The sequence below is a fragment of the Rousettus aegyptiacus genome, unplaced genomic scaffold (genome assembly GCF_014176215.1).
Source record: "Rousettus aegyptiacus isolate mRouAeg1 unplaced genomic scaffold, mRouAeg1.p scaffold_m13_p_12, whole genome shotgun sequence".
NCBI classification, from domain to species: Eukaryota; Metazoa; Chordata; class Mammalia; order Chiroptera; family Pteropodidae; genus Rousettus; species Rousettus aegyptiacus.
In genome coordinates, this window is record NW_023416287.1 from 75,056,125 (window position 1) to 75,344,482 (window position 288,358).

Below are 288,358 nucleotides of genomic sequence, written 5' to 3' on the forward strand. Positions count from 1 at the left end.
AAATGTGGAATTAAGGGTGAGGTTGTAAGGGAATTTTTGACATCCATAGTACAGGTGTTTGATGCAGCTGTCACTTAGGGTGCGCCCCTTCCCTTTCCTAGGCATTAGTCAGCTCTGGCAGATGTGAAATGTTAGGTGGAGCTACTGCAAAACCAGCGGAAGCTGGAGGTGAGAGTGGAGCAGAGCAACCACCTTGTGCCTCCTCCACTGGACTGGTGCTTTGTCCACCTCCACACCTGTCACGTACCTGGCTCATGGCAGATGTTCAATAACCATCTCCTGACAAGGGGGGTTTTCCAGGACAGGATTATCGTAAACCTGATGCAAACACTGTCCTTCAGGTTAAGTCCCATAAGATAGCCCTTTAAATGGGAGAGATGGAAAATGAAGTCCTTTAGATGCTTCAGTTATTAAATTTCCTCTACAAGGCCCGAAACAGACCAACCAGCTGAGCTGGGAATATTGATATTAACCTGGATCTAAACCAAGGTTTTTATTTATTCTCACAAACTTCACCGTGGACAGGTCAGTTAGCAAGCCTTATATAATATTTGTTAAATCAATAGAATATCAAACTAAGATTTTAATGGTCCACGGGGCCAAATGAGAATGGAGGAAAGTAGAAAAGCTGTTTTCCTGGGCTGGATACGTCATGCTCAAGTGACCTCACCCATTCCTGTCACTCTGTGTAACTCCTGACCACCAGTGATGCCACCTCCTTGCTTTAGCTCTAACCTGTCTCCAGAGCACTGGATCCATTATTTCCAAGTGTCTAAAGAGGCCTCCTCAATAGAAACAAATCTAAAATAAACCTTCCTTTCTCTTCCTTTCCCACAGCTGTACCTTCTGGCATTAAATTCCTGTAATATTTACAGCTATTTTTTATTGGTTCAGTAACCATCTGAGTGCTAGCTGTTTTATAGCAGACAGTTAAAAAAACGAGACACAGTCCAGCCTGGTGGGGAAAAGAGACGTGTAAAGCCCTAACAAGTGCTACGTGGGCTCGAAGGAGGGAACACTTCGCTCCATCCCGCAGTCAGAATGATATCACAGAGCAGGGATGAAGTATTCATAATATCTTGTATATTCTACTTGGTGGCTCAACCAGTAAAGGTTTTCAAGGCAAAATCCTTTTCTTATATGCTTATTCCTAGTCTGGCACTTAGCATGGAGCAACTGGCAAACAACGAATCACTGACCCAGGCACACACAGTAGTAACAGGCCAAAGTTGAATGTAGCTCATCTGCCAGGCACCAAGCAGTGCTCTCTACCTGCACACGGAGCTTCTCTCTCTGTGCGGCCTTGCCCTGAGAGTTTAAATGTAGCAGAATGTCTCTTTTTTTAATCTTCAGGAAGACTTTCCCCATTGGATTGACTGTAGAGATGTCTACCCTTTTCAGACTGTTAACTGTGGACACTCCTGCTACCTCTGCATCATCATCACCACAAATGCGTAGCACTTAACATTTGCTGAATTCTAATTACCTAATATATGGACCATTCATTTAACCCTCACAACAAGCCTGTGTGGTGGGTACTACTGTTATCTCCATTTTACAGATAAAAGAGGCATGAAAGGCTAGGGGACTTTCCCAGGATCGTGGGACTAGCTGGTGAGGCTCCCAAATCTATGCTCTCTGCCACTCCACTCATCTTCTTGGGGTGGTGGTCCTATCACAACTATCTTCTGCACTCTAGGATGTATAAGTACCAAGTTGGGGCATCTGCAAAAATAAAAACAGAGTGCTCACCGAAAAAGAAAAGGAAGCTGCCATTTATTTAGCTTTGCTCTCTCCCATCCAAGACCGAGCTGATCTCTAAACAAGCATCCAAACCTGACGCTCATTAACTTCGTGTGTGCCTCAATAAGGTGAACACTACAATGATGTACAATTACATGCTAATAAGTCAATGCCCAAGAGCCCTGTAAAACAACTGCAAAGGACCAGGATTATCGCAGTATGCAAATGTACCAGGAAAATCATTACCTACTTAGTCCCTTTCATTTTGGTGGGTTTAACATGAGAAGAATAATCCATGCTACCAGACGAGATTTCATTTTACAGCTGTAGTAACCAAGTACATAAAAGCCTGAATCTGTCCCAATAGCTTCTAAAAGATTTTTCCCATAGTGTCAGAGGCAAAAATAATGAAATCTTGCAAATGTACAGTTAATAGGACCCCAGTGGACACTAACTTCAAAAATGCATGGTCTATAAGACATTAAAGGCTTGATTTTAGTTTCTGCACTGTTCCTGTTAATAACAATGTCTAATTAAAACATCTGTAAAATACTGATAGTTTTAATTTTACATAAAATTTCCAAAACAACTGTTACACAGTATAATAGGTATCTGCAATGAATAGGTTATTAATGGAAATATTATTTTAAATTAAAATCTGGTTCTAACTTAAATTAGTCATCTCTGGCTAATGAAGAGAAAAAGAAGTCACCCGTGCTGGGAATAACACAGCAGATAATCTAGTTTCCAACATCCGTTAGAGCAGATTTACTCACTCACTTAGGCTAAAGGACAATTTATTTTGCTGCTTCTGACATGTATTCCACTTGGCACTTCTGATGGGTTTCACAGTTGAACTTAATATGAAAACTACAGCTTAATGCACCTTTCCATGTATTACTTTATAATCTTAAAAAACACCATTCAACTTTATTCACAATCTGAATCCACCCCACCCCTCCAATTTACCAGTGCGGAGAAAGCAGAGAACATGACTCTCTGCGGTAGATTCTCCCTCCTGGCCCTGCCTACCCTGATGAATATTTTAAAAGGAATGGCATAAAATCTCAGCTTTCCCTTTCTTTTACAAAATAAAACAAAAGAGAGAAGCAAGGCTTAGTGGCTGGCTGCAATTCAATATCATTCTTTCTAATTAATGCACAATAAAAGAGGGTTGAACTGTGTCAGCGCTGAGAGGCGTGACTGCCTGTGTTGGCACTGAGTTGGTGAGGGATTCATTCCAGACGATGAAAAGCTGCGTTTCGAGTTGCTTCTGATTCACATAATGGTTCACAGTAGATGCTGCAGAATGTGGTCCACAGCATGGGGGAAACTCTCACAAGTTAAGTAAGGAGGTGGATTAATTTTTTCTTCATCTGCTGCTCGGTATTTTCCTGAAATGAAAGTAAAGCCAATGAACAAAAGCCGATGCTACTGCTAGAATGCCACAGTGATCACACCCTGAGAGCACCTGGGCCATCACAGAGCCACCCTTACAACCACTAGAGAATCAGGGGCTCCACATCTCCCTTTTAGTGAGGCCTCAGAATGCAACAAGGCAATTCAAAGAAATCTATTCAGCATCTTCCCAGGTCCTGGCCTTTCACAATGGATAATCAGAGGGACTAGGCTGCCTGACAGTGAGAGTTCCCTTCAAATCTCCACAGTTGATGAAGTAGTTTTCTTCCCCCACCGACCCTAAGGAGAGGACTAGTGATTAAACCAATGCTTTTAAATGAAAGCCCAGACTCCACAGGACAAAAGCCTTGTCAGCTTCAGAAGGTGACTGCTGCTAAGCAGGGACCCTGTAAGCCTGGCAAATGAGAGCCTAGGGGCGGGAGGAAAGAGTAAAGGATGCTCAGGATAGGCCACATGCACAGCAGGGCATGAAGGGGCCGGACACCGCCTAACTCGCCCCAGTCTCTGGAGTTCAAGACACACAACTGAGCACCCAACACAGCAGAGGAACCATTCCACACAGTGGTCACAGAGCGCTTTTACAAATGTAGATCAGATGATGTTTGAACACCTTTAATGGGTTTCAGTGACCTTCAGAAAGAACCCCAAATCCCTACCACTGCCTACCATGCTCTGAAATCTGGCCCCAGCACCCTTCTAACCTTACAGCATGTGCTATTTTCACGAGGGTGCAAGTTTAGACCCAACGTGGCTCTTTTGAGGACCCTGACACCTGCTATTCCGCTTTGCCTCCAACGTTCTTCTCACCTGGCCACCTCCTTCACATTTCAGGTCAGACTCCATGTTCCCATCAGATTAGATCCCTTCCCTGTTATTCTCTCTCTCAGCGCCCTGTTCTTCGCCTCTACGTTTATAACAATTTGTAACTATATATTTGTTTAACGCCATCTCACACCTAAGACTGAAAGTTCTCTGAGAGTAGAGACTAGGCCTGCTATAGTCCCTAATATATTCCCAGCACCTAACATAATGACCAGCACACAGGGGGCGCATTCCACAATTTAAGAATAGCAGGGAGGAAGGAAGGAAGGAGGGAGGGAGGGACATTGCTTCAGCTGAGGCCTCGGGGAACCACCCGGGCTGCCTCCGCATGTTCCCTTTTCTCCTTGCTCTCTCATCTTTTTATTCCTGTGATTTCTGCTATTTATTCTTGTACATTTTCCAGTATCCTCTGACTAAATCCAGCTCCCCCAACAAAACAACCATGATTTTCTGCAACTCCTTCCATTTCCTACAACTGCTTCTTTAAGAGGCTTTGCCCAGCAAACACAAAGTCTGAAAACGCCATTCTACACCTTTGCACTATGGTAGCAAAGATGCTTCCTGTTTTGTCTTACTGACTATGAGTTCCTACAGGAAAGGAACAAGCATCACACATACAAAGGCAATGAATATACACCTCATTCATTTTAGCATCCTCGAGGTACCTGTCCATAATTTGGCCCACATGGCAAAGTCTAACTGCTAGCTTTTTCTCAAGCTGAATCCCATTAAGTATAAACTCCTTTGCAAGATTTCTACTTGGTTTCATAGGTAAGTTAATGACTAACTATTGCTCTACCACCAACTTCTAGGCCATGATAAGAACTTGCAGAATGCTTTGCTGCATCTGGCCCATCAAGTGGAGTGTCTACAACGTACAAATTGACACAGTGACATATGTACGATAGTTTTAGCACCTGGTACTATGTTTGGCATACAGCAGGTGCACAATAATGTTGGCTGAGTGAATGACCCGGGCCGCTATCACTCTGCCTGACTCTGTGGCAGTATGGGCTTTCCTGAATGGGTAAATGATGAATGGAGGAAGAATACAGGAAACCCATGTTGATGATATTAGATAAAAAAGAGTGATCCCATCTTTTCTAGGTGACTTACATGCTGAATAGAAAAAAATTCTGATTAGGACTAGTCAAAATCTTTATTAACATATCATTAAACAAATGTATATTGAGCATCTACCATAGGTTACTCCTTGAGAATCAAAATGGCTCAAGACTCCATAAAAAAGCACTTATTACTGAATAAGTTAAAGTCTGTATAGTACATTTCAACACCAGGAAGCCTGGCAATTGTTCAAATGCACTGAGTTCAAATATATCAGTGGAGCCGGCTATTCTGCGTGATTTCCAAACAGTGGGCTTACTTGGGATTTTTTCTGACCAGAGATGAATAGTCAAATGGGCTGGTTTCCATGTGTTGGATTTAGCTGCTCTACAAGTCATACATTTTAGATTTGGTTGCGTTATGCTGCTGGCTTTTCTAAGACTATCTGGATGCCTCTGCGATAAGCTGATTACAACCAAGGGCCAGTCAGAAAAAAAGGCAGAGCCAACGGAGAGCTGAGCCATAAGACAATGGCATAGGCCCAGTTTTGATACTGAAATCTTTAATTGTGTGAGCTAAAGAAAGGAAATGTTCATGGAAATAATACAAAAGAGGAAAAATAGTTATCTGAGGATTTCCTCAATGATCAGAAAGTAAAATGGTGAATATCTGAAAATTAAGATAAGGGGAAGTATAAAAGAGTATGGCTATTTTTCTGACTTCTGCTACTTCCTCTTTCTTTGCTTAACTTAAAGGGCAGTGTGCTCTTGAGAAAGTGCTAATCATTTTGACTGAGAAACTTGAAAAATCGGTCAATTCTCAAGTGAATGGTGTCACTGTCTGCAGAGCTCCAATGGTTTACCCCCAATCCCAGGCACACACAGACTGCGTTTCCACTCTGTTCACACAGGGCCTTGCCAAATACTTCTTATTCATTGTAGCTGCAGCTATGTTTTCTTGTTTCTATTTTTAAATTCCAAATAGCTTTTATGCGACCACATTTTCTTGAACAAATGTCATAGTCATGAGTTAATGTACTTTTTCTAAAAAATTTCTAAATGGCAGCTCTTCTGTGACTTCATGTTTAAATTGTCCCTTTTATGAACAGCCTATTAAATAGTTTCATTACCATTATGTGAAACCAGGCAAATGAGCTCACAGAAACATTTGTGGAACCATTTATCTGTCATTTGATTTATAAGAGCCCAATGACAATTCTTGGACAAGACTTCTGGCTTAAACATGTGGTATTAGTTCCAAGATCAGCAGGTGCCATCTGAGGGCGGGGTGGGGTGGGGGCCTCTTCATTGTCTCTAAAAAAACTCATTAAGTTCCAATGCACAAGCATTCAACCCACACATAGCTCTTGTGACTTCCCTTACTCTGAGAGGACTTTTTAAATTACACTCCATAAAATAAAACTGCACAAAATCATATACTGTGAGAGCAAGAAGGGATCAGTCCAGCCCTGTCACTCTTAAAGGGCTTCAAGAAGTAAAGGGCCTTGACCACAGTCTCGCACGGCTAGTCAGCACAGAGTTGAGGCCAGGACCTAGGACACTTAATCAGTTCTCTGTAATCATAGTACTGTATTAGCTGAGTCCTCCCCATTAAGCATCTTGCTTTTTCTTAAATTTATTTGAGGTACCACACAGAGTATACCTAATTTTGGTACAAAAAATAGTTTCTAAAACAGTAAGTGAAAAAATAAGAAAAAAAATGTTGTGTTTTTTAAAAAATGCAAACATTAACATAAGCATCATATCACCTAGTTGGCTGGTTCCTACAGAGATCAACTTCATCATCTTAGAGCTGGCATAAAAAGAAAAGAAACTTTTATAGCGCACCATAATCAATGGTCTTTGGTCCATTTCAATGTGGTAATTTGCATATCCAGAAAATCATATAAATGCTAACTGCCAACTGTGTATGCTTATCCCTAGGTAAGTCTGAACTCTGATCTTCCTAGTATTGTACAGCATGGGCCCCACCCATGCTGTCTTTTCCCCTGTAATCCTAAAACCATTTTATTTTTGCTATGTCGCAGAAAAGGAATTAAAAGTGTCAAGTGGGCTTTGCCATTTCTGCACTTTTCTTTAAGCAACTGTGCATCCTACCATCTGTTTTAGAGAATGCTTACACAGAAGATACATACCGGTTTTTACTAAGATGCCCAGCATGCCAACATTCTGAGCCCCACCAACATCATCTCTGCAATCCTAGAAAAACATAAAGAAAACATTTAGTCCAGTGTCTCCAGTTACCTTGCCAATAAAACACTATCACCTGATGACTTAGTAGGTTGCAATGCCCAACTGTAAGCTCGGTTTTTTTTTTTTAATATGAAAGAGAGAAGAAGGAATAAAAAAGGGTCAATCCACACGTAGTAGTTTGAGGAAGCATACCATTTGGAAAAGGAAGCATTGCAGGGGTGGAAAATGTACAACAGAGTAGTACTTCTAGAACCAAACTCAAAGAGTACAGTCACAGTTCTTCCACATGTACACTGATCTCTTAAAGCAGATCATGGAAGAGTGCATTCTATCCATCTGGCGGCTTTTAAGATGAATGATCCAATTGCAGACAGTGAATGAACTATATTCAGAAAACAGCTTTTCTGCCACCCATGTAATGCATTAACCTTACTATCCATCCGATTGTCTGTAACAGGTGGAATCAAGTCAAATCAGTATGCTTGCACAGATTCTGGGACTGATATTCACTTCACACTTGGGAATAGCATATCAGTTAGAAAACGTAGCTCCTCTTTCCAATTCTTCTTCAAGACAGGGATGCATACACTTGGTTGATTGTGATAATAAATGCAAGGTAATAAAATCCAAGGACTGGAAGAAACATCAATAAAATCAATCCTGCTATCTCACGTCTATAAGCAGGATTCATTCAGGCTCTGCCTGAAGAAAATGTTTTCTGTTAAAATCATTAATATTATTCAACAACGGCCCTTGGAAATGAGTTTTAGAATGTCAAAATCTTCCTTTGAAGTCTTAAAACTTTTTCTGTTGCATCTACATTTGTCCTGTTGAAGCAGTGGAGATAGAGGAGAGGAAGAGAAGGAATAAGGGAGATGGGGAAAAGTGGACAAGGAAAGGGAAAGCAAAAACTGCTATTCTCTTGGATAGCGAATAACCCTGCACGGCACTGCTACCGCATGCCCTTGCACCCACCACACTGTCCCAACACCAGGATCTCCAGGATAAAGAACTCTGAATTCCCCAGGCTCAGATAACCACTTCTTCAAGCACACCCTCACCTAAGAAAGTCAGCTCCAGGAATAGAGGAAGAGATGTGACTGAAAATATGGTTTCTCAAAAACAGTATCAAGCTTAATGATTATCCTATTTCGGTTTAGATGAGCAAACACGGAAGTGGAAAAGCATATCAAGAGGGCCACGATACATTTGCGCCATCACAAGTTAAGTTTATTTTAGAGGGAGCCCACAGCCTCAAGTTCTACTTCCAGCTGTGCCCCTAATTAGCTATGGGTATTCAGGCATGCAGATTTATCCCTCTGGGCTTCAGTTTCCCACTTACAAAATGAGGAGGTTTGGACCAGACAATCTCAATGGTCTCTTCCAGCCTAACACGTTATTAAAATTAAAATATAATCCTTGCCACCTACTTACCACAAGGCAGTGTGCTTTCCAGCTCTTTCTCCCTCATGGCACACATAGAAAATGTTTTCCCACTACACTGGGGTAAACTGACAAGGTACTCACAGCCAGAGGTCACCAGTTAGGCCCCCAATCAACCAGGTTCAGGCCTGCCATTCAGAGGACTGAGGCAATCAATACCTTTAGCTATTTGTGGCACAATGATTGGGAAGTTCTTCCACAAAGCATATACTAAGAAAAAATCAATAACGGTAGAATTCTTTAGGTATAGGTTTTTACCTACTTAAGTAATGTTCACAAAATCTAAATATCTGTAGAGGCTTCTTTGAAAAGACATAAAACATTTAATTGACTTGCATTTAATGGCCTTTTTGAAGTTATCTCATCACAATATAAAGAATGCCAGAAATAATCAAAATTTCAGTTCTTTAGAAGAATACCACTAAATGTCTACTGGAAAGCTTGTTTTACAGGCAGCCACTTATTACCAACTGATAATAGCAGCAGCAGAGTCTGCTTGTATTTCAAAGCAGAGCTTCAAAACCGGCTCTTCCTAGCGCGACAGGTGAGCTAAGGGCATTTCCTGGGCTCTTCTACTTACATCTCCTATCATGACGGTATCCTCAGGTTCATAGCCAGTGCCCCGCAGTGCTTCCAAAAAGAACGTTTTCTCTGGTTTTCCCACTACTGTGGCTTTGGTATCTGTGGCATACTCCAAAGCAGTCACAAATGGTCCAGGCCCCAGGGCTAAGCCATCTTTCCTCTTGTAATACCTGGCTTTGTGGATTGCTATCAGAGGCGCCCCATCTAGGAGTAACCTAGAGAGACAGAGAAAATGGAAACAGGCTACAAGGAAGGCTTTATGACTGGGAAAGAATGTTAGACTTACAAAGTGGTTTTATGCATATTCACAGAAAGAAATAGTTTCTTATTAACTTTTAATGACTTACTGTCTTCTAATAAATTCACAAGAAACTGCTGGGAATTACACTGAGATACACTAAAGCAAGGTGATAGATTATTAAATTTGGGATTGCTTCAACCTTTTACCGTTAGTGGTTTCAGACACTTTATCCAAATCACCAGGGAAAGAGAAGAGAAATAAAGCTAAATAAGACACTCGAGGGAAGAAGCTTAACTTAATGAGACAAGTTGTTCTAACTTTCCCTAATGGTAAGCAAGAGGATCTTGAGCCCTTTACAAGACGACACAACTGTTGCTGCAGTGACATGTTCAGCTAACTCCTAAGATATCACATTTCCTGTTTCCTTTACTCCAAAATGTAGACACAGACATTTTAGTGGTTACCAGAGGGAAAGGGGTAGGGGGGAGGGCAGAAGAGGGTAAAGGGTGTTAAATATATGATGATGGAAATAAATTTAACTTTGGGTGGTAAATACACAGTGCAATATACAGATGATATATTATTGAATTTTACACTTGAAACTATATAATTTTATTAACCACTGTCATCCCAATACATTAAAAAAAAAATAAGAACTATATTCAAGGGGGGGAAATAATTCAGAAATTTAATAGAGCATTTTACAAATACTTTCTGCTCGTACCTTTATCTCTTCATTCTACCTTTTGAAACCAGGGAGAGTCTTTACTGCCAAATCTCTTTTTTTTGTCCTGATACAGGACAACTACTCTCAAACAAAAGGGCATAAAGCATTTTCCCATTAATTTGATAACCAAATTCTACATATAGCTAAGGATCATCATTAGTGACTCAGGCAAAACATAACAAAACAAATCCAAAACACCCACCGACTTCTTAATACTCACCTCCCAACTCCCATCCCTAAAAATCTGCCTCCATCCCAAAAGTGCAGCCTGTATAGTCACGCAGCATAAACAGTCACACACCATACTATCATCTAACGCAATGCGGGATATGATATATTTCTTAAACTGCTTTTAACCAATGCAATAAATGATCTCACTAGCTTAATTTACTTTAAGTCATCTACTTAGTTAAAATATTTAGTATGTCCATCGAGGAAGACTTCATCACATCTTTCCCTTCACAATTATGAGTAATTAAGCGCTCAACTATGAAGCTGCTAAATTATTCTTGTCGGTGGGCATGGAAATGCCTTCCTGTGGGAGATGCAGAATTCAGACATTTATGATTAAATATTTTATTAAGTAAAAACCAATACTAGACTATTACAGGGCCTTACTGTTAGTTATTACAAATTGCTCACAGCACAGGACAGATCCTTCAAATTTATTCACTAATATTATTACAAATTTATTTCTTAAAGCAGATCTTACAATCCAATTGTTAGGAAACCTGATAAAGCCACTATGCTGGCCTTAAAGAACCACAGCTGATAGCAATGAGATAATAACGGGTGATTTATTTATCTCCTCTTGTCACCCACCCCCAATCCCATTTATCTGCTACTCTACCACGGAACTGGAATTCTTTATGCAACAGACCTCAAAATTGCTTTCCATTTATACAGCTAAACTAAAAACTCATTTGATTTGGCTTTGTTAATATTTTATTATATATTAACTGGGGATAAGACTTATCAGCTTGATTGATGTGTGTACTTAATTCCCAGGCAGTACTTTAGTGCCTTCCCTGGAAGAGCTGAAACTGTGGGTTCCTCTGCATTTCTCTAAATGGGAACTAGTGCTACATGAGGCTGGAAAAGATAGGCATCTCTCGGGAAAATGGTTCCTGCTTCTATCATTCTTCTCTGTACAGCATAAGCTTTATCAAGTCTTTGAAGAGCCAAGGCATAGTCGGGAAGAACTGAAAGGTAAACATTTTCTAGGACACAGATGAAAAGATCTTTTATAGTTAAACATTTAAAAAATATAAAAGATAGATATCCCAATACTGAGGGTGCTCTTATACTTACTAGACAGGGCAACAAAGGATTGGTTGTTTTTGTTACTGAAATAGTGTATCAGAAGGAAATCGGCTGAGAATTTTCTGTCTGTATGTAAGTATAAGCCCATTGAGGTGCAGGAAGTAAGAGGGGAAAAAAGGTAAAAGGAAACCTAAAACAAAAATCTCTGGCTGTAAATTCTGTGTAGGCAAAGGAAAAAAACAGAAAAATCCTAATGAGAGGGCAGGGCTACAATATAAATATCTTAAGCATACATCTAGTTCAGTGGTTCTCAACTGGGAAGTTTTGCTCCCCAGGGGACACGGGGCAATGTCTGAAGACTTTTTTGGTTTTTCACAACCAGAGGGTACTACTGGCATCTGGCGCATGGAAGCCAGGGATGCTGCTAAACATACTACAATGTACTGCCCACCCCACCACCAAGCATTTTCTGGTCCAAAATGTAGCATCTACACTACTTAAAATAGATAACAGCAAATCACTTCACATTTGTGGGCTTAGGTTTCTTATCAATGAAGGGGTTGAACTAGATCAGAGATTTTCAACCTTAGCACTAGTGTTATTTTGACAAATTGAACTCCGACAAAATTAAGAACTTCATGTTCTCATACTATTAAGAGAGTGAAAAGGCAAATCACAGACAGGAATAAGATTCTGCAGTACAAATATCCAACCAAAAATTTGTATACAGAACACAAAATAAGTTCCCACAAATCAGTAATAAAAATATAATGCAACCAGAAAAGGGAAAAGATTTGAATGGGCACATGATAAAACAAGTTATAGAACGGCCAATAAGTATATGAAATGGTTTCAACATTACTCAGGGAAATACAAATTGAAATTCAGTAAGATACCACTATACACCAAACAGAACAGCTACAATTACATGGACTGGCCAGAGACAGCGAGGATGTGGAGCTGATGAAACTCTCACTCATGCCAGTGGGAATGTATGACTTCCTATAATCACTTTATAAAATTGTTCAGCAAAACTTACTAAAGCTAAACAAGTACTTATCCAGTAATTTCACTTCTAGATACAGACTCAAGAGAAATGGCACATATGTCCCCCACAAAACATGTAGAAGAATGTTCACAGCAGCTTTATTCCTCACAGCCAAAACTGGAGACAATCCAAATGCCCATTAGCAGTAGAATAAATAGTGGAATATTAATGTAATAGACTACTACACAACAAAAATAAAGAAGAAACAAAAACAAAGTACTGCTACATGCAACAACTTGGATGGATCTTGAAAACAGATTTAAAAAATGCTACAATTATATGACTTTGTTCGTATGAAGACCAAGAACTGGCAATACTGACAGAAGTCAGAGTAGGTGACAGGAAGAGGTGATATTGACTGAGATAGGAAGCCTTCTCTGGTTCTGGAAATGTTCTAGATTTTCATCAGAGTTGGGGTTACACAAGCATATATATGTGTAAAATCTTACTGAATTGTATACCGATAATTTGTGCCTTTACCGTGCATGTTATACATCAATTTAAAAAAATGAATAGAAACACAAACATAAGAAAAGATGAGATACTGCCATTTGTGACAACATGCATGGATCTTGAGAATATCATGCTAAGTGAAATAAGTCAGATGGAAAAAGTTGAGAACCATAGGATTTCACTCATGTGTGGGATATAAAACTGAAAGCAACAAATGAACAAGACAAAAGGAAACTCATAGACACAGAACACACAGACATAGTTGTTATGAGAAGAAAAGGGGGGAGGTAGAAAAGGGTAAAGGGGGTTGGTGATGGAGGGAGATTTGACTTTGGGTGGTGAACATACAATGCAATATATACATACAGATGCTGTATTATAGAACTGTATGCCTGAAACCTACATAATTTTATTAACCAATGTCATCCCAATAAATTTCATTTTAAAAATGAGTAGAATTTATTTATGTGGTTTTTTCACCTGAATCTTTTATTTAGAGTAGCAAAAGTTGCCTTGATCATGTAAGAATCTCCCCAAATTAAAAAGTAAGAGCAGTTAGTGGCTGATGACAAACTCAGTTCTGTATTCTGTGATTTTCAAATTGATATACAAAGTTGTCTTGCAGATACTAACAGAATGCTTTAAATAACTCAAGTTCTTAAGTCTTAAACAATTTCTCATAATCTGGACTTTAATTAAAAAAAGACTGCACAGCAGTCAGCCTTTTGTAAACAGATAAAGCCCAGAGAAATATTTCTAATTCGAGCCCTACTGCCACACCATTATGGAATTCCTCATGCCCAGGGCTCTAAATACTTAGAAAAGATTCAGGAGTTACCGTACAAATGCAGTAATTACTGAGGCCATAATTGTTGATTTTTTTTCCCTACTTTTCTCTGCTTCCCTTTTTAAGAAATTGAATATATTGGAGTAATTAACTTTTAATTTTTTCTTAAGGATATGGGGAAAAGAAAGCAATCCAACATTCAACGGGAACCATTTATGGTAATAAGAATCTCCCCTCTCCAACCCCCGAAAACCTAATTTCTGAACATCTCTAAGTCTTTTGGAGGATTCTAGTACTTTGTAACAATTATAGGAAAGAAGTCATTAACTCCAAAATTAAGTCATTTTAAAGCTTCAAAAGACTATTCTTAAGGAGCCTTCCACCTCTGCATTTAAATGTGAAAGTTAAGATGCCACTTATCTTCAGATACAATGACATTTTAATAAACTCCTCCAGAAGCTGGAGAACAGTTGCTCTTAATTATTATTTAAAAACTTAACTTTTCCTGTGTTAAGCAACTCCATGCAGTTTTCTCCCAAATTTCCTCTGTTCTAGTAAGTATACTTCTGGAAAACAATCTTAAGGAACGAATATACATATTGCTTAACAAATCTTCTTAGGAGGTTTTCTTTTTATAAAAACTAACTTTAACCACATGATATCACTTATATGTGGGGTATAAACCTAAAAGCGACAAACTGGACAGAGACTCACGGTCATGGACAATAAACTAGTGGTTACTAGAGGATGGGGGAGGGCAGTGGGAAGTAGATGGGGTAAAAACCGTCAAATACATGTTGATAGTAGGAAATCTAACTATGGGGGGTGAACATACAATACGATATATCTATGCCTTACTATTGAATTGTACACTTGAAATCTAACTGGATTTTGTTAACCAACGTCACCATAATAAAAAAAATATTATGAAATAAAAAAAAAAACTAACTTTAAAAACTGGGAAATACCCAACAATAGGAAACATCTGGCTACACAACTTATTGTACTTCTTAAGGCGGTATATATTGTGGAAATCAACCACGTTTTAGAAGAATACTTAAGAATATGGAAAACCATGCACAACATATTGTTGGGTTTTTAAAAAGAAAATTACCACACAGTATATAAGCACAGTATATATGCATTCTCATTTTTGTCTAAATATATATGTGCATAGAAATAAACTAGCAATGTGGAAGGATTACAGGTAATTTTTTTTCTTTTTCCTTTCTTTTTTGAAAGCATTAAAAATTTTCCACAGTGAAGACATACTACTTTTGTGCTTAGATATTTTTCAGTCTTGTTAATGCTAAGTTCAAATTAGATTAAGTGATCTGCTTGCCCAGGTAGCCTTCCTCCTCACAGAGATCATTAAATTTAATTATAATTAGTCCATTACTAAAATGCTTAAGCTGTGGGTTTTTAACTCAGGTTAGAAGATGAACAATGATCTTGCTACAATCTAGGACTACAGCTGTGAAAACGAATAAACTGAAGCTAGGAATATTCATATTAATCAAATTATACGATATTATAAAGGAAGAAAGTAAACTGATAAAGTTTAAAACACAAAATAATACTATACACTGTCTATATACTATAAAGTGTATGTCTTACGGTATAAAGATATGCATACAAAAAATAAACACAAAATTCAGAATCCTGATTACTTTTGGGTCTTGGATAATAAAACTGGGAAGGGATATGCAGGGGACATCAAATGTGTGATATTTCGTATTTCTTAAACCACTTGATAGGCATATGGGTGTTTGTTATATCATTCTTTGTATCTTTTACTACCAGGTAAAAGAAAAAAGCTACCAATGGCTCTCAGGATTTAAATGTTTTCTAGACTCCAAACTTCCAAATCATGTATATGCTCTATAACTAGTTCATAGCCTTCTCTAAAAGCAATTATTTAAAATACGGTGTTCTCAATTTTATTCAGACATTTAAGATGCATTTGTCGCCAGACTGTACTATGCATTTTGAGGGGGCCTACATTTGAAAGACAGCAAATATGTCAGTGTAATGTGGAAGGCTAATATATCTGCATGAAGATAACATGCCCCTGAAGCTGGTATTCAAGGCAGCTATGTGACAGGGTTTAAAATCCAATGTTTATTCTCATTATCAACCTGAAGAGTAATTTAACTAATCGGTGGTTCATTTGAGACGTCTATATTTGCCACTCACAATCCAAACAGCTGTAGCCATTGGTTGGAAGGTACAGTCCCTGAGGAGACATTAATATGCAAAGAAGGGTAAGACCTAAAATCCTTCTGTTAACTCTCCACCCAGCTGTTAAGTGCTTTTGTGAAATTAGAGTTGACCTATAAGTGCACTGTAATGCTTTAAAATGTAGTGTTTAAAAAAATCAATATGGTTAGGGAAGTGTACTAATTAGACAGCATCCGAGCAATTATAAAGTCAGTATTATGTCAACATACATTTTTATTACTGAGCCTAGTATTCATCTAAGACAGAGGCCTATTAAATATGTCCTTCCCAAATTACCAGCTAAAATCAATCAATATCTTGAATTCTGTGGTTAAAGAAATGAATAAAAGGTAGCAGGTTCTCTATTTCAAATGAAAACTGATTCTGTTATAGTTGTAAGCCTTACTTAAAGAGTAGGTGAGATAATCACCCCTTCACCATCCTCCTCAAGAAGCCACAGTAGAATAATTGAAGTAGGTGAAGCAAAAGAAAATTTAACACCATATAACCTCCTCCTGCCCCACTCGTACCCCTTCACGCAATCTGGCATAGCAATGGACCTCCAGGTAATAACTACAGGAAACGGATACTGAACAACTATAAAAAGCGAGTTTGTTAGTTTTAAATAAAGGCTTCACTATCACAATGACTAAGTACATTAAGTAACAATAGTTTCCATTAACTGAGGATCTAAAACTAATGTGCACACAGGGGGAAAAGGTGCTATTTCTGGCCACATATATTGTATATGAGGACGCCCATTTTCATGATCAACAGTAAATAATGTGCTCAGATGTGTGAGCCTTGTAGTGAGTTTTAGTTTCCAATATTCTGATTCTAAGACATTTATATCAAGAAATGAAATCTATATCAAGTATAAGTTAGAATGACTCTTGAAGATCTTTGTACTAATAAGAAAATGTTTTTACAGCATTTTTTGCAGTTAAAATATCAAAAATTTATCAAGCATTAAAAAAAAACTTTTTAAAGCTAGTTTAACATATCCCTATATTTTGAAGTAGTCATATATCCAAAGACAAATCATACTTTTTAGTGAGTGGTTTGATAGGAAGTGAAAGGCAAGATGAAAAATGAAAAAATCTATCAAAAATGAAAAATCCAAGGGAAAAAGTCACTTGCAGGTAAATTCTGACTCAATTTATCTTAGAAAGTATGAGAACCGGTATGCAGTCTTCCTTTTGGAAGCAGCAGCACAATGTTCATAAAAGTAAAATGCACATACAACTGAAGATTTATAACATTTATGTGTTACTTGTGTCTCTCCTACATTTCTACCAACGGCCACTGGAATATCTCCACTCAGATATCCCATAGGCCAAATAGCCCCAAACTAAACTTATCACCTCCTGAACCCCACACAGGGAGTGTTCTCTAGCACATGTGCCTAAGTTAGAAATCTGATGTCCGCCTTGGCTCACTGTCCTTCTTCACCTTCTGAACCCCAGTCATCCGTTAAGTCAAACTGACGCTACCTGAATCTGGTTTCCTTCATCCATACTGCCAATATCCCAGTTCAGACTACCATTATCACTCACTGAATAATTTCTTTGAAAGTGTCGTCAAGTTTGTTAGGCTTTTTCCATAGCCTAGAATCTCGACTGGGGGAAAAATTACATTTATTGCTTTTGGTGTATTAGCTTGAATGCTATTTTTCATCAGATTAGCACAGTCAGTGGAGAATCACAGGAGTGATAAAAGATAAAACTGCTAGCTTTCAGAGTTGCAATTTTATTACGAATTTCTGCTCGAGAATAGTGATTCTATAAATTGGAAAAACCCCAAAGATCACATTTTAACATACTGATCATTTTTTAAAAACTAGGCAAGACAGTAATAAATATTATTTGATATAGACCTTGAAGTGATCTTGAAGATGTCTATCCTCACATACAATCTAGGTAGCCAGAAAGTGAAACATGTATAATTTTACATAACAATGACTCAAGAAGGGAAGTAGGGGAGTATATAATCAGATGAAAAATAAATAGCTGGAGACTTACCGGAATGCTTGATTCAGAATTTGATAATGAAAATGTTCTGGTGCCAATCCTATAACCACAGCATTAGGATCACTTGTTTGTATTCCTGGGAATGAAAAAAATATGTAAGTGTTGAAAAATGCAATTGAAAGTAATGTCATATTTTATAACAAAGTAGTTTTTATCAATCAAGTACAAATTTTTGCTGTCGTCACAATATGAAATTTAAGAGATTATCCTGCCCAGTGTACTTTGGAAATAGTATAAGAAATACTTAAAAGAAAGAAAAAGGTCTCCTAGTATTTTTGCATATTTCTTTTGCACAGTTTTTACAGCTACTCAGTAACAAGAATATCTGAATTAAAATTTGTAACCTGATGTTCTCAAACAAGTAATTTCTAAGTTCAAAAAGCTTTCCTGATTACAATCAACAAGAAGAGCCATGAGTTCCCTGTGAGCTATCAGATCAATAGGAACTGATGAAGGAATGAAAATCTAAGAGGCAAGGGAAATTAGACTCTCTAATGGACACAGTTGAGGTTAACGCATTCTTGATAAATATGAATGCACTGTAGAGCCTATAATTTCAACAAAATGCCTCATCTACTTTTAGTGTCACGAATATTACTCTATAATTTAAGCATATTTTAAGGCCTTGGTACCTGATAATTGGACTTTCCAGCTATGAGACCCAAACGAGTACATTCACCATCACGGTTATTAAAAATCTGACTAAAGATTCTTTAGATTATCCATATGACAATTCCTTTGTCTCTCTTACTGCCTGCCTTTAAGCATTTTTCACTATCAATCCCACCAGATTGTGAAGGGCTGAAATGGGGAGCGGAGTTAACCGAGATTTCTAATTTCCTCCTTACCAGCAGCCATGAGTAAAAACTGGTTAAAGTTTGTTGAAAGAAGAAAATAAAATTACTGGCTACGGTAAGAGTTGGAGTTTCTGTGTGTTTTTATTATTATTATTATTATTATTATTATTATTATTATCATCATCTCCATCTATCACTAGCAAAGACATTCAATAGTAGCAAAGACATTTCTATTCCTTTCGAAAACCCATTTACCTTGGTATTTTCATGTACATAGGATGTTACAAGGACTGTCCTGAACTGAATGACAAAGATTTCTTACATACCAGGGACTCTGCTTATAAATTCCAACTCCAACTCATTGTTGGTACAATTAGAATCTTGACTTTCTTCAAATAAAGTCAAACTGGAAAAATCTGGTTAAAATATTGTTCAGTAGTACTTCAGATAACCCAGAAACACAAATACATTGATTATAGAGTACATCTGTCATTATTTTTGGTTGCCCAGTTTCTGGATACCAATCTCATAATTAGGGAATTCACTAGTTCCTAAGGCTTAGTAAGAGGCAAAGCTATCCCTCTTATTATAGAGGCGGAAAACACCAGATACTTCCTTTTCCAGCCTCTCTTGCAGCTATGAGTGCTAGCATGAGACAGAAACTCTGCTAATCAGTAACACCCATGGGTGTCTGAACTGGGAACTAGTAAGAGAAAGAAGCAAGGAGAATCTACTCTGGAAAAGGTGACAGTGACAGCCTCAGACTTTGGGGCAGCAGTGCTAGCTGGAGCATCCAATCTCCAGTTTCACTGGGGTCAACAGGGCCAGCAGAGTTCAATGCTCAGCACGGACATCACTGGCACCTGAGCAGTTCTGCATACTGCTCCTGGCTGCACAGCCCCTAAGACTCCAGCAGTCCTTGTCAGTTCTGTGGGCTACCGAAACAGCCTTTTGCTTTTATCATAGAAATTTTCAAAAATATATAAAAGAAGACTAGTATGACCCCTGATGTATGCATCATCCAAGCTTTAGCAATCATCAACATTTTGCCAACCTTATCTATAATCCTCTAGATTTTTTGAAGTCTTTTTAAACCAAATCATACATGTCATTTAACTCCTTCATATTTCAATATGTATCTTTAACTGATAGACTTAAAAACCACCTTAACATTATTATACCAACAAAGTTAATGATTTTTAATATCATCTCTGAATTTCCACATGTCTCAAAATGTTTTTTTACATCTGATATGTAACTGGCATCCAACAAAGTCCATATAGTACATTTGATTGTTATGTCTTATGTATCATTCTATTACAGGACTGTTCTCTACTTATTGGAGCAACTAGAAAAGGTCCTGGAAAAGGTTCTGGATTTGGCTGATTGCTTGTATTATTATTTAATTTGTTCCTTTACCTCTATTTTTCCTATAAACTGGTAATTAGATCTTCATAGATTCAGATTCAATTTTTGGCAAGATTATTTCATAGGCAATGCTATAAATTTCCTATTATATCACATTAGGAAGCACAAAAATTCTGGTTGTTCTACTTCTAGTGATGTCAAGACTGATCAACGGGTTTGAGTGGTGTCAGCCCGATTCTTCCATTTTGAAGATCCCCATCAACCCTAATGTGTTTAAAATCTATTGATGTTGTTGCCTATTTCATTAGGGCTTCCCAATGGTGACTTCTAATTTTGCCATTCTTTTTGCATTTACTAGCTGGAATTCTGTAAAGAATTTACTCTCATCAAATATTTGTTTACTCTGAAATATATAGTTCAAATAGTAAAAAACAGGATAAATGCTTGTTTTAACTCCCTTAATTTATCCATTTTCAAGATAATGAGTTACTGCTCTAAGCACCTCCAATACTGACCAATGAGTTTTGTGGGGCTGTGTCATTTTGAACCCATGGCTTTTTATATATATGATGTGTTGCAATCCATTGCAATCATTATTCTTTTTAATGCTCAAATTATCCCTTTCAATTGGCCCCAGTGTCCTTTAGATATGACCTCATTAGTCCTCAATAGCTTCCTTGCTAACACAATTAGCTATCCCAGACTCATTTTGTACAATGTCTGCCCAGATCTGGAATTAGCTATTACTCCAAGGAACTAAAGTGAGAAATGGCAGTAGACCCTGCAGGCTGACCACTGGGTTGTCATTATTTCTAGGCCTTTTCAGTGGAAGATCTAAATAATATTAATTTTTTAAGCAAACAAGGGAGTTGATAATGATATTTTCAATTCAAAATAACACACAGCTTTTAATTAACTAATTTGATTTTTCCATTTGTATGTCTTTTCACTTACACTTAGAATCTTAGATTTTAACAATACTACCATAATTACTACTTTGTTTGATTATATGTATAATTAACACTAACTTATTGATTGTTATTTAAGATTTCTTTGCAGCTCTTTTATCCTTAGAATTTATCCCACTATGAACAAATAGTCAAAATACTATATTTAAAGTCATTTGAAATAATTCTTTACCCTGAGTAGTTATGTCACCAACTTGATAGTTTAGTTCATTTATTTCAATCTGTTTTTAGTTTTCAGGGACTGGTTTGCTTTTTATTTTTTAATTGCCTTTTAAATATGCAAATATTTATATGTTTCCAAAGAGAAAACTACGTAACGAAGTACTTGCAAAGAAATCTCCTTTCCTGACCCTCTCATCCATCTCCCAACCTCCCTCTTTAAATAATCACTTTTATTGTTTTTTTTCCATTTATCCTTCTTCAGCTTCCTTTTACAAACATTAGAAATATATATGGATATATATATCCATTTTCCTCACATATTCTTACACAGAAAACTTGTATGGTTTTCTGAATCTTATTCTTTTCACTTAATATATCCCATGAAGCTCTCTCCTTAACAGGGGATGAAATTCTTTGTCACTACTTATTTTCCAGCTACAAAGTACTCCATTTTATGGATATATCAAAATATCATAGTTTAGTCAGTCCTTTCCAATGATCATTTGAGCTGTTTCCAATCTTTTATTATTAGCAATAAGGCCATAATGAATAACCTTGCTCATGTCATGTACTTTTATAACTATATGTTGGGGACAGACTCCTACAAGTGACAGTACTGCTTTGTATGCAATTTGCTAGCAATTACCAAATTCCTCTTCATAGGAATTGTACCATTTTATACTACTGTCAGCACTCAAATTCTTTTAATAAACTTATTTTTTGTTTAATACAGCCAAAATTCATTTGTTTCTTACAAATAATAATTCTGATTGATACATTAGTGTTTTTCTTGATAGTACAAGTTCTGAGGTTCTGTCTAACTGTATATCCATGCTGAACATTATTTGTAAAGCCATCACATGGTTTTATGATATATTTATACCAATTTTTCTATATTGTGCCATTTCACTCTCTGGGTATCATCTACAAAACAATGGAGCAAAGCTTCATAAAACTAGGATATTTTCCCAACATCTGTTAATTTTTTCAAAGTGAAAAGTTTTATTTTCTCTTGATTGAAAATATTTCACAGTCATAGCAAAAATTTCATACTGTACAGAATGACATTTATTTTAAACATGGAACTCTTGATTTATCTCATTTAATGAACTTAATAAAATTAATATGAAATTATAATACTCAAAGTAATTTTGACCTTTTTCAAACTGTGTGTCACGATCTATTAATAGATTGTAGAACTAATTTGGAGGACCCTAAAAAGCATCAAAATCAAACAAATAAGTAAATCAAACAGAAAATAGTCCTTCTTATACATAAAAGTAAATGTTGTTTAGCATATATAATAAACATATATATGCATTAAGTTACTATGTAATGTACTTGACTTATTGTGGTGTGTGGTCAGAACAGGCTTGAGAAACACCAATTTAGATTCGAACTATTTGTTGACCATTTCAAAATAACAGAAAATCTAAATAAATATTTCTAAACATCTAGTTTTAAAATGATTTTATAAGCAGATATAAAGACCAAATTTCTACATCTTCCCAAATTCTCCCTACCTTTGAAATCAGGCAGTGCCCGATCATCAACTAGCAGCATGGGCTGGACTTGTTTCTGCTCTACTAAATTTCTGGCTGCCGTCAGAGAAGTGAATATTTCATCTTCAGAGATATCAAATTCCAATTTTTTCAACCTTTCCAGTAAGTCTTGCTTGCTCTCTTTGGTTGTATTGGTCACAAACCTAACCAGTACAGAAGTACCACGTAACCTGGAAAAGTAAAATTCAGATATCAACAGTCAGTTTTTCCATTCTACCTCCTTAAAACCTTCTAATTTGGTAGCTCTTGTCAAAGGTAAGAAAATGAAGTCACTGAGTAAATGTTTTTATGGCCAATAATCTTTTTTTGTAATCTACTCAGAATTGCTTACAAATTCTCCACACCCTGTGAGCTGCTTCATTTCCAAAGGCTATAGTCAAACTGTAAAAGCTAAGTCTACCTTTTTGAGGCCCTTCTATACTTAAACTGAATTTTACTGCATTGTACTGAAATTTTATTGAATTTTACCAACGAAATGGAAAAACAACAACAACAACAAAGCTTAGTAATTACTGTACTCACTGAATATGAGAGGTGAAAGTTATCTTAAGAGATTATCTACCAGTGCAACCCACTCTTCTTAAAGATGGGAAAACTGAGGCCTAGAGGAGCTAAGTGACTTGCTCAGCAGTAAAGGTGAGACAAGAACTCCAACCTATGTCCTGATATAGGATCTGATCTCTTATACAAAGAGAACAGAGGATACCTCAGGATGTTTTTCCTTCTTCTTAGCCAATTAGAGGCTAGCTAAGCCCTAATGTGTTACTAAATTTATAAACAGAATCTACCTGAACAGCTCAGAGAAACATTCCATTTTTTTTTTTTTTTTTTTTTAATGAACTGTGTTTTCTCCATTAATACTTCCATACAGGATTGTTTTGATTTTTTTATCTGCTTTTGGATCCTAAACTGGCAATCAAGTATTAGTGTAAGAATTCATGATAGTCTAGCTTCCTTTAAAAATAAATATTATTTCTTGGTCCTATAGTGTTTTAATCCAAAATCTAGAAATAATTTTAATTTAGTTATAATTTAAAATTTTATTTTAATCTCTTGTTGCTTTTTATTTTGTGTATCCTAAATGTAAAAGTACTAACCACAATTTAAAACAAGCAAATAAAACAGAAAAGATTTTTTTTAAGTATTTACCCAAAAAACGTTAACTAAATTATATGATTAAACAGTTCACTGTTATCATGATTACCTCTAAATTATCTGTGTAGTATCTTTTCTGAAAAACACATTAAATTTGGTGTTTATCTCTCAAAAGAAATTATTTCAAAGGACGTACTATCCTGAAAATGAACAAGTTTTAAGTACTGAAATAGCTGCAACATTCTTAATGAGAATTTTTTTTAAAACTTTTTTTCTTTTTACTGGTGCCTCAACTTCTCTTAATCTGTTCGTTTCTATAGAAACCCAAACCAGCAGTGACAGTATAGTGATTTCTCTGGGATGGAAACCCACCAGTGCAATTTGTGGGCTCCTGTCCCTCCAGAATGGCAGGCTTACAGTTACAGAGCTACTTAGAAATTTCATTCATTGTTTACCAGAAATAAAAATACATTTCTTTCAATCCAAAGTTGAAAGCTGATCATTAGAGCAATAACAGTTTCTGTCCAACAGAAGACCAACAGATGATCAGCAGGCATCCTTACCTTGAGAAGACCTGAGTGTCAAGGAGTCAAGAGAAAGCACAACTGTGGAACTGACTTTCTTTTGACTTTAAACAACATGTTATCCACCTATAAATGAACCTCATGACTCCTAACTAAATTGATAGTTTCCAACTGGTGCCTTCCAACAGATATACAAGTCTCTTTATATTTGTTGATTCCTTAAATGGAAAGTAAGCTCCCTGAGAGAATGCAAATCTTTTGCCCAAACACCTGGCACTATGAAACTAGTTACTAGATTTTTTGAATAACAGCATACTATGAATATTTTAAGTTGGAAAATAATAAGCACCACATGCTAAGTTTTGCTGACTGAAAACTTATCTAAATTATTTTAGGATGGAGATTAATTAAAACTGATTATTAGTTCTGTTGTACTGATGAGTATTCATTTCAGAACACTCAGAAGCAAACATTCACATTCAGTTTAACAAGCTTATACTATGTATCCCTGGTTTGCATCTAGATATGTAAAGTACTATGGCTGACAAATCAAAAATATAAGACGATCTCTAACCTTCAAAAGCATTAAATTTAGTTGATTAAAATACTTCTAAAATTTCAAGTCCCTTAATTAAATTTCATCTAAGCAGCAGCACGCTCAGCGCTCGATCTTAGGTGAAGGCGGAGTGCCCATGCCTTTGTGTATTTGTCTGTGTTTCATTTCGTGATTCCAGGATTCATTTGTGATTTTTCCGATGCTCTTTATTGTATATTCTAGAATCTTGAGTTTTCATTCACAAATTTACATTACTGACTCAGAAAAAGATACACGCACATATAAAGACTCAATCAAAAGGCCAAATCTAATAAAGGCTTAGAGAACGATGTGTGGAGGATATTACAATATAGACATCTAGCTAAACCCAAGGCAGTTTCTATATATATGGTAAGCTGGTGATATGCCATCTTAAGGCAATCCATTTAGCTAATGATCTGCCTTGGTAAAACGGCACTTACAAACATATTTGTCAGCTGAACCTGGAGAATAGCTTGCCTTTTAAGAGCTTCCTGTGCGCCTGGCACAGCTGCATCTTCAATGTGAAGTGTGCCATTGAGATCTACCAAAACAGCTTTTATCGCGCGGCGTGCTGCCATCCCTCATTCCCTAGGAGAGAGCAAATGAAATTAAAAATACAGTTTAGGAAACAATGGACCATTAAAAACTGGTAAGTCTTCAAAAATATCATTCATATCCAGAAACATACTGCTTAGCGTTAAGCTGCTGCTTCTTTCAGGGAAAAATAGTATTTTAAAAATCAAAATTTGCTTCATAAAACTTTCATAATGCTCAGTTTTTAAAAAATGTTGAAATAAAACTATAAGAAGGGAAAAAGTTAATAAAAAGAGAAGTTACTAATTACTTTCAGGTTCCTTAAAATAACTCTTTGGTGAAACTATTCATTTGTTATTTTTAAATGAGAATAATGTACTCTGAAGAAAAGATGGAAGAATGGAAGCGCTAAATCATTGGCAAACTTTTTTCATCTTTGGTTAGATATGATGAAAATGTCCTAATCACCCACCTCCACTATTATATCCTGAAATGGCATATATGGCCAAAGTGCTAATAGTATTTAGAGGTCAAAGTCACACAGTAATTCTATCTATCTATCTATCTATCTATCTATCTATCTATCTATTTATAGGTGAGGCAACCCTTGGTTGACCACACAGATTGCAAGGACTTTGTCAGCTTACGATCCCTTATTTTTTATTTTTTACACCTACAATACCTGGTTTTTCTAAATGGTCTCCCATCCAATTACTAACCAGGCCCAACCCTGCTTAGCTTCCCAGATCAGACGGGATGGGGCTCGTTCAGGGTGGCATGGCTGTAGACACATGGTGATTTTAAAGTCTGGAAATACTGTCCTTATCTCATAATGTGCAACTCTCCTTTTGCATATTTTCCCTTTAAAATTTATTATGAATTATATACTATATACAGTGGAGTATAAGGTATGGTTTAAAGATAATAGAGGAGTGGGTAAGAATAGTATTGAAGCTAAAGAGGATGGGATGTCATTTTAAAGTTTTTAAAAACGTATTCATTTCCTTTTTTTTATAATAAAATATTTCATACGTACAAAAAGGTAGCACCTTTACCTATCACTCAACTTTAGAGTGAGCTGGCCCTCTGTGTACTCTTTCTGATCCCATTCCTCTTCTTCTTCTCCCCAAGGTAGCTACTATCCTGATTTTGAGGTGTTGAAAGCTTTGTATTAATGTTATTATTTCTATATGTGGCAACGTGCTTTACCACACCACATTATATTTGTGAGATGTACCCATGTTAACACATGTTGCCAATATTCATTAATTTTCACTGTTGCATGGTATTCCGTGGTATGGTTATACACTTTATCTGTTCTCTTAATCATGAACATTTAGGTTATTTTGCACATTTTATTATAACAAAGACGACTTCTTTGAACATCCTTGTACATGTCTCCCCGTGGACATGGGTTCAGTGAACATTTCTCTGGGGTCTTGCTGGGTCTGAGGGTGTGTGTTCATCTGCAGCCTCACACGATGTTGCCAACTCGCCCTACTCATGGTATCTTCGTTAGGCAAATGTTTACTGAGCACTTACTATGTATCGAGCCCAGATGTGATAGCAGAGCTGGAAGAGCCATCTCTTTTAAAGTCAGAAGCAGAGGAAAAAGGGAAAGAACCTGAGGAGGTGGAAGTAAGCAATTACCAAGAATCTGTGGAGACCCCCAGGAAAAGCTTTCCGATGGTTTACAGCGTGTTACTTCGGGACAAATGATGGGTGGAGGAAGGTAACTCCTTCCCAGCTAGCTCCTTATGAGATGCAGTCATGAGAGTTTGAGACTGGCAGTCAGCAGGTGGTGGTCCTGGTTCTGCCTCAAATTCATTATGTGACCTTGGCCAAGTACCTTACCCTCTCTGGTCCCAATTTGTTCTTCAATATGTGGGGCAGGGTAGGGAAGCAAGATGAAGCCTCAATCTTTTTCTATTGCCTACAGTCGGGAGATCTGGGCTGAAAGAATCAATGTACCATGTACGATGTACCCAGAGCCTTGATTTTTTTCCTCTTCAACATGGGCCTGCTAATATCTGCTGGCCCCTCTCCCAAAGTTGCCAGGACTACTCTAGATCAGAGGTCTTCAATCCCCGGGCTGCAGACCAGTATCGGTCAGTAGCCTGTTAGGAACCTCGCCAAACAGCAGGAGGGGAGAGGCAGGCAACCAGTGAAGCTGTCTGTATTTGCAGCCGCTCCCCCGTGCCAGCATCACCGCCTCAGTTCTACCTCAAATCGTCAGGCATTAGATTTTCATAAGCGCACTGGTCCCTGGTGCCAAAAAGGTTGGGGACTGCTGCTCTAGATTGTCTCTTAGGTGCATTCCTTTCAGGAGGCAAAGATGACCCCTGAATTCTTTTCCAGCTTCTAGCTTTTAGTTCCTTTGCTCCTTCCATTTCTCAGACTCTGCTTCCACTCCAAATGAGCCATCTCTGCATACAAGGTATAAACATAAAAAATAAATAAACCCACACTGAATCCCAGAACTTTAGCAAACTGATGGCAAGTGCTGGCCGCAGATTAGCATGTATAGTGGATATGCATCTGCGCATACTGGAGAGAACTGCATTTTTTCCACAGGACATAACTGATGGCATGGTCTGGACTAGGGAGGGAAGAGATGTTCCTGCTGGACCCAGGGAGCCCATCAGCCAAGAGGGCCCAGACCTGCTCTTTTCCTTATACATGGTTCCCAAACCCAAGCATGGGCTTCCCCTCAGCAAGCTAGAATCTAGGGCCTAAGTGAGGGAGATGCAGACGGTGTGAGAAGTGGAGTCAGGAGGTGAAAATCGGATTCAGGGTCAGCTGAGTAACCTTGGTGGACTGCATTCATCATCCTAAGCCTCCATTTCCTCATATGTAAAAGGAGAAGAATAATGATAAATACCCTGCAGGGCTGTGAAGGTTCTGTGAGTTAAGGAGACTGCCTAGCAGTGAAAAGTGCTGCCTAGAGTGATATACACTCTTTACTATGTAACAGCTACCCGTCTGCTTCTCACAATGTACAGCCGGGGTCACAGACCAGAAAAAGTATGGAGCAAGAGAAGCGACTGGGAGGAGTCTACGGAGAAAGGAGAAAAGCCGGAACAGCTCACATTTACTGGATGTTGTAAGTGTTCGGCACCATGCTACGTGCTCTGCAGTCTTTATCAACTTATTGAAACTTGTAAGCAATCCCACCCAGATGAGGAAATTCAGGCACTGAGAAGTGGCTAATTTGCCCATGCTTTTAGTTTTGACTTTGAATCATGTTAATGGTTTAAATATTCAAATTTAAATTAAGCCAGTCTTAAAATGAAATATAAGCAGAAACAAACTAATCTAGTTAAGACAACTTTTGCACAGAGAACTCAACTCTGATTCTTCAATAGGATATATTTGAAGGACAAAAAGAACTGTAGCACTAAAAAATGTATATATTTTTTAAATCATCAATTCATAACACCTCCAATTCCAAACAGGTTTATTCCTCTCCTCCCATTCCACATTCATTTCTCTTTTCTCCCATTTGAGAACCATGATTTTTAAAGTATTAACAATATATTTACTCATTTGCTCTATACTACAATACACACAGAACAGTTTTGGAATTCAGCCACTACCATTTCTAAAAACAAATCCTGAACCTGTTGATGTATGTCATTTTCCATCAAAACAAAAACAAAAGCCCACCTTTTGGGATTCTGACTAGAATTGCATTGAATCTATAGAGTAATATTAGGAGAACTGAGAGAATTATTATATTGCATCTTCCTATCCAGCAATATGGTACATTTCTCCATTTAATTATACATAGTTTTATAAATATCTACATAAAGATGTCTTCCATATATGTGGAGACATAGCCCTATCATTGCTATAGTAAATGTTATTTTATTTGAAATTACTTTTTCTAACAGTTTGGGGTTGGTGTATTAATTTTTTTGTCATATCTTTTAACTATTCTAAACTTTCTTATTAATTCTAATAATCAGCTTGTAGATTCTCTTGTGTTTTCTAGGACAATACTTATCAACTACGAATGACAATTCTGTTTCTTTCTTCCAAGCCTTCTTTCTTATTTTCTCTTCCCACATTAGTGCTCTGGTTAGGAACTCCATTATAATTAAATAGAAGTAGTGACAGCATGCATCCTAATCTTGTTCCTCATTTTAAAGGGAATGCTCTCAATATTTAACCATACGTATTCTTGCTGTAGGATTCTTTGTAGCTATTTTAGAAGTTCTTTTCTAGTGCCAGTTTGCTAAGAATTTTGGTCATAAATTGCTATTGGATTTTAACTACTACTTTTTCTATAAGATATTTTCCCCTTTAAGTTGTTAATGTGGTCAATTAATGTTGAACCAATCCTGCCCAACTCCAACTTGGTTTTGTTGCATTTTAAAAAATTTATTGCTAAATTAAAATAGAAAAAGATCAGAAACCATCTAAATGACCATTAACAGAGGCTAGTTAAATAACTGTTAGGTTTTGCCACAGTTGCTATTCTGTTCTTTCCATATTTAATTCTTAGAAATAAGTCACTATAAGGGGTAGAAAAGAACTAAGCTCTACCTCCTGGAGGGGGAGTATCCTCATTCTATTGTTTAGAATTCTTCTGTAAGAAAGATTTGTCTCGTCTCCATTTATTTATTTGATCACTTATTTATATTATCAGTATAGGCTCACAGATATTCATTTATTCTTTGAACTATAAACCAATACTATGCTACTTTGTTGCTCAAATTACTCTAGCTCTGGCAATTGAGAGGTCTTGCAGGTTGGCTCCTGAGCCTCCATCCTTTTGTTTTTTCAGTATTTACTTGCCTTTGGAACTACAAGATGTTCCAGGTTCAACTCGAACTTTCCCTGCTCCAGCCCTAGAATCAGCCATTTTTCCAAAGAGCCTTGGTTCCTTTTATTAGAGAACAGTACTTAGAAACCAAGATCTGAGCACTGAGAGTGCTCGTTGCTATTGGGATATCATTACTCTAGGTCCTCTCGGCACACAGAGCTAGGTAATATTAAGTATATCTAATGCATGCATACACATATATCTATAATTATTTCTGCATCTATCCATTGTATATATACTAAGCTAACCATGAGTTTCACATTGGTCTTTTAATTAATTAAGATGTCATGATTTTAACATATAAAGAGACAAAATGATCAATGGAACAAAAGAGAGAGCCCAGAAAAGACCCGCCCCCACCATCGCAATATGTAGAACACTGATATATGGCAGAGGTAGTGTTTCGGATCAGTGAAGAAAGAATGAAGTGGTCAAAAAAATAGCGCTAGAGCAACTAAATATCTGCAAGGAAAAAATGAAATTAGATTCCTATATCACAGTATACAATTTTTTTTTTTAACCAGGTGGATTAAACAACCATATGTTTATTACAAAACTGTAAAACTTTTAGATGGGAAAGTATCTTCATAACTAAAAGACAGGAATAGCTTTCTTAAATAAGAAATAAAAAGCACAAACCAGAAAGGAAAATACAGATAAATTCAACTATATTTTTAAAGTACTAAAAAAACAATAAAAAAAGGAGAGTGGAAAACAAACTTCCAACACATGTGAGAAAGGACAAAGTCCAGGAAATATAAACTATAAATATTAAGAAAAATACAAACAACCCAGTAGAAAAATGGCATAGAATCTCAACATATCCTTTACAAAAGAACAAATCTGAATAGCAAATGAAGATGTTCAAAACTCACTGGTAACCAGAAAAATGCAAATTTAAAGCAGAAAGAGACCACTGCACTAATACATTGTCAAAATTTAACCCTGAAAATATCAAAAGTTTTCAAAAAGAATTACCATATGTGGCTAGTGAGAAAATAAACCAGTAAGATCGTTCTGGAAACCAGTCTGGAGAATCGCCATACTCTACAACTTAGCAATTCCATTCCTAGGTATTATACCCAAAAGATTCTTTCACACTATACCATTAGACATGAACAAAAATGTCCACAGTAAACTGTAATAGCCAGAAACTGGAAACAATACGAATGTCCCTCAGTAGCAGAATGGGTAAATAAATTGTGGTATAAATAAAATCATACACAGAATACAAAAACCAGTGGAAATGATAAACTACAGTTACAAACATCATCCTAAATAACTCTCAGAAGTCACGAGGGACTACATACAGTATGGTTTCATATTATAGTGTTCAGAAATAGGGATGCATGCATAGGTGATAAAACTGCAAAGAGAAACAAGGGAATGAGTATCATAGGGGTCAAAAGAGTGACTCTTCCAGGGGACAGGAATGAGATGCAAAGCAGAAGCGCACAAAGGGAGCCTCTAAGATCTTCCTGACCTACAGTGGGCATAGGGATGTTTTTTATTGTTAAAATTATTAAAAACTTACATGTTTTTTTTATATTCTTGTGTAGATGACTTATTTCATAATAATCGTTACATTTTGGACAGTCATTTTTCATACATTTAATAGTTATAAAAAACTAAATTAGTACAATTATTATTATATTCTTAGTATAACAAACTCCATCTCCAAAATATTTTGATTTTTAAATAAACTCCTGGTTGTTTGTCTTTTATAATGTACCTGCTTGGGGCCCCAGGGTGGGGGGGGGCAGAGGCAAAACAAGGTATTAAAAGTTTTGGTTAATCAAGGTTAAATTGCAAAATCTCGTAATAGACCTTGTTTTTATTCTATTTCTAAACTTTATTGTGATCTTTATATGGAAGATTACACATGCAAATAGCATCAACTATTACCTACCTGAGAGGGGAAACAAGTTTGTTAGTCAAAAGAATAGGCTGTTCCTAAAGATTATATTTGGATGTGTAACGGGTAAATGATTCTTTAACTTAAAATATGACTGACCACAAAAGATAATAAGGCTGCACAAAATGCAGACAAAACATTCTCTTTTCACATACAGAAAAATCTATAATTGCTTCTTTCAAAATCTAACTTTTGTGAGAGATCTCTGATATTCAATAAAAAATGCTAATACTGAAGGCTTTACAAGATACAGATTGGAAAAACAACAGAAGGAGTGTACTGTTTTTAAAAACTGTCTAACCAGAGCCAGTAAATGGTCATAATAAAAGCTGATAATTTTAATCATTACTGAAGCCTTCACATAGGCTTTATGTCACAAAAGCATTTAAAAAGCCTACACTGCTGTTTTCAGCAATTCCACAGAACATACCTTTTAAACTCTAAAATGTTCTTCTGGAGTATTGCATATCTAAAAGTGATTGCCTGAAGCCTAGAAGAACAAAATTGAGGTATGTAACTCAAATCTTAAAATATACTTCTTCAATTAGCCCCACAATAGGCCTTGACCACTTCTGCAATCTCTTTTCTTGTCTGAATTTTTATAATACTTGTTATTTGAACTAAAAGTTAATACTGTATCAAATGTAATTGTATCATACTTATCTTTCTTATATGTGGAATTTTAAAAAAACCCAAGTTTATAGATACAGAGAACACATTGGTGGGGGGAGTGGGTGGGAGAAATGGGTAAGCATGGTGACTATAGTTAATAACTGCATTGTATATTTAAAAGTTGCTAAGAGATCTTCAAAGTTATCATGCCAAGAAAAAAAAAATTTTTAACTATGTATGATGACAAGTTAACTTGACCTATCATGCTGAAAATTTTCTAATGTACACAAATAACAAATCATTATGTTGTACACCTGAAACTAGCAAGTTATATGTCAATTACTGCTCAATCAAAAGGAAAACAGCTATTCAATATTACAATAAAGATTTTTTTTTTTCAAAAAAATGTCATCGTAAAATAGTATCGCCCCCAGAAAAGGCTTTAAAGGGGATCAAATATATGGTAGCTGAAGGAAACTAGATTTTGGGTGGTGAACACACAATAAAATATACAGATGTCAAATTATAATGTACATCTTAAAATTATATAATTGTATTAACCAATGTTACCCCAATAAACTTAATTTTTAAAAAGTTAAAAAAAATAAAATAAAGGTAGGCCAAGTTTTCTGTTTATCTTGGGTCCATGTCCCACAATCTCCCATAGTCTGAACAAGTTATATAGGATATACCTTAGAAGAATCATAAACAACAGGTACTGGTACATATTCAATGCAAAGTAAATTATCTCTGATCCTAAAAGGAACTCTTCGAGATACTTCAGAGGACATCTTGACTTGAATATCCCAAGGGCATCACAATCCAACAAGTCCTTGTTGCCCTCAAAGTTGCTTTCTCCTGAGATCTTTATGAGTGAATGGAAGTACCATCAATCCAGATGTACCCACCTGGCTCTCTCACTCCTTCCTCCCAGCCAGTCACTTGCCAAATAGAATTGTGTCAGTTCCACCCCCTTACCAGTCTTGAATACAGTCTTCTATTGTTACTAAAAACTTAGTTTGAGAATCATCACCTCTTATCTAGCCTAGTTCAACAACTTCCTAAACGCCATCTCTGCTTCAAATCTTCAATTTCCAGCAGTGGTGAAGGACAAGAACTGGGGAGCTGTACATGCCTGCATGTGAACTTCGACTCACTAGCTGTATGAACCTGGGCAATTTTCTTAACCTCTAGGCCTGTTTCTTCATTGTAGAAAGAATAACACTCACCTCTAATGGTTGATAGGATTAACGAAAATGATACATGTATTGTGAACAGTGTTCCATACACAAAAAGGCTGGATTATGTATGTGTGGGGGGAAGGAAAATGGAGGGGAGGTTAAATGATAGATGTGCAAGGGTTGTAAAAATCATAGGATAAATATGATGCAATGTCTTAAAGTTTTAGTATAACTTGAGGATTTGAGAAAACATTTTATACAAAAATAAGGATATACTGTGGCATACAACTGACAACTTGAATAATATTTAAAACAAGAGAGTTCACTAAAAATTTTCTCCCGGGAGGCTAGGGCTGTTCAGAATATGCTTCCCTATGCCCCCTGGGAAGTAAAAATTCTCTTTTCTTCCCTACATGCTTCCAGTAAAAAAGTCTAGAACCACTGTATGCACTAAATGATGTTATTATTCAGTTACTCCCCAGTTAAAAAGTCTTCCAGTGGCTCCCCAATTCCCTCAGTACTAAGTCTGAACGATGAACATTGGTGTACAGAGTCCTGGTTTACCTCTCCAACTCATTGGTCTGTACTCCCTTACCAACGTTCCATGGCACTGCAGTCGGCCAAGAGTGCCATACTCTACCTCCCTCATCGCTGGACTTTTGTCTGTAACCATTTTTGCTCCCTGAATTTCACCATCCCTGACCCCTACAACCTCTTTTCCTTTGGCCAACTCCTTTAATTTTTGGGTCTCAAATAAGCATCATTTCCTCTGGGACTCCTGAGTCCAACTCATTTTCTCCCACGTCTAGACCAGGATCCCTCTGCGAAGCCCCATTACACTTATCACTATCCCGACTGTGTTGCCTTTTCCACTGTACTATTTAGCGCTCAATAAACTTCTGAATTAACTAAGTTCATGAATCCAGGTGTCTGTAACTGGGAGGATCCAAGAACAAGAACCTTTCAGCACTAACTGAACAGCGATCCCTGCCATCTCCTGGGTGGGAAAGGGCTTCAGGACTAGTAACTGCACTCTGCCCCAGCCCAAGTTCCAAGGCCTGGCAAACGGCAGACTGATCGAAAGGGACGGAAGCTTCGAAACACAGTCCAAGGACGCGTTCCGAGGAACCACCAACATCCCAGAGCCACGACCTGCCTCTGGCAACCACCACCCGCGCCCATCAGGGCCCGGCCGGGTGGAAGATCCCTGCGCCCCGCTCCGCGCACGCTTGGTAGTCCCGCGGCCTAGGGGGCGGTGTCCCTCGGGAGGGACGGGGTGGGTGGGGGGAGTCCTCACAAAGCAGGCGCGCGGGTTGGTCCGTGTCCAAGGAGAGGGATGGCCTAGAGACGCAGAAAATAAGTCCCTGAGCCATCTCACAAAGAAATTCAGCCTCCAGACAAGCAAGAGGTCACCGGTCCCAGAGCTGTTCCTCACCCCAGCTCTGCACGCCGTCCTCAAAAAGGCCCTGCTAACTGGGAAGTCAGCACAGCCGGGGCCGTCAGCGTCCTTGCAGCGAGTCCAGCACGCCCCGGACAGCGGCCAGACTGACGCCGGAAACTGGACCCAGGACCGCGCCGGAAGTCCCGCCTCTTCCCGTCCATTTCTGCCTCATCCGCCCAGTATTTTCTCCCAGTCCCGGACAACCAGTACCGTATCTTTACTTGTTCCTTCACCGCTTTCAAGGATAACGCGTTGTTCTTGACACCCACGTCCTCCACGGCGCGACTGCTGGGCCCAGATGCAAGGGGAAAAACAAAAAGCTCTGCCTTTGCCCAGTAGCTTTTTCCGATTCCACAGCACCATTGTTGAACCAAGTTTCATTGAATAACTTTCTTTGCTGTAACTCTCCCTCTCTCCACTTCTCCCTCATTCCCAAGGAGTAACTCAGGAGTCATCTCCTAGATACTTTTCTTGCAACGCTCAGTCTCTGCGGTCCTGCTTTCTTACCTGAAGAGCATCTGGCACTTACTGCCATTAACCAGGACCTCAGGTGGCGTTCCTCTTTCCCGCTACAGTTATCCCAAAACTTTACACTGTCATTTCCCACCCTGCCTCTTTTAGAGAGTGCTACCACAGGCTTTGCCTATCATCTAGAAAGAAGGGAGTAATATATTGGGATACATAGAACTACCTCCCTCATTGCTCTGCTCCCCGACACACGTTGGGAGTCTCTACTTACCTTTCAAATAAACTACTTGCGTGCAAAGGTGGTCATTTTATGTACTTTCTATGAAAATAACTAAATGAAAAATTCTGGAGCAACCTGACATAATAGACACACACCCTGGTTCATATATATGGAACCTTGACAAAACTGCAGCTCTGCCCTTGACTTGAGACTCACAAGCTGCTAGAACACCATCCAATATCACCTCTGCCCAGTGCTGCTGTCGGCCATGTTGCGAGCTATAACCCTTGCTTCCCTGGACTGGGAACCCTCTACTTTTCCTCTCCACTGGGTATGGAGGTTGTTTTTGTTCTACTCCTATTTGTTAAGTCTCGTTTTCTGCATAAGGGCCCATTTAGATTAAGGAAAAGGAACCTGTTCCTAGTTTCCCCTTTAGAGCTCAGAGCCTGTTTTTGACCAGATTAAAACACAGAGAAAAGATTTTAAGCAAGCAAATACTACTAAGATATGCATTTTTTTCCCTAAATACTTATTCTGGCTGCACTAAAGAGAATGGATGGGAGTGGTGCCAAAATATGTGAGACCATATAAGAAGCTACTGCAGGGTTACAAGAGAGACGCTTGAACTGTGTGGAAACAAAGCAAAAAAGACAAATTCAAGAAATCTTTAGGAGGTAAAATAGTCAGAAATTGGTGGTAGATTAGATTGATGGTAAGGGAGAGGAAGGCATCAAGATAATTACTTGGTTCCAGGTTTGGGCAATTGAGTAATATAACAGATGGTATCATTCACTATGATGTGGAATATTGGGAAGACTGATGTCTTCCTTCTAATCAGGACCCAAATGGCTTTGCTTGCCAAATGGCAAAATGAGTAAAGAAAGGATGGGACCTCAAAAAGGAGGGGCTGATTTGGAGGCAGGGAGGGAGGAAAGAAAGCAGTATCAGAAATGAAACAACAAGAGGATTCCAAAACTTATCTTGATCATTAAAACCCCTGGGCATTGCCCACTGTGTGTCCCAGGTGCTTGCACAGAATGTTTTCACAATATTTGATGTCTCATGATCAATCAGAGGCCAAGAAAAATTTTAGCAAAAAAGAATTCCATTTTGCTTGGTATCAAAATTTTATTAGTAGTAATAACTTTTAAACTAAGTCAATGAGAAAGTGATTCATTTCACAAAAACATTGTACTTCAGGAGAACATCTCTTTCACTGAGGGGCACCTAGAATCAAATGTTAGTGACCTGGAAAAATATATATGTATCACCTGGAATAGACTTCTGAAAGTTACTGACCATTTTTAAAAATTAAACAATGAAAAACAACTAAGGTCTTATGAATTTGAAGTCATTTGATAAAAAGTTATACTTGGCATATTAGATATATCCTGCCTTCTACTTCTTACTCAACTATATTACTTTCTCTCAATTCATTTGATGAGTGCCTAAACATATGTGTAAGTGATTACATATACCTATAGAGCAGAGATCACCATGTATACTGTTATCTATAACTAGAGTTTTTAAGACAGCCTTTTAAACTGTTTTCAAAAAGTTGTAGTTTTGTGGAAGTGCCTTAGGAAACTTGACAGAGTTTGGTGGAAGCTGAACAGTAGGCCTTTGGGCCCAATCTTTGCTTCAACTAAAAATAAATAAATGGACCTTCTCTCATCTGTTTTAGATATTGGAGCATTACAATTGTTATTACTCCTTTGAAGGCCTCATTCTGCTGTTAACAAAGTTTGAAAATCAGTGTACTTGATTAGAGTATGAATTTGGTTAATATTTATAGACTAGAGCCAAGATCCTTCACAACAGGTAGGAGGCATACAGATGCAGAACCAGAATACATAGGACCATAAACATCACAGATATTTAGAGTCCAGAGAATGGCTAAGGGGGAAGATGTGGGCAGGAAACAGGGCTTAAATTATTGTCTACTAAAACAAGGTACCATGGTTACTAAATCACAACTGCTCTGGGGAAACCAGGGTTAACCTGTGAGAGCTTGCGTACCTTCTTTCAGGCACATTAAAGCCAAAAATGTGTAGGTGGCCTCCAGAGATGAAACACTTTGATGTTCAGTGCTTCACTTTCCTCAGGACTGCTTTGCTACAAAATACTCTGAGCTTGCCCTGCTTGACTGCTCCCCAGTGGAGTGTGAACTTGGACAGTATCCCAAAACTAAATGAGCATGAAGGTATGTTGAAATGTCTTACATGAAAATGGCATCAGGACAAGGTCTCTCTTTTCTTTTTAGAGTTCCTATACGACTCATAGCCTGTGGATAAATAGGAGTACCCTCAATTAACTGCTGCTTTTTCATCTGCTCAGTGGCTGAAGCTTAGACTCATGCATCAGCTATTTGTAAGAACACTGCCTCTAAGCGCCAAATATGTTACTCACATGAGCCAAGTAACCAACTATGAATCCCTGGTGCATTTCTTTGGTTTAGTTGCAAGCCCACAGCCCAGAGAGAATCTATCTCTAACTCAGGGATGGTCAACAGGCATTCAATACCTGCCTTAAAACTTTTGAAGTAACTGAAGTCATAGAATAAAAGTTGCTCATGAGTCACCTTGATGTGTCAGCAAAGAAAAAAATGGATTATGAATGTTTACTTCATAAAATCTGTGCTCAATGATTGCACAGCAAAGAACATATTTAAGTGTTACATACAAAATGAGAATTTTGTTACCACTGACAGGTATATATACTAAGGTACAAAAACAAGTGCTTGGCTTGGAAATTTAACTTTATTTACAAATGTTCTCCTATAAACAAAGATGCCATTCCACCCCCTTTAAAATATTATAACTGATAATTTCCAGAAAAAAAACATTTACATAGTTTTACTCTTTCTGCATCAAATTGTATTACGGGATGAGCAAATATGAGATGGTTTAAGACATAAAAATAAAACAAAAAATAACTTATCCAGCATGAATGCCCTATTGCCAGACAGAATGAAGAATTAAGAATCACACCCCTTAATAAGCTATTCCAAGAAATTGAAACATAATAATTTTAGGAGAGGTAAATGCTTCACAATAAAGACTTCTTACACAGTACAGTTTAATTGTGATTGTTTAGAATTGCTCTTGCAGGCCAATATTTATGCTGATTTTTAAAAATGTCATCATTGTAAAAAGAGCATAGACTTTTCTACACAGATTTTTCTACCAATGAATATATGTAGACACTGATCTGGCCTCACCACTCAGACCAATTAATAAAATAACGAATGCATAAAAAGAACATAAAATAAAAACAGAATCATCATGTGACTATCTGACTTATAAATTTAGAATTCTCCCTAAAATCAGAGTATTGCTCCTCAACATTTACCATCAATTTGAATTTTTCATAACCAAGACAACATAGAGACAAAAACATTTAACCAAAGAGTTCGAAATAAAATTATCCAAATTACCTATTTATCATTCCATATGTAGTACTTTAAAAAAAAAAAAATTAAATTTTATCTAGGAGGATAATCACTCTCACACATCATAGCTAAGTAACTAGGAATTTTAAAACTTTGCAAAAAAAATTCATCCCTGAGAAGTGAGAGAGAAAAAACTCTATAAACACAGAGTGACAGTCCTATACCCTTTAACAATCTTCGCCAAAGCACGAACTTATTATTAACAGTCAGCAATCAAATATATTCCAGTCTTGAATAGTTACTGCCTCTGATTATCTGACCTTTCTATAATGAAACTATAACTGCAACTTTAAAAAAGTCAGATAAATATAGGGGACTCTGGTTTTATTTTCAGGTTTATATTCTTGTCAAGTCCAAGGACAGCCAGGATATGCATATTCCAATAAAGATCGAAGTAATAACTTCTACTGACATCTCTTCTTCTGAGTCTCCATTTCCCCCATTGATCTTCACCCAAATAGTAAAAGTAATACAATTGCAACTGAGTTTACTATTATCAATGGCACTGCAAAGAAAAAAAAAGTAGTTTGTTACTATAAAGACAATATCAGAAAAAAACTTGGTCAGTTACTAGCATCCAGAAAAGATGGAAATACTTAAACAATAAGTCATCATAATCGTGTTGTAAATACTTATAACAGGAACATTCAAATATGCACTGGGAGCTGATGCAGCTCTGAGAACAAAGCAGCACACTGGACTCAGGCAGAAGTCGACCCTTATGGCTGCCGGTGACAGTTTGACATTAGAAATAGAGTCCATAGCTTCATCACTAAATTAAGAATAAACTTATCATATCCAAAGTTGTGATTAAAGCACCTCAAAATAGAGGAAGAAGACAGAGAGATAGAGAGACAGACCCTAGTTTTAATGGTTTAAAATAAAAGGTTTGAACTCTTCTTTCTTGAGTTGCTTTAGAATATTTTCCAACAGAATAGCAGATATGGGACCTTTTTCTCTTGATAGCCTTTATAGGACTCTAGATGACTTAACTACTTGGAACCAAGAGAATTTCCAAAAAGCAAGAATATCACGGTCTTTCAACTCTGTGAGGTTAACACACAATCTGATTATACCATTGAGCATTCCATTTTCATCTACTGGCTTAGACAGGAATAAGGGGCAAACTAAGAAAGAAACCAATAACCTTTAACCAATAAAGGCAGGTTGAAGAGGAAAAAAAACTTCCCACTACAAAGATGGTATGTGGTAGTATTCACACTCGGAAGCTTTGCTAGTTAAATGAAACCACAAAATTAAAACTTAAGAGTGCTTCACTGGTCTTTCTTCTTACCTCTCATCACGGTTCTTACAGATCGAATAAGGTTCATTAGCTGAGATTTTATTCCTGGCTCCTCTCCGAATCCACCAATTCCCTGGTCTGTTCCCCAGCCAACTGCATAATACAAAAATGATTAGCTGTGTTAAAATTTATTATGCACTCACCTATTCCCTCATTAGTCATCCCCTAAAAGATTACCTTGAGCCTTTGTTAAAGACATAAAATATAACGTCATAATGACTTAAAAGTAAAAACAATACTAGGTTAAATATTTTATATTTTTTACTTTTGATAAGCAGCAAAAACTCATTTCATTTTCACTTTCATTTTATAAAATAAACTACAGTCTAATAATTACTTCATGGTATTTACTTCGGTAAAGATGACCGTTGCGACACCAGATAGCTCTTTTCCTCCTTTTTTAAACAAAACATTTTTCAAGTCAGAACTGAAAAAATAAACAGAAAACTAAAGCAGTGTCAAGTTAAATAACTGGTTCAATTCAGAATCTGTAAAACCCAACTTAATTGTCAGTATAGACAGTGTAACTGAGATTCACTATCTACATTACATGGGGGAAACTTTAATCTAAACCTGCCCACAGCTTGGTTAGGCCTTCAGAGCATGCTCTCTCCTGCCAGCAGGGCCACACCTTTTATCCTTGATCATTCATCATTTCTCAGCTTTGAGGTGAGGAATGTAGCCAATTATCCCATTTATTTTCCATAAATGAGTCTTTTATCTTCTTGTACATCTTTTCCTGATATTATAAATCATTATTTCTTTGCCTTTATCTGCTAATTCTTTTTTATTGCCTTACACATTCTTCTAAAGACTTACATGCCCTCATCTCGACAGTCTGTCCTTCTCTTGTCCTTATTTCAGGTCCACCTGTCATATCTCATATGACTATACATTTTTTCTTTATTCATATGACTACAGGGTGTAATTAATTTCTGACATGTTAACCCTTAAACTTGAAGACAGAGAACAAGTCTTTATATTTTATATATGGAAGAACCAAGTATTAGGAAACAAGATTTCACTTTGCTTAATGATGCTTTGTTTTGGCAGCCTGAGCTGATTAATACACTGTTTCATGTTTCTTTTGTATCACTCATAATTAGCACTGGATATAATAAATACTTGTCTGAATGATATTTTTTAATGTGTGGTTAAAAAAAAAACAGATTTACTGAGATATAATTCACCTAGCATATAGTTTAAAGTATATAATTCAATGGTTTAAAGTATGTTCACAGAGTTGTGTCACCTTCACCATGCTCAATTTCAGAACATTTTTATCACCCCAAAAGAAACACTGTACCCATTAGCAACCACTTTCCACCCCCTCAGACCCTCCAGCACCAAACGACCATTAGTTTTCTTTCTGTTTCTATATAATTGCCTATCCTGGACGTTTCATATAAATGGAATCTTGATATGTGGTCTTTTATGACTAGAATTTCTTTCACTTAGCATAATGATTGCAAGGTTCACCCACATAGCATCTATCAATATTTTTTTTCCTTTTTATCGACAAGTAGTATTACATATTATGGATATACCACATATTATAGTTATCTATTCTCAGTCAATGGACATTTGGGTTATTTCTACTTTTTAGCTATTATAAATAATGCTGTTACAAACATTCATATTCTTTTATGTGACTGTTTTCATTACTCTGCCTACACCTAATAGTGGAATCACTGGGTAACATAGTAACTCTTTATGTTTAACATTTTGAGGAACTGTTACTGTTTTCCAAAGCTGCTATTCTGCTTTACATTCCCACCAACAATGTGTGATGGTTACAATTTCTCTACAACCTCACCAACACTTACTATGATGATGTTTTTATTAGTCATTCTAGTTGGTGAGTTTATCTCATCATAGTTTTGACTTGCATTTCTCTAATGATTAATGATGCTGACCATTGAATCCTTTGCAACATTTTTAATTGGGTTATTTATCTTTTATTATTGAGTTGTAATAGTTCTCTGTATACTCTGAATATAAGACCCTTATCATATATATGATTTATAAATATTTTCTCCCATTGTGTGGTTGTCTTCTTGGTTCTGGATGGTATCTTTTAAAGGGACAAAAGTTTTTAATTTTGATAATGCCCAGTTTATGTATTTTTTCTTTGACACTTGTGCTTTTGGTGTTATATCTAAAAAGGCTTTGTCTAATCTAAAGTCACAAAGCTTTATGCTTATATTTTCTTCTGAGAGGTGTACAGCTTTAGATCTTACAGCTTATAAGTCCACAGTTTTGAATTAATATTTATGTTTGGTATGAGGGAGAAGTTCAACCATTCTATTTCCTATGGATATGTAGTTGTTCCAGTGCCAGTTGTTGAAAAGACTGTTCTTTACCCACTGAATTATTTCGGCTCCCTTGTCAAAAATCAATTGACAATAAATGTAAGAGTTTATTTCTGGACTCTCAAGTCTGTTCCATTGCTCTACATGTCTATTCTTATGCCAATACCACACTGTTTTGATTACTGTAGCTTTGTAGTAAACTTTGAAATCTCAAAGCATGAGTCCTTCAACTTTGTTCTCCTTCAAGATTTTTTCTGGCTATTCTGGGTCCTTAGCATTCCTTTAGGATCAACTTGTCAGTTTATACACACAAAAAAGAGCCAACTAGGGTTTTGATAGACATTGCAATAAATCTGTAAATCAATATTGTTTAGTGTCATCTTAAAACATTAATTCTTCTGATCCATGGACATGGATGTCTCCATGCTCTTTATCTTTAAAAATCTTTATTCTGTAATTCAACAATGTCTCGTTTTCATGAGACTCACACTTCTTTTGTTAAATTTATTCCTACTTTATTCTTTTTGGTAATACTGTAAATGAAATCGTTTGTTTTCATTTTGATTGTTCATGTGTAGAAAAACAGTAACAGATTTTTGTTACTGATCTTGCAAACTTATTAAACTCATTTATTAGTTTTAATAATTTTAGTGACTTTTTAGGATTTTCTACATAGAGATTATGCCACCTGCAAATGAATAGTTTTCATCTAACCGTCCTGCCTAGAATCTCCACTGCAATGTTCTAAGGGGCAAGAGAGGACATTGTTCTCATTCCTAACTGGGGAAAACACTCAGTCTTTCATCATTAAGTATAACCTTAACTGGGGATTTCCCTAGATGTTCTTTAACAGATTGAAGAAGCTCCCACCTATTCCTAGTTTATTGAATGTTTTTATCATGAAAGAGTGCTGGATTTTGTTGATTTTTTTTTCTGTATCTACTGTAATGATTTGAGATTTTTGTTTATTTTACTAATATGATTTTTTACATTAATTGATTTTCCAGTGTTAAGTCAACACTGCATCCCCAGGAATACACCCACTTGGTTTAGTTTGCCAGTATTTTGCTAAGAATTTGTGTCTATATTCATAAGAGATATTGGTCTATAGTTTCTTTTCTCATAATGTCTCTGTCTGGTTTTCGTATCGGGTTAGTAGTACTGGTCTCATGGCATGAGCTGGGATGTTCTTCCTCCTAATTTTTTGGAAGTTCATAAAGAATTGGTATTAAAAGCAAGCATTTACATGTTTGGTAGAAGCCTGAATTTTTCTTTGTTGAAAGTTTTAAAATTACTAACTTAATTTTACATGTTATAGGTCGAATCAGATGTCCTATTTCTTAAGTCAGTGCAATAAACTGTCTCTCTCCAGGAATCTATCTATTTCATCTAAGTCAACTAATATGTTGGCACATAGTTGTTCATAGTATTCCCTTATAGTTCTCTTAATTTCTCTGTGATCAGTAGGGATGTCTCTCCTGTTTCATTCCTAATTTTAGTATTTTAAGTCTTTTTCCTTGTTTCTTGACATGGGTAATGGTTTGTCAATTTTGATCCTTTTGAGGAACACTGCTTTTTGTTTTGTTGTTTTTCTCCATTGTTTTCTTACTGTATATTCCACTAATTTTTACTGTAATCTTTATTATTTCCTTCCTTTTGCTTTTTTTGGGGGGAGGGGAGGTTGGGGGGAAGGTTGTGGCTTGAATGCCAGAAATTCTCACTGTTCTTAATGAGAATTAACAGGTTTTCTTGAAAAACTTTCTCCATTTGTTTTATGTTCTTATGACAATTCCCAGACACTTAAATGTTTTTAAAATTAGTTTCATCAGTATAGTTAGTTGTTTCGCTGGAATGTAGATTCATATAGATCATCATGCCACCATATTAGAAGCACTCCCCATTAAGAGTAGTTTTTCCTAGGGCAGCCTGTTAAGTCCCAGCTATCACTAAAATGGGATCTTCCCTGGCCCTTTAATTATCATATATCTATGGTTACTGTAGCTCTTCAAACAAGTCACTTCACTCCATTCAGCCTCAGTGTCCTCTCCTGTAATATGAATCTAATAACCCCTAAATCACTAAATTGTTGTGTGGCTTAAATAATATAACCTGACATAGCATTATTCACAATAGCCAAAAGGTAGAAGCTCCCTCCAAAAAAGAAAAAGGAATATATGTATCAGATATGTGTAGCAAACCATAACTTTGTATGTCTTAAACTTATACAATATGTTGATTATATAGCAATAAAGCTGGAAAAAAAAATGTGTTTTTTTTCACATTTTTAGCTTGATTTTTGCCTCTTGGTCCACAAAGCCTAAAACATTTATAATATGGTCCTTTAAGAAAAAGTTTTCTTCTAGCTTTGTTTTATCTTTCCCAGTTGGATGTATAAGGCTCTTGCAATTGACTTTTGTGTTTAGTGTGAGGAAGAGGGTCAAGATTCATTCATTTCTTTCTGGACTATCCCGTTAACCCAGAATCATTTACTAAAGTGTCATCCTTTCTATCCTGCTGTCACCTTTATCATAAATTAGGTGTCCATATAAATATACATCTGTATTTGGATTCTCCACTCTGTTCCACTGTTCTATATGTCCAATGATCTTTTAGTAAATTTCAGCTTAACAACCCAGAATCGGCTCCTGTTGCTTGCAGTCAAAAACCCTGACAGGAATGAACAATTTCAGAATGCAATCCTTGACCCTCTTCTGTGAAGTAGCCTTCATCCCAATGATTTCAAATTACTAGCCAATACTGAGAATCCTCACATATAAATCCTTCCCAGATCTCTCTTCTAGGCACAAGACCTGTATATGCAACTGCCTACATGACAGCTTTACTTGGAAGTCTTAAAGGTACCTTAAAATAGGCTAATTCCTATTCCTAATTCAGGATTCAGCTTGAAATGTTATTTCTTTAGGAACTGACACTGTCCTGATTCAACCAGGTTCCATCCTTACAGTTCTTACTCAGTTCTCTTTTGTCAAAGCCTTTATGCTAGGCTCCATGAACTATCTGCATAATTATTTTTAAAAAATCTGTTCTACTGCAAGATATGAGACAGATACTGCTACAACTTTTCCTCCTAGCTAATAGTGATTATTCATTTGTTTAAAGTAATAAAAGAAAAACTTCTTGCCACCAAATCTAGGAATCTCCTGCTTCTCCAGCTAATCCTTCCTCCTTTTCCAATGAAGAAAGTATCCAATCTCCTACGTAAAGCCATATCCTCCATCTGTGCCTTAGAACCCATCCCTCTGTACCTCTCAGAATCCTCAGGCTACCAATTACTTTACTTCTCTCCCATATCTTTTCTCTCTCACTACTAGATTCTTTCCATTAGCAATTCCTTTTTTAACCTTTAATTATGAAAGTTTTTAAACATACCTATCATTCAGATTTAATAATTGTTATACATGCTTCATCTGTTTTTCTGTTTGAATACTTTAAGTTACTGGTAACATATTTCCCTACATAACTATAATAGTATAATTTATTACATTAACAAAATTTACAGTGATTCTTTAATATCATCCAGTATCCATCCAATCCATATTCAAATTTCACCAAATGTGAAATTTGTCTTTTACAATTGATATGTTTGAGCCAGGATCCAATCGAAGTGCACGCATTGCATATGGGTATCTCCCTTACATCTCCCTCTCTCCCACTTTTGTTATTCTTATATTGTGTATATTTGCCTCGGTGGTCACTCTCTCCTCATTTTTTCTCTGGCATTGACTTGCTGAAGAGACCTGCCTAGTTCTCACTGTCATTGCTGAGACATACTCAGGCTTCTCCTATCTAAAAACAAAACCACCGCCACAAAACACATCCTGGAATCCTCGTCCAGCTACCCTTTTTTCATTTCCTCTAATTTAGTGATAACTTTGGGTAATCTTGCTGTCTCCATTTCATCATTCTCCACTTACTTCCACAACCCATTCCAATCTGGATTTTACCCACTTCTGTTCATTGTTCTTGTAAAATCACTGATGGCCTCTACTACCCTGAATTCTTAAGACACTTTTTAGTCCTTATTTTTCTTGGCTTCTCAAAACATTCCACTGTTGTACTATCTCTTCTCAAACACTCCTTGGCTTCTGTGAAACTCCACTATTTAGATTTTCCCATCTCTTTGTTTTGCTCACTCATCAATTTCTCTTGTCAGCTCTTCCATCTCTACCTAAACATTAAATACTGGAAGAGATTCTAGGGCTGTCCTGGTCACCAATTCTCTTTGTACTCTTCTTTCCCTGAGCAATTTCATCTCTTCAATGGTTTCATTTATCATGTGTGGTTGACAAACTCAAAGTTCAATCTCGACCCTGGCTCTTGCTTTGTTCTATGGATTTAAGTCCAACTGACTATTTCACATCTCTATTTGCATATCTCAGATATAATCACAAACTCAACATGTCCAAAACTTATTTCATTATCTCTTCATCTTCTGATCCACCCAACTCACTCCCCCAATTTTCTTCCAGTACTAACTCATAAAGGTACTCCCCTTCACTCAGTTGCTTAAGCCAGAAAACCAAGAGAGGTCTTTGACTTTTCCTTCCTTTCACATTCCCAATGTCCAAACCGTAAACATTTGCCTTTTCTAACTTTAAAATACCTTCTGATTTTTAACAGTTTTGGAAGGCTTAGATAACAAAGCAGCACAAACTGGGTGGCTTAACAAAATGGAAATTTTCTCACAGTTCCGGAGCCCAGAAGTCTTAACTCAAAATGTTGGCAGAATTGGTTCCTTCGGGGCTCTGAGTGATAATCTCATCTATGCCTGTCTCCCAGCTTCTCATAGTTACTGCCAATGCTTGGTATTGGTTGGCTCGTAGCTGCATCACTCCAGTCTCTGCCTCTGTTGTCACATGGCCTTCTTCCCCATCTGTGAGTCTGTATGTCTCTATATCTCTCTTCTTATATGGACACCTCATTAAATCTAGGGCCCATCCTAATCCAGGGTGACCTCATTTTAACTTGACTATACCTGCAGAGATCCTATTTCCAAATAAGGTCACATACACAGGTACCAAGGGTTAGGATAGGAGTTCAATATATCTTTTTTTTTTTTTTTTTAAAGGGGCAGGGGTAGCAAAATTCAACCCATGACATGACCCATTGTACTTTTCTATACGTATAGTGATGAAGAGACGGACTCTTGAGTCAGAATAAGTTTGAATCCTAGGTCTGCCACTTTCTAGCTGTGCGATTTTAGAAGTTACCTACTCCCTTTTATGCTTCAGGTTTCCCATCTGTAAAGTGGGGTTGAAAACATCTATCTCACAGGGTTATCATCAGTGTTATACATGTTAATATATGTAAAGCACTTGATACAGATCCTGGCATATAGTGTTAAGTACTAGTTATTATTATTGTTGTTCTTATGCCCACTCAACTGATAGACAGTACACCTAGCATCTTTACTGGCCCTATTCAGGATGGTGCTTCCCATATCCAGTCTTCTACCTTTTCTATCTGTACTCCGTACTGCAAATCACACGAATCTTGCAAATAACACAAATCTGGTCATGTCATTGTCCTGCTTAGGCCTTATTTTCACCTGCCGTTTTCATACCAACTCTTATTCCTTACTCTCCCAATTTCTTCCATCCTCTCACCTTCACCTAGTTAATGTTTACTCACTTATCAGATTTTGGGTTAGACACACTTCCTCCAAGAAACTTTCACAGATTCACAGGTTAGTATCTCCCTGCACTTCTCTTTCATAATATTCTGCATCCTTAAGGTTACCTGTTCAATTTCATTTAGGTTAACTTCCACTAGGAGGGTAGGGTAACTTCTGTAACCCCAGATGTTTCATGGGCCTGGCACATAATTTGTGCTCAATAAATCTCTTCTGAAGGAATAAATGAATCAAACTTATTCACGGGTTTGAGTTTCAGTGATTCGGAGATATATTTGGTATACTGTGACAAATGATGCACATCATGCGGTATCCTGCCTCTATTCTGCCTCATACAGCAAGAAGTGGCCTGCCCAGGATGTCATGGAGGTCCTGGTTAGCAGAAATCGTTTGTTCATCTTTGTACTCTTAGACCCTAGCACAGTTCCTGGCGCATGGTAGGCATCCAAAAATCTAGACTTGATAAATTTTCCTTGGAGCATGGATGACTGGATGTCGTGATCATACCAACACTTTCCCTTTCCTTTTAGCCCCAAAGCCTGGGAACCCCTATGGCCTTCTATGAGTCCATTCTCCTAATTACTTATGCTCCAAATGAGCCACACTCCTTCCTCTTTAACTGAAAACTCAGACCTAGTTTTCTGACCATTAAAAGTGGTCACAGGAAAGTGCATTAAGTTACTAACCTAAACTAACTGCAGGCAGGGGCGCCGCTGGCACGCCTCCGTACCGCCCCCCATCCCCACGCCCAAGGCCCTGCACACGGTGAGCATCTGTTAAACAATCCTTACTCCGCTGCTGGTGAGAAGAAAGTGGCTCGGCTTCCCCCAGCAACGAAAGGCCCCAAAAGCCAAGTTCGTGGCGGCTCGTCTGTCGCGGCCCAGGTTGTCCCCTCACGCGGCCCGGCTCTGGTCCGCGCCCCAGGGGCTCTGCCGCCACCTCTGCCCGGCCCCACGGACCCACTCACTGTTCTTGAGGAAGCGCTCCTCGTGCAGCACGGCGATGGCATTGACGCAAAGCAGGGCCGCCTGCAGCAGCGAGTACAGCGTAAACGCCATGGTCGCCGGGAACCGACCAGACGCCCAACTGATTCTTCTGCAGCCGCCGCGGGAGACGTGGCTCCGCCACAGCCGGCGCTCTCCTACGGGAGCCCGTGAGGCCCAAAAACGATTTCCAAGAAGCTCCGCCCCATCTGGCTAAGACCCGCCTCCCAGCCCACTTCAGGCAGGGCGTGTCTGCTTAGCTCGTCTGGGCGCGTGCTGTCCAATGCTGGAGCCACGTATGGCTATTACACGCTTGAAATGTGTCTGGTCTGGAAAGAGGTACTGTAAGTGTAAAATACACCGGATTTGAAAGACTTGGGACGAAAACAAGAACGTAAAAGCTCCCAATAATTTAAAAATATTGATTACACGTTGAAATAGTTTGAATATATTAGGTAAATAAATTAAAGTACCATGAATTTTTAGTTTCCACTTTTTAACAAATGTAGCTCTGAGGACATTGATAATGTAAGGCTTGCATTATATTTCTATTGGACAATGCTGTACTAGGTGCTCCCAAGAACTGTATGAGATTAACATTCCTATTTTACATATGAAGAAACAGAGGCTTTGTCAAATAATTTAAAAAAATAAAATAAAATAATGTATCTTAAAATTACTCGGTGAAAAACATCTTCTCCTTGATCAAGCTCTAATCAGGCTCCTCTGAGAACTCTTCATGACTAAGGCTCAACCTTGGCCTATAAAAACTGTAGGTACTCAACACAAATGATTTAATCCACACCTCTATTTCCACATTAAAACATTTAAATATTAACATAGTTTCTAACAGCTCAAAGCCACATCCCTAAAATGACCCCATAAGGAGCCTGCCTAAGAAAGCTTAAGGCCTGCCAAAAGAATTTACTTTGTTCTGGCCAAAACCTGAAAATGGGCCCTGACCTCCCTTTCTTAAAGCATTTACTGAAAAGGTCTTACAATTGTGAATCCTTCCTTTGTCCTTTTGAGATGCATACGTACCTCCAACAATTCAGAAGTGTCTTTCTTAAGGACCCGAAGGCCATAACTTTGAAATATAGTCATCAGGAAGGACAGGCCTCAGTCTCCTAGTCTCTCTGTAGGAGGGCAGAACCCTGACTTTGCTAATTGCCAGCTAAGAGACACTGCTAGCCTAATCAACATTTACACTGATCGCCCTTTGTATTTTTCACTTCCCTGATTCTACGGAGCTCCATGCTCACCTCCTTCTACTCCCTGTCTCCCTTTGAAATGCCCAGTCACCTCTGTACAAATCAAAGTTGAGTTCAGTTCACCCTTAACCCTCTTCCCTATTGCAAAAGTATATTACTGATTTAAATCTGTCCTTAGCACTCTAATTTGTGTACAGCTTTGTGTATCTTTGATGGCAGCAGTAAAAGGCTGCATTTGATCATGTTAAATTTTAGATCTTGTTTGAGGGCAATAAAATATGCAAAATAATCACCTCCTACAGTTCTCAGGGTCCCCTAAATAGAAAAGGGGAAAACAGCACATTAGTCTCAGAAAGCATTTTAGAAGCCCATAAGTTGCAGCTGCTGAAAGAGACACTAGCCCCCTGCCCAAAGAAAAAAAGAATGATTAAACTTCCAAGAAGAAATTAAGCTTAAATAGGCCAATCAGTTAGTGCCTATAGAGAAGAAGAGATACATCATTTCCTATGGCTGTACATAAACCCTATCTCCAAAATCAGCCCTAACTGTAAATCAGGTAGGGAGAGACACAGGAAGGTAATAAGTAAAGGGAATGAACAAAATAACAGGATACCAACAAATCTTTCCATTTTTCAAGGCCCACAAAACACTAGACATTGGTGGAAGGTTGTTACTAAAAGTGGACAATGAGCACTACTGGATTTCTACACTGGACTAGGTCGGGGAAAGGGGCACCTAAAGGACCCTGTTTAGAAGCTTTTCTTGTTCAACAAATCACAGTTTCTACTAGACTGTATGTTTACTGAGAAGAGAAGGGGGAAGGATGACTGGATATTATAGAGATGAATGGAGTAGACTGGAAGTAAAGCCTGCCACAGTTACCCCTATGTGTTACTTGCCATTGGGTTACAACTTATTTGACCCAATTCTTTTATTGTCAAAAGAGTAAGATTAACCTCTCTAGGCCTCTGTTACTTCACCTATAAAATTAGGTGATTACGATCTCTAAGGCTCCTTCAGCCCCAGAAATCTCTAGATCTAGCAAAAGCAGCTTAAAATATAAGATAGTGTAGAAGTACTAGTACCATGTTATCTGATTCATTGTTGCATCCTAAACTGATAACAGGATATTAAATTCTTAAAAAGAATTATTCCTCTGATTTTTGTACTTCCAAAAATATTCAAAAGCCTGGAAATTTATATATGTATAAAATAGTTTTCTTGGTATAAAAAAAAAAAATCTGCCTCCAAACAAAGAACAGTGAAATGCATATTCTGCATCTAAGCAGCTTGAAAAAAAAAAAATGACTTACTATAGCCTATTTATAATTAGAACTTGCTGTTTGGTGGCGAGCTTCTGATGTCTATATGATACATTCATGTTTGATATCCTTTCAGACACACTATTGCTGAAGATTAAACTTTCCTCAGTTTCAAACACAGACATCTCCTTATTATTTACTTCATCATGTTTTCTTTTGCTCTTCTCTCTTCAGACTGTTAGATGGCACACTTTGGCATCTTGGAGCACCTTGCCACAGACTTGCTTTGTAACTAGTAATACAGAGTTAATGTTTTCATTTCTTGGACCAAAGAATGGGTGCCTTCAATAAAGTTCATTAGGCAAGGGGGAGCAATGGTTAAGATTGTGTCTAGATAATCTTGTCTGGTCCCTGATTAGATCTGGAGGCCCTTTAAAGTTAAGATGCTCCAGGATGTACTCAGTCCTTGGACTTCTGAGATTGTAGGTCGAATTCAAAGTTTTACCCTTCTCTGTAATAATGCCTTTGCCTTATTACTTTACTAATCCTTGATTTTGAGTTCAGTTATATGACTTACTTCAGCCTATAGAATAAGTAGAAAATGTTGCTGTGCCAGCTCTGAGCCTAGACCTCAAAAAGCCTATATGCTTCTGCTTTCTTTCTTGTGCCTCTGACACTGCCATGAAAACAAAAAACAAACAAACAAACAAAAAAAAAACAAAAACATGCTGGGTCAGTCCTCAGGTTCTAGGAGAAGGATGAGGACACTTGCTTGAAGCTGAACCAAAGGATTCAAGCCTGGCCTAGATTAGCAAATCCTCATCCAGCCACAGATCCATGAGAATAACTGATTGTTATTTTAAATCACTAAATTTGGGGGTTGTTTGTTTCGCAATATTTTTGAAGCAACATACCTCTACCTGCCATCATTCCCGTGGTGATCTAATTTGTTTTACCGGATTAAAAACATTTATACACTCTGAAGACTCCTAAATTTATATCTCTTACGCAGAATTCACCTGTGAACTCTTGGCTGATATTTCCAACTGACTTCCACTTGGTTGCCTAATAAATATCTCAAACTTACCTTTCCCCAAAAGGATTTCCTGATTTCTCCCTGAAACCTATTCCTGCTGCAGTCATCACATTTCAGTTAATGGCAACTCCATCCTTTTAGTGGTTCAAGGAAAAATCCTTGGATTGTCCTTGTCTCTCTATCTCTTTCTCTCACACCCTGTGTACAATCCATCAGCAAATTCTTTTGACTTTAACTTCAACATTTACCCAAACCTGACCACTTGTCACCTTTACCATCAAAGCTCAGGTTCAACCCACCATTGTCTCTTGCATAGATTAGTGCAATAGTTCCTAATAGGTCTTTATGTTTCCAGCTTTGTCTCTCTATAGGTTATTCTCCCCCAGAGTAGCCCAAGTACTTCTTTTAAAGCCAAGTAAGGAAAACAATTTATTTCTTAAGAGAACTGGGTCCTTTGTCTTCTATGTAGAACTTGCCTCATTCTGCATTTTGCTAATTGCATGCCCATAGTCCTGGCTGACTTAAATGCATAATACCTGAATCATCTGTAATAAAAAGTGAAAATGCTTTCTGCCTAAAGAAAATAGTCACTATTTAAACTGACTAAAACCTTTCACTAACTCAATAAAAAATATCAGGAATGTGGTAAAGACAAAAATTTTTACAAGTTAGATCTTAGAATAATTCTTCAATAAATGTGTTGTCTGCTCTTTTTCCATTCATATTTTTAATTCTCAGCATTTTTATTTCTGCGTTTATTAAAAATAGTTCATTAAGGTAAGGATTACGCATGTTATTTATTAAAAATTTAGACTCGCCTTGAAGAATGATAAAAAATGGATTATTGGTTTAAACATTTTTATCCTAATTTATTTTAATAGGTATATTTATCTTATTATCTATGTCTGAGATATGAATCAATGATGACTGAGGTATGTTTGCTTTTAATCCTGCTATTTACAATGGCAAATTTGAGTCTAAATGGGTTTATGGCAGTAGAATTCACCCAAATAGGTTCTATTTGAGGTAAGCATTGGGCTAAAATAGGAAAATCCCGCAAGAAGAGCCTCATTCATGTTTATGGATTCATACAAGCTATTCCTGATATGAAACTCAAATGAAACCATTGGCAAGCTAAAAGCTTGTGCATTATGAAGTGTTTCTGGAAACAGGGCTATTGGAAATGGAAAGTTTCTTTAAAAAACTCAAAATGAGTCACTGTATCTATTTTTAAAGAGGATTAATCTTGAATGGCTACATATAGCTGACTAGTTTTATTAAAACAACAACAACACACCTGAGTAAATAAAAGCAGAATAAAAAATTTTAAAAAGTACTTATTCAAATGCACAGCATACCTTCACTCATGCATTTATTTGTTTGTTTGTCTGTTTGTTTGTTTGTTTGTTTTACTCAAGAAGAATTTATTGAACTTCCAAGGTGTGTCTTACATTGTGCAAGGTAAGGTGCAGTAAGTGAAACACAAATAATAGTCAGACATGCTTCTGCTCACACGAAGACTACCAACTAGTAAGAAAAATGAGCCCTGGAATGCAAGGAGTTATAAAGTAGCAAATGCTCAGTGCTTAAAATAAAGAGAAAGTAGGAGCAAAAGATAGTTTAGAACAGGGTCTCCCAAACTTGGCCCATCATCAGAATCACCTGGGAGCTTTTAAATATACATGCTTTTCTTCTAATTCAAGATGGTGCATCAAACACATGTTTCTCTTCACCACTTCCTGAGATTCCATTAAATTACAAAGGAATAAAAAAGAGCAATACATTTCTAATAGTAAAAATATAGAGGAACATAAGAAATTTCAATAATCTCCTAAAGACAACAAATGGAAGAAAACATATGGATGGACGACACTCAGTGGATAAAGCTGTAGCCCACAATGAACCATAAGGGGGTCACAGTAGAGGTGGAAGTCACTCTCCTAAAGAATTTCACAAAGGCTCCTGATTCACAGTCAGAGGTACCAAAGAGATCTAGAAGGAGAAGCTGGGCTGAAAACAGGTAGATGGATTGATAATTTATATACAAAATAGCCAGCCTTCCCAGCCCTGACTTCCAAAGTGCTTGGACAATATAGCAGTCTGCATTTGCCCCTGGGCAAGACTGAACGGACTTTCCTCTTAAGAGATTAAACTATCTGAGGGAAGTTAAAGCATCCACTGAGAGTATTGCTGCTAGAGAGTAGGGTTGCTCTTATTATGACATTTGAGAGGCTGTTAACTTGACTACCGATTCTCTACTAATTGCATCCCCATAGTCCTGGCTGACTTAAATGTATAATACTTGAATCATCTGTAATAAAAAATTCAATGTATAGCTAAGCTGCTGATTTCCTACTTTTCCCAGTGAATGGAGCTTCCAGTTAAACATCTCTCCCCACGTCAATTACATATCATTATTATTAGATACGAACAGGCAACAAGGCACGGGGTGAAAACCAGCAACATGAAAAGGAAAGACTAAGATAAAAAAATCGGTGCAACTGACTGCAGAAGAGGGCAGAGATTAATTCAGGGTAAAAAAAAAAAAAGATAAGAAAAGTTAATTAGTAATAATAAAAGGGATTTGAGAGGTATTTAAACAGAGGTGTTTTTCTCTCCAGAAATTTCTATACCAAAGGAACTATCAGATACAAAGAATGAATTCTGAAAATTAAAAAACATGATAGCCCTCCAAAAACATTTATTGGAAGATAAAATTGAGAGACTATCCAAGAATATATAAAAAAAGATAGAGACAGAAAACATGAGACAGAAAGAACACAAGAAAAATGGGAGTTTCATAACGACAGAAATGCAGGACAGGAAAAAAATAATAAAAATTAAAAATTTCCAGAGATGAAAAGTGTATGAGAGTTCAAACTGAAAAGAGTTACTCGGTACTGAGCAGGTTAATTGGTTTGAAAAAAATTCCATTACTCGAACCCACCATCATGAAATTTCAAAACTTATTAAATTTTAAATCTTAAATTTTAAATTTCATTAAAGAGAAGATTCCAAAAGCTTCAAGAGAGGGAAAATGTTATCTATAAAGAAATAAGAAACTGATTAGCACTAAATATGGAAGATAATGGTGAGCTTCTTTCAAGGTTTTGAAAGAATATAATTTGGATCTAAAATTCTATAGCCAATCAGACTATTAATGGTGAGGGTAAGCTGAAGATTTTTAAAACAAAGACAAAACTAACATTTTCTGAACAAAATTGTTTTTCAAAAATATTTTTAAACTGCAGACTCAAAGTTTGCCTAGTCAATCAATAAATGTTTATTGAGTACTTATTTTGGCATTATTTTAGACAGCAGAGATATAATAATAAACATGACAGAGGCCCTGCCCTCAAAAAATTTGTATTTTAATGGAGATAAGTTTCATGCATCTTTTTTGAGAAAGTTATTTGGAGATATACTCTAGCAATATACTGGTAAAAACAAGAAGTTTTAAGAAATGGGAGAACTAAACTAAGCAGTCAATGAGAAAAACTGAGAGAGCTCTGCCATAATCCTAAAAAAAAACATTGATTCAAGTTAAAACAAGAGCCAGTTTGCTCCATGAAGAATCTCTTATAGCAAAAAGAAATAAAAATAGATTCAATATAATAGATAACATGAGAACCAACTAAAAGAAGTTATATGGTATGGTAAAAATTATTAATATTCAGCAATATCCAGGTCAAGCCTTCCTTGGGTATACAAGATGTCTGCATTTCTCAGTATTCCCTACAGTTAGGTGGGACTGTATAATTGAGTTCTGGCCAATGGAATGTGAGTTTTGCTTTTAGGCCAAGGCAGTTAAGAACAATGAGTTTTCTGTTTGATCATTCCCCCACTTTGTTAGCTGGCTGAATGGACTGGATCCAGTGAAAAGTTCTGAAGATCTCAGGGTTGTCAGAGCTACTCATGGAAGCAAACTCACTCCTGATCCACAGTGGATGATGATATGATCAAGAAATACATTTTTATAATGTTAAGCGACTGACTGAGACTTCAGGCTTTTATTTGTTACGGCAGCATTTTTTAATCTACCTTAACTACGAATATGGTTTAAAAAAAAAAGAAGAAGAAAGAAAAAGGAAGAAAAGAAAGAAAGAAAACAAGCAAGCAAGAAAGGCACTCTTTTCAATAAAAAGCAAGCACTAAAATCAGGACCCAACAAAATAAAATGCAGAACAATAAACTCATGATCCAATATAAAGTCAAGTTAAATGTGACCACCTGCGAAGGCAGAAGCTAGGTTCCAAGGAGCAAATAAATCTATGAAGAGTTAAGAAAAAGGAATTGGCAGTGACAGGAAGAAGAAAAGGGGCAGCAGCTTAAGAAGAAGGAAGAGTTCAAGAATAATCACAGCAGGTTCATTTATTCATAAATCCAGTGGTACTGTACGAACTACCACCAGAGTTATTTGCTGGTGTTGATGGAGTTAACCTACTTTGACTCTGAAGCAAAGCTACATAATACATGGACATTTGCAAGTCAAGAAGCATCTAAGTGCATAAGCAGAGGACAGACTCTGAAGAGGGGGAATAGGGGATAGGGAGGAGTGGTGATAACAAGTAAAGCCTGGCTCAGAAAGACGATTAGGTTGGCCACATTTCTGTGCATTGAATCTTCCCCAAGTTCTGATAGTTCTCTGCAAACCTTTACACAACTTTAGAGCATTTAAGAAATCCAAGTCATCTGCATTAGAAAACACTTATGGAGGAGTTGCATTTATCCAGCCAAGAGCAGCGCAGTGTAGGACTGGGACTTTTTGTTCCTGCCTGAAAGGAGTTTGCTGGCACACATAAGGGAGAGAGAGAGAGCAATAAGAAACCCAAGACACCACATAAGAAGGGCCAAGCAACTGGTGCAGAAAATCAAGTGTCCTTCAGCGTTTAGAGGAGGAAGAAATCTGAGGGTTTAGAGAGCCAGGGTCAGGAATGGACTCTTGAGGACTAGACAGAGCTTAGGCAAGAGAGGAACGAAGGAGGGAGGGACTTTCAAGCGGAAAAATGGTGTCAGTAAAGGCAAGAAGGTAGGCATTGGGGGCCAATAAAAGAAGAGAGTCCCATTATGAGATGGCAAATGTAGATTGGCTCCAAATTATATAGGGTCTTGAACAACAGGTTTTGGGATTTATTTTGTAGACATTAGGTAGCATCAAAAATTTTCAAGATGAGATCAGTGGAACAAAATCTTATACCATATTTATTTTTCTAGTATTAGTTTTTAAGTCTTTGGCTATATGCGAATACTATCCCAATTCAGTATGGTCCTGCAGCAGCTATAAGGGTTAATCAGCTTTGGCTTATTGAGTTTAAGTATAAAAATTTCTGTTCTAGAAGATGGAACACTCACCTGTTGTCGCCAAGATATTTCTTTCCTTGTTACTTAATGTTAAAGGAAGGAAATCTCTTAGGATTTCTGAGAATCATTTAGTATCTCCCAAGGGACTTTATGTCTGTTGTTATTTATGTAGCTTATTAAATAAAAGATCTCTCTTTACAAGCATTACCTCATTAATCTTTGTCGAACCAACTTCATACACTCGGGAAAGATGGTGAGGGTGGATGGGTGAGGAAACCAAAGTTACTAGGAAGTATGCCTACAGACATTAGAAAGGATGTTGAGACTGTGAGGGCTCTGAAAATCTGTTATTTTATGGAACAACTTTCCTTTCTCTAAATAATAGGGAAACTACATGATTTTCTTCCAAAGTACTTTTCCTTGAGCAAGAAACACAGAAAAAAATATCTTTTCTCTTATGTCTTTAGACATACACATAAGTAAAAGTGGAACTTGATAAAGCAACACAAATAGTAGGTTAAGGATTTGCAGCTTTTGTTTGTAGTGGCCTATTCAAGCTACTTCAGCCGATAGGAATGACTGAGGATACAGATGGCAATAATAAAGACAGGAACCTTGTCTGTGCAAAGAGCAGTGGAGTTTTGAAGTTGAGAGCAGAGGTTTTGAAGTCACAATGGCCAAAGGTTCAAATTCCTGATTTTCTACTTATGACCTGAGTGACTTAACTCCTTCAAGTTTCAATTAAAAAGTTAAATAGTTCCAGTCTCATAGGGTTGTTGAGAGGATTAAACGAAATGATGCATTAAGATACTTAGCACAATGTTTAGCTTGCTGTAATCACTCAGTGAAAATTGGCTGCTGTTATTATTATTGGCTGCCAAGTAGTTGGATAATAGTTGCCACATAAGCAGAGGGATGAGAAGGCGACTGCACATAAAATCACCAACGATAGCTTAGCACTGAATTCAAACAGTATTTAACCATGTTTAAAAGCACATAATTTGGGGGAAATGTTGATTCTTTAAAAAGTCAATCTCTAAAGGGCCATAAAAGCTATTTTAATCACTACAACTGATTACAAGGAAGTATGAATCAATAAACTTTGCTAAATGGTCTAAAATATAATAAAGAAAACCATCAACAATCATCCAGGAAGCCACCGTCTTTAATAGTAAGATGATGTAAAAGTTGGATGAGGAGAATGAATTTTATTATTTGAAAACTCCAAATGTTAACAATGCTTTCAGGGAAATTCTTAATTTAGTACAGAGTCATGGCTATTCAAATGATTATTTATTTTATGTTACTTGAGTTTATTACCTCTAAATTATATTTTTTATCAGATCTGATATGGAAATAAATGGCCATTTGCAGAAAGGTATTCTCTGGTCTTAGTATTTTGTAGACCTTTTCTCAGTTCAAAACCAGCCCTCTTTTATTCCTCCTCCTAAAACTGCAATACTGTTTCAGAGCTTATATTAAGACTAGAGACAAGCTTTATTTAGAAAGCCTTAGCTCTCTTCCCTCAGTCCTGTGTGGCACCTACTGGCTCAAGTCTTCAAGTCCCAGGGCTATCACCTGACCCTAAAGCTTATCTTGCTGCCCCCCTGACTAGGATAGCCAATGCTCACATGGGTTCCTAAGGCATATTGCTCTCACTTTTACACATCCCTGAATTAAAGACTGGGCTTGCTTCTTGCAGCCCTATTTATTTTTAACGTTGTGTTTTCCAAAGGCTGTAACCTGCCTATGAATGCCATGTGCAGCAGGGTCCTATTATCATGGATGGTGATGATTTATGATGTTCTGTTCCTGAGTTTGTCTGTACTGTTGAGCTCTATTCCTTTGTGGGGTCCTGGCTACACACTTGGTAACAGCATTGCTTGCACCACACGAGAATCTATGAGGCCTCTTGGAGAGTGTATCTTTCCAATCTAACTCCTTTCCAACAGTGGAAAGCAGATCAAGTTCCTTTCCCCGCTTTTACCTGTCCATACTGCAATGAGAGATATCAGATATATTAGAGCTTGCTCGGCTGTGATGGCGAGGCAAAGAGATTGAGAAGAAAAAGGTTGCCAGGGCAGTGAGAAGAACTGGATATGACGCGTTGGATCTGACGCTTGAATCTGAAATTACCTAGCCTTCACATCCACTGGCCTCCCTTAGCCAAGTCGAAGGGCTAATGAGAACATAAAACGAAGTAAACGACATAACTGTGCATTGGAAAGTTTGTCACACCCATTGTTATGCTGTTGACTCATCAGAGCCCCCAAATAAAGAAAAGGTTTTGTAATCAGTTAAAGTTAACAGAAAATTTAAAATAACAGTGGTACTTAAAATAACAAGATAGAACCCCATTTCTCTCCCACATAAGAAATTTGGTAAAAACCTCATGCATATTATTTGAAAGTGCTGTTTTCTTTTAAAATGAAATACATTCTTAGAAAAAAGGAAAAGATTGTACTTCTTATGCACAATTTAATAGCTACATAGCATAGGATTACAAAGTTCTTAGGACTAAAACATATATGTATAAAATTTCCTATCCAGATCCTTATATGAAGCTGAATACAATTGTGCAGTATAAAAGTGATGGGGGTCATTGTAATAGCACATAAATGAGCTTCAATATGAATGTTCCACTTAAAACTGAAATTAAAACTTTAAAATTGGAAAAAAAAAAAACAAGAAAAGAAAAAACAAGAAATTTGGAAGTGGGCAGTCCAGAGTTGGAATGAGGCTCAGTAGTGGCCAGGGACCCCAGGTTTTATTATCTTTCTGTGCCGTACTAGCATTTGGCTTCTATCTTCAGTCACCACATGGCCCAAGATGGCTTCTGGGGCTCCACGCACATTACATGCACCTGAAAAGAGAGAAAGGGAAAGGAAAAAAAACTCTGCCCAACTAAGCCAAGCTCTTTTGAGGTTACCTTCCTGGGAGTTCTACATGTTTCCACATATACATCTCATTGACTTGAACATAGTCATGTGGCCACATCCAACTGCAAGCAAACCTGGGAAATGCAGCTTTTTATTTAGGTATATGGCCCCCTGAGAATGGACACTGTTGGAATCAACTAGCAACATGGTCATCTGAAACCAAATGGAATGTCAACATTCTTTGAGAGAGTGTTTAAAGTGATAACAGTGAAATGATCTTCTCTTGTGATTGGCTTAAACAAATGATATCCACTCAGTCAACAAAAAGAATTGTTTTGTGTAGCTACTACATGCCAGGGACTGTGTTCAGCCCTAGGGAGATGATAGTGAGCTAAAATGAACACCCTCTGCCCTCATAAAGTTTATAAAGTGTACCTTCCCACAAAAACAAGAGTGTATAATTACAAACTGTGGTGTGTTGTCTATAGGGAACCTTGTAAAATGGTCAGACTGGAACTTTGTGTGCTCAACTGTGTCTAGAGAGAAAGGAGCACTCTTCATCAGGCCTACAGGCAGCTGGAAGTGCCCTGTTAAATGATGTGATTATGCATCCTTAGCATGCCAATGGTGTTCTTCTTCTCTGACCTTCCTTCCTCACTGCTGACTAAGACTGTCTTAACTCTTGGTCTTAAATGAAAGAGATCCTGTCTGCTTGATCATATCTCCTATAGCTAGGAGAGGTTCTCCCTCTGCATTTCACAGATCTGAGGCTACACTCATTGCTCAGTCCAAGGATATTGGACTATGATGTCCCACTCCCCTTGCCTGTGGCAAATAGATGAGCATTCAAGGCATTCTGAGACTCAAAGACACCAGTCTGAAATGTCTTGTCTATCCCTATAGGAAATGCTTTATTGGTTAGGCCAGGATTTCTGCTTTGTTTTGCTGTGGCCCTTTCTGATCTTATAGTTTCATTTGGAATTAGGGGATTTTATTTGCACAGCTCATATTCTTCATTAGCTAATATTTGGGTTGACCTTGGAATTTTGACATGATAAACTAGTCAAAGGAGAAAGCACAGCGTTTTTCTGCTGTCATTTTGTGGGGCTGAGAATTATTTGTCCTTCGGAAGAGTGGCTTTATTTTTAGCCCCATGCAGTGCCTTAGATGGATGTTCTGTCTGTTTCTACAAGGCAGCTCAGATAACTCAATCATATCTAGTTTTAGGGACAAATACTTTTTGTTACAACTTAGGAGCATCAGGCATTGCTAGAATAGAAAGTAGATATTTACTCTCCTTGATGAGAAAATAGGTGGGTTAATGACATTTCTATACCATATGATGGATTTCCTTGACTCTTTTTCTCCAAAGCTTTTGGGTTTTGGTATATAACATCATAGTTGCATGGAGGATTGTTAAGCTCTAGTGATTGCAAAGAACAGACTGATTTTTAAAAAAACCTCGAATTACAGGGAAACTGTAAAGCTGTGAGAGTAAGGACAAGATGAGTCTTCTAGTGCTTAGGGAATGATGTGCAGCTGGGCTTCTCTGGAGCCTGGAATTTAGGTGGAGAGTTGAAAGGAACCAATGAGGTTTCAGCATTCTCAGTAGCAGAGGCCAGTGGTCTTCCCCCCTGAACCTGACCATTAACTCAGTTCAGAGCTATGCATGGTTAGTAACTCCAGGCTCTCAGACATACTTTGTCAAGTTATCTGGTTCTTATATCACTTTTGCTACAAGATTATTTGCTGATTTTAGCACTATTAACTCTGAGCCATTTACAGTTGCAATTGGAAAGAAAAGAATGACATTTCAGGCTTGTTTATATTGACAGTTGAAGCAGCTACAGGGACAAAGATCTTAAATTCATCAGCAAATCTGTTGGTTCTCCCTCAGGAATCCCTGGTCCAGCTACTTAGCTTGCTCTGAGTTTGCAGTGGATTCTGAAGAAAATGACCTCCGCTGTCCCCTGGTGGCTTGTCATGAAGTCAGGCTTGTGTCCTCCCAGATAATTTTCTGTAATTTTCACCTCTGGTATTATTGGCTTAAAGTATGAAGCTAGGATGCTGGGATTCCATCCCTACGTTAAATTTAGAGTGTGCATGGGAGAAAATGCTCCATCAATGTGACTGCCCAGTTTCAGAATCAGGTGCTATATCTGAAGGGCTGTGCAAGTCCTATGCCCAGACCCAGGCTCTTCTTGAAAGAACGCCTCAAAGAGAACATCCTGCGCTCTGTGTTTAGTCACAGTTTATTTTCTGTAGTCACGCGAACCTGTCCTCAGACTTTAGAACTTGGTTTAAATCTCTTCTCTGATCCCACTTCCCACCCTTCATGGGCTACAAGGAAAATCACAGTGAGTTATCCTTTCTTTGATTTCTTAATGTGGTGCTAAGGATGAGATAATGAAGATAGTGTGGAAAAGTATCAAATATCATGGTGATGCACTTTAAACCAGCGGTCCCCAAACTTTTTGGTACCAGGGACCAGTGCTCCTATGAGAATCTAATGCCTGATGATCTGAGGTGGAGTTGAAGCAGTGATGCTAGGGCTGGGGAGCAGCTGCAAATACAGATGAAGCTTTGCTAGCTGGCTCGCCTGCCACTCACCACCTGCTGTGGTGCCCAGTTCCTAACAGGATATGGACTGGTACTGGTCCACAGCCCGGGGGTTGGGGACCCCTGCTTTAAACCTCTTTTGAAGTATATCGATGGATGCCATTGGTGAGATGCCTCTCTGTTAGGTTGGTCTTTGGCAACCTCGGAGTAGGAGGTCATCCACAGCTGACTCTGTGCAACCCAGTACTAAAGCAATTCTGGCCTCCAAAGGGTTACAATTTGGGCCTCTCTCTCTCTCTCTGAAAAAAACAGAAATACCAAAAGGCAGAATTTTTGGTTTAAAATGATCTCATGGACTTTGTAGCAATATCACAGTAAAGACAAAAGCACAATACGAACTTCATCGCCAACACTGGTGGAAGACCTAGCAGGAATTTAGAACATTCTCTTATCCACATGACGAGCCTAATATGATAGGAGGACTCTAGCTGCTGACAATGGCCAAAGGCTCGTCTAGACTTTAATAATCATTTTGGAAGGAATTCCATTTTCAAAAATAATTTATTCAAATGTTTTATATCAAAATAATTCTAAAAAGTATTAGTTTATATTAGTTGACCCCAAGTAAATGTGCATTTAACTACATGAACACAACTATTACTTCATAGTTTTTTTATTATAGACTTTTTTTTATCCACATGAATGTTAAAGAAACTACAACAGAGTTAAATACCATTTTTGATAACATGATTATATTCTTAATTACACTCAATATTAAACTGTAAAATATTTCCAGAGGAATACAATCTTCATTCATACAGCAGGCAAAGTACCAGAGAGGAAGGGGCGTCATGTCAGTCTGTCCAGTTTGCTATGAAAAGCAACGTTGTATGGCTGATGCCATCGTAGCTGTCAAAACGTGATCCCCACTCCTAGGACAGGTCTTGTGTCTTCTTTCCACCAAGATTCACTTCTTCAATAGTAAAAGACAGTCTTTAGAGCTGCTCTCTCTAAGTGGGCAGCGCTGAGATCACTGGAGACCGTCCCTGGATTTCCCGCCTCTGATTGGCTAACAGCACTCCCAACACTCCGGGTTAAGTTGGCCTTAAAAACACAAAGACTCAAACTTTGGTTCCACCAAAAGATGCAACAAGCACTGACTGCTCTGGTTGGCTCCCCCCTCCCCCCGCGAATTAATGGCCGCCACAGTCTATTTTACATGGTTGTCCATGCGGCTTTGAGGTCACTTGTCCTTGGGTTCTCTTGAACGTGAGTTTGTATTTGATTCCCAAGCCCTGTCGATCGCAGTCTTTATGTGGGTCAGAAGTGCGCAGTGGCAGGCTGTATCTTACAAGAGGACAAGAATAAGTGGGTCTGTGCACCTGGGATAAGACAAAAAGCACAAATGACAACCTCAGCATGACACAATCAGATCATTTAAAACTACTTAAAGTATTATTTAGGATATCCTTAATAGAAGACATTCTTAGTACGGTTTGAACAAAACCCTTTAAATAGTGACCATGAAATCATCTTCCTTTTTACGTGTATTTGCCTATCTTAGGTTATGCGCCTCCACTGACAGTGAGGTAAACTAGAAGAACTACTAAATCAGAGTGCAATGGTTTGCTATGCCTTCTTTACAGTCAAGCCATTTGTTTTTGTTTTTTTTTTTTGGCGGGGGAGGGTGATTCTAGAAGCTCCGATTTGTTGTTGGGCAAACATTAAGACAGCCTGCAGTGAAAGAGGCAGACAGAATTTCACGCTCTAGTGCCTGCTGGCTTTGCCTGGATGGTCCAAGTTACATCTATTTTTCCCGTTCTGGAGTGTTAGAGCAATTACAGAAGTATGACTGGAGTTCTTGTGATTCAGTATCAATGAAACCACAGGATTGGTTATTAACTGCATGTTAGTAACTGATACTAGGAAATGTGAATTCAGTTACGCTTTCAGGCTATAAATCAGAGAAAAGCAGGTGAAGCGTGGGTCACAGAGCTGGGTGGCCTGGCTCAATCCTGCCACTTGCCAGCAGCGGGACCACCGATAGCTTACTCATCTCTCTGCGTTTCAGTTTTCTCAGTAGCAGAATGGTCAAAGTAGCAATACTTCTATGAATGGGTTGTTTTGAAGATTAAATAAGATAATTGACACAAAGTACTTAGAGCAGTGGGAGTACACACTGTCATTCTAAATGGAGACACTTGAAAGAAACTGGTCCTCTTATGTCTGACTACAGATGAGAGAAATGGATATGCCTCTTCCCCTTTTTGTCTTTGATCTATACAAAAGGAAGTCACAGACTGTCCAATTGCAATCCCTCTACATCTTTTAAAGACCTTTTCTTTGTTGTTGTTGTTGTTTTTAGCAATTCTAGAAGTAAAATAAAAATAACAGAGTTTACCAAAGAGGTAGATATTGTTAACATAGGAAAAAATCAAACTCTATATTTTCAAACTCTCCATAAGGATGTAAAGTAGCAATTAGTGATGAAGAAAATGCAGATATAAGGCAAAACTAGGTGGGTCATGCCCTTGAGTGTTACATATGGTCTTGAGCAGGCTTTAATAAAAAGCATCCCCTTTGTGGGAAGGGAGAGAGAATACGCCATGGAAGAGTCAGAATTTTGGAGCTGGCAAAGACTTTGATCAGATTTGGCCACCCACATTTTATAGATGAGCATGAGACTCAGAGATTAAATGACAACATAAGGAGGTAGTGTCAGATTTAGAAGCCAGACTTCCTCAAAATCTGCCCAAGGATTCTAGTCAGACAGAGAAATGGCTTTAGAGTCAAATAGACCTGGATTGAATCCTGACTTTGTCACTGATAGCTAAGTGACTTCACTGAGCCTCAATGTTCTCAGGCATGAAATAGGGATAATAACAGGACCTACTTTATAGGGTCGTTAGGGTCAAAAGTTATAATGTAGCAAAGAATTTAGTCTACTACCTGGCATAGTTAGTGCTCAATAAATGATAGTTATTATTATTTCCAGTTTGGTCAATGAGTTTCTGTGTGACAATGAACAAGCCGTTTCCTGTGATTCACTTTCCACTTACATGAAATGATTGAGCTCTCTGTGAAAGACATGGATGTTTCAACCAAGTACATGAATGACATTTGCATAATGTTAAATGGTGCTTGGAAGAAAAAAAAAAGTAAAGTGATAACTAAATTAGCATTAACACCATGGCATTTCACATGGATTACAATGGAGTGTCTGTGCAGGACACAGAAACAACCAAGGTAAGAAAGACCATCAGAATAATTCTGGTGTTAAAAGCAGTCCCAGAATAAAACACAGAATGTTTTGAAACCTTTTTCAAATCATTTCCATTGTGCGCGTGAGCTTACAATGAAATAAATCCACAGAGCAGTAGAATGTCTAATCTACTAGGGCTTATTTTAGGAGGTGGTTTGAAGATAAATAAAATAAACTGCACTTTACACAGCTGGCAGCTAAACAAATAGAATTCATTGCCCCAAGGGGGACTACGCCTAAGTTGAAGAAAGGTTTAGATAAATTCACGGGTAATGAATCTTTAAGGAGTTATCGAAGGAAAGTTAAGAGTATTTAGTGTACATGCCTAAATTTGGAGGTTGGTACTGTTAAGAACAGCAATTTGGCTCTTCTCATGGAGTTGCACAGTTAGTAATCTAGTCTGGGTGGACCTTTATTTTGACTCAACACGGAATTTCTTACATCCTAATGTAGGGCAAGAAAGATTTGTAGAGCAGTGATATGTAGCGGTACTTGCTCGGCTTATTAAGTGGATTGCCTGTGGTTTTGAAAAGCTTCCTCCTCTTAATAGTCATATTGGAATCCACTGGGTGGCAAGAACACAGCACACTACCTTAAGGGTCACTCTTGCATAAGACATTAATGCATCAGTCCCTAATTTGGAAACCTGTGGTCACTCAGCAAGACAGAATTTGTCTCTCTCCCTTGGTGTAATGATTTTTATTTTGTAATCTCTCTTGGGGTAATTCCTTGCAGGCTTGGCATGTCGAGAATCAAATACTGCCTCTAACAATATGGTCGTGATTCTCTGCTTGGCTGATTTAGCTCAGCATTTAAGTAACCACTAATCTTCTGAAAGCACCAGGGTCTACTTAGAGAAATCCCTGTTGTCTGCAAGGATGGAAACAAAATCAGCGTGGAGGAAGCATTAGTTACTAAATACAAATCAATCTTTTTTTCCACCTAGCTGTAAGCTAAGTCACCATCAGGGGCATGGTTTCTGGGCAGTGAATCTTCATTTTGTAGGTGTAAGAGCCTCTCGTGTCTGACAAGCAGGGAGGATGAGTTGAGGAAGTGGAAGGAGTAAAAAGAGAGTTTACTGGAGTTCCTACATATAAATCAAACTACACTCTAATGGATGAATCTCACAAACATGGAGTAGAAGAAGCCAGACACAAGGGAATATTCTACAGAACGTCCTTTACTAAAGCTGAGAAGCAGGCAAAGCTACTCTTGATTGAGGTGGAGGAGTAGCTGGCCAGGAATACAAGGTATCTGGTTGCTGGAAACCTAAGTGCGTTCATCTGGTGAAAATCCACTGAGTTTTAATTTGTAGACTTCATGATTTTATGTGTTATATAACTTTATCGTTTATAGATTTTGCTGAATTTGTTATACTTCGATAAAGGGCTATTAACAAAAACATCCTAATATATCCTCTTTGAAAGAAAAATTGGTTTGACATTTTGGGTTTCTCAGCGTTAATTTGGATGATTCTTGCCTTGATTACCTCGATATTCTAGGTTAAGATTTACCAGAGTCTGAATGTTTTAAAATTATTCATTTCACTCTGCTGGTGCAAATCTGTCTACTATAAAGAGAAATTGCCCAAAGTCAGCTTCAGACTCAAGAAAAATATTTGAATCTATAGAATAGAGCCAAACTCACAGGCCCATTTGCGTATAACTTTATGGAGATGGAAACAAAATAACTTATTATTTGACCATCTCTGTTGCAGAAACATCTGCTCACAGAAGACAGGAAGTACAAGCATTGAAAGCGAGTAGGCACTGGACCTAAAATCGCAAGAGCCCTAGAATTTCTTCTTGGCTTTGCAACACAGACATAAAGCATCCATCTCTATTCACCGTACCTCAGTTCCCTGTACATAAAATTAAGACCAAGCATGTGAATGAGAGTGTCTTGGAAAGAATTCGGAACTCCTGATTAATGACAAATACTGAAGTTTATCACTAATAAAGGTGATGGCAAGAAACAGGATTGTCATTGCACATGGTAGGGAAGGCTTTTGGTAGACAGAAGAAAGTCACAAAGGAAGAAAAGGAACTGTGAGCCTGAATTCTTTTTTGCTAATAAACTCCATTGGTTTGAAATCATGTTCCAGAAGGAAGAAGTGGGGAGAATTATTCGAATGGGAATGGATCAAACTGATAAATGATCACAATCCTATTGGCTATGAACACTTACTAAAGCTACCTCTAGAATTTGAGGTTTTTCCTGATTTAATAATTCCAATTGTTAGGTCATCCAATGTATTATTACAGAAACGACAAAGTCCTATTTTTTGCATTCCTTCAAATCTAATAATTACATATTTCTTCTTTCAAATAATCAAAAAGTTGCTTTTGAAATGTTTATGTTCTGAATATAGTCAGTGAATTTTCACTGTCTTCTTTTCCTTAGGAGTCCAGAACATTTGTCTTTTAAATTGTTGCCATTGAACCTGGATGCAACCTTGAACCTGGCTTCAGCTGTGGAGAAACTGTTATTGGTTTAGGGGAAGAATGAATTACAATTCCTAGAGCACAAGTTCTCAAAGGTCTATACCACTCCAATTGTTCATATCACCATCTGTCAGGAAGCCACTCAAAGTCAGATTTCGGGAGAGTTTTTGGAAGTTAAAGAGAGACTGAGAAGATGAGACACAATAAGTGTGATTGCTGACACTTTGGTTTCCTTCAGGGGCAGAAATTGGGACGTCAGGTTGAATCAGAAAGAGCAAAAATCCTCAAAACACAATGAAGATCTACAAACTGAAGGGAGAATTTCCTTAGTTTTAGGAATTTTCCACAGAATTTATAAGACCCACTTAACTGTCCATTTAGGAAGTCCCAAGTCCAGATATAACAAAGTTCATCAATATATTGGCTTAAACACAGAATGCAATTTTACAAATCAGTTGGACTGTTTCAAATTCATCAATAAAGAACACAGCCAAACAATAGAAGTTCAGAGAGTTAAGGAAAATCTCTTTCCTTAAAAGGCGAACTCACCTTTTAGCTTTTGCTGAGATGAGCACCAAGCTTTTCTTTCCTGATCAAGCTTGCTGCATAGGGGATCTGTAAGATAAAAACAAGCAAAACTCTCCAGGTAAGCCAAATGTGGAAACAGATGTATAATGGAGACCTTTCATCATGCCTAACAATTTGAATGCCAATGGATCCTCCCTAAGGAGAAAAGGTCTCCATCTGCTCAGCAGTATGGAGCTTCTGGGGTATAACATTCCTAAGCCGTGTTAAAAAACACAATAAGGACAGAACAGGTGATTGCACTAGAGTGTTGCTACAGTTAGTCTCTGAGGTTATTATGTGACATTGCACCTAAAGGAGCTTTTTAAAATTTGCATTTAATAATATGGCATTCTTATTTTTTATTTAGGTACGAAAACTAACATGATATTATCATGTATGTCCAAGGTCACAAAACAAGAATGTGATTACAAACTAGTTCAATGTAATCTTTCATTTAATCAGAGTGATGAAATATACTATCATTATAATTCACATATAAGATTGACAAACTAAACAAAAACTACTACTCTGGGTAATTTCCTAATAACTACAAAGAAGCATCAGAAATAATGCACTGAATGGAAAATATGACCTTGGGAATTCTACCTAGATAAACTTGAGAAGTACTTTTCACTACTGGGGTGTCGAATGAAAGCCTATCGTGTTTGATATGTGGCTTTTCATTAGAAAATTCAAATGGTTGAAATTGGACAACATATATTATTTAGATTTGCCTCTGCACTAACCCCAGTTAAGATATTCTATCATTATGTTACTTACGTTCATCCCTACAAGGCTAAACTCAGAACTCTACGGATTGAATCTCTTTTACACTTAAATAAATATTCAGCTTTCTAAAATGTAACATGAAGTATGGCAGTCATGTAAAAGCAATGAGGGAAATAAAATTATTATCATTCAACTAGGCAATGTTTTTTTAATAGTTATATACATTCCCCTTATACCCAGCAGAATATTTATTTTTTGCTCTCCTGGTCCACTGGTTCATAAATACAGATCTTTGTTAATAGGAAGGAACCACGAATATACAGTGATGTTAGTAACTATGATTAGCTGGACATTTTGCCATAATAACCAGTCAGTTGAGTCAAACAGTCATTTTAATGGAAAACAAAGGACGAGACTAAAATAACCACCTCACTATTTTAATACGCAACCACAACATGGATGTGTCCAATAGGCATAGATCTGATAAAGGGCATGGATAGTAGTTCGAAATTAATGATTCATATAGTACCATTAATAGTTCGGTGTCCTAATCTCACAGTTTAAAACGTGAGCTGAGATCAGCTAGATAACTATGACAAGAACAGTTACACAGGGACCTACTCTAGTTACCTCTTTTTTTCCACTCGAGGTTATGCTACACCTGCTATTAACAGAGACACACTGAATCTTGATTTTTTCATTAGGGTGCATGCTGTAATATGCCAAAACAGATGGATCACCTCTCTCTTTAGATGCGTAATATAACAGAGACTTGAAAGGCATTATGTTATTTAGGATAAAAAGTAGAATTGATATAAACCTTGAGGTATGAGGAATTACCTCATAGAATGTATTTGTGCCACTCTCAAATTTAGAAAGAGTCCTCAACATCAATATTAGACACCATCAAGATTTGGTGTCTGCTCTCGGCCAGGCACTTCCTGAGATAAGTTAACATTAGCATGGGCCATCTCATCAAAGTCAGTAAACTACTCATCCTAACCCAAAGAAAACTGCCTGAACAGTACTACTTTCAGATCTCAGTCAGAATACCTTTTTCTTTCTTCCTTCCTTTCTTTCCACCCCCATCCCCCGAAACCACAATGAATATTTTCTTAAGATGGGAAACTGAAAAGGAAAAGAAAAAAGGACTCAGGGGGATGAAAGTACATTTTATCCCAAATAAAAGTACATTTTAAAATTACATTTTATCCCAAATCTCCAGACCTGGAATTTAAATCTGTGTAAAAAGAATTATCCCACTCAAACCTTGACTGTTGCATTTCTTTCATTAAAAGAAAATGAAATAAAATCCAAACAAAAACAAAAACACAAAAGCAAAAGATTGTGAGCTAAAATTCATATATTTTTAATTCTAAGTCCTAGACCATGAATGGTAAATAAAGAATATATTAGCGCATGGCCCAAGTGTTCATAAAAGCACCCTATTTCATTGATTCTATGATGTATCTCCCCCTCACATTTTAAATCTCTGAAATTTGATATATTATAATGGATAGTATCTTAGAACAATAGTTGGAAGCTTCTTTTCTTGTGATGCATCAAGTAATGTTGCCTCTTACAATTGACATTACTTTAGATTCCATGATATGCAATACTGAATTTACAGAGACCTCGGCAAATATTCCCCAGTGTGAGAGCTCAGGATCCTAGGGGCTCCATTTAAGCTAATTATTACACATAAAGTTCCCATAATAGAATTTACAAAAGCTTTCTTTTCATTTTGACCAACTTAGAAATCACTGAGACTGGCATGGACAAACAAACAAACAAATAAAAAACCCTTAAAGTTATTTTATAACTTCTAAATTACTTAGTGAGGTATAGCCTATCAAATGTATTGGGGTCTTACCAAAAAAGATAACTTCTTAATTTGTGCTTAGAGAGTTAGCTTGAGCTCAAACATGCAGGAAGGTCAACATCTTGAAAGGATAAAGATGAGTAGAGGCTATATAACTAAGGAACAAGTGATTGCATTGTCAAGATGTATGGCAAAAGAACAATAATTGGGAAAGGACCCTCTGTAGCCAAAGTGCTGAAGACTCTTTTTCTTTTTTCTTTAGTGCTAGAGAATCTTAAGGCAGATTCCACCAGAGAAGTTCAGACTTTTATGAAGTCCTCTGACTTGCAGGCACCTCCTTTTGTTGCATATTTAGCCAAAAAATCCAAATCCTCTAGTGGCCCAGGGACCTTTTTCTAAAAATGTACTGCAAAAAGTAACTAGGCTACCTCTTTTAAAAAATATAAAACATATTTAAAAAATTCTCTATCATCTTGAGACGACAGAAATCTGGGCAATTCCTATCCTAATGAACATGGAGGCTCTCTAAGAAAATACTATATCACTGAAGAGCTGTAAGAGGGACCGTCCCCTGGCCGAGATAAGACCTAGAGCTCCTTTTCCTGTAAGGAAGCAGTGTGCCCCCACCATCAGGAAGCTGTTAACTGCCTTTTTTTTTTTTTTTTTTTTTTTTTTTTTTTTTTTTTTTTACCAGTCCACAGTGAACGAAACATTAGTACTAAACCTTTTGATTGATTATTTTGATTATTTTACTTGAGGCTTTCAATGGAGAACTTTCAGACCCTTTCCTCTGGTTGCTTGTGACTGCAGCATTCTGGAAAAACAGCAGAGGGCACTTCAAGACTAGCACATTTGCTCCATCTGAGCCTCTTGGTAGTGATCTAGCAAGTTCAAAGGATCAGTATCTGGGTCTAGGCTCTCTGTTACAGCATGTCCTTCAAGAACTATAGCTGAAAAAGAGCACGTCTTTAACTCTGAGAGGGTAAGGTCTATATCTTATATGTACATTAGTAGCTTATATAGAAGTGCACTTGCTCAAAAAATTGCTGCCAAATTAGCAATGAAAGAAAAAAGGTTATCAAGGCATCATAATAGTCCAGCCTACAAAAACTTGAATCAAAAGTTTATAAAGAGTAAAATAGTTTCACCTTTTTTATATAAAAAAAATTGAAATGTAATTGATCTATAACATTGGGTTAGTTTCTTTACCTTCTTCTTAACCCTAAGGGGTGATGGATTTTGTTTTTAAAGAGGAACATATTTTTCCTAGAGTCACAATTCATTTGTGGCTCTTTATTATATCGAACAGCAATATCTTCATGAACTTGTTTAATTCTGTAACTTTTGAATTTGGTGTATAGGGAGAGGAATATCTTTCTTTGCTCGGATAAATAAATCTAGTTTAGTAATGAAAACATTTTAAGCATTTGAAACCCTGGGGCAGAGGTGGGGGACTTTAACACAAACTATGTTATGAACTATAAAACTCTAATTTTGAGGATTGCCAGATGAGACGGGGTTTGGGAGGGATGGGTAAAAAGGGGAAAGGATTAAGAAATACAAATACAAATTGGTAGTTACAAAATAGTCACAGGGATGTAAGGAATAGCACAAAGAATATAGTCAATAATGTTGTAATAACTATGTATAGTATCAAATGGGTACTAAATTTATAAGGGTGATCACTCCATAAGTTATGTAAATGTCTAATCACTACATTGTACACCTGAAACTAATATAATATTATATGCCAACTATAATTGCAAAATAAAAAACAATTTTAAAAATTTATTCAGTTAAGAAAAGAACTACAGAACTTGAATTTTAAGCTATTTTAAAAAGTTAGCTGTGGTCATGTATAAATGTTAAATACTGCATATGCTTTACATCTGACATTAAGATAAATGCACATTCATTTATAAATGCACAGAGAGTCAATCGTTTGTCTCTATAGTCATCACAACTTGGCACTTAACAAACTGGAAAAGGAAGTGATGGTGCAGAAATTATAGTCAGTGGAGAATCCAAAAATGCAGGAGCCGAAGAAATTCATAAGTTTTCTTTCTACGTCAATGATACCCAAGATGCTTTCGATATAATCTTTTGAATAAGAACACTGTGTAACAGCATAGTATAAATGCATTATGAATCTATGGGAATCGTTACAAAATATGGTTTTAATATATCTGAATTCTCCATTATTGCAGGATAGAAAGGGTTTTTATCTTACCTAAAGAAAAAAAAATACCTATTCTGTAGGCAGATGACTCTTCTGTAATGTATGATCTGTAAATTTTAAATATAAAATAATGAAATAATTTTGAGCGAATTGTTGGGTTCTCAGGGAGCAAAATATGTAACCATATTTACTGATGAATTAGATCATTCAACCAAAAATATTGAGAAAGTCAATAATTGTGATACCTAGCAACTACTTGATAATCTTTAGATATAATTTTTTAGGGCATTTCTCCCCAGGTATGTTAGCAAATCGAACGAGCTCAATAAAAGACTAGATAAAATTTTTTTTGAGTAATCTTGTGTCTGCTGCCTCAGTTCTAAAGCATATGGTATAACGTGAACACAAATCCTTTCTGCACAAAAATATCTCCAGACACCAGGGCTTAAACAGTTCTACTATCAAAGTACTACTTTGAGAGGGGGTACATCATTCAATCAATCACTTACATTGGTATTAGAGCATTTTATGACTTGCATGGGCTGTTCATGTTTATTACATACTTACATCTTACTATATCCCTATCAGGGCACTAGTTTAGACCTTACAAGAGGTCCTTGTGGTTGAAGAACTGACCCTTAATGAACTATATGGGATGAGTCTTGAACTCATATGTGCAGACGACCTTAAAACTTATGTCTGCTAGTCATGAAGACAGTACAGTAATATATGAGCTCCCCATAATTCAATAGTATGTGCCTTTCATTAGTAGTTTTGGTAAGTAGTTACTTAGCACAAAAGAATGTTTGAGGAAATCAGGACTGAACCAGGGAAATTTGGAAAAGAATTAAGAGGACTGCTGTGTGAGAATATCAGAGAAGGGGCAGCACAGACAGTTCTGCCAAGATACATACTTAATGGTATAAGGATAACATGGATCGGCTCAGAAATGCCGGCAACCCGAATTATATAACATGCTGTGACTAATACTGAGGACCAGCGTATGTCTTTGCCCAGGTGATTAAAAATACCTCCCAAATTCTAAGCAGAAATGATTTCCCATTGCACTCATGAAAATGAGGAAGCTGGAGAGACTGCACTGGTGAATAATACTAGAAGTATCTGCATGGGGACAGAGGGTGAGGAACTCAGAAGGAAAAAAAACAAATAAAACAAAAAAAAAACCCAATGATATTTATTTATCAGACATTTTCCTGTTTTTCTGTTTCCATATAAATAGATCTTAGTGTCCACCTTTCAATATGATTAGAATAGTGAGTAACATACTTCATTTGGAAATAACTCCTTTGTTTTCATATGTCAAGTTAATTTGATTGATTAATTGTGTTTAGTCAAAGTTCTATTGACAATGGAGAGCCATGCTCAGGTCTGAGTAGTGAAAGGAGGGGAAGATGACACTTGCCCTTCACTGAGTTTCTGGTGCATGCCAGCACTGTGCTCAGAAGTTTGCACAGTGGAAGACGATGCAGGTACCTCTGGCTCGCCCACAGAAACAATTTACACATCTGTCTATAAACACATGGTAGGTAGTTACATTCAGAGGAAACATCCTGACACATCTGTTTAATCCTGTATCTAAGTAAATCTCTTGGTAATTAGTATCTAAACCAGCTGAGAAAAAAGTGGACCAAAGGATTTCACAGCAAAAACATGAACAGTTTCATACACATTGGGTGATTTGACAACAAGCCCATCCCATTGCATTTATTTTTAAGTAGAAATGCATCTTACAATTTGTAACTGTTGCACCATTTCTTCTCGGTAGGCTAGTTCCCTTTTCATCTGATCTTGAAAATTATCTAGTAGGAGAGAGAAATAGAAAAAGAAATTAATTAAGGGGAAAAATCTATTTTTAGCATATTTCTTAAAAATATTACTGATAGTCCCATAGAAACCCCTTTCCCTTTTGGTATTTTTTCAAAGTAAATAATATGGTTGCTTGAGGGATATTTTTAAGACTCTAATTTAATCATAACAGACAGTAAACTATGAGAGGGTAAAGTCTCTCTCTTATATTTTACAGTATCTCAGGACCCATCTAGCACAACCTCGCATGTAATGATTACTCAGGAATGTCTGGTGCAATCATGTTCTCTAACCTTTGCACACTTGAGCAAGTCACAGGTATTGAGAACTTCCACTGTGTTCAGAAGTCCAGAGTGAGTGAGGAGGGTGAACTTGAGATCATAGGAAATTCGGGCCCTTGTGCATGGAATGCCTTTTAGGTGATAAGACATGGGTCTATCAGATATGTCTGTCTGGCTTCACTGCAGCTCATCTCATTTCTAAGAGAGTGAAAAAAATACTCTGGCCTAACTCTTCCGAACTGCAAACTCTCTATCCCTAAAAGAGCCTTATTCTATGGTCTTACTTGGGTCTAGTATGGTTTTACAGAGCTTACCTCAATCTGAGAAAGAAGGAGCTTTCAGAGATATTGTTATGTGATGTATCTTTTCCACTCTACACACTGATCATTTTTATTGCATTTATGTAAAGATGATTTCCCAATATATATCACATTGTTGCACTTTTTTATGTGATCTCTTTAGAAGTGTGGACTCGGCTAACCAGCTTTTTCTGCTTTAAATTAACACAATTTCATATAGAATCTGTGGTGGATGGTCAGGTCAGCAGTTTAAAGAAACCAGAAACGTTGTCAACATCTTTTTCTCTCCTCTTCCTTTTACCTCTATAGCCAACTGGCGAGTAAGTCCTATACATTCTACCTCCATCACCTCCTCTCTACCATTGTTACCTCCCAAATGCAGATACCTCTTCCCTGAATGGTTTTCCAGGTGACCATCTTTCCTCAAGTCCCTCCTCCAAAATCTCTTTCATTCTTCCGCTTAAACAATTTGCATTGGCTTCCCATTGCTTTCAAGATAAGTTCTTTACCATTCGTGAGATGCTGGGTACTTAGAAATAAAAAACATTGTTCTTTTTTTTTTTTTTACTTCTTAAACCTCAAACATGTATTATATGTACGTATGCATTTACTTATTCTTAAAGAATTTATTTTTAAGAGCAATTTAGGTTCAAAACAAAATTAAGAGGACGGTACAGAGGTTTCCCATATGCCCCTTGCCCCTACACATGCATAGTCTCTCCCGCTATCAACATCATTCACCAGAGTGATATATTTGTTACCATCAATAAACCTACATTGACACGTCATAATCATCCTAAGTCTGCATTTACCTTAGGGTTCACTCCTGGTAGTGCACATTACATGGGTTTGGACAAATGTCTAACAATATATATTCATCATTATAGTATCGTACAGGGTATATTCACTGCCCTAAAATCCTCTGTGCTCTGCCTAGTCATTCCTCTTCTCCACCTTACTCCTGGCAACCATTTATCTTTTTATTGTCTCCCCAGTTTTGCCTTTTATAATACGTTTTTGTTTTTTTTTTTTTAAAAAAAAAAAAACCAATCACTACTTTCATTTATGAATGTGAAAGGTACAGTTCTAGAGATAAGTACACGGTACAATGCAATGGTGAAGGGAGAAGCCTTCATTCCCTTGGGGAGTTAAGGTAGGGGGAACGCTTGAGCGGAGAGGTAGAGATTAGCATGTAACACAGAGACGTGGAAGGAGGCATCGGGAACAGCAAGGGGCTCAGCTGGTTGCAGCAAAAGGGGTGGGGGAAGCCCCCTGCACCCCATCACCCATCAATCCATTCTCCAGTCTGCACACATTGCTCCCAGCTTCTTTGTGCTGCGGTGCTACTCTTACAGCAAACAGCTCCCTGTCCTTTAAAGTCCAGCTTAAATGTCATCGCTTCCAGAAAATTCTCTCTGATTCTCCTGCCCTCTTCTGCCAGAATCAGTCATCCTTCTTTGTACTTCTCCAGCATTCTGTACATACTTCTATTAACGCATCCACAATTACCTACTATGATTAGTTGTTCTGCGTTTGTCTCCCAGCTAACCAGTGACCCCTTGGAGGGAAGCAAGGTAAGTTTTAGACAACAATAATTTCCAAAGCCCACTGCAGTGCTTGGTACACAGCAGGGGTTAGTTAGTGAATTTGGGTGAGAAGAGTACTGAAGGTCTGGACTTTGCCATGGACAGCAATTATTCCATCCTGGGGGCTCTGACTTTTACCTGTGTGTAGAGCAATTTAGGTTCTACAAGTATGTAGAATGATGTGCTCTGTAGGTCCTTCCTGGCTCTAGCGCTTTATAATTCGGTGACAAGGTAAATTGGTTTGGTTGGGCTCCCATCACCCAGTTCTGTCCTTCCTGTGCTGGGTGAGGGGCAGTGGGTGATTTCAACGTACTCTAATAATGATGAGGGGCGAGGTGCTATGTGAGGGGTTGGCACGCACCTCACCACCTCGGGATGCTGTGGAGGCAGGTCAAAGCCCACAGGCTGGGCACAAACTGCCCTGGTTCCAATGGCCCTGCACCTGGGCTCAAATCCTTCCAGGAAGATCGGTGTGTTTTCAGGCACTAGGGCACATCCCAAGCAGGTCTCTGTCTATGAAGGAAATAGCTTTCCTCTGAGCCTCCACAGGTTCCTCTGCCCCTCTAAGGCAGTGGTCCCCAACCTTTTTGGCACTAGGGACCGGTGCTCCTATGACAATCTAATGCTTGATAATCTGAGTGGAGCTGAGGCAGTGATGCTAGCGCTGGGGAGCGGTTGCAGACACAGATGAAGCTTTGCTCAGTCGCCTACTGCTGACCTCCTGCTGTGTGGCCTGGTTCCTAACAGGCCAGGGACTTGGGGACCCCTGCTCTAGGGTGCCTCTGACCAGGGTGGTAAACTGAGGTGGACTAGGAGTGAGCGGCTGCCTGAAGCTGACCTGGCTGGGGTACCGACCTGGGATCCTAGAAGATGTAAAGGTCATTCAGAGTGGAATGGTGATAATTAGCCCTTATTTAAAGTCATGCTCCTGCTTTATGATGACATGTTAAATATAATGATTTAAGTTAAGATGAAAAAAACAAAGCCACTAAAGTGTTAGAAAAAAGTGATGAATTCTTTTATAAGATTGAGGTGGGAAAAGGCATTAAAGACAAAAACCAAAAAGGGAAAGATTGATAGATATGTGATTAGACAGAAATTTTAAACTTTGATATGACAATAAACTATGACCAAATTAAACTCTTGAAACACAAAACATCATAGTCAACATTTAAAGGCAATTTACACAAACAAAATAATATTTGTGACATGACAAAGAATTAATACTTTAGAATATAAAGAGTTCATATAAATCAATAAGAAAATGAACATATCAAAACATATATGAGGAGAGAATATAATGAGTATTCACAAAATGTACAAATGGATGACAGACAGTGAAAAGTGATTAACAGCCCTAGCAATGAAGGAAGAGGAAATATGAGGTACCATTTTTTTTTTCCATTTAAGTTAGCGACAATTAAAAGAAAAGACAGGTGGTGTTCCAAGGATGGAGGTATAAATTAGTACAGTCTTTCTGGAAAGCAACTTGAAATTACATATCAAGAGCTTTAAAAAGTTCATACTCTTTCACATTGCAATTCTTTTAGGAGTTTATCCTAAGGAAGTAATTATGGATATGTGCAAAGGTTTAGTTACAACGATGTTCATCATCTGAAACTTGGATAAACTTCAATGTCCAACATAAGAGTAAATTTGTGACAGCTGTGTAGTAATGCAAAGATGCTCATATTAAGTGAAAATAAGGAGGGTAACAATATGGTGTGTATAGTATTTCCTTTTGTTGAAAAAAAGGATTTAATATACATTAACAGGGCCAAAACTCCAGAATGTTACCATTGTTTATCTCTAGGTGACAATATTATAAGTGATTTTCATTTTCTTCCCTTTGTATTTCTGTACATTGAAGGTTTTCTACAAGAAGCATATGTATAAACTTTGAGTCACGAAGATTGTTAATTGGCAAACAGAAAAAAAAGAACATTTTTATTATGTTCTAAAGGTTGATGAAAGCACAATTTAATTGGAGATGAAAAAAATCATTAGGCTGATAGCTCGAATGTAAATCACTTAAAACAGAACTATTTTTGGAAAACAATGGTATAAAAGGAAGAAGCAGAAACAAGCGCTGAGCCCCGTCTCCCAGCGAACTCAGGGGCAAGGGCCGTATTGTGTTAACATGCACAGTGCGAAAAGCCAAAGGGTTTTCCAAACAACGATAACAAAAAAGTACCCAGCCTGCATTCCTAGGACCAGAAATAAGAACCGACATGGTACATCTGGTTCACCCAGTGTATCCTACTCATCAAACAATAGGCTTTGGGGCTCGCTTTGTTTATACAGTCTTCATTTTGTTACTGCTGCTTTTAAATGACTCTTGTGACTTTTGACTGGTACAGTGTTTGAGAATTCTGCCATCTCTCCTCTTCCAGAGGTTACTACAAAAAGAGAGAGGAAGGATGGAAACCACTGAAGATAGAATGAATCAAGTAACGGCCACAGATGACCAACGGGGTAAGCGTATTCAAATAGATGAAATACAGTTTACTTTTAATATGAAGTAAGCTTAACAGTAACTTGGAGGAGCAATTCTTTATAAGAATCTAAAATGATGATATGGTCAAATCTACTATTTAAATTTTTCATAAAAGCCCCAGTCATTAGGCCTTCCCTGTCATAACCAACTGGCCTTTCCACTCAGTTCCCTCAAGTGCCATGAATTTGTCATCAGACCTGCAAATCCAAAGACTCAACTCATAAGCCCTCACTAATCTCCTTTATACAATGGATTTCAGTGATCCAACCTCATCCTTCATTGTCAGTTTTAATCTCTTTGAATACAATGCCAAAATTTACATTAATCATTACCGAGAATATGTTAGGTATCCATAATATGCCAGGTGCAGTGTGGGTAGAAACAGAAGAACACCCTTTCCTGGACCAGCTTGCAAGGCTCGGGGATGGAGAGGAGTAGTATATGAGAAACAAGCCGAGAGGAGTGGAACTAGAAATAAACAAATAGGGCCTAAGCAAAGAGTGTCTACTGCAACGGTAGGAAGCCTTCCTGGGGGTGGTAGAAGGTAAGCTGTGTGCCGAGTAATGAGGAATACCTCGACGAGAGGAGGTGAACTGGAGACACCCAGCATGGAGAGGTGGAAAGCAAGGGGAGAGAGCAGTCTGCAGGGTAACTGGAGCTGTGCAGAGGGAGAAGAGGAAACAAGACTGGAGAGGCAGGGTGGGCCAGTTATGGAGGGTTTTGAGAGTCAGACAATATGATCAGCAGTACAGAATCACTACACCTTCTTGAGTGGAAGACTTGGAGCCAATGTAGAATTTTAGGAAGACTGGGTGAAGGGTAGCTGGAGGAAAGGCTGGAGCAGGTGGGGAAGGGAGGTGAGGACCCAGTGACATGCAGTCACACGGGAAAGGGTGGGAGGGGCAGGGTGAGTGCCTTCTTTATGCGTAGCCTCATCCGGCAACCTTTCGGCAGGTCCCAGGTTCAGGGATAGGCTCTGAGGTTACGCTAGTGGCTTGTGGGAAGAGTGAAATGAAAAAGGAACAAATGTTATCACAAAGGAAGGATGCTACAGGAGAAGGGGAAAGAAGAGACTGATGCACTAGGGAAGGTAAAAGCAATGCAGTGGCACAAATGACTTAAGGATTTATAGCTGCAAAACTGATTAGACCAGTCACTAGTGGGAGAGTTTGGAATGGTTGCATGTTGGGGACAGGAACTCTAATCACTTATTCTTGTCCAATTAAACATGACTGTCATTGCAGCACATTTGACCAGCTGTCCTATCGTCGTCTCAAGGCGACCTTTACAGGGGTGAAGCTCATCATCCATTCCCTCCAAACACTTATTTCCGCCCAATTCTAGAATGCATTTTTTCCACCTTTCCTTAGAACACCCTCCCTACCTCTCTTCTCATGTCTTATCCAATTTGTCAACTAAAGGACATGGTCTGGTATCAAACCAAGTTTCACTGCCTGTTCCACTCTCTGTAACTATAGCCCAATAAATCTCTAGAAGTTCTGGCTTCTAATGTCAGCTGGTTTACTATAAAGTCCCTGCAGGACTGTATGTATCAAACTTTAAAATGGAATATGGCAGCAACAACTCACATTACTATGTATCAGTCACTGTGCTAAATACTTTATACATTTCGCTCATGTCATCCTCTCAGCAACCCTTTGAGGTAGGTAGTAGCATTGTTTTACTGTTGAAAAAGAGTTTAGGTAACTTGCCTAAGGTGACTCAGTAGGGGAGTCAGTGACCAAATCAGGAGCCCTCGCTACTAAGCTCCTTGTGCTTCTCTGCCTCTGTCCTAACGGCAAATGCCTGTCTGGCCCTCCTGTTTTAGCTTCTGTCCTCCTCCCTTATTTCCCCACTGGGGTCTTGGAGAATATTTATGAAGAGCAGCTCTGGAAGCTCCCATTCCAGCAAGTGGAGAGACACTCTTGTTTTTTTTCCTCCTCTCAATCTCCGTCCTGTCCTGCTCCCCACACACTCCCTTTTTGAGACTTGCTTTCTCCTCCTTCCTTCTCCTCTTCTTCCTTCCTCTGATCTTTATCCTTACCTTTATTCATTCCTGTGGTGCCCATTAACTCTCAGAACCACAACAAGAAGCCCAAGAGAAACTCAGAAATTTGGACCTGTTTTGGAAATGCTTTTCTAGAGCTCAATGTGAATAATTTCCTCCTCCTCCTCCTGCTTCGTTATCCCCGTCATCATAGCAGTTTATCCTATGCTAGCGATATGCATGGCCTTTCATGTGGAGCCTCTCATTTAGTCCTCTCATCCTCCTATGAGACAGAAATTATCTGGCCCATTTTACAGTTTCCCAGGTTCTACAACCAGGAAGTAGCAGGTCCCAAAGTGATCTCAGGTCCGGTTGATTTTTAAGTCTGGGTTTTTAACTGTCACGCACGATTGCTTAGCCTAGTTCCCCAGTGATTTAAACAAATTGGATTTTAGGTGTCACGCCTGTGAGTATCTGTCCACCTCCTAGGAAAAAGCTCTGCAAAACACCAGCTGCGATTCCTCGATGCTTCCTTTTCATGTGGCTTTACAAAGTTCTGTTTTCCCCTTTCCATCTAAATCTGTCTGCCAGCCTCACAGCCTCTCACACTTAGTTAACCAACACGTAATGGGCATCTGCTATTTTCACTGGTGTGAAATTAACTGCCTCTTTGTGGTGTGTTTAAACCACGCATTATTCAAACTTGTACACACACACACACCACTTCCTTGGTCAGTGCAGAACAGTGTAGATAAAAAAGAGGAAAATTTTTTTGTTGTTTAATTGAGGTGTTTCGTATATGTGGTAATCACAGAGGATTCATCTGAATTCAATTCAAAAGGCTGAATGACAGGTCTGAATCAAAACTGGCCAGATGTACTATAACATTTTAACATAAAAAAAAAAAAGAAACATGTACATGTATAGTAGAACAGTTAATAAGGAAAATTTATAAATGATGAAAAATTAATTTGTTCAAATGATTAATTATCTTTTATTAATGGGATATATTACGGCTACGCTGGCTTCATAAAAGGGAGGTGGGCACTTGAGGGATTCAATGGGCTTTGACCTGCTCTGCTGAATCTAAAAGCAGAGATTTGTAAACTCACCAATTAGATAAACATTAGCTTATAGGGGAAACTAATCATTCAATGTTTGCTCATCGCTGCAAGGAACAGTACATTCTGTCTTAAGGTCCACTTTTAGAAATTACAGAACCCTGAATCCTTTGTAAGTATCTGCTTTTTTTTAGGTTTCAAAGATATTTCAAATGCATTTCGCTTTTTTTCCAAAACTCCAAATGTCATGATGTTCCTAATATACTATCAAAAACTATCGGCCATTCTCCTCCCTTCAGTCTTATTCCAAGCCTCAGCAAGCATTCTCCAAATTCAAAATACTGAAGCCCCTTGAGTTCCAAAGCTCCTTTGTGGGTATACTAAGAGATCACAGACTTGGCAGGCCCTGTTGCTCCTCGCGATCAGACCTCTCTTCTGTTACGCATCCTGTTTGCTTTTACTGTGCAAAGTGTTCTGGTAGAACTCAGTATGACATATTACCAGGAACTTTGTACTGTTCAAAAAAACTACCCGAGAGGATACATCTTTCAATTGTGCTGACGATTACATTGGAGAAGCCCTGGTGAACGCAGACCTTCATGCTCATATTATTAAAATTGTCATGAATACTGAAAAATCTTCTTTCAGATGCTGGTCTATGACTTTAGCACAGAAATTGCCAACATGCATTCTGTGATACCTGGATTAATAAATAAGGAGCATGCCGACATTCCAAAAGGTGTCCCAGAAAAAATTCATATTGAATTTACATAATTAAAAATATAAGTTTCATACTATTTTCTTTCTAGCATTCCCTTCTCTGGAGAGAGGAATACGACCAAATAAAACTACAAAAGGCTTGAAAAAACACTATTGTGATGTAGTTGTCTGAATGAGACCCAAACCCAGTCTGGTGAATTAGAAATCTGGCCACATACATATGGTCCTTCTGTAATTCCAGAATTATGAGAGTAGAACCAATAGTTTTTACAGTACAATATCTCCTACCGCCAATGTTGGAATGGGATTTTGACATTAAATATTAATGGAGAATCTAAAACTACTAAATTATACCAATTTCAATTAAAATATGTGTACATTGAATTGTTAAATTTTAAATCTTCATATTTATACATATCTCAAGCACCAAACAGCTCTCCAGCTATCACTATCTGAGGATAAAAATTAATTGTTCTTTTGTTTTTCCTACCTTAGAGAATAAAAATACCTAAGTAATTCTTTTTTAAAAAATACATAATCTAAATATATCTGAATATTTAAATACATCTACATATTTAATGGTATATTTGCATTCATATTTTAAATATATACAATATATACAGATACATATATACCAAATACAGTAAATACCAAAGGTTTTGTAAGAAATTTCATCTGTGAGCTGATTCAAAGCATAAATAACAGACTGAAAATTCCAAATATTTAGACAGAGACCACGGGAAAACCAAATGGTGCTTTACATAGTCGCTTAATACTTCCAAGCACACTGTTAAGCCTAATAATAGCAATGCCATCAAATATCGTAATGCAATGAAATAAAAGTGATTTCTTACTGAATACTGGGAAGGATGTATTTCCTTTTAACACTTGGAATTCTTGTTCTAGTCGTCTCCGTAAATCTATTTGTTCAAATAAAACCTTCTGAAGTTCTTCTAATAAAGAAAAAAATGAAGAGTCATTTTTACTAATCTTTACAAATAACTCTCCAGAGAACTGTTATATATGGCAATTTATTATTATAAGACAAAATATTTTACCAGTTTAAAAAGTGTTGCATAGACATAGGATAGATTTTGTGCAGAAATCCATGAATATAAATCAATGTAATATATTATTTTAAAGTATTATATTACAGTGTCATGTATTGATTGATATGTATGCATTAATCTCAATTATATCCACCCAATGGTCCATATATTATTCATATGTTGCTTGTCAAGCTTAAAATATGGAGTAGAACAAAAATATCCTCCTATTATCTCTATAGTCCTTTAAAGCTAAGAGAAGTTCTACAGAATTAAAACTTTGCTTTACCTTTCCCCATATTTTCTACATCCTTTTTGAGTGAATGAGGTGAATTTGTTTCTTGTGTGTGTTCACCTTAAAAAAAAAAAAAAAAGGAGAGAAAAGATATTAGTTCTGTGTAGGCTATTCTCTGAAAATTTTTCTCTTCATTTTCTTTTATATCTACAGTAGCGCTTATTATTTAATATAACTTGAAAGTGAAAGTCCTTAGAACCAAATGTCCTCATTTGCTTGTGTACAATTCCCCTGAAGCATGGCGGGGAGCTAGAGAAAATGAGGGCACAGTGTACATACGTAGCCTGTGGTGGCAGCTCTGAGAAGGAGATTCCTGCTGATAGCCCCCCACTTCCAGCCGCCACCATCATCCACCCTTTACAACGAAAGTAATTGCTACAATGGGCAAGAGAAGAGGTTGAATAGTCAACATTTCTGGAAGAAATCCAATTAAAGTCCCTCTCCTTCCAGGAGTGAAGAAGCCTGCTGCCAGTTGGGAGGCCCTCAGGACTAAGGCAGCAGACACCTCCTGCCATCTTGGACCAAAATTTGGGGCAGTGAAAAAAAAGGGGGAGGAGGCTTTAGCTGTCCTTGGGAGAGCCTTTTTAAGCAATTTCCTAATAACTGGTAGTATTTTTTTTTTAAATCAACCTAAAACGGAGATGTGAAATAGTTATCTTATGTTACTTTGCAATATTCACATGCTTCTTAACTATTTGGCTTTAACCAATAAAAACTACATTGTGGCTAAAAGTTAAGATTGTTTTTCTTACCTATTTTACTTACGTGCTAACTAGAGTGATGGCAATGTTAGAAAATGTATTTATCCGCACTCATAGTTTGAGTCTACATAATCCAGAAAACAAATAAAACAAAGAACTCCAACCATTCAACTTACCAGATTTTTTTTTTTTTTGCTTTCAAATTCCAACCTGCTGTCTGCAACTATCCACATAATGTAATAAGCTTTCCATTTTCATCTAAAGAGGTGTGGTAGTACAGACAAAAGTGCTCCAAGATTTCATAAATTCCCCCACCCTCCCTCCCTCCCAGGTTAGCTTCCTCCTATGTGTCCCTGGAGCTGTTTGCTTACTTGTCTTCTGCACCTGCTAGGCGGTATGCTACTTGGAAGGTAGGAGTCTGTCTTTACTGCATGGCCAGTGCCTAGCAGAGTGCTGCACACATAGTAGGTATTCAATAAAGTGTTTTCATTTGTCACTGAAAAAAACCCTAGAAGGTTATAAATCCTAAATTATAGCACAGGCCAGAATACATCACTTCAATTCTCTCCTCACTATTTGTTCATTTCCCTTTTTCAGCAAGAAATGGAATGTAATGGCTCTGGGCACTTGTAGGAATACTGGGAGATTTCACTGTCCAAGTAAAAATTCATGCAAAGAAAGAGACAGAATTTCTCCCCAAAGCAGCAGCCTACAATATCAAGGACAGACAGGAAAATCCTTAATATGATATCATAAATGGCAATTCTGCATTCCACCTGATGATCATTAAGAGTATATGTGTGCAGGTATGCATGTATACATATATGTGCATATAAATACATATATATAAATATACTATGAAAATATTCTTGCACATGTGTATAATTACAGGAAGGCGCTTCCCTGCCCCCCATCATTAGGACAATAACATCTTTGACATCCATGAATTCCTTAATGCCAGGCATTTTCTCTACTATTTATATCATATTTGTACAACCTCTTTCCCTACTCTCATCTTGGGCATGTCCTCTCTCTACAGGCTTTCAAACATTAATACCTTGGCTTTCTTCTCCACATGATAAAATAATGAGGAGATATCTGTGAAGCACTCTAAATATAGGCCTTAATATAATTCCTATAAAATACTACTACCTTGAAGAACAGCAACATGAAGGTTGATTACAAATCATAAATATGTAAACCAAGAAAAGTGGTATTTTGAAATGAAGGTGCATATTTTGTGCAGTTTTTCCTATGTTTGCTATAGTCTCTCACCTAAGTGAGACCAGTTAAGTGAGTAGACCTTTCATACTCACATGTAGTATCGAGTCTGAACAAAAGAAACAAGCATGCACAGACTTCTTTATCCATTTACAGAGAATAATGAGATTTTATCATTCTAAAATTTTCCCGACCGCTCAATACATGATTTAAATGAGATATATTGTTTTTGAATAGGCAACTCTAGAAAACATGCTTATTGCATTATTGCAGATTCTTTTCAATTCATTAGCGTATTTCGTGAACTGTTTATTATATTACATTTCAATTAGATAATTAAATTTAAAAATGAAAATATGATACGTTAAAATGCATTCCTTTTTCACTTCACAATTAGGAGCTTTCCATAGGTATGAAACCATTATACAAATGGCTAGCAAATGGAAACCGTATTAACCCCAGACAAATCTACTGATGACATTAATAATAAGCTTTTCTTTTCATCAGTATTGCAGGAATTTTATTAATATTTTACATCAGTGCTATTTCAAAGAGATATTTGCTGTAATTTCTGGGTAACATCTGCCAATTTTGAGCTTAGATTCAAATGCTTCATTTACAAAGGGCTTTTAAAAATGGGTAAATGTTAGGTAAATAAGGAGCACAGACGCTTCAGCTGCCTTTTGTATATCTGGACTGTTGCCTTTTGTATATTACTAATCTGTAAAAACCAGATTGTTAATGGTGGTTAAAAATGACCTCTGGGAGCCGGAATATGTTTGTTCACTATTACTGCTAATGTTTTCCATCTGGTTAAAAAAAAAAAAAAAGCAGTCTAATACTAGATTAAATAAATGAGATTTAGTTGACAATGAGCTTCTAAGTTTTATAAATATTCCATCAGATTAAATGCATTTTATTGTTCCAAAATTAATGAATGGGTTTGGAGACACCCATTACATTCCCTTTAAAAAATTACAAAAGGCAGCAGGGTGGGGGACATAGAGAACTTAATTGTGTAGAGATACAGGAGAGAAAATTATAACATGGCATGAACATCTTTCTTGGAGGTCTAGTCTAAAATATATCTTGTCAGACAGTCAGGTGGCTTAAATTTGGAGAGTTATGGATAATTAGGGTATAAAGTGCATCCTATGGATTGATATGATTAGAAGATGCTACTCAGAGATGTGTATACACCAGCACTCCACAAGTGCACGTTTGCGAGGCTAGTTCCTTACGGCCTGCATTCTTGCCAGTGAGTCTGGCTCACCCTGGAGAGTAGAAGCAGCTTCAAGTCACGTCAGGGAAACTACACCTTGCTGAGTGCAGTAAAGTCCAAAGAGCTTGGGGCCACATGGTTCCTGCTTCCCTGGTCTCTCTGGGGTCCTCCAGCACCAGGTGGTCCCATATTCTAGGTGAATGCTTTACCCCTCCCTTGGCTCTGCCCTCACACAGCCATCAGAAACTGAATTACAAGAGGGATGGATGTGACGATATGTCATGTTTAAGCAGACATGAGCAGTAAATAGGAGATAAAGAGGAGACTGCAGTATCCAAAGGAAAAAGAACCAAGAAAAAGCCAATAGATTCATTCACTACCTTTTACAGCACAAGGGCAAAATTTTCTCCTAAATACTATGTCACACCTCTCTCTGTTTAAGAACCTGCAAAGTCTCCTGTGGTCTACACCGAAGAAACCACTCTAAGTTCCTCCCTTAGAGCCTCTAGGCTCCCCCATGATCTTGTCCCATTTGGCTGAGCTGAGCTATCTTTCTGTACTACCAAACACCAACCCTTTACTCAAGTTGGACTTATTTCTCACATCTGCTGGCTCTGCCTGTTGTTTCTCTTGCCTAAGGTGCCCACTCCCCTCCTCTCCCTGTCCATCTAAAATCAGCATGGCACCCAAATCCCTATCCTCCTGGAAAGCCTTTCCCAACTTCTACAAATGCTGCAGATCCATTCTTTCCTGGGCTGAAGCGCTGGGTGCTGTTTGTCTTTACTCTGCCACTATGTATCCGATAGTCTGGCATTTTACAACAGATGTCTAGTCTTCCCTAGCTAGAAAATCTGCTTTCTGAGGGCAGACAGATCCTGCCCCACAGATCTTATCACCGTCGGACAGGTAACCCTTATCAACTATTGTTGACAATACTTGGTGGAAAACATCCAGAGAAAATATTTCCTTTTATAGAAAAAAAGTGTGTTATTTAATTGTACACTCAAGGGTAAATGTAGTCAATGAAACTATTTCTGTTTGGGGCTGTGTCTATACACAAGGTAACACGGGTACTCTAACACTGGGATGAAGAATAAAACATTTCAGTCAAACATCCAGTTGTTTCTACAGTCAGTGGGGACTCGTGTGCTGCTTAGTGTGTTCTGGTGCAGAGGAGCAGACTCTGGAAGGGAGAGCATAATCTGCTAGCCAAGCTACGAAAAGTCTCTGCCTGTAGCTCCCAGTGCACTGTCATGCCCTCAGTACTGGGCAGGGGTTCTGCCTTCTCCCTTCCCAGCAGCCTCAGCAGGGGGCCTGGGCTCTGTTGGACAGAGATTCCATTTACAATGTTTAATTCCTAAAGACACTCTGGATTTTAACGAGAAATCTTAGTTTTATAATCTGGATTTAATCTAGATTTTCCTGAAATTTTTATCTCCTCTTTCATTAACAGTCTATTTTACAATTCGAATGGGCTCAGTTAATCTACAGTTAGCCTAACTAGGATATTTAACAATAACCAAAATTTAGCACAACATATGGTTTAAAGAGGATTTTAAGAACGCTTTGCATGAAGGCATTAAAAAAATCAATTATACAGGAAGCAGAATTAAATAATTTTCTCCTCTATAGGTGGGACATGAACTTCTGTTAATTTTTTGGTGTTAAATTCTACATTTAACTCTTCCCCTGTGACATTCGGTATTTTAGTGAGGTCACAGAACAGAAAAGAAAAAAAAATCAATATCATTAGAGAGGGTATGCTACAGAATGAACTTACTAAATATTAACTCCATTAGTAAAAAGAAAAAAAAAGGAGCGAGGGTAAGATTAATATCTGTGGGGTTATAGTAAACTGAGGAGTTATAGCAAACTATAATTTATGACCAAAATTTATTGTAAGTTGCATACACATTGCTTCTTGAATCAAATATCTTTGATTAGTGAATCTTAAGTTCATTTAGAATTCTCTTGAGTTTTAGAACTTGTGTTGTCAATTCATACTATTTATTTTTTTCCAGAGAGTTTTTCTTTGTCCTTCTGTTTCCTTGAGTCTCATATAATTTTTAAAAAGTCATAAGTAAGAAGGGATACTTTTCATAAATAAAAAGAAACTGATATCTGAAAATATAGGGGTTATTTAATTCTGAAAACATTGATTGAAACACCTCAAAATTTATTGTTCATAAATATATCAGTAGTTATTTAATGGTGGCTGGTTTTATCACATTTTATAGCTGGATAAACTGAGGCACAATGTAGTTAAAGGACTTACCTAAAGTTATCTAGTATGTGAGAGAATTAAAATTCAGATCTACCAGTTTACAGTTTTTCTTTTTTTAAAAAAAAAAATCATAAGCATGTTTGAAAATAGAATGGAATAATAAATCAGAGTGCCTCGTCTGCTATATATTCATGAGAAGTGTAACTGCTTCTTACTATTCTCAGGAATCCATCTACAGCATATTAAGTACACTAGAGAATCATACCAGTGAAATCAAATTGATTTTAAAACTTCTATACATATAACAAGATGCAGCCACACTTAGAGTCCAATGGTGCCGGCATTTCTACAATAAAGGGGATTGAAATTGGGGATGAGTCCACTTTATGAGATTTCCTTGACCTGCAATAGCTTTGAGCTGCCTCACCAATTTACCTCACTGCATTCGATTTCAAATCACTTAACTTCACTAAAGTTATTCAAAACAGATATGCAAAACCTCAGTCCAGGATTGCAAGAAAATGCTGCCATTTATTTTTTGAGTAGGTAATATTTTGACCAAACTACCATTCCCCTAATCTGTTTTACTTGGCTTTAAGCCATCTGTCTAACTTTAAGGAAGCCTATAGATAAAAGTTCTACTGGCTTCTGGGACTTTGGGCTACTTAAAATCTTCATGTTTGGTACCTCTAATTATATAGAAGTACAATATCTGCTGTGTGTAAGGTTAATAACCATTAATAGGGAGGTTTTTAAAAAATCATTTAAAAATGTAATATCTTTGAAATTGCTGAAAAGTAGCTACCAGTAAGGCTGAAAGGTGAAGGGAGGCTAAACTTAATTAAAATGATGAACTAAGAAATTAGCTGGAACTAAGTATTGCAGCTAAACTGATTTTGTAGCAGGGATCAATTAAAACAAGTATCAATCATTTAAAGATAGTCTACATTTTAACTTGTTTAGAGAAAGGTCACAGAAATTTCTTGATAAACTATATTTATGACTGATGGGGGTTGGGGGAGGCAGAGAAATTCATACAAAAATTAAAAATCGCTTACTGACTTCTTAGGTGGTTTGAAAAGACATTTCATTCTTTTATGTTATACTGTACATGTACCGAAATAAAATACTAATATTTTCCAATAACAATGATTGAACTAAACGTAGGCTAAAGGACACATGGTTATATAAACCTTATTGGATGGTATTTGTGTAGACTAGGATTATAGTATTCATGCTACATTACAGCTGATCTGTCTGTCCCCTCCTTTTAATTGGAAGCAATTTGAGAGCAGGAATCACTGTTGATTCTATCTCCGAATCCCCAAGCTTAGCAAAGTGCCTAGTACACAGTAGGCACTCTGAAATGTCTGGAGAGTAATTGAGGAAATAAACAAATGAATGCTATCATGTACATGTGAAAGTTAACACTTGTTACATGGGGGAGAAATGACTCTATTCACGAGCAGGGCATAAAGTATTCTACTGTTACCACCCCAAAGCAGCTAACAGTGTTCATAATCTATTTTGCTCCTCTGGATTTTTGACAATTTGCTAAACAAATGAATTCATGGAGTCTGGCTCCAAGTAAACACATTAATACCAAAACATAGGCCAGTTGGGTGCCTACTCAGAATTTTCTCAAGCAAGTGTACATTTCGATGTGAAGACCATCAACTAATCTTTCCTATAAGCAAGGACAGAAGGAGATATACCAAGTCTCACAGCACCCCAAGCTCCTTAACAAATCTTGGTGTTTAAAACATCATCTCCACATGCTCAGCAAAGAAACAATGAGGATAAAGTTCTTACGGCCCATGACCGAAGATAAATTTAACAAAATACATTCTTCATCTGAACATTTGTTCATTTCAATAAGATGTTTTCATCCCGTCTACCTGTTTCCCATTCAATACAGGATAATAGTATAATATAACCTAGTACTTACGTACTTCCATGAAGAATATGAGAATGAAATTGTAATATGGAAAAATCAATGCGGAACAAATTTCTCTGGGAATCTGTATCAAATTAATTATTGTGAGCAAGGGACTTGTAATATATCAATAGTATGACTAGGTGTTATTATCAACATAACTATTGACTATACTGCCCTGAGCTCCAGGCACTGTGGAAATTTTATGTGAACACCGATCCTGACTGTACTTTTCCTTCCTTCCTTTCGATATCTGTATTTTCATTTGAATATCAAACAACAATGGATTCAGTTATTTTTATCCACTCTGGCTATCAACCTTTGGGTTCTGATGACTTTTCAGGGTTTACTGAACTTACTAAGCGTGGGGGAGCCAAGTGCTTTCCAAGGCTAGGAGGAACTTGTTTTCAAATGAAACCAGCCCAGCCACCCAAATTGGAGGATGATGACGAAGAGAAAGTCAGTTTCTAACAAATCTACGGAGACTATTAATATACATGAAATGAAGAGAACTATATAGCTCTATGAAGGAATCAGAAAGTTTTAATGCATTTAGATTTCTAATGGGTAGGCACATTCATTAAAATGTTAACTTAAAATTTGTATGACAATTATACATACTAGCTGTTACTGCAATGTAGGAAATTAAGTTCCTAAAAAGAGATATTTCGGATTGTGGAATTTGGATTTTCTCACTAAATCTATGGAAACTTTTAAATTTAACAATTTAAACATCAAACTATCCCATAGTTTTGTACAAAACTAAGTATCCTTAAAAAGCTATGTTGATTTTACATCTTTTATAGAATACTTAAAATTTCTCATTTTTATTTTCTTTAAAATTTGCACCCAAATAGAATAAGAGTTTAGCATGGGCAGACTTATGACAATTTCTGTCTTTCTGGTTTAGCTGAATGAAGTGTAAAATCTGGTGCAACTTCTCTAAATGTGTTATTTTATATTAAATACATGTATATTATAATTTGAACTTTAATATCATGAGTAGCCAACTTTGAAATAAAAACCTCCAAATTGAGGCAGTCAAAAACAACCTTAAAATTAATGCACATAAATTACAAAGTACTAATTTTAACAAGCAACACTAAATTAAAAGCTGTTCTAAAATTAGTAAATGAAAAGTGGGGTCCGTGTCCTATCTCTATATGGGTTACAGTCACTGCTACGTGCAAGTTTTTTTATTTTATTGGAATTTGAGCTTCATGGCGCCTCCTCACAAAATGGGGTCATACATAAAGTAAAAAACAAAATAGAAATTCCTCCCAAAGTAAGTTACTGACAGTGCCACTAGGATGTAGCATTGCTTTCCAACTCTCTTTCTGAGCTTTGTCTATTTTGGTAGAGAGGAATGAGATATCTCTAAGTGCTAGCTGTACAACATTGGCCTAGCGAAGGTCTCCATCCACTTCAGCTGTTGAAACAGCCCGAGAGAATTTGCATGCACCAGAGTACATATAGACTCCCATCTGTGGTTTCCAGGCATGAAAGAAATTGGGCTACTTTTAAATCTATTTTTAGCTATACAGAGCCACTAAATATCATTTGATCTGGGGCTGAGGAATATTTCTAAAATTGTTTTTTCATATTCATGAATGTGTTGTTTCCAGTGGCTATTAATTTCTACACATATCAAACAAACAAAAGCAATTGACTATCTAGAAATGTCTGGGAAATGGCTAGATATTATGGAACCAATCAAACAGAATTAAAAACCTGTGCATGTGCGTGCGTGTGTGTGTGTGTCTGTGTGTGTGTGTATGCGCGCGCGCGCGCGCACGGGCAAACCCATTAGAAATTCTTTGGTAGCAATCCTTTACATTTCAGGCCTCAATTTTGTGAAATATCACAGTAGGAAGGTGCAAGTTTCCGGGGAAAAAATCGCTGCTTTTCTGATTTTACATTGTACACTATAGGTTTTAACAGAAAAATCCACACTTAACCATTTTATCATATTAGACACTTAGAGCAAATTTGTGAAAGATAATTTTATGAATTTTCAAAAGGGCATAAGGCTTTAAGGTGTGGAAGTGATAATAATAAAAACACTTAAAATGTGTTAACAAACAGGTAAAGCCAGAATGCACAAAAAGCCAACACTGGCGTGGCCACTAACCAATAATATACCACAATACTCAGTATTGCCAACCAAAATTAGATGTTGATCAATATTTACAGAATACATTCACATAATCATTTGGAAATATCTTACAATATACAGCTTTCTTCCCATGATATATAAAGCTAATATTTCTCATTAAAACAGGTATTTGCCTTTTGCCATTTGAGATATCGAGAAGTTTCCTTCATGAGAAAATAAAAACGAAGGTTTGGAGACCTTTTTCATTGTACTTTGCTGTTATATAAGATTCCTTTAAGATCCTATTTTCTTTATTTCTGCTCCCCACACCACTCTTTCTCCCTCTCCCTCACTTCCTAGCTTGCTCTCTCTGTCTCATTTGACAGGCAAATTTGCAGACATTGCCGCAGGATAACAACCTCGTTTGACAGTCAATTAACCGTGAATAGTCAAAGCCAAGGCAGTTTGCATTACATAAATGGAAAATTAGATTCCTTTTTCCCAAGAAACAAAACCCTCTCCTTAAGACACTGCAATAGACAACTTAGTATCAAAACTTCTAATCACGTCTTTCCCAAACCCCTTGGAGACATTTAGCAATCAGTAAAAGGTGGTTTCATTTAATTTGTATAATGTAATTTTTGTAAATGTATTATACATTTTGTGTAGAGATCATTATCATGGAGATAATATAAATGTTGGCATAGATGTCATAAAACACCTTTAATGTCTTTCTGACAGATATTAAAAGCAATAAGCTGTGATCCTTTTTAATGGAAGGTTTCTAAGAGAACATTTCAATTATTGTCATTTTATGCTTTTCCAGCCTGTTTCATTGTGTAACCTGATATATTTCTGAATTTTCTTCTGAAATATGCCCAGCAATTAATAATCTTATTGCTATTAATGTCACTGCTTTCCCATTTGTGTTTTTCTTAGTTATATGTACTAGGAATTGTTTTTCATCTTTACCCTTGTACTAAATATTCACTCTTTTGATTATGAATTTCAGCTCCTCTTTCTGTCATCTGACTATTCATTTCTCCTATTTGTCTCAGCCTACCTGATCTTTCTCTCCAAAAATCTCCTCCAGAAGCATCTGAGTCTGTGATGAAAAAGCTATGCTCCTTGTTCTTATCTAGAATCAAACAAAACACAAAATCTACAAGTGATCATACTGATAAGTGGGAAACAAAGACATTAAAAAATTTTTTAAATGCATTTCTGTATTTGTGTATATTTAGAGTGCTGGCGCCATTTAAATGCAAAGAGATGTGCTGAGATCGGGGCAACGGCTCTGTTATTTGGGAAATTGAAAGTGTTTGGAAATTGCAGAAATGCTACCCTTTAAAATGTAAACTGTAATATTACAAAAACACCATAAAATTCAATGGATAAAAACCCATAGAATGGTAGTGGGTGGGGCAAGAGACTCTAGGTATAAATCTCACAGAAATGGTTAAATGCAGGAAAGAAAACTTGTGGTTTATTTTTGTTTTACCTGAAAAGTTGTTGTCGTCTTTTGCAGATAAAATAACTTGGTTGTTTTCCTTAGTTTTCTGATTCTGTGTGGAGAAGAATTAGACACACAAATCAATGCCTGGATCAAACCATATGCTAATGTCAACAGTCAGCAGGAAGAAGCATCAATAAAAGTGACTCCATGGGGTCTCAAGAGACTTCATTTTTGATGATTATCTTCTTTGAACAGTTGTTGTACTTATATACATGCGTACAAATGTAGGTACCTGCACTATCCTTTAAGAAGTAATATGTTAATCAAATACACACCTATTATATACTCTATACGCATACACACATTATTTGTCAAATCTACAGTAAATTAGGGACAGTCACATCATTCTGAGTGTTTTCTATGCACACTTGAGTGAACAGTGAATGATGAGCCATTTAAATTTAACTTTTGTCTTTGGGGTCCCAGGTAGCACATTCATGAGGATGGAGATTGATTTGGGAGAAGCCCATCTTGCTGAAGAGTCTATCTTTTGTTTACTGGACACAGTATCTTACAGATGTGTGCATTCTGGTTAGAGAGCTCTGGGGTTCCAACCTTGATTCAAGCATTCAAATAAAAGTGGATTTAACTTTTAAAGTCAATGTATTTAGATCCTTTTTGGGTCATGGTGGGGTGAAGCCCTGAACTACAGAGCAGAAAGGAGAAAGAATGGATTATTTAGACTGCTCCAGTTTTGTGGTTTCACAGCTCTTTGGGGGGACAACTGTGCTCAAATGGGGGGAGGGGCGGGGCAAAGGAAACTGATGGATTAGAGGGAGGACTTGGTCTTTTCCAACTTCTATAAGCAACCCACTTGAACATAGGAGGGAATAGAGGCCCTTAGAAAGGCTTTGTAAGAAAGAGACCAGAAACCGCACTTTTATGGGGGACCACCGGCAGGAAAGAAGCCCTCCCAAACACACTGAATATTTCATTTCTGTGGGGAAATCTGGTGATTCATCTTTCTTACGCATATGTAACCGATTCAGCCTAAAGGTGCATTTAAATAATAATAATTAGCTTGAAGGCGCCTAAAGGGGATATTTACATCTTTGTAGGAGGGCTGCTCCTCCAGTGATGGATGGCGGACAGGACTGCCCGGGCTGCTGCTAGCGCCGCTCGCTTTTTGGGAGGCTAGGGGCGGGGGTGGGGGCGGGGGCAGGTCCGAGGCCCCGGGGTCACCCAGTTTCCCGTTTTCTGGCAGCAGCCTGGAGTTCAGGGCGAGTGGGAAAGCGCCGGCGGCGGCCGGCACGCGGTCCCGGCTGCTCCCCTTCTCCGACAGCCCTCGGCCCTGAAGGAACCGGCCGCCCCCAACTAGGGGGTCCCCTAGCAGGACCCCGGTCTCTTCGTCTTCCTCCTCGTCGTCGTCGGGGTCTCGACCTTCCTCCTCCTCCTCCTCGCCATCGGGGGGTTTGTGGCCCTCCACGTCCACCTCCTGCTCTTCCTCCTCGTCGTCCTCGTCCTCGGAGCTGTCCTCGCTGGGGTAGCTGCAGCTGGTGCCCCCGGGGGACAGAAGGCCTCGGTGGTGCGGCTGCGGGGCCAGCGGGGGCGGTGGGGGCGGGGGCGGCGGCGGGGCCGGGTGGTGGCGCTCAGAACCCGGCTCCTCAGGCTGCGGGGGCAGCAGCAGCAGCGGTGACGGCGGCTGCGGGGTATGATGGTGGTGGTGGTGGTGCGGGTGGTGATGGTGATGGTGGTGATGCGCTTGGGCCGAGTGTGGCGCTCCCGCTGACGCCCCGTGCAGCTTGGCCAGGCTCTCTGCATCGTCCTTGCCGCCCACCGGCCGGAAGGCGCTCGAATGGTGGTAGCTGCCTCCTCCTGCCTTTCGCCCCTCCAGGAGGTGCGGATGGTGGGGCGCGGGCACGCGGGCGCCCGCAGGGCCCGCTCCGGCCGCCGTGGTCCCCGCCCCGGACACGCCGCCGGGGTCAGCGGGCGGCGTGGAGCCCGCGCTGCAGTCCCCGCCACTGCCACCCGGGGGCGACTCGAAGAGCGCTTCCCTAGCGCCGGCGGTGCCCGCAGGAGGCGGCGGGCCGGAGCCCGGGCCGTTGGCCACGACCGGAGGGGGCTGCCCCGGCGGGGGCGCAGCATCAGCGCTGCCACCCGCGCCGCCGGGCTCGGCCAGGTCCAGGAAGGCCTGGCGCAGCAGGGCCGGGCTTTCTCCGAGCGCGCAGCCGAGCGCCGAGGGCGGCTGCGGCGGGGGCTGTAGGTAGGTGGGCACGGGAAGCCCGCCTGGGGTCCGCGGAGGCCAGAACATGCAGAAGGGCGGGTAGAAGGCGTCCTTGCGGCCCGCGGGCCAGAAGAGGCCCGACAGGCCGGCCTTGGGTGCCGGGCCCGCGGCCCCCGCGCCTCCCAGGGCCTCGACTGCGGCACCCGCGTCCTCCTTCTTGTGGCACAAGCCAAAGGCGGCGGCTGCGGCAGGAAAGGTGTAAGGGTGCGGGAAGAGCCCCCCGCAGCCTGGAAACTTCTGCAGCACTCCCCCGAACGAGCCCTTGCTCGGCACCGGGATGACGGGGTAGCTGCGCGGACCCTTGGCGCCCGCCACCGCGCCCGCGCCGGCGCCAACGCCAGGTACGCAGCCGCCCCCGGCGCCGCCCCCTCCCGCCCCGGCGCCGCCCGAGGCCGCGGCCACCGAGAGGCTGGCTGCAGCGGCGGCTGAAAGGCTGGCGGCGGCCACGACGGCCGCCTCCTGCAGTGAGTCATCGTCGTCGTCGAAGCGCGGCCGCTTGTGATGGGCGTGCGGCGCACCTGCCAGCTCGGCCAGGGGTGGTGGCGGCGGCGGCGGCGGGGGCGCCCCCAGCAGGTGCGGTCCCAGCAGCCCCCCGCCTCCGGCCACTGCGGCTGCCGCTGCCACGGCGGCTGCCTTCACCGAGCTAAGCGGATGGCAGGCAGGGTGCGAGCCGGGCTGGGGCAGCGCACGCTTGCGGCTGCCGCCGTTGAACATGGCCTTGACGTCCTCCCAGGCGAAGACTAGCTCGTCCTGGGGGCTCTTGTCTGTGAGCTTCAAATGTCGGCGCCACGAGTTGAAGTTGGCTGCGTCCGGCTGTGTGTACTTGGCGTCGGGCGTACGGTGGGAGTGGAAGATGAACTTATTGGGCGAGAAGTACATGTTGCAGTAGCTGCATTTGATGCACTTGGCGCGCGAGCTGTTGTAGCGCGCGGGGATGAAGCTGCCGCGGCAGCCCCAGGCACACTCGTGCGACACATCGAAGGCGAAGTTGTCCGGCAGCTTGGGCGGCCTGTTTTCGCCTAGGAACGACTTGCACAGGCGCTCGGCCTCACGTTTCGTGATCATGCCGCAGCGGCGCGATGAGATGGGCATGGCCCCAGCACGCCGCAGGATCTCCAGCTGCACCGGCGTGCACTGCACGCACGTGATGCCCAGCGCCACGCGGCGGTTGTGGATCTCGTTGTAGCTGAAGTTCTTGAGGAGAGTGTTGGAGATCTGCGCCAGGCACAGGCGCTCCTGCCCGTCGATCACCAACGACACGATGGGAATGCCGTAGAGGATCACCTGGCCCACCTGGTTGGGTTTGAGGTTGGCGTGGCCCGGCCGTGGCTGGCTCAGCGCGTCGGGCTGGAAGGCGCTCGACGGCGATGCCAGCAGGATGTCGTTGGGCCCCGGCAGTGGGCTGGAAGCCATCTCCTCCGCCGCGGAAGCCCGGGCAGAGCCCTCCGGGTCTGTCTTGGAGACTGGAAGGGAAAGAATCAAATGTTGACAAAAGCCTTTTCAGTCTAAAACAGAGGGATGGGTTGAGTCCCTAATTGATGAATTATAATAGCTTCCTTGATTTGTTTAAGAAATGATTATCACTGGGCAGAGGGACCAAATTTCAGACAAAAAAAAAGTAATCTCTTAATTTTCTTCAAGGTCTCCCTTCTGAAATGCACGGACTTGAAAGAACTTTTTTTTTTTCTGTTCTAAAAATCCAAATTAAATTAGCTAAGTGTCACAAGAAAAAGTCAATTCCTAAGAAATTCAAGACCTTATCTTTGATTTATAGAAGCTGTTAGAATAAATGGCATTTCCGCTGGAAATTCGGAAGAAATGATGACAGTTGTAACTAGTACAGATTATACAAGTTATGGAAAACTTGGGCTTGGCCATTAAAACTCAAATTTAAAAAGAGACCATTTGCTTGAAAATAGATTGATTTTGGTTTACAAAACCCCAAACATTTTTAAAAGTGATTTTTGTGGTATCTGTGGTTTCCTCGGGGGAAATTTACTATGGGTTGATACACAGCTCATTAAAGCAAAACGAAATCCCTTCACTCTCATCTTTGCCATTAGATATTTTCATACTGTAATTACATTTTTTTGGAAATGTGGAAAAATGTACAAAGCTATAAGCATGGTTGCACCAAAAATAGGGTGTTGCACTTTCAAATTTTCAAAAAGCCACTTGCTGAACGGAGCGGTTCTGGTTTCAGATAGGTAGCTTTAAAAGATGAAGTTGTCGACCAGAAGACATTTAACAACTGTTTTTCTGTCATTTCCATGACGATGAACAAATAAGGACAGGCAAGTGTGTTAAGCCCAGAAACAGTGCAAGGAAACTAACAGTTTTGGCGAATCGTTATTGACAGGCTTTAAACGGCAACTTTAGGTGTAAGGTGAACCACTTTCAATGACATTTCTTTTTCTGATCTATGTAGATATCTCTATATCTTTGGGGTGCGTGCCCGCATAGATAGATAATCCCTGGACTAAGTAATCTGTGGAGGCACTGAAAGTGGAAGCTTTGGGTTGGACTTGCAGTAAAATTCCTATGATCTCTGGGATACCGTAAGGGGAAAAACATTCAGTAAATTAAAAATACGGAAAGAGCAAGTGAAATAAACCTTTGTGACAATACTGCTAAGTTGAAACAAGCAAAGTGGCTTATTCCCTAGGAAAGCAGACCGTGACCTTTCCACAGCGACATGTCATGTGAGGCACAGCTACTAAGGCTATCTTTTGCCCTGGAAAACCACTGCTGCCCTCGCATCAACCATTCACGGACAAGTACACTGGAGTTTGTTATTACAGCGATTTCAGAGGATACGCTATCTTATCCCTTCTCCCAAACTGTCACATTCTTGCCCTCTGTGAGCCTCTGAGACACCTATCCCAATGCTTTTGCCTTGCTGCCCTCTGGATCCTCATCTCTGATTACCATCCGCAGCCTCCAGGAAGGTTGAACAAACCTCAACGCGATCAAATGAGAGGAGAGCCTGGCTTGTCACTTCGGATGGATCAGAGACAATATTTCTAAGAGATAAGACATGAAATGGCTGTTCGAGGTACCGTGATACCCAGGCCTGACCCAACCAGCCCTATTTCGCCAAATGGCCTTTCAATGCTCATTCCCCTCCCAAACAAGATTCTTATTATCTTAATAAGACCTTGGGATAACGTGAACTCTCGCTCTGGGGCAATGGCTCGCAGCAGGCCTGGCCCTGGGCGGGAGCTGGTTTAGCGTTAGAAACCCACATCCTTAGCAGCGGGAGACTGAGTAAAAGTGTTTCCTCCTAGGTGTCCTCCACTTTCACCCAAACCCTCCCAGAAACTCCTGTCAGAGCAGAGACACAAATAAAAGGGTTTAGGATGGGGAATTTTAAAAAGAGAGTGAGGGGGAGAAGAGACAATTAAAAGTTAGTTGAACTGAAAAAGGAAGCTTTCCAACTTCGTTATTCTATTCACGAGCCAACGACTCCCAACTTAACTCCCTGGGCTCCCAAACCAATCGCCACGGAAGCCCGCTGCTGCCCCTTTCCTAACCTAGAGAATCCCACTGCTGGGGATCTCAAATAGTGAACCGCGAGCTATGCGCCCAGTCAGGGCAGGCTGGTTCCGGCAGTACCTGGTGACCCCTCGGTGTCTTTACGCGCCTAGCTGTCGGCCCATCTTCCGAGGGCGCTCGGAGGCGAAGCATCCAAGCGGGTCCTCGAATCCTGCGGGCGGGATTCCGTAGGGCTCCGCGTGAAAATCCTGGTGCTCGTTGGCTCTAATGGCGCTCGAACCCCGGCCGGGGGAGAATGATAGCGTGAATTGCGGCGGGGTGTCTCCTCCACCACAGAAAGTGTGGGCTCACGGAAACCCGCGGCAGGCGAGCCCCAGGTGGAGAGCAGTCTGACAGCGCCTTTCTCTGTCTCTGAACTCGTGTCGGACCGAGGGGACGCCACCCAGCGGGCAAGGTGACGTCACCGTCTCCCTGACACTCCACATTAAAGGGCTGGCATGTTACAGGAAGGGAGGGGGAAAGGGAAAGCGAGAGCGAGTAACATCGAGATCCTTTCTCAGCAGGCTCGAAAGCCAACACCTAACCAACCCGTAATTGACTAAAACCTCCCCAGCCCCAGAGCAAAAACTCAGACATCGTGCTGGAGCCCAGTAACTGATCTAGGAATGGAAAGGCGAATAGACTGCGTGCATCCGGGGGACCCAGATCCTGGAGGCCCCAAATTCTAGAAGGACGTCCCTAAAACGACTGTATCCCTGCCCGTTATTGTCCCCTCCCCTCAATTCTCTGAGCTACCCTCCTTCATGAATGATCCCTCTGGTATACGGTACAAACCAGTAGCCTCATTTGTGTATTCTGAAGATAGAGAAACCACAGTCAGCCAGGGAATAGAATAGCTTCAGCGCCTCGTTTGAAACACTGTGAAATGAGAGAGAAAGAGAAAAAAAGGAAGTTTCATATGGTGCACTCAGCCTAAAAACTTGGAAGGAAGCATGGAGAGTGCTCTTACTTTTGAATACACATTTGCTTTTTAGGACAAGATAGAGCCAGTGTAGCATTCTCTATTCTAGAAAGTGTACAATCAAGTGAGGCCCCCCAAGAGTGCATGTGTGCACTCATCTATCAACTTCATTCAGAGTAGTTCTTTAACCCATGTTTTAACACCCAAGCAGACCACCTTAGCACGAGGAAAAGGTGAGACAAGAAGGCAGAAAGGCCTCCAATCCTGACCTGCTGTTGAGCGAGTTGCCAATTCCTCCAGAAAAGTAAATTTCTCGGGGAACTATGTAGAGGAATGTCCTTAAAAAAATAAATAAATAAAATAAAGACAACTAGGATGAGACAGAACCATTCCCTATAGATTCTCCAGAGTGAAGTGCACCCTAGGATATAATGAGGCATCAGTATATTGCCTCCTAATTAATCGGCTGTGAGGAGTCAAAAATGACCACTCCTAGTTTATCAGAAAGAGAAGAAACTATCTGTTTAGGGGACATTCTATGAAAGATACCTGCAGGGGTGGGATTGGAGAACTCTTTAAATTTCCCCTTTGCAATCATAGCTGAATTCTCAATTGCTGCTGGTGAGACACGCAGACTTAGAGTTGGACAGTCACATTGCGGCTGATTGAACAACTTCTACTAACCGGGAAACCCAGTCAGACTCCATTACAGCATCAACAACAAACCATCACTAAGTAAATACAAGAGTGAAAATGTGAAATCTTAACGTTTCAAAGGTCAATGAAACCAAGGAGAGTCAATCGAACAGAAAAGTGAGGGATACAGGGTTTGTGGCTATTTTAAGTAATATGCCAAAAATAGAGTTTCAAGGCCATTAATTAACTGTAATGTTTATTTGGGCATAAGTTTCAAATGGCAGTGAAATTTTTTTTCATCCATCTCCTAGTTTCTAAAGACATTAGTGGCACAAATTAGACTCTGTCGTAAGGGGATGAAGTCTACCGAGTGCTCCCTCTTCAGTGCCTTGCAAACCTCCGATCCTAAAAAGAAGGAAAACTCACTCTTAAGCCTGCCCACTCCATTCACCAAAAAAGTGTCATTGTCATTCATAAATCCCTTTCCACGGAGGGCAAAGGGACTTGCACTCTTCTTCAGGGTCCAAGGCCAGACCTGGTTCTCCCTACCTTCCCTGACTCCTCTCTGGGTTCAGGGCTCCCACAAAATGAGGTCTCAGCTTACTCACTGTTCCTAGAGTTCCAGGCTACTCGAATGAAAGCCTGAGCCTCATGGAAAGAAAGCCTGGAAATAGGGCTGATTTTAAAACTGAAAAACAGGAAGAAATGAAAAGTCTTATCACCTCATTAATATACGACAGAGAAATGCCTGGTCACTCCTGAATAGGAAGTACGTGGTATCTTTGATTTTTATCTTTATGTTCCTATCTTTGCCCAAAGGCTCCTCTTCTTACAGAACCCCCTACTTAAAAAAAAAAAAAGTGTCTTCAAAAATAGCATTCTTTGAATAGAGAAACGAAACTAATCTTTACCTCCCCCTCCCCATCCTAGGTTACTCTGAGGAGTGAATCCACACCCTGTAGTCACCTGCTTATGGACTCTTAAACATAAATATACTACTTTGGGGTCTTACTGCGATGCAAACTCTTTATTTTAATGCAAAAAGTTTCACCAGAAAGAGAAATGTGTGATGTTAGGTTAAGTACTTTTGCACAAATAATTCTAAGATTAGCACAACATTTTATTTCCCCAATGAATCTGGTGTGCCTGTTTGAGTGGTCAGAACAATTATATTTTTGGACAGTGAAAGTGGAGCACAGTTGTTCAAAAGCAGATTCCATGCTCTAGAGAATTCTCACCTTGACTTCTGGAGCTGGACTGCAGAATTAGCCTGTTTATATCATTTGATTCTGTGAGCAACTTTCTGTCACCCATTATCTGCTTTCTCCTCAGTTTGAACAAGTCTCTGACATTCTGCTTTCTCAGTTTGAACAAGTCTGATGATACTCCACTGCCCTTCCATTTTCCTCTCTTGGACCAGGGGCTCCTGATCCTTGTTAGTCCTTGTCCTGGCCCCAGAGACTCTGGCAAACTCAGGGAGGAGCCGGCAATGGCAGGAGGTGGCGGGTCCTGGCCGAGTTAATCAATGTTTTCCTATTCGAACTGACATGCATTTTACACGTCGGGACTCTCCTCAGCCGGTTAATTGATTCAAATTGTTTTATTGGTTAAACTGGTGTCACCCGTTTCTATGATCTATCACCGCACAGTGGAGAGCATTTCCACTCTCATCTCCGTTCTGGGCGGCTGCGGTTTACCCAGGCCAGGGACAGGTAAAGGAGCCCAGACACCGGACTCAAAGGAAAACCACAAACCGAGCTGGCCCCCTCGGAACTGGAGAGGCGACGCCTCGTTGCAGGCACACGCGGCCGCCGCGGCAGCGTGGACGAAGATTTCTAGCTACAGCTTTTATCAATTGGTTGAAGCGAACCCACACCTGACCGGGGCGTCCTGCACTTTGGAAGCAGTCTGTTTCCGAGCTGCGGCGGAGGACGCTGCGGGTTCTAGACCATCGCCCAGCAGAGGCAGGAGCTGTCCGTGGTACTGACAGCGAACGCTTCGCTCCTATTGCGTTTAAGGCTTCCTCGGAAGAAGCCTCCAGCCTATAACTATCCGAGCCCTAGATTCGGCCTCTGACTCCAATATGGCCTTGTAAACTTAAGAAGCAGACAAAAAGAGACACAGAAACACACCCCCTATTTCTGACCCCTCCCTGCACTATCTCTAAGGACTGAGCCATTCCCCACCTCCACCCTTGTTTTTCATTGACCTGAAAGGAAGATAAAGGCCTCGATATAAATTAATTACAATCAGAAACACCAGATAGCCGCTCTCCTCCCACTCTCAGCTCTATTATTGGAGAATCCGTGACAGTTACAGGTCAAAGAAACAGCTTTTATCCCTCTCACTCGTTCCCTCTTACCCCATTCTCAGCTCTTGGATAGAAATATTACTGCTCCTGTGCTCCTGCCAGAGGTGTTCCTGGCATTGGTATTTTTGCATTAGGCAGAGCAAGAAATAGTTTCCCTGTTGGTTCCAAGTTGCAAAAGGAGACCTGCATGGCCCAGAAAGAAACTGGAAGCCTTGCAGAACAAGCAGGGACAAAAAATTTCAGTATATCAAGAAGTATAGTAGATTTATTCAGATAAAATTGGTTACACATTTCTTCTCAATCACTTACTAGATTTGGAATCTTGCTTTGATAACTAATCTCCCAAGCCCAAGTTTCTTCATCTGTAAAATGAGGAGATTGGAATATAGGTCACAGGGGTGTTGTGAGAATTAAATAAGATAGTATATGTCAAGTGCTTGGCACACAGTAGTCACTTAATACAAGTAGCTTGAAAAGCACCTCTCTCAGAGAACAGGGAGAGGAGCTAGTCCTGTACAGCTACAAAATACATTAGAAATCTCCAGTTGCCCTAGAATAAATAGTATCAAAGGTATTTTTGCTTAGTGGTGAGCAGAGAGGGAACCGAGTTCCTAGAGAAATCTTAATCCTTTTCATTACAACTTTATCCTGTCCCTAGCTGGTCTGGTGTTTATTTTTGTACATAGGTGGCTAGATCCTCAGCTAGTATTTCCTGGACCCATTTTTAATAGGTTGATAATTTAAAAAGCAAATATATTGGCCATAATGATAATGATTGCTGAGAGCCCTCAGTTTTCCTTTTCTATGCCAAAGAGCTTTGTGCAGCATGGCAAACCCCTTAGACTCCTTGTTTTTTTTTCCTCCATTGCTCTAGCTGGAGTTACATGAAGCAAACCAACAATCAGGAGCAAACCAAAGATTCATCTATGATGGAAGTCACAGAAGAAATGAGAAAGGTGCATTCTGAGGCTGGCTCTTAATCTTTGAGACTTCTCTAAAATATTGTGTATAAACAAGGACCCATCTTTCTGTGCCCAGAGAAGTACAACGAGAGCACAAACTTAAAACTATAAACCAGAATGGGGGGAGGGCAAGGAAAATGAACACATTTTGCAAGATTTTTATCCCTGCCCCAGTGATCTCTTGAGTTCCTCGTGTACTGTGGGAATCAATGAGAGTCCTTATTACCCTTCAAACAAAACCTTTGTAAAAAAATAGAGATAATGGGAGGAGCAACCAAGACTTAATTCTCCTTAATCAGAGGAAACCATTCCCACAAGAAAACTTGCCCTTGGGTAAGTGGCAGAGAAGGCTGTTACCTTACCAGTTCACAGAGGACAGGAAATAATGTGAACATTTGCTATTGAGCTTTCTTTTTTTATAACAAAGGATTCACATTTCTCCACAAGTCCTCACAAACTTGTAAATACAGCATGGTACACACGTGTGCACATAGTTTTCATGAAGTAATAAAATCCAGAATGGAACATGAACTTGGTGTACTTGATGGTTATTTAGCAAATATTAGTTGACCAAGATAAAATTCAAAGGCTCACAAAATACCTGAGAACACAATAAGCCCATAGATGCATGCTCCCTTTATACACCTGCGAATGTGCATCAGAGAGGCCGGAACACTGACACAAGCAATAGCCTACTAGGCTCTCTCCCTTCCCTCTCTTCTCCTTTTTCTCTTTCTGTGCATGCATACACATATGTACCCACCCCCTCCCCTTCCCTCCTCCCCATATCGGGAGGAGGGTGTCCTTTGAAATGGAGGTGGTCCCAGCTGGAAAACCCCAGAGCTCATTTAGATCAGATCACTTCAGGCTTTTGTCTCTGCTCCTGAATAACCTAGGCCGCTACAACAAAAGGATAGGCATCTACATGGAGTTTTCATTGGCAAAAATGCATCTCAAAGATACTGCTGTAACAATGAATAACGAGGCAATATGTTTGGGTTTTTTTTTTTTTTGATTGCCACTCCTAAAGAAGGGAGAGGAGAAAAAGGGAGAGAAAGAGAGGGAGAAAGTGGACAATAAAATAGAGATTGTGTGAGAGAAAGCTAAGGCAAGTTTTGGGGTGGATTTATGCAAAAGAGTCTTTAATTATATGAGGGGTCCAACTATCATCAAGTATAAGAAATGTGATTTGGGGTTTTCAAAAAAAAAATAACTGGCTCTTTTGTTTCAAGCAACCAATTTAAGAAGAAACCGAAGCTGAGGATTCAGAAAGGGTGTGGAGCAGGACCTTTTAAAGCTTGGGGAGGGGAAGCAGAGGAGTGGGAGTAAGGGGAGGGGGTGTATATTGTCATTGACATGTCACAAGAGAGAAAATGACATAGATATACATTTAACACCTCAGCTGACACTGGTGGAAGGAACATTGGATTTGATTTCCTGGGAACATGAAGGCATTTTTTCCTTTCCTGTTCTTTTCCCTACCACCCTCTTCCCATCTGAAGAGTTCTGCTTTGCCATCAAGCTGCTCTTATTAGCTAATACACTATTAAGCTATCATGTGCTCTCTGACTGCCCAATAAGCGTCACACTTTCAGCTTTCCTTCTGCCTGCAGTCGTTAACTCAGTGGTAGCAAAAGGTGAAATTAGATATTAGCAAAATAAATCCCAGAGAAGAGGAGGTAGAAATCTGAGTTGCTGGTTTTTTTTTCCTGAAAAAATAGCAACCAGTAAATATTCAGAGGAATTTTCTATTTTTATGTATTTAAAAGTATTATTATAATTTTTTTAAAAAAGTCTTTCTTTCCTGAGCTTAGGGATTTAAAGTGATAAAATAGCTAACCAGACCAAAGGCAATACCAATCCTAAACTTCTTCAAGATGCATTATGATATCATCGACAAACTCTTAATGTTGGCAAATAATTAAATTTTCCATCTTTTAGAACTGTGTAACCTTGGGTGTCTTAGAAACAAATTGTACAAACAAACCGCAGAGATGAGCACTGAGGGTTTCAGAGGAGATATAATGAACCAACTTTAATTACTAACTTGAAATTAAAAATGTAATATACAGATTTAAATTTATTTTCACCTAAATTGTGTATAAAATTATATGGCTTTTGCAGGCTAAGAAATGCTCTGTAACCAGCCATGCTACTAAAAGTCTGAAGTAGTTTCCAAAACTGAGTTCCCAGACTCACACAGTAATAATGATACATTTATCATTACTGATGACCACCTACTGGGTAATTATTGCTTTGTTACTACTATTACAATCAAGAGATTTCTTTATTTACTGTTAACATTCACTTAAAACTGAATGTTAATGACTGTTCTGAATTCACCAAAGAGAGTTTTCTGTTATATTTCAGAAGTACTTACGTTCTGGTTCAGAAATGGGAAACCATATTATAACAGAGTGGAAGGCTGGGTGAGCGCTTGGCTTTCACCCTCTCTAGAGAATGAAAATGGCATTCTGAGGAAATCTGGAGCAAAAATTTCCAGCTCAGAGTTGCAAAAGGTTAACATAATGCAACCACTTGACTTGTGCTAATTATGTAAGTATTTTATTACAGGAGATTCATTCATTATTGATACTTGTTTGCAGTAACTTCCTGCTTGGGGGAGTTATATTTTATATGAGAAGTAAACAACCCATGGCTCCAGGGCTAGTCCCCCCACCTCCCAGATCTGATTTCCTCCCACCCCTTTGTCTAGTTTCACAATCCTCCTGTGTTGTTTTGTTCCTGTTGGGGTAGAGATACAATTCCTTAAAACCTTCCTATTCTCTCTCATTTCTTTTCCCCATTCAGAACTTCCCAGCTCTTAAAAAGGTAAGAGCTCAGGGTTTGGAGAGTGTTGGGGTGGGGATGAGGTTGGTAAGAAAATAAAACTGGTTTTAGTGTTTTCTTTTATATCTCACAAAGAGAAAGTAGAATATTTATAAAATATCTAGGCTCCTTGAGACATGGCCACCAACTTTCCTCTTTGGAAGCTACTTTCAGCTTGCATTTTAGAAAAGCCAGGCTGGCCTTTGGTATGTATATCCAGAGACCAAGAACTGATCATTAAGGAAGTGGGCGTGGTGGAAGCTGTTAACCAATAGAAAGGCTCAGAAATAACGCTCCTGCCTGCCCCTAAGTCAGAAATCAACCTCACAGCCAGTGGTGGTCGGTGTAGTCTCCAATGTCTTCTTTCCAGGGCCTATGCCAAGTTGCACTAAGAAGAGACATGGCTTTGCTTATAAGATGGCCTCAATGAGCCCCTGTGGATTGTGCTGGTTGCTTGGCTGAGGGGCCCTCCGGAGTTTCACTCCAAGAATATGCACTGGTCATCTGCGGCTGGCTGTCTTATAAGGATTCATGTTTCTTTAGAGGGGCCGAAGGTTCCGTGGCACAGGCCTTCATCCTAGGAGCAAGGGTTTCCTCATTGGTTTTCTTCCGGGTTCTGAGACCCTTCCTTAAAAGTCTCAGTTCAGAGCTGGGATGGACACAGGTACCAGAGGTCAGCACGCTATAGATCTTTAGAGAAAGTCAGGAATTGGATATGGTGGAGGGGCAGTGGATGAGCATGGAACTGTGTGTGTGTGTGTGTGTGTGTGTGTGTGTAAATACCCTGTTCTTTTAAGGTTCTGGTGGGGGCAGATGGGAAAGAATGAACGGAAGTTAAAGTCCCAAAACTTTGCACTAGTTTGAAAAAATGAAATGGTATAACCTGGATGGGGGCAGATGGCTCTGGGGAGGTGTCTACAAACTAGTTGGGATTAGGCAGGACTGACAGAGCTCAAAACGCAAGTTCATCCTTGGGCCTCTACTATCCAGCCTAGAACTTCTTCTGCACTTTGGGTGTGGGTGTGGGGGCGATGGATGATTAGAGGTTGGGAGGGCTCTGGGAAGATTAAATCCTGGTGGAGGGGAGGGGATGAAGAAAGTGCTGAGGCTGGGTCCTGAATGGGTGCTCCCATCTCGGTCAGCACAACGCCCACTCACTAGTCACCTCGCTTCTCTGTTTTTATCCCACGCCTGGGTGGAACAGCTCTGCGTGATCTGCGGAGGAATGAGGAATGCCGTTCCCAGCAAGGCTTCCTTAATGGTCCTTTAAGAAACTTCGATCTCTCTTTGGCCGCCCTGGCTCTTGCCTGCCTCCTCCCTCTTCCTTTCTCCACTGCCTCCATCAGTTATTTATGACTATCGTTAATTATTCACGAAAAGAGAAGAGTCCAGCTTTGGAAACTTTTCTAGGAGCGTTTAGGGGTTTCTCTCTTTCCCGCCTCCAGGCGGGTTGACTATTGGGGCTTTCTTGGGACTATTTGGTCGGATCCTGATTTGAAGCGGGGGAAGGAAAGCCCAGCCCAATGGTTGGGCCAGGGGCAGAGCGGGGTGGGGATTCGGGGTTTTGTAAGCGCGCGCGCACGTGTGTGTGTGTGTGTGTGTGTGTGTGTGTGTGTGTGTGTGTGTGTGTGTGTGTGCCCTTTGTCTTAGTCAGATTCTGCCTCTGCCTGCGAGGTGTAAACTTCTGCGACCCGGAAGTTACAAGTTGCGCTCGCGGGAGTCGCTGTCCGGGCTTGGACGTGCTGAAACCGCGCGTGGGCTCTCGGCCTGAGCGCTGCTGGGATGTGGGCGCGAAGATGTGGCCGCAGTCCCAGTCAGGGCAGCCTCCTTCCGCAGCTTCTCCAAAAAGTCTCGTTTGCTTCTCTATCTCTTTCTATACCGCCCTCCCACACGAGTGACACTAGAACGCTGTAACCAAAGATTAATTGCCTTAATCAAATCAACCCACCCTCTGCAATTAATCTTTAAGCAACAAATTACAGACAATTTACCTCAATCTCCCGGGTCAGGAGAAAAGATGGGATTGACAGGGTGGGAGACTGACAAAAATCTGCAAATGACATGGGGTCGAGACTTGAGCATGGATGTGGGTTTAAGGCGTTAAGGGAGGGGAGGGTTTGCCGCGGGGCTGTGCAGGGGGCCGGAAGTTCCTGGAGTCCCTTTCAGCCCAGTTTTCTCCAAGGAAGGGGAGGCCGAGGGCGGAGGACGAGGCCGCTTACCTGTCTGCGCCGCCCTCTTGGTCTTTGGCGCCCCGCTGCCAGTCCTCCCCGTCCGCCTCGCGCTTCTCGGCTCCGCAGCCGCCCTCTGCGTCCCGCGGCGCCTGCCACTTCCCCCGCGCGGGATCCGCCGCCGCCGCCGCCTTCCGCGGCTCCCCGCACTCCCGCTCGCGGTCGAATCTTCCTCCGCCACTCCGGTCGGTCCCGTCTCTTCCCTCCTCGGCGGTCCCCCGCAGCCACCCAGCTCTTCCCACTCCCCTCCTGGGCAAGTTTGTAAGTTTGGGGTGAGGGTCGCTCTCGTCGTGACCAGCTTCTCAGCTTAGCTTACTCAGAACCGCACCCCCCCACTCTCCAGACCTAGGTCTCTGACGCCGCCTGTTGGCCAGGCAGGGCAGGGCAAGGCGAGGAGCGCGGCGCCTCCCGCCGCTCGCCCCTCACCCTTCCATGCCCGGTGGCCGAACCTGAGCGAAAGCAGGCGAGGGTGGGAGGCCTGATAACTGGAGCGGGGCCAGGAACAAGGAGGAGCAATTTGTCCTGGGGTCGTGCAGTCCGGCCGGGCAGCTTGGGCTCCCTGCCAGAAGAAGGGTCATCCCAGGGCGCGCAGGTGCGCCTCTCCCGTGCCGCCCGCGGGTAGTGCACTCAAAGCAGGCACCCCTCCCCCACTGCTCTCGGGAAAGACCACCTGAGGTGAGGTCAGGCCGGGAGGGCAGAGTCCACAGGGAGCATTGGTCAAGGGCACCCATTGTGTTTTCCCAGAACGGGGGAGGGAGTGCTCCCAGCCCCGCCAGGGAGGAAAGCTTTAGGGCCAAACTCATAAACTGCTTTTAAAAGTTAGCCTAACCCGTCTCTAAATGAAATGTCAGACGCGTGGAGAGGCGAGCGCTGGTCAGGGGTTCTAGTCGGAGTCCAGCAATCTGGCCGGGAATGGTGGGGATACTGGCTGAGTTTGGGGGAACTGTGTGGTGTTTACAAAGACAGCCCTTCGGGCTCCGGCCTGGTCCCTCCTTTGGCAACTTCCCAAGCGCAGGCAGCGCTCCCGGGCTCACTCTACCCTTGGAACTTCTTGGGAAACCTCAGTCTAGCAAGACATCTGAGGAATGGGGTTTTTTCCCCCCTCCCCACTCGCATCCTGTCTTTTTCATTGAAAGAGTTGATGGACTGTTTCTCCCCTACCCCCTCCTTCTCTAATAAACGCTTCCCATAGATTATTCGACGCAGAGAAGGAAGGCGGCTGCTTAAAAAACAAAAAGCCATAGCTCTAATGAGTTCAATTACAATGTGGTAAACACATTGCCTCTACGCTTTAATTAAGCCTGCTGCCCAATTTTAACTCATTAGTAATTCATTAAGAGAACAGCCCGGTGCTGGCGGGTGGAAGGCACCGCAGACCGATTGCGCGCCGCGGAGTCCACAAACGCGCGAGCTGCCGCCGCCAGCCTTAAGTGTCGCGTGTGAGCGAGTCAGGGTTGCGACCCAATGACTTCAGTACCTAAGAATACTAGAGTCCCCTCACCCAGATGCACGGGGCTTTGCCATTCCAGCCCGGGCTATGACTTTTTCCGGCTCCAGTTTCTCCGGCTTGAAACAACGTTTGCAAACCTGTTGGGTGGGTGGGTGGTGGTGTGGGTGGGGCTGGCCCGCGGTGAGGGAGCAGGTCTCCGGATTAAATGAGCCTTTCAACCCCCAGGTCAAACCTGGTATCCATCCCGGTTGGCGCACCCTCCCTCTCCTTCTTTCACTGTGCACTAGTTTCCGGAGAAAAATCTAGGTCTAGCCTTAGCGCCCAGCTCTGGCTACCTGCCGCCAGCTTCGGGACCTTCTGCCCGCCTGAAGCTTCCATATAAATCAGACCGTGAATTTTGGGGAGTGGGTTTGGCGAGGTTCGGGGTAGTGAGGGAGGTTAGAAAAAGATTGTTGGTTAGACAAGTGGAGATCTGAATGGGGACCCCCGATCTCTTCTTTTTCTTCTTTTGATCTCTACTGCACTTCCTGGGAGCAAGGTTAGAGTTACGGCCACATCTGTAACTATGTCGGTTGAGACCAGCTTTTTTTATGGAAAAGAAGTGGAGACGAGAGTCGCAGAGTAAATCACTCGCTGGCAACGAGAGAACTGTTATGGGTTTTCTATTTAACAATCGAAGGAGAGAGTGCAAGCAGTTCAAACTCCAGTCGCCCCTGTTCTCTAGCCCCTATTCGGCGGGTTCTTGCAAGAAAGTACTTGTGTGTTCCCACAGTTTGAATAGGAGGGAACTAGTAGGTCCCCAGACTTACGAAGAGAAGGGAAGGGCCAATGTTAAGGGACGAGGCTTTGGTTAAAGGAAGGACCTTTCACCCACTTCGTGCCCCAGCTCTGGGCGCTTTCTTTCTCTAGGAGTCAGAATTGGGCACTACACAGGGGCCCACCGCGCCCCCTAGGTAGGAAATCACTCTTGTGGGGCAGAGGCCGGCCGGGCTCCGCCTCCTGAAGGCGGATGGGGACATTCCAGACAGTCTAATGGCCCCTTCAGCCCTGCCTCCTGGACTTCGAGGAAATACCAGAGGCTGTTAGCCCTCACTTCATACTGAAGCTCCTTCTCAAGGTTTCCAGTTGCCTCTGCAGGCGCCAAGTCGCTTCCTTCCTTGTCGCAAGCATCAACGCCCTCTGGAAGTCAAGGAATAGACAGGATTTCCTCTTGCGGAGAGTACTGGATGCCAAAGCCAAGCCTGGTCGTCCGCAAGGAGCACAGGCGCACGTTGGGGCTTCTCGGACTTTGTCCGTGGGCTGTTCTGGGCTGTTCGGAACCTTAGGAGGGAGGGAGGGAGGAGAATGTCTAACTTTCAGTCTATTTCCACCCTTTTCCCTCAGCCCGGAGGCCGGAAAGGCTGCGGGATCAGATTGGGTACACTGAGGACATGGGTCAATGCTGGGCTTCGCCCTTCCTGAGCTCCCCAGAGTCGGCTGGGGAGACACGATGGCCCAGCTTGGTTCCACACTCGCTGCTCTAGTAATTTGCGATGGATCCGTCAGAGGGGAGGCCAGGCGGGGTCTTCCTCGCGGGTGTGGTGCAAAGGGGCTCTGACTCAGGTCCTGGATCCAAGACTCCGCCGAGGGTTTCGTGGGCGAGGCTTGAGGTTGATTTTCACGTATCCGCGCGGGCCTCAGCCTCTTCCCTGGCTAGACTCTGCCGCAACAGCGCCTTCTCGCGCCCTGAGGTCTGGCGGCGGGGTACTCGCCTCGAGAAGGGTCTCTCTCCAGCCCAGAGAGCTATGAAAGTATAAAAATCACATCGCTACTCCAGGTGATCCGGGCGCCTAAAATGAAGGAGGGCAGCGATTGGGATCAGAAATGCATGCCAGTTGACAGCCTTGCAGGAAACCATCTCTTCCTCGGGATTTCTGGGTCTGGAACGCAGTTAGAGGTCTGCGGGGGAAGTCCAAGCGCTCACCGATGAGGGCATTTTTATCTACTCTGGGAAAAAGATGTTGGGGCAAGCATTTCGGAAAGGCCCCTCTTGCCGCATGTTAATTACAACGGAAATAGATGATCTTCCTTCAGTTTTTCCTTCCCTAATGCAAGAATGTGGAAATAGGATATAATTTATTTCTGTCGACAGTGGGATAAATAAGCACACTAAAAATTGGGGGCGAGGAGAGGATCACTTTCCTACAGTATCAGATGGAGACTTTAGAATTCGCTTTGGGACAAGGAGGTGACCTTGTTTGTCAAGTGCTTTCATCCAGGCTCCACCCCTCTTCTTTTCTGACCTGGAATGTAAAGAAAAAGATTGAAAGAGGCCAGTTTAGGGGGCACAGCTGCTAGAGATTTGCCCAGTCGGCTTAAACCAACCTTTTGATTTCATGCCATTTGCCTTCCTTTTATTTCTTTTTCAACCCTACATATAGCATCAGCTGCTGTGAAGATATACCCATAGATATTAACTGTTTGTTAAGATGCTAAACATATATTAGCTTTCTTAAAGGGCGACTACGATGGCAGGGCTACTAACCCATAGTTTAGGTCTGTAAATTGAGAGAAGATGTGAAGTGAGGGTGAATAGAAGATAATCAACTGCACAAAAAGTAAAGAGAGCAATTTATTAGTCCCAAATAAGCAGGCTAGTAACAATTTACAAGCCTGTCTTAAAAGGAGCTGGGAAAACCTGGGTCCTTACTTACGCAGGCAAGGCTTAAGATCAAGCTGAGAAGTTCTGCAGGAAAAGCGTCATGAGACTCACTGTAGTAGTAGAAGAGGAAGTATATTCTGACTCATGTTTGAGATACTTGTTGAGAGGAGGAAAAATGTGTCTATGATTAAAATACTTTCCATGTGCCAGGCACATGTGAATCATTTTACAAATGTGCTTTTCTGTAGCCATCATGTGACTCCCATGAGCTAGGTATTATTGTCCACATTTTACAGATTATGAAAACCGAGGCTCATCGAAGATACCTTTTCCCAAAGCCACACAGTTGGTAAGTAGCAAACCAGATTTCAAACAAAGATCTCTTTGGATTTCAAATGTGCTCTTAACAAGCCAGGGCTTGTACTATTTTACATAAACCATACCATTTTGATTCTTCTAAGAATCTTATTAAGGGAATATGGTCTGTGTTAAACCCACTTGACAGATAATAAACTGAGTTCTTAGACTATGGTTTTCAAATAGGAATGCAGCCTACTCCTAGAGACTGATTCTGTCAGCCAGCGGGAGTGGGGCCCAGATCTGTAGCAGGTGATTCTGAATCTGGTATTCTAGGAATATATTTTTGAAAAACACTGCCATAGAGGTTGGTAACTTGCTCGAGGTCAATAGGATTAGGCCTAAGTGGTAGCAGGTCCCTATTCTCCTTTTTTCTCCATCAAGGTCTTATTGGGAAGTGATGACTTCTTATTTAATCCTCGGTTAGAACCCAGAGGCTAGGATGGGGTGGGGAAACAAGGCAGTAGCTCTGGCAGCAGGATACACCTCTCCTTTACCTCCCAGAAGCCACCAGCCTAGGCTTCATGGAAGCCAGTGTCTTGAAGTTCCTTAAGATCACACATAACCAGCTCACCTGGAGAAGCAAACTCAGGAGCTCCAAGGAGCCATGGCTGCCTTACTACTGGGACTCAGCAACATGTTACAAAGGAAATACTGAACAGAGAAGAATGAAGCACAGACATGAACTTGTCTTTCTCTACAAGGGTGTGGCTTGGAAGAGGGTGGGAATCATGGTCAAAGACGGTGAATGTCTGAACACAACTGACACATACAATTTAACAGAAACTCTAAATCAGGGGCTGTCGAAATGTGCATTTGACCTGGTCCATCCTGAAAGGTTTTCAATTTCCTTATAGGTGTATATGGGACCTGAACTGCACTCAGAGCTGTATGCATGGAAGCAGTAGGGCTCTGGTCCCACTGGGCACCGATAACATGTTGGTTGATGGCCCTCGTTTTCTCCTTCACACTAAATTCTGTGAACATTTTAACAGATACCTTCCTGGAGCAAGTCTCCTGTTTATCTCTGTTTTTAGGCCTATGCAAGTGTTTTGCACCAATATTAAACCAAATCACTCTCTTAATCCTTGAAAAATGTGAAAACAGACAGTAGGAGAGTCCTACCTGCCAAGTCATTCCTGTGAAGTTATGGCAGAAACTAAAATATTTTGTCCCATAATCTAGCTTGGCCTTTAGGCATTTCAGGGCTGTTTTCATCTGTTCAGGCCACTATAACAAAGTACTGCAGCCTGGATAGCTTATAAATGACAGATATTTATTTCTCACAGTTCTGAAGGCTGAGAATTTCAAGATCAAGCTGCCAGCATAATCAGGTGAGGGTCCTCTTCCTAGTTCATAGCTGGCAGCTTTTTGCTGTGTCCTCCTATGGTGGAAGGGGCTAGGGATCTCTCCGGAGCCTCTTCTATAAGGTACTAATCCCATTCATGAGGGTTCTACCTCCCAAATGCCCCACCTGCTAATACCATCACCTGTGGAGTTTGGGATTTCAACATATGAATTTTGAAGGGACATAAACATTCAGACCAGAGAACTGTCCTGTGATACATCGTATGTTTGCATTACACATGAAATAATTTGACATATGTAGTTCTAATAGCACATTATTAACTCTAAATGGAGTTATCTGCCTGGCCTTTTGGACGACACACATCCTGTACTTATCTGGCTAGCCCAGCTGCAGAAATGTTTTTAATATAATGAAAAGGCCAGATTTGTCGGCACTCGCCCATTATTATATCTTATGAGGTGAACTTATTTGATAGTAGAGCCATTCTACTGCAGTAAGGCACTTGAAGGAGGGGTTGATGTCATTTCCAACTCTTTTTTTTCTTGCCCAGGAAGACAATAAATATAGAATTTTTTAAAAAGCTGGCTATAAGCAGCAAGCAGTAAGAATTGAAAGGGTTTTGTATATGCTTAAAGTGTTAGATGCAGGACCCAGTGGAAATTCTGAAATTTCAGAGGCTCTAGCAAAGCCCTCTGTCCTTCAGAATAACTTCCCTGACACCCTGCTAATACTTTAAATCCTCCTAATGGTGATTTGTTTTATGGACATTCATTTAAACTCAGGCAACCATTTCTCAATTAGGATGAATTAGTTTATCAGATCTTCCCCAAAATTATATATTTGGATTAGTTTGAAGGGGTAAAAAATGTTGAAAATGTCAAATATCCGGGGTTAGAGAAAAAAATGGCACAATCCACAGGAGAAAAGAGGGCAAAAGAAAAGGGCCCTAGAAGAAGAAGAACCACTACAATTTCACCAAGGGTTAGCCCTGCCCAGCACTAGGTAGGGTACTGAGAGGGCTCTAGCATGGTGCCGGTAAGGCCCCTTATATTCTACTTCAGGAGACAAGATTAACATTATTGTTACAGAGGACGAGATGGTCAAGAGGATGCGGTCAAGACTAACTTGTGTGATTCAGAATAAAAACGATATAGGGGTACAGAGAAGACAAACCCTCTCTATGTTGCAGGTCTGGGGCAGAGAGTTGGGAAACTTTTGTGGTGTCAACAGAACATGTGTGATACTTGAAACACCGAAACTCAAAACTAAACAGTTTCTGGATTCCACATTTCTTCTTAGAGAAATCTCCAAAGAAAGGAGTCTTCTTGCTGTACAGAAAGAAATGGGAAAGAAACATGGAAAAGAGTAATATATAAGCAAAGCGTCAACATTAGCAATCATTGCACCTGCCATCAAGAACCAAAGGAGGCAGAGACTCAGCAATTCCTTCTTGCTTCCAGCCCTGGCTCTCATCTTTCAGTGACAACTTCTCTTGCCCTGATTGTACTTAGTGATGTATGGCCGAGGTGGTATTTAGTGCTCAGGAGTTATTCTTCTCCCTTCTTCTTAAGGAAGAAAAATGCTAATCTCATTGGTCAGATTTTAGGAAGCCGATAGGGCCACACTGGCTAGAAGAAGAGGTTGTGCCATGAAAGGTCAGTGCAGCATGACTGGACATTGCTCTATCTTTTATAACTAGGAATATAGTAAGATTCAGCATTGGCATACGGGCATCGGCAAAAGAACTGAGCAGGAAGGTTCTTGGCCTACTTTTCTTTTCCAAAGATAATCTTGTGTTATAACTCAAGGTTCAGCAATAGCTCCCCCTCCTTCAAAATTACTATTTTAGTCCTTGGCAATTTTACCTTTCTCTGATCTTTTCCAGCACCTGGACTCTCTACCACCTGGTTTATCATTTACATACTGCCTTGCTTGCTATAATTTCCTATGCTTTCAGTGTATCTCAAGCTGCCAACTAGAGCACAAGTACCTCAGTGACTGATGACTGTCGCTTGAAGAGCAAGGAACAGACCATAGCTATCTGTTATAAGCATAAGCTTTGTATTGGTCTTTGATCATTTAACATGTTTAGATCTTGTCTTCCTGACCTTTGAGGTTATCTTACGCTTGGCATTTGCTATAGCACATAGTGAAGAGGTGGACACATAAAAGATGGTCAATAAATGCCTCCTGACATTTTGAATTATGCAAGATACATATCCTAACATTTTCATGCACCGATATGGCCCTCAGTGGAGTAAGCTGGATTTGATGAAAACTTTTGGGATTCCAGAAAATTTTTGCAATATTATAATCAGAGGAGAAATCTTTAAATGGCAGCGAGGGACTTGGTGTATGTGTTGAACACAGCAGTGACCTAAGTTCTATGAGGCTCTTCCTAATAGCTTGGTGTCTTGGGCATGGGCTCTATAACTTTAACAAGTGTCAATATTAGTTAACCCTGTTCACATAACATGTAACATTCTCTGAAACATTCTTAGAATCTGATTCTTAGCATCGTATATTACTTAGGTATCCTCACCCAACTAATTCACACGTCAAGGGCATTTCTAATAATGATGTCTTTTAAGGTACCCTTATAGTGCCAGGGCACTTTTAACACAGGTGTGGCCATGTAATTTGCTTTGGCCAATAACATAGTTGGAAATATGAGCAAAGATCATTTCTGTCTGGAAGCTTTAGAAGTCATCATGTACTTCACCACGATATCCTTTCCCTTCGCCTTGACACTGGAAATATTTGGGAACTCCTTCATCAGCTTGGGTTACAAACAACATGGAGCTGCCTTGCAACTGATATGTTTCATGACTGAGAAACAAACTTCCACTAGTTACCCAGACACTGGTGACCAAAGATCATTTTAAAAAATAACTTTGTTGCGGTATCATGCACATACCATGAAATTCACCCATTTAAAGTATTTAATTCAATGAGCTTTAGTATGCTAACAGTGATGTACAACCATCACCATGATCTGGTTTTAAAACTTTTCCATAATTACCCAAAGATCCCTTTGCTCATTTATAGTTATTCAGCATTCTCAGCCCCAGGCAATTACTAGTCTACTTTCTTCAGCTGTAAGTTTGCCTTTCCTGGACATTTCATATAAATGGAATCATATAATATGTGGTGTTTTATATCTGGCTTTGTTCGTTTAGCGTAATGTTTTTGAGGTTCATCCATGTTGCCGGGATCATTTAAAATAAAAGACCAATTTTGAGATTTATTGGACAACATAATTTGCTTGAATTCAGACCAAAACCTTGTGTGAGGGCCAGCTTGTAGAAACAGATTCCGATGGAAGACTTTTTCCTCAGCCAACGCTAAGGTTGAGATAGACAAGTTTCCTTATTGATTGTTTCTGAGTCTCAGATTTATTCATCACTTTCCTCTTTACAGAATGTGTAGCTCTTTGTGATACCACCTTTATGTCTGGACTCCCTAATTAGACTTCCTACATTATAGCCAATGCAGTGGTCAAAGTGGAGACTCAGAGTATCCAGGTTTCAGAACAGACCCTCAGGGCAAGGCCAGCCTTGTCACTCATTTAGCCTCTAGAATTCTTGTTTTCACTTTTTTCTTTGATATCTGTGTGTTTCTTACAATTGTGCTAATAATTTAGCGGTGCATTAAAAACATACTTTAAACATTTTATCCAGTATTTTAGATGTTTTCATGGAAAGGGACCTTCAGGATATTTTGTCTGTAATACTGCCAGAAATAGAAGGATGGTGAGTGCTGCTTAGAAGAGGCTTTTCTTCACCTGTTTGGATATTATATAGATGAATAGTGAGCAAAACTATTCACATTCTGAGCAGAAGGCCATCCCAGTACCTACCTGCCTGCTATTTCCTCCCCGTCCTCACTTAGCTACGCAGTCTATTCAGAAGTCCCATTCATGGGTCCATTTCTTTTAGCACTAGTCTGCAGTCACACCTGCAAATGTCTTCCCCGTATACCTTGGCTAATCCTTTGCACTTCTGGTGGGTCAGTAAAAAAAAAAAAAGTAATTTCGTAGAATGCATTAAGAATTGCCAAGGTGTGTAACTAGCTTAATGCATGTCAACATTTGTGGTTGAGGTGGGAAGTTCAGGGATTACAGATGAGGAAACAGGCCCAGAGAGGTGCGGCGACTTGCCCAATTTCGCAGAAAACTGGAACTTGAGCCCAAACCCGCAGACTATCTAAGACGATGCTTTTTCTGCCATCTATTCAGCCCTTTGTCGGTGACTAAAAAAAATGGAGTGGGAGGTGTAGCATTCACTGATTTAAGAAGTAAAGTTTTTGGTGAGTCTGTGAATTTTCTTTATCTTTGATTTCAATTTCCATTACCCCTCGTTATGTGAGAGTAGCAGCTGAGAAAAACAAACAAATGAAAAACTGCTGCTCAATGCTTTTGCTTTTAAACAATATAAATCATTCTGAAGGGAAATTTCTGGCTCCTCAGCATGTTAGAGCTGGCCTGCTACTTTGACCCTTTAACTAGAGAAGAGGGAGGGAGCCCAGAGTTTTAATCCCAGTCCATCAAGTCATCTTCAATGAGTTTCTTGCCCAGTTTTGGGGGAAGGATAATGTTATTAATGTCCTTTTCAGCAATTTGAGAAAGCAGACAAGCATGGCTTAGAGGGAAATCCTTGGTGATTGAAAATATCATTAGAAACAAGCTCCTGGTGTTCATTCTGTCATTTCTAAGTGTTCTGATGAGTTCCATTTGATCACCACACTGTACGGAGTTGGCTGAAGCCCACGACAGTGTGTGTGTATGTTGGTGATGGAGGAGGAAGAGGCAGGCAGGTGTCATTTAGTCACCTGCATTTGAAACCGAGACAAGCCCCAGACAGAAGCTGCAGATTTTCTTCTGGTGCAGTTAGCAGTCACTGCCTCCAAATCGCCTTAAGCTGTGTTTGCACAGTGCCAAAATGATGCACTGAAGAGTAACAAAAACCAGCCAGGATGGTCAGCTGAGTCATGGAGACAAACAATCACAACAGCAGGAAAAATCACGACCACAAAATCAGCCATGGGACCAAATTTAATAGTTAAAAAAAGGGGGGAAAAATAAATATAGTGAAAATTCTGTTTTACTTCTGTTTATTATTTTTTAAGGAATACTTTTAGGAGAAATCAGATTCTCTGTTGTTAAAAAGGATGCCCGCATAGGTTAAAAAAATCCAAAGTAATATCCAAATCTCTTTCTTCATCCTAAAGAACCTTCTCCTTAGGGTCTCATTTGCATGTAGGTAGATTCAAAATAGCTGGAGTTGCACACATCTAATTGGATGGAATTTGAGTCTTTCCCTGAAGCCGTAAAAGAAAAAGCAGGGCCCAGAAACATGATGAAGTGTTCTTCAGGAGACAAAAATTTGAAACTGCTGCTCTGAGCGCTCGCAGGAGATTCCAGCAGCAGTTCTCAAGGCCACACCTCCTAGGCAGTGCCGAATTGGCACTTTTTTGTGTCTTATAGAAATAAGAAATGCACAAATAAACATAGGTGCAGCAATGAAAATCACAATGAATAATTTCGGCCATTGCCAAATCTCAAGATGTGGTTTTATTTGCACTTGTCTCCCTTGGAAATAGTAGGACAAAAAGCAAGAGGTAGGAAGGCACCCAGTTAGGTCCCCAGGTTGTCGCTGATGCTATAGATGCCCTGCCTGTGTCCCTTTGGCACTAACTGTTCTAGTACAGGCTCACAGCTTCCAGTTGCAGGTATCTGTGACTCTCTTTGCAGATTGGAAGTGATAAGGACTTCGTGTCCTTGGAAGTAGCCCCCAGACGAAGACCGATATAAGTAGGTGTGTCAATATCCTGCTTACCTACCCTTCAGGTGGCATGTTCCACACTGACTTCCAGCATGACTGAGTTTGCCCACAGTGATCATCTGATCAATAACTCACTCACTATTATCTTCCTTCTCTTCCCTGACTCACTTCCCTACTTCCGTCTGGTGCTTCCTGGGACCATCTCCCAAATAAAGTATTTGTACTCAAATCCTTATCTTAGAGTCTGTTTCTGGGGAAATCCAATCAAGACACAGGGGAAAGGTTTCTGTTAACTAAAAATTCTTTGTGACATCTGATTTTTTGTCCCACTAGTTTGGCCATAGGTTCAAAGCTTGTTAAAGCTGAGCATTCAGGAATCCCTGCTCCAGGGGTGCATTTCTTGGAAAAGGAAATGAAGGCTCAGGTCACACTGACAATTGGTTACAGAAATGAGACTTTGAGCCAGTGATCTTGACCCCAAACTGGTACTCCCAGTGTTCTTTAATTCTCATGTCTAACGGAGTTTTCCTTGGTCAAGTTTGCAGCTTGAGAAATTACTGATTTTTTCCTTTCTCTACCAGACAGGACTGTAACTAGGTCAACATTCCTATTTTTTGTTTGTTTGTTTGTTTTCAAATTCTTGTGAGTCACATTTTCTTAGGCTTGCAGATCACGTGATTCCATTTTTCTTCTACTTATTTGTCAAGTATTATTGAGTATCAAGTGGGGGAACCAAGCATTGTGGTAAGTATAGAAGATATCTCAGGGCACCATAGTTCCTGCCCTAGCAGAGTGAACCTTCTGTGGGGAAGAGAAAACAGATGAATAGAAGATTACAGTATAGAGCAAAAAGCTAAATGCTCAATGTTCTGAAAACACCGAGGAGGGCCGCATAGCCCAGCCAAGGCGTTTCTAGGAAGTTTTCCAGGAAAAAGTGATGTGTTACCTGAGACCAGAAATTGAATTAGGAGAGATAGGTTGGGAAAATGTTCCAGGCAAAAAAGAAGGCTATTGGAAGGTAAGGGGTGGGGGAGTGGAGAGAGAGAGAGAGAGAGAGAGAGAGAGAGAGAGAGAGAGAGAGAGAGAGAATGGCCTTTTGAAAGGGACTGAAAGAGGTTCTGTCTGAATGAAGATTAGAAAGAGGGTGAACAGAAGGGGTCTGAGAAGAAAGGAGGGCCCCACATCACCAGGGGCCTTGTATGGCATATAAGGAGGCTGGATATTATCTGGAGGACAATGAAGAGTCATCCAGATACTTTAAGCAGAGGAGACGTGGCCCTAATTTCATCTTAGAAAGACTGCCTTGTGCTCTGCAGAAAAGATTGGAAGGTGCAAACCAGGAGGCAGGGAGACTACTTAGATGTGGCCTGAGTTAGAATAGTGGCTGTGGGGTGGAAAGACGATGAGAGAGATAACAAGGAGTGAACCTCAAGAAGACTTGGGGAGGGATTGGGGAGGTTGGAGTTAGGGATCAAATCCGTCTCTAGCTTGAGCAGTTGGGTGGACAGTGATGCTGTCAATGTGTCAGTTCTGTGGCTAAGGAGGAGCTAAGATCCATGGAGATCCAGGGTAAGATGGAGCTAAGATCCATGGGGATCCGGAAGAAATAAAGAAAGGGGAGTCCATTGCCTTTCATTCTAGTTTGGAGAAAGGATTAACGTATGGAACACAACAGGGAGAAATTAAACACAAGAAGTGAAACATCAACGCCATGGAAGAACGGAGAAGGGAGAGAGGCATGTATTCTATTATGTCAAATTTCAAATGCTTACAAAGATGCAGAATACCGTGTAATGGATCCCCATATACCCCCTGCTCAGCTTCAAGATTTACCAGCTCAAGGCCCGTCTTATTTTATCTATACCTCTAGTCCCACACTCTTGCTGGCTTTTTGAAGCACATACAGAAATTGTAGCATTTTATCTATAATTGTTTCAGGAACAATTTCCAAAGTATAAGAACTTTTTAGAAAAAAAACATAACCATAATATCTTTATCACACCTAAAACAGTGAGTAACAATTCTTTAATATCATCAAATATCCAGTTAGTATTCAAATGTTCTTGGAATATAGTTTATTTTAACATAATTGTAAATATATATATATATATAAATACATGTGTGCAAATACAATTATGTAAATATACATTATATATGTATACATTTGGTCTAAATCGATATCCAAATAAAGTCCATATGTTGCATTAGGTTTGTCTTTTAACTTTAAAAAAATATATTTTATATTTTACAGCAGTTTTAGATTTGCAGCAAAACTGACAGGAAGATACAGTAATTTCCCATAAACCCTCTGATCCCACATATGCATAGCTATCCCAGTATCAACAACCCCTAGCGGGGTGGTACATTCGTTACAATTGATGAACCTGCATTGACACATGTCTAATGACATGTATCCACTGTTATAATACCATACAGAGTACTTTCACTGCCCCGAAATTTCTGTCCCTCACTTACTCTTCCTTCCCTCCCCCCAAACACTAATCTTTTCACTGTCATCATAGTTTTGCTTTTCCAGAATGTCATGTAGTTGAAATCACAATATGTAGCCCTTTCAGATTGGTTTCTTTTACTTAGTAATATGCATTTAAGTTTCCTCTATTTTTTTTTCATGGCTTGATAGCATATTTCTTTTTAGTGTTGAATAATATCCATTGTCTGGATGTACCACAGTTTATTCATCCATTCACCTCCTGAAGGACATCTCAGTTGCTTCCAAGTTTTGGTAATTATAAATAGAGCTGCTATAAACATCATGTGCAGGTTTTTGTATGGACATTGTTTTCAACCCCTTTGTGTAAATACTAAGGAGCATGACTGCTGGATATCTTTTATCTTTTAATCTATAGATTCCCCTTCCATCTCTTTTTATACTTGGAATTTCTTTGCTGAAGAAACAGCGTTGTTTGTCCTATAGAATTTTTTAGTTTGGAGTTTTCTAACTACATTTCTGTAGTATTGTTTAATGTTGTTCTTGTATCTGATACATTCCTATAATTTGGTCATTATATCTAGAAATGTGATCAGATTCAAACTTGATGTTTTTTTTTTTTTTGTAAAAATACTTCATGGGGGTTTTGTATTCCTCCAAAATCCTTTTCATCGAGGAGCCCTAACGATGGAGCACTATAGATAGGGTTAGTGAGGGAGATCTTTTTGAGTGATTTGGGGAGGGATATTCCAAAGGTCTTCAGCTGATGCTAAGACTTAACCTAAGCATAAAACCAGCGACCAATGGGTGTGGGTGTCCATGCGTGTGTCTATGTGTCTTTGTGTATAAGTTTACTCTCCAGGATGAGAAATGATATAGAGTTTAGATTGTAGCTTAACCAGGGTATGCTAAATTTTCTGGCTTCTCAAGGAAATGGAACCCGCTGATGAGAAATAAAACATTTTGATATCAACAGTAAGGATCGTGTGATAATAATATCACTATAATGACATATGGCCACAAAGACCCAGGAAGACAGTTTCAGTTTCTGAGCTGACATTATTGCGGCAAAACCTTTCACTTTCTAACTGTCTCCCTTTTTAGCTTTTCCATCTCTTTGTGGCAATTACATTAGTTGTTGTATTTAATATAAAGGATGTTTGTTCTTAGACTTTTACAACTACTGCTAATTAACTGTACAGTCTTTTATTAGTGTTCAAAGTTCTAATTACTGCAGTACCAGGAAGTTTTAATATCGCTTAGGATGCATTGCTTCTTTATTGATTCTCGGGTTTTTTAACTCAAGTTGTGAATCTTAGTGAGTTAGTATTCATCACACGAGGGCAGCCCAGTTTAAACCCCTTGACCTTTCTTAGTGAACAAAAGGGAAGAGAACTGAGTCCTTGGAACTGAGGTTAATGTTAAATATCTGGTTGCACATTCTATTCCAGTGGCTAGTTTTCAAGGAGTTGAGGGAAGTTCTGGCAAAAAAAAAAAAAAAAAAAATGTACCTCCGTAACCTAACCCACCTTCTCCTCACAAGCTGCTCCCCTCCTCCTGCCTGTAGCCCACACTCGCTGCCCTGTCTTAGCTCCACGTGTTCTCTCAGTGGGAATATTTTCTCTTCTTAGTCACACTTGTTCACTTTTTTAGGTCAGGCTCACATATCACTTTCTCCATGAAGCCTTTTCCAGTCCCCAGCTCCCCAAAGCTCTCTAGTCTAAACCTCAGTTTAGCATGTAAATTTATCTTGTGTCATTCATCAATGGCCTCTTGTGTGCTACCATCATGCCTCTAATTGGAATGTAAATTCTGGGAGGGTAAACATTACCTCAAGGTGATGAAAAAGGGGGATGATTGTTATCCAATCACACGAGTTAGATAAGGATTTAATAAGATGACTCAGGAGATGAGAGTCTGGTGCATCGTGAATGCTCAGGAAATGCTGGCTGTTATAACATGGCTAGGAAACATTCTTTCTAACTTTACTCCCTTTCTTCTCCCCTCACTATAACTTAAGCCCCTTTCTTCAGCTATCATACATCCATTCAGCCTCAAAAAATATCTCATTGGACCTTAGGGCTTTTATTTCAGTACCAGGAGCACTGCTTAGATAGATAGAAGACAGTGAAAGATAGGAACTTGGAAGTCCCTGGTTCTGAGCCTACTTTCCATCACATCTGCTGCCTTTTCTGGGCTTACTCTTTACCAAGTGCGAAGCCAAGGGGTGAGGATTTCTGTCCGTCCCACTGGGACCTAGGAGGTGAATGAGTTAACATTTACAAAGTGCTTTGAACTCCTTGGAGAAAAGGCACAATCTAAGTATTCTCATTAGTGCATAAATAATAGATGAGAATAAAGCACTTTGCAAATATGAAGTTCTTTAGCAATGCTAGATAATTCTTCCACCAATCTACCTGTGAGGGGAGGGGCTAGTTCTTGAAATTCTGATGGTTCTAGTCTTGGCTGTTACTAATTTGAAGCATGATCATAGGCAAAATCGTTTTCCCCCTCTGGGTCTCAAGAATGTAGGGGTCAGAATGGATAATGCTGAAGGTAACTCACTTAATTTGGTGATGTTTACCTTGTTATTTATATGTTTACATGTAAAAACGTATTTGTTTAGCGTGCATGCAATTTCATTCATATAAGTGGCAAATTCTATAGATCTCATTCTTGTTTATACTCTTTTCACTCCACACTATGTTTTCAAGAGTGATCCATGTTGCAATATGTATCTATTCCCTTGTCTCTAAATGCTGCATAATATTCCATATATTCCATCGCTCTAGCCCATCATGTTTTACTCATCCCTGCCCCCTAGTGGAAACCTTGATGGCTTCCGACTGCACACACAACCTTGATAGGCCCGGGTGGGAATTTCTCTGGGATACAAACTCAAGAGAAAGATTGCTGAGTCATAACATGGATATTTAATTTGAATAAACACCACCAAAATGTCTCTCTGGAAAGGTTACGCTAGTCTATACTATCAGTCATTGTTCACATTTAACTGGAAACTGAGTCTTGAAGATGTTTAATTGTTCAAGCTTACATAAGCAGTAAAAGTGGGTCCGGGATATCAAGAACTCAAATCCAGGTCTTCGGACACCAGATCCTTTTCATTCTCCAGGGCATCACTCTATAAGTCTCTGGATCATAATAGTAAACACTTAAAGATTTCTTGGGGTTTCTATTATTTAGAGAATGCCTCAAATTTCAGAAATGGCTTTGCTGGTGTTAATGGCAAATTGCGGGAAGAAAAAAACAGTGAAAGTGAATGAGTATCATGTTCTATTATCTGATTCAAACTGCTCTGAATCTTTTCACCTGCTTTACCACGTTATTACATTCTTTCGGGCAGTATTTGAAAAAGAAGGGGAAGTGCTATATATCTAAACTCCTTTGCTCTCACTTTACCTGCCAAGGGACAGAATGGTATACCTCCAAGCTTGTTTGACTTAAAAGTACATAAGGAATTATAAAATCGGATAGTGTTAAAACCAGAAGGGGCCTTAGAAATTGTCTAGTTCAATCCTTCCATGTTATAGATGGGAAAAGGGAGGTCCAGAGAGAGTAAACCACGCACACAGCTGGAGGTCACCTGAAAGCCAGCCCATTGCCCTTTTCACTGGCCTGCACACAGCAACTTTCCTCTTCTCATTCAGGAACCCTCACTTAAGGGCTCAACAACCTGCAGTGTGAGTGCTATGAACAGCAGGCAATAGTGGTTTAAGAAACTTTCTGGGGGGAAAGAAACCAAACAAACCCTATTTGTTGCATGTGCCAATTTCTGTGGTGTAAATCTTCCCATTTTGAGCTGCCAAAGTGATGTCACTGAATGTGGAGTTGGGAGACAGAGGCAGCAGCCCACTGTAGGGAGGCATTTTCCCTGTACAGATACAATAGACATAAATAACTATAAGAACAGAGATAACAGTAAAACTTAGTAAAGTGGTTAAGAAGTGATGAGTTGTATTTATTACCTTTGTTTTTGGTATAATTTTTTCAATGTAAGTTTCTATAATTGAATGTCTAATAATGGCTGTATTTGACACTAGCCCACACAATTCCTGAAAATTTAACATTCAACCCTCTTGGGCCAGTATGACCCAACTCCAGCTGACCATTGGCTGTAAAATAATAAAACCAGCTTCTCACTGTGGCAACCTGTCTTCCTAGTTTATAAATTTGTCTTGACTCTTGAATACTCTTTGGTGGAAACATGAAATATGAATATCGCGAAAGAAAAAATAGTCAGAGGATGAATGAGTTATTCTGGAGATAAATTTTCTGGATAGCTGAAGGCTTAGCTTTTTAAGCTCCCAAACTATAAAAGTTTTAACTCTAATAGACTTTTAAGAGAATTGTGTCATATTCTTTCCTACTCCATTACACATGAGGCATTATAGCTTAGTCCTTTTTTATTGACAAGTAGGGGCATGTGGAGGTGGCAGAAGTTATTTGCCCCTGGACTACATGACAGCAGACTGCTGTGTTGTTGGGGCTTGAATCACCTTCTAAGGATTTTTATTCTCATTCGATGTCCTGAACTATGACTTCTTTCTACTGTCAGTGAGGCTGTCTCTAGCTTCTTCCTCCTCTTTGTAATTGGCTAGAGCTACAGAGAGCCCAGCTTATTAGAATCATATTAAAAACATCATTAACCTGCTGGAATACAGGTTTGAAGAGTAAAATACTTAACTTTTAGTGCATGGATATTGCAAAATTTGTTTTGGTTGTTCAGAGACTTTTGGCTTAACTTTTGTTTTTTGTAGAATCTCTGGAGAGGAGATATTCTTAGATTACTATGTTCCAGGTCAGAGTGTTGCTACAATTACATTATTACTATACATAACTATATACTGTATCACCATGCATATATTCCATTATAGAAGAAAGGAAAAATTCATCTCTGGGTCAGGCAATATGTCAGATACAAAGTAGAGCAGTCCTGGCCTGTATTTTGTGGGATCCCACAATCCTATTGGAACATGAGGTGTTCCACATGGTAAACTTTGCAAGAAAAGTAAGAATTCAGGTGGTGAAGTTTGGGGGCACATCTCTTTGCCTTATCAGCACAGATCCAGCCAATGGATGGGGAAGCAGATCTAGTGTTTGAGAATTTCCCCCACCTGGAGTCCCTCCACACACCTGCCCATCCCTGGGAGTGCTGTGTGCTGGTGCTGGGAGAGGAAGTAGGCTCCACCCAGGAAGCGGGCACTGTCCTCCAGCAAGCCCTCTACTATCCGTGTTTCATCAGTGTACCCATTCCTTTGCATTCCTTTGAAGGAGACAATAGGTAATTGTCCCTCTGCTTTCAAAAAAGTGGTTTTCCGTAATTCTATCTTCTTTTCTAACTGCAGAAAAGGCAATCTCAAGTGTTGATAGAAAAACCAGTCTTTTCCATGCAGAAAAGGGACATCCCAATATCTTTCTTGCAAATTTGCCTCTCACCCTTTTAGAGCCTCAGAGCTTTCAGGAATTCTCAAGGGCCTCCTCTTTCATTGTGATGCCTTTCCTTAAGCCCCGATTAACTTTTTGGAGGAGCTTCATTTGTGGAACAGAAGCAGGGTCCAGAGCTGAGAGTGGCATACGGAGGACAAGGGCCAGGGGGTGGGCTTGCTCAAGCACAAACTTCTTTTCCTGTGCTGGTTGCTGTTGACATCATTCGGGAAATTTCTATGAAGTCTCTGGAGGTAGGGTCACCCCACATAGGGCAGCAGGGAGCCCAATAGCCAGGGCTTGCTCCCCCACACTCCCCCTCGCTGGCCTAATTAACAAGTTGGGTTCTTTCCAGCTCCTTTACGTGGCTCTCGTGGGGCTGGACTCCACTGGGGGTGGGCAGACAGTCTTACTTTAAGCAGCATATTGATCCTCACATGGTCATGTGCCCCTCTTGGGGGAGCACTCTCATGTTTTAAGTGCATGCAGTTACTCTCTTGACTGGCTTGTAAACAGGTTTTAATGGGGCTATTAGTGTAAAAGGACAGGAAACTTTCAAAAACAGCCTCTTAAATATTCATGAGGATGTTAAATCTGGCGCTTAATCACCAGTGTTTGCACACAGCTAACGGGGAGGGAGGACAGCTGACAAGCTGCCTTCACTCTGAGCAATTGACAGGGCATTAATAAACGCTCTTACAGGCATGATTAATGGCCGACGGAACAGGACTTTTTTTTTTCTTTCATTTTTTTTTTTTTTTAAACAAACGAGCCCCTCATCTTCAGGGACTCTTGTTCTAAGGAGAGTCTCCATGTAGGGGTGGGAGTAGAACTCAGGAGGAGGTGGAGGAGTTTTGTAGACAGGGCAAATTCTCTTCAGAAATAGTTAAATGGACCCTCCCTTCCAAAAACATTCTGGCTTTTTTTCCTCAGAGTATAGTTCCCCTAGAGGAAACTTTCCAAAAACTTAATGCAGGGAATCTCCGAAAGATTCACCACCTGGAGAATTCTTTACTCAACCTTGGCAGGGCCATAAGGGAAGCACCTGGGACCTCATCACAGGAGCTTGCTGGAGGGTTGTTACCAGATGCCTCTTTAATACCTGAGTTTACTCTCTTTCAGATTGGGGTTAAATGCAGACAAAGATGGTCCACTGTGGCTCAGGGACCCCTGGGAGCTCCTCTACTTCTCCCCAACCCACCTTTCTATGTGTGCATTTTAATTTCTGGAGTGGCATCTTTCTCTTACTTCTCTCTGTAACATTAATGGGGAATCCCTATTGAACATGTTTGGGAAGAGTGTCTTTTAACTAGTAAATGATCTGCACTGCTAAACTTCTGAAATGGACTTTGGGGACTGTCCCTGCTCTTGCTCGATATAGAAACTGAGGCTCAGAGAGGTGAAACAATTTGTCCAAGGTCACATGCTGAGGTAGTGGCAGAGTTAGGACTGGACCTCAGGTACCCTGACTCCTAGTCCACCGCCACATCTTCATGATGAGACTCTCCAGGGAGAGCCAGAGAACCCTCCACTGGTTCCCTCAGAAGTCCTGCAGGCTCCAATGCCAGTCAGTCTCAAGTATGGCAAGACCTGTGCTAATAGAACCCAAACTGAGGGAAACACAGAAAGTCCAGGAAAATAATCCACTCTTTCTCTGTTGGTGGGAAACCTCAGCCTCATTATCTGAGATCAACTCAAGAATTCAAAACTTTTTTCTCACTGTAAGTGCCAGTTGGAATTTTTGGTTGACAAGTTCAATTTAGAAGTAAAACAATGCATAACTTTAGAAATCTATAAAAATCATTTTTTTTTTTCAATGAGCTAGAAAAACCCCACTATGTTTTATAATGATAGATCTGGGCAAAGAAATCAGCATCTTCCAGAAAACTCTTCCCAGCCCCCAGCCCTCACTGCCTAGATGCTTCTATGCCTACATTCCGCATGCTTCTATGAAGCCTTTTTCGTGCATAAGCTGCCACATTGGGCCTGGGGTGTGGAGGGTTGTCACAAAGATGGATAACAAGTGTCCCTATCCCTCAAGTATTCTTCCCCTCGTTACCAATGAACTTTGGGGCTGTGTCAGAAGACTGAATGCAGTATCAGGCTGAGCTTTTTGCAAATGTCATCTCATAACTTTGTTCTAGAATCGGAGGTGGCTCACACTGCAATAAGGTTCTGACCCAGACTGGTCTCCTCTGCACAGCCGGTTTTAGCTTTCCCTCAGAGCCAGGCACCTCCCTGCCTTTCCAGTCAAGGGAACATTCTACAGGCAACATGGATATGATTTTTAGTCAAAGATTTGTTCAGAGACTCAGTACAACATTTTTTATGGAATGCCAAGCAGGAATGAAAAATCAGCCTCTCTTACTAAACAGTTTGCATTAATGACTTCCATAAGAGCCAATCTATTGATTTTTTAAAAACAAAACTCCACTTGTCTCTTTCATCTGGATATATAGCTGGTAGATGCTGTTGGTAAAGCAGCCAATTTGAGAAATAGTTTCCTTTTCACAATTAGAATGAATGTATTTTGACAGTTTTTACCAACAATGGCTACTATGTTTGGTACAATTGCAAAGCACAGATGAAACCTTAAATCCCCTAGAGTGGACACTCTTTTCTCAATGGAAGGCCAATTATCAGCTGTGTAAAGTATGAGGAAGGATTCTACATGTCTGGTTCGTTTATCAGACTAACACCAAATATTGGACATTACAACATTGATTTTATAAAACATGTCTTTGGATTGACATTTCGGCTCTTATAGCAAAGTCTCATTCTATAACATTATTTTTTCATTGTTTATTTAATCAGTCAAATGTAGTAGGATTCAGCATGGCTCATTGAAAACAGTTGGATTAGGAGGCAGGAAATATAGGTTCTACTCTCTGTAGACCCCCTAAGGTATTGTATATATTAGGCAAATCTCACCTTCTTCACCTATAAAATAGGTCAGTAAAAACTGTCATTTCATTTTGTTGTTTCAAGTGCTGTAATGCATTATCTTTTGTAGCATTTAACAAAATTGTAATTTAAACATTTGTTTGTGTTATTATTTAGACTCTAAGCTCCATGAGTACCACTTTGTCCACCTGTATCGCCTCAGTGCCTTGACTAAGTGCTCATCTTATGGTAGACTCAGAAAGATAATACAATAAATGCATCCATGAATAAATAGTTGAACACCAAACACTGATACAAATCCAACTTATTTTCGTCCTGTGTCCATGGGACACCAAATTAAATGGAGAGATGAGTTGTATCTCATAAGTCAAAAATTTTTTGGTGATAAGTTAACAAAAACTCATCCTGAATTTGTTTAAATCTTAAAGAAGTTTATTGGCCCCTGTAACCTAACCATACAAGACTGGAGTTGGCCTCAGGTACTCAAAAGATGGCAATCAATTTCTTTCTGTCCTTTTCTCCTCTGTCACTGTCTCTGTCATTGCTGTTTGACCTCACTCTTTAATGCAGACAGATTTCTCCATGGGTTTGAAAACATGGCCACAGGGAGCCCTAAATTCACAATTTTTTTTAGTGTTTCCTGCTAGGAAGACCCCAGGGAGGGATTCTGATTGACACTTCCTTGGGTCACAAGCCCATCCCTGGTCACCGTTGCTGCTGTCCTTACTGTAGCCAAGAGGATGGAGCCATCATGAGTTCATCTTAGAGTTTCTGGGGATAAGGTTTATTACTGGAGGGGTGGGTTGAGGAGAGGTCCTGGGCCTGGGAGTTAGAGACAATAGCCACCATACAGCGTGAATTCTGTAATAAAGGAGACCAGTTGATCTGGATCTAATGTTTGTGACTCGAGCCTTGATTTTTCTGGCTCCTGGTACAGCTCAGTTTCATCAGCACCCCCAGAGCAAAGGCAGCTTCGCCTGGGCACAGAGGGGGCAGCCAATCTCCTGAAAAGAAACAATGAAAAGAGTCATTTTGGGGGTTAGGACAATAGTCCTCAATGGTTATTTATAATTCAGGAACGTATATAAAGAGTCAGCCTTATAATTCATGGTGTCAATAATCACCAACACTAATCCAATTGTCCTCCTTTATTTCTAGGAAGTCACTGGTGGAGACTTTGGGCATAAAAAGGCAATGAGCATCCTTCCTGGTGACAGTGATTTAATAAGCAAGGTGTGAAAGATGACATATTCTCACCAATTTCCATAGCCCAGTTAAACATCACCTCCTTTCTGAAGCCTTTCATTGTCCTCCCAGAAGGACTATTCATAGAAATGTCATAAGTTTTATTCATAGAATTGTTATGTGAATTTAGTGAGCTAATACATACAAAACACTTAGAATGGCACTAACCACACTGTAAACACTCCATACGTTTTCACTATTGTTATTGCAATAGGAAAAGAGGGAGCACATAGGTACGGTGGCTACCAAAACAAGTCCCAGTCTCTCTGTGTCCTGGATCCATATCCATTTTTTCTACTGATACATATAACTTTTGCTTTAAGAACTTGCCTGGGAACCATATAATGGGAATTTTTGCTGAAAAATCACTGTGGTGGGGCTGGGTTATCTCATGGATGACTTTTTTTTTTTTTTTTTAAACCTAGGCTTGTACACCTTTACAAAATTTAGATAGAATTTCTAATATTTTGTTTAAAATGTGGTTTTCCTGAGTCTTCTTTTGAGAGATTCTGATCATCTGGGGGAGGGCCCAGGAACATTGCTTTTAAACTTCATCTTCAGTAATTTTCCTGCAGGTGATTTCATGGATCATGCTTTGATAAATACTGACCCCTAAAGATAGAGGTGAAGAGAGATGAGGAAAATGAGCAGAACTTAGTTGAAACTTCCCAAAAGTCTCAAAGTCCCCCTAACAGGAAGAGAACTCTATCATGTTTCCCTAGAGTGCCAACCAGGGTGAGTGTCACATGTGTGTGAAGCGTCTACTTGTCTACTCAGCCTTTGGACATCTCAGCCAGTGATAAGGTTGCAACTTTGGCAAACCCCAAACTTAGCACCCATTCGCTGTTGCGAGGCCCATTGGACAGAGGGGATGACGGTAGGGGCCTAAAGGGGCAGAAGTCCCATGGAATGGCCGCCTTTGTGGGCCTCATGGTAGACGCTCCCCTCAGGTCCTTGTCCTCCTGCATGAATAGATTTCCAGGAAGGTGCAGGAATAGATTTTGAATGGTTAGTTGCAACCCCAAAGACCCTGCCCTTGGGGCAGGAGTTGGTGTGTATTAAGGCAGACTATCAGAGGAACACGCATTATCAACTCTTATGCTTTTGTATTAAGCATTATGTCTCATCTTTACAGTCAGATTAATGGAGATTAGTGGTCCCACTTAAGAGTTTAAACATTGTGCTGACCCAAATTGTCGGAGCCATCATAACATGATGCTATATGTTCAAGAGCTGGACCAGCTGGTAGTCGAGTGTGGGAGGGGGAGATCTACATTTTCACAAAGTGATTTCATTAATTGTCTTGTGTAAGAAAGCTGGGGTGCCTCTTTATACATAATGCATATATGGCACTCCCCCTACTTTCCACACACTTAAAGGCCCATGAGCCCAGGCTGGTGATGCTCCTTTGCTAAGAGGACATTTAATAATCAACAGTCACTCATGCTTGCCTCCTTTTGGCTTCTGTGGGTGGAGCTCAGTCCCTGAAGTCTCAAATGGTTTTATTAATGTCTTTTATCCACTCGAAAGATAAAAATAAATCTCTCAAAAGCTCTTAGAAACCCGCCACCCTGTATGTAGGAGGAAAAAGGAGGACGGCTGTTAATTAATAAAGTTAAACCATCTCCACAGGAGCACACGGCTGTGATTCAGAGAGCACATGAACCAAACCCAGTCTTCCTGTCAGGTTAGAATTACTTTTTATTCATTGGACAAATTTAGTAATTGAAAACTCTATGTCTTGGTCAGTTTGGGCTACTACAACAAGATATCATAGCTTCGGTGACCTAAACAACAAACGTTTATTTCATGTAGTTGTGGAGACTGGGAAATCCAAGATCAAGGCTTCGGCAGATTCAGTCTCTGGTGAGGTTTGCATATGAACATCTTGTTCTGTCCTCACATGGCTTTTCTCGGTGCATGCATATGGGGGCGGAGAGAGGGAGATCTCACGTCTCTTTCTCTTTTTATAAGGACATTAATCCCAACATGAGGGCCCACCCTCATGACCTCATCTAACCCTAATCAGTTCCCAAAGGCCCACCTCCAAAACCTCACATTGAGGATTAGGGCTTCCACATATGAGTTGGGGAGGGGGCCACAATTCAGTCCATAGCACTCTGCGGCTATTATAAAGTTAAAGAGGAAGTCACATATGAATTTTACTTTAAAGTGAAGTGTCTCTTTTTCTTCATAAGTGTAGTCAGGGCTGGTGGGATTTTATTTTTTTATTTTTAAATTTTTTTGCATATCCTCAAAATGGAGGAACTTGGTTGGAAACAGTTAAAATGCATTTGGGACTAAATACAGTGAATAAATGAATGATCAAGTTGGAGAAGGTCATGTTTGGCTAGAGGCAAGATAATGTGACTGATTTTGTTGTGTGACCAGCTGGAGCTGGAAGTTATCAGGAAAGGAAGCTCCTAAATTCTTGCCATAATGGTAGCATCAACAGATCTGAAGATTAATATCGGGCAGAAGGGATTTGGTTGAGGGAAGGGTGTGCTTAAATAGAAATGGCTCTGACCATCCCCTCTTCTAAATTCTGTTGTGAATCTCTGGTCTAAACTGTCAAAGGGATGTCCTATAAGATAAACAATTATTTAATATTCAGGAATATTTATTATTAAGAAAATTAAGAAATTTTCTCTTTATCTTATAGCCATATATGTATTTATATATGACATGGAAGGATTTTTTAAAAAGTAGCTTCTCTTTCATGCTTTTCTAGGAGTATTTACAATTATCTTTATAGTTTCATCTATCAAAAAAATCCCCCTAAGTAAACTATTATTTTAACTATAATGGTATCAACTAATTCTTCTACAAATGCTGATGACGTCAATAGCATTGTGGAGTGAAGTAGGTATTTTTATTATCTTCTCATGTTATAGAAGAAGAATCTAAGATCCAATGTGGGGACGCTGCTTAGCAAAGGCTGCACAGCCAGTAAATGGCAGAGTCAGAATTTAGACCTTGATGTCACTGAAAATTTCCCTTTCAGAAGTGAGGCACTTCCTACCAAGTGCAAACTTTGTTTAAATTCCCCTTCATGTTAGAAATGTTCCTAGAATAAAGTTGATGAGTGATGGGGCGGGGTGGGGTGGGGGGTCCTTCAAGGTGATCAAGTGGGGATGGGTTAGTGGACCAGAAGGAAAATGGTATGTACAGTTTTGTTCCAAGCCATGTAATTTAAACATTCTTTTTCTTCTTCATAGTATGAGGAGTTCTGAAAATCCAGGTGACCTGTTGTGGAAAAAATTCAGACACTAAAGTGGCTCAAGCAGCAGTTCAGAGTGGGCTGAGTTCCCTCCCCCAGCTCCCATGTGGGCCCTCTTGGGAGTCTAAATCATCCCCCCCACCTCTGCTGGCCACCCCAAGTTCCCAGCCTCCAGAACCACACTTCCTGACCCGCTGCAGGAAGGGAGTCAGGGCGCTTCCAGCCTTAGGTGATATGGCTGTGTCTAGATGTGCTTAACAAATTGCCTGTTCACTCAATTACATTTTATTTAATCATCTGTAATCATATAAATTATGCCTGATGGTAGTAAATGTTCGTGTCAGTTCCTAATTACAGATTGATTAATTGGCTGGGGGTGATCTGTATTACTACTTATATAAGAATATATGAAGATGATGATAAATTAGGGCTGGTGATGCTGAGCCCAGGAACATGGAACATTTCCAATTGCATCCCACTTTTTGGGGGTGGGGAAGCCATTTGCTGTTTCTTGTCTTTTTCTCATCAGATGCCTCCAAGAGGATTTGTGTTCTATTCATTGGTTGATTTTGGTAACATCTGAGTCAAGAAATAGTTATTATTTTTTAGCTAGTGTATGTCTGTGTCTGTAAAAAGCCATGCCGTGCTTTTTCTTTTTTGGCTGTTAGCAGAAATGAATAATGACAAGCTCATTAAGTTCAGTTGGGCTCATTATAGCCTGCTGGGTCTAGAAAGTTCCGAAGGTTGGATCTGGCCTGGAGAGCAGGAATCCAGAGAATTCAAAGGTGGAGGGATTTCATTAGTGTCTGGGAATTGATTCTCTATTAGGTGAGTTCATCTTTTTGTTTTTTTTTTTTAAAGATAGAATGTAAAATGGTCCAGTTGTACCTTACAGTTTTTCCCTAGTAACATCGGACCTTTGCGGATGTCTTTAAGGCAACTTGCTTTAGTCCTCAGCTTTTGAGAATACAAGCTAATTAGAACGTAGTTGGCTTCCATCATCCTTGCTCCCCCTCCCACCCATACCTGAGGCCAAAAGTAAAGATAAGGCAACATGGGGTAAGACATGTGAGGAGGAGAGAGGAGAATCTGATAATCCAGAAATAGACCCTGGTTTTAGGGAAGGGCCTTGAGACTTCATCCCAGGTTCTTTGCCTCCTGAGAAGTAATGGGCAGAAAGGCCTGTAAGTGTCACATGCTCTGAAGACACAGCATCCCAGTGGGCTGTTACTGGCGGAGACTATCGGCTGACCTCTTTCCCTGACAAATCTGCTATCATAGGGGCTCCTTTCATTTACTTTATTAGCTGAAGTTCCCCAGCTGACTTTTCTTTGATTGGCATAGGCCAATCATGATCAACTCTCTGGTGGTCTGGGGAGGAGAGTCACCTTTCTGAATATATGGCCTGGTAGAGGGTGACACTTGGACAACACTGAGGCTCTGTCAGCCACCAAGAAGTGTGCGTGCATGTGTGTGTGTGTGTGTGCGTGTGTGTGTGTGTATGTGCGTGATTAGGGGCAATTGGTTGTTTGCTGAGTGGGCAGCCAGCAGTGTCTTTTCTGGGAAAATCACGTGAAGACCCTAAAATGCAGGAACCATGCATATTCCATATCAGATCAGTAGGAATGAAGATTCAAATGCCTCAGAAGAAAAACACGGTACCCTTCAAATGACTTGGCTTTTATTCAGTCTTCTTTTGCTCTCTATAATAATTCTTGACAGTTACAGATGGCTTTCACAACTTTATTCTGCACATCATCTGGAGATGTCAAATGGTTAACCTATTAAAGAAATCATGCTAGTGTGGTTGTGATATAGACGGGAGGTGTGGATGACACTGTTAGCAGCCTACCCAGCATCCATTCTCCCTACTCCTGCTTTCAACTGAACCCTGATTGACAACCCCCAGCTTCAGAGGAAGATCTTTGTGACTCTGAGCCATTGGAGCCTGCCAGCCATCTGGTGGTGGTTACAGGTGTCCAAGGATGGGCAAGGTGGCCCAATCTGATTGAAGGCAAGGACTGGAGTCCAGCCTGGGGAAGTTCTTCTTTCTCTCCCACTGGGTTGGAACGAGGAAGCGCTATAGCCCTGATTGTCACTGATGGCTGTGTTGTGAACATGACGAGAGCAAGCATTAAATTGACTAAGACAGAGATGAGAGAGGGAGAGAAAGTAAGGCCTCAATGACATCACTGAGCCAAGTCTGGAGCTACCACTTCTGACTTTGCTAAGTAAGATGACAACTTTTCTTATGACTTAAGCCAATGTGAATTGGGGTTTTTGGTTACTTGCAACCAAAAGCTTGCTTCTTACTGAAACAGGCATCTATTATTATTTTCTTTTACAAATGAATAAACTGAACAAGAGAACGCGAGCTGCCTCAGGTGCTATAGCCAAGAGAGTAATGGAAGAATAGAAGCCCAGTCTTTGACCCAGAGATGGCTTTTTTCCCTTCCATTTTATAATAGGGATTACTACTTCTCAGTAATCAAAGTTATCTTGAGGCTGAAGGAAAGAGTGACATGTTTCGAGGGGCCCAAATAGGGTATGGCTGAGAGATCTAGTTCCCCCTGCAGTGGCTGCTGGCTGCCATCTGGACAAGATAATTATTACCCTGCCCTGTCTTTGTTTAACTGGCTCTGTAGTGGGAACAATGGATTCCAATGAATTGTGCTGGTAAACAATATCTTCTGCTTCCTGGGGGAAACTTATAAAACAAAGAGTGAGGGTGTCCCCTACACCACCCCAAGAGGGAGGGAGCAGGGTGGAGAAGGGGAATTGACTGAAGAGCCATGGCAACAGGCACTTCTGAGGTTGATCATGGGGAAAGGCCAGTCTTGCTCAGAATCAGCGTCTAGAGCCATTGCCAGCTCTTGTCTTGAGCGCCCACACCACTCCATTCCTGACTTTCTGTCAGCTCCAGATAGAAACTCTCTGCCCTGTTGCAGAGAAGTTGATCTGTGATGCAACCCTGACTGCAGCCTATCAAGTGGGGAAGCAGTTTTGGCCTTTTGAGGATGGATCAGCAGAATGAGAGCTGACTAACCGGCTTGTGATGTGAGTCAGGTGCAAAGCCTGACTTTGCCTTTTTCCTCATTGGTACAACTTAGGTTATATCTTTTGTGTTGCCTGTAGAAGACTATGGTGAAGGTGAATATAGTAACAAATTTGAAAACAAAAAATTAAGAGGGCTACAGAATTGTAGGATAGTGCCATTATCATGTTTATTATAAGTAGAAGTGGCTTATTTCTGTGTAAAAGCCATACTCTGTGTACCATGGCTCCATCCTAAGGAAAAGCAAGTGCAAAATTAAAAGCATTTGACTCAGGGCAAATGACTTTTTTCATGTGCACTAATTCCTCTATGCCTTCTTTCCTACAAGGCCCAGATCAAATCTCGCCTCTCAATGGCTCATTCATTCCTGGGGCATGAATAGCATATGTAAAGGCCCTGAGGTAGGCCTTGGCCTGGAAGTTTTGATGTATGGCAAGAGACCAGAGGCTGGGGCAGAGTGGTTGGTGGTGGGGGAGGATGGTAGGTGGGAGATGATCAGAGAGGTAATGCAGTGGGGTGAAAGTGGCACCCATCACAATGGGCCTTGCAGGCACGTGGAAGGATTCTGGCTTTTGCTTCGAGGAAGGCAAGGAGCCCTTGCAGGGCAGTGAGCTGAGGAGTGCCATGATTTAACTTACGTTTAAAAGGATCCCTCCGGCTTCTGAGTGAATAGAGAGCAGGAGGCAAAGGGTGGAAGCAGGGAGATCGGTAAGGAGCCTATTGTGGTAATTAATCCAGGAAGAGGTTGGGGTGACTTGGACCAAGGTAGTAGCAGTGGAGATGGTGAGAAGTGGTTGGGCGCTAGAAGCACCTCGAGGTAATATTGATAAGAGTTAATGACAAATGAGGAAACTGGTCCAGAGAGTGATTTGGATCAAAAAGGAGTGATCTGCCTAGAGCTGTACAGCTAAGTGGCAGACCAGGACCAGAACAGCCTGGAATAAAGCTGACTTCTGTGCCCAAATCATGTTTTCTTGTGCGTCTGATATGCCTGTCAGGTCACGGGTGTGTGTGTGGGTGTGTGTGTGGGTGTTTGTGTGTGTCTGACAGTGTGTTAGTGGATACTTCTGTGTGTGTGTGTGTTGGGGGGAGGGATGGGTGGAGCTGGGCCAGGGCAAGTGGAAGCAGCAGGGGAGGAGACCTGCAGCTCAGTCGGCTGCCTCTTACCCCTGAATTAAGGATCGTTTTGTGCCTCTCCCCACATCATCCTGCTCATGCCTCCTTCCAGCCCAGCTCCTTCCACACTCAGCCCTGCTCATCCCTGGATCCTGGCTAATCTGGCTTTCATGAAGCAGCCCTTCCCCCTTCTGCTCTGAAAATGGAAAGGAAAGATTGAACCCTTAGGGCGTCATTCTGACTCCTCTTTTTTTTTTTTTTTTTTTTTACATTTAATTCTCTTATTTCAAGTCCCAGCTGACCAGACCTGTGACTGGGCATCTCTTTGTGTCTTGGAGCTGGGATGGCAGATGGGCTGGGCAGGGGGGAAGATAGATGTCTCGTATGAGACAGTGGGCAGGAAGAATGACCCAGTGACACATTTTTGTGTGTCTCCAGAAGGAAGTGGACACTCAACAATCACTTGGGAGAAATACACATGACACTAGAAACGAAAAGAGATTTCCACTAGAATATTGAAAAGATCAGGCTGGGTCGTGCCTGAGGTCCAGGATTCCTCCTGGTAGGTGGGCGTCCTCTGGTTCCGGCACTAGCTAGCTATGACACAAGGTTCAGGAAGTGGTTCCCACGGTTAGCTGTCTTAGACATACTACTAGGAAGTTATACAGGCCTTTGGTAAGCCTTTTCCTATTGCAGCATGAACTTTATCTTTGGAGAACTGATTGCACAAATTTGCAAATGTCAGGTCTCCATTTTGCAGGACACCATAAAAGACCTGTCACTTATTTTCTCCAAACCAGAGGTTCCTAATAGGGCTCATCGAAATTACTTGGGTGGCTTTAAATAATCAATTTTATTTATCATAACAAAAATATAAAAGCTACGTAGCGACTAATCTTCCCCATCTCCGCGTCAGCACACTGCTCTCCACTGTGTTATTACTATTAGTGCTTCCGTGGCACCTTCTTGGAGTGACTCGAAAATACATATTACTATAAATTCTTATTTTCTTTTACCCAGTTTTTGTACAAAATATAGCATTTACTATACATATTGTTCCACATTTCACTTTTTGTCACAATATATTTGGATTTTTAAAACATCAGTACATAAAGCTTTTCACATTCCTTTTCTAGTTGCATGGTATAGACGTATGGGGGGGGCCAATCAGGAGATTCAGATTCTCAGACCCCACCCTAGGCTGATTGAATCGGAATTTCTCAGAGACCTGCATGTTCAGAAAGCTCCCCAGGTGATTCTAATGAAGGTATAACTCTAAATTAGTTGTCTAACCTACTTAAATCATGTTGCTCAGCCAGGACGGTGTCTCCCCTCTGCCTCTTCTATGCAATGAGGTAGGCTGAAAAATACCCCTCCCCAATTTCCCCCAGATATGGCCCCTTCCCAATCCTTGGAACTTGTAATTATTAACCCATATGGCAAATGATGTGATGGGGAGTTTTGAGATGGGGAGATTATCCTGGATTATCTGGGTGAACCCTAAATGCCATCACAGGTATCCTTATAGGACAGAGGCAGAGGGCAGGAAGACTACAGACAGACACTGAGGAGAAGGCCATGTGAAAAACAGAGGCAGAGATTGGAGTGATGGAGCCACAAGCCAAGGAACACACTAACCACCGGAAACCGGAAGACGAAAAACACATGTCTTCTCTTCCAGTTAGGAGAGTAGCTGATGAATTAATCCCTTCTGAGTTGTAAAGTCTCCTGGGATGAGTGTTTTTGAGAGAAACCAAACATTAATCAAGGATTCCAAGGTATAAAACTTCTAGTTACAAAATATTTAAGTCTTGAGATATGATGTACAGCATGGTGTCTGTAGTTAATAATACTGTATTGTACATTTGAACCTTGCCAAGAGAGTAGGTCTTAAAAGTTTTCATCGCAAGAAGAAAAATTGTAACTGTGTGTTGTGATGGATGTTAACTAGACTTATGGTGTTCGTTTTGCAAAATATACTAATTCAAATCATTATGTCGTACACCTGAAACTAATATAATGTTATATGTCAATTATATCTCAATTAAAAAAAAAAAAAGAGTTCCAGTATTACCATAGTAATACAAAGAGGTTTTTCCCTGCCATGTCTTTGGGTCTTTGTGATGTCAATTTATAGCATTTCTGAGGCTAGCCTTTAGGAGATAGAGCCAGGAGACTGAATAAGATTGGCAGTGGGGAGCTCCCTATGCCATGTCTGTAATAAAAAGTGAACTCAGCCTGCGATATGCCTGTTTCAGAGAGTTACTCCTAGTGTTTCGGGAAGTTTGCCTCCCACCATTATAAACTGCCATTGTCTGCATCAGGCTGGGATCTAACGATACAGATGTCTATTCCCCCAACTAACCATCCAACACAACCAATGAGACTGCTTGAAAACCATGCCAAATGTAATTGTACGTATTTCTACAGAGATTCAAATACAGTGTTGATCCATTTCACCCCTAAGCGAATGGCAGGTGTAGGTGGGGGATGCTGGGTTAGCAACTCTTAGGCTCTTCCAACTTGAAGAGTCTGAGATCCTATGACAAATTCTTGGTTAAATGATGATCAGATAAGCATTCATAAATGCATTGCTGCACTGGATTTCTTATTCAGCAGAACCAGTTCTTGCTACATCAACGAAATGTTAGCATGGCTGTAAGCCAAGGCAGGGGCAAGGCCTCCTTTTTGTGAGCTGACTGTCTGTGTATCCTTTCCTTAAACCTACCCTTGAGATGAGGATCAAATTCTTTGTTGTAGCATTTAAGACCCACCTCAGTCTGGCCACAGCCTCCCTTAGCAGCATAATATTATTGCTGCCTCCTCCCATACCTGTCCTCATCCTTCCCACCTGACACTCCAGATGCTGCCTGTTCCTTCTCCCTGTCTGCCAGTCATCCAGCTCCTGGTGTAGGAACTCCTGGACTTTTTAGTGACCACCTGCCTCCATATCCAACAGGACTTCCTCTCTTGCTGGCAGCTGGATCTTCCCCATCCTCCCCCGCCCCCTGCCTCCCAGTTCCTGGCCTCCTCTCCTACCTCTGCTGCATTAATCCTTCTATGCCCAGCCCAGCATGAGATGACACATTTTGCAAACACACTGCTATAATCCGGCCCATCTCCCTGTGACCTGCACGTATGATGCTTCCTCAGCTTGTGTCTTTGCCTCCCAAGCGACCTCTCCTCTCTCTGCTCTTGCAACAAGTCTCTTAAGGGCTTCCCTTTCCAGGAAGATGGTCCTTATCATGTCAGCACTGGATGCACTCCTATTTCTTTCCACTTACTCTATAACTTTCATTGGGTATGTATCCTATGCTGTCTAGCTTTCGTATTTTACTGAATACTCCTGCGGACTGAATTGTGTCATCTCAAAATTCACATGGTGAAAACTTAACTCCAGTGTGACTGTATTTGGAGGTATGGCTTTTAGGATGTAATTAAGGTTAAATGAGGCCATAATGGTAGGGTGTAATCTAATAGGACTGGTGACCTTGTAAGTAGAGGCAAAGAGAGATTTTCTCTGTCTCTGTTTCTCTGTCTCTCTGTCTCTCTCTCTCTCTCTCTCTCATACTAAGGAAAGGCCATGAGAGTACACAGTGAGAAGGTGGCCATCCACAAGCCAGAAAGAGAGTCCTCACCAGAACTTGACCATACTGGAACCCTGATTTCGGACTTCCAGCTTCCAGAACTGTGAAAAAATAAATTTCTGTTGTTTAAGCCACTTGGTCTACGGTACTTTGTTGTGATAGCCCAAGCAGAATAATACAATGCCCTTTAGCATACCTCTGTCTTATCTGTCTAACAAACTACAGTCCTAGGCCACAATTTTTTTAAACTTTAAAATTGAAGCTTAATATGCAGAGAGAAAGATACATATATTGTAAGAATGTAGCTTGCTGAATGTTTACAAACTGAGCACACCCATGTGATCAGTGCCTGGGTCAAGAAACAGTACTTTATCAGCCTCCTTTATGCCTTCCAACCTCTGTCAGCCCCCAGGCTAGGCACCATCCTGACTCAAAGCCTAGAGTAGTTTTGCCTGGTTTTGGTCTTTATGTGAATAGAATCACCTTGCACGCACCCTTTTGTGTCTGGCTTCTTTTGCTCAGTATTTTGTTTGTGAAATTCATCCCCATTGCTGTGTGTGGTTGTAGATTATTCATTCTCATTGCTGTCCAAAAGTTCACTGTGGGAATGTGCCACGATGTATTTACTTGTCTCCTCTACTGCTGATGGGCATTTGGGGGGATTTCCAGTTTTAGCCAGTACGAATAGTGTTGCTATGAATATTTTAGCACAGGTCTTAACACATGTATGCGTGTCTATAGGGTCTCTATCTCAGAATGGAATTACTGAGTCGCAGGACATACATATGCTTTTGTGGATTCCACTGAACAGTTTTCCAAAGCAATTGAACTTCCTCGCCTTCTTACCAGACATGTGTGAGAAGAGCTATTTTTTATTCTCCTTTATGCCCTGGCACAAGGAGGAGGAGTAGCTTTATAGGGCATTCAAGAAATGTTCTCTGGATTAGTAAAGAAAGAAGGCTTTTCTTGGTGTTCGGACATTAGTATGTGTAAATAAAATAGATGGGTTTAGTTAGGACCTTACCATCCTTGCTGTCAAAATGTTTAGGAAATCTCCTTAGCTGTTGACAAATCCTCTTTTTTAAGTCCTAGTTGGGGAGGCTGTGGTCCCATCAGTAACTCCTGGGTTTCCTGATTACTTCATTAAACATCTACAATGGAAGTTTATTCGATCCAAGATTCTAAGTTCCAATAAAACAGTGGGGAAAATAATGGGATCCTAGGCTGGGCTGAAGAAAATTACAGGAAGTCAATGTCCTCAAAACGTCAGACCCAGAACTGTAGTCTCCCCATCAACGATGGGTGCCTCAGCATTAACAAGGACTGGATGCCCAGCAATTGGGGATGTGTCTGAGAAGTTCCTGCTCTGTGTGGAATGCTGGGTCAGTTCCTCTTCCCACTGCAAGACCCTGAAATTCTGTAAAGAGAACCTGATGTCCCAACATGGCTCTTTTTAGGGGATGGAGGTGTGGAATAAGAAATAAGTAAGCAAGAAATGGAATGAGGAATGAGCTTTGAGGATAGGATGATTATGAACTACAGCAGTAAGATGCTGGGAACATGAATTCCAGGCACGAAAGCCTGGATCGACCCAAAGAGGAGGTATTAATCTTCGGTCTGAAGCCAGAGGTGGGAGAATATGGTGGAATGGGGCTTTCCCTAGAGATTTCAGGAGTTCAATTGGTTGGTGCTCAGTCTTGGGGGATTAGGAGCAGTTCTGCCTAAGGCAGAGGGTTGGACCAGATGACCTCTCAAGATTCTTTCTCTCCCGATGATTCTGGGAAGACATTTCTCATTGTCTTGACAGTCTTGAAATGTCTTTTCTTAATGGGGAATTTATCTGCCAGATTCAATTTAACTATTGCATTTGTATTTTGTACATATACCTGCCCTGGGGCGATGGTTACATTTTAAATAAATCAAATAAATCAATAAATATGATACGCCTCACTTTAATCATTACATAATGCAAAAAATTATGATAATGCCACATTAAGTTGCAAATTAAGACATGCAAAAGTAAGGAAATGTGGAAATGAATGTTCTCCCGGCAACATTAACTTCCCTGCCTTGTGATGTGGTATAATAAAGTCTACATTTATATCTGCCTACCTAGCAGTCTCCCATTCAGCACAGGCCGATGTGGTGGATTATTGCCATTATGAACCTTAACTTTTGTGTCTGATGGCTTGTTGTAAATGTGCCATCTTAAATGAAGCATTAGCCTGGCTCTTGCCAGGAAGATGGAAGGCTGCAGTGGTGAGAGCGAGAGGCTTTGAGCAAGAATGCCAAGCGCTATGTAACCTGCCCAATTTACTCGCCTCTCCGGACTTCTGTTTCCTCAACTGTAACATGCAATTTTAAAATACACATTAAAAACCCTGTATGTAGCGTCTGGACCTTCGCCCTCCCTGCTGACCCCCCCACACCAGCATCGACCAGAACAGTCCTATTTTTACAGGTGCTATTGTGGTTAATTTATAATTTTATTTTGAAGTAAAAGATTCTGCCGCTCAAAACAATTTCCCAATTGTTGCCCTAGTCCTAATTTTACAGATGAGGAAGATCAGGGAGGTGAAGTAACTTGCCCCAGATCACACAGTTGGGTACTCTCTAGGAGACCTGTATTCCAGTCCGTGGCTCCTTCCCAGGCCAGCACCTTCCATTGACCTTGCTCTTGCCCCCAAATGAAAGCTGCTTTCTGGCTAGTGCTTGGCTCCCTGCCGGATGCAGAAGGGCAGACTGACTGCGTGCATGCAAGTTGTAGCACCAAAGGGGTGATGAGGCGGGTGCATGCTCTACCTTCACCACTTCCTGCTCTGTGATCTCAAATCATTTTTAATCTGTGTCTTCTGTAAAATAATGGAAGAGAATCCAACCTTTCAGGATCTAATGAAACCATCTATGTAGAATGCCCATCAGAGTATCCAGCTCCTTGCAGGCCATGAAGAAATATTAGCTGAGTTTTCAAAACATGCTTTCATTTGAAGAATGACTGTTTCCCCAATTTCTTGAGTTGCCTCAAGAATTTCACTATTGAAATTCCATCAATAGTGATATGTTGTAATACGTTAAGCATTTTTCTCTCCCCATCAAATAATTTTACCTTCCTTCTTTTACAGACACCTGAAAGAGAATCACACTCAAATACCCCAACACCTTTGATGGCTCCCTAGTCCCTATGGGATCAAGTCAAAACACTATTCTTCCAACCTGCCTGCCTACCAGCTAGGGCAATCCCTACCCTCTCAACATGTCTTTGGCTTGTCCATCTCTCTTTCGATGCACTTGCTTCTTTTTCCTCCTAGGTTGTCCCCTCCTTCCTCCCTTCTCTCCTCACTGCCCTGTCTCTGCTTCTCCAAATCCAGCCTGCCCTCGAAGGTCCAACCTAAATAGCATGTCCTCCTCTAAGAAACTTTCTAGATTGCTCCCAGAACAAAGTACCATCTTCTGGCTTCTGCCCCCAAAGTCTCTCTTATGCTTCCTTATGCATTCTTCCATGTAGTGCTTTCCTGCACCACAAGGCCCATTGTTTCTTGAGAACATAAATGACATCTTGCTCATCTTTATTGCCCTTATAATAATGTTGCACATAGAGTCTTCTATGCTGGATGAATATTGAATTGAATTAGAACTAAGTCTTATTAGCCTTATGATCATTCTCATATTATAGAAGATGCTGGAGCAGGAGGAATATGCTGGGTGCATGGGGAAAGGGGCTGGGCAGGGGGACAAGAAAGGTTCTTAAAGGCCAAAATAAATGTTGAAGCCCAAGCTTTTGGGTACCACAATTTTGCCAAAGGTGGGATCTGCAAAAGTGGAACTAAGAGCCTCACCAAAATCAACCAGGCCCCGGGAGAAAAGATGCTGGTTTTGTTGTTTACTGCTTCATTACTTCTCTGCAATCTTTTGGAAACCCATCAGTGTAATTATCCCAGCCTCTCACCAGGGCTTAGAGTTTTCAAGTCCCAGGGCTGGTATTATTTGGGCTCAAACTGGGAAAAATGTAATTTGTTTTCCTGTTTGTTTTACTCAAAAACTACTGAATGGGGTTCATAATCACACTTGGGCTGCACCCCCAGGAGCCTCATGTTTTATAGATAGACCCCACTTCCTGTGAAGGGGGGTGGGTGGGTAGAGGATTGGGGAGGTGACTTCCTGTTTCCTGTAAGAATCATGGGGAAGGATATGAAGTTCACAGCAACACAAGAAATGAGGCTTTTATGGGCAGAGTCAGCATCAAAGGTGATAAGAAAGAAACAAGATACACAACCTGCTTCTCAGGAATTTATGGTGCGCTGGGTCCTGTGTTGAGTACTCAGCTCCACAGCAGGGATTTATTGGGTACCAGTTAGCACACCCGAACTGTGCTAGGATGAACCAGTTTTGGCCAAACTACGGTGCTATTTGGTCTCCAGGGCTGCCAGTTGTCCTCCTGGGCTGTCGTCGCCCTTTCACCCAGTTCCAGGTATCCAGAAGTCTTCCCTGGCGTGTAATGCAGGTCGCAGTGTGTGAGTGGGAGCTACTGTGTCTCCCTTCTCACTTCACTGTCATCTCCACGCAGATGTCCTTTGGAGATGGCCACAAACATTGACTACTCGTTCTGGGCCATTCGCTATGCGAGGATGTCATTGTGCTTTAATTACAAAATATTTCAAAATTGCAGGAAAGTGCAGAAAGTATAAACTCTTTGCATCTACCCAGAAACCCAGAATTAGCGCATGTTAGCATTTAGTCATGTTGTTTTCAGAACCTCACATGTACAGTCCTCCGGAGGGCAGGGCAATGCAGGTTGTCATCAGATGGTTTTCCAGTCTTATGAATCTTCTGGGTTGCCTCCCTCCATGCCAGAACTTTTGAGTGGATCCCAGGAGTTCCAGGAATCCCCTGTCTGAATTAGGGAAGCGGCCCCGGCACGAACGCCTTCTTCCCGCCATCACTCGCACCATTCCATTTGTTTTATCAAAGGAATTTCAGAGGCCAGCACCTTCGCCGCCGTGATGCAGCTTGTAAGAAACGCAGAGGGGCCCGTGGATGTGGTGTTTGGTGGGAGCCCAAGAAAGGAGTCTGAGCTGTTGGAATGAAGGAGCGGGGGAGAGCAGGAGTATCAGAATGAGTGATGTGCAACGTTCAGGGGTCAGCGCATTACAAAATGATTCTCGTTAATTATTTAGAGCCCGCCATCTATCGTATGGCAGGTGTGGACAGCCAGGATGGGTTGTCTGCCTTTCTCTCTGAGCCGCTGGGAGAGGGAAGGGTGGGGCAGCCTTGGGTCAGTCTTCAGATGATGGGCCTGGGGAAAGCTCCACTGTGGCAGGTCCTGGAAAGGGTCAGACCGAGTGGGACTTCCCATCTTTGAGACTGCTGGCATTCAAGGCCATGGTGGTGCTGACTATTGGGCTCTGTATAAGTAGAAGCCAATGAGAAAAATCACCCCAATAATACAGTCTTAAACAAGATAATGTACAGGCAGGTTAAAGCCATCTGCTTGGGTAGAATAAACAGAAAGGTGGTGAGAGCTGGGGAAGAGGCAGAGAGATTATGGGAAAATATTCCTTTGGCTTGTTGGAAAATGAGTTTTGCTTCCTCTCCAGCTCTTCCCCTTTTGTGGAATATCTTCCTCCCTCCCAAGCCAAACCTAACTGCTCTTTGTCAGCCCAGTGTTGGGTGACCCCCCTCCCCCAGCACAGCCTGCTTGTCACCCACTCCAGCACTAGACGCCTGGCCTGACAGTTTGGCCTTGTTACCTCTCCTGGTTCACAAGAGTTTGTCTCATCTGCCTAATTCAAGGTGAGGTGTCTCCCTGATGCCAAACCAGGCACAGTGGTTGCTGAATGTGGTTTTTTTTTTTTTTTTTTTGGAGGTGTGGGGAGCGGGGTGGACTTGAATGAGATTACTGTCAGAGAAGGACCTGAGAAGCAGACATTGAGTAGAATGTACAGCAGAAAAGGTCTAAGTAGAAAAAGCAGTCCTGGAGCAGAAGCAGCTGAGCTGTGTGGTCATCGGCAGGGGCCTGAGGGCAGAAGCACCAGGGTTGAGCCTGGCCCCGTCGATAAAGAGCAGTGTCACTTGGGCCAATTTACTGATCTTGGCTGGCCTCAGTTTTTCCATCTGTAAAGTGTGGGCTATAACTGGTAGCTACTGTGAGGATGGACCTCATGTTCCAACATGCACCTGAAAATGGGAACACATCGTGAGTGAACACACTGAGCGTGACCTGGGGACCACGTATAAATCTGAGGTCACGGAAATGCCGGAACACACTCCCGTGTTCTCTCTCAGCTGAGATATCCCTCGCTCGCTGGGATTGAGACCCCATTTGTCCCGTTCCTCACGGAGATGTGCACCGTTTATCTTTCTCTTCCTGGCTTACTCTGGGTGGTTCCCCCAAATATTTCTGATATTTTTGGAGGCTTCTGATATTCTATGGTGGGGTCACCGCACATGCTCTCATCAAGCTGGATACCATCCTTTCCCACTCTATGTGCCTAATCCTGGGTTAGGCTCCCAGGGTGCCACGAGGGATGGTCAAGACATGGTTTTAGCATATACAATATTCTGATTAACTAGTAGGGAAAATGAATGAGAGCATAAAACCACATGCCAGGTGATATAGTCCCTGTGTGAGAAAGAACTCAGAGAAGAGAGATGAAGGTGAAATCGAGCCAGTGTGATCCAGTCCAGAGCCTGCACCTACTTGCTGTGTGACCTTGGGTCACTGCCTTTCCCTCTCTCGGCTTCAGTTACCTGATCAGCAAAATAAGAAGGCAGTCTCAACTCTAAAATTCTAAAATTTAATGATCGTAAGACTTCCTGGGTCAAGAGGAATTTAAGATTTGCCCCTATGTGAGTCTATAAATGGGGAAATAGAAGAGCCGGTGGCTACTCTCTTGAAGTCCCTGTTCAGCAACCCCTTGGCCCCATCTCCTCTCAGTTCCGTGCTGCCTCCCCAGGCTGGCCTCAGTGCTTTCTCCCTCCTTTTCTTCATCCAAACCGAGACTGTTCCAGTATTTATAATTGGTCCTCTGCCTCCCTCAGTTACCACCGCATTGAGCTCAGCCAATTTCCCTCCCTCTCAAAGCATCTCTTTCCTCCCTGTGCTGTTGGACCTTCCTCCTCCACCATCACCGCTTTCCCTTTCCCAGGCCTTGACTCCGGCTCATCCATCTTCCTGGAGCGCGGCTGGTCCTGGCGCTCCCCTTCCAGTGCATCCAGGGGCCAGGTGCTGTCGGGATGCACACATGGAGAGAATGAGATGCGCCCCCCTCCCTGGGTACAGGGAAGATAATGATCTGAGCGCTTCCCTCCCAGGGCATGATGAGAATCAGTGAGTTAATGCCCATAAAGTATTATAATTACTCCATGGAGTCATCTGATGGAGCGATGAGGAACTGGGCATCTGGCTCTAATTTACTTAGAGCTGGAGAATTCAGGCAGAAGCAGCAGCTTCAAAAAAAAAAATTTTTTTTTCGCACCAACCGTTCACCCAATGCAGAGCAGTATTTCCAAGCAGAGACTGACACCAACTAGAGAGATAGAAATACATCAAAGTCTTGATTCATGAGACCTATGTCTGCAAAGTCCATTATAGACATCCTCGTTGTCCCTGCACGCTAACCTTTGACAGATGAGGAGGCAGGTTCTGAGCCCTTCAATGTCCTCATCTCGACCTAGCTGGTTGGTAGTGGGTCTGGGAGAAGTAACTTCATCTCCTCATTCCCAACCATGTGCTGTTTTCTTCCTCCCCCTCCCTCTCTCCTTCCCTCCCTCCCTTTCTCTCTCCTTCCATTTTTCCTTACTTCTTTTTCCTTCTGTATATATTTGGTTATGGTGCAACCCCACGCTGCACATGACGCCAGGCTTTCTCTTTTGGGTGTCCAGCCGGCATGGAAAGGATAAGAAAATGCCAACCTAGAACTCAGTCGCGCAGAGCCAGGAGGTTCCATTAACAGAGCTGTGCTGCCCCTGCTTCCATCAGCACCCGCCGGCCATCTCTCCATTCGGCTCCTTCCAGCTTCTGGCGCTGCCTGCTGCTGCTCTTTCCTCTGCATCTTCTCCATGCTGTTCATCCTTCCACAGCTCTCTTCCTCCTGCTTATCCGCTGAGACGCAACCTTGCCCTTTCAAAAATCTTCTCAAAGCATGCCCCCATACCCACCAGGAAGCGTTCGTCCTGAATCCTGCTAACGTGGGGCCATGTCATCCAGATGTCCACACTATCCATCCCCAGGCTCCTCTGACTCAGTGAAATCCAGATTTGCAGTGCAGACAAACATGTCGTTTTACAAGGTGGACTTGCTGGGGAAGACCATGCCCTTTGCTTCCCTTGTTTAACTCCACAAGGCCAACAACAAACCCTGTTACCTGGTATTCTTGGCTCATCAGAGTCTGTTTCCAACTGTCCCATGATATTCCCAGCCAGCCCTTCCCTTATGGGAGCCCCAGCCTCTGTGTGTTGTTTCCAATGGACCTGCAAGCCCTTCTGCTAACAAATGGTCATCTCTGTCACAGAAGTACACCAGGACCTCTGCTCTGACCCTGCTCAGTACTACCCCACTTGGAGCCCAGCCCCTCCATAATGAAGTTGAATATTATAGATACGATCTCAGTCCCTGCAGAAGTCTCTTCTCTCTTTGAGCACTCAGCTTTATCCCTTTTAAAACATGTAAGCCTTATTCTTCTCTTTGGAGTATCACACCTTGAACATGGAGACCATGAGTAAAATAGAATCCCAATAAACCTTAATCAACATTACTTGATTATTTGATATGCTGGTGTCTCTAGGCCATTAATCTAATTTCGGGACCTTGGTGTTGAGCTCATTGCCTTAGGCAGCTGAGGTCACAGGCAGCTTAGGTCATAGGTTTATGCAATCCAGACTCATGGGTAGAAAGTTCATGGACCATGATTCTGGGGGAGGTGAACCAAAAGAATTACTAGAAACATAGCTTTTAGCCACACCCTGGACTGCATGGCCAGACTTGAGCTGATGCCTGCGAATAGTCAACTCTTGTAGCTAACACTGTGATTCTGGTCCTGCTGTAACTCTGTTACAAGAAATGGTCATTTGTTAATGTATGTGAGTCCTGTGCTTCCTGGGGACTGTCATTCTGCTAAAATATTGAACACACTTGTAAATCTAAGCACTTTCTTTTTCATTGCCAGATGTAATGACTAAAAGAGAAAACACTTACTTTCAGTTCAAATGAATAAATGTTTATCATTGATCACAGAAATAAAAACGCAACCTCAATTAATGAAAAGCATCGTCCACATTTTATGGAATTTGCTCCAGTTTCCTCTATCATCTCTCTGCCCTCCACTGTCTCACTCACTTCAGCATCCTCCCCTATCTGACCATGGGGAACACTTCCACTGGATCCTCACTGGCCTCAGTGCTCAGAGATGGGAGGAACCTACAGATTTATCCAGAAAGATTATTTGCACGCACAGATCCACAAACAGTGGAGAGTAGCTAGGTCTTCAAAGACATCACCCTGGGGGCAAGAAAGGAAGTCCCTTCTATAAGATAGTCTGACTTCTCGAAGGTCAGGCTCACTGCTCTGCTGAATGAACTGCTGGCTGGAATGCAAGTCCTCCTGATGGAGGCCACTGGCAGGCGGACCTTTGCCCAGAAGGGCAGCTGCCTCCAGCTACCTGCCCACTGGCTGCCCTTCCTCTGGGGTCTTCCACTAGCCCCTCAACTGGGCAGGGAGGGCTTGTGCCAGTCCCCTGGCTGTCTCCACCTCAGCGTGGGGAGAGGCAGTGGTCTGTTCTGGGGGGCCCTGAGCCACATCCAGCTTCCTGTCTCTTTTTCTTTTGTTAAAGCCAAATGAAACAATGTAATTAGCTTGTTACAATTAAAGTGACTCGACTGGATAAATTGTAATCACCCAGAATCAAGTCAGGCATCCCTGCAGGTCCCGGACATCGCAGCTGAGCTGCCTCATTTGCATAATTAAAATATACAAATGATAATGGATTTTGTACTCAATTTCCAGCGGCTGTGAATTTGAGAAACTCTGAAATTAGAATAACAGAGATGAAGCCCGCCTTGAGGTAATGGGGATGACAAGTTTTGACAGTAGGGGTGTTTATAACACTAGTTTCTCGCTACAAAATAAATAAGTACAAAAAAGATTAGAGAGTGATATTAGTTAATAGTTCCATGGGCAGTGGGAAGTGGAGATAGACTATGATTACCTCTGTGAATTTACACTGTCTTTTATTTTTTTTTTCCTGACAGGCTCTTGCCTAACCTTAGGGGATACCTTCTCCCTGATTATGAGAAATCGAGAATGAATTAAATGCATAAAAAGGGTTGTCACAGATCTACTCACCAAAGGAAAAGAAGAGAAATGAAATTAGTCTTGCTGTTCTTGCTTCCAGCTAGAAGTGGATTGAAGGCGAAGTGTGCTGAAGGAGGCAGAGAGGGTGAGAATGGGGAGGGGCTGGGTGGAGGAAGGAGGGGCTGGGACAGTCTGGGAAGAAAGGGGAGCAGAGGGCAGAAACCAGGGGTGTAGGTAGAACTGAACATTGCAGGAGATAGACTACAAAGTTACTTATGGAATGAGAATTGAGAGTCTTGGAAAGACACCTATTCAAAATACACTGTGCCGAGGGGGCCAAGAATTCTGGTGGACACACACCTTTAATAAAAGTACTATGTTCTCTGCCAGTACATTGAACATCAACTTGTGAATATGGTTATTCTTTCTCTTTCTGTAAACTCCAGGATGGTAGGGGCTGTCTGTCCGACTCATCCAGACCTAGCACATAGCAGGTCCTTAATAAATATGTATTGAATAAATGAACAGATAGTGAAGACGGGGAAGACTGGGAAGGGGCGGGAAAAAGCAGAAGGCTCAGATCACCTATTTTCACATTTTTCTTGAAACCGGCAGAGCTCTGAGCATCAGAGACCCTATCTGGAATGGCTGCAAGATGTCAGAGCCCGTCTCTGTGAGCCAGTCTGCCTTCACCTTGCAGTCAGCTGTTGCAGTGGAAGCTGGACAGACTCACTCTGCCAGGAACAGATAGAGAAGAGCAGCAGGCATCCTCCTGTCTGGGGAAGAAATCCGGAACCAAGGCTCTGGGCCTCTCCTAGTGATGGGCTCAGCACAGAGGCTATGCAATGCGGTGAGGAAGGAAACTGCCTGTCCCAACAAAGCCACTGGGTGACATAACATCCTATCTCGCTGGAAAGTATGTGCAGAGAGGGTGTGCAATCAGAAAATTGACTGACCAGCCAATCTATTTTATGGTCACATATTTGGGCGAGGAAATGATTTAGGGCTCCTGGGGCTGCTGGTTGAAGACTAAGGCTGGAAGAATGGTGTCCAGGGAGTCACCCCCTCTGGCAGGGAATCAGCATTCCTGGGAGGCTGTGAACTGAACACTGCCCTTGGTAAAAGTGTGAGCCCTCTGAGATGGGAGGGAAGGGACATTATGTTTCCTAAAGTGGGATCCTCATACTGGCCTTGCAGTAAGAAAGTTAGTAGCAATCCATGTGTTCTCTTGAGGGTCCTGGCTTTGGAGTGGGGCTACCTGCCTAATCTCAGGTTCTGAGGAATGATGAGATGAGATGCCACAACAAAGGCGAGGCTCCCTGAAAAAGGTTCACCAATGCACACAGACCTGGAAATATATAGACCCCAGGAAAGGACTGACAATCACAAATTTTATGTTAGTGATGAGGAAAGCCAGCCATGTCCTTGTGAGCTAGAAGAGACTGGGGCGGAGACCTTCGAGTGTGCCTCTGGAATGCACTGGGCATCATGGTCCTCTGGAAGTATCACCATGGGCCGTTCATTGGTTCATCCAGTGTTGGTATCTGTTCCTGAAAGAAGGTATCTGACAGACATCGCTTTAAAGGTTCGTTAACTTTGGACTTGCCCCCAGTACTCCCCAAATTCCTCTTAATTAGTCATTAGAAAATTTCCATGTGTTTATCCAAATTTTTCTAGAAACTACTTGAGTCTGAAGCCTTATTGTAGAACTTCCACTTTTTGTAAGTGGTTTTATTAATCTGTAACTTACTTTTTTTTTGTTTGTTTTTAAGACTAAGGGGTAGGAGATAGTTAAATTCTACCATTCGGGATTAACAACATGTCTGTTCCACCCAGGATCTTGGCCTTCAAGTCTTCAAATCCCAGCATTTGCGAGGTCTTCTCAGTCTTTCTCCTCGTCCACGGGCCACTTGCTTGCCTCACTGTTCTGCTCAATGGGCACTGGACATTTCACAGAAGCTAAGGAAGCTGGCCTTGCAGCCAGGATGTGACAAAGCCCTACAACCTGCTCTTGGGTGTGGGAGGCCTCTGTTGGGCAGGTCAGACCTCAGAAAAACTACGTAGAGGGAAGTACTGATTTTCAATGTGGTGACATTCACCATCCTATCAGAGGCTTGGCATTGCGATTTAGCTAAAGGGCCTAGTTATTTCTTCTAGGCAGATAGTGCCTAGAAGAGAAGGGCTTGTTAATGATGTGTTGGATGAACAGTTTCTACGCATGGACCTTTGATAGAAGTGGGAACAGCACATACTCCCCTCCGCTCATTTACCAAACAACCATCCCACTTCACTGGGATGGCTCCTTTTAATCAGCTCTTTTCCTCCATAGCAGTGGAGGTATCAGAAGGGCAGGGGTGGCCATGCATCTTTAGCTCCGAGCACAGTACTTGACAGATAGTGTTGTTCATCATAGACTTTACTTGTTGAATAAATGAATGCATGAGGAGTGATAACTGGCATGATGAGATGGCTAAGAAAGAAAGGGAGTGAAGTGAGGAGGAAGACCTAGAAGGATATTTGCACCCAGATGTCAGAAAGAGAAAGAAGCAGTGCAGGGAAACGCTCCCTGAGAGGCAGGAAGCCAGCAAAGTTTTGTGTCACCGATGCCCAGGAAGGGCTGGGCTGGGCTTGGCTTTTTGCTCAAAGAATAAAATCCATCCTCTTCAGTCCCAGATAGGCCCAGTTTAAGTCAGGAGATTGTCCAGGTAGCCTATGTTCCAGTCCCTGATGAGGAAGACCAGATCAGTGTTCATCTTCCCATTTGGAATTCTTTGGGATATCCTTTCCTTGGGGCAGACAAAGGCCACTAGGGCTGCTCATGGGTTCTCCTGGGCGCATGGATTTGAAGAGTTGAAGCTCTACTCTCAGACAGCCCCTGCCTTTGGGTGTCTCCCTCCTAGAGGCATCTTCTTTGTATCTGGAACCTCTGGGCAGCCAATTTGAGGCCTTGTCTATTAGAGGATTAACTTTTAATGGTTTTTACAGCATGATGGAGAAATCAGTTAGGGAGAGACAAGGAGCTGGCAATGCCTGATGAATATCGACTGGGCCATTCAAAAGGGAAAGCCTGGCAAAAGGGGGACAGCCACCCAGCAGAGTCGGAGCAGCTATGCTGAGTGACTGGCGGCCACCTATGTCTTCTTCTCATCAGTGGCTGAAAAATCTCTCCAACTCATTGGCCACTGATGCCAGAAATATCACCACTTTTCATGTAAGGGTCACTCCTTTTGCGAATATTCACATACCTTTGAGGCAGGATAAAGAATCTATTATCAATATATAATATCTTAGAACAAAACAGTTATATAGTTATTTCCCAAAGGACATATGAGAGAAGCGGAGGATCAAAACAAGGGGGTCGTGAGCATTTCCCTGGCACTGGCTGTGTCTGGGAACCCATAAGACAACTTCTCTATATAAACCCATTTCTATATAAACAGAGGTACAAATACTTTTGGGGGATACTTGGGGTTTCAGAGGGCATTTTGCCATTTTAGTTTTACTTAAAGATTTGATGGAAAAGTTTTCTGTTAAGCTGTATTTTCATGGAGGAGAATGAACAATTGGCATGCATAAAGAAAATATCTTCTTGCTGTGTCCCACCCCTTGTTTCTGCTATAAGTGAGACTTCCTTCAATGATAGAGAGAGAACGAGCCTCAGAGAAAAGCTCTGAGTTCAAGTTTTGTCTCCAAGCTTAACTAGTAGAGGTACAATAGTAATAGACAAATCGTTCATTATCAGAATATACAATCAAGTGCTGAATTTTGCAATATAGACTGTAACACAAGGGGGTTCTGAAGATCCTTCTACCTCTAACATGCCATGACTCTTAAGAGGATTCTTTGTATTTAATACAACATGATTTTAAGACTTTCTTGTATGTGTCATACAAGTATACCCCTCTCCTCTTGAAAAGTCATTCCTCTGTTTTCTCAGTGATGGTGTCTTTCTGGAAAGCAGGTCAGGAAGTTCTCTTTGAGGATTACCTTAGGGTCTGTGAACCTCGAACAAACATTCACTTCATCAAGGGAGTCATATCTCACAATGGGTGCTGGGGGCATGGGCGATGGGAGGGTCAAGGATCAGGAAAGGCCAGTTAGAGCCACCCCTAGGCATAGCTGTGGGTTTGTAGGGGTGTTTATTTAAAGACTTCTCTCTTACCTGGTCCCTTTATCACATGAAATTTGTCCTCCCTAGTTCAGGATTCTCTTGACACTGCTAAATGAACGATCTCTCTCACCACTCAAGGTCTGGTCATGGAATTCTCTCCAACCAGCCCCAGGGGAACCTATCAGCTCTTTTCTCCAATGATGGGAGCCCAGGCTCAGAGGTCGAGGTTGTAGAGAAAGGCTGGAACAATAGTTCTCACTAGGTAGGGGACACATCAGACTCCCATGGGAGGGAGAGGTAGTTTCCTCTCCAACTCCATGTCATTCCCTATTTCAAGAGAGGATTTGGCTCATGCTGTGAAACCCTGAGGAGTGACTAACAGGAAATTAAAGATCACACTATTCCAGAGGGGAATTAATCTCGAAGCTGGCAAGATCTCTTCTTGTGTTTCAAATCACACCGCTGATGTGGAACTTCTGTGAACAAACTCCCCTTTCTCTAATTTTTAGACCTGTGGAATGGTATCTGGAGTTGGAAGCAATTTTAAGAGATTACCTAAGCCAATTTATCTCCTTGTGGATGAAGATACAGGTTCAGAAGGGTTCAGTCTTGCTAAGATATTAAAGCTGATTAGGGACAGAACCAAGCCTATAAATGTGAACACCCTAACCAGACTGTAAGCAGGTGCTGCATACTCCAGTATCCTCATAACATGTAGCAGACTTATAGGCATATAGTAAATGCTCAGGAAAATCTTAATGATGTATTGTCGTGGTTCTCAAACTTGAGCAGGCATTGGAACCACCTTGTGAAAACAGATAGCTTGGCCCCATCCCCCAAGTTTCTATGTCAGTAAGTTTGGGACAAAGCCTGAGAATTCCCATTTCTAGCAAGTTCCCAAGTGATGTTGGTGCTGCTGGCTGAGGGACCACACTTAGAGACCTGCCAATGTGTAAGTTTTATGGATTTACCCACTGGTATATAATTTAAAACTCTTCATTTCCAGGAAGACTACTTTATTAGACAGTAAGTGGCTACGTGAGAAATCCCAGACTTAAAAGATACTAGTTTAAAAGTATTTAAAGTGAATAATTACCTTCAGGGTGGTCTAGGTAGAAAGATTAAATAAATTGAATCAATAGGAGTTTAAGCATCATTTGTTAAAGCAATACTATTAGTATTTCTTTTCCTAGTGGAAATTCTCTTCTTGTCACATAATCCTAATTAATTATTGTATAAAGACCTGAAAACTTAAATGCACGAGGGAGTAATAATCTTATGTTTCATTAACCAGCAGCTTCGAAAGCCAGAACCGAGTGTGCAGAAGGAGCATGAACAACATGTAGCGAGCACGGCTCTCTCCACGCCGGCCTGAGGTCTGCCCTGTGCTTCCGTTTGTCACCAAACGTGTTAACGTGAACGCACATTTACACTCTTAAATATATGGTCTCTGTTCAATATAATCTTATCGGAGTTAGCTAATCAATATGAATTTCAGGAGTATTTATCATCGATTTTGCAATATGCTTTGTAATTACTGAATCAATGTAAAATTCTCAACTCATTAGGAGATTAGCTTTTTTAAATCATTTATATTAATGTGTTTAACCAAAGGCATTGGAGTTCCTTTTTTTAAAAAAAATCACTTGTTTAATTACTTACATTAAAAATGAACAAACGCTGTGGACTAAAAGCTCACTTTCCTGGATTTTTGAAGGGCATTTGGCTTGTGCCTGGCCTTTGAAAGGACCTCAACAAATAAGACGCCATTGTGGAGGCCAAAACACAATCTAGGGCAAAATGAGAATGCTCATCTGAGAAACGGATGAAGAAAAGAAAAAACAAACAGCCCCCATCCCCCAAAACCAACCTTTTGGCCTGATAAATGTTGCCCCTGATCTAGCAGTTTAATTTGGCAGCTTTGAATTTTGTATCTCATTAGTTGTTTGTGTCTGATGCCTTCTCCTTGGAACAGAGCTTGCAACATTTGGTCAAGTAAGAGAATATGGACATTTGGGCATTGAATAAACACGGAGGATTAAATACTGATGCAGATTTTTGGCGGTGGTTGGACAGGTATTTGTTCACCTTTTTAAATGAAGAAATTGAGCCCTGGGGAATGAAACAATGAGCCCCCGGTTGAGATGGATCTAGAACACAGGTTTCCCTGTTGTTGGGATACGAGCTGAGCAGTACAGTCCTCTCAGGGGTCGTAGCTATCACTCGAAGGCACATCCCTGCGGGAGACTCTGCTTTAGTCATTTATGGTGACCTTGGGACCCACAGGAGCACCTTTCAGTCCCTTCCACAAGGGCCATGCAGACCCAGGCTGTCCTGGCTCCAGCTGATGGCTGCCACCTCTAGTTTCCAGGGCTTGAAGCTCAGTTCTGGGGAGTTCTGAAAAACTGCAGCACCCTGGTTACCATCCTTGGGAGCCACAGTAATAACCGTGGTCCCTTCCTTTTGTACCAGACCTAAGAGTTTACACAATGCCTCCAAGTACATTATCCTATTTGATTCTTTCAACCACTCTGTGAGATGGGCTAATTCATTTTACAGATAAAGGCTAGTGAAGCTTAGGGAGTTAAATGGATCGCTAATTGTGAGTAAATAATTGGAAATACATTCCCTTCCCCACCACTCCCATCCCCAGGACACCGAGCTGTCTTCCTGGGAGAGGAAAGATTCCTAAACATCGAGTCGGGGGGCCAGGCTCTGGTATTCACTCAGCCCTTCACTTCTTTGGCTCTCAATTTCCAGCTCAGAGAGGTGAGGATGGTCTTCTGTTGTTGTTTTCTGGTACAGTTTATTTCAAACATCTAGCAAATGTTTATTGCATTCTGCATTGACTGTCCTGGGAGTATGTTGTTGTACCCAGGTCTCATGAAGCTGATCTGTTCTTTGGCTTCAAGGAGCTCACTCTGAGTTGAAAACGGCTTTCATCCAAGAACTGTGTCTTGGGATCAAGTTTCCTTCTTATCCTTTGAGACTGACATGAGTTTCCGATTGGTTCACTTGCAAACACAGCAGGTTCATGCAGTCACATAGTTTCAGCCTTTAAACTTCTCCACGCTTTGTGGCTACAGTCCGAACCTTCAGGTCCTCCTATGTACTCACACTATCCCTCAAGGCTCTGGAAGACTGGCAATGTGGCCAAGCTTGGGAGCTCCTAGAGAGTAGTTGCATGGGATGATTCCATGTAACTACTCTCCACTGTTGGAAGAAACAGTAAAAATGCAGTGGGCCAACGTTCACACACTTCCCTGTCAGGAGATGGTCCTGTTTTGAGGAAGCATTATTAGCCTATGGCCTACACAGCTGGCATTGTCAAAAGCCCCAGAAATGCTGCCTTTACTTTGTCCTTTAGAAGACGTCTGGAATGGCAATGACAGTAATGACACTTGTTTACATCTGCATAGTGCTTTTCAGTTTATAAAATTATTTCCATGCATAATCTAAGTTGGTTGTCCCAGCAGCTCTGTAGGGTGGCTGGGCAAATCACCATGCTGCCATTTTACAGGTAAGGAGACCAAAGCTTCCCTAGTCCCACATCTAAGTGCCTCCTACGTGCTCCTATGTCATCTGCCGATTTCTTATATAGCACTTAGCAACATGCTACCGTGACTGCCCGTTGATTCGGCTGCTTCTCCCACCAGGAGGAGAGCTTTGTGAGGGCAGGACTTTGTGCTACTCTGTCACTGTGCATCCCGAGTGGTTTGCACACTGACTGTTACAGAGAGGGAAGTCAGGAAATACCTGCTGAGTGAAGTATGGATGGAAGGAAGGACGAATGGATAGGTGGACAGGAGGCTGGGTGAATGAGTGAACGATAAACTGGTTCCCTCAGCCTGGCTTCCTGTTCATAGGTTGCCCAGCAATGAAGTGGCCACCAGAGGTCAGAGAGGGCACTGCCTAGCTGATACGTGGGAGAGGCCATGACCATGTGGAACAGGTGGTACTGGAGACCAAGGCTCTAGCACTGCCCTGAACAAAATGGTAACACTGGTGTTTGTACTTGGGTCCAGCTGCCTCTCCTTTCAGAGTTCTCCCTATTCATTCCAGTGGATTGCAAACTGTCTCACACGACCCAAGTCCTTTTCTGAGCTGCCATTCCCAGGCTTTGAAATGCCACCCAAACATACTGTGCTGGGTTTCATCCCAATACATGCCTCACCTGGTTGAATAAAGGAAGGAGCTGACGGAGTCATTCACCTAGAGATGTAAATGACTAACAAGGTTTGGATGTGTTACCCCTGTGGAATTTCGGTCATCTACAGGTGAGCTGGGCCCTGATTGAAGGGGCATGAAAGCTGACTGCTAGGCCCTGCTGCTCCTCTGGAAAGAAGGGCACTTTGGCTGCCATCCCAGGGACTCTCGTTAATAAATCAGAGTTCTCTGCCACCAGCCGTTTGGCATAATGTTCTCGTACCAGTAGTGCAGTTGCCAAATTGTCAGTGCACTGGGCTGGGGATGGCATAGGGGCTGGTGTAATTAACCTCCTCAATGTGCCTCACCCTGGAGTTCACCCAGAGAAACCTGGCTCTGGGACGGCCTTTGTGGCGGGAGGGATGGAGGGCTTTTGGCCTGACTGCCCTCACTGGGGAGGATGGATTAACCGGGGAAGGGCAGTTGACAGACTGGGGAGGGAGCAGCTGTTCCCCCGCATGGGGGTGAGAGCTGTTGGGCTGCAGCCTGTGGGAACTGGCTCAGTCTCTGTACAAATGTTCTCACTCTAAATGGGCATCCTTGGGATTTAAGTCGTAATGGATGTCTTCGGAACTTTGAACTCTTTCTTTCACGTTCTTCAACTCATTTTGCCTCAGAACGGTTTTAAAAATTATTATTGAAAAGACAATGTAATGAGGCAATTTAAAAAAATGACCTTTCATCACAAAGAATTTCATATTTGCATATAGCTATAGCACTCCAATTCGAATACATATTTATTATTATTATTTATAGTTGATAATCAAGGTGCTCTCATTATTTTACATGTTTTTGTCATGTTTGTTTAAGGAGGAGAAACAGGCGAAGGGCTGTGAAGCTTCATATTCACCTGCAGAAGCTGGTTCAGGGCTGGGCCCCCTAACTCACTGGGGGCACTTACAGGCAAGGCCAGTGTGAGAGGCAGAGAGATGGACAAGAAGACTTTTGGAGACTTCCGGGTCACCAGCTGTAACCGATTCTGGACTTAAATGGGACCACGATGGCAGCAGAGCTCAGAGCCGGGTTGGCATCTTCACTGGGCAGTGAAGCCACTGGGTGTGTTGAGGTGACACACCATCACTTTCACTTTCTAGACTGTCGGTGTCAGCAGCAACCTAGGGTGATTCTAGCCCAAACTTTCCATTGTACGCAAAAAGAAACCGAGGCTCTGGGACAGGAAGTGACTTCCTTTCCTTCTCCTAAGGACGGTATTCCCTTGTGAATTGCATGGGTTGCAGCAGGGGTCAGTTCAAGACCACAGAGAAAAATCTATGGTTCACATTAAGGAGTCAGGTGCGACATTTAAGTTAAATCACAGCAAATGCACATATATTTTTGACTCATAGAAACAGCAATTTCATATGGTTCAACCTGTTATTTGTGGAGGCAAGACATATGTAAAGAGACCTCCTAGAAGATAAGAAATAAAAACATTGAAAAAACAATTCAAAAGGATTATCGAAAAGCTGCCATAAGGCATTTATCATTTAGAAAATTTCCACTTAGTTTGGAAATAGCGGAGTCCTGTTCAGATTTGCATGCCAATGTATGAAAAGCAATTATCACAGTACCTGACACATAGTAGGTGCTCCATGAATGCTCTTTGGATGCACAAATAGTCGTATTGTTCATTTCCAGTTAGCCGTTGACTCAATTAGGCTTCTATTTGGCCGTCGGTAACGGAGCCTGACCGTGGTGGCTTAAACAACTAAGGATTTTAGATATTATGAAAAATGGACCATGAATAGGTTGTCCAGAGTGAATGTAGCTATTCAAGCAACTCAGCAGGAACCAGACTCCTTTCCACTCCAATATCTAACATGTAGCCTTTGCCCTCAGAACCCCAGAACCTCAGAACCTGATCCTCAAGAGATCAGGTCCACGTTCTAGGCAGGGACCTTTGCCAATTGCGAAAGGATCTGCGTGCTGGCAGTCTTTCTCTTTTTATCAGAAAAACAATAGGTTTTCTGGATGCCTACCCACTAGACTTCTGCTTGCTATTCATTGGTCAGAAGTGAGCCACCTGGTCACCCTTAGTCCAAGGCAGTCTGAAGAGTAGCGTTGAACAAAACTGGGCTCTGTTAGTCGGAAAAGAGGGAGATGCATATTAGTAGATAATGTGCATTACTTCCCTCAGCTGTTTTAACGTGAAAAATGATTATTTAGATATAAACCAGTAGAGGTTCTAATTTGGAAATCTCTGACTATAGATTCCATATTCCCTTATGCATTCGTATGTTTATTCATTCTGCAAATATTCATAGAACATCCATTACGTGGTGGGTGTTGCCTCTGATCGAGAAATGCAAAGGGGAACAAAAACTTCGTTCCTCAAGGGGCTCAAACACACAGACGCGGGATAGTAAGGTCTGCTGGGACGTGAGAGACAACAGGTCCAGGCAGGCAGTGAGAGCGGCATGCGCAAAAGCCTGGAGGAAGCAGAGAGTGCGAGGAAATGAAGAAGCAGCCCCGCGGGACAAGAGCAAGATAATTGAAGGGGAGTGAGGTTTTAAGTGACCCGGGAAAGAAAGCAGCTGGATCAGTCTAGCTTGATCAAATCCAGACTCAGGCACACACTTCGGACATCAGTGGAGTGGCAATCTGGACCAGTGTGTAACGTTTAAATCCTGCCTAAAATGGAACACTTTAAACGTGATGCACCTGGGCACTCAGGTACCAAATACCCTTTCTCGGCCTGTTTAGAGCTGGAACGAACTTGTAAGCTTTGGATCAGGGGCTTCATTTTAAAGATGAGTAAACTGAGGCCCAGAGGGCCTAAACAACTTGTTTATGATCTTTTTTCCAGTTAACGCTGCCATTTCTATCAAACCTGCAGTCCACTTTTTCTCTTCAGACATGTTGCATGTTTATAAGCACTAATTTCCATTGTCTGATTTGGTCCTGATAGCAGTGTGATAATTTACCCCAATGTTACACATAGGGACACTGAGGTTGAGAAGGACGAAGGGCCAGAGCTGGGCATGGCATCTCCTGAGTTCCTGGCCCAGGCCCTACATGCCCCTTGCCACCCTTCCATGGAGCAGGTCAGCATTCTAACTGATGACGTGGTTAGGGGAGTGACACTGTCTCCTCAGAGGTGACATGTGGCCCGAATGCCACTGCCCCGTACCACTCCTCTTGTGGGTGTGGAAAAGTGAGGAGAGAAGGGTTTTATTCCATGAGAATGACTATGTGGCATTCTTACCTGAGTCTTGAGCCCCAGGAAGACAAGGAGGGGCTGCTGTGCTCTGAGTGTCCCAATCGCTTCTGACATTCTTTATCATTGGTGATGATCTGGCCATGCTCAGCCACCCTGTGTCCAGGGACAGCTCTGAGGATGGGGAGAAACCATTAGAGAGTTGACAAGATGCGGAGATGTGAGTGGTGATGAACCGGCCACCAAATGACCTCAACACAAACAGATTGACCTTTTAGAGAGAGAAATGGGTGTCCTCGTCGTTGCGGGGTTGGTGAGGCTGGGTTGTGATGAGAATGATCCCTCATCAAGACACATTCTGTTCAGGGTTCATCTCCCCCACTGCATCTTGAAGCCAATGAGGACACTCTAAGCCGGCGGCCGTGTGGTGGAGTGCCCAGGGGCTTGTGGGAGACTCAGGGGAGACAGAGTTATCTGGGGAACTCCTCCCTCCTCTTTCCCAGTCTGTCACCCCAGCTGTCATCCTCTGCTAGTCTACTACTGCTCCTACTTATGGGGGACGTTGTCTCCAGGGACTGACTGACACTCAGGACAGGGCTGCAGGGTCAAAATTCTTCCATCTGTTTTCCCCCAAAAGCAGTCCTGCTCTCAGCCCTTCAAGAGTCATGCCACACTTTTCCTGCCAAGCCACTCACACTTGTAGTGACTTTCTCAGAGCCCTGGCCTCTCTTAAAGAAGTAGTTGTGTGTTACCTTTGAAATTGGACTCTGTGGGGATTTTAAAGTCTTATCTCTTTTTGTTGGATGAAAACCTAAAAAAGTTAATGTAAATGAATTCTGAATTGGCGAGGGACTTTGTTAGCACTGAGAAAGGCCTCATAGTTTCAGGACTCCATTTGTTTTTCAGCTGACAACAATATTAACATAAAATAGTACTGTTTTAATAAAGAAAAACACAGGAGGATACTCAAAGATATGATGAATCTCAGATGAAGACTTTTAGGACACTCGAATTCAGGATAGCAGGAGAGATCTGGGGGGCCCTGGCAGCCCATGAAATGATATTGTCAGAGTATTGTGAATGAACGTGAACTTGAATCCCTCCCAAGAGGTTCCAGCCATGCCATGGCTCATGGACAGAGGACAAAAGCCTTATTCATGCTGCCCATTCCCACTCCCCTGGCCAGGGTGAGAAAGGTTCAGGCCAGAAACTTCAAAAAGGGTTTTTTTTTTTCTAAAGCAGAGTTGGGCCAGCGAGATGCTTCCTGCTCTTGAAGGTCTTGGGATATTGCAGGTAACTTCCTATTTGAAATAATAACTGGAGCGACAGACTGAGAAAAAAGAAATCAAGCCCACTGCTACAGGCGTGGCATGATAATAATACTGAATGCTTTAAGTAAGCATTGGGCTGAATACTTTCAGAGAATTCTCTTACTAAATCTTTACAACCCCACCAAATAGGCACTACTCATTACTTCCATTTTGCCAAGGAGAAAACAGGTACAAAGTAAGGAAGTAACTTGCGTGAGCTCACACAGCCAGTAAGAGGTATAGGATTCAAACTCAGTTCTTCTGACTCTGCCTCACTGTACTGAACAGGAGACAGGAGGTTGGGTCTGATCTGAGCTCCTGCACCTGTTCTATGAATTTGGGTAGGTCCCTTTTCTCTCAAATCCTCAGATTCCTCATCTGCACAGTGCTGGGCGAAGGGTAAATTTATCAGCATGTAGGAGTTGAAGGGTGGAGTCCCCCTCAGCTGGGAAGAATGATTCTTGGTCCACAGCTATTTCAAACCCCATTCCTTTTAGACCTGCTGTGAGGGGTCACTGCTGGGCTTCTGAGGTCCAACAGGCATTGGGGAACCCTTGGAAATCTGGATTACTGGTCCAGCTCTGTAAATACATATTTAGAGAGCCTTAATAACATGTAGTATTGACCAGATAGGCCTGGAGAGCTATTTGCGTGTAAATCCATATTTAGTACACTATTGATTTGCATCAGGCGGCCAAAACCATATTAATTTGAATGTGAAGATTAAAAACATTTTGCAAAAGTTGTTACAGAGTATAAAGGAGTTGCTGTTCAATTTCTAACAGCCTAATGTGCCTCCTTTTGGCGGACTTAGCCAGTTTCTTGTTCATCTGGCTTCTCCCTGCCTCTCTTCCAGAGTGGCCTTTTGTAGCGCAGGCTGTGTTGAGTCCCTAGATGTCCTCTCAGTGCCAAAGTGCTCTCTACCAGCAGCTGGGAGCGCTGCCGAACGATGGCTCTCAGCGGAGTCCCTCTCCAGAATTGTGTTCTTAGCTTGAAGAGGACTTTGTCCACCTTGCCCAAGGTTATGGCCGTTCTTGGGGGTAGCCAATGACTGACGGGTCAATGTGGGCATGTGAAGAGCTTCCCCAGCTGCAGAGCTTCCAGTGCAATGGGCTGAGGACTTCATGAAGACTGCTGGGCAGCTCAGCTCCTCTCTCTGCCCAGTCAGGATGCTCCCTTCACTCTCTTATAGGTGTTTACTCTGCCCACAAATCTCTACCTTTGTGTCTGTTTTCTGGGGGACCCGACTTGAGTGAGACATGACTCAAACCAAAAAAAAAAAAAAAAAAAAAAAAAAAAAAAATACCCTTGACTCTCTTCTTCCTCTTCTGCTATTAAGAAAAAATAACTTTATTGACATATAATTCACACACCATGCAATCTACCCATTTGAAGTGTACAACTCAGTTTTTTGGTATATTCTCAGGGTTGTGTAACCATTGACACAATCAATTTTAGAATACTTTTATCACTTCAGAAAGAAACCACATACCTTTCAGCCATCACCTGCAACCCCTCCATTGCACTCAGCCCTAGGCAAACACTTGTCTACTCTCCATAGCTATTCTGGACATTTCATAAGACTCGAATCATACTCTATGATTCCAGTCTTTTGTGACTGGCTTCATTCATTTCATATAATATTTTCAAGGTTCACTTATGTGGTTGCACGAATTAGTACTTTGTTCCTTTTAATGGCTGAATTACATCATGTTGTATGTATGTACCACATTTTATCCATTCATCAGTTGATGAACATTGCATTGTTTCCACTTTTGGGTTCTTGTGAATTACAGCGAGGGCGAGCTTCTTTACTTAACTCAAATGCTAATCTTCCCCAGAAACACCCTCACAGACCCACCCAGGAATAATGTTTGACCAGCCCTCTGGGCATCTGTTAGGTCAGTCAACCTGACACATAGATTTTATCATCACACAGGCTTAGGGCAGTAAGATCAATTCCAGATGCCTCCAGCTAAGCCTGGCGAACCCACCTGGGGAGTGTTTGCCTTGGCCAGGTGTGGCACAGGAAGTAACGCTTCTGGGAAGTGGGGCAGGTCTACTTCCCTGGCAGCCTTTTAAGTATTTGAAAGCAGCTATCATACCAGCCCACAGCTCCCTCTCCCCGCAAGTGCTATTTCTAGGTTAATTTCTTCATTTATTCTTCTATGGCTTTCGGAATTGCCACCATCCTGTTCTCTCTTCTGGGGCGCATATCAGTGTCTCTCTTGAAATGTTGAGTTTATACTTAATGGATTTCGAGTTTATAATTAATTACATTGAAAGCCTTATTATCTTCATGTCAATTTAATCCAAAAGCTTTTTTTTTTCTTTCCATAAAATGGCTATTTAATCAGGTCTCTTACCCTTTCCTTGAACATAAATAAATATATTTATTATGTCCGTTAATTTCCATTTTTGTTAGTTCTGGTTCTGTGTACATATTTTTGTTATCCCAATTATATAATTTAATTTACCCATTCCCTCTGTTCAACAGACAGTCTAAAAGGACAGGGTCAAGGAAAATTCTGTGACCTAACACTATGTATCTATATCCATATCTATCTGTATCTGTATCTGTATCTATCTGTATCGATCTGTATTTATCTGTGTCTACCTTCCAAGTGATGCAGACCTAGTGAACATCCTTCCCAGGACAGCTGATCTCTGAGCCAAGGATTTAGCCAGCACAAGGCCACCCAGGCCACACCTGTCCAGGTTTATAGGCGCATTTCCCTAGAGTCTTGTCAGGTGCTCTGCCACATCATAGGAATACATGAGCCCAGTTACCTAGGCCTATTATTGTTGAGTCTATGACAGAGTCTTACAGTCACAGCTTTGTCTTCTCAATGTGCATAATTTACTTTATAAAAATAAACTTTTAATTTTATATAGTTTTAGATTTAAGAGAAGTTGCAAAGACAGTAAAGAGTTCCTGTATACCCCTCACCCAGATTCCCCTTTTGTTAACATCTGACATTAAGACAGTACTTTTGTCACCACTAAGGAATCAACATTGGTATACTATTATTAACCAAATACCATAGTTTCTCCAGATTTTACAAGTTTTTCCTAATGTCATTTTTTCTATTTCAGAATTCCATAAAAAACATCACATTACCTTTAGTTGTCATGTCTCTTTAGGCTACTCTGGACTGTGACAGTTTCTCAGTTTTCTTTATTCTGATGACCTTGACAGTTTTAAGAAAAACTGGTCATGGATTTTATAGAATGACCCTCAATTTGAACTTGTCAGATGTTTGTGTCATGGTTAGACTGGGGTTATGGATTTGGGGACAAAAACCACAGAGGTGAGGTGCTGTTTTCATCACATCGTATCAACAATACATGCTATTAACATGACTTATCACTGATGAGAATGACCTTGATCCCCTGACTAAGGTAGCAGTGTTTGCCAGGTCTCCCCCCACACAAGTCACTTGTAATCTACTCTCAAACGCAGCTGAGGAGAAGCACGAAGGTTTCCTGGCTTATGCTTTCTAGAACCCATTCTGGAAACCCACAGATATTCGACTGTGTTCAGTTTTCTGATTTTTATGTCACTCGCCATGATTCTTCAAAGATTTGATCAATCATTTTCTAATTGTATTTGCAAAACCTTTCGGAATTCAGGGATGTAAAAATTCTAGGGCAGGATACATTCACACGTTTCACTTCTTCATCTGTTCAGTGCACAGTTGACCCTTGAACGATGTGGGAGTTGGGGTGCTGACCCCCCGTGCAGTCGAAAATCTGTGTATAACTTTTGACTTCTCCCTAACTTAATTACTAATAGCCTATTGTTGACTGGAAGTCTTACTGGTAATATAAACAGTTGATTAACATATATTTTGTACATTATATGTATTATGTACTGTATTCTTATGATAAAGTATACTAGAGAAAAAAATGTTATTAACAAATCATAAGGAAGAGGAAATATGTTTATTATTGTGGCCCGTAGTTTGGTTTGCCGATAACCTTTGTCTAGCTCTAACCTTTGACCTTGAAAACCTTTCAAATTACTTCTTCTCTGGCTTTGCATCAAACTTGCTGGATACTAGGTGAATGTCTGGGATCCAAAGAAGGATCAACTTTAGAATAAGGGACATTGGATACCAACAAAACCATCACCCTTTGCATCAAGTTAGCCCCAGGGAATGCTTCTCCATAACAAGATAAAATTAACAAGGCAGGGAGCTCCCAGCCAGCCCTGAGGGTAATTCAAGTTCTCCAGGTAGTGAGCATTACATACGGCCCACAGGCTATAAACCACCCTAACAGGCATAATGACTTCCGCTCCTCCACCTGAAGGGGCTCATTGCAATAAGGTAACAGCTCTTGCAGATGCCTCTAGCTTTAACTATGGGAACACTTGCTTTATAGCACCACCTGAATGATCAACATCCTGCTCTCGTCAATGGTAATTTCAGGAGTGATTTGGCTTATGTCTTTTGTGCATGTGTGTCTACCCAGCACCCTGAAAACCTTTGGCACTGGAAACATGTGGAGGGGGTTGGGTCACAGCTGCAGAGCTTGCAGTGGTAGAGACAGGCCCTGAGCTATATGTCGTTAAAAGATAACTCTCAGAATTTCAGAGGGACAAGGCTAACCCCCATTCTGCATTCGTTTACTTATTTCTTCATTCTTTACTCTATTATTTATTTACTTATTCATTCATTCATTCATTCATTCATTCAAAACCCCTTACTGAGCCTTCCTGTTAACCAAGAACAATAATGTGTACTAGGGATACAGTGCTGTGTTGGAACCAGCTTGTGCTGGATAGTTAGAGACAGCTGTTAAATATTCAGGAATATTTGCATATTTACAAAATCTAAAATGCTATAAATCAGGGCTTTAAAAAAAACACCTTGGAGAGTTTACCCTCACATAATTGTGAGATGAACATAATTAACCCAGTGCGATTATGTAAACTGAAAGCGAACAACCCGGGAAGTCCATGCATTTTATGGACTCAACAGCTAGACACTTATTTTAAATCTCAATTCTGCCACTGAGGTGTGTGACCATGGGAAAGTTATTCGGCCTCTCTGAATCTCCATTTTCTCATCCATTAAATAGAGATAATAAAAGTATCTGCCTCATAGGGTCATAGTGAAGATTAAATGAGGCAGAATGAATGTGGCAATTGGGGGCAACAAGACTATTGGTCTGACTAGAATTAAGGTCTAGAGAGGAGAGAATAAGCATAAAAATTATGAAATTGGTGGAGTCTGATAGTTAGACTTGAACCTAGCAGAAGGCGGCCAGGGAAAGCTTTCGGGCAGGGGTAATGAGATGAAAGGGGAGATTTTATTGGACTCAGATAGAAAGCAGACCGTTCTACATTCTTATAGATCCAAGGGGAATGATATACCCAATCTGAGCCCACAATAGGGAGTAACCCCTAGTTACTCCATCAGCTCCTGTTCATGCCACTTGTGACTTCACGCAGTCGACTTCTGTCTCAGAACCACCCTTGGAGCTTCTCTGAAAGATGGGACTTCTTTGTTCTCCTCAAAGCCTGGCACACGATGAACACATAGGAGGCATCACAACCCCCTGCCTCAGGGTGCCCACCCACTGGGAATTGCCTGGGGCCAGTTTCCCCTTTGCCATGGGCTCTTCATGGGCAGAGATCGTAGTTTGTCCACGGGAATTCATCCTGGTGGATCTGTGAATCAGTTTTCCCACTGAGGTTTGTTGTCAAAGAAATACACTTATGTAAATTGTGTCCTTACCAGGCTGTGGCAGGGTTTATCGTCAGAAGTCGAGTGTGCTGCTGCCTAAACAAGAGAAAGGGGATGGCTACGGGACGGGCAACAAACAGCGTCTGTCACCCCACTTCCCTGCCACCGTCTCTTGGCTCACCAGCTGGAGGTGTGTTTAGTTGGTGGGTGTGGGTCATTCTCATAAAGACCTTGGTGGGAATACCTGGAAGTCAATCTGCTCTTACCTTCTGAGCCTGCGAAGAGCTTGGGCAGCCAGTGGAAGTGTTTCTGAGGATGAGGTCAGGAAAGAGATAGGGGAGTAGAGTGAGCATAACCCCTGTAGGGTCAGGGGGCTCGGCAGAGAGGAAAATGTCTTACAGCCAGGACTGTGTACCGAACCCTGGTCACCCCCAGGCAGGCGTTCTCTGTGCACAGGAAAGAATTGAGTAACTTTGCCAACAAGTCTACTTAGTTCACAGCTCTCATTCATCTTTCATTTCATCCCTACAGCAACCCTTTTTGAGGCAGGCAGCTAGTCTGTTCCCACATAACAGTTGAAGTCACCAAGGAACAAGCCAGTTAAGTGAGTTGTCTAAGACTACACAGGTCTCCCGAACCCCGTTCCCCTGGTGCTTCTCTCATCATAGCTCTACTTATTGGAAAAGTAACTCATAGAACGTGTCCTCCAGATGATGGAGAAATAGCAAATTGGCCTCGATTGAAACATTTCTGCTCAGCATGCAAGGCTCAGTTCAGGTGCCTTCTCTTCCAGGAAGCCTTCCTTAAAGACTTCTCTCAATTATATTTAACCCTTGAACAATGCAGGTATTAGAGACACTGACCTCCCATCGCATAGAAAATCTATGTATAACTACAGTCGGCATTCTGTATACGCAAATTCCCAAACTTGGAATTGACCTTGAACAACAGGGCTTTGAACTGTACAGGTCAATTAAGCTGCAGTCAGTTGAAAAAAAATTCGTGTACAAGTGGACCTGTGCAGTTCAAACTGTGTTGTTCAAGGGTCAATTGTATTAGCCTCTCTGCAAATTTAGGTCTGGCCTCTTTGCAGTGTCCTTTATCTGTTTGTATGACTGTCTTTTTCATTAATCTTTGAGGGCAAGAAAACGTTTATGAGCATTTTTCTGCGTGAGAGCCCATAACTTTCCCCACTAAGGTTCAAAACCACTAAAGCAAAGAAATGGATAGACTGCATTTCCACAGATTATTTCCTAATCTGTATTATTTGGCCAGGAGTTTGGGGATATCTTCTTAAATGATTATATGGAATCAGATATTTGATGCTGCAGGTTAAGGTGGCCAATTGATTCAGGCTGGAGTTTCCTTGTTCCAGTGAAAGTTGAGCTGCCTATTGAGCGTGCGTGCTTGGACTGAGGACCAGAGCTAAAGCATGGCCAAGTGTTTATGGAACAAATACATGGGAAGGGCAACACCCAATTAAAAGTGAGAAGGGCCAGATCAACCGAGCAGCCATCTAAGCCATTGACCACAGAGCGCTGTGGACTCAGTCAACACCTGACACAGAGCAGGAGCCAGCAAGGGAGGGAAAAACGACTGAGGCTCTGAAGGGAAGTGTTCTCTGGATCCACGTTGCCTTTAATCAGAGTGACTAGAAAGAATCAGTAGATAAACTCTCATCAAAAGATGCCCTAAGCCCTGAAGAACTCCCATGCTCTCTATTTATTGTTTATTTTTGGATTAATTTTTTTTTTCTGAGTAGAGATGAAAAAGGAGCCATTATCCAAATGAAGCTGGGTAAGGTGATTAGATGTTATTTATAGAAAGGTCAAGGGGCAAATGAAATCATCCACTGAACCCTTGGAGTGCTTAGCAAGACATTATTTTGTTATCAGTGTCACTGTTTTTATAGCTGCGAAGGGACTCCTCTGTGATGAGACGGGATTCCCTGTTTCAGTAATCGCCGATTACAGGAACTTGAAAAGTTGGTCGTTTCCAATACGGAAGCACTCATGGGGCCTGTATCTCATGCAAACCATAGATTTTTCAATCAGTCAATCAGTAGATATGTATTGATCGCCTACTACGTGCAGAGACAGTTTGCGAGGAGCAGCAGATGGAAAGTCCAGCCCGGCCTCCCAAAGCTTTCTTATGAATGCAGTGTGATGGGCAGCGCTTCCCTAACTTAATGGACACTCGGACTGTCCAGAGACCTTGTAAAAATGTAGATTTTGATTCAGGGGTCTGAGGCAGAGCCTAAGATTCTGTGTTGCTGACAAGCTGGAACACAGACCATACTTCGAAAAACCAGAGGGAAGATTGCACATTGGCCTGAACGAGGAACTCTGACACTATAACCTGCTTCACGACCTTGGCGAAATCATTTCGCTCTGAGCCTGTTTTCTTTTACGTAAAACCATGTGCGATCTCTTTGGATAGGTTGTGTACTGCATGACTCCTCCCTAGGCACTGGCTACAGGTGAATGGTGCCCTCTAGAGTTGTGCAGACCACAGCCTGCCCAAAGGTATGTAGAGTTCCTGGGTTAGATAGTGGTTCTGAACTCTGGCACAGTATGATCATCTGGTGAGTTTAAAAAAATACCAACACGAAGCCCCCTCCTCAGTGATCCCATGTGATGGTTCCAAGATGGGACCTGGGCACTGGCATTGTTCTATAAAGCTCCCCCGGAGATTATGAGATGATCTTTTAAATCCCTCCCAGTTCAAGGTCCAGTGAGTCTCTCTGTGACTCTCAGACTGTACCCACAGAGCCCTAGATTGCTTACATAGAATGAATTGTTCAGGGTTTTCCTGGAGGAAGTTAAGTTTAAACAGAAGAACTGGCAGGGAGAAGCCATTTTAGGTGGCGGTATGTGAATCAAGGTGCAGAAGGGAAACCAAATCACGGAGGCTTCTCTTCATGTTACACGTTTCTACCTGGGCTGGTGCCGGGTGTAGATCTGTGAACTCCTGCCTGGGAGAGACAAGTAACCATATCCACGGATGGATCATCACGCGTAATGGTGAGGGCTTGGGAGGAAAAACAAGAGTCGTTATCATAGAGGCCTGATTTAGAAGCACCTCTTTCTGTCCTGGGTGCTTGGGAGGTGGAGAGGAAGGTGGGCAAACGCCTTCAGACAGATTCTGGGCTTGTACACTGCTGGGCCTGGTCTATATTCTTCCTGAAGGATGGGCCATCTCTTGGGCTCCACAATCACACTGGGTAACAACTGGCTGCCTGAGTTCGATCCTCACTGCTCTTGGAATAGAGGGTCCTGGGGAGTGTGACATTGATCTCCGGCATTCGAGCTCCAGCACCTAGGGGGAGCTATTTTCATAGGAGGCTCCTCTAAGTCTCAAATGGATTTCTACTTTGCCTTTCCTGTCTGTTTCTATCCTCATCACCCTCCTGTCTTCTAGACCTAGTACTCATGCCTGTGGCCCATGAGTACTAGGGGAGCAACCCAGAGCTGACTGTGCGTCCTCTCTCCTGCCCCTGGTTCAGGCTCCACACCTAAACCTGGTTCTCTATGGGCACTTTAACTAAAGCAGTTCCCGCCAGCTTCCAAGTAAAGGCGGCCTCCCAAATCCATCCGCAGAGTGTGAGTGATAGCACTGCTGAGGCGGAAGACAAAGAAGCCCTCTCTGGTTTCTGTATTAATGCTGGGTTATCTCCCGCAGTATTGATTTTTTGTTTGGCTTTTGAAATTCCTCTTCTTTGTTTCTGAGCCGTTTCTATAAAAATGAAAGAGGAGGTGAGGGATGATGGCGCCCGGGTTGACAAGCTTTGCTGACTTGCAGTATTAGCTGCTGTTTTCCATTAGGTCTTCCTGAGCCTGTCAACTGCCTCTTCGGGGTAGAAATATATTTAAAATGTGGTACGAAAAGGTCTGCGGGTGTCAATAGTAAGGGACTGCCACCAAGTTCAGTCACTGGATCTGATCTTTCCATCCTTAGCGCTTGGGTGCCCTCCAAAGGGGCAGGAAGGATTTGGATGGGCCCGAGTGCCCCTCTCAGTTCTGCGCCTTCCGCTTCAAAGGTGAAGCTCGTCTTCGGCATGGCTGCGAAGGGGTGAGGCTGGCCTTGGGCGCCCCGCCTCCATTCCTTTACTCTGCTTTCCCCTCACACCTCTCTTCTCCTCATCCCTTCCTGCTCTCAGAGCCACCAACACTGAGAGGAAATGACTTAGAACAGCTTAGAGGGGGACCCTTGCCCATTGGAGTTTGCCTTTACTTGAACTTACGATGAAGGCGTAAGAATATTGAACTGGACAATGGAATTTTGTTTGTCCAGTGGAGAGAGGAAGGGTGGGAATGCAGCATTCCCGAAACCTGGGTTTACCCTGTGAGAGCCTGCCTTTACCGGCAGTGCTGCATTCAGATTGGAGGGCATATTGTGCCAATGCAAGTAGCTTGGTTGCAGCTGACATCCTGGGGCCATTCATTTATTCATTCATTCAGTCAACAAGTATTTGAAGTACATTAAGGACCCATTTGTTTATGGTGTTATGTAGGGCCTGCAACCCTCCTTTGTCAGGGTCTACGTCTCTTTCTCTAATAATTCTTCATTTCACTAATACATGCAGACATTCTTTCAGACACGGGGCCACGTGCTGGAGATAGAAAGAGAATCAGTCTCTGTTCATAGAGTTGCTCAGGCAGAAGACTCGGGAGTTGTCCTCGACCCTCTCCCTTTCCAGCACTAGCGCACTCAGTTATCTCAACCTGCGTCCTTGTTGCTGGTCTTGATCCTCAACTCAAAGCTCCTAAGACAGTGCCCATCGCAGACAGTAGACACATGATACATGTTGGTCTACTGTTATCCCCATCACAACGCTAAGTGTGATTCAACGTGCAAGTCAGATCCCTCTCTTGCTCAGAAGTCTTAAATGACTCCTCCATTTTCTACAGAATAAGATCAGAATGGATTTGAATGGCACATAGGCCTCTTCATGATCTGGTCCCTCTCAATCTATCCAACCTCATCTTCTGCAGTTTCCCTTTGTATTAGTCAGAGTTCTCTAGGGAAACAGACCTACATCCATCTATCTATCTATCTATCTATCTATCTATCTATCTATCTATCTATCTATCTTATATACATATGATTTATTATAAGGAATTTGCTCATGTAATTGTGGAGGCCAATGAGTCCAAAATTTTCAGTGCGGGCTGGTAGTCTGGAGAGCTAATGAAGTCTGAAGGCTGTCACTGGAAAATTCCCTATTACTTAGGGAGGGTAGTCTTTTCGTTTTATGCAGGCCTGCAATTGATTGGATGAGGCCCACCCACAATAGGGAGGCTATCCTGCTTTATCCAATGTTTACCAATATGAATATTAATTACATACAAAAACACCCTTCAAGGTGACATATAAAATTAACCATCACACCCTCTCTGCCTCTATACACCGACAATTCTGCACCTCTTTTTAGCTTCCACTCCACCTTCAGCCAACTCTCTGTGGGCATTTTAACTGAGCGTCTCTGGGCCTTTGTGCATGCTTTTTCCTGTGCCTGGCTTGCCGTCCCCCATTCTCGCCCGCTCAGCAGACACCTTTTCACCATGCCAGTCTCAGCTGGGATGCTCTCTCTCTCTTTTGATGACTCCTCTGACTCTGGCAGACAGACTTGGGTGCTTTTGTGTCACTGCTCCCACTCTATTCTGTACTAAGCTTTGTTACATCCTTTATCATGCCACAAATATTGGTTGGCTTATCTTTTCATTTTCACCTAACTCAGGCCCTATGGTGAGTTAGGGGGAAGCTTTCTTAAGCATTGGGGCCTCGATCAATGATCTTACAATCACCCTAATACCTCATTTTATTCTTTTATAAAGTGGGAGACTGGACTAGTGGGACAATGGCCACTAACTGCTTGCCATAGAGTCCTTCTCTCCTTATTTTATAGTCATAGAGCCTTTAGCTGAGCCTATGGCCACCTGGAAGTAAAACTACATTTCCTAGCAGCCCAATCCACTAGGTGCAGCCATGTGACTAAACCAGGGACAACACGATGTGAGTGGAGGGTCCTCAGCACCTTATAAGAGCCTTTTTTTTTCTGTTACTTCCTCGACTCAGCTGCCTAGAATCAAATGCCAGCATCTCAGACCATGAGGATGCGGAGTGAGGCCTGGAAGTAGTCTGCAAACAGATGGCTATAATTGCCCAACATCCACTGTGTGCTGTCTACATCTGACTTTCACGTTAGAGAGAAGAGACATACTATCCTGGTTAAGTCACTGTTTTCGGAGTTTTTGTTACCTGCATTTGAACCCAATCCTTAGGCTACATCTTGAGAAGTGCTTTTCAAAGTCTTCAAAGGAACTCAGGAGCCGTCATGAGCAAAGGGGGTGCTAAACTTAGCTCTCTTATGTACTCCTGTCCCAAATTAATGGTCTGTCCTCTACCTTTGTGTAATTTGCATGTTGACTTAGAATTTGTTTAAAAATGGAAGGATTAGAAACTCTTTAAAGTCTCACCCAGATCTGACATTCTGTGATTCTGTCCATATAAGACAACCAAACTAAAAAGGGAGGAACTCCATAAAAAACAGCAGGGTTTCTCCATTATGTATACACATACAAACATGGACATGATGGCCAGCGGCTCTTCCTCATGGTGGAATTTCAGGCACTGTGGTGGGTGCTGGGGCAAATCTCTGTCTCCTTAGTCTATGTCTGGAGTTTGTCTGAGAAATGTCCTCCCTAGCTACTGCCCACTTTGCATTACCCATTTCAGAGCTGGGCAGGGCATTCAGGGGACATTAACTGAAACTGCTGAATAAACATCGCCATAAATGAGCATGCTCTGACCACTCCACACTAATGTTTGCACACTAAACGCTGTCACCAGCTGTCTTGAAAGAGTTATGGGTTTGTTTCTTGGCAGTTCTGTTGCGTGGCTCTATTTCTTCCCAGTCTTATCCTAGGAGTCTTTGTGCCGGCCTGGAGATTCTGCCTAGCACCAAGCGCAATCCTGAGACCTCTGGACACACAAGCCCTCAGTGGCCAGGCTTATGTGGTGCACATTGCATATCATATGACTTGTCATGGTCTCACAAGTTGCTCAGAAGGGCACCTGGAAGGCAATACATTTAGAGTAGCAGGCAGTTGGGAAGCAGCTACCATCAGCAGCTGAAGTAGGCAAGGGCAGAGCTGAATGGTCTCTTCTGGGCTTTCAGTAGAGCTGTTCTAACTCCTCAACAGCCCTGGCTTTCACCAGGTTCTCTTATTAGCCCTGTTCTTCAAATGGGAAAGCAGGGGCACAGAGAGGTTTAGTAACTTGCCTACCATCTCCTAGCAGGAAAGTGACTATACAGCTCCGGTTCTTAACCTTATTAACCTGTGAATGTGGAAATACTTTGCAAACTGTAAGACACAGTGCATGCGGAAGTCACCGCTGCTGTTACCATTCATCTCCCAGAGAGAGGTGGTGTGAGTTGACACCTCTCCTTAGGAGCTGATATTCGCTTCATCTTCCTGGATCCCATCCTCTCAGACTGGATGCAGCGAGTGGGTGAGCAAGTGTACGTGCGTATGTGTGCGTATATGTGTGTGCATGCACACCTGGGTGAGACTGCCCTGTCCTGCTACCTTCAGCCTTGGCTGCCATTTCCGAGGAAGGAAAATCCATAGTTTGTCCCCATCGCGCAGTTCATCATTTTTCCGGCTGGGCTCCAGCACTTGGGGGAGTGCATGTCATCTGGGTCTGAAGGGTGGGTTGGCCAGCCTGAGGCCCTGGCAGGGCGTGGTGACTGTGCCCTGGAGGTGGGGTGGGGCAGTCTCTGCCCAGTTGCCCCAGTGATATGAAGGGCATGCCCTGGCCCCCACTTCTGCCCCTGGGCACTGTGTCCTGCTCCTCAGGTCAGTACGAAGGAGGAGGGCTGATTCTGTGGGGGTCGGGAGTCAGACCACGTTTGTTCTAACCTGAGGTCAGCCTTCATTTGTCACTTTCTCTGACACGTTTTCTGTTGCAGCCTCTCCCTTTCAGTGAAGGGAGAGAGAGAAGGTGACAAGGTGAGGAAGGGCAGCTTCCAGATCCTTCTGGATCTGAAGTTGGTGGAATGAAGATGAGGCCCAGATTTAGGACTAGAGAGCAGGGCCTGTGTTAGGCAAATTACTGGAGAGGAAGCACCTAAGACCAGGAGGCCAGAGACTTATGTCCCAGCAGCTGGGAAACTCCATCTCTTTGTGCCTCAGTTTTCTCATCTATGAAAAGAGAATGTTAGTAGTCCTTGCTTTGTGGGTGTTGTGAGGGTTAAATGACTTTGAAAAACAGGGCTTGGCCTTAGTAAGGATTCAATAAGGGACTGATGCTATCGTCATCATTATCACTCTGGTAAAAGCCCTGCCCTTAACCTGCCACGAGACCTTGAACAAGGGGGTCTCATCTCTCTAGGTCTCAGCCTAATTATTGGGCTGAATAAGCAAGTTAACCTCTCTAGGCCATTCCTGTATAAAGGGAATGGTGATTTCTTCTCATAAGCCTGGCAACAGAGACAGCTCTGTGTAGAGAAGAGACAGAAGGTGAGGGGACATTGGTCACTCAGCAGCTTTTCCCGTGACTCCTGTGTGAGACAGTTTGCTTTTGGAAGCCCCGTCCTTTTCCATGATGGCCCAAGTTAGCCGCATCTGTAACCTATCCTGCTAGGAGTTTGCTTAGAGCCACTGATGAAACTGGGGACCGAGTAGAAGAGGTTATGCCCTCAGAGTTAGCTTTGCTTTGGACAGGAATTTTTAAAAATTTTAATATTTTTAATTTTCAATTATAGTTGGCCTACAATATTATATTAGCTTCGGGTGTACAACATAGTGATTAGACATTTACATAACTTATGAAATCATCACCCCGATAAATCTAGTGCCCATCTGACACCGTACATAGTTATCATAGTATTATTGACTATATTCTTTATGCTATACGTTATATTCCCATGACTATTTTGTAACTATCAATTTGTATTTCTTAAGCTTTTTTCCTTTTTCAACTACCTCAACCCTCCCTCCCCTCTGGCAATCCTCAAAATGTTCTCTGTATCTATGAATTTGTTTCTGTTTTGTTTATTTTGTTCCTTAGATTTCACATGTAAGTGAAATCATATGGTATTTGTCTTTCTCTGTCTGGCTTACTCCACTCAGCGCAATACACTCTAGATCCATCCGTAGTGTTGCAGATGGCAAGATTTTATATTGTATATATGTACATATTATATATATATATGTACATATTATATATATATGTGTACCCAGGTTGCCTCCATATCTTGGCTATTGTAAATAATGCCACAATGAACATATGGGTGCACATGTCCCTTCAAAGGAATGTTTTGGATTTCTTTGGATAAGTATCCAGAAGTGGTATCTTTGTCTCTTGTTATAGTCTTTATTTTAAAGTCTATTTTGTCTGGTGTAAGTATTGCTACCCCAGTTTTTTTGTTTTGTTTTGTTCCCATTTTCATGAAATATCCTTTTCTATCCCTTTACTTTCAGTCTGTGTGTGTCTTTTGCTTTGGAGTCTCTCATAAGCAGCCTATGTAAGGGTCTTATTTTCTTATCTACTCATGCATTCTATCTTTAGATTGAAGCATTTAATGTTTTTTATTTTAAGTAATTATTGATAGATATGTAATTATTGCCATTGGATTATTAATATTTTTGATACATATATTTCTTTTTCTTAAAGAAGTTCTTCCAACATTTCCTGTAATACTGGCTTGGTGGTGATGAACTCTTTTAGCTTTTTCTTGTCTGGGAAGCTCTTTATCTGTCCTTTGATTCTAAATGATAGCTTTGCTGGGTAGAGTTTCTTGATTGTAGGTCCTTGATTTTTACCACTTTTGAATATTTCAAGCCAATTGCAAAGTTTCTATTGAGAAATCAGCTGACAGTCTTATGGAAGCTCCCTTGTAGTTAACTAATTGCTTTTCCCTTGCTGCTTTTAAGATTATCTTTGTCTTTAACCTTTGGCATTTTAATTATGATGTGCTTTGGTGTGGGTCTCATTGGGTTCATCTTGTTTGGGACTTTCTGAGCTTCCCGGGGTCGTATGTCCATTTCCTTCACCAGGTTAGGGAAATTTTCCACCATTATTCTTCAAATAGGTTTTCAATTTCTTACTCTCTCTCTTTTTCTTCTGGTACCCCTGGGATGAGACTGTTATTACACTTGATATTGTCCCTCCTTTTTATGGATTCTTTTTTCTTGTTGCTGTTCTGATTGGGTGTTTTCTGCTACCTTATCTTCTAAATCTCTAGTTCAATCCTCTGCTTTATCTAATCTGTTGATCCCCTCTAATGAATTCTTCCATTTCAGTTATTGTATTCTTCATTTCCGACTGGTTCTTTTTTATGTTTTTTTTTTTTTATCTCCTGTTTTATGTTTTCTATCTTTTTGTTAAAGTTCTCACTAAGTTCACTTACTCTTTCCCTAAGTTCATTGAGTATACTTATAACCAGTGTTTTGAACTCTGCATCTGGTAGATTACTTGTCTCCATTTTGTTTAGTTCTTTCCCTGAAGCTTTGTTCTCTTCTTTCATTTGGGACATGTTCATCTCCCCATTTTGGCTGCCTCTCTGTGTTTGTTTCTATGTATTATGTAGGGCTCCTAAGTCTCCTGATCTTAGAGTGGCTTTATGTAGTAGGTGTCCTATGGGGCCCAGTGGCACAATCTTTCCTAGTCATCTGAGCCAGGCGCTCAGGGTGTGTCCCTTGTACGGATGTGTATGCTGTCCTATTGCAATTGAGCTTTGGTTGCTTTTTGCGTGTCAATGGAGAAGGATTGACCTTTGGGCTGATTGGTTGTGATGACTGGCCAGTGAAGGGCTGACCCTATGAAGCAGGATTCACTTTAGCAAGACTCTTGTGCCTGCTCAGTCTGCCCTTTGGGTATGTCCTTCTCAGATGCAGCCCTGGGTAGTGCTCTGGCTCCACTTGGTGTGCTGGCCCCAGGCCTCATGAGAGGGGCTCTGTCACAGGCCAAGTTCAGCCATAGCCTATGCACTGCCCAGGATCGCCTGGCAAAGTCAGCAATCACTCTGCAGATGTCTACCACCTGTGCTGGGTTCAAGCTGCCTCAGAAGACCAAACCAGAAACTGAGGCCAGCTACCATTAGTGTGGGGCTTAGGGCTGCTCAGCAAGAGGTATGGGGCACACTGAGGCCAGGTGCTGCTTTTTGGGTTTTGTGAAACTTTGAGAGATTTTTAGGAAAGCCCACAGCATGAGCCAAGACAGGCCATTTATATGGACAAAAACAACTGGAGGCAGCTTGGGTGGGCCCAGAAGTTGAGTGGGGCAGGGTCTCATGGAATCACATGGGCAGAGCAACTAGTGTTAGCCAGGTTGATGGAGACTCAAATATGGCGGCTGCCTGGGTCTGCACACTGGGAACAGGGAGAGCTCAACAAAGAAACAATGGATTTTGCCAGCATTTCTGTCTGGGAGAAAGCTGCGCCTCAAGCCCTCACCCTGAAGCCAGACAACTCAGTTCCTCCCTGTGTGTCCCTGGTGCCTTTCAACCTGCTGTGTCAGCGGCTGGAGCTCAGAGCGAGTGAGTCTGTCACCAAGTAAGTCCATGCGCAGGCCACTTAACAGGAATGTCTGCGACTTCTGCAGCTTTGTCCCACTCAGCCACAATCTCCGCTGGTTTTCACAGCCAGAGGTTGTGGGGACTTCTCTTCTTGACATTGGAACTCTATGTTGGGGAGCCCGGTGTGGGGTCGAGACCCCTCTCTCTTTCATGGAGTGGGAACCTCCATAGCCGAGATATCCCTCCTGGTTCTCAACCACCACATGCGGTTGTGTGACCAGCCCATTTCACATTTCTTGCCAGTCTGGAGGTGGCCTCTTATGTATGTCTCCAGTTGTAGGACTTTGGTTTAGCCAGATCTCAGATGACTCCCAATGATGGTTGTTCTGTAGTTTCATTGTAACTTTGATGTTGGACGAGGCATTTTCAAAGGGGATCTGAAAGAAAGATCTTCAATGCCTAATGGAATGGCATGTGAATGGTGGTATTTCAGGCTTTGTGGCAGGCAGGGCTTGAAGGCAATTGTGATTTTCTGAGGAAAGAACCTGCTCAGTGTCTTCTCAGTCATACCTTGTAGGCAGGCATTTCTAAAGTTAGCCCCACTTGAATGATTGTTTGGGTGTGTGATTCTAATATGCCAGGTAGTTTAGTTTGCCCTAAGCCCTGTTCTGGATTAAAGTTGGCACCAACTGCCCGTGCCTGTGCACATGTGTATATGTGACTTATCCTGGCATTTGAGAAGCGCGTAGAGAATGTTGCATTGACATCTAACAGTTTTTATATAGGGGAAAACTGAGGACCGGGAAGGTGAGACTTCCCTAAAGCCACACAGCCAGTTAAAAGTAGGGCTGGACAGAATCAAGGTCTCCTTACTCCTGTGATTTTCATACTATTTCCAGGATGTCAAGTTCCTCATTTCATAAACAAAAAACCAGCAGCCCAGAGAAATGCAGTGACCTAGGGCCATGCAGCCAGGTCATTATCTACACTTCCCCATCCACGATTCCTCAGAGACTCCAGTTTTTTTCTGAGGGATGACATTGCTCATTGAGGCAGTAAGGAATTCTGAGTAAAGAGCCTCTGCTAGTCAAAGAATCATACTCTGTGTTCCACCTGCATCTGAGAGCTGTGTTCATTTATTTCCTTCTGGAGCCAAGCAGCCTGTCCCACTGAGCCTTTGCAGTGAAGACTTTGCTGTGAACCTTCTCCATGATGAAACCTCCCAGCTTTCCCAGCCTGCCCAGTCTGCAGTGCAAACACAGCCTGGGTCCTACACCTGACAATGGCCACAGACTCTGTGCTAGACAAATTCATAGTAGATTATTTTATTTAATTCTCCAATGACACTGTGAGGGAATTGCTATTATTATTAATTTACAAGTGAAAGAATCATCAAGGCATAAGGAGTTTAAAATAGCCTGCCCAATATCATAATGTGAATGGGTGTTAGCAGATGGTACAAAAAGGATCCCAACTTATTCTAGAGCCCAGGCTCTAATGGCCTCGAGTACTGATGGTAAGTTGGGAACCCAACCCAAGACAGCCTGTAGCCTACTTAGCAGCCGCCTCATCCTGAGGCCTTTCAGACACGCGGTGGCACTGCTCTCTCCTCATCTTACATCCCAGAACACTGACACCAAAATCTACTTGGATTTGATTAGATGTTGGCTGGTGTTGCCCCGCTGGTTTCTCACATGGACCTAGAACGACTGTTCGCCAAAGGCAGAGCCCATACTTATCCTGATGGTGAGCCTGCCCTGATCACGGAATTCAAGAATTAGAAGGGACCTTTAAAATAATCTAGTCCAAACACCTTCATCTTGTTTTCTTTTTATGGATAACTTTTTAAATTTTCCTTCGAAAATGCTAATGCACATTAGAAAAAACTTAGAAAACAAAGGCAAGCAAAACCAGAAAGAAACAAATAAAACTACTCACAATCCTACACACCCCCCATCCCACCCTGAGATAAATTCGATGAACATTTTGGTCTGTACTCTTTCCCCCTTTTAATGGAATAAAATATTTCACATGAAAAAATGAAAGTACAGGAAATAACATGACGGACACTCTTGTGCTACCGTATAGTCGAAGCCTCCTTTATTCCAAAGCCCCTTTCCACTGCCATCCCTTTCTCACCATCCCAGAAGTAACTCCACTCCTGAACCCAGCTAGCATGTCTCCTGCCCGGTGTTTATATATTTTTTCTTCATTTATAACAACATAGTATTGCTTTGTGTTAAACTTTACATCAATGCCATCTTCTAGTACAGAGAATTCTGCAACTCGCTGCTTTTCTCAGCATTATATTTTCAAGATTTGGCTATTTTGTAGGTCTACTGGATTAGTCTTCACTGCTATATAGGATTCCATTGTATGATTATACTACTATCCAATACTAGAGTAGTGCTATACTATAGTGCTATAGAGTATACTATATTACCGTACTGTGTTTTTCTTATATACTGATCATGATCATTTAAGTTGTTTCCAATGTTTGATATTAACAAATAATACTGCAAGGAATATACTTGTCTAGGTCTCCTTGTATATAGTGAGAGGGAATTGCCGAGTCATAGGGTATGAACAACCTCAACCTCACTAGTTATTGCCAGATTGTCTTCCAAAATAGCTGTACCAATTTACATTCCTATCTGCAGCATTTATGCGTTTCCATCATGACACATCTTTGACAAAACTAAGTATTATCAGGATTTTCAATTTTTCCCAATTTGGTGGGTATGAACTGGTATCTCATTGTCATTTTTAATTGACATTTCTCTGATTTTTAGTGAGACCGAACATCTTGCAAGTTTATCAGTCTTTCTCCCCTTTCGTAAATTCTGTTTAATATACTTTGACCATATTTCTACTAGGTTGTTTTTGTTTTTCTAATAGATTTGTAAAAGTTCTTTAGATATTCTGACTACTCTTACATTTTTCATCATGATTGCTGTAGATATGTTCTTCCAGGTTGTAGCTTCATTTTTCATTTTGATTAGGGCATGTGGTTGCTTTAAAGTAATCCCATTTGTCAGATATTTCCTTTATGGATTTTGCTCCTCATATTTTTGTTAAGGAAATTCTTCTAAACTGAAGTATACAGATATACTTCTACAGTCTTTTTTTTTTTTAAGTTTTAGAGGTTTACTATTTTAGGTCATTAATCCATGTGAAAATTACTTTTCCATATGCTATGAAGCAGAACTTTTATTTTCTTCCATATGAGTCGCAATTGTCCCAGGAGTGTTTCAACTCTTTGATGTTACATATGACAAAACTGAGGTCCAGAGAGGAGACTGACTTGCCTGAGGTCACATACGGACTCAGTGGCGAGATCGTGACAGGGGATACGTTTTAACTCCCAAACTGGTGTGCCGGCACAACCATCTGACACTTATTCTGCCCTGGACTATTTTCTACTATTCTCATTTAGAAATGTACAAATATGATGATAAGTTTCTCAAAAGCAGGGACTTGTCCTGTCCTCATATCAGCTTAATGTACTTAACACAAAGTCGAGTATCTGTAGGCGCTCAGGAAGACTATGCCGAATAAGTAGATCACTGTATTCAACAGATTTATTCCAGAACAATCAGTCTGGATTTTAAATTCCTTATTTTGACATATCCATTCATTCAATAAACATTACTGAGCACGTATCATGTGCCAGGCACTCTGACGCTGGAGATGAAAAGAGGAGGAAAATGTGTTCTCCGCTCGTAAGGAATGTGGTGGAAGAGACTGAAAAGTCAAGCAACAATTGTTTGACTGTGCTATTTAAACACTACATGATGAGGGATGGGAGATAAAATCTGTCTGAAAACCAGAAAGGCTTTCTGGAAGAGGAGACATTTGAACTGAGTCTTTAAGGATAAGAAGGAGTGATCTATTTGGCAAAAGTATAATATTCCAAAGTGACATCATGGGTAAAGGCAGAGATGTAAAGTATCTGGCCATGATTCACTGTGACTTGAGAACAGCATAGATGAGGCAGCTGAATTACATTTGTTGATTTTTAAGAGTTCAAGGCCCCTGCTTCCTAGGCAATTCTAGCCTAATCCAAGTCTGACCACAGCTTAACATGGCACCCCAAATACTGCCTGCCTTGGCACAGATTAAACCAACTGGCTTTAGGAATCTTACCTTGCAATTTTCTGTCTTCTAAAGTGGGCTTCGACTTTTTGTTGAGTATGGTTTTCACCTTGTTTCATGAATGTAAATTGGCATTCCCCATCTTGCCGTCATTTCTGTCGCCAACGCTATTATTATGGGCCTTTCTTATGCAGCCAGAATAACATATGAGACACCATCCTGGAGTGACAGTGCACCTGACAAAAAACAGAAATAGCCTAGCTCATATTATTTGCAAAAGAATTATCCCCTGGAGGTGGTTTTTAATTTGGGGGTTTGCTGCAAAATGGAAACCTGACCAAGGCTGCTTTGCAACCCAAATGCTTGTCTTACCAATCAATTATCAAAATGAGACTTGCTAGGTACTATAGTAAGTCTTTCTGGGCTCTCTTCTTTAATGGGTCAAGTCCAAGTTGCCTCTATTATGAGGAAACCTGAAGGCAACTGAGCAGTTTAATTTGCTGATGAGGGGGGATGGAAGACAGGGAAAAGGTTCTCGTATCCCCATAAAGAAAAGCACAAAAGGTGGGTGGAGCAGGCCTAAATTAGAGCCAGCTACGTCAGCTGGGCGGCAAGAAGACAGAGTGTGGGGTGCTGGTGGTTTGTTTGTAAGGGATTAATAATTCAGTCCCAGAAATAAGGTTAGGGCTTACGCACAGCAGAAGCAAACTTGCATAAAGGTTAATTGATATCTACCGGGTACTGGTAAGTGGCATTTATGCTATTTTGGTATTTTGAGGGACTTGAGGGAAAAAGAAAAGAGATAGAGACAGAAGCAGAATTAAATGTGGAAATCCAGGGAGGCCTTTTCTCAGCATCAGGATTTCATGAAATTGTTCTCCTGGCCTCAGCAGGGATATGGGGGAGGGGAGATCAGAGCCTTGATGGGCTTGAAAAATGAATTTCTGTATTGCCTCCATTGTAAGCCTTGCACGTGCTATTTAAACTTGACATGTCATAAATCCAATAGCAGCAAACAAGATGGCACTGGCTTGCTGTCCACTTTTATTTGTGTGGATGCAGGAAATGATGCTGGCATGTGAAAGTGACAGACGCTGCAAACCACTCAGTCTAAGGGATTTGAGGGCTGGACCTGGGGACCTTTAGAAGCAGAGACTCAAGGTAGGGGATGACTGTGTGATTTGGGGCATCCAGTGTCCTATGTCCAAATGACATGGGATCAGGGCATCTCTGTAGCTTCCAGAATAACCCTTACTGCAGGGGGATTAGTCAGTGTGTTTCTGAGTTGTAATAAGACTTTCCAGTTTCCATTTATAATAGTCCCCTAGTATCTACAGGAGTATGTTCCAAGATGCCTGAAACCACAGATAGTACTAAGCCCTATATGTACTACGTCTTTTTTTCTATCCACGCATACTTATGACAAAGTTTAATTTATAAATTAAGTACAGTAAGAGATTAACAACGATCATGACAATATATGATAATAAAAGTTACGCGAATGTGGTCTCTCTCTCTCTCTGATAAACAATCTGATAACTGAGGTTGCTACTAAGTGACCAACAAGTGGGTGGTGTATGCAGTGTGGATATTGTGGACAAAAGGACGATTCATGTCCCGGGAGGGACAGAGCCGGATGGCGTGAGACATTATCCTACTACTCAGAATGACACGTGACTTAAAATGTATGAATTGTCTATTTCTGGAGTTTTCCACTTAATATTTTCAGATTGTGGTTGGCTATGGGTGACTGAAGCTTAGATAAGCGGGGAGCTATTGTACATATAATCAACGGTCTCCCTTAGTAGGCCAGAGGCCCTCGGGGACAGGATCATGTCTTGTTCATGTCTTTATGTTCAGCATGAGGCCTTGGTATTCACCTAGGTCATGCTTGTGAAATAGAAAGACAAATAAATGCCATATGATTTCTCTTACATGAGGAATGTAAAAAAACAAAACAAAACAAACAAAACAGAAACGAACTCCTAGGTACAGAGAACATTTTGGTGGTTGCCAGATGGGAGAGTGGTGAGGGGATGGTTGAAAAAGGGAAAGAGATTAAGATAAACAAATTGCCAGTTATAACGACAATCACAGGGATGTAAAGTACAGCGTTGGAGATACAGTCAATAATATTGTATTAACTATGTAAGATGTCAGATGGGTACTAGACTTATTGGGGTGATCACTTTGTAAGTTGTATAATACGTCTAACCACTATGTTGCACACCTGATACTAGTATAATATTGAATGTCAACGGTAATTAAAAAATTTTTAAAAAAGAAAGAAATCGATAGAGGAGATACATTTACCCCTATATTAGCATATTCCATAGGGCGGATGTCTTCAGTCTGTACTGGTTCGTGCAGCCATTTAAGAGTAGTGATGACTCGATGATTTGAGAATCTTTTAAAAATGTTCTGTGTCCAAATATCTCATTCATGGCCTCCTTGACTTCTTGAACCTCCACCATTAGTCCAATACTCAATGCAAATGCAGAGTCTCTTTCCTTGGTGCCTCTTCATCTTTCACTAACTCACAAAAACATCTCGTACTGGAATCCAAGGACTGTTCATGGGCTCTAGGCTTTGTATTAGGCCTAATGTTTTATTGTTTAGCATTAGCAGCATTCTTCTTAAGAAGAGTCCAGCTTTGAAGAAAAGTTCCTAAGGTTTTCTTTTTCCTTTTCCCCTCCCCTCCTGTGGAATTGGGGTACACCAAAAAGTCACTTCTCAGATAAGTGCCACATTCCAAGGTCAACTCTGCTGATCTTGAGAGTGTCAGGTATATGCCATTATTCTTCAAAGCATGCTTCCTTCAGGAGGGGATTTTAACCTTTTAAGAGCAACTTCTATTCAAGCCAGCTCTCCTGGAAACAAAGAGCAGGAAGAAACTCTCTGTGCATTCTCCTGAGTCAGTGTTGGACTTTATTAAATCATCTGAAGGTCTTAAGATTTCCCAAGAAGATTCTTCAGTTTTCTGGGCTTCTGTCTTCTGTGGTTTTAGACCCCAATTGTTTTGATCTGATTTTCTAATTACTTATTTTCCAGCCAAAAAGTCAGCCCAAAGGCTTTCTCTGTACCTTGAACTAGCTTGCTTTTCTTCTGGCTCTGGTGTGTCTGACCAAAGGTGCTGGGAAAAGTGGTAACTGTGAGAAAGACCTGCATTAAGGGGGTCACATGGAGAAATTCTTGAGCTCGAGTGTCCCTGGCTTGTTCCATCCTCCTCGTAGTATCTGGGAAAACTCCCTTGCCTTGCTCCCTTCTGTCAGCACAGAGACGTCAAAAGCTGGTAGAACTCTGGCATCCAAGGCTTGATTAAAAGGGGTGAAAAAAATAAACCGTAGGCCTCAACCAGTGCTTCCCAGAATTAAAGGTATTCCTCTTCTCTTGCTCTTGTGCTATGACTGAAGGAGCCAGGTAGAACTGGGTTTGAATTCCAGTTCTGACATTTAATAATTATGCGATCTTTTGGTAAATTACACAAATTCTCATGCTTAGTTTCCTCATCCGTGGAATGGAAATAGCAACATCTAAGTTAAGGAGTATGGTGAGATTATGCATAAAGCATTATGGGTGGTGGCTAAGAGTTGTCAGATCACCAGAATGTGAATTCTTTTTCTGTTACTCACTAACTTTGAGAATTGGGAAAATCACTTATGTTCTGTATGTTGCAGTTTATTCTTCTGAAAAATGAGCTTAAAATAGTGCCTGCCTCATCTGGTTATCAAGAGGCAGGATGGTGGTTAAGGGTGTAGCCTCTGAAATTAGACGACCTGGATCTGAATCTCAGTTCTGTCATTTCCTAGCTGTGTGACTTTGGGCAATTCGCTCAACCTCTCTGGGCCTCAGTTCCAACATCTTTCAAATGGGAATCATGATAGCACGAATCTGTTGGGCTGTTGTAATGATTAAGTGAATTAATCCAGGCAAAACACTCAGAGCACAGTCTCGCATCTTAAAAGGGCTATGTACGGGTTGGGATTATTATTGAGAAAATTAAGCGAGACGATACATGAAAAGTCTCTAGAATAGTGTCTGGTACGTGTTAAACATTCAATAACTATTTGCTGAGGTACCTGGAACAAACGGTTGGTCTTTAATAAATATTAGTTTTCTTTCTCCCCTGTTCCAGCTATTGTCATTTAGCCAACATGCACGCAGCCCCAGGCCAGGTAGGCAGGCAGAAGAACCCTGAAGTTCAGGACTAGAGGTGTGTGGGGGATGGGTTTATAATGTGGGCTAAGAGGCTGTACATTCCAATTGCACTTTTTTGGTTAAAATACAATGAAGAAGCAAAGTCCTGCCCTAAGCATTATTTTTGGTCCATATGTTGCAGGGAAGCAAAGGAAACGGAGGGCTAAATTAAAGCCGCATTTATAAATACTTTAATAATGATAAATAAGTAATTCCTCAAAGTTGCTTGGCAAATTATTCCAAGATGCACAGAGACCTGTCGAAGTGATTGTAAACTAGTTAATAGATGATACTGTAACTTGCGAGGAAGCACTTCAGAGCAGCAGCTCCAGCAATTATTTATGTCTTCATACATCCTAGCATAATTTAAGAAAAAGGGAAATTTACTTCTCAGCTCTTAATAAAGTTTTTATGCTATCTTAATGTGAAATGTTACCAAAATTATTTAGTGACTTATTGATTCAGTTAGGTTTTATGTTACACTTGGTGTACTTTCTTATTTAAACCGAGTGGCAAAGTTAACTAAGGCAGCACAGCCTTTTTTTGGAAAATTCTGAGGATCTCAGAAACCTTGACGGGGGTGGGGTAGAGATGGAGGAATCGGAGGAGGGTGTGGGGCCTGCACCCGAGCATAGGGTGTGAGGGGCCAGCTGGTGGACATGGATGTCACTGCCATGGGTCTATGGGTAGTTAGAATTGGAAGGAACTTTGCACATCTTCTGGTCCAAACCCCAAATGAGAAACTAAAGGCTGGAACAGCCAAAGAACTCACTGAAGTCCCACAGAGTGACAGAAATCTTAGAACTACTACGTCTTGCTGAAGTCCTGTGTGGTATCTCTTTCTCCACAAGACACCCTGCAATGGGCCAACAGAGATCTATCCCATCTAGTAGAAAAGAGGTATTAGATGCCTACTATGTGCACGGCACCGAGTTAAACACTTGTGCCAATTGGGGATTAGGCTCAGGTACATGAAACGGAAAATCCAAACGAGGGCAACTGAAATGAAACAGCGGTTATAAACGGAAAGGCTAGGTGCAGGTGGTTGGTTGTGTGAGTTAGAGCCTAGTTCTTTACGATTCCCTTGGCCTTTCCTTCGTGACTGCAACAAGGCTGCACCTACAGCCATCAAATGTGTTCCCAGCAGGAGGAAGAACAAAGGTGGAAGAAAGTGGGCAAGACCTATATTAGGCGAGCAAACATTTCCCAGAACTCCCCATGGGGCTTTCACTTATATGTCATTGGGCAGAATTGTGTTCTCCAGCAATCTTTGACTACAGGGAAGCTGGGAAATGTAGTTTATTTAGCTAGGCTTAGTGACCCTCTAACAGAATGGGATTCTGTTAGAAAGGAAGGAGGGGCTAGATATTGGGTAGGCACTGACAATATTTGCCAAGTCTGAATTATTTTACTTATTAACAATTCTATGGAACAGATACTTTATTATTCCTATTTTACAGATGAGAAAACTGAGCCTAAAAAGATTAAGTAATGGGCCCAAGGAACAGAGCTGGGGATTAAACCTAGGACTGTACGGCATCAACTCCTTGCTCTTAACTACTGTATTATCCTACTTCACTGAGGAGATATCCTTTCCTGCTTTGAATCTGACAAGAGTGTCCTGGACCCTCAACCTCTCCATGGAGAGATGGGGGTGAGGAGGGAGACATTCTAAAGAGGGAGAAGAGCTGGGGCAAAGGTGCCCCTGCCTGGCACCTGGAACAGTGGTTTGCACATAGAGGAGCATCATGGAATGTTTGCCGTAGGAGGGATAAGGGGAGGAAAAGAGGTGGAATTTCACAGGAGATGAATATTACAGATACTTAGCAGTCGAGTCAGCCTTGAACAGGAGGGAGGTTGGTGCTGTTGGTCTCCAGGGCCTTCAGCTCCTGTCCCAGTCCAGGGCCATTTCCCACCTCGGTGGACCCCCACCTTCCTTTCAGCTGCTCACTGCCCTGTGTACCGTCTCTGCTTTATGAAATTCTGGTTCATAAAGCACCCTCTACTAGTTAGCTTGCATCTTAGTGTGACTTTATAGAAAATTGTAGTAGATGACCGAGGTCACATAATTCACGCCCACCCCCTCATTTAACAGAGAAGGAGACTGAGGCCAAGAGGAGAAGTGTATCCCCGTTTTATACAGAAGTCAGTGGCAGATTGAGAGGGGAGCTCAGGACTGCTGACCCCTGGTCTAAACTGTATGTGTGCATATATTTGTGTGCCCAGATGTACACTGCATGTGTATGCACATGCATGTGTATGTGTATATGTTTGCTACTTGCATTTTGAGTCATGTCTCACACAATGTAATTAAAGGCTTTCTCTTCTGCTAAGGAATAGAGACTCCAGGAAGTGCATAAGGAAAAATCGTTGGCAGAGAAACAGTCCTGAAATCTTAGCATATGGGTGGATACCTATTTTTACCTGATCAGAACTTGGGGCTGAACTTGTCTCTTGATAATCAGGGAAAAGGAGGCAGACAAATAGGCAGAGCAATAGTCCAAGAGAAGATGAAGGAGAGCTCTGAATTCAAGTGAAGCCCAGGCTAACAGGAGGTGTGGGAAGTCCACTGCAGAGCTGCCTGCTCTAGTGCAAACATTTAGTTTTGGATGAGGGACATGGCCCCAGGGCAGCTCCATCTTGTCTTGGCTGCAGTAGATCAGGGTGGCTCAGATCTGCAGTGCAGAGACCCACATGGCTGCCCTCCCAGGAGTCTGGCCTTGCTGCTGATAGAGTGCAGGTTGTCTTGGTTAAGGGGGGCCAAGGATTCTGACCTGAGGATTTTCCTTTGAGGTTTTATAAATCAGCCAGCAAGACAGCCACTTTCATGCCGAGATGTCATATTCAAGGCCCAGCCCAAGATCAATTGCTGGCTGAGTTTGATTCCCTGTCACGAAGCCTGGGTCAGTCCTCCCCAAACAGGGGCACTGGCAAAGCTTGATTTTTGATGCATTCCATTCAGCCTTTCTTTCTTGTTTTAACCTTACTTCTGCTTCTCAGCCTTTTTCCATGTCAAGGGGTTCACCAATGACTGTTTTACCCTAGAGAAAGAACTCTAAAAAAAGAGACCTGTTACCCCTCAAAGAGAATATCCTGCAATTTGGCTATGCTGACAAAAGGGGGCAGTAGTTCCATTGACCAAGCGCTATGAATAGTAACAGGGTACAAATTAAAAGTCACAGAACGTTTTGTTTGGTACTGTATTTTTTAAATTTTTAATCTTGAATTTGTCACCTATACTATAACATTAAGGGACTGCACATAAAATCCCGACTCGGGGCTTCCTTTGAAATATCAGGGCATTTGGCAACATTCCCTCAGGCCTGCAGCTTGCTGGGGCTGAGTAGAGGTTGCCTGCTTAGGCAGGGTATGCAGACTCTTGTTGCTGCTGTCCTTATCTGGTCAGCAGTTTCTCATAGTACTTGTCTGCCTCCTAAAGCCCCTGGCTTAAGCTTTAGGCCTGCTCTACAGTTAGAGATACACATTCATTTAAAAAATTAAATTGCATAGCTTAACAAAATTAAAACAACTGAATTTGGGTGGCAATAAACAAACTTAATGTTTAAATATGATGCTTTAGACAAAAGCTAAGATATTTTTCTTATTAACCTTGTCCTAAGCTTAAACCAGCTTCCAGAATATACCATACTTTCTCATATCTCTAAGATGACCAGGCATCCTGGATTGTCTGAAACTGAGGAGTTTCCTGGAATGTGGAAGTTTTAATGCCCCAAACCAGAAAAATCTTAGGCAAATCACCCTTTAGATCACAGCTTAGACAAGTGTGCCCGACTATTCCTCTCCCCCAGCCTTCACCAGGGCCTCCATTTTTCCTAGCCCTGTACTCCCCACCTGGGCTAGTTTATCTGCTCAGTTGCCTCTCTCCCCACTAGACTCTGGGCTCCCTAGGCCTCTAGCCCATGGCTCTCCAGTTCAAGGCTGTATTCCCAGCACACGGCATATAGTGAGTGTTGAACACTGAATATGCACTAATTCCATAATGTCATGCATGGGATAGGCACAATGCTTAACTCAGCTCTGTAACTCCCTCAGGCCTGGCACATGGTAGGTGCCCAATAAGGTGTTTGTTGAGTTGAATTGCTTTGAACTGGGCCAAGGATGTGGATAGATGGATATCTCTTCTGATCAAAGAAAAGGATAAAGGAAAATAATGACTTTTTGCAACAGCCTCTTTCAGATCATTTTGACTATGACCCATAGAGAGAAATGCAGTTTCCATTGGGACCCAGTATGCTTCCCCACCACCCATGAAACCAAAGTGTTTTACTGTGGTTCTCCCTACTCTGATCTAGTCTATCTGTTCTGTTCCGATCTAATCTACCTTTCCATGCTCTTTCATTTAAAAACATCCTGGTAATAACTTATTAAATTGATTTCATCATCACTAATGGAGTTATTCACTGTAGTTTGAAAAACTGCCCAGAGTGTGACTACTTGTCCAAATTCTTAGCCGACTTTGGACATTATATTTCAGGTCTTTTCCAGGCATGAAGATGAAGTGGAACTAATCCCATTCTTATCATTTTACAAGTCTCTCCTCTACAAAGCCTCCTCTGATAGTCCAGTTAATATTCTACTTCACTGACAACTCATGGAAATTACTAATTGCACCATCTTTCATGACACTCAACTTCATTATCATTTACAATATATTGTTTGTTGTTTGTTACAATATATTGTTGCTTTCTTTTGCTTCCTGGATGTTCCTCATTTTCCTAAGTATATTGTGAGCCTCTTTTGGGCTGGAACCAGGCCCTATGCATTTTTTATGTTAAAAAAAAATGCTAAAAGGGGGGTGGGGAAGAAAAGACTTGTGTTGGATTAGAAGTATCTCATACCAAAGTGGGCTTTCTAGAGAGGGGCTGACTACTCTTTATGATAAAATGTCATCCTCCCTACAATTCCTGGTTGCCCATGGTCAGTAAAGGCCCTACTCGTCCATTCTTCAGCCCCACGAGGACAAGAATTGCTCCAAGGTAAATCGGACTCTGATTATAGTAGGAGAGATGAAAGTAAGACAGAGAATGGGCCCCCGTATTGAGTGATTTACTAGGTATTAATTTATGGAGGACATTGCCATGGGTCTTTAAGATTAAGAAGGGGCCTTGATTTTCAAGACAAAATGGTACGAGTAGCCTCTTTAGACCCTGCTCTCACCTGAGACTTGATGGCTTCTTCAGAGGGCACCGAGAATCAGTGAGTGGTCAGCAGAAGGGCAGGGGACTCACTCCAGGGACAGCTCTGACCACTGCTCACTCTCTCATGGCCTAGAGATTCAATCTCTCTTGTTTCCACGTTTCCATTCACACGCCAGATTTCCCAATCCCAGTGCCTTGAATGGGTTACGGTTGCTGAGCTATTGATCCCTTAACTCTCCAGGGCTGGCAAGCAGAGTCCCCAGGTTGGGTGTCTTTGGCCTCCAGGAATCTGTTCCCTCTCCCTCAGCATCCTTTGCATACAGTCTGATGTTTTGTCTGCCTTGAAAAAAATGGGGAGACTGTCTTATACCACACCCATGTGACCCAAATATAAAATGGCAAAGTGCATTCTGGACCTCGAGTCTGGAGACCTGGCCTCTACTCTTGGCTCTGCCTCCCACTAGCAGGAGTGTCCTAGACCCTCACATTTCTCACCTATATCATGAGAAAGACCTTCCAAATTCTATGCAAATTGCCAATGCTGGCAGTAAGAATATATATTTAGTATTTCTGTTTAGTATGTACCATTCTATATTGAGTTAAACTTCCTTCAGTCAATATTCAATAAACATTTTGGGGAGGGCCTTTTTTTGGACAGGAATGGTAGAGGGCAGTACCAGGGGATATAACGGTGAGCAAAAACCCAGTCTTGGTGCCTGCCCTCATGGAGCCCACAGTCTAGCTCTTTCTGGCTTTATATCAGAGTAGAAGACTTACATTCACCCCACCACCCCTCTACTTGTGAGTTTGTCCCTGAAACAGGGTAATAATGTCACCTTGCTGGGTGGAGGGCTAGAATCTCCTGACCTCAAGTTCAATGCTGAGAGCACACGTTTCTTGGCGTTCTGCCTTTCACAATCATCCTTACCCTCACCGCAGACACAGGCAGATCAAGAGATGACAGAAGTCGACTGAGGAGACTGGGAGTGAGTGCTGGGCTCTGTCTTTTGACACCTGGTTGCATTTTTGACACTTTGCTGTCACCTCAGCTCCCCTGCTCCTGGTATTCTGCTCTGTATCACTGACCAAATATGTTCCTTCTGAATAAGGCCAAGGGGCATCCCCCAAATGAGAAAGGAAGCATTTGTTTCCATCATCCATGACTCCAGCAAAAAAGCAGTTGTAAGTCTCTCCCAGGGGAAAACTTGGCTGCAGAATCTTTTGTTGAACGAAGCACCTTTCACGTAAAGAAACGGCGGCAAGATAAAATGACACACTGCTAATGATGTATTTTATGGACTGCCATCTGTCTCCAGAAAGGTCAAAGAAAAATGGCAACTTCGTTGCAGGCGATTGGGTGGCGGCAGTGGCTGGGGGACAAATGGCTCTCATCGGAACATGACAAGGAGCCTCGGTGACATCATATAAATGCCCTAATTGGGAAGTGGTCAATCGAGCGGGCCTGACTTCTGAATTTGATGTGTCAATAAACAAGCTCAAGGTGAGATGCTGGATCAATACCGCGGGACAAGAACCATCCGGCAAATTTACTGCAAAGTAATTGGGTGCAAAATGACTCAACTCAACCTTCACACTGCTGAAAAGCAAACAAACGGTTGGCCCACCGGCAACGTTCATACGTGTCAGCAGCTGCTTAGAGCGCTGGCTGCCTGCTAATGGCCTGGGGAAAGGGAGCCCAGAAAGGAAGAGAAAGCCACGTACTCTTTATGAGGATGTTGACTCCAGCATAAACAATCTCACAGCTGGGGCGTAAAACCTAGGTGCTTCTCCAGGACTATGTACAATCTTAAAGCGAATCTAATATGATAATAATTAATATATATTCATTTTTAAACTCTGACTAGGTTGTAAAATATATGAGACACATCTCTATCTCTCAATCTCTCTATCTATATCCTATTGGTAGTAGCTTGTTCTCTCCGTCTCTGGATATAGAGAAAAGGGAATAAAGATTCTCAGTTGCACTATCTTCAGGTGTCCTGGCCTGGAGGTGGGGGCTGGAAGTAAGGAGGGTACATCCTGCCCTGACCTAGCGATGGGAAAGGCATCCCCTCCCAGAAGCCTCCTGCCGTACTGTCCAGGTGTGTGGACCTCTGAGCAGGTTGGGTGGGGTGTGCTGGAACTGGCTCCTACCAGTGCATTAGAGCTGACTGTTAAATATTCGAGAATTCCGTGTGCTGGTTGTTTTACCTTAGGTGGCTTGAAATCAGCTATGGCAGGAATATTCATACCATGGGTATCAGCAAAGGCTCTACATCAGGCCCTTAGAGAGTCCTGTAATAGTGCACCAGAGAGGGCAGGAAGGGGAGGAATAGGAAGTCTGGGATCCAGACAAGGAAGGGTGAGTCCAGAACTGGGCTGGACCCTCTGAGGCTGGACTGGTTGCGGGGTCTGGGAGGTGTTGGGCAAGCCAGAGAGGCAGCCGAGGACAGCAGGGAGCTGACAGCTAATAAAGAGATACCATATAGGTTTTGAGCACCTTTTCTCAAAGCTGCCCAGGTAAGGGAGAACTGGTTGGGATAGCGAACTGGGCATCTGTAGGCTTTGTCATTCACTGAGAAGGCAGAATAGGACAAGTCCAGAGCCAGTAACCAACCAGCTGGTGTGCTCCAGAGGGTCCTGTAGGTTGTAACATGTTGGAATGCTTCTGTAATAGCTGCCCAAACTCCTGGAGTGCTCTGTCCATGGCTCTGGTTCCTCTCCCGCCTGAGACCTATTCATTCTGCCATCTCCTCAAAACCCAGCAACCAAAGGATTAACTTCTGGTATACCTGGGGGCCTCAGGCCCCCTGCTCCTGTGTTAGGCCAGCTTCCATCTTAATGGGTTGGCGCCTTGCCTTGTCTAGGGCACAGTGCAGAAGGATTTGAGGAGTTGGGGGAACCCCTGAACTCTACTGGGTGCCCTATCCCAGAAGCAGAAAGTACTGGGTGCCATGTTACCACCATTAAACCACCAGAAGGGATGGTGGTGACTGAGGTGAGCAGAGGTCCAGGCTGTGAGGAGTTGGGAGACCTAAGCTCCCTGGAAAGCAGCAGGTGGGTCAGTGCCCACAGCTGATATTCAAGGTTCAGACATTGGCTTGGCTGCTCGCTGGTGCTGGGTGGCCTAAGGCAAGGCACTGAACGCTCTCTGGGCCTTGGCTGCCTCATCTGTGAAATGGTTACTGAGAACTGAATGAGCCAATCCACAGAAGGTGCTTAGGATAGTGCCTGGCTCCTATGTGGTGAGCTTTCAAGATAGTTAGCTCTGGTGCTTCACTCAATACTGTGTGAGCCTCACAGCAACTGCGTGAGGAAACATTTCATCACCAATATCTCTATTTTTATAATATGGAGACTGAGGCTGAGAGGTCTAATGATCTGGTCTCACAGCCCAGCAGTGCTAGAACCATCTGGAACCAGGGCTGTTCCCTTTGTGCCCAGCACGTTCTCTCTCATTTTGCTGATCTGTAGGTATGTAGGGGGCAGGAGGGGAAGATGCAGGCTTGGGAGAAATGAAGATTGGAGCGGGGTAAAGGCGGCAAGAGGAGGTGGCCTGAGACCAGAGGTGCCACTCTGCTGACTTCTTTGTTCTGAGCTGGTCCTATCTCCCTGATTTCCAAGATTGGAGACACCAAGGCAAAAGAGCTAGATGGGGAAAAGCAAAAGCCAGTCATTGCCTCAGAAATATTACCCTTTTGCCTATGTAAATTGCTTAGCACAGGGCTTGGAATCTACTTGGTAAGAATTCACTGATTTTTAGCTTTTGTCTTCTCCTTCCGCTTCTCCTTCTTTTCTTCTTTCTTCAGACACCTCCATCTCATGAGACACCCTGAACCACATCCACCCAGCTAAGCAGGTCCCAGATTTCTGATCCACAGAAACTGTGAGATAATAAATGCTTGTTGTTTTAAACCACTAAAGTTGTAGATTAATTTGTTACACAGCAGTTGATAACCGATACATTTCCACATTCTTTCTTGAGTAGGTTGCTCATGACCATTCTAAGCACAATCTTTGGGACCCAAGAACTAATTCAATAAGTGAGAGGGAGGAGATGCAGTGACAAATGGCTAAGAGGGGAAGCCGGGAGATGCAGGTTCCTGGCACGGTTTCATCATCACTGTACTGGGGGCCTTGAGTCAAGACTTTCCTCTGAATGTCAGTCTCTTCATTTTTGGGTGAGGAGTTGGACTAGGCGATCGCTAAGGTGACTTCCAGCTTTGTGGAAATGCTTTCTGACGGATCCCAATTTGGAGGAGAGGCGCGAACTAAATTTCATGAGTGGGTGTGCCTAGTGGAGGCCTCCTGCCTCCCTCTTCTTCAGGCTTCCTGGGGACGGGTCTGATCAGCATGTTTGCCCTAAGTGGGGCAGGAGAACCAGTCAGGGGATGGGTTGAGCCCTTCCAGGTGACCTCTGACCTTAGAACCTTTCCAAGACCTAAGAGTTTTACCTGCCCCTGTAAGGGGCTGGCTAGGAATATTCCATGCACTTGCTGGGTCAGTCCTGGCTCCCGGCATCAGGTGTCCTGGGATCATCAATCACACTAGTTATTTTCTTCTCTGACTTAAGAGGATTATCCAGACTGGATGTCACACTTGTCAGTATTATGCGGTGACACTACCCTTCACCAGGCCACTTCGGCTTGAGCACTGGGTCCAGCCAGGTTTTCTCCCCTATCAGTTGGCACCACAGCTGCCCTGTTCTGAAATCCCATTTTTTTTTTTTATGACAGTGCCTCAGGGTCTTGGTAAGCAGGGATGAAACTGGCTGAGAGGAAAGACAGTGTAGGGTTGAAGGTTCCTGCCTGAACAACCACCCGGGCCTTCCACTACTGATAGAGACTTTTACCAGTGTCACAGGAGTGCTTCTGGCTGTACGAAGTGGAAACCCAGGCAGTGTCTTAAACAAAAGGAGTCCCCCACCTCCCCCTCCAAAATAAAACCTATAGTGGCAGAGCACCTGTCCTGACTGTGCCTCCTGATTGCTGGCTGCAAGAGAGGCTGAGACAGTGTGAGTGTTGGAGGTAAAAGGAGGAGAATGCCAGTGGAGGTGAGTCAGGAATGTGTTGATTTCAAGTGACAGAAACCCAATTTATAGTAGGATAGGCCAAAAGAGAAATCAGTTGACTCTTGTCACCTGATATCAGGAAGACCTTGAGGATTGCTAGGGCTATTTCTCCAAAACTCTAGGGGTCAACTTTGCCTTTCCTGTGTCTAGGACTGGGCCAGTGCCCCAGGAGGAGACCCTCCAGGAAATGACCATCAGAGGTGGAGAGAACACCAGATCTACCCTGCGTCGTATTCTGGAGACACTGGGAGGGGGCCTGGTGGCTAGAGGCTGCTTCCTGGAAAACGGTGTTTGAATAGGGCCTTGGAAGGCTGTGTGATGATGGATGTGGACCAGAGACGCCAGCCTCTGGGTGCCCCTAACTTGAGCCGGGTCAACTGTCCACCCTGTGGAGCACCCAGACAGCCTGGATGTCTTTACACTGACTGAGGAGTGAGAAAGCCTGGGGGATTTCAGGAACATTTGCTGAGAATCTAAACAAAGAAATGAGCATTGGGAGAGACAAACAGCTCTCAACTCTCTCTCCTAGAGGAGAGAGTGGGAGGGATTTGTTGCAGGCTTGGGATGAGGCAGGGAGAAACTGAGCTGAGGAGGAGTGGAAGGAAAGCTGGTGAAGAGTGGGGTCGGGGGGTGCATGTGGACGGAGTGGCTCACCCCACAACCCCTTTCCTTTCCTCCTCCCTTTGCCTGGGAGCCCTACCATAGAGGGAGAGGTAGGGAGTGGTGCTCAGGTGAGAAGATTGGGCGCTCACTGACAAATCTTTTCCTTTCCCTACACGCCCCCAATTAAGATAGTGTTTTTCATGTCAAATCTCTTGCTTCGACTCTAAGGCCCTGGATTTCTGATTTGTACCCTTATCTTCATCAGTTTCATCACATATTTGTCCCACGTTCTGTTGACTTAATAAGAACTAGGAGTGTGTCTAACCTGGAGGAGGGACCCACAGGAAAGGAAAGTCACGGCTGCCACTTCAACTAACGTGTAAGACTGATACACAAGAGACGATTTAAAACCTCTGCGATCGAGAGTTAAATAAAATATATAAAGTCGATCATCAATGAAGGAGAATTTGTGTGCTTTATTTGAGATTAAGATGAGGTATGGAGTTATCTATCCTGGAAGGCTTTCTGGAGGAGGCAAAGGGAGGGTATGCATTCCAGTGGGAGAAACCTCATTGTGAGGCAGAGAAAATCCTGCTATGGGGCTGGCCAGTGTGGCTGTTGGACAGCCTCCTTGCGTGGCAGGGAAGACTTCCCACAAGCATTCCCCGGAATATCTGTGTTGCTGGTGCAGAGCCCTTTCTGGGCTCTGCAGGAGGTGGCTAGTGGGCTGATTTGCTGTGGAATCCTTGCCTAAGGCCGTTACCTGGGACTATATTTCTTTAGGAACAGACAGCCTCCCCAGCAATTTTATTTCTGCTCAAGTTTGTGTTTTCACGCAAGGCTGAGTTTCCATCCACCTTCAAGTGTCCTTCCCCTTTCCTATTTCACACTCCTGTCCCTAAATAATGTTTGCATTTTCTATTAATAGGACTGTCTTGATTGTGGCTGGTCCAGCTGACCTACTTTCCCTAGTTTTTATTCCAGAAACGGTGCTGTTTGATTCTCTTAGCACTGTCTATTATTCAGCCATTTATCCCACATGTGGTTATGGAGCTCCTGCTGTTTAGAGACTGCAAGAAAAACTATAAAAAACAGTTTTAGGCTCTTGGTGGGGCTTCGAATCTAGTTGGGAAGTCAAGACAGGTGTACACACCACAGTGATCCAGCCAGGTAATACAATGACCTCTGGTATCATGTGTATGCATGCCCTCAGCTTAGACAAGGGCAAGAGCTCAGGGCTGGGCACACCCCAGAAAGCCTCAGGAGGAGGTGTGAGGTTGGTGAATTGTAATATTTTTTCAGAGAGCATTTCCTACAGGAGTGAGCTCTCTTGTTTTCAATTCATAACTTCTTAATTCTTCAAAGGAGAGAAGGCAAGGGCCCATGGAGGAGATTGTTAGCTGACTTGCCACCTACTTATGCTCTTGGCCTTGTTGCCAGAGACAGGGGGCTCTCTACTCTCTCTACCTGCCCATCTTGCCATTTTAATTTGGGTTGCACATTTCCTCCTGGCTGTCCTCCCACACCAGACACATGCTTACCTCTCTACCTTTGCTTATGTAGTCCTTCTACATGGAATATCTTTCCCCTTTTCTCCATCCTTGTAATAGATTTAAAAAAGGATCCACTTCCTTTCTACCCACGCTTGCCCCCTACACACACACACAGACACTCACAGACACACACACACACACACACACACACACTTCCTGGTCCTGTTGGAGCTGGGCTTGGCTATGACTTGCTTTGACTTCATGGTAGATAGAGTATATACCTCAATTCTTTGACTAAGGGGTCAGTCATGTGACTTACTTTGGCCACAAGGATGTTAGCATATATGGTATTAACAGGTGTTTTTGTTCTTCTGCTATGGCCATGAGAAGAACATGTCCTAACTGGCCTACTGATGCAAACCAATGATGGCCACCCTTTATTTTGACCTGCAACTTGGAGCCAAGCCCAACCTCAATCAATATCCTATAGTCACGCGGATGAGAGTGAATGATTATTGTTTTGAGCCACTGACTTTTGGGATAGTTTGTTGTACAGAATTAACATGGGGATAGGTGACTGATACAACCACCAATGCCAGAGTCCCTGCCTTCTCAGCACTTTAGGACCCAAGTTGCTTCTTTCAGGAAGTACTCCCAGATTGACTATGTCCACATCTCTGTTTATCTACTCTGTGCCACTCCATGCTACTCTAGTTAGCTCTCTCTTACTCTTTTTTTTGTTACTCTCTGAGGGTACTTGCCATCTCCCACCTGGACTTCCTCCATTTGTAATTGTGCTGTGAGCTTTGAAGAGGCCAGACTGTGGTTAACATGTCTCTGTTGTTATGAGCCACACTCATAAAAGGCTCCTAATGCCACCCTCTGCATCAAGAAAAGTGCATGGTAGTGATGACATCCCTGGGGTTCTTCACCATGGACTGACTTGGGTTCCAATATCATTAAACCATTTAGTATCTAGCCATTTAGGATCTAGAATGTCCAGGGTCATTTAGGTGGTATCCAGGGTCAGCTAGGAGTGCCCAGCCAGCAGACACTCCTGCTCGGCAACCAGTCTTTCCCAAGGCCCTCTACCCAGGGCCAGGGAATGGGAGGAGGGAGAAGGAACCAGGGGAGGGAAATTAACCACTTCTGCTCCCTCCTTCCTGCCTTCTTCCACAAATATTTACATGCTCCATGCTATGTGCCAAGCCCCATGGGTATAGAATCATGAGTTTAGTGTTGACTCTTAGATAAGGATGTTGCACACAATAGAATGCCCAAGAGACTGTGACATAAACAAGAGAGTTGTTTATTTCGCTTTCATCTGAAGGAAGTCCAGCGGTGGCAGTGTCAGGCTGGGATGATGGCTCTGCCCCTCAGTCATCAGAGACTCACCACCTTTCTGATTTCTGGACCACCATCTTTAGTTCATGATTTATGTCCTCAAGGTGGCCTCCTCACAAGATAGCCACCAGAGCTCCAGCCATCAGAGATACATTCTAGGCAGCAGGGTGAGGAAGGGACAAGGAAGAGACAAAGGCAAAAGATGCACCTTCCAGCTGAGATTGGGGGCCAGGTTTATGGGAGTGAAGAAAAAAGGCACTTGTGTGTGTGGGGGGGGCGTGGTTCAGGAATAAGGGGCAAAGGTAGGAGTATGGTGTCATCTTGAATGAGAAGATAAAACTGATGGGAAGAGCTCCACAGAGATTTTGAAAATTTGAGGACAGCACAAACACTATCCTTGTGTTGTGCAAAGAATGGCGTACACTCAAAATACTCTGTAAATGGTGGAAAGAGCTAAAAATATAGATTCCCAGAAGACTGAGATGAATTCCTGGATGAGAGACTATCTAGAGTTATTAAAGGATGCTTGTTGTCAAGGAGATAAACATTCCTTCCTTTGGAGCCCAGGGCAGAGGTTGCCTCCAGGCTGAGGACGGTCTTTCTGGTGATGATTGCAGCAGACTTCTAGACTGCTGACTGATGTGACAGGGATGCTGAAGAAGCCAATATAAAGGCAGATAAAGGCAGATCTCCGGGGCTGACTTGGAATTGTGGAACAGAAGGGCTGGAAGGGAGCCTAGGGACCATGAGGGAATTCTTTCTTTTATCGGTGAGGAAACTAGAGCCTAGCAGTCAAAAGTGTTGTTTGAGCTCACTCAACTAAAATAGTGGTAGAACCAGGACAACTCAGTTCTTGAGGTTTCCAAGAAATGTATGAAAACATTTCTAAAAATGGTAGAGAGGTGAGTAGGCACCATGGGACATAAGAGAGTGGTTAGGAGAAAGGGATGAGATTAACCTATGTTAGATACCTACTCCCTGGTCAACATCATCCACAGGCATGGCTGTTTGTGCATCTTCTGGTGCCTTCCACTGTAGCTGAAGTTTGCCCCAGGCACTCAAGAAGGAGGACACCCCATTGCTGGACATTTCAATATCTCTTTCTTCTGCCTTTCTCCTTTGCTCTCCCTCCCGAGCACCATTCCCCCTCCTTCTGCCTCCATCATATTGAATCACCAGGGTGTGAAATATAATAAAGCATTGTACCGTTCAATCTGTCGGCTATTCCTTAAAGGTGTACTCCAGGTAAATATCCCCTTGGCCTGTGAAAAATGAGCTTACCTGCAACAAATGACTTTGATGAACCTCTGGAGCCGGCCCTCTATCATTCTTTTCCAATTGGCTTCCCCAGCCAAGCATGGTTTCCCTGCACAAATTTGTCTTGCTGAAGGAAGAGTTTCTCTAATTCACTTCCCCCCACCCCAATGCCCCAGCTTCCCTGCCTAGGAGCCCCTTTATCCAGCCACCACCATCAGAGATGTCTTTCTTCTGGAAGCCAGGGAACTCTTCACACGGTCATCAAATGCTTCACCAAGTTGATCGGATTCAGAATCCACATTAATCAGTCCTTCCAGGAGCACATAGCGGATATGGCAGACTGGAAGTGGACTCAGTCTGGTTTTGTGAAACGGGCGTCAGTCTATGTATCACTACCTCCTAGTTCTGTCACCTTGAAAACCGAATGTCTTCTGCACCCCAGTTTCCTCACTTATGGAATGAGGACAGATAATAATACCAGATCTTCCTCTTTCACTGGATGGTCTGAGTATCAAATAAACTTTTGCATGTGAAAATGCTTGGAATGTCAATCACTATAGAAATATAAAGCTTATTATATTATTATTAATATTATTGTGGATCTAAATTCTTTAGGGGATGAAAGAAAAGTCTGTTTATTTATTCAACCGATATTTACTGAGTGCCTATTATGTGCCAGGTATTACGGGAGGCACTGAGGGTAGTTTAGAGAATAAAAGGGACAAAGTTCCTCCTCTCATAGAATTTAATTGTATTTCCTTACAATCTAGCTGTAATAACAAAACCAACATGGGTAGGAAGCAACTATAAGACAGAAGGGTGTACTATATATTGGTGAACTAAATAATATATCTTAAAATGTAAGCTGAGTTACATTACCTGAGTACCTACAGTGCTATGATAGGTAATTTAATTTTCAACCAACTATACGCACTAAGTCTTTTTACAGTGGAAGAACCTGAGATTCAGGGAGGGAAATAATTTGCTGAGGTCATGAAGCAGAGCTTGGCTGCATCTGGGGTTCTTGGACTCTCCTTGACTCCTTCTCACTGTGCCTCTCAGCCTTGGGTCTGGAAATGGAACTTGCTCTGTGAGTGTGGGGCTTCTATAGTGCTTGCCCTGGCTGTGGTAGTTTGAAGACCCTTCAAAGAAGTTGCCTCCCACTTGGCTTTGAAGGGAAGGAAAAATTTGCATCACTGAGAGTAGGGGAGCTGGGAATGTGGAAGCCATTCAGGTAGCAAGAAGATTAGCCTGGCTGCCTGGAAGGCTAAGATGGGACAGGGAGGTTGGACAGAGCCAAGGGGATCATTCCTGTCCAGATAGGGAAGGTGGAGGGTATCTTGTTGTTAAAATGAGAAGCGGACCCTCTCTCTGCCAAATAGTTTTGTTTCTCAGCTTTTGGCATGGAACTTGTTAGCTTCTCACTAACTAGCTGAGTGATGCTGGGTAATTAAGGGTAATTAACATTCTTCCTCTGGGCCTCAGTTTCCCCATCTGTAAGAGGAGAGAGGTGGAAGAGGGGGGCACTGAGGCTTATTTTAGCTCTGATGCCTTGATTCTGTGATCCCATAATGAACTCAAAAGCATGTACATATGCAGATCACAGCCATGTACCTGCCAGGGCTTTTTTCCTTCTCTGCTGTTGTAATTTTAGATAAGTGCCAAATGCCTCTTTATTCTCAAATATAAAAACGTCGAGAAGATTAAGCCACAGCCTGTCTCATAATAATCTGGGCATTCAATTCCAGCTTTCTGATGAAGCCGCCACTGTTATAAGAAAATTGTAAAGTTTAAGATTTGTGAAAATAAACAAATAATCCCCCCACCTTCCTTGAATGAAGCTGAATGCTGTTGGTGACTTAGTATCTCTTTTCTCAGCTTCTTGATGGCTGGAGCTTTATTTCGGGACAACTGAGAATCCTGAAAACAGACTGTGGTTACCGTTATCATTTGGGTCTAGTCATTTCTTTAAGGGTCAGAATCAGATGACAAATCTGTGGCCTTCATAAGAGGTTGAACCCCCAGGGTCAAATCTTAAAAGAACTCAGACAGCTTAGATTAGTTACAAAACTAATTTGAGCCACCTTGATGGACCATTTGTACAAAATAATGATTGATGATGGTGATGATGATCGAACACATTTAATGCTTACTGTGTGCCAAGACAGGGTCTTTAGCACTTTACTTGCATTAATTCATGTAATCCTCCTAACGACCCTCTGAGGTGAGTGATATTGTCACCCACCTTTTGCAGATGAGGAAACGGGGGACCAGAGAGGTTAAGAAACTTGCCTGTGACCACACAGCTGGTCAGAGATGCAGCTGGAATCGGAATCTGGCAGCCTGGTTCCAAGTATTGTTCTCCTGTGATGTTCCACTGTCTTGCAAGGATTCTGGCTGCTGCGGTCCAGGACCATTTCCCACCTCTCACCCTTATTCACCCTCATTCTTCAAACAGAAAACTGCATCACTCCGAAACCTCAATGACTTATGCATTTGGGCATCTGACTGATAGATACCCTGTTTCGCCACTGTTGGGCATCTAATTGTGCCAGGTGCTAGGGATGTGAGATGCAGACAGGCTTCTTCCTGGGGATTTCATGTGCCAGTGAGGGAATCAAGAGACAACAGGCACAGAGTGCTGGGGGCAAAGTGGATCTGGGCAGCGAGTGACACCCTTTTGCAGAAGGCAGTGTAGGATGGGGGCTCCTCCCATCCTCTCTTCCCTTCTCGCCACCAGGTCTGCACACTGTGGATTCCTCCAGCTTGTTGGACTAAGTGCACCCTCTCTTGTTCCCCACTGCCAACCCCACTATCTTCTTCCCTCCTATCCCACCAGGCAAGTCTCCTTGGTGTCCTTCTCTACTTCTCCTCGCCCTCTGTGGCCAGTGGCCATTGCTGCCCTGTCCTGATGCTCTAGCACTTAGTACCAGGGTAGCTCTGGCTGGAACCTTCTGTAAGCATCACCAGATAGGTAAAACCATAAACCAGGAAATTTGAGCTGACATGAATGTATGGGTCAGGATTCTCCAGAGAAGCAGAACCAAAAGGATGTATATATACACAAAAAGAAATCTGTTAGCAGGAATTGGCTCACATAATTATCAAGCTGACAAGTCTCAAGATATGCAGTAGACAAGCTGCAGACCTGGCAGAGCTCACGGTGCAGTTCTAGTCTGAGTCTGAAGGCCTGAGACCCAGAGGAACCACAGGTGTAAGTTCTAGTCCGAAAGCTGGTAGGCTCGAGACCCAAGAAGAGTGGATGTTTCAATCTGAGTACAAAGGCCAGAAGAAAACCCAGCATTCCAGCTCATGCAATGAGGCAGGAAGAGTTCCCTCTCACTCAGCTTTTTTTGTTCTATTCGGATCTTCAGTTGATTGGACGAGACACATCCACATTAGGGCGGGCTGTCGGCTTTACTCAGTCTAGGGATTCAAATGCCAATCTCACCCAGAAATACCCTCACAGATGAACCCAGAATAATGTTTGACCAAACATCTGAGCACTTGGCTCAGTCAAGTTGACACAAAATTAACCATCACAGTGGGCACCTGATGTGTGGGCAGCAGTGAACTGGACAGAGCCTTTAAGTGTCCTATGTCATTACTGTCGACTTGGCCCTGTGAAAGCGGAGGAGGCGGGAGAGCCAGGTGGTTAAGACATGGACTCTGGGGTTGGGACTTCCTGGCTTTGTACCCAATCTCAGCCACTTGCTTTATGTGCGATCTGAGACAAGTCACCTCTCTGTGTCTTAGTATCCTCATCCCTAAAGTGGTATTAGTAATTGTAATTACCTTTTTAGACTATCATAAATATTAAATGAGCTCATGGATCTAAAATGCTTAAAACAGTGCCCAAATATGAACTACCATTATCCTAAGCGCTTGGTCTGGGGCTCTGCAGGGGATCTGGCCGACCTGATGGGGCACCTCCAGTCTCTGGGTTCCCTGCTCTTTTGGAATTGTTTGAGCAATAGGCATTACTCACACAAGTGGCTTTCCTGGTGCATTGGCAAGAAAATTAGGCAAGGGATTCGGGAAGTTCGTTCAAACTTCAGCTCTGCCACCTCTCCTGCCCAGCTGGAAAACTTCAACACTCTCCCAGGTGCTCACAAAACTTTTGTTATTGTGGAGAGAAGCAAGGAGTGGAGCCTGCTGCATGCTGGGAACAGGCTGGTGGTCTTCCAAATAGGTGGGGAGGTTGGATTTCTGGAATGAAATGTTAGCAAACCACTATTGCCACAGATCAAAACCTGCATCTTCCAGTCTGGCAGTGAGGAAGCCAGTTCTTCCTCTGGTGGGCTCATCTGCTTCTGAGTCATTTGTCTGGGAAGAGAAGTATTATTTATTGACTTGTAAAGTCTCATTAGGAGTCACCTCCTAAATAAAGCAGAGGACTGGCCAAATCCTTTCAAAGAAGAGTTGCTGAAAGGAGTTTGTAAATCATCTAGGTTGTCACCCCCATTTCACAGATAAAAAAACTGAGATCAATACGGGCAAAGAGGGGGAAGACTAATAATTGTCCACAATATTCCCAACAGCCCTCCAGGATTGGCATTATTATCTGTTTTTACCAATGAAGAGCTAACAAGAGGAAGAGCATATGTCGTAGTTGGAATTTAAACACATCTCCTGAATCCTTTGCCTACTTTTTTTCCACTGTACCATGGAGACACATGTGTTAGCTACATTAAAAAAAAATCCTTAAGCTAAAGGGAAGACTCTCAGATGATAACACTGATGTTATAGAGGAGCAGTTGTAGGGTAGAAAACTATTTTAAGTCCCAGAAATCATCCTATATTGACCACTGTCTCGATCTATAAGTTAAGCTGAATTGGGACCTCTTTTCTTTTTCTTCTCCTTTTTCCTTCCCCCCCACCCCTCTATTTCTCTGCTTTAGAACCTCCTTATATGGGAATGATCAATGTATAGATGATGACTGAAGCTGTGGAGATTGATAGGACCACTCAAGGAAAGTGGATTGAATAAGAGGAGAAGGGACTTGTTTCAGAGCCTTGGAGGGTGAGCTTCTGTCTAAAGAGTAAAGAGACCAGGAAGAGCTGGTAGAGGAAGCTGAAAGAAGTATTCTGAGAGGTCGATGGAGAACCAACCAGAGGTTGCACAGTGTTAGAAGGCCAAGGAGACCAAAGTTTGGAGAAGGGGGTGCAGTCGAATCATGGTGGGGATTGAGAATAGTAAAGACTGAGGGAAGTCCTGGGGATTTGGGGTGCCTTTGGCAATGCCAGTAAGAGGTGGCACCCAGATGATGAGGTATTGAAATCTGATAGAAGCGGAGAAATTCCAGACAGTGAGAAATTTTACCCTGACAGAAAAGAGTGATTCAAAACATTAGGATGATGGAGAAGGGTGCTTGGAAAGGCATTCGCCAAAATAGGAGCCAGTTGAGCATGCTTTAGGACTATAAAAATAATGAAATCAGCTAACATTGTCTATGTGATATCCTTATTCTTAGCATTTTACATGGGGTATCTCATTTCATTCTAATAATTGTATGAAGCAGGTATTATTATTATTATTATTATTTCAATGTTCAGACATGAAAATGGAGGCACAGAAAGGATAAGTAGCCTGCCTAGTACTAAGTAGCAGAGCAGGAACTCAAATCTATGCAGTCTGACTCTGCGGAAGGGGAATGAGCCACTAGGGAGGGGAGATCACAGATCCTGGAGAGCTTGGGGATGATTGATCGAGCAATGGTCTGGAAGAGATGGGAAGGGATGGAATCAATAGTCCAGGTGGAGGGGTGCACCTTGGCAAAATAAAAGAATACATCTTCCTTTGAGACATGAGGGAGGATGTAAGGATGGATGATAATGATGCGGAGAGTCTCTGAAGCAGAGGGATGAAAGTCAAGGCAGTACGTATTAGATGACCTTGATTTTCCTGGGAAAGTAGGTAGCAACCTACATGAATAAAGCTGGTCTTCTTTCTCACCCACATCCTTTTTTTCCTTCCCTGCCCAGCCCCCTCCTCATTTTTACCTGGAAGAAATAACTCAGGTTATATTTTCTCATCTAAATTGGACATCTATTTGTAAATGAGGGATTAGGCTATTGTGAATAAGCAAAAGAAGGAGACATAAGTTAAAAGAGATTGCCTGAGGAAGGATTCTGGGAGTTAATGAAGAATGTGGGAATGTGAAGGAATAGAAGAGGTAAGTACTGTTTTGATTTTATTTCAAGGGCCACTAAGGGGGACGGCAAATCTTGGTGAGTTGTTAGAGTTTAGTTGTACTGCTCCCAAGAAGGAGGGAAACAGCAATTTGGAGTCCATGGATATGGTATCTGGAGTTAGGAATGACTCTTATAGTGGATGGATTGGAAAGCAGAAAACATGGTTTAAACCTAACTTTTTATTTTATTTTTTAAATTAAGTTTATTGGGATAAGATTGGTTAATACAATTATATAATTTCAGGTGTACATTATAATTTTACATCTATATATTCTAAACAACTTTTTAAAGAATTAAATTAATGCATGCTAGTAACAGAAACTTAGAAAGTACAGAAATGTATGAAAGGACCAGAAAAATTATTGTTACCATTTTGGATTACTTTCTTCTATTGTTTTCTCTATGCATTAAAAATTTTTGAAATGCCACCATTTCATACTTTTACTCTACTGTAGGCATTTTCTCATGTTATTAAAACTTCTATTAAACATACTTTAAAAATAGAGGATGAGCAATTAAAATTATTGGTACTTACTTTAGTTATATGGTTCATAAATGTAAACATGCTTTTTAATTGCTTGAGAGCAATCCTTCACATGGAGTCACTGCGTTTATTTAGCTCTTCCCCTAGTACTGGACAGTAGGTTGTTTCCAGTGATTTGTTTTGGTTTCAATAATCTGAGGAACATCTCTGTGCACAAACCTTTGCTTGCAGTTTAAATATTTCCTTTAGATAGATTCTTAGAAAAAACATAACCAAGATATAGGGTATGAACATTTTAAAGAGTGTTTCCAGAAGGTTGGCTGATATCTGTTTGCTCCCCATCCACAGGGGCATGATGAAAAATGTAAATCTTGGGAGTGTCCAAACTCTAGAAGATTAGGGTCAGAAAGAATGGCACTGGAATACTGTTTTGGACTCAGCCTGGTGTCAGTTGAGAGGCTGTTTGCTTGTTGCTCTGATATGGACAGGAGAGGCTCTCCATCAGGCATGTTTTCCTCCATGTTAGAGACTCATGGTGAGTCTTGCCCCAGATGGAAGCAAAGGCAGGGTTCTGGAGTTGTGTGTGAAAGTGGTAGATGCAGGAGAACAGAGAAAGCAGTCCTACCCCTGCAGATGGATCAGTATCATATGATCTATGGCGGCTCTTTCTCCCTCAGTCATAAACCTTTTGAAAGTCTAATGAATGTGACAAAGCCTCTCCTTGGACACAAACATGCACATGCACGTGTGCGTGCGCACACGCAGACACACAAACACACACACATTTTCTTTGATTTGAGGGATTCATTGACCCACAGAGGTCAGGGTTGATAAACACTAGGTTAAGAACTTCTGCTTTAGAGATCATTAACAGTTCTGGCCTTCTTTCCAGATAGTTTAGCATTTTGGGGACCTTTTTCTGTTCTAGAAATTTCAAGCTGCATTCAGGATAACTATAATGGTCTGAGTTTGTCCTTTTCAGCCTCAACCCCTGCATTGATAGCTCCTTAATGTGTATTGGGGAAGAAACTCTTTGTAACTCGCAGTACTGGGGTTAGGCAAGGTGGCTGGACCGCAAGTTGGGGGAGAGTGCGTGGGAGAGAAAACACACACACATTCACACGTATATTTTCCCAGCTACACAGGTACTCTTATACACATACATATGCTCACACATACTCTCTCATACCTATGCACACTCTCATACAAACCAACACACACACATCTATATTCCTAGAAGCACATGTACTCTGGCACACAAACATACGTATACATATACATCATTCTAATATATATACCCACATATTCTTAGGCACACCTCATACACATACACACACACATACATTCCCAGATATGCACATACTTTTATACACATATACATCACTCTCTGAGACCTACACATACTCACTATATGTACACACACTCACACCCACATATATATGCTCCCAGACGCACACTGACATTCCTCCCCACACCCAGCTGTGGAACCTAGTCCTCCGTGGCCTCTGGCTCAGCCCTGGGACTATTTTTTTCTCCTTCACTTGGTATTAGCTTACATCCCCCTCTCTTTTCTTCCCACGCCATGGTAAATACACCCTCCTGAGTTCAAGCGAATGTAAAAGAAGCACACGAGGAAAGTGGTAGATAAATTTAACACGCATTAAAGTTAATATATAATTTAAATATGTATAAAATTATTCCGCGCATCGATTAGAAAATGGGCTGTTGACCATTTCAAGGCAACAATCAATTTCAGAGTTCACAGGTCAGGTCAAGTTTCTTTCTAATGATCTACAGAAGAAGCAGCATTAGGGAGATAATGAACTCCATGGCTTTACAGACTTGATCTATGGCGGGGTGGCTGTGGGGCTGCCCAGCAGCAGCCAGGGCCGGCGGCAGACCAAGTTCTCTTGTGGGCCCATGTAAAAGCCTGGCTGGGCGACAACCCGTGATGTAATCAAGGCAGTCTCTGGGATGACTTGGCTTTTTAAAAAAGACCACGTGGTTGTTAAAGCTGTTGGTTGTCGATGGGCAGCTGCAGTGGAACCCCATGAATGCAGTTTAGGAGGAGAGCTTCTGATTTTCTGGGAAGTGGAGATGGGCAGGGCCAGTGTTGTTAACCGCCTGGCTTGACAGGGGCTGGGTGGCTTGGGGAAGGGTGCGGACTGACGAGATGTGACCTCACTGCTGGTCTGTTCCAGGGGCTCGGGCTACAGCTTGCCGAAAAGCGGGGATCCTCCAAATCTCTTGTTGGTTCCATAGCTGGAGGTCGAGGGCCTTTTCCACAGATATCCTTTTAAAACTGAAGGAGACAAAGGTTTGGGGAAAGGAAAGCTAGAGGCCGTGGAGTGGGACAATTGGCCCAAAGACAAAGTGAAGCAGAGGAGTGGCGAGTAGCCAAGGCTGTTCCTACACAGCTTCCAATCCCCTTTTGATCCCGGGAGGGTGTGGGAACCAACCTGGCTCCTGGCTTTGAGCTGGAGAGGGAATCTCAATCTGCCTTTTGGTCGTTGCCAGCTCACTATCTAAAGGATTCTGAGGGCAAGAGACCCTAGATCCCAGAGCTCACATTGTTCGTCTTGAGAGGAATTTGCTCTTAAAAGGCCTTGAGATCTTTCGATGTAATGAGATGCTCTAAAAATGTCTGCGTAGCTTACCACACCTGAGTTGGCCCAGCCTCCCCATTATTATTTGAAGGGCAATTAAGAAGGTGCTCTCACTCTTCAAAACCACTCTCAGGAAGGCCTGTTCTTAATGTTTGAAATTCTACCATTAGAGTTATATTCATTTTATTAAGCATCACATACGCTTAGTTTAAGATGTCAACCTGCCCTGCAGGTCCCTGGTTTACCAGTCCAGAGTAGGTGGTCAGTTTGGTGATAAGTGGTCCTGAGAAGGAGGGAGAAAGGCTGGATAAGGAAATGGAGACTGGCTGTCTCCTATGCCATGGTGTGGACAGGGCCTGATGCTCAGCCCTAAGGGTCCCCTGAGGGTTCGCAGTGGTCGTAAGCCTCTGGCAGTGCTCCCCTGGGAACTAGTGAAGGAGGTGGGGAGGAAGAAGGGAGGTAAGAGAGAGAAAAGAGGAGAGGGAAGAATGGTAGAGGTAGGAAAAGAAGAGTCACCCCCAAGTTGTCTTGGTCACTTTCAAATCTCCCTGCATTTGCATACACGGTTCCCTGGTTTTTCCTGATGCCCCATTTCTGCCCCATCTGTCTAGCAACCCCTGGTCTTCCTTCAGATCTCCTTTCTGCTGGAGAAGTGTTCCTGAGCATTCCTCTCCTAGCGGTTGGTGGTCTCTCTGCATCCCTGCTGGGCCCTGTACCTAGATGTACATGATCAGTGGATGTAGTGATCAATTCGTTTCACTCTCTGCTTGACCAAAAGCTTCTTCTAAGCATGAACCTGTCTACTTTGCTTTGGTATCCTTAGCCTGCTAAGTAAATGGTATCCCTGAGGTAGGCGCTCAATAAATGCTTGTTGAACTGAACACAGGCAGAGCTGCCTGTGGCTGGGGCTCCTTCCATTCTGTGGATGCCCAGCCAGGCCTGAAGTGAGCAGGTTACATCTAAAGAGGCCAGATTTGAAGGTTATCTCTGAAGGGGCATGAAAGCAAGAGCCAGGGACATTTCCGGAGAGACGCCCAGACTAAATGACATGGCATGCTCTCTATCCCTTCACGAGCATTTTTTGAAAGGAAGAAACAAGGCTATAAATACAAAGGCAAATTCTGCGAAAAAGAAGGGCAGCATATGGTGGGTGGGGCCGTCTCCTCTGTCCTGTTCTGATGACGTCAGCAAGGGTGGCAGTGTTGGCTTAGATGTGTTAGATGTCTAAGAGACTCCCAGATTTCCCCCTGGTTCCAGCTGGCAAACCACCTTCTCGTGTTCTCCGCCTCTCTGTTTTCATGAGTCTCTGCCCTCCTTTGGGCCCAGGAGGCCTTGGAATCTCTGGTTTCTGCCCTCAAGGGCAGCTGGGACTCTGGAATGCGTGCCTAGTTCAATCCCCAAGCGGCATCTAGAGGGAGGTGTGGGGAGGCGAGAAAGCTTTCGGTGATCCTGAAAACACTGGAAACTAACACCCCGGGACGGCCATCTGGAAGCAGTCGCTGTTGAAGATGTGCCGGCAGGACACTGCGGAGGAATTTACTGTAAAAGCGCCACTGAGAACGGCCCCCTCGCCCCAGGCTCCTCACGCTCACCACCTCGCTGCTGACCGTGCCCCGTGTGCTCGGCTGCTGGGGGAGAGGCACCGGGTGCTCAGTGATGATTATGCACCCCACGAAGTGGTGGGGATGACACACACCAAGTGGTTTGGATCGTTTTCAGCCATTGTCACAGGAGGTGTAAAGAACAATCGCACAAACAGGTTTGTAACAAGCTTCTTCTTCCCCTCATTCATCTCGTGAAGTGGAGGAAGCAGTATGTGTACATTACTGAGTTAACCAGGCATGTAATTAGTGCCCAGGTGCCCGGCAGAGGAAGAGCTCATGATTAGTCAAATTTAAATTTAATGCCCTAAAGTTGGGGGAGCTGCCTCATCACCCATGATCCCCAGAATCCCCTCTCTACCTCCCCTCTCTCATGCCCATAGAATCAGATATGTATGGCATTTGGGAATGTTTATGGAAATTTATGTAACTATCCCGAGTGCTGTAAATCATGTTCTGACAAGGAAAGTCTGCAACCCTGGAGCCTGGATATCAAGGAGCCTGCACCAAGCTGCCGTGGGACCAGTTGGCCTTCCCTTCTATTTAGACTCTTACATGGATTAGGTGGAGATGAATGCTGTTATTAATTAAACGTTAATGGGGTCTTGGTTATAGAGCCATCTTTGTAATATGTGTGGAGAATTTGTCTGCCGGGTGACATCATGTTCCAATAAAGTACTTTTGCTATAGAGATGCAGGAGGACTTAGATCACAAAGGTACCTTGGAGATTATTAGGATCCACCCTTTCATTTTGTAGATGGGGAAACCGAGGCCCAGGTTGGGAAGCCGTTTGTCCAGGATCATGAAGGTAATGGTAGAGTTAGGACTGGTGACTTCTCGAGTGGTTCTCACGCCTAGACTCCTCCAGCAGGACCTGACCCCTCCCTGTTCTGAGTTCTGGTCTGGAAGAGCCAATGTTCTAGAAGACTTCATTATGTCAACAAGCCCAGTGGGGGACTAACGCACTTGGGGAGGGGTGGTCCTATGGAGGTGGAGTGTGATGGAAGAAGAGATATCTGTGTTTTCCTTTAAATAGAGATGTCTTGCTGTGATCTTAGGACCTGAAAAGTGAGAATGTGAATAAAAGCAATGCATGACGATTAGTGCTTCAGGTAGAGAGAGCTTCTTATTCATGGGCGTGGGTAGCTGAACAATTTCAGATGGAGTGGAGTGACCATTATTCCATGCTGTTCAAATTTTGCCTCCCAGAAGGAAGATGGAAGACAGACGGTACAAGCAAAATCGGATAGACTAGTCAGTTTTCTTCACTACTTCATCTTTTTTTGAACAAAAGGTACCAGATGATTTCAGAGTTTTGATTTCTAAAGCTGGCTACCCTATCATCTAAGTGTGAGGTTCTGGCCTCAGTCTTTCTTTCTGGCCTGATCTTCTATAGTTTCCTAGTAAATATCTTTCCCAACAGGCAAACCAATTACAGGTATACCTTGGAGATATTGCGAGTTCAGTTCCAGACCACCGCAATAAAGTGAATATCACAATAAAGCAAGTCACATGAATTTTTTGGTTTCCCAGTGCATGTAAAAGTTATATTTACACTATACTGTAGTCTAAGTGTGCAATAATAGCAGTAGGTCTAAAAAACAATGTAAGTACCTTTATTAAAAATATTTTAGCACTAAAAATGCTAGCCGCCATCTGAGTTTTCAGCAAGTCGTGATTTTTTTGCTGGTGGAGGCTCTTTCCTCCATGTTGATGGAAACGCAGTATCTGCAAAGTGCGATAAAGCGAAGTGCACTAAACGAGGTATGCCTGTAACCTTCCCAGAACATGGCTCGCTTTTGGAATGCTCCTCACTAGCCCAGCCTAGTCCAGTTCAAATCTCACGTCTGCCATTAAGTTTTCTCTGACTTGTGCTTTTATGAAAAGAACTCCAGGAACCTGGAAGACTTCACCTTCCCAGGATATCAAAATGACTTGACTGCCTCTCTTGCAAGGACTGCTGGCCAGGGAAAGGCCATGTGGAGAGGCATGTATGAGGGAAGGGGTAGGAGCAGAGAGGGATGAGAAAGATGAGTCGTAGGCTTGTCCATGGTTCCTGGCCAACACACAACTTTGCCAGCTTCAGACATTCAAACTTGAATTAGAGCTATAAGAGTGCTTCCTTGAAAGGATGGCAGTTGCTAACGATGGGCTTATTCGTGGAGATAGATATTCTTAATCAGCTTTGTATTATTTTGCATGTGTTTATATGTTCATCTCTAAGGGATTTAGTACTCTTATTTGTGTTTGGCTTATCTCCCTATTGAAATTATTCAGAGTTGGAGTTCTCTAAACCTCATGAGTCTGGCCCAGCATGCTGGTGCTCAGATTTTTCTGTGCATTGATGTAAATCCTGCATGTCTTGCTTTTCCAAACTCTTCTTTCTTAGGGATGGAGGCAGGAGATGATCAGGCAATATCAGCGATGTGAGATTACCTAACTGTATGTGAAATAATGCCATACATGTTCCCATTTAGCCCACTATGGCTGCATCTATTTAGAAGTGTCCAGTTTTAGAACAATTTAACTTCACTATATCCCAAGTCCCTTGTATTTGAATTGTATCAGAAAATTTCAGTGAGTTCTAAGATACCCAGAGTCCTCTCTTTCCCCAGTTACAACTGGCAGCTTCCATTCCATTTTGCTTTTGTGGAAAACCGTGACAACCATGGCAACAACCACCTTAGGACACGACTCTAAGCCTCTCATCTTTGAGGGGTGTGTGCCAAAAGTTTATTGTTTGGGTACTCTTTGATGGCCCTGGTCTCCCATTCCTGAATCTACTGCGTTTGATAAAACAGACTCTTTAATTAAAAACATCCTCCAGATGCCGTGACGGCTGCTCATTCCCTCATTCGGCAGCAGCAAAGCTGGAGGAGGAGCGGAGGTTAAGGGAAATGGTTGAGGCCCATAACTTAATTCCCGTGCATTAGCCCTGTCCTGCCTTCACCCCTTCCAATCTTGGCTTTCCTGCTAGTGAAACGAGCAGGATTAGTGCATAGTAAAAGATGCCGGCGTCATAATTACACCCTGCGTGACAGGACAGCAGAACCACCAAATAAATCCCTGGATGATTATTAAAATGGCCCAATGCATTACACAAATTAGAACAGGCTGAGACTTTTGAGGAGAACGGAGCGGAGCGAGGACCCAGTATTTAAGTGTTCTTGTAAGCCATCTAAGATATTAATGTTGCAAAGCTCCTTATGAATATTTAAGAACAGAAAATGGAGCTTCGCTATAGCCCCACACCACCATAGAAGCCAGTAATACAGTTGAGCCCACTTAAGAAGGCAGAGCCTGCGTCCCCGGCTGAGTGAAGGCATATGAAGCAGGGCCGGTATGTTTGTAGGGAAATGCTCGTCCTGCTTGTCATAGGCTCGCGTAATGATGTTGCCGTACATCCTAAGCGAAGAGGGTTTAGTTAAAGATTCAGACAACTTTTATGGGTGGGACTCCTAGGAGATTATTAACCCATTTCCCACTCCCCAGTGATTTTAGAAGATGGACGTTGTCCCTGACTGGGGTTTGACACACAACCGATAAATTATCCATTCTGTTCAAGGCCGGGTTGCACAGACCCTCTTGGAAGTGGAGTCAGGGGACCACTTGGCCTGCCAGGCAGTGATTTCTCGGAGCTGCATTTGTGTCCCTTTCTAGCTGATTTCTCATGGGAGGCAACTGGCTCCAGGTTCTCAGGGATGAGTGGAGTCCCCTGGATAAAAGGGAAGGGCTGCTCTTCTGGAAGAGGTGTTGTTCCCAAAACCTAAGTGAGATGGCATTTCTCCCAGGATTAGACCCAGTGTTTCTTGTGTCGGGAATGAAGGTGTGGGCTCCTTTTCTGTAGGTGTTTGGAGACACTAAGTCAGAGAAACACAGGCGAAGGGCGTTGGGTAAGAACTTGGAGGTCTTGGTCCGGCTTCAGCTCAGCCTCTGGTCTTGCTTTCTGTCCTGTTTTCCCCACCTGTCAAATGGGAATAATATTCTTGGCAAGTCTGCCCATAAATGAAAACCTAGAGGTGGTTAGACTGAGGAAGAAGAGTACCATAGAACGTGATAGTCCCTAGACATGTGAAGAGCATTATTACTTCAACGAGTTTTTCTCTTGTATTTGCCAGTGGTTCTGCTTTATTGCAGTTCATTTCGCCTCCAGTTAAAGGGAAAGAAGGAAATGATCCCTGCCTACTGACCAGCTCCGCATCTCCCAACCTGTTTTAGGATCAGGGCAACTCTGAGGCCTGAGGCCCTGTGACCTCTGCAGTAGGTGGTCTGTGAGAAAGCGGCCAGTGTTTCCTGTTTGAGGATCCGAGGAGACCAAAGAGGCTCCTTTATTGCACAGTAATGTTGGAGTGGGAGAGGAAAGGAGATTTTATTGCTCCTAGAGCTTCAGGCCCCAGACAAAGGGAATGGGCAGCAGACAGACAGCCTATACTGGTGTCTGTGAAGGTAAGCTTGGCCACGGAATGTTCTGGGCTTTCGGGTCCTGTTCGCAGTCCAGGTGGAGAGCAGCACTTGTCTAGGCAGTTGCCAGGGTTTTATACCCAAATGATATCAACAGCACACAGGCCATGAATTAGCAGTGTATTCATTTTCTCAGAAGCTCACAACAAAAGAATTCCTTTATCTCATTGTTTTTCAAATTTGGATAAAAATTACTATTTGTTGAGAAACCACACAACCACCTAAAAAGTAGATACGTTATGTCCATTTGAGATACAGAGGTCCAGGCTCTTCTTAAGGATTTTCTGCCTGACCGAGACTTCCGCATCCACTGTCAGGCCTCGTGGACACTTCCTGCCTGGCTTAACCACACAAGAATCCGTGAGCCATTCATTATAGCTCTATCTATTAAATCTCAACAAATTAAACCCGCAAAGCACAGAGTCAGCGACTTGGGTTCAGATTATATCTTCTTATTTACTGGTTTGCGCTGATGCAGGACAGTGCAATTTCCCAGAGTTGGGGTGGGGAGCTGGGACACCAAGCCCTGCACAGAGAGAAGAGGGTCCTTTGGTGGAAAGAGTAGGAAAAATTAAACACATGTGCCAAAGTTAGAACCAAAAGGAAAATTTATTAGAAAAGGGATTAAGACTATACAAACAGAGCGTGGTCTCCTCTCAGAGGCAGAATGTGAGAGGGATGCCATTGGGAGGAATTCGATTTATGTTTTCTTTAGTTCCCATTTCCTTTGATATGGACATACAGTGAGAAAGGGGAAGAGTATGTAGTATGAAAAAGTAAGACTATGTAGAGTGAAAGGCCTGCTGGCAGTTCCCGGCCTTTAATCCACAGGTTCCCGTGGTTTTAGCCATAGGAGACACTCTGTTGGTTCCTGTTTCCCCTTCACAGGTGTTGGGGGAATGGGTTGCTAGCAATCCCAGCAGAAATCTTCCTTCGTTCTGCAGGTGTCCTCCTGGCCTGGCTGCAGGGCTGATCAGCATATTGCAGTTTCTGAAAGTAGCTTGATTAACATTTTAATTCTTTCGCCTCCTCCCTGCATTAGTGTGATCTTGCGCAACTTATTTTTCTTCTTGGAGCCTCATGGAAAATGGGAGCAGGGTGAATAAAAGTGCCTGACTCTGAGTTAATAATGGGAGGATTAAATAAGATGTTCGTGAAGTGCTTAGCATGGGCACAGACTGCGTGTGTGCTAGGCGATACCGTCAGCTTCATTGTGGATCTGAGGTTCTTCTAGTAGATATTCATCCCACTGAGAGCTTAAAACTCAGACACTTGGAGGAAAAAAATCGCAGGTTAAATTGTTATCTGCTAACAGTGTTATAAGTCTAACAATGTTGTAAGTCTAGCATCATGAGGTATGGACCAGACAACCTCTATGGTCTCTTTCGACTTTGAAATTTTCTATTAAATATCTTAGGGTGTTGGGACCTTGTAGGAAGGGGGCACAGAAGAATCTCCTAAGGTATAGGAGGGAGAACCCACGAGGTGAAAGAAAGCTTCTTGCAAGGGAGAATAATCTTTAGGAGGACTGTGTTTTTTTAGGTCTCTGTGACAGTCTGATTCTTTGCAGAGTGGTCCCTTTTGATTGTCTGCATTAGCTGTTTGAGGTAAAGGTGAACAAAGATGACTTTTCTTCTGAATAATATATGATTTGCAAGTATCATCGATCAATCTCTCAATAGTAATTATCCTTAATATTCATTAGGCACTGTGCTAAATACTTTGTCATTTAATCCTCACTCACAGTAACCATCACCATTCTTATTTTGCAGTTGGAGAAACCAAGGCTCAAGGTTACACAGCTGGGAAGTGGTGTCATGGAGTTTGAACTCGGACAGTCTGAATCTAAAGCTGTGTTCTTAAACACCACTGCCTCTCTCACAAATGTTTATGAAAATGTGATGCTTTCAGTCGCGCCCTGGACCCAAATTCACTTTTCATTTGCTACATTCATGTGGTCCCTGTCCTCTACACACTTATCATTCAAAAACATTTAGTATCTACCACGTGCCAGGTGCTAATGCCTATGGTTGGAAAAGATGCTACTGACTCAAAGGGATTGAGCTGGGGTTTGTGTTGTGACATCTCTAATCTTTCAACTCCTCCTTGTCTGAGGACCTGCACACATTTCTAGGCTGGAGACAATATAGTCTTGAGCCCGGGGTCAGAGGATTCCTCTCTTCACATAAAACTGGCTTGCAGGTGTGAGAGTGGTTCTCTGAGAATTACAGAATCACAGATGTGTGGAGCTGGAAGAGTCCTTGATCTCATCAGCACTTTAGCCAGCTGGTTAGGCCATGCTGAGGGAGATAAGATAAACAAACCTCTGCAGAGGAGGGCTCTTATATATAATATGCACACTGTTCTGTTCATTTTACTCTTGCTTGGAAAATACTCATTTTTCTCCCATTGCAATCTAAACCCTATTCTTAGAAAACTTTCTGACTTTCAGCCATCACACATCTCCTTTTCCTTTGAATACAAAGCACTTTTCTAATCTGTAGAAACCCATATTATTATACTCTTTTGGTGTTCTCTAGTTGTTTCATGTGGAAGAGTTTTGTTTCTAGAAAGCCCTTGTATCTTGGATGGTAAGTGCTTTGAGGGATGGGTTGGTTGTATGCACTAGCATAGTGCCTGCACACAAAGTAAATAAAGAAACAGGTGAATGAAGAGACACTATATTCTCTTCTCTTGAATTCTCCATTGAGTCTAGCACGGACTGAGCACATGATGGATGTTCTTTGATACTACTGATCTTCACAGATTCTTTTCTTCCTTTCCTCTTCTCCTCTCTTCTTCTCTCTTCTCCTCTCCTTTACCCTTCCCTTTCCTTTCTTCTTCCTTCCTTCCTTCCTCCCTCCTCCTCCTCCTCCTCCTCCTCATCCTCCTCCTCCTCCTCTCCTTCTTCTTCTTCTTCTTCTTCTTCTTCTTCTTCTTCTTCTTCTTCTTCTTCTCTTCTTCTTCTTCTTCTCTCTCTCTCTTCTCTCTCTTCTCTCTTCTTCTCTCTCTCTCTCTCTCTTCTTAGGAAGTTTCATGCCCAGTATCCAAGAACACGGAGTGTGCTGTGTACGTCCTGATATGGCCTTGGAGGAACCATTCTATCCTATTTGCCTACTGTTGAGGATTGCTAGCTTGTGTCTTTCACCAAGAGACATATATGTCATGGTGACCTCTTAGAAGGAGAAGACATGGCTTCTTGACAGACCCAGTGGATTTTGGAGAAAACAACCTTAAAACAGGCAACCATTTCTGAAGGTTCCCTTTAGAATTCCAACAGAGGACATCAAACCAGACCATAGTAATTAGAAAAACCATGAAAGTGTCCAGGTGAACTTCAAAGATGTTCTCCAGTGGTTTTTGCCAACCTTAAAAAGAACGTTTTTAAAGCTTTAAGTCTCTTTCTTGAACAAAAGTGTACTTGGGAGACTATAAGATGAAATAGAAGCTTTTCTGATTGTAAAGGAGTGTGGTGCCCAGAGCCTTTCATTCTTTGCTCCTAGAGGGACTCTGAAAACCTTAGAGCTTCTTGGAGGATACTTTGAGAACCAATATTGGTGACTGTAGGGGGCAAGTGTCATTCATTTTGATGACTCAGCATCTAAATTGGCTTTCTATTCTGGGGGGACACAATTTTAGGTCAGGCTGAATTAGATCAGGCTGAATGCATTTATCAAAGATGTTTAATTCAACATGATAGCTCAAGCACCTGAGATTTCTAATATTTTTTTAGGTGGCTTACTGAAATCTGTACTTAATAATGGCCCACAAGGAATGAAAATAAGATGTCAAAATTTGATACAATGTAAAGAATCAAAAAATTAGGTAGATAAGAAGGTTGACATGGATTTATCATATGAACCTGCTCACCCATTTATTAACTATATTTCCTAAGGCAAACTAGAAGATGCTTTCTTTACCAAACCACTGAGAAATATCACAATAGGGAATGCCAGCATCTATAAAGAGAGCCATAGTGTCTCTTATCTTTATGCTGAAAGTGCTGTAGCTAAAGTGGGATCCCTGATTTCATTAGGGATACTAGAATCCCCAAGGGAAGAGACCAAGGAGTGGCACTTTAAAAATCTCCAAAGGCAAGGTGGTACATGTATTATTTAATGCTCTTAATTGCAACAGAATCCATGCCGTCTGGCTTAAGCAGAAGAGAGATTTTATAACGGGATATTAGGTCCTACAAAGGGTACATTGGATGGGGGATAGGATGACTAACGAGCAGCGCCTGGGGCTGTGGGGTGGCTTTAGAGCGAAACCACTGCTCCTTAACACTGGTAATGCTTACGACCGGGTACCAGGCACTCTGCACTCCACCATTGCGGAGCTAGCTGTGTTCACATGTGCTTGCCAGAGGTCAGCTCCACTGCATTTAGCCTCCTCTTCATTTTACTCACTTCTCAATCCAAGTTCTACACATATCTGTCTGATTTTTCAGAATCTAAGTCAAATATCTGCAACCTAACTGCAAGAGAACTGGGGAATGTGAGAACTTCTGACTGGGCACATTAGTCACTGCAACTAATTTTGTTTCTGTGGAGAGTGGCTGTTGGGTAAGCAGCAAATTTTCTAGCATTGTATGGATCCATAATAGGCAGCAGCCTCACATGGTAATCAGAACATCCTGGACCCATAGCTGCCTTTGAGATGGCTAATTGATTATAAAGTTTTTTTCACTGATATATGCAGTCTTCTAAGAACTTTCTTAGTCCATATAATCAAAACAAATAAATAAATAACAAATAACAAATGCTTGACCTAGATAACAAAAACCTCTTTTGAGTCACTAGGAATAGAGAAACATTGCTCCTCATCCAATTCCTAGACTTGAGGCAGAGACCCTGAGCCCAAACACTGGTGAGGAAAGACTCTGCAATTACTCCATATAAGTATGGAGTATAGAATTGTGGAGTATATACAAGTATATACTGCAAATTCTACTCCCTGCCTGTCTTCAAAGAGATCTAGAGTCTTTTACCAAGGTAATGGTGGCTTGGCAAGAAAAGATGCATCTATATCTCTTAGATCTTTCAGTGGCTCTGAGCTATTCCTAGGGATCCATTCTTATTGTGTTCCAATGGTCAGTGAGATATTTTATGGTAGTTAGGTGATAAATGGAATTTTGATATCATAACTGGTCTAGTGGACTTTGAGGTCAATTCCAGGTAATTTTCTCAGTTTCTGACTGTATGTGTATACCTGTATATGTATATATGTATGTGTGTATATATGTATGTACACACACACACACAATACCAGGAAGAATTATTACATCAACACCCCCCCCAACCCCCATTCCCTTAAGGGGTCCTTTGTTAGAAACTGCCAAATGGAAGACTTAAAGTAGTAAACCAAAAGCAATAGTCTACCCCAGGGGGAAATAGTTAAAGCCATCAGAGACTCAAAAGCGGTGGTGATCCTTATCATAATCCCATTTAAATCACTGATTCGTACAGTGCGGAAAGCAGATATTTCTTAGGGAAAGACAGTAGATTATTATAAATGTGACTAAGTGGCCTCCAATTACAGCTATTTCAGATGTGACTATCTTTTTGGAGAAAATAGCCCAGCCCCTGACACTTACTCTGTAGCTGTTTATTTGGCTGACGGTTTTTAAAAATTCACTTCCAATAAGAAGACATAGTTTGCTTTCACCTGGCAAAGATTGCAGTACACTGTATTGCCCTAATTCTTCATCTCCATTACCACAATTTAGTCCATAGATATACTTAGTCATCTCTTCATTCTTCAAGACATCAAGTTGATTCAGGATGTTGACAACATCATGCCGATAGGACTCAGAGAACAGGAGATGTGTGTGCTACAGATATCTGGGTAAGATACATGAATTCCAGAGGTGGGGGTTGAATTCCATGAAAATACAGTCACCTAATAACCAATAAATATTTTTTAAAAATTTTTCTTTAACATTTTTTGGTAATACGTAAGCATGTATTTTTAAATAAAATTTTATATGACTTAAATCAGTATGTTATTGCCTTGTTATGTTTTTTTCACTTATCATAATTTTATATGTACATTTATATGTGTGGACATTGCCAATTTTCATTTTTACCTAAAATGCCATAAACTGCTTAGCTTTGCTGACTTAATAGAGCTTAGGTTGTTACTGGCTTTTTTCCTTTACTCTAAGCACTGTCACTATAAATGTCTTCATATAAATTGCTTTTTTTTCTCCTTTTTTTGGCTTAGGTTATTTCCTTGGGATATATTCCCTAAAATGGAGTTACTATGCCAAAGGGTATAAGCCGGCAGCACAATTTACAATAGCCAAGATATGGAAGCAAATTAAGTGCCCATCAACAGATGATTAGATAAAGAAATTATGATTCATATATACAATGGAATATTACTCTGCCATTAAAAAAAAAATGAGATCCTGCCATTTGCAATGACACAGATGGACTTAGAGGTTATTATGCTGAGTGAAATAAGTCAGACAGAGAAAGATAAATACCGTATGACTTCACTTATATGTGGAATCTAAGGAACAAAAAGAATAAACTAATCACAAACAGACTCACAAATATAGTGGGCACTTTGGTGATGAACAGAGAAGAGGGAGTTGGGAGGCTGGGAGAATGGAATGAAGGGTTAAAGAAGTACAAATTAGAGGTTGATAGTTGGTCATGGGGATGGGGAGCATGGCAGAGGGAATGCAGTTAGCATTAATATGGTGGCCAGGTGGAGGGCTAGGGGAGGAAGGGAGCAATTAGGGGGATTGTTTTATGAACTATAAGATGTCTAACCAATGTACTATGTACATGAAACTAATTTAAATAAAATTGAAAAGAAAGGTATAAGCAGTTTTATAGTTTTTGTTACATATTGCTCTATTGCTCTCCAGACCAAACCAATTTGCAGTGCTACTGAGAGTAGACAGGTATGCTATTTCCCCATAGTCCAACCAGTTGGAATTCATGTTTTATTTATTTTGATTAAATTTAGTATTATGTAATTATGCCTTACGTGGTGTAAGTATGCATTTTTTTAATTGTTAGGAAGTCTGTGCATCACACAATGTGACATCGTTCTTTGTCCTTCTATAGTTTGTTCATATTGTTCTGGTCGCCCTGACAAGTTTGTAAGCCTATCAGTGGTAGAGACTGTATTATCCATTTGTCTAGCCATATCGTCATCACTTATTGAGTGCTTATTATGTTCCAGTCTCAGCCCTCTGATAGGTTTGAGGAATACTGGAGGATAAGATGTAGTCCTTATCCTCAAGGGGTTCTCCTTATAGTTGAAGAGAATAGAAAGATCAGCGATTATAATTAAATGTGACTTAAAATGTACACAAAGTGCTAATGGAGTTCAGAAGAAGGGCACAGGGAGGCTTACCTATGCTGTCCTGAGAGGAACCATGGAATACTTTTGAGAGGAACTATGGTTAAACTCAGATACTCAACCCTTGGTGGGGGCAAATAAAGCTTTGGAAGGTAAGTAAAAACCAGCCAGGGAGAGAAGGAGTAAAGGATGAATTATGCTATTCAAGAAGAGGGAACAGCTTATATTAAAAATGGTGTGGAGAAGTGATTGTATTATGTGACCTCTAAGAAGGGACATGCTGGGAGAAAGCCATAGTTAAGTGAATCTGATAGGATGTTTTTCACTCTGAATAATAAAAAAAACCCTCTAATTTAACTGATTTCAATGGTGAGATAAATTTGTCATCTCATTAAGCAAGAAGTTCTGAGGTAGGGCTTCTTCAGGGCTGCCTGATTCTATGGCTTGGTGGTGCCATTAAGGACCTCGGTTCTTTCCATTTTCCTGCCTTGACATCCTAGCAGGCTCCCTTCACGGTTACCGGAGGGCAGTGTCTTTGTTCGTGGAATCTTCTATGGACAGAACAAGGTGGAGTAGAAGAAAAGGAACAGTGTCTTCCTTCTGTCTCTTCTTAAAACCAAGGACATCTTTCTCTAAGCTCCACAGAGGACTTCCTCTTCGGCACACACTGGGTCATATGCACATCCTCAAACCAAGCTCCAGCAAGAGGAGTTGCATTTTCATGACTGGCTTAGATTTTTTTAGGGCCGATTTATGAATTGAGAATAGAATCACCTTCCTTGAGAGTTGAAACTGATCAAAATTGGAGTTTAGATAGCAAAGAATGGGGAAAAGGATTATGAATAGACAACCAATTGTATTTGCTATATAAGGAAACTAATACTTGTATCCCCTATAAGGCTCATTGCTTCACTGATTGTCCCCTCTGAATTATTTTCTATGAAGACTTTATCATTAGTGAGTTTTTAGCCATGCATAGTCCCAGTAGTAATATAAGAGTCATAGCGGTGCCCTCCTCCCCAACTCGGGCCCCTGCCCCCAACCAGTAAAACAGTGGGGAAAAAGAAATGAATAAAGTTGTTGAGTCAACATTAAGTGCATGCTTACTCTGTGCCTGGCACAGTGCTGGATGTCACAGATACAGGACAGAGTAAGATGAAACCCCGAGTCCCTGTTCACAATGGGGGTTAGATGAAGGAGGTAAATAGATTTATATACTGATAATATAAAGTTATAAACACAATGGTTAGAGCTGTCATTTACTGGGTATCTTCTATCTTCAATCCAAGATCTTTACCTAATTTTCTCTCGTAATCTTTACGGCTATTCTTTTTATTTCTCCCATTTGCCATTGAGAAAAGTGAGCTTCAGGATTTGGTGCTTTGTTCAAGTCCCCGCAGTGAGTAAAGGTGAGAACCAGAGCTCAAACTGAGGTCTGCTGGCTCAGAGCCCATGCTCTTACCTATCCTCTGCCATGTCACCTCCCTGCCTTTAATCCAAACACTGAAGTGCCATGAATTACAGAGGGAGGCTATGCTCATGTTCTCAAAGGTAGGGCTGGGATCAGTCTGCAAAGGAAGTGCAATGGGAGCTGAATCACAGAATGCCAGAGCAGGAACCAGATGAACAAGTCTGGGAAGGTCTCTGGCTGTGGGGAAGAACAGGTGCCGAGGCTCAGAAGAACGGAAGAGCAGGAAGATGCGGTACATTATGAGTTGGGACTAAAGAGGTAGGTGGGCCAGATAGAGGCAGGCTTTATCCTGGGCTTAGAGGTTTGGATTTTTCTCGTGGGCAATGGATGCCGTCTGAAGTTTTTGAAGTAAAGTTGGGTTCTAGAAAGACCAACTCGATCACATTGTGGAAGATGAATTTTGAGGAGATAATCCCAGGGAGCCTAGTTAGAAAGCCATTATATGATCCAAATGAGAGAAAATTGGGGAGGAGAGTAGAGTAACTGGGGGGGAAAAATGTTAGAAGTAGAATTAAGAGGATTTGGTAATTGATTAGATTTTGGGGCAAAAAAAGGAGATTTGGGAGATGATTCTTATATATTTAATTTGAACAACTAGATTGTTAGTGATGCTGTATATTCAGGAATCCCTGTATTGTGGGTGACAGGAACTCATGTCAAATTAGCTTAAAGAAAAATAATTGTAACAACTTCTGGAGTTGAGAAGAAACTGACATAGCTCCAAGAGTTGAAGGAAGAGATGTAGGCATGAACCAAGGCTCAGTTCCTCTAAGACACTGACTATCTCTTCTTTGCCTGTCTCTGCTCAGCTCTTTCTGCATGCCAGCAAAGATGACTCCTAATAGCTGCAAATACACATCCTCCACCTTTGCAACCCCAGTGGAAAGATGACTTCTCTCACCCACAGGCTCACCCAAGATCAGTTTCTGTATCCAGAGAAGTAGAGTATTGTGGTGACCAGGCCAGGATCAACTGCTCTGTCTTGTGGGCAGAAGAAAGGAGAGGATGCAGAATGTATCGGGCAGCTCAAGGTAATGCTTATTATGGTTCACTTTAGATGCTGTTGACCAAGAGAGAAGGCAGTGGGGGTAGAGCATTAAATGACTTTCAATCCAGTTCTGATTTGGATGTGCAGGATTCACAGCATCAAACTACCCAGCCAACTCCAAGTGCCATAATAATTTATTGAAATCAACATGCTGGTGAGACAGGAGCCTGACAGACAGCAGATGGTTCCTATGCAGAAAGGCTAATCAATTCCGACAAACAACAACCATCATAAAAGAGTGAAACGTACACAGCATGCACACATAACTAAACGTCTCGGAGACAAAGGCTCCTGCTTGGCCCAGGCGGGAGAGGGAAGCAGCCTTGGTGAGGCAGCATCACAGTAACTCTTGGGCATTTAAGGCCCCCTCCAGGTCACCTTACCTCCCATGGCTCACCCTCACAGATCTCTGCTCCTCACTCTGACTCTTCAGGCTTCCTCAGACCTCCCTTGGGCTTTCCCACTTCTGTTTCTTTGCTCACTTCTTTCCCTCTGCCTCCAACCATCCCAATATCCCTCCCCCGACCCCCAATATTGATTTAGCACATGTTATGTGCCAGGAACTGTGATGGCTGTTGGGTGCTAGGTTCATACAGGTAATAGGCATGTTCCCTACCACTGAGTTACTCACAGCTCAGAGACAGTTCATTGTTTTTGCTAGAGGTCAACACACACAAAGTGTTCTGGAGTGCAGAGGTGGGGTATCTAACTCAGCAAATCCCAGAGGGAGAGCCTGGGTAGGGTTGTCAAAATTGTCTGCCAGTTAACCTCATAATAGAGAAAGGAGATAGGGACATGTCAGAAGGAGAGAACAGCATGCTTAAAGATCTGAAATTGAGAGGAAGCAGGAAGCATTGAAGGAATTATGAAGAGTTCAGTATGACTGTGAGATTTGGCGGTCCAACGAAAGGATGTAACTGGAAGGGCAAGGAGGCATGAAGGCCTACAGATCTTGTTGGGCATGCCTAGATGTCTAAGCTTAATCTAGGAGCAGTGCATTGGAAGGATTAAAGGAGGGGAGTTTTAAGTATTTTTGAAAAATCAGGGTGATAACAAGGATTGAATGGGCACAAGGCCAATCAGGATATGATTGCAGTGATCCAGAGAGTTGAGAGATGTTACAAAGACCAAGGTGACAGGACTCAGGGACAGAAGAGTATGGGGCAGAGGAGGGTAATAAGGGCATTGCAGGGGTGGGGCGAGGAGGCATCGGCAAAAACTCACAGGTTTCTGGCATAAGTTGGCTTGTCTAGTTTTTGATGTTGTTGAGAAGGCAGAGAAAACCATTTCTGCCCTTGCCCCATTTCCCGTGGAATCCCCCTATTTCTTATCCTCTCTTTGTCTGTTCCCTGAATGGCCCAGACATAGTCCCATGGCTGGGGCACAGCATTCACACAATCTCCTGGACCACAATGGCTTTCCTGACAGCATAGTCTGTAGATTGGTCTCAGCAATGGGTGACTGGGGACCTTCGTTCCTCCTGAGAAGATTCCCGAATGCAGCCTAGACTTTATTCAACAAAATTTTGTTGAGAGAAGGCCTCCTTTGTGCCCAACACAGAGCAGGGTACTATGCAAAAACAATCTCTTAGATATCATTTGCACTTTTTATTCTACTTTCAAAGTTTAAATGAGAGTTATTCTACAAAGTCTTTCTTAGGTTCTTACTCTCACCCCTGGTTCACTCCACCAGGTTCCTATGGTTAGATTTTTATTACATTCCACTTCACATTGAATTATCAGCATTTATTCATGCATCTGTTGCTTCAGATAGGGTGGAAATTCATTGGGGGCACAGGCCACACATATTTCCCCTTGCCTCTTCCGGCATATGCCTGCCCGGTCCCCCTCTTTGCTTTTCTTCATCCCCTAGCATTTTAAACAGTGTTTGATACAGTTAGTACTCATCGTTGAAACATCTAACTTCTCTGGTTGGGTAGTGCTGTTGTTATTTCTTAATCACGAACAGTTGCCAGCATCATTGCGGGTCAGACATAGAAAGTTCTCCCAGGTTTTTAAAGCTTGTGGCTGTGGCCTGAAGCTCTGAACACTCTGCTTAGTCACCTGATGTCCTCAGACAGGTCTGGCTCACTTGAGGGAAGGCATTTTGGGCCTAGAAATTGTGACGCTTTGACGATGCCAGAGGATGCAAAACACCCGGCTTTCCACTTGGGAATGGGACTTGTGCCTTTAAGACCTGTCTTGGGAAATCAGCCTGAGCAACATAATTGCAATGAAATTACCCCAGATCACACCCACACATTCATTATGAGGTTCCTTATTGACACCTTGACAATTTGTTTCAGAAGACGTTATGCATATTCCTCCCTCTGGAATAGACACAGATGCATATAGACATACGAGCCCACACATAATGTATATGCGTATCAGTGCATTTTTATTATATAATTATACGAGGCTATCAATCAGATTTCATTTGGAACACTTGCATTTATAGTTCAGGACGTTATTTAAAATAGAGAGGTAGAGAAGAGAGCCTAGAAGAACCAAAGAGGGAGAGTTGGACTGGGTAGGCCAGTGAGCATATCTTTGCTATTTTGGAGCTGTACCTCCTCCCTCTGTCCCCAGACATGCTCCTCACTCCTTCACTATACCATGTCTTGTTACCAGTGGGGACTCAATCCTTGGCAGCACCCATAAGATGACGAAATCAGAAGAGCAACTCCAAGGGGGGGACCTCCACACGACCGCAGGGTGCCATCTTTGGCCCTTGTAGACCCTCCTGTTGGGTCTGAGGAAGCCTTATGGTCTCATTGATCTGCTTAGAAAGACAAAGGGACAGTTGACTGCCAGTCAGACTCATGTACTACCTGAAGTCCATGAAAATCTAGTAAGATGGGGGTCCCTGACCCTTGGGCTGCAGACTAGTACCAGTCAGTGTTAGGAACCCATTAGGAACCGGGCCACCCAGCAGAAGGTGAGCGGCAGGTGAGCAGTGAAGCTTCATCTATATTTGCAGCCGCTCCCCAGCACTAGCATCACCTCCTCAGCTCCACCTCAGATCATCAGGCATTAGATTCTCATAGGAGCATCGGTCTCTGGTGCCACAAAGGTTGGGGACCACTGAAGTAAGATACCTTAACCTTAAAGCAAGGCTTTCCAATCCACAGGGGGTTTGGTGTCTCAATGGGGCTTGGGAAAAAAAGTCATTCCATTTTCTTTATATTATACAAAATGAAAAATAAAATGTAGTATATTAGAAAAGACATTATATGTTGAATTAGGATTAAACATTTTTCCTAGTTTGAATGAGAAATGTGAGCTCACATCCTTCCATGAATGTAACTGTTTCATATTGGGGTATATGTTTGAAGTGACTACACACCATGCCTGATCAAGACTCTTTTAATGAGCTCTACACATTCTTAGTAGTCGCCCTGGATAAGAAACTGTTTGCACAAGTGGGCGATAAAAAATTTAAAGCCATTTTTATAACCATTAAAGATTCATAACCGTTAAAATTATATTTAAAGAATTTAACAGCCTTCCTTTTCTTTCACTGACAAATGTAGTGTTGAAAGTTTTTGTGATGATGTGGATGGGTTTCCAGTTCAACTGAACTTGTTCACATCAAGGAATCAGAGGAATGATAGCACCTTAACTTGCAGAGTGTGAATGTGTCATTGCGGCATTCGCTCTGCAGCTGGCTTGGATGGCACTTGAAAGGTGCCAACACCGCGAACGGACAGAAGAAGTACATGGCATATATGAGTTTAACGCAAGGCTGTTGCCACTCTGCCTGCCATTAAACCCCACCCAGACTCTCTGCCTTTTTTTTTCTCTTCTGATTGCTGCATTTTGGGCTGTTCACAAGAAGCCCCTTGGTAGGCAAACCACACCAGTATCTCTATGATGGTGGCCTGTGGGGCTTGCAACTGGCTGTTGGAGTTTGTGTACTTCTGCAGAGAATAATCTTAGTTATTTTCATTGCAGCTCTGAAAAGCAGCATGGGTCAGATGCCGCTTGTCACAATCACTGTCTGTGAGAAGCACAGAGTATGCTGTCAGACCCTACCTACCTTGAGTGGCCTTCTGAGGAGCCCCGGGTAGGTTATTTGTGGCCACAGGGGACCGCCCCAGGCACTCTGCTCAGGCCTCGCCCTGCTTGCTGCATCCTTAACGTCCTATGCATCTCATTCCCAGGCCTTCCTAACACTTTGTCCTTCCCGGAGTATTTCTCTTTTTCTGTCCTCACAGTTAAATCTTACCTGGTCTGTCAAGCCTACTTCAAGCCTCTCTCCTCTGCTGAGTCCTATCTAACTAATGCGTCCCATAGAGACCCACTTCCCTTGAACTTTTAGAGTCTGCCCAAGGGCAGCCTTGAACTCACAGCAATTTGCACTACATCTTAAACTCTAACCATGCGCTTGTTGCTGCTGGAAGGCGAGCCCCTGAGTGCAGCTCCTGGTCTCAGGGGCCCTGATCACAGGACTCCAGTGGAAAAGATCATTCTTGCTCATTTTTGCCCAGTGCCTTGCACATAGTAGGTGCTCAATTTATATTAACTGAGTGATTGATAGGAAATAACTTATACATAGTAAAAATGATTCGTAATGATGCTATTTAATACATTTCATCAAAAATAATGGTTTTCGCCACTGACTTTTGTATAACATTCTGGAAAAACCAACCACTGCTCAGAACACAGAATGCTTGAATCACAACTGTCAAGACTTGCTAATGTTCCTCTTCTCCCCTGTAGTCAAATAAGTGCTTGATTAAATATGATTTACAGACTCATTAGTATTTTAAAATATCCTTTACCAACCAGTCCAGTATTTTCATTTGGCCAAGGGACATTTCTGCAACAAGGGAGGACTGTAGAAAAGTAGGCTATTTTTTCAAGGAGTGAATCATTCCCATCCTGACTTTCCCTGGAAAAGGCTTCGCCAGCTGAGCAGTGGGCAGAACTGAAGGGCCAGGAAGAGGACGGTTAACAGCCAAGTTAGGGACCCTCTAGACAGCTGATTTTGGAGTTCAGAGCCCTAGTTTGCCTGGGTGCCTGTTTTTTTGTTTCGATTTTTTTTTTTTTAAATTTAAGTTCGTGATTGGCTTATTATTTGCACTGGCACTTTGAAGAGATTCGAATAAAACAGTGAGAGTTCAGAACAAATGTAAATGGCCTCAAAGAAAAGGGAGGGGAAAGAACCCACAATAATCTTTTTTAATGGCTGTAAAATGTGGGAAGGATAGATCATGAGCTCTCTGCATGGGGCCCTTGTCTGATCTCAATCCAGTATTGTAATTTAGACATGACTTTTTATTTAATTTCTGACTGAGAAAGGGAAATTAGAAAACAGCATTATCTCAGCTGCTTCGTTATAATGAACAATATTTCACAGTGCCAGCCCTGGAGTTACCTTCAGAACTTCTTTTATGAGGCGGATGTTGACGCCAGTTCTAGGAGAGCTTGAATTTTCCCACACACTGGTTGCTTGAGGAGCAGAAAGCGGAAGTATGGTTTTTAATTAGAAGCTGGTTTAAGGCCCAGGCAGCCCACAAGTTTGCAGGTAGGGGAAGGGAACAGACAGATAATAAAACGAGGCGCTGGAAGACATTAAGACCTGGATTAGGCTGCTCTGGACTTCCTTACATGTAAGTAACGGACCCCTTTTACTCTCCCAACCATGTTTTTTAATTTAATTTTTAAATCGGGGAGATTTATCCAATCTGTAATTAACCCTTGCATTTGGCCAAAGCAGTTCTGCCCCTTCTGCCCCTTCCACTCGCCTCTCCTGGCCACTAAATACATAATGGTCTGATAAATATTTAAGCAGTGATGAGGGAGATAATGCAAGTAATCCATTAGAGCTGCCTGCCTGGGCTGGCACGGGGGAAAAACGGCAGTGCTAAAGTGGACGGAGTAAGTGTTAAGATCCCAGGCCGAGCAGCAGGCTTGCTGACCATGGAGGGCCCTGAGTGCCGAGTCCAGTTGTAGGCGGCAGAACATTTGAGGCTCCGGGAGCTTCTTCTCCCACTTGCTCTCCCTGAGCCCCCGTGGGTCAACCTCTCTCCCGAGTGGGGCAGGCTGGGCCCATGTTCTGGAAGGGGGAATGGCAGGGGGTGAACCTCCACAATGAGGTGAACTGGGATGTTCACACGGTGGCTGCTGGTGCCTCAAGGACAGCCTTCTGCAAACCTCTAAAACCAGGTAGCCTCAAGCCCCACTATGCACAGGGCAGTCCTGGGTTATGCCAGTTGTCTAATACTGCACTCTTTCACTTTCAAGTGTCCCAGTTTGAATAATAAATTACATGGTCACCCCACCTATGACCTTCTGATAATATACTTCAGAGTGATAGAGGGGAGCAGGAAATCATAGTATACATCCAGCACAGCTGTATGAATGTAGGAGTCAAAAACCTAATGCTCAACTACAGAAGCCATTCATTCATTCAGACACACACACACACACACGCGCGCGTGCGCGCGCACGCATGCACATGCACATGCACATGCACATGCACATGCACACACTCACGCTATTGTCTCCTAACTTCTCTTGCACTGTACCTGTATATCCCTTTTGGCTCACTGCAATCTCTCCCTTGATTCTAATGTTGGTAGACATGCCTTACCTTTGCGGGTTCCTTCGAGGATAACGTGGGTCTGATCCATTGGGCACCTTCCACAGCTCCCAGCTCAGAGCTGAATATGTTTGTAGAATGAATCAATCATGATTGTTTGTGATTATGTTAAATATCCTTTGTCTTGGAAGGACTTTGACTTTGTCAAATGATTTTTATTTCTTTATTCGGGGTATGATTCATATACCCAAATACATGTCCACATAAACTCCTTTTATACTCATGAATATATCTCAAAATAATCATATATGAAAATACAATACTTCATGCATACTCTCCTTCAATACCTCCTCTCCATCTTTAGAAAATAGAAAGATCAAGTTCTTCATTTTTTGTGAATTCATCTCTGCTAGCTTCTCTTGTTTCCTTCCTTCGAAATAAAAAGTAGATAGTCCAGAGTTCAAGATGATCCCTATTATCCACTCAATCCTCTCTATTCCCTCCTCCCTTTCACTCATCTGACTCAATAATCATTCATCGCATACTGTGTGCTGGGTGAAACTGATTCCCGGCACGACTTCAGATAAGCCCTTCTGAGGTCTGTTTCCTCATGACCAGAACGAGCTGAATGTTACATTGCTGGCTTCAGAAACACCACCCAGGGCATTCCTCATAGACAGATCTCACACGTGTCTGCGTGCCTGCCTCCTTCCAGCTCCCAGGGGGCAAATCTAGAGAGTGCAGGGGGAGGGGACTTCCAGGTTCTTCGCACCCTGAAGCCTATTTGTGTATTGACGTCCCTCCTGTCCTGACCGCCAGGTCAGCCTGTGCCTAATGTTGCTCAGCTCTGCTCCTCTGGGGAGAGCCCAGCTGCCCTGCCCTCCAGGGTCATGGGCCCCTATGCCCTTGACGTCAGCCCTCTAGCTATGGTAGTGCCCTTGGGGCATTTACTTCAGTGCTCTGATACCTGCAGGCTCCACTTGCCAGGAGAGGACCTGCCTGGGTGCCCAGGTCTTCATGCCCTGCCAGTCACTCAGAGGATCCCCCTTCAGATGGTCCTCTCCTGCTGCTAGGCAGTTCCATCACACACACAGATACACATAAAACAAGCACATGAATATGTGTGCACAAAATAATGCATCGGTATATGAATACGGCTTGCAAATACAGTTAATAAAATCAATTCATGCTTACATACCTATACACTTTATGTATGTGCAAAATTTGTACACATATATGCAATGCACACACATATACAACATACACAGAGCATACACACCCTAAAATCATAGAAAACATGAGATAAACACCAATCTTCCAACATCTTCATGACTCCTGAAGCACTTTGCTGCTTGCTGTGTGGAACACGAGGAGCGAAAGTGTATGCAGATCTGCACGTCCCGATCTCATGGTTACTCACCACCTTTCCTCTCTCTCTTTAACACCTTTTCCCGTATGTTACTAGTGGCATTGTGGGTAGTTAACTTGCAGCAATCTAGTTCTTCTTCTCCTTCTTCTTCTCCTTCTTCTTCTTCTTCTTCTTCTTCTTCTTCTTCTTCTTCTTCTTCTTCTTCTTCTTCTTCTTCTTCTTCTTCTTCTTCTTCTTCTTCTTCTTCTTCTTCAAGGCTATTTTTTTAAAGCAGTTTTAGCTTTCCAACAAAACTGAGTGGAGGGTACGGAGATTTCCATAAACCTTCTGCCTCCACACATGCATAGCTTCCCCCATGTCAATACCCCCCACCAGAGTGGTACAGTTGTTAGAACTAATGAACCCACATTGACACACCATAATCACCCAAACTTGATAGTTGATCTTAGGGTCTATTCTTGGTGTGGTACCTACTACAAGTTTAAACAAATACGTAACGGCATGCATCCATCATCGTGGTGTCATACAGAGTATTTCCTCTCCTAAGAACCCTCTGTGCCTCACTTATTCACCTCTCCCCGGCTGCCCCTGGCAACCACTGGTCTTTTGACTATTGCCATAATTTTGCCTTTTCCGGAATGGCATATAGTTGGGCTCATCCAGTTTGTAGTCCTTTCAGATTGGCTTTTTTTCCACTTAGTAATACGCATTTAAGTTTCCTCCATGTCTCTTCATGGCTTGATAGCATTTCTTTAGCACTGAATAGTATTCCACTGTGTGGACGTAGCACAGTTTATTTATCCATTCACCTTCTGAAGGATAGCTTTCTTGATTGTATTCCTTGCAGCTTCCAAGTTTTGGCAATTAGCTGCTGAAAGCATCTGGTGCAGTTTGTGTGTGTGTGCGTGCGTGTGTGTGTGTGTGTGTGTGTGTGTGTAAGTTTTCAAGCAATCCAAGGAGCACAATTGCTGGATCATATGGTAAGAGTATGTTTAGCTTTATAAGATACCCCCACGCCATCTTTCTAAGTGGCCATACTGCTTTGCATTCCCACCAGCAATGAGTGAGAGCTCCAGTTGGTCCACAACCTCACCAGCATTTGGTGCTGTCAGTGTTCCGGCTTTTGGACATTCTAATTGGTGTGCAGTGGTATCTTACTGTTGTTTTAATTTGCATTTTCCCGGTGCCATGATGTAGAGCATCTTTTCATATGCTTATTTGCTATCTGTGTATCTTCTTTGGTGAGGTGTCTGTTAAGGCCTTTGGTACATTTTTTAGTCAGGTCGTTTTCTTATTGTTGAATTTTAAGAGTTCTTCATATATTTTGGATAACAGTCCTTTATCAAATGTGCCTTTTGCAAATATTTTCTCCTAGTCTGTACTGGCCTTCCCATTCCCTTGATATTGTCTTTCGCAGAGCAGAAGTTTTTAACTTTAATAGAGTCCAACTTATCAATTGTTTCTTTTAAGGATTGTGTCATTGGTGTCGTATCTAAAAAGTCATTGTCACACCCAAGGCCATCTAGGTTTTCTCCTATGTTATTGTCTAGGAGTTTTACAGTTTTGCGCTTTACATTTAAGTCTATGATTCATTTTGAGTTATTTTTTTGATAGGGCACAATATCTTCACCAAATGGTAGACTTCCCAAGAAACAGAATTCTAAGCATTAGAATTCTCCCGGCACGTCAGGAGTCCCTAGAATCTCAGCTGACGTCTGCCCTTGACAAGCCCTTGCTAAAGTTTCCTTCCCAGAGCAGACACCAGCAGTTTGCTTCACGGTGTCAAAGAAAGCTCCGTTGCAGCTGAAAGGGATCCATTGCTCGTAGCCGAGACTGAAGGGCGGGGGAGCAGACTCTAGAGCCACTCGGCAAGGTCAGGAATCGGAGAAAGTTTTCTTATATGTCTGCATGTCGCACCTGGATCGATAAACAGGTTTTTTTTTTTTTTAATTGTTATTCATTTTACAACTCAATAAAGCTTAATTATGAGGAAGCAGAAAGGCAAGCAGAAGCCATGCTCACATAATATTGTATTCCTTGCAGCAATTCCTGCGGGCCCTCGTACTTGCATTGCAATGTAGAACAAACCAAATTACGGGGACTATTCAAAATTCATTTAAAAACATCATTGAGGAGCATCATAATAAAAACACAATGAAAAAGACAAGCTTGGGTTGTTAATTTGTAGAGCCTTGCGTGTTCATGGGGTCTGTGTGCATGTGTACTTGCGGGTATGCGTGCACATGTGGCCTATTTAGCCTTGCTGGGAGCAGCCAGGGAGTGGGGGCCAGGTGGTCCGAGTGATGGATTGGACTGGCACAAGGGGAGCATGGAGAGGGTTGCGGACTGCTGGGAAATGCCTGCATCCCTGTCTCCTGTTTGGAACCAAAGTCAGCAAAGCGATGTTGGGACTTGAGTCCCAGAGCAGTGTCTGGGATGACCAGGATATTGCTGAGAGGATGAGGGCCACCTCAGGGGTTAGGCTTGGGGAAAGGGTATTCAATGAGTGCCAACGCTTCCTCTCACTCACCTGGCCTAGCAGCGGACTCTGCTTGTTCCACCTGAAGACAAAAGGCCCTGCATTCTGATTAGCTTTAGTCCCAATAGAGAGCATCTGGGGAGATGCTGGCAGGTCAGAAGCATTTAATTGTTTGCCAACTGCCACCTTGCCAAGGGAGCCATGTGCTTGTCACTTAAACCCAGCTGACTAAGGTATGGGTGTCTGCCCTGAGAGTGGCTCAGAACCTCTGCCAGGAACCCACTTAGCCTGGGTTCTGGGTCAAGGGTACCTGATCCCTCTGTCATAGACCCTAGTATCTACCTGGACTTGTCCCTACAGCCTCTGTTGAGTTCTTCATCTTGGCCTCATCCCACGTGACTTCCAAAGCCAATCATATCAGCGTTTTTTCTTACCAACTTCCTGGTTCTTTCCTTCTGGGCCTGCCCTGGCCTGCCCTTTTGATGCCCAAATCTTAATACGTTGAAGCAAAGCCTTTCTTACCTACCCCACCCCTCAGCCTCATTTTGCCACTTTTCCTGTTGTAACCTTGAGCCCATTACTTTAGGCCTCAATTTACTCATCTGGAAAACAGGTATCATTAAGTATGCCTGCCCTCCCTCCAGGAGGGTTTTCCAAATTAATTAATTCTTTTAATTAATTAATTAAGTAAAGCGCTTTGAGATACTTAGACAAAAGGTGCACTAGAAGTGCAAATTATTATTTATTCTTAATGAACCCTTCTTTGGAGATAATTTACTCTTGATTCTGAAGGGGAGTGCAGTGGACCCCAGGGGAAAAGAAAATGACAAGGTTGATTTTTTTGTTGTTGTTGGTTTGGGGGGAGTAGAGAGGGAGGGGGATTATTACTTTCAGAGATACTCTCGGTAGGCTAATAGTGAGGGAATTAGCCAAGCATCCTTGGCACTGCTCTGTTCTGCCTCAGCCAGGATTGTTAACCCGTGCAAGTGAAAAGGCAGACAGCTCCAGAGACAGAACAGTTTTAGATTGAATCACAATCTGCTTTTAAGACTGGAAAGTCACTATGAGGAGAGAGAAAGAGAGAGAGAGAGAGGGAGAGGGGAAGAGAGAGAGGAAGAGTATTAGTACCTGTTGCGGGTACTCAGGGAACGGGGAGCCATGGGGAAGGCTGTGTGTCAGGGCTGTTGGCTGCCTTCACTTGCCTTTCTCAGCCAGATTCTCACCCCTCTGCACCATCTAAGTTTCCTCCCAGCACTGACCACGTCTGGACTTCCAGCAGGTCATCCCTCTCTCCGGCTTTTCTTCCTAGGCCCAGATCTTGGCAAAAGTGTGAAGTTCATGCATTTCACCTGTGGGGCTTTTGTCTCCCTGCTCTGCCACCACCCCTGATCTAAGGCTGCCTTGTCCCCAACCAGGCACAGGGCCCCCAGTTTCTCTTCCCCACTGCCTTCAAGCCCTCACCTCAGGGAGTGCAGTTGGGGTGAGGGAGGGGATGGGAGAGGAGAGGGGTACATGACCCAAGGCAGTGTAATGGCTTTATCTTCTTAGGGGTATTTGCACCTCTATAGAGAGCAAATTCTGTAGTTAGACACAACTCTGAGGGTGACGTGGGTCACTCTGGTTATTCCTGGACCTAGAATTGGGGGAGGTGGAGGAGGGAAGACTGGAAAGGAGCTTTAATTATTTCTATCTGTGCTTTTGTATAGTTTGACATTTTTTCCAGTGAAGATGCATGATTTTTATTATTACCATCTCCTGTCTCAAGCAGATGAACAAACAGCCTAAAGAGGACATGTAAGGCATTGGCCAGAGGAGGGTGGTCATTCTTCTCCTTGACAACCCTGATAGTCCTGATATCACCTGCCTGCTGTGGGAGGTGCTTCTGGGCTGGCCTTCGGAGGAGAAGAGGTTGGTCTACAGGGCCAAAGAGAGGGGGAGCGAGCTGGAGGAAGCAAACCTATTAGAGCCTAGAAATGCAGATGCAAACACATGCCCCCTGAAGCCCTTGTAGACTATAGATTTTTGCAAGGCATTGAAATCTTTTCTAAAGGACAAAGAAGGGGCTGGGGCCTCCAGCGACCATGGCATGGTGTGAACTCCGCAAAGCCATGGAGGATACGCTCATTAGAAGGGGGCACATGCTGCTCTGAGCTGACGTCTGATTACAACTGTAGGATGAGAGGCAGGACACACTAGTGACCACAGGGAGGGCCCTGGAAGAAGAGAGCGAGTTTTGCCACTTGCTTGCTGGTGACGTTGGGCAAGTTACTCAAGCTCTCTATACCTCGATTCTGTCATTTGTAAAGTGGGATAACAGTAGCATCTACCACACAGGAGGATGTTGTGGGGATGAAACGAGTTAAAATGGTACAGCACTGGGACATCGGCTGGCACATGGAATGTGCTATATGCACACTAAGATTGTTGTTACTATGGCTTAGTGTTCGTGCAGGCATTGGGGCCTGGCCTGGCCTAAGCTGGGTATGTCATGCAAGCTTAGGCATGTTGGTGCATGGTTGGATGCGAGGAGGGTCCCTGTCTTGGTCTACCCACATGGGGCACTTAGGGACCTGCTGAGGATGCAGCCCTTCCAAGGGAAGGCACGTATGTGGGTCCAGGTCTGTGAAAGCAGTGATTCTGCACAATGCCTGGTTTTCAGGCTGTGCCCCACCAGCCTGATTGCTAAAGGGGTGTAGGGCTGCAGGGAAGTAAAGAATTAGCAAAAGCTACAAGTGCTGGCAACCAGCATTTCTGTAAGACACAGCCCCGGGCAGAACCTGCTGCTTTAGGGCTGGTGAAACTGTTCATGGGGTGAAGGTGAGTAGAGTCTCAGGAAAAGCATGGAGACTGGGCCCAGGAAAACACACCAACCTCAAGGATGGCTAGAGATGCCCCTGGAAGTTTGGCACAAATTTGAGGTGGCGGCAACTGCCAGAGGAGAGGGCAGGATAAATGTCAGAAAAATGGCGAGCTCGTTAGAAAAGAAAAAAAAAAGTAAAGCGTGTTCTTTATGATGCTGCCTGCCTTCTAAGAGTGGGTCCTATTTCAGGAAGGGTTCTTGGTCCCCTACAAGACTTCTCAGACTTTCAGTGCTGAAGAATTAGTTTTTTTTTCTTTAATTTTCAATATGTCATGGACAGACATTTTTGCGAAAAGCAGTAAAAAATGAATTACTAGAAAAAGGAAATAAGAAACAGATGTACAACATATAAATCCCAAATTTTTGTTGCTAAAGTCAACAGACATAAAATTACTCGATCAAATTGATATGTTTTTAAATGCTTATTCTCAATTTCTGGACTTACCTCTTTGTGGTCTGGTATCAAAAGTTTGGGGCCTGGCTTGGGTCCACACTGAGTCTCACCTGGACACTGACTCATGGACACACAGCAGGTGAAGGGCTGGCTACTTCTGGGTTAAGGAAATGGGGAAAGAGTGGATTAGCTTCCTAGGGTTGTCACACACACAAAAAATGTACCACACACTGGAGGGCTTAAAGCAATAGAAATTTATTGTCTCAAAGTCCCAGAAGCTAGAAGACCAAAGTCAAGGGGTCCACAGGGCCATGCTCCCTCTGGAGGCTCTGGGGAAAGATCCTTCCCTGCCTCTTCCAGCTTCTGGGGGCTCCTGGCAATCCTTGGCATTCCTTGGCTTGTAGCTGTGTCACACCAATCTCTGCCTCAGTCTTCCCTGTGGGTCTCTAAATCTGTAAGGATACCAGTCATTGAGTGTGGGCCCTCCCAGTATGACCTCATCTTAACTTGATCACATGTGCAAAGACACTATTTCCAAATAAGGCCACATTCTGAGATCCTGGGTGGACAGGAATTTGAGGAGGTAGAGATGCTCTTCCCTATTCAACCTGGCGCAAGTAGTGTGAATGGACCCTGACACTGGAGACAGAGGGGATTAGGAGAGCATGGGAAAAATCAGAGGCCGGATTTGGACTTGGAATTTGGTAAAGTCTGGGCCGGTTATTCCTGGATTCTTACTGGACAAGGAAGTCCTGAATGACATCTGGACATTCTCATTATAACCATGTTTGTTCCCTGGGCAATGGTGACCTGAGGAAGCTCTGCTTATAGAGGTAGGAAGACAATTCCTATAGTACTTGGGGTTTTCTCTTCCATAGCTCCTGATGCACAGGAGGATGCACAGGAGGGTGAGCAGGTGAATCCTGAAGCAAAATCCACCACTCCCCATACCCTGAGTATCTTGGAGAGGCTCGGACAGAGCTTTGGAGGGAAAGGAAAGGTGCTATTGAACTTTCTTATGTGTGAGAGGAAGCATAGCCCAATGGTGAGAGCCCTGGCATCAAACTGCTAAGCTCGAAATCTGGCTCTATAATTAGAAGTTTTGTCACCTCGGGCCGTTACTTCCTTGTCAGTATCCTCATCTGTAAAGTGGAGCTAAAGTAGCTCCCACTTCTATGATTGTTGTGGATAATCAATGTGATAATATATGTAGAGAGGTTGGCATAGTGCCTGGCACATGATAACCACTCAATAAATGCTATTCATTATTTTTAGACGGGGTCAGGCAGCCGCTGCTATCCTGAACTGTGCCCATTAGGAAAAAGAGACCTCGTATTTGTACACATCTTCTATGGGTCCAGCATTGTTTTGGGTAATTTATATGTTTATGTAATATCAATAGATGTTTTTGAGAAGTTAACTTGTAATTGATTTATTTATTAAATGAACATATCAAGCTTTTATTGAGTACCTACTCTGTGCAAGAGGTAATGGGGAATCCAAATACACTTAAGGAAAGGCCACAACACTTCGGACAAAGAAATGAGTCGAGGTTGATTTTTAACGCGATATCAGTCTTTTAAGAAGGATTGTATGCAATTTCGTCTTGACACAGGAGAGCTGATTAATTGACGCCTTAGGACCTTCTGGCCCTTGGCCCTGCAGGACAATCCGATAGAAGGAGGCAAACTCTTTTCATGCCCGTGGAGCTTCACCATCAATGCTCCTCCTTGTTTATTTCACTGAGACGGCGTCACTAATTTGAACTCGTAAGCAGTTTCTCGGTTCTGCCGAGAAAAGTATTTTCAGTTCATTTTGGAAAATACCTTGTTTTATTTCATTCCCATGATGATTCATAACAAAATAAAAAAAAAAAATGAGTTATAACCAAACTGGATTACTAATACGTAACCATAGCATTGCTTAATTTGCCTTGCTATTAAAGTTTTAATAGAAAATATCATTTGATTGCAATTTAGAAATAATATTTGATTTCCATATTATAACTAATATGAATAATAAGCCCCAAAATGTCTAATATACTTAGGTATTTCTATTAACACAATGAATATGTTTCGGATGTTTCTGGCATACTAATTCAAAGTCTCATTGTTTCCTTGTACCTTTCTTGAGCGCTTACTGCCCTCACCCAGGCGCCTTTACCAGCAATTAGTTTTCAGCTGTATTAGCCCTTTGGAGTGCCATGATAATTAAAGTGTTATGCCTCTTTAAATGAAGTTGGCTGCTGGTGCCAGCCTGAATTGCTCTCCTAAGAGTGCCCTCTGTGTGTGTGTGTGTGTGTGTGTGTGTGTGTGTGTGTGTGTGTAGTCTGGGGTTGTGGGTAGTTTTGCCATCTTGGCTCTGGGCTGGGACCTGGAACTCATTTACTCATAATACATTTCCAGATCCCCAAGATTGTTCTGTTTTACCAGAAAGCCATAGGCAGAAAGCGATAGGCAGTGAGTTTTCCTTCCCTCGTAAACATCTGCCCTTCCTTCCTTCCTTCCTTCCTTCCTTCCTTCCTTCCTTCCTTCCTTCCTTCCTTCCTTCCCTCCCTCCCTCCCTCCCTCCCTCCCTCCATTCAGAAACTATAAGCTGATGGCCTACTCCATGCCAGCACTGTGTAAGATGCTAAAGTTACTGTGGTGATTAAAAACAGATATAGTCCCTAATCTTACAGGATTGAATAATCATAATAAAGAATGCATAAATACATGCTATGGAAAAGAGAAATATGATTCCAATGGGCAATAACAAAGAAAGCTGTCCAAGTTGGATTTAGGGGAAGGTTCTTTGAAAGAAGCCAAAATCTGAAGAATGAATAGGAGCTATAAAGGAAGAGATAGGTTGGGGAGTGCACCAGGCATGTTCGAGTGCCCTGTGTGGGCGGGAAAGCCAGAGCAAATGTGGTTTAGAGATAGTGGGGCAGGGATGTGTCACAAGAGGAGCTGGGGCAGCCAGACTACGCTGAGCCTTGTGGGCCATGGGAAGGAAGCTGCTTTTTATCCTAAGAGCAGCGGGAAGGTATTGAAGGGTTTTAAGCCACATGAGCAAATGTGCATTTTGTGGCTCGGAATGATCCAGAATAGACCCCCACTCTGAAATCTGAGGTGCCAATAGCCCATTCTCAGACCATGGTCTCTATGCAGCTCCCTCTCTTATTCCCGTGAAACCTTTATATCTTTAACCCCCAATTCTGAAAGCACATTTGGGTCATTCTCATTCGAGAACCAGCCTAAGGATTCTACACCCCCATTCGGCTACACGCCCTTGTCTAGAAGTTGTTCTATCTCACTCTTGCCCTTCACAGTCAAGTTTGTTGTTGTTGTTGTTGTTGTTTGTTTGTTTGCTTTTGGGGGGGGTCATTGCCTCAATTTATTGCCATCTGGCTTATGCCTCACCTTGTCCATTGAACCTCTTCCTTCTGGTCATTGTTGACTTCCATAGTGTTGAATCTAGTGGATATTTTGGTTCTTACTAGCTTGAATTTCAATGTTATCTCACACTTTCTTCCTTTTTGAAACTTTTCTTCTTGTGATCCGTGTGATTCCACGGTCTCTCTGTTTTCCAAAGAGCTCTCAGCCTGCCCCTTGTCGCCTTTCCCAGCAGCCTTCCTTCTCCCGCTCACTCTGTAGCCGTTGGCTTCCCCTAGCCTTGTTCTTGGTGCTCTACTCTCCAGCTGCCGTTTAACCTTGGGCATCTCCTTCACATCATGGCTTCAGCTGACATAGATACGTGGATAACTCCTGAATCTCTAAGGCCAGACCGAATACCAGCCTGTTGCCCACCCGTCTGCAGGATGTACTCCAAGCATACCAAACCAGCTTGTTCAAACAGAACTCTCACTTCTCTTAAAACTTGTCTGCCATTGCCACACCACCATCCACCAGGAACCCACACCAGTCTCTACCTTCATGCCCAGCTGCCCTTGATAAGAATTTGGTAAGGTCTCTACCATCACTGCTTTAGTTCAGCCTACCTGTGGCCCCTTCATCTGCTCATGGTCCAGGCCAGGCCTTCGTCTCCTCCCTGCTTATCTGCCCAGGTGCTTCCCACATTCCCTCCTGCCTAGGAGCTGCCTTTCACAGAGCTCAGCTTTCCTACTTTAGTTTTTAATCTTTCCTCATAAATTAATCTCTCCTGCAACTTAATCATGCCTTGTGCCCTTCCTTGAACTCTCTCCACTTTGCCTACCTCTGTCAGGTAATGAGATGCCCACAGCTGGCTGAAATCTCCCAGGTTCCATCTTTCTACAAGAGACCATTTCCTCCTGGCTTTGTGTCTTGGACCCTGCGCACTCACGCCCAACTCATCTTGCTTTTAAAAAATTTATTTCTCTGCCGCATCCCACTGCAAACTCATCTAATTTGTGCTGTGCTCTGGGGCTGCGTCTCTCTCAGTGGGTCCCCACTTTTGAGCACCCACCCCCACACACACTTACTGAATCCATCCCTGTCTTTATGATTATTTTTTTTTTCCTATATTAAAGCTTGTAACTTTCCAAGTTGAATCTCATTTGGGGGCACCTTACCCAAACAGCTCGCTTCTCCAGGTCATAGATTATTTTTTTCCACCCTTTCCCAGACAGAGACATTTGTTGGCTTCATAAGACTCTCTCCTATAAGTGCTAGGAAATAAAAGAATCTCTCCTGACAACACTCGCTTTTATTAGAAAATGTCATCGTACTTCTTTGCCTCAACTGTCGGAGTGCCTAAAGCTAAGTTTCGTGTTTGGTGGCAGCCACTGCCTTTTTGCTGGGTCTCTGTGAAGTTATCTTTTCCCCTTATTATGTGGCATTTATTAATTATTATTAAAAAGGAAATCATATATACAGCTTTATGCTGTAAGTTTACTGCAAATGTTTTTTGGAAATAAGCAGGTCTAAATGATATACTTAGTGCCTGGACAGTTCACGTTCTTTCCTTTTCTTTTCTTTTTTTCTTTTCTTTTCTATCTTTCTATGTCTAACTCCTATTTCTCAGTCCTCTGAGCATTAATAGAGATTGGTAGATGTAGATGAGATTCTGAGGCTCCATAGAGAGAGCCCCTCACAGCCATCCTTGGCTGCTGTCATTTAGATGTGGGCGTGATGAGGGCTAGGAAGGTGATCCACACAGGTAGGTCGAGGGAGTGGGCAGCAGGGTGCCGGGTAAGGTCCTGCCTTCGGAAGGCAGCAGGTAGCAGCACCAGGCTTGATTCTGTTCTTTCTGGTTGTGGAACCTCAGCCCAGTTTACTTTCCTGGGTGTCAGACTTCTCTAAAGGGGAAATAATAAAACCTTCGAGATTGTGAGAAATAAATGAGATGAAATATGTCCTAGGACCTGGCATCTCTGAGGGAGCACTCAGTTCACTTTCTATCCTGGATGTCTTAGAGGAGTTTTCCTGCCCATAGACATGCCCCCACTCCATGTTATGTGGTTTGAAATCCCACCAGTAGAGTCTCATTAACTGACTTGTTTTAAAAAGACAAATATCCCCATGGTGTTTACTCTTAGCTTGGCTGAGACTCTCCAGGAGAACAAGCTGTCATCAGGGCAGTGAGGTAACAGTTTGATGTCCGGGATCAAGGGAGTGAATTTCAGAGCAGAGTGTTTGATGGGGGTGGTGTTGGGGGGGTGGAGGGTGGGCATTGCTGGGGAGCAGGATGAAGGTGATGGAGGGTTGGGGGATTCCCCTCCAAATTCCCCGTTTCTGGAATGTCAGCGTGTACCCGATTTCCGATTTCCTGGGGCTCTTCTCACAAACAGATGCTACTGTGGGCCGGATGGGGTGGGGCCTGAGATTCTGCATTTCTGACAAGCTCCTGGCCTTGTCCATGCTGCTGCTTTCAAGGCCACACTTGGTCTGGGTTGGCGGGGGGACTTGTCAGACTTTGACTCACATCTCAGTTGAAACGCAGGTTCTAGGCAATGCTCCCTCTTTCCCACACCCTCAGAGGGCAGTGGGCTTCCTCTAGTCCCAGCGCCAGGATCCCCTGCCAGGCTCGTTGGAATTGTTATTATTTATTTTTTACTCAGAACCTCACCCAAGTCACCATTACCAAGCACTTGCCTAAAATCGAGAGCTATTATATTCGCTGCTTTCCTTTTATCTCCTCATCTGGCATTTGTATAGATTAGAAAAAAAGCAATTAAATTTGCCTGGCATGATTTGTACTGCATTAGTTCCTGCTGTTCACTGCTCGTGACTCTGTCCTTCAGCACTGACAGAAAGTTCCTCTTAATGCCGCACCCTCGGCTTGCCTAGGAGGTGACTTTCATTTTAGGTTTCCCGAAAGGGTGCTGCGTAGGCCTCAATTTGCTCAATGAAATGCATCACTCTTTGCAAACATACACGTATATGCTCACAAAATGGCCAGGGCCCAGGAATCCAGGGGCTGACTCTTCTACTGACCAGACTCATTGTGCTAAGACGGACGTCTCATCCTTGGAACCTCATTTCCCCGTCTGTGAAAACAGAAGTAATCAGACATGCCACTCTGTCTCGCTGTGAGAGGGCCTTCTGGAGAACTTGGTGCGTGTCAGGTGCTCAAAGAATGTTGATGGAGAAAACAAGTCTTTCTATGCCATGATATTGCCAGTGGTCTACCTGAAAATGCCCAGTTTTGTTTGAGGTGGTGCTCAGCTAAAAATCAACTCCTTCCTACATTTCCTTGCAGCTAGACACATTCTGGCCAGTTTGATTTAAGCTTCTTTGGGGGCAAGATGGGGTGATCTCTGGGAAATCGGTGTCTTCCTAATACCCCAGCCACTGCCTCCCTCACCCGCAGATCTGAAACAGAGACATGATGCACAGAAGAGCAGCCGTATGGTGACGTGAGGCCACAAGCCTAAGGGTGGAGTGGAGGGCGGAGGGGGCGGGAGAGGTTCCTGATGGTGTCACCGAGCTTGAACGCAGCCCTGGCTGGAACGGGGAATGCTGGTCTCAGGAGAGGGTGAGGGTCAGGCAAACAAAGCCTTGGTCACTAGCTGTGCGGACCCTCACTGCTCGAGGAGCCACCTGTGAACCCAGGAGCTTGTTAGAAATGAGGACTTTCAGGTCTCACCCCAGACCTACTGTCTAAGAACCTGTGTTTAAACATTGGTCCCCCAGGTAAGTTATACTCACATCGAAGGTTGAGAAGCACTGTCTAGTCAGGGATTCTGTTGCTTACAGCTAAACAACACATTTCTAAACTAACATTTATTCTATATTTTCATGAAAATGAGATATAAGCTGAGTTTTGGATTGTGTGTATGTGTGGGTTGTTATCAATTTATTTATTTATTTACTCATTAAAAAATATTTTCTTGTTCTTCAGCGTTGACTTTTTTATATTTTTTCAGCATGACGATTTGATATACACATACATAATGAAATGACTTCTACAGTCAAGTTAATTAACATATCTCCTCTCATACTTAAATATCATGTTTTTGTCATATGGAATTTTTAAAATAAAAGATACATCTAGGCTCTGTTAAGAATATCCTTTCAACATTAGAGAAATTTAAAAAATCTTCCCCACTTATGGGAATTATCCATGTGTGATGTGACCAGCACAAAGGAGACCTTAAATAAATATTTGATGTTGAATAAATACTCGTTTAATTACATGTTGCATCTCCTTTATTAGGTGAAAAACTTACGATGGACGAGGATTGTGTCTTAGCTCTCTTACCATCCTGTGCTTAGGAAAGCACGCAGCAGCGAGGGCTTGATAAATAGATTAATTACTTCACTATATAAGCTACATACTGGGGCAACCAAAGGGAGTTTCTAGAAAACCCTCCACAGCATCTTCAAAATCCTGTCACATTTTCTGAGCATTCAGCAAGAGTCCATTTATTCTAAATAGTTGACATATTTACTTTTATTAGCTATACTATAGAATACTTTCCCTCTTCTCTTTGGCTTACAGGAAACTCAGAGCTAAATGTAGTTCAGTGGCCAAAACTAACTTTGGTTTGGTTTTCCATATTTCCCCCTTATGTCTCTATGGATTCTGATTTGATATTTTTGTTTTATTGTGTTTTTTGTTTGTTTGTTTTAATTTCTGACTTTTATTTTCAGCTTCTCAAATACTCTTTTTTTTTGAAACAGCATGGTACAAATTAAACATAAAACAAAAAGCACTGGGAGTCTGCTTTTCTAAGGGAGAAAAGGGAGTTTTGCTGAACAGTAGGACCTCGGCTTGAGTTTTCTCCTTTGTAAGAGAGGACTTGGGGGACTCACCACCCACAGCTGCCCTGTGGAGATATTCCCAGCACCATGACTGGATGCAAAGGGTAAAAACAGAGAGCGAAAGCTGTAAAAATGTTTGAGAATTGAAATTTCTCCACATCCTGTTCCACTGCCTTTCCTCCATTTATCACTGCCCATGATTCATCACTAGTTAGGCCTCTGTATCCCTCACACTGCTGTGGTTTCCGAAGGCTGCATGGAAGCTTGAGAAGCATGATCCCCGCTCCTGAATCACCTAGAATGACCTCTCTTCTTTCTAGAAATTTTGCCTGTGCTGCAAAACCCAGCTCATCTTTCTCCTGATCACTGCAGGGCATAGGGAGCCTGCTTCCCTGGGGCCCACAGGTGGTTGACTTAGCGGTGTCTTTTTGGTCCTCTTCTTGCTTCTTCTGAGGGGTCCTCTCTTCCCAGGGCAGAAAATGGACCATTCCTTTGTTACCCTATCCATGCCTAGCTGAAGGCTGATACACAGTGGACACTCAACATGTATCTGACTAGATGCTATTTAGCATGTCGCCATAGTCTCAGAAATGCTCATATTACTTATTGTGCGTCTAAGCTCTATATTCTTACCTACAAGAACATAGATACATCTGTCTGTAACTCCAGGCCTTCGTAAATACAAAGCTACAGGGTTAGTGTTAGAAGAAACCATAGAGCCATTTGAGTCTGATCTCTTCTCCTTCTAAAAGAAGCCCAGACAGGAGAGGGCCTCGCGGAGGGTACCACATTTGGTTGGTGGTGCAGCAGAAACTAGAGCTCAAGTCTTTTGACTTTGAATCCAGGACGAACGCGAACTTCAACTCCATCTGTTCGCCTCGTTCAGTCCTTCCCGTCTTTGTCAGAGGTCCGGCATGAGCAGGCCAGGCGATTGCCTAGAAAAATGAGTTTTACAAAACGGAATATTCGTTAACTGCTTAAAATGTCTGTACAATTAAAGGACTTTAGTGGCAACATCTTTTGTAAAGTAGAGAATCATTTTATAAAGCGAACACTCACCTCTTTCACCCATCGAGATTCAATCAGAGTTTGTTTCATAAATGAAGGATCTGCCTGTTATATATCTTGGTTATACTCAAAAGTGAACAGTTATGAATTCATTTATAAGTTCTGCAATATGCGTGAATTATTTATACAGTCATAACCTTAGATGTATGAAACTGTAACTCTCTCTTTCCTCATAAAAAAACTAACCTTAGTTCTCTACCCCTCATCTCCTCCAGAGGTGAAAAACAAATCTACTAATCCAACACAGCCAGCCACTTCTCACGTAAACATGGCCAGTTTGGGATTTAACCTCTGTTTTTCTCTCTTTTTCCTGGGATAATCTGTTTCTGGGGACATGAGGAGGGCGCCTCGCTGACTCTGTTGTGGGTTCTGGGGTATCGGGCTCTGCCCTGCTCTGTAGCACATGATCTTGGACCCACTGTGGCTTAGAGTTGCCAGGGCAACACTGTTGGTTTTCTCCTGGTCCCAACTGCAAAGCCTCTTTACCTCTTTTCCAGCTGCCCTCTAGGCCATATCTACATCTCTTTTGGGGAAGCTTGGGAATGCTGGTGGCTTTCCCTCCAGTGTAGCAGGCTGAACAGGACTGAGCTGATCACCTGGACACTTACTCTCGGTCATTTGCTAGTCTTCTACTCAGGCACCATGTTGAATGAGGGGCACCTGGCTTCCTGAGCTACATTCTGGAAGGCAAACAACATTCTCTTCTGATTCATATCTTCCTACGTCTGTCTGAGATCTGTACAAAGGGTTTCAGTCATGCTGCAGCCCTAAGGAGCACTGCTCCTGGGCTCCATATTAGGGACCCACTTAAACCACAGTCCCATCTCCTTTATTCTCTCCCCTGCTGGCTGATCCCCCCACCTCTGAACCCGGGCTGAGGGGCAGGCGTCTAAGATCATAGCTCTTGCTCATCTTGTATTCTTCTCTATTCTGTGTTTAAAACCTGTTCTCTGAGAACTACACACCCCTTTTAAGTGCCACCAAATGTTCTCTCACAAAATACTTTGCTTTCACACCTTCATTTCTGCTAAGGATGTTCAAAAGCATGCCCTGAAATTCCAAGCTGGGCAATGGTGCCGTGTCCTTGGCTTTATCCACCTTCCCTGGAGAGCAGGGTACCTGGAAAGCTGCCTAAGTGGCAAAGAAAGGTAAGATGAAAAGAAACCTCAGTTATAACTACAAATTGTTATTCAATATTCAAACATTATGATAGGGAACATAAGCTAGAGCCTAATGTCCCACCAGGTAGCTAGCCACAAATGGTTTATAAATAGGCAGATTGGGAGACATAGTGATGCTTTTAGCCCTAGAGGCTGCTGGGATCTTCAGAACCTCTGGAGCTATCTGCATTGGCTGCAAGCAACCTGCTGGGGGCTCCTCTGAGCACAGCCTGAAGGGAACAGGTTCTAAAGGACCATCCTGTGGGCTTCACCTGCAGCAAGCACAATGCCTGTGGACAGTGTCTGCACTGGCTGCCCAGGGATGCTGAGTACATGTTTTCTTCTACAAACAGTCCTCCACTGTGTGCAGGGGGCATGGGGGCTGCTGCAGGACTTGTGTTCCAGGCACCCAAGTAACACGGTGCATTACCTAAGGGAAGTGGGGGACATTGGGAGCGTTCTTGGAGAGGATAGGGATGAGTCTGTAGCCTCTGCTCTACATTCGTGAGGTTCTCTCTTCTATTTGCAGCTAACTACTGGGTGACTGCTCGAATATTGCATTTATAGCCCTCGAATCACGTTTCATTGTTATTTTGAAACATTTAATATGCAAAAGTTCAGTTCAATTAGAAATCCTAATGTAATATCACAAGAAATTCCAACAGTCTAATTGTCAATGAGAGAAAAGGAAAAGCCGTTAGATTCTTAAGATATGATTTCAACTGTTGTAAATTTTTAAACTGTCTGTAAAAAAATGATTTAAAATTTTTATTACCTACTTGTGTGAACAAAGTTTCTGGAGAGTGGTGGTTATTGAGAATTTGAAGAGACCATCATTAAAAAGTATTGATCAGGAATTGTGTGAAGCCATTTCAAACATAAAACTTGATATGAAAACATTATATTCACAGAAGCAAGCTCAGATTCCTCATTACAAATATAAAAATATATTATTTGAAAATTTTGTACAGATTCAATATTTAATATCTTTGCCAATACTTATTTTTCTTATCATAATTATATAATATAAACAAAAGGTAATAAAAAAGCTCCAGAGAAAGACTCCCAAATCCCTTCCACTTCATTCCCGTATTCAGCACAAACATTACTATTCTGTACATGTGCCGTGATGTAAAAACATTTGGGAGGCTCCATTCTGCTACAAAAACGTGAGTTCTGGATGCAAACCGACTGTGGTTCCAATCTCACCTCTGCCATGTGCTGACCATGTGACTTTATGCACACTAACTAGTGGTCTTGAAGCTCAATTTTCATGTGCAAAATGGGAAAACAGCTCCTACTTCCAGGGGAGATGAGACCAAAGCGCCGTGTCGATATCGCAAACTCATCTCTTCACCTGTGTGACCTTGAACGGCACCTCTTGCCTTTCTGAACCCCATTTTCCCAGAGCCAGGGATTCAAATGCTGCTGTTGCAGGCCAGTGTGATGGCATGTGGTCCCACTGCTTGTTCACGGGTCACAGCAGCGGCCAGACCTCAGGAGGAGAAGGGCTGGGGCACAGAGTCCCCATAAAACCGCCGCTCCAGGAAGAGGGGGAATTGGGCTCCCAGCACCCAGCAGCCACTTGCTGATTTAGTATTCAGAATTCGGGATTTATGGAGCCGCCTTCCTCTGTCACATCATCCATCAGAGACAGACACTCAAGAGATGGAAGGGGAAAAAATTAAAAACCTGTTTATTGCTCAACTTGCTCTAGGCATGTTTTAGCTTATTGTTCAGCTCTGTTCATTTCAGTGCCGCAATTTGAATGGCTTTCTTAGTTGCCATGGCTAACGTGTATATATATATATATATACACATGAATGGGTAGATGGACACACAGAGATATCTTTATCTCTGGCAAAATGAAAAACGACCAGCACTAGCGCTGAGTGCAGTTCTGAAGGCTCAGGGTAGGCGGGATTGCCGACACACACCGGGGCTCGGCTCCAGCTTCGCGGCTTCCCGGTCAGACCCAGGCCTCCCTTTGCTGGAGGAGGGTGCTGCACTGCGGGTGTTAGTTGGCTATGCTGCATTTGCTCCTGCCAATGTCAAAGGGAGTTTGTGGGCAGAATGAGCATAGAATACACAATGGCAACGGGCAGCAAAGACAGGCAACTGGATGTACTAGGGAGGGAGAGAGGCAGGAAGGGATCAAGGGCCATCTTTGCGTAACAGGGACCATTCGGTCGCATCTAATTTTTTAAGAACGAAACAGGGTCACCTGCATGTTTTAGCAAACACTGAAATGTGTCTGGTTGTAAAGAAGACTATGCTGGGAAGGATACTGCATGGGGGTCTGGGAATTCTGGGTGAGCTCTGCCTTTCCCAGCACAGTAGTCGAGTGGAGATTCTGAGACAGGGCTATATGGGTCTGTTCTCCGCCCCCCGCTCCCCCACACCGCGGCTAGCTGTGTGACCTTGAGCTAGTCACTAAAACATTCTGTGCACAATGTCCTCATTTTCCTCATCTGTGAAGTGGGGATAATAACATCCCTGTAACTGTGATAGTTAACAAAGTGCCTGACACCACTTTGGCACATGGAGGGCGCCTGATAAATGTTACTTGTTATCATTAATTTGCAGTGTTTAGCTGCCAGGGCTGTTACATTAGTTACTCAAGGTGTTGGAATGTTTAGTTGTCATTAGATTATGAACTGTCATCACACGGTGAGGCTGGTTGACACTGGAAGGCCTCCCCTGATCGTAGTCAAATGTTGGGGCTCACCTATTAGGGGGACTGTAGTTGGGCTTCTTCAGGAGAAAAGTGTTCCCTACACCCCAAAAATGTTACCCCGTGACTTGGCTTGGAGGTGTTTGCTGGGCGTGCTTGGCGGAAATTCTGACCTGTGGCTCTAATGTATTTATCTTGCTTTCAGTTTATTTTTAAATTAATACCTATTGTATTAAGGGTTTTGTTTGTTTGTTTTTGACATCTCCACCCCTTCTACTTGCTTTGCATGTGGGGAAGGCCTGAGAGACATGCACTAACATTTACCAATGTTTGTTTCTAGAGGGGCCTTGGAAGAGGGCAAAGCCCGTCAGTCTGGGAAGGAGGAGTCAGGTGTGGTCTCTACCTCTGTGGGGGGACAGGCAGCACAGGCAAACGCCTGGTCTGGGTGGTCCAAGGTCATTTACTGGAAAAGGTGAGGTTCGAGGTGAAGGTTCACGGTGGTTTGGAATTTGGGAAGATGGAGAGGAGACAATGGGGATGTGACATGTGTGTTTGTGCGGGGGGCGGGGGGTGGTGTCATGGAAGTGCTGGGACTATTTAAGAATCTGACTGTTCCCTGAAATCTTTCTCTGGGGGCAGGCAGGGCTGACGTGCATGCACATACATGCAGACACACAAAGCCTGGGATTCCTTCAGAATCTGAGACCCAGGAGGTCCACATGACACCCACAAGCCATAGCTTACAAAAGGCCTTTCCGAAAAAGAGGATGCTGGCAGAAGCAGCATGCGGGAGGAGTGGCGAGAATGGGGGGAGGCTGGAAACCACACCCCATAAGGAACAGGGGGAAAACCGGGGAGGAGCCCCTGCCCGGGTCTCCTATGAGGAGGCTGGTGACAAGTCACAGGGCCGTAGCGGCCCAGGTTTCTGGGGGCCGCTGATGTGCTCCGAGGCTGTGGGCTGCAGAAAGCCAGAGGGAGATTCTTTGGGGCTGAAGCCTGGAGCTGAATTCTGTCACTTGTTTTGGCCACAAGAGAGAGAACATAACCTCATAGAACTCAGTTAGGTTCAAATCTCTGCTCTGTTGCGTTCTGACTTTATGACCTTTGATAAGTTACTTACTTAACTTCTCTGACCACTGTTTTCTGAAATGGACATTAAGAACATCTACCTTGCAGGGTTATCTTCAGAATTATAGACAATGCATTTAAAATGCTTTGTTCATTATAGGGACTCAATAAATGGTAACAATAGCTAATATTTAGCAAATCATACACACACACACACACACACACACACACACACACACACACCCATATATAAACATATATGCAGTTGGTAAGGCACACCCTGAAAGGTGCTCGCCCGATAGCCATTTCATTCCTCCTTCCTTACTCATCAGACCCGAATTCTACTGGGGACAGTGATGTGGTGAATCATGATTGGTCTAAACAGCCACGGTGACCCCTGTCCCTCTCCCAGCCTGGGGTGTCTGCATTAGCCAGTCTGGCCAAGCTGGGAGTCTGCTGGGTGCTCTGAATAAAGTTTTTCTCCTTATAAAACAAGTAATTGGGTCCTCAGTAACCCAAAATACTTTCACTGATAGTTATTCTTCAAATATAACCCACAGAAGGTTTGCCTAGATGTTTTTCTCTGCTAATTCTTGAGTTTCTGGGACTAAAGCACATTCAAGCCAGAAAGAAGGGTTTGAATTTGGTATCTCCTTCGCTAGGCAGACACAGTCATTTAGGGAAACAGGCTGAGGGCTTTATAGGTGAAGCGAATGCTGGGCTAGAAGGCATTCACTTCATTTCTCTGAGGGGTCAAGGATAAGTTCTGTAGCGGGGTAGGGAGTGGGGGAAGTGGCTGGCAGCACCATTGCTGAGAAGGAGCAATTCGAGCATGAGCCAGGCCCTGGCCCTGGCCTCCTTTCCTCCCCTTAGGCAATACGGAGAGTTTAGTTCTTTCTCATTGAAACAAGAAATCATAAGAACCCTCTCTTCGCCCCATGACCTTCCTCCATCCTTTACATGATTGCTCTTCTCCCCTTCATACTCAAATCACTTTCATTCCTGCCCCTTACCTCCAAAGCCTGGATCAGACTGCATCCTGCTCTCAAAACTCTGAAATGGAAAAATAGCCGAAGACCAGTCTTTAGTTTGCTAAGCCCAGCGAGCGTGTGATAATCTGGCACACCTGTCCACCTGTCCAGGCTTGGCTCTCACCTCTGCATGCCTCCTTCCAAGCCTGTGGGCTCTGGCCCTGAAGGGTACCCTGTAGCCTCCTGAGAGTTCGGCTCATGATGGTCTCTGCCCATGAGAGGGTCTCAGCCTTGATCGTCCTGTGACTTGATCTCCCTAATTCTCACTCACCCTTTACACCTCATCAGGTCAGGTGCCCCATTTCTGTGGCGTCTTACCTGCATCCACGTTCCTTACCATTTTATGGGGCAGCTGTCTTTTTATTTACCCATTGCTCAACTGGATGAAATGGAGGGCTTTGGCTATTCTTCATCACTACATTTTGGGTTTCCAGTACCTAGCTCAGTGCCTCACAGTTAAATGCAACAGTTAGGTGGATGAGAAGACCTGGCCTTGTTCTCAAGGAACTCGAGATGAACTCGAAGGAGAGAACACATACAAAAAATAATAATAAAGATGAACACAAGACAAGGCCAAGTGAATGGTCCAGGATTTCTGGGGAGAGAAATCTGTTAAGAGATTTCTGCAGTTGGCTGAGCAAGAAATGATGAGAGCCAGATAGTGGGATTGCAAAGAAAGACAGCAGGGAAATTCCATTCACACAATCATTCGACAATTGTTTATTGAGGCCCTACTATGCGCCAGGCTCTGGGGAGATAGCAGTGAACCAAACAGCCCCAAATATAAGACTTGTGGACCTTACATTTCTATTTGGGGAAATAACAAGATGGAGAAAATGAGGCAGAGAAAGGGGCAGCACCCCACACTGCTCCTTTAAGCCTCCCACCTACCCTCGCTACCCTGGCTTTTCCAGAAGCCTTTCCTGACCTCTTTTGTCTATTGTGACTTCCCCCTCGTTTGAAGAGACTCCAGGGCACTGAAGGTCTGCTCCTTCCGCTTGGCAGTCGGCGAACTCTCCTCTGCGTCGTTATGAGGACCCTCTGTGTATATTAGAGTCTTCTGCACTCGGTCAGAAGCTCCCTGCAGATAGGGGCCGAGTCTTAACTTCTGTTCCCTGTGCTCCTGCAGCATCACACCCAGCTCCTATTAGATAGTCAATAAATACTTGTTAATTTGATTGATTGCATGATTCATAAATAAAATTGCAAGTGAAACCTCCAGTTAAAGTCTCTTAAGGAGTTTTTCAAGGCACTGATTACTAAACACTCTACAAAGGGGAAAACATCTTTAGAAGAGAAATTAGGGCACTAGCTATTCTGACTATGATGATAAAAATCAGAAGTGTGAACTTACCATCTTCCCCCTGAGGAAACCAGGATCAAGAGAGAAAAACAATTTGCCCAAGGTTCTACAGTTAGGCTTTTCTCTAGCTCAGTTTTCTTATCTGTACAATGGGGTGAATAACCAACTACATCACTTATTCGAAAAGATTTTGTGACAACCTGGTAAGATGTGGAGGAATTTTTAAGAGATGGACATTCAGCCTCGTATAATTACATTTCCCATTTATTACTCCTCCTTTTCTTGCCAGAGGAGGCAGTGGGCTCCCCATCTGATGGCATTTTCAGAAATACTCACCTGTCTCCTTTCTCGTGGGAAAATAAAATCTTGCTCACCTGTGAAGCCAGGATGTACCTGTGATGGGGAAGGGCAGCTGGGGGAGCAGGCGGTTGTCCTGTGAACCAGCTCTGCCTGCCTAACAGCTTGCCTATTTTTAATTTAATCTCACGCCGCCCTCGTTAGCATCTGGTTATTATCAGGCCATAACCACAATAATAAGTATTCTGGTTGTATCTTCTATTTGCAGAGATTTTTTGCAATCGTTTTTATTAGTTAGTTGCAGCTCAGTTATCCTGAAAACCAATATGCACACAAACAGGAAGAAAAATTAGGAGGGTGTTAGGGTAAAGTATCTACAAGGCAGTTCAATTTGTCTTTGACCAGCAGGACGCCAATGTTCCCTTGGGGGAGCTTGGAGAAGTTAGACTAAGGTAATCCTTCAGCAGGAAGAAAACCTAGACCCCAGCATGAGCACCTCTCTTCAGTGGGAGCCCCCATGTGGATCTGTGGGTGACCTGGCTACTGCTGCCCAGCTAGCTAGTGGCAGAGCTAACCCTGCCATTTAAGGTGCGGAGAAAGTCTGCTCTTTGTCTTGCATCTGGGGCGACATCTGAAGAAATCGCCTTGTACATAAGCAAATGTACGACTCTCTCTCTGGGAGATCAGTCAATTACAGCAAATTGAGCTATTTCATTTCGGCTTGCAAATGGCTTTCAGTTACACAAGTAGACACATTAATCTAATAACTAATGATCATATATTTCACTAATCATACAGCCCTGCATGTGGTATAATATCTAATTATATTTAATATTAAGACATCTTCGCATGTGCATTTTTACCGACTGTCTAGCTCAGGGAGCCAGGCAAGAGCGGAGTGGCAAAGAGGAGGAAAGTGTTCCCAGGCAGGGGGCGGGCAGGGTCCGGGGGGCCAAGGGCTGTCACCTAGGGGAGGGGTCTTCTTCAGGGGGCATGAGGGAGACTTGTGTCAAATCAGGGCCCAGGCTAACCTATGGGAAGCTTTCATTATGAAAGCTCCCCCTCTAGGCTACCGACCCCTGCTCAGAGCTGGCGTAGCCAGTTGGCTCAGTTGGGCCTGGGCCAGCAGAGCACACGCTGATGTCAGCTCCCACTTGGGTGCCCTCCCTTACCCAGTACCTTGGTGCCCAGCACCATCTACACAGCCCCAAGCAGCTGCCCTGGAAGAGCCTGGAGTCAGGGCAGTGAAATTGGAAACACAACCCCCTGCAGGGCCAGCTCAGGTACCTTTATTTCTTCTGAAAGCCAACACTGCAGACACCAAAGGATCTCGGATGGGGCGTAGCGGCGGGTTACTGCAGAGCAGAGCTTCAGGGAGGAAAGGAGGTGAGACTGAGGAAGGCCTGTGGGTTCTGGGCCGAGTGTGTGTGTCTTGAGTTTCGGGTCCTTCGGCATGAGCCTCTAGCTGTCACCTCTTCCACTTCTGGCTGCAGCTGTGGGGTACTGGTGGTTATGGGCCAAATGTGCCTCCCCTGCCCGCCCTCCCTCCCACTCCCATTCATGCGCTGAAGCCCTAACCTCCCAAGTGATGGTATTAGGAAGTGGGGCCTTTTGGAGGTGACAGGTTTAGATGAGGTCCTGAAGGTGTAGCCCCATGATGGGATTATCATCCTTATAAAAAGAGGAAGAAAGAGATAGAGAGAGACAGACCCAGAGAGAATCTCTTTTTCTCCACAGGCCTGTACTGAGGAAGGCCATGTGACCACATGGTGACAAGTTGGCTGTCTGTAAGGCAGGAAGAGGAAACTTCCCAATACCTTTCTTTAGACTTCCAGCCTCTAAATGTGAAAAATAAATGTCTGTTGTTTACCCAGACATACTAACCTGGCCTATGGTATTTTGTTTTACCAGCCCGAGCAGATTAAGTCCCTGGTCATCTGCGTGGTCATTGCAGTGACTCTGCGGCAATTCTGGTCACCTGTGTCATCGTTTCTCCAGGGACAGACAGAGATGACCGAGGTCTCGGCCCAGCTCAGCCATTCTGGTGTTCTGGGATGGACAGTGGGCAATCTTTTTGAAGCTCAGGGGTGTGAGGAGGGCCAATCCACTCCGAGCCTCGAGTTCAGTCCTGGGCAGGCACTGACCGGCTCCATCAAAGTTAAAAAAAAACACACAAAAAATGCATCTGTAGCTCCGGTTCGCAGTGTGCAAAAACCACGTGGACCTGGAACCTCACCTCTGCACCTTCAGGTGTCGCGGGTGGCAGCCGCGGCCTGTCGCTCGATGCTCCACCCTCTTCCTGGTGCTCCTGCCCTCCCCATGGTTCCTCAGGGCTTAGGAGATTTTCCCAGGTACAAGTATGTGCATTTGTGACCAGTTTTCTTGAGCACTTCTATTGTTTGCTTCAGCTAGGTGGGAACTGATGAAGAGAAGGGCATTTAAGGACATAGTGAGAAGATGAAAACCAGGGAGCATAAAAAGCTAAACCCTGCGGTCTGTCATGATAGAGGGGACAAGGGTCCGTGGAGAGAAGGCAGAACCAGCATTTGAAAGCACCAACCCAGACGGTGGGGGTTGCCCTCGACCACAGAACAGTGGAATGCAGCTCTTTGATCGAATCTTCAACCAGGACTTGGGCGTCAGAGTCTGACTTTTGCTTACACCCATGCCTTTCTCTGTGACCTTGGACAAATCACCTCATGCCTTTGAACCTTGATTTTCTCGAGTTTAAAATGAGAGGGGTAGCGTGGCACAGATGCAAAGCAAATGGGGAGTGAATCGTGAGTCCTGGGTACCAGTCCTAACTCTAATCTCACTCCTGGTTTAGGAGCCCTGAACAAATCACTTTCCCATCCTGGGAATTAGCTGTCTATAAAATCGTAGAGTTGGACTGGGTCAGTGCTGTTCAAACTGTGTTCATTGGGGGAGACCCACCACAGGTGGGAGGTGAGGGATGGAGAAAGGCCCAGTTGATGAGGGGCTGGTCACAGAGCAGCCTCCCTTGTTTCCATTGTGTGTGTTGGGGCACCACATGCAATGTGTTTTGGCAAAAGCGTTTGGACAGGTTTGGACACCTCCCTATCAGGGGCACTCTTGGTTCCAACCTGCTTGAGCCTCCACTTTTGGGGAAAGTCTCAGTTACTCTCACAATCTGGTCCCCAAGGAAAATGACCCCCAGGAGGTGAGAAGGATGCTAGAAATTCAGAATTTACAGGAAGAGCAGGAAGAAGGCTGGAGACAGGCCCGGCCAGCCTACATAGCCATGGGGTTTGAACTTGGCCCCACAAAGGAAGTCTTTGAAGAGTTTTAAGCAAAGAGATGTTCGATCAGATTTGGAACGAAGAGAGATTCAGGCTGACATAATGGTCACATGACCCAGGACACTCCTGATCAGCCCCTCCAAAAAGTGCTGCAACCATCCTTCACCTAGCCTCTGCCTCATCTTCCCCTCTGTGCTCCTCCTTACAGAGGGAGCAAGGAGGAGCAAGGTTCAGAGGAAGGTAGAATTGACAGGTAAACAGGGAGGCCTGGGTCCCCCTGCAGGATTCAGCTCTTACGTGACACTCCTCCCCACCTTCCTCTGAGCTTCCTACAATGAGGACATGGAGACCACCCCTTGGGGGCTTCCCTCTTGCACCAATCAATTCTCCTCAATTACCAACAAATCTAAATGTGATTTATCTGTGCGAGAATCATTCCAATATCAGGCGAGAATCTATCAATAAAACCCCCTAAGGCAATCTTGCTCAGAGTTGTCAATAGAAGCTCTAAAGCACAAAGGCATAGCAGCTAGCAATCAGAGTATTTTTGCCTCCCTCCCCCCTTTTTGGGGAGCACTTAATTAAGTCGACCAGAAGCTGTCAAAGATAATTTTCAAAGCGCATGACCTCAGCAGCTGACATTTGATAATATTACATTCCATGTTGATTGAAATTGATTTTCCCCTCTTTTTGGGGGGATGGGGAGAAGGTGGGAGGGTGAGGTTGCAGAAGAGGGGAGGTTTGGATCTTTTTGGCTGTGGTACTCTGTCCAGGGCCAGCAGCCTGTGGGTTTACCATAAACAGACTGTTATGCTCCCCTACCTTCAATGGGACCAGCACCGGGCAGCCATTTCCCAGCAGGACGGTCTTCATCCACCTGGGGAGGAAATATTGTGGTACGTAAGAACCAAAAGCTAACACGCAAACAGCACCTGGAGAAGGTGGTGGTGTCCAGTGGCCCGAGTTTGTTGGAAGGATGGTGGCCCCGAGTGGGGAAAGTGCACTGGAAGGTCCATATTAGCTGATCACCTTGGCCACTCAGTCTATGACGGTGGCGAGGGGACTCGCCCTGGAAGTCAACTGTCCCTTGACTTTCCTGCTGTTAGAGAAGCTCATTCCGGCATATGCCAACCCTCACCCTTCTACCCTTCCCAGGCCTCACTGAGAGCATGCCAGCGGCCATAGTTCTCATTTTGCTCCATCAGCTCTAGTCTCTAAAGCTGCCGTTAGGCTCATGCAAGCACCCACCCTGCACCCATACAATGTTCATCGAGGGGTCAGCCTCAGGACCAGGCTGGGTTCTGTGTCCTATCGTGGGTGTGGGATACTGCCCACTTGACTCCCTGGTTTCTAAATCTTTATCTGTCTGGCATTGGTTCCTCATGCTCACCAGCTTGGGTCTTACGTGTGGTTCTGGGTGAAAAGGAACCTTGACATCTGTCCCAACAACCTGGTTTCAGATAGTTTTCCTGCTTTGACCCATTGGCTGAGGCCAGAAGTTTGGCCCTTGGGGAAAGCATTTTGGTAAATTTTTTAGGAGTCCAGCTCCTGGTTAAAAATCTGTGTGTGAGTTTTTTTAAAGAGGAAAAACTAAGCTAGACTATAGTTCACAATACTGTGTCGTGTATTGGAAAGTTGCTAAGAGAGTAGATCTTCAAAGTTCTCATCACGAGGAAAAAAAACTTTTGTAATTATGTAAGGTGATGGATGTTAATGAAACTTGTTGTGGTAATCCTTTTGCAATATATACATATAACGAATCATTACGTTGTGCACCTTAAGCTTATATAATTATATCTCAATAAAACTGGAAGATAAAAACTCAGCCATTGAAAGTTTTGAGCCTGACATTGAAAGGCAGTGTATTGCAGTGGGACAAAGAGCTGTGTGGCTGTGGACAAGGCACACCACTTTCTAAGCCTCCATTTCCTCGTCTGTTTAATGGGACTTCAGAAGTGTTTATGTGAACTAAAAGAGCTATATGTCAAAATATACAAAGGGATGATAACAAAGCCTCCCTGCCTGTCTTCCTTCCTCCCCGGGGGATTAGTATGTAACTTTGTGTGTGTGTGATATCCTTCTTCTGGGTGTTTCTTTCCTAGCAGTAAAGATGAAGGTGAAAGTACTTTCATGGTGAGGGAAGAAAGTAGTGTTTCAGATGATCCAAAGTAGTAGATAAAATAATTTAGTTCACTTTCAGCTGCACAATGTGATTTTAGTTTTATTGAAATAGGTTTATTTTTCTAAAGGCACTTTTTAGCTGAATAAGTTAACAGCGTCTAATAGCATCTTATCCGTAAATTACACAAGAGGTGAACTCTGTATACATTGTTTCCAGACAGGGACTACATTAGTCAGGCCAGGCTTGATGAAGCTACAGAAGACTGCAACTCCTAAGCTCTCAGTTTATTTCCTGCTCAGCTGCCATTCGAGAGTCAGCAAAGGGCTCTGTGCTTCATAATCACACAGGGTCCCAAATATTACTTCCTCTCATTGCATTGGCCAAAGCAAGTCATATGACTATGCCTAAGTCCAGGTGACAAAGTGCTATCCTACCATGTACCCAAGATAGAAGGACAAGATATTTGATAACAGGCAAAATGACAGCCACAGGAACCCAAGGTACATATTGGTTATACCTGAGAGCATAATTTCAACCTTGTAGAGTTTCTGAAGTCTTGCCCGGAGCCTCTGAAGAAGTGGGAGTGTGAGTAAGCATTATCCAGTGGACTTTTGACAAATGGAGCTCTTATTATGCACAGCAGAGGATTATGGTACCACTGTCAGATGCTGTTGGCTCACCTCCAATTTCATCTACAAATGTGAGGGGCAGTTCCACATGAGGTCAGACACATGCTGGCCAATTCCATCTCAAGTACGCACTGGTCTCCACCCCAGGGCCTTGTCCAGAAGGAACTTGCTCAACCAACGGGCAAGTGCATCCCAGAAGTGCCAGGACATTATTGCCCTTGAGGGTGACCCTCATCCAACAGGAGTGAGGAGCCAGTGGATGAATATCCATCATTCAGACGGACAACTTCAAATGGCATACTCTCTAATTCTGAGGTTCTGGGGACTAGAGCACTTACTACCTACAGCTGCTACTTTGACAATAAGTCCTTATGTTAACTTTTTTTTCTTCTGCATCCCATTCTTCCTTATCCTTCACTTCTCTCTGGGATCACCTCCCAAATAAATGACCTGTACCTAGGTCCTTGCCTCAGGCTCTGCTTCTGAGGGAAACTCATGTAGGATACTAAGTCTTCAGAGAGAAGGGCATTGTATATACCTGCCCCAAAATTTTAGGGGATGAAGGAACATTGTAGGAAAATGGAAAAGACAGAATTAATCTGGGTCTGTATTAAAATAAAATTCTCCGATGCTGGGATCAAGGGAAAGACTGCAAATAAGAAGTGAGGATGTCCAACTGAGACTAAGTTTGCCAAGGAAAGTTCACAATTACACAAAAGAAGTTATTTGGGAAGTGGCTGAAACTAGCTTCCTGATTCACTTCAATGTTCTAAGGAAAATGGGCTCAACCACCTCTTCCCATCCCATGAACACTGAGGAAGAGATGGCCCAGGTCTAGGTACTTACCTGCCTTGTCCCTTACCGGTGATCCTTTCTGGGCCTGGAGGGAACCCTTGACTGTGCAAAGAAAGCCTGGAGCAGAGATTGGGTAACAAAAGAGAGCAGAGCCACTCTGCATAAGGAAATTGGAGAAAATAATTCTTTGCTCTATAGATGGAAGGAGAAGAGACTTTGACAAAGTAAGAGGAGAAAGAGCATAGGCTAGTATGGAGCCAAGTTGTAGAAATGGCTTCAGGCCTTTAGGTTTATTATCATTTTCTGAATGAAAAAGGATGTCCGATATTAACTTCCGAGTAGCTCTTTTTGGTAGAAATCTCTACCTCTTTAAACACCCAATAAAACTCACCACACACCTAAACACTTGTGTGCATGGTCTGTCTGGAAATTCTAGTCTGAGTCCTGAGCCAGGGAAACACTATGTGCAATCAAGATTATAAATTCAGGGAAACAAGATGTTCTCCAAATGCAATCATGTCAGGGGTTTGGGGGCTCAAGAATGAGTTTGCAGAAATCCTGGGGAAAGCTTTTGTCTTTCTCAAATTTATGGAAAAAGTGATTGAGCCAACCTTACCTAAATGCTAAGGGGCATGGGGATCCCAAATGATATCTTGATTATCGAACATATGAAGTCAGAAATTATTAACCTATGTTGATGGTAAGGAGATGAAGCTCGGCTCAGTCCTATGAATTCAACATGTATTCATTTTACCTTGAAGAATATTTTGAATATTTTATTGGTGCCAAGCTAAGACCATGGGTTATATTTTAGAAATATTTATGCCCTGATTTCTGGCCTCAAAGAATTTCTAATGAGCTAACACAAAGTCATTATGGACTTTGTCATCTGGTGAGCTCTCACCCTCACAGTCTGCTGAAATGCAGCTACCTTCAAACCCCTAGATCAGTTCTTGCTGCAGCCAGATAAGCAAAGCTGGTGGTTTTTAATCACTGCTCTGGATTCAACTACTTGCTGACGTGGCCATTGCTAGCTTAATGTGATCCATCAGCCTACAATTAGATTAAGATATTCCAGAAGCTGAGACTGATGGGGACTGACTTCAAAGATGCTGATGACTTCTGTGCAACTGCGTTTAACTATTTTAACAGCAGTTTCCTTCTTTAGTCAACTTGTCAATCAGTGACTCTTATTAGATTCCAGCTCTGTGAGTAGGACTCTTTACTGTCCACCCCGATGAGGAGGAGAGACTGTGTTAACAGCCACAAGTCAAACAGGGCAAGAGAGTGGAAATAATGAAGAGGAGGCTTCTCTTCCAGCTGAGCTGCCGTTTAAAGCCTCTCTCTTCCTCACATTTAGAAGAGCAACCTCACCAAAGCTTCTGGAGTCTCTTCTTATCCTCTCTCTTCCTTTCAAACTCTTGCTCATTCTTCAAGGCCCGGTGCAGGTCCCTCCCTCAGGAAGCCTCCCCTGACCCTCTGGCCCTTCTTATTTACTGTGCATGTAGGTTACTCAACTATTACTTCCGTCTATGTCAATGTTCTTTAGAACGCTGATCCCGTTCTGTAAAGTTCTGTAAAAAGTGATTCCATTCTCGGACATGTTTGGGAAAGGCAAGGCCTAACAAAGTTAAATGGTTTCCTTTAAAGCAAGATGACTTGGAGTTTTTAATATGCTTACACACTTAATACTGGGGTGACCATACAATTAATTTGTGATCCAAGCGATGCCACTTAGGAACTGAAAGGGGTGCCATCATTAATGATGCCAGGAAGATGGGTGTAAATTGAAATTATCTGAGCAAACCAGGACACATGGTCAACCTAATTAAAATCTCTCCAAGTGGTGTTTCCAAAACTTTTCAGGTCGAAGAATCCTTTGGTTGAGGAGCATATCTCAGGATTAGTATTATGTAGATCACACTTTGGATTGCTGATGGGCCATGTGACCCAATCAGTGTGTGAACTCCCTAAGAGCAGGGCCTGTGTTGTGTTCATCTTTCTCTCCCCTTGGCATCAAATGCAGAGAACTGATGGAATTGCAGAGAACTGATGGAAAATTAAAGTAGAAAGAAAATTGCTTCTATTTTCCTTGGGCATCTCAAATAAGAGGTTATCTTAAAGAGTCTTGATACATACATTAGTCAGGGTTCTTAAGAGAAACAGGACCAACAGGATGTGTGTGCGTGTGTGTGTGTGTGTGTGTGTGTGTGTATTTGCATACAGATAGACAGATTATAGATGATAGATAAATAGAGATATAATTGATTTATTTTAAGGAGTTGGCTCATGTTATTATGGGGTCTTGGTAAGTCAGAAATATGTAGGGCAGGCCAGTAGGCTTGGGACCCAAAGAAGAATTGCAGTCCAAGTCCAAAGACAATATTCTGTATTCTGGCAGAATTCCTTCTTATTTGGGGGAGGTCAACCTTTGTTCTATTAGGGCCTTCAACTGATTGGATGAGGCCCACCTACATGGCAGAGGGAAATTAGCTTTACTCTAAATGTTAATCTCATCCAAAAACCACTTTCACCAAAATATCCACAGTAATATGTGACCAAATATTTGCGCACCATGGCCCAGTAAGGTTGACACATACAATTAGTCATCACAATACATATGGCAGGCTCACGTTTCATTAGTTGGGGATGTGTTTGCAGTCGGAGACTCGGCTTGAGCCTCTAGAGAGTCATAGGTGGCTGAGGATGTGTAACAGACTGTGACAAGACCAACAGGACTTAAAATGAGTGAGGGTCCTTGGCCAGAGAAGAGTTGGGAGGAAGACTAGAAACGGGAAGCAACATGTATCTCTCTCTACTGACTCACGTCCGAGTCTTATGGAGGGCAGGACACTGAAAAGTGGTCTGTATGAGGCTCTGGAGAGGCCCAGGGCCCTGAGGGCACCACAGTGTCCCCAAGTGACAAACTGACAATCTGTTCTCCGTGCTGAAGTGGAGGCAGCAGCACTCTTCCACTTCAGCACGGAGAACAGAGTGACCCTGAGACGGCCAAATCTCTGGAGACTGCAACACTGTGCCCATAGTGCGTATAACCTTAATGGAATTCTGCAAGGTAGCTGTTATCTTCATAAACACACACACACACACACACACACACACACACACACACACACACCTCCACCCTTACCACCCCCTCCCCCCAAACACACACACTTAACTTCCCCAGGCTCTCTTGCAGTGAGGAGTAGCCAAGTGACAAAGTTATAACTGATGAGAGACGAGATGACACAGGATGTTTCTGGTGGGGTTTCTAGGAAAGTTGTAAACGAAAGGGCAGACCCAATTGGCATAGGACCTTTCTCTTCTCTTTTTGCTCTGTTCTCTCTTCCTTAGCCTAGAACTCGGATGTGATGTCCACAGGTAGAGCAGCCAACTTACAATCCCAAGAACCAAAGTCACATGCTAAGGTTGGTGGACCAGGAAGGGAGGAGACTGTTCCTTAAGCACTGTGCCTGTGCTGCCTACCCTTGGACTCTGTTACATGAGAAAAATAACAACCTATTCGCTTAAGGTACTTTCTCAGGTTGTTCAATCTGCAACAAACCACCCTACAACTTTGCGGCTTAAAAAAACAACAACAGTCATTTTGCTCATGAACCTGCAGTCTGGGCAGGTGAGGACAGCCCATCTCTGCTCTACTTGGGGTCAGGCGGGTCAGATGGAAGAGCACAGGGTTGGGTTATCTGAAGCTTTGCTTACTCACACGTTTGGTGATTGATGTGACTAGTGACTGAGGCCTAAGCTGGAGCTTTAGCTGCAATACCTACATGTGGCTTCTCCTTGTGGCCTGGGCTCCCTCGCAACAAGGTGGCTGGGCTCCAAGGTCACGTATGTCAGGGGAGGAAGATTCAGGCAGAAGCCAAGTTATCTTTTGTGACCTAGCCTTGAATGTCATGCAGTATAGTTTCCACTGTGTTCTCTTCATTGAGGCAGCCACAGAGGCCAGTCCAGTTGCAAGGAGAGGGGAAGCAGACTTTACTTCTTTATGAGAGGGAAACATGTGGAATTGGAAATGTGACTGTGGCCATTCTTGAAAAATATAACATGCTGTAGCATTCTTGTCTGATTTCTGTCACAGGCAGCTGGTGGCAAGCCTATTGGAAGCGGATTACTGCCATGCATTCCACGTGGCCACTTCCTCCTGCCTGGCTCTGGGCTGTCTTATGAGGTCTGCAGTGCTATTAGGTTGTCAAACCACCACTCTCAGTGGATTACTGATCTTGAGGTACAAGATGCTTTCCAAACTGCACTCAGTCAGTGAGCATCTTAACATTTCCTCAAATCACATATAGAAAATGTTTTGTGACGGATACAGAAGTCGTGACTCTGAAAGGTGTTTAAAGCCATCTTAGAGTGTCAATATTGATACACATGACACAATTAGCAAACAATATGCAATGGTGAGCAATATGACTCTAGAAGAGGTGATGCAGACCAGGTGCTATCAGTGTGGCCTGAGGCTAATCAGGAACAGCTCTATGGGGTCTATGAGATGGGGAAAGATGGGAGCTTTCTAGGCAAAGGTTCAACAAGAACTCAGCCTAGAAATGTGAATGAGCTTGGTGTTTTCATGGACATGTAGGCAACTGGGCTGATTAGACAACGGAAATTTATAGCAGAGTAGGGAGACAGGGCTGGAGGCGAAGTGAGGGCAGGGAGGAGAACAGGATTCCTCATGAGGAATTTCTTGTGATCTGATGGCCAAAGACCTCTCCGCGTCCCTCTTAAGGGGGTTGGCATGCCATCTTGAAACACAAAGAGTGAACAAAAATTTGTTCCCTTCTTGTTCGTGACAAGAGAAACCATACCTTACTGATTTATTCAAATCTCATTTATAGAACACTTAGTGTGTTCTAGGTACTGAGGACATTAAAATGAATGTAAAGCACCCCCGATCTCAAAGAACTTCCTGTCTACTGGGGCACACAATAGAATAGTGTGGAAAACGTAATGGTGAGGCAGGTAAAATTGGAGATGGAAGAACGTAGAAGGAAGGAAGGTGTTACAGAAAAGGGAGTTTTTAAGTTAGTTCCTTGAGGGACTAGGCCATATTATTTTCTCCAGCTCCTTGATGGATAATAAGCTGCCCAAGGAGTAGGCAGGGTGGTGGACTAGAAAGGCATCTGCTAGATTGTGAATTGAAAAGCCCAGGACTTTTGTTGTATTATTGTCTCTCTTAGCTGTGTGACCTCAGAAAAATTACTTTCCCTCTCTGAGCCGCTATAGTCCTCATCCATAAATTGATGAAGCTGGTGAATGACCTCTAAGGTCATTTCCGGATCAAAAATTCTGATTGTCAGATGATTCCTCTGAAACGGATTTGTGTGGAGGTGTCTAAGGAAATGCATATGTTTAGTTAATTTAGTAGCTCAGCTTCATATGTACAAATTATAGTTACCCCAAGAGAGAGAGGGTTCTATAAAAAGCCTGGCATTCGTTTTGATCATGCTTAGAAATACTGCAGGAAATCATCGGCAACGCAAACAAAACCTCCTCTCACTCAGACCCCAGACAGATGACAAAGTGATAAGCAGAGCTAACTCCCTGGGGCAATATTTCTTCCCAAAGCATAGATATGGGTGAATTATTGCCATTCTTAATTGCCTAATGATTTTGTTCCCTTTCATGTAATCTTTTCGGGGGGTTATATTTTTACCATCTTGCAAATTCATATTGGCAGAGTGATATACATTGTCGAATAAAACACAGTGGCCCATCCATCAAAAATCAGGCTGCAGTTGCCTTGAGTTTTTTGGAGAGAGACTGTAAGAGGGGGAGGAGGAGAGGCGGAGAGGGAAGATACCTCAGTGATGTAGATGGTCACTTCCTTGCTGGTGGGTCAGCAGTTCTCCAGGCTGACGCCGAGATAAGCTGAGCATTCCAATTTTCTCCAGGCTCTTTTCCTTCTGGTTCAAGTTTTGGCTCTTTGGGGGTGTTTGCCTTATTAGCCATGGCTGTCTGGGGAACTCAGAAGGCAATTAGACCAGGGAGTGAGCCATTTAGGGGATTGGTAATGGAATGTGGATTCTTTACTCCCTAACTTAATTGTTTGCATTTGACCAGAAATCATTACTAGCTGATGGCTGCTTGGTGGCATCTGCGAACTAAAGTGGTGACCCAATGGAGTTCTTAACATGTTATGGGAGAAACCTAATAGAGAGAGGTAACTTCGATGGTGAGAGGGGTTTGCCCCAGACTTGTGTGTCCTATGAGAGGTGATCTTGCTATTGCATTGCCTCCTTCCCACTGTGAGGACCAATGACAACGGCTGGAAGACTTGGCGATGTGGTCCCCCACAGGTCCTTGATGGGCTCTCGCCTGCATTGCACATTAGGGTTAGTTGGGAATCTCAGCAACCTCCCTTCGCTCGAGGCTCCATCCCAGACCAATAAAATTTAAATCTCTGGGTGTGGGACCTGGGCCTCAGTATTTTTACAGCTCCCCAAGTGTTTCCAAAGTGCCAGCTAAGATTGAGAGCCACCACGAAAGGAAAGCATCTTATCATCTCTTACTTGGAAACAATTATCTTGAATTTCTTTATCGAGATGGATGTAGGTAAAGGGAACAAGGATGAAAAGTCAGAAGCATGGGGACCCTTGCAAGCAATTTCCTCAACAAATATTAATAGAGATAAACTACACACCAGGCACCGGACAAAGCGCTTCTCAGGCTCCAGCTGGACAGTTTCCTGGGGGATACAAACAGCCAGTCCCAGTAGTGACAGTGCAGGGAGCCAAGAGAACACAGAGATGTTTCTAGTTGTATGTGATGGGAAATCGACAACTAAAGGGCAAGAAAGGGAAAATTGAGCGGGAGGGAATGCAGACCGATCTGGGCCGGTGCTGTCCAATAAAATATAATATAGCATTAAAATAATGTATAATTTATATTGTATAATGTAGTATAAAATGGCCTGCGTGAAGTTTCTAGTAGCCCCGTTGAATAATGATAAAAAGGAGAAATTAGTTTTAATAGTACATTTTCTTTAACCCAGTATATCCAAAATACTAGCATTTCAACATGTAATCAATGTAAAAATTACTGATGGGCTCTGTTTCATGTTTTTATACTAAGTCTTCAAAATCTGGTGTGCATTTTCTGCTTATAATACATTTCAGTTTGGACTAGCCGCATTTTAAACGTTCAGTAGCTAGCGACGGCTAATTTTCAGCATCCAATCAGTCAGCACTGGCTGAGGGAGAGGAAATAACAAATTCGCTCTGACGTGCTGAGGAGCGTGGGAAACCCAGTGTGGCGAAGCACAGTGAGGGGCGTGGTGGGCGTGGTCTGGAAGAACTGAATAGTTTGCAGGTCCAAGCGCAAAATGAAAGAGCGGAGCTTTTTATTGAAAAGCTATTGAGAAATTTAAGATGGTGATAGAGTACTAGACCAAGCCGAAAGCAGGACCTGGGCAACCGCACAGGTTGCACACCCTGACTCTGCTCTTGGGAGTGGCAGGCACTGAGATACCCAACTTGCTTCCCTCTTCCTCCTCCCTTAGAGATAGAGGTCCCATTCTGATCCAGTATTTCTCTTCCTTAGTGGCTGGAAAGGACATTTTATCACAAATGTCCATGAGATAAACAGAGGAAGCTTGTTCAGGCTTCCAGGAAAGATCACCAACTAATAAAGAGACTGGTAAAAAGAACTTGTCCTGTGTTTTTACCTGTGGTTACATCAGGACCTGAAGCTTGAGCTGCTGTAGCCTTCCTGTGACCTAAAGGGAACATTCAGGAAAATTTTAGAAGGACCTGACTTTGTTAAGCCACTGAATGAACCAAATATGCAGCACCCTTGCAGCTAGACTTCTTGTTAGGAGAATGAGTAAATGTCATTATTTAGCAACTTCTGGATGGGCAGCCAAAAACATCCTTACAGACACAGTGACAAATGGAGACGTAAGAAGGTAAACCACGAAAGACTTTGAAAGATTCAGCCATCCCTAGCTTCTTGTTTGGTGATCAACCGATGGGCTTATTCCCTTGCTATCCTCAAGGCAGATTTGGGATTAGGCTCACATTCAAGACCGGGAATGAACCTGTCAATAGATTTACGTTGCTTCACTTGAAAGTGTTTGCTGGCTGTGCGGTAGACTGTGAGTAAGTGCTATTCTTTGTCAACATCAGATATTCAGCTCCCAAAAGGTTTGGGGCCAGTGTCCTGCCTCAGAGAAACATTTGTTGGGTACTTGCCCAGGAATGAATGTATATAATACATAAAAAACATAAAGTACATGTTCACATTCCCTGTTTCTTTTCTCGTTTAATCATAAAATTGATTGAAATAGCCAAGTGTGTGTGGTCTGCTCAAAGTAAAAAGCCAAGGACTGATTTTGCTGGTAGAGTGGAAGGCTTAAAAATGGATAAGAACCCTCATTTAATCCAACATGACTGGACAAGTGGCTATTGACACTATTGGATACTTATTACGCATTATATGTAGTTGAAAAATTGACTGTGATGTGCTCCAGGGAGAGCAGTTTCAAAACGAGGTACAAGCAAAAGGCTTACACATGCCTCTCACAAAAGAAGAAAATTGCCAGCCAACAAACATATGAAGAAGTGCTTTACAATATCGGGAATCAGTATAATAATAATTGAAACCACAATAAGATACCACTACACACCCATCAGATGAGCAAAAATTCAAAAGTTTGAAAAAAATAAGTGTGGGCAAGGATAAGGAGCAATGAAAACCCACTGATGGAAGTGTAAAATATTACAAATGATTTGCAAAAAGTTTGGCATTATCCAGTAAAATTAAAGATATGCATATCTTCAGTTATTCCATTCTTAGGTAAATACTCCTCAGGAAACATACAGTAACGCTCATAGCGGTATTCCGGCAGGTTAGCCAAATGCCATAAATGATCCAATTGTTCATCAAAGATAGAATGGATACATAATTTGTGGTATATTCATACTGTAGTCTATTGTAAAGCAATGGAAATGAACCACTTGGATAAATCAGATCTCCTCTTTTGGCCTGGCTGCTTCATAGTGATGGTCTGAAGCCAATAACCTCTTCCAGACTCAATTTCATCATCTGGAGAGCAGCAATGATCACTCCTGCCTTACAGTTTGGGTGTGAGTTTAGTTAGATGAGTGTGTTACACCATCACTGAAGCTCTGGTGATCCAGAGTGAGAATATTCCAGTCTGCAGGTGATTTGGCAGCTTCCTCTCTTGGGCTCAGGAAAGGCTGTGAATAGACCTTCACCAGTGAGGTCAGAAAACGCTTAGTATGGACTCTCCAAAGATGCTTAGAACAGACCAGGTGATTGTGCACAGTGGGAGCAGAAAAGGATTAAACCAGAAACTCCTCCTAAAACAGAAGAGGAAGAAGATGAAGGTGAGCCCTTGAGGGGCAGGTGCAGAGGGGTTGGCTGAGAAAATAGGACCCATCTAGGCAGCTGGAGAGCAGAGCAGGGAAGGTAGAAGGGGAACTTCATGCAACCCACAGATTATGGAGGCAGGTCGCTTAGTCAAAGCGAAGAGCTGCTACTCAGGGCAGATGGGTCTCACTCACTTTGGTCCTCCCCCACACCACCATGGGCTCGTGGACCCTCAAGTGGCTGGTCCTTTCTAAGAGCAGCCTGCAGAACCCAAATGTCAGCAGCTTTTTGAATCTCAAACTGCCACTCCATGGATTGCATAAAGTCTAAAATCCACCCTCAGATTTCAGTGAATTCCAGGGAGAGAACGTTGTGAAGACCCTTTTCAGCCTGAAGCCCTGCTTCTGCTAATGTAGTTCAATTTGTGGATCATCTTGCTGTTCATTATCTGCTGTTCTTTTTTCATACCATGTCAACCCAGGTGTAGAACTCAATTTTTTCTTTACTTTACAGACAACAAACAAAAAATTTGCACTAATATTTGAATGAACATTTGTAGCTATTTTTACTAAAGATTAAGGGAGATGGAAGAACGTACACTGCTTTATCACCATTGACTTAAAACAGAAGAGTAGGCATCCTCCTTCTGCAAGATCGTTGACCCCTCCGGCAACCTGGGTCCCTCCCACCATTCCTTTCCGTTTTACCCCCGTGCTTCCTGTTTCTCAGCCTCTTCCCTCGCAGGAGCAAAAGGCAAATTCCTCTCATTTCCTCCTAATTTCTTTAGTCAGCCTATTAACCAGCAACTATTTGTTGAAGTCTTACTCCATGGGTGGGACTCTCTGTCATCTGCCCCGATGAGGAGATGAGACTGTGTTAACAGCCATGAGTCAGACAGAGTATTAGGATGAAAATAATGAAGAAAGGGAAAAAAAGACAAAACAAAACAAAACAAACAAAACAAAGCCACAACTCTTCCAGCTGAGCTACTGTTTCAGGCCTCTCTCTTATTCACATTTGGAAGAAATTCTGGCTGATGCTGGTTCCCCACATGAGGTGTCTTCCTTCTTTCTTTCTTCCTATCAAAATCTGGCTGATTCTTCAAGTCTCAACACAAGTCCTCTCTCTCTCACTGAGGGAGACCAACCATCCTGGTATGCTGAGGGGGTTCCCACGTTGTCAGTTAACAAATGGAGGGGGTTCCCACGTTGTCAGTTAACAAATGGAGATAATGCCAGGTAAACCAGGATTTATGGGTCACCATTAAGAAGGACCAAGCCCTGCACAAAGGCTAATATCCTCTTTGGGGTCTGGGTTCTTTTTATTTTTTTTCAGCTAAAAATTAAAGAATGAAGCTTGATGAAGGATAAGAACCCCAAGCTGGACATGGAGGAGAGGGAAGTGGGGAGAGAGATACACAGGCAGAATCCTAGAAGCCGCACAGTGTATCTCCATTTAGAGGATTAGGGAGACTGAAGCTTTGACACTCCTAAGTTTCTCTTCAAGTATACACTTTAATACTTCAGTTTCCTGAGTTATTTTTCAATGACATCGAACTCTGACTTACATTTCAAGAAGCTATCTTAACTGTGCACACGTGCACACACACACACACACACACAGACCGTGATTGATCTTTTCTGAAACATTTAGTAGTTATTGGGGCAAACCACCATGAGAAAGGCACCATGCTGTGCTTTGGGGGACACAGAAGAGGTAAACTCTGTTCCTTTAAGACACTTATTACCTGGTTAAATAAAAGACACATCGAACACATTAAAAACAAAGTCATTTTATATGCAACGGAATTGTGCTAGGTGGAAGTTTAGAGAAGATGCAGGTTAATAAGAGTCAACAGTTCTTCACCGCGGCAGTGCCCTAGAAGGGAGGTGACTTAGATAGATGAAGAAGAGAGAGGACATTTCAGACTGAATGGGTGGGGGACCTCATGAGATAAAACAGCACTGAGCAGGGTATGTGCTGGACAGAATGAGGAGAAATCAGACACTGTAAACTTTGGTTGTCCCCTATTCAAAGAGCCCATGTCCCCAACCGCCACATTAGGCATATTGTAGATATTTGATAATTCCCTAGAGGATGAATGAATAACTTATACACTCAGTTGGCTCATGTATTCCCTCCTGTTTCCTTCATGCTAACTTATCCAGCTCTTAGAAACCCCTCTTTGTTATTCAGCCATTTTACTGTCACCAGAAAAATGGCAGGGGTGTGGGATTGGTGTGTTCAAATGTAGGTTTTATTATTATTTGGGCATGAGGTGGCCAACAGATGAGGAGATCACTGGCATTGGAAAGACAGTCTGTCACAGTTCCCAAAAGGAGGGGGCTCGCCACGCCATGCAGGGGCACATGGGGAAGCCCCAGGGTCAGTCAGGAGGCAGAGGGAGTGAGAAGAAACACATGCAAGGCCAGGCAAGGTGAGCCCGTTTTGAGTTGGTTGGTTTGAATACTTCCATTGGGCTCTAGAGTGTAGGGAATGACCCTGGGTGCCTGGTACCTGGCCTTGGGGTGATGAGGGCAGGGAATAGCGGCCCAGAATGTAAGAACCTAATAAAGAAGGCAGTTGGGGGTATGGATTCTGGATTGGTTAGCTTGCATATGCAAGGCACATTGGCAGGTAAGGTGCTTACTATCTCTAAGAATTATCTGACTTTGCAGGGGCAGTCTCTCCAGAGTCAGCAAGGCCCCAAACATGAAAGCACTAGACGTATAGAAAATAACAATGTGTGGTTAATATGGTTGGGATGGTGAATTTAATGATAGGCTCCTCTAGGAAGCTCTTGCTGAAATGTAATCCTCCTCTTCTGAACTGCTTAACGCTGTGTTTGTGGCTCTGTACTTCCAAGCTCTTTCCATCTACTGCTCTGTGTTGAGGCTCTTCCTTGTGCAGAAAAGAGCTAACACAGCAGGACTGAGAGAGCTCTCTTTTAAAAGGCTGGTCTTTGGGAGGTGTCTAGGAACTTGGATTTCAAGAGGCTTTTTATCATTCCAAAATGGATAAGGGTGGTTGACTGTGTCTACATTGTTGAGGCAAACAATATGGTTTGTACTGAACAACTGCTTTCCTTTTGGGAGTCTGGAATTTTGGCACATGCTAGGCAGAGGTTGTTTATGTTACCAGCCCTCAATAGAAGCCTCGAGTCTTTCATGTGCTTGCCTCATAGGCGTTTCACCCATGTCATCACGACCCACTACTGAGGGGATTAAGTGTGTCCTGTGAGACTCCCCTGGAAGAAGACTCTGGGAAGCTTGTCCTTGGTGTCCTCGCACTTTACTCATGCACCTTCTCCCTTGGTTGATTTTGCTTTGAATCCCTTCACTGTGATACACCATCACCGTGACTGTATCCTGAGTCTGGTGAGTTCTCCTGTTGAGTCGCTTAAACTAGTGGTGCTCTTGGGGACCCCTGACACATTGATACACCAGTCTTACTTATCTCAACTGGTTTATAAGCATCTGTGATGCAGGCATGGGCATCCTAGTGTCCTGGTAAGGACATCAGATTAAGAACCAGAATGTCTTCTTGTGAAGCTTTGCTTCTTTCCTTCCTAGATGTATGGTTTTAGGGGAATCAGTTACCTTTGCTGAGCCTCAGTTTACTCATTAAAGGTGGAGGTTGCAACTCCAAACCCCCACGTCATGGTTCAAATAAAACATCGCTTGTGAAAATGTTCCCAACTCTTAAGACATGACATCAATAAAAGATTATTACAAATCTGTATACTCTCATCATATCTTGGATAAAGTAAACAACATTCAATTAGTTTCTGCTGAATAGATGAATCACTGCGAGTTACCGCATTCTCTTCTATCCAAGAGTCCATGGCACCTGGCAGAATTATGGACATTGGAGAAACAAAATAAACACTTAATTTTTAATACTCAAGATGGAAAAAGTGGAAAAATAACAAACCCAAACAGCTGACGCCCAGGTGCCCTATTCTTAAGTTGCTCCCACTTCAATGCCCCTCCCCCATCACCCCAACTCCCTTAATTGCCAAGGCTAGGCCATGGGGTGGTGCTTTCAAAGTCTCCTGAACTCCCTGAAACCATTTGCTGGTGAACTCCTCCACTCATCAGCCTCTTGTCAGCCGCCACCAGGAGGAACACGAAGGCCTTAATTGATCAGGCCGGGCAGTAGCCTTGAGAACTTGATTCAGGTATTGACGTCTGAGGAGCCAGTCTCACTCCGGCCTCCACAGCTAGGAGCGGCTGAACATCAAAACTATTAACCTCTGGCCTGAGCAGTTGGCGAGGCAGCCCAGCAGCAGTAATTAGGAAGTCAATCGGAATCGCCTGTCTCACTTACACTGGCATGTCAATCAATAGCCGCGGTGACAGGTTCATTAGGCCCAGGCCATGCAAGCCCAGCCTGTAACAACCTCATAAAATACAGCAACGACTCAGGGCAGAGAGAAATCCGCCCGAAGGACTGGAGTGGATGACAATACGTATTGATTAGGGCTCCAGCAATTTATGAAGTGCTACTTGTTGGCCAACCTTTCTGACTCAGTGCTAAATTTTCCCAAGTAGTTGCAAGATGAAACCAAATATTACCCTTTAAAAAAAATGAAAGCAAGCAAGCTGTTGTTTGACAGGGCATTTTTTACGTTAGTTACTCCTAGCAAATAATCTTTCAGGGTAAAACTTCAACAGTTACTTAAGGCTGAAGCGGTACCTTTGTCTCTGTGGCCATCAGACTTTGAAAGAAGACATCCATCTGGGGAAGAAAAAATATGATTTGACGTGTGATTAGGCAAGACTCTACCTTCAGAGAGACAAGGTGATTTAGGCATTCATTTCTTCCTGGCGTTTTTAATGGCTCATCTGGGCTGTTCCAGGGGGACAACTGACACCTGGGTTTTCTGAGCTAATTTAAGAGCGCAATAGAAGGAGGGGTGGTGTGTGCAAAAGGGTACCTTCTGGCTCCTTCCCCATCCTCCCAAATGACACTGCTTGGCCACATTTGCCAGAGACCTTGCTGCCTCCAAGCCTGCAGAAAAACAGGGCGGTGATTCTGAGCCTCATTCTGAACCGTGGCCTCGAAAATAACACAAGGTGGGGTGACACGTGCATTGCTTAAAGAC

General features: G+C 42.2%; 3 protein-coding genes and 1 pseudogene across 5 annotated transcripts; all 4 read right to left on the minus strand.

Moving 5' to 3' along the window:
- Positions 1-1,753: 1,753 nt before the first annotated feature.
- HDHD2 (haloacid dehalogenase like hydrolase domain containing 2) lies at positions 1,754-35,759 on the minus strand. Of its 3 annotated transcripts, XM_016148432.2 has the most exons (7): positions 35,615-35,759; positions 25,587-25,697; positions 22,875-23,083; positions 18,048-18,132; positions 9,286-9,502; positions 7,205-7,268; positions 1,754-3,137 (listed from the first exon to the last, which is right to left on the minus strand). In XM_016148432.2, exons 2-7 carry the CDS (start codon positions 25,685-25,687, stop codon positions 3,034-3,036), a joined length of 780 nt encoding a protein of 259 aa, XP_016003918.2. In that variant the 5' UTR covers positions 25,688-25,697; positions 35,615-35,759; the 3' UTR covers positions 1,754-3,033. The 3 variants fall into 3 exon arrangements, with proteins under 3 accessions (XP_016003918.2, XP_016003919.2, XP_036085915.1); XM_016148433.2 differs by lacking the exon at positions 25,587-25,697 and having other exon boundaries at positions 35,615-35,736; XM_036230022.1 differs by lacking the exon at positions 35,615-35,759 and having other exon boundaries at positions 25,550-25,697.
- Positions 26,314-26,432, minus strand: LOC118610200 (annotated as a pseudogene).
- A 3,289-nt stretch (positions 35,760-39,048) lies between the features above and the next one.
- Positions 39,049-50,169, minus strand: IER3IP1 (immediate early response 3 interacting protein 1). The gene is made up of 3 exons (XM_016148434.2): positions 49,995-50,169; positions 41,054-41,155; positions 39,049-40,264 (listed from the first exon to the last, which is right to left on the minus strand). Exons 1-3 carry the CDS (start codon positions 50,083-50,085, stop codon positions 40,209-40,211), a joined length of 249 nt encoding a protein of 82 aa, XP_016003920.1. The 5' UTR covers positions 50,086-50,169; the 3' UTR covers positions 39,049-40,208.
- Positions 50,170-64,915: 14,746 nt separating this feature from the next.
- Positions 64,916-103,901, minus strand: SKOR2 (SKI family transcriptional corepressor 2). The gene is made up of 9 exons (XM_016148417.2): positions 103,615-103,901; positions 98,824-101,462; positions 97,761-97,824; positions 97,323-97,397; positions 86,855-86,920; positions 86,374-86,472; positions 77,014-77,081; positions 70,514-70,579; positions 64,916-65,640 (listed from the first exon to the last, which is right to left on the minus strand). Exons 2-8 carry the CDS (start codon positions 101,410-101,412, stop codon positions 70,517-70,519), a joined length of 3,024 nt encoding a protein of 1,007 aa, XP_016003903.2. The 5' UTR covers positions 101,413-101,462; positions 103,615-103,901; the 3' UTR covers positions 64,916-65,640; positions 70,514-70,516.
- Between the last annotated feature and the right edge of the window lie 184,457 nt (positions 103,902-288,358).

What these genes read in the sequence shown, in the direction of transcription:
- HDHD2 (XM_016148432.2), bottom strand. Translation starts at nt 25,687, where the DNA reads ATGGCAGCACGCCGCGCGATAAAAGCTGTTTTGGTAGATCTCAATGGC. An exon ending in GGCACTGCCTGATTTCAAAG is followed by an intron (nt 18,133 to 22,874) that starts GTAGGGAGAATT and finishes TTTCATTCCCAG; the next exon opens with GAATACAAACAAGTGATCCT. An exon ending in GGGCATCTTAGTAAAAACCG is followed by an intron (nt 3,138 to 7,204) that starts GTATGTATCTTC and finishes CTTTCATTTCAG; the next exon opens with GAAAATACCGAGCAGCAGAT.
- IER3IP1 (XM_016148434.2), bottom strand. Translation starts at nt 50,085, where the DNA reads ATGGCGTTTACGCTGTACTCGCTGCTGCAGGCGGCCCTGCTTTGCGTC. An exon ending in GGAGCGCTTCCTCAAGAACA is followed by an intron (nt 41,156 to 49,994) that starts GTGAGTGGGTCC and finishes TGTATTATGCAG; the next exon opens with TTGGCTGGGGAACAGACCAG. An exon ending in TGTAAGAACCGTGATGAGAG is followed by an intron (nt 40,265 to 41,053) that starts GTAAGAAGAAAG and finishes TTTTCTTTGCAG; the next exon opens with TGCCATTGATAATAGTAAAC.
- SKOR2 (XM_016148417.2), bottom strand. Translation starts at nt 101,412, where the DNA reads ATGGCTTCCAGCCCACTGCCGGGGCCCAACGACATCCTGCTGGCATCG. An exon ending in AGCAGCCCTCCTACAAAGAT is followed by an intron (nt 97,825 to 98,823) that starts GTAAATATCCCC and finishes TTCTCCACACAG; the next exon opens with AATCAGAAAACTAAGGAAAA. An exon ending in TGGTGCAACAGTTACAAATT is followed by an intron (nt 70,580 to 77,013) that starts GTAAGATGCATT and finishes TTTATCTTACAG; the next exon opens with ATCCCCTATGCAGCAAGCTT.